This window comes from Lipophrys pholis (genome assembly GCF_963383615.2).
Source record: "Lipophrys pholis genome assembly, chromosome: 8".
In the NCBI taxonomy this organism is placed as follows: domain Eukaryota; kingdom Metazoa; phylum Chordata; class Actinopteri; order Blenniiformes; family Blenniidae; genus Lipophrys; species Lipophrys pholis.
This window is the reverse complement of record NC_137630.1, coordinates 25,065,000-25,340,990: the sequence shown is the minus strand read 5'-3', so window position 1 is coordinate 25,340,990 and position 275,991 is coordinate 25,065,000. Positions and strand designations below refer to the sequence as shown.

At 39.8% G+C, this 275,991-nt stretch overlaps 3 protein-coding genes across 4 annotated transcripts; all 3 read right to left on the bottom strand.

Moving 5' to 3' along the window:
• Positions 1-5,611: 5,611 nt before the first annotated feature.
• LOC308113747 (uncharacterized protein) lies at positions 5,612-11,702 on the bottom strand. Of its 2 annotated transcripts, none has more exons than XM_080470200.1 (5): positions 11,081-11,702; positions 9,078-9,562; positions 8,133-8,199; positions 6,553-7,093; positions 5,612-6,430 (listed from the first exon to the last, which is right to left on the bottom strand). In XM_080470200.1, coding segments are annotated over exons 1-5 (1,374 nt in total). In that variant the 5' UTR covers positions 11,360-11,702; the 3' UTR covers positions 5,612-6,428. The 2 variants fall into 2 exon arrangements, with proteins under 2 accessions (XP_080326326.1, XP_080326325.1); XM_080470199.1 differs by having other exon boundaries at positions 8,037-8,199; positions 11,081-11,535.
• Positions 11,703-13,969: 2,267 nt separating this feature from the next.
• On the bottom strand, positions 13,970-36,027 carry LOC308112795 (immunoglobulin-like and fibronectin type III domain-containing protein 1). The gene is made up of 30 exons (XM_080468558.1): positions 35,699-36,027; positions 34,066-34,141; positions 31,497-31,556; positions 29,210-29,332; positions 28,896-29,035; positions 28,668-28,767; positions 28,455-28,497; positions 28,178-28,349; positions 27,553-27,754; positions 27,127-27,399; positions 26,541-26,993; positions 25,809-25,913; positions 25,502-25,717; positions 23,649-23,765; positions 23,449-23,565; positions 22,880-23,008; positions 22,046-22,162; positions 21,679-21,795; positions 20,778-20,902; positions 20,512-20,653; positions 19,767-20,060; positions 18,886-19,182; positions 16,254-16,433; positions 16,017-16,145; positions 15,586-15,894; positions 15,336-15,421; positions 15,059-15,251; positions 14,664-14,960; positions 14,242-14,568; positions 13,970-14,162 (listed from the first exon to the last, which is right to left on the bottom strand). Exons 2-30 carry the CDS (start codon positions 34,109-34,111, stop codon positions 14,158-14,160), a joined length of 4,914 nt encoding a protein of 1,637 aa, XP_080324684.1. The 5' UTR covers positions 34,112-34,141; positions 35,699-36,027; the 3' UTR covers positions 13,970-14,157.
• A 48,720-nt stretch (positions 36,028-84,747) lies between these two features.
• On the bottom strand, positions 84,748-238,123 carry LOC308113864 (metabotropic glutamate receptor 4-like; the record flags this gene model as incomplete). The annotated part of the gene is made up of 10 exons (XM_080470392.1): positions 84,748-84,797; positions 89,803-90,049; positions 94,320-95,255; positions 96,754-96,890; positions 104,231-104,431; positions 125,563-125,703; positions 126,364-126,518; positions 129,760-129,895; positions 157,141-157,357; positions 237,590-238,123. 10 exons carry the CDS (start codon positions 238,121-238,123, stop codon positions 84,748-84,750), a joined length of 2,754 nt encoding a protein of 917 aa, XP_080326518.1.
• Positions 238,124-275,991: the final 37,868 nt, after the last annotated feature.

Genomic DNA, 275,991 nt, shown 5'->3' with positions numbered 1-275,991 from the left:
CGAAGAAGAATGACCATTGACTATTATTGGTGTTGATTGTATGTCAATATTCAACATAATTTGTTTAAATTGGGTGTTTTCATTTCTCTTAATATTTAAATTATCTATATTGTGTTCTGTGCTGATTTATGGTAATTGAATAATGCATGAAGGTGAACGACAAAGCATTTTTCAGCTTACAGAGATAGTAATGGATCAGTCATATTTTTGTCACTTTTTTTGACATACATCTAAAATGTAGATAAGCACAGTCTAATCCGAAATGATGAGATTCTGATTTAAGGTGGCACAAGACCCCAAACACAAATGAATGAGAACTGAGGCTTAAGAAAAACTTATTTTTCATACCTGTGCAGGAGCTGTTGCAGTAAGACACAGCACAGGATCCTACTACAGACGGATACGCCAGGTTTGGAGACTCTGCAAGAGTTTCCAACCTCTGCTGGGTATTTCCCTCCTGTACACGAATAAACGATCCATTCAGAATATAGAAATATCTGTCATTTCTGAGACTATCCAACAACACAATCCAACATTGATAAATGGGGTTTGATAACCTCATCCAGTTTGATCCATTTCAGGCTGCTGTCAGGTGCATCCACGGACTCTGTCACACCAATCAAACCCCTCCTGTCATCTGTAAAGCCTTTCTTTAGACAGGCCCTGTCATCAGGAGTCCCTCCTTCCTCCTTCTCTCCGTCTTGAAGAGGCAGGATGTTGGTTTTCTGAGCCTCTCTCAGATCAGTCAGAGTCACACCCTGCAGTAACGCACAGCTTCATATCAGTCATATCAGGCCGTTCAAAAGCCTAATCAAGAGCAAAACATGAGTTTGTTTGTTTGTTTTTTTTACCTGTGTTGACCTGCGGGTTTGTCTGGCATGACGGGACTTTGCTTTTCTCTGAGACTCTGCTTCCTCGTCCCTGACCGGAGTCAGATACAACCTGAATCATTAAAACACACACAGATATGAGGAGATGTAGCCTTTGACAAAAGTAATTGAATTATAACACAATGGCAAAATACACACTGTCTCTTTGTAATTTCATGTATTCAGAATTAAAAGTATTTAACAAAAAAGAAAACCCAAAATGGTAGAAAGTGTTATTTCAATTTACAGTGAGTGAGCTGTCGTGAAAATGCACACAATGTATATTTACTAAGTATAGAAACCATACTATGTAAATATTCTAAATGGTAAATGGACTTCAGTTATAAAACACCTTTCATCCCAAAGCGCTTTACATAGTTCATCACATTCACCCATTCACTCACACCAATGGTATATAAATATATAATTTGCTGTTTGCTGCACATTGCTAAACAGATCCCAGCACTTTTGCCTTTGCTGTGGAATAGTACTTCTTACTCCCAGTGAGTGCACAAGGTCATCTGACTGACAACAATAAACATGAAAACTTGTGACACCATTTAAACACGTCTTAAGATATTAACAGTGAAATACATGGGACTCTTTTCAGTGTAACAATTTCTTTCAGATTTCATCATAAATGAAACACAACACATGAAGGTGTTATTCTTTTACTTGAAGAAGTTTGGGGTAAAAAAAATACCAAAAAACAAAAAACACTTGAAATACCCTTAAAAGAGCCCCTGTTGATGAAATGCTTCACTTTTATTCTTTATCCTTAGGATTCAAGTGTTTACGTTAGTGCCATGTTAAGGATTAAAGGAAATTTCAATCTTTTTGTCTGTTCTATATGATCATGTCTTTTATTGTCTTTGTATGTCTGTTATAAATGAAGTGACAGAAATAAATGGGGTGAAGGAAATATTAAGGAAATGTATTTTCCACGAGTGACTATTTCCATCAATTTAAGCAAAATGTAGTCTTGATGTTGAGATGGCATAATGACGCACACATTTTTTTTATTTTCTTTAAGTGCAAACAAAAACCTGTTGGAGGAAGTCATGAGTGAAAGTGCAAATGTTGAGTAGAAGTGTAGATAAGGCAGGAAAATAAATTTGAAAGAAAAGCACATAATCATGACAGCTTTCCACATATCAAAGTATACTCTCCTGCATCCTATCTTTGTACAAACCACTGTGTTCTTGCTTTGCGTATTTTATTGTGCTTTCTTGCTGCATCAGCAAGTGTGGCCTCCTTGTAACTTGGGTAACCAGGTTAATCTTTCCCTCCTTATCTTCCACGCAGACGTCCCATTTTACAATAAATGCACAGAATTAGTGGAGCGAGAAGCTCTGAGGAGCTGCAAGCACGTTTTCCGGCAGCGGCTTCACAGATGCAGATAAAGAGCTGAGACAGCATCAGTGGAGAGGCTCATGTTTTACCCACAGAGCTGCAAGGCTTTTACTGCTATTGATCTGCCAGTAGTGGAGTCACCCTGAATCCCAGCAGGCTTAATGGGCTGGTCATCAGCATGTAATATATGAAAGCGTAGGCCACAGGCTCTTTGACTGTGTGCAGGTTTCAGGGTTATCATCACAAATTGGAGTTGAACTCTAAACAACATAACAGGCCTGAGTTGGAACATTTACTAATACTGAATATAAAGAAGCCAGTTATTGCTGATGTTCAATTATAAAAGCACATACAAATAGATCAAAGTATAATTTTCCAGCCTCCTATGAAAGAAACTTCCATGTTCATGTTGCATGAGCTTGACAAAAGGCCTTCAGCAGCTGTACAGAGCAGAGTCACTCCACATGGCACACACAGGAGCTGGGAGCTGTGCCACACTGTTATCCTGTCACACTGAAAAATCTTCAAATGAAATTGGTGAAATGCGAAAGCCAGAAATAGCACAGTATGACTCAGGCCTTCCGAAACTTACCTGGGAACAAACGCTTGCATGGTGGAAGGTCAGAGAATGAGGAGCTGAGATACTGCAGCAGTGATGAAGAAGGGAGAGGCTGGACCAAATGACTCTCCAACAGGCTCCGGTAGAAAGAGAGAGAGAGGGAGGGCGGGAGAGACAAAGAGAGGGGGAAGTGAGGGAGGGAGAGAGGGAGACTTCCTGCCTGGATGATGCATACACAATCAATTTAGGCTCTCTGTCTGACGCAGGCACGTCTTCGTATACACACTTCAGTTCAAAGATGTGAGCTTCAAACACACTTCTATTAACAGCATCCAAGGACTCATTTAAAATAATAATAATAATAACAATGATAATGAATTAAAAGGTCAGACTTGATACACAGTTCATTGAATTCAAAGATAATGGCACCAGTTGTCTGTTTGCTTTGAAATGATCACTCTTTGAACTGGATATTGCATATTCTGATAGAACACAGTACAAACACATGACATCCTTGAATACACAATGCAAAAACACTATCTGATGAATGCTGCACAATATTTTGGAGGAAAAAAAATAGAACAATCAACTGCTGGTGTATTAATGTTCATGAAGCATGTAAATCTTGCAGGTGTCAAACATATGACATGTGGGTCCAAACTGGCCCACCAGAGGGCCTAATTTGATGTGTTGTGGTGAACTAGCCAGCTCTCTTATTGTGAATTATCATCTGCTTCAAAGCCACAATTGTAAAGACTTGCAAGCATGAAGACTGCAAAGAGTGGCAGCAAAGACTGGGAATATTGACTCCAAAGTTGGTTGATATCAACTCATAGGAAGAGGATCACTGTGTGGCTAAATATAGAGGCTGACAATTAAACAACAATCCGTAAAACCTGTAGGATTGGTGGGAAAAATAAACGTTTGCGGTGCAGATGTGGCTTGATCGTCCAACAAAATTTGTCCGGAGATTGTCAGTGCAGGTCCAAAACCTTTTATATTTTTTATTAATTAATAACTCAAAAGTGATTTTCAAAACAGGTAAAGGCCATGGAATTTCACAAATTTGATGAATTAAAGTGGATGTTCCCACCAGTGCAATGTAATGTTTTAGCCAATACACAAACAGACATGGAGCCTTTTTAGAGGTAATCTGTCGAGACTCCAAATAAAAAAAAAAAAAGGGTTCAAAACCTCTGGACATCCGTCTTCTCTGCCGTTTCATCCAATAGATCACGGGAAGCTGAGCCGACCCGTCCGACAGAGTGTGAAAGCAGGTTACACCCTGGACAGGTTATCAGTCCATCACAGTGCAAACACAGAGAGACAGGCAGTCACACACACTCACATTCACACCTCCAGGCAGATTATTGCATTCAAAGGCAGTCATCCACATACATATACTAAAAGAAAGATGTTGAAAAACAGTATATTTACCATAACTACTCAGATTTTTACCATTTCCAGATCGAAAACTCTCTAAATTGGATCATAGTTTCACTAGATTTCAGAAAAATATTGTCGACACACTTCAGTGTATCATTGTTGTACTGTACAATTTATTAAAAGGTACAATATTGGTACCAAAGAAACAAAAAAATAAAAACTAAATAGCATTTCTTGTTTGGTCTTTATATTTTAAAACGTTCAGCCACTTGAGACGGTTTTATTCTCACAGTGTATACCTCTGCTGTCATAATAAACTTTACGATTCATTGTTGCAAGTGAAAAGCATAAATCTGCTGCCGTGACTGTAATGAAGAGATGCTTCAACATAGTGAAAGAGCAAACAAACAAACAGCACCTATCATTATCATGAAATCTTTTAATTCCAAAAGGAACTGCTTGTTTTTACTTGGAAAAAAACAAATGTAGCTCAAAAAAAGTGAGGAAAAAATCCTCACGTTAGAAGAGTACTGGGGAACTACAGCCTTCGTGTTTGTGGATGACAGAAAATGCTCCGATGATTCTGCTCTATTATTTGGCCGAGGTCCTGGTGCACTGGCATCACAAAGGAAGCACCATGGTTCAATTCCTGACTCCAGGCAAATGTGGATTTTCTCCAGCTTCCTCCCCCCCGGGTCCAAAGACAGGCATGTTAGGTTTGGTTCAGAGACTCTGAATCAGTAGCCAACAATAATCCAAGCTGGATGTAACACAACGGCACAGAGACGCGTATAGGAAAGTGAAAGAAGCAAGGGTTTATTTGGAGAAACAGGAGAAGTGTAGCAGTGACAGTCACCACCGTCTCGGCAAAAACAGTGTTTAGGATCAGTTTCACTAAAAATGCACGGTGGTGTCAAAATCTCACTACACTTCCAAGAACTTATCAGAGGTCGTTTTCCAACAGCATGTTTGACAACCATCAAATGTTACTGTGATGCTACAATTATCTGACTTGTTCTCGGATTCACATTATCACGTTTATTCTCACAGCATCTGAAGGGACGTGTGCACTGTGGCGGTAGAGCCACCAAAACCCTCAAATCGAACGCCCCCTGGAGTTTGTAGTCTGAGATTAGTTGACTGACCTGCAGAGTTCGACCATGCAGAATAAAGCATTGCTTTCTCATTTGTATCGAGCTGAACTCGGGATAGATCAATTTATACAAACTCTGGTTTTTTTGGAGAATTTTTTAATAACCATTCAAGCAGTCATCTCCTCAACGCTCTTGCTTCAGTTTGACAATTGTCCCAGTTTAGTCAGATGACTGCTTGTTTTGATAAATATGCATAGTTCTGCTGCCATACAAATGTGATCAAGTCTGGAGAACAATTCCACTCATTTGGAGCGTCAATAACACTAAACTACAACTTTTCTCTCCACCTACTTGCCGTTTTTGACCAACAAGTATTTCTTATCTTTTTTTTTTTAGTATTGATGACTAATCATTCTTTTTGATGATGCATCAGGTGGGTTCAGTGTCACTGGAATTTCAGTTCTAATCTACAAAAGACCCAAGATGACCAGACAAAACCTTCCAGTTCTGAAGCACACAACCACAAATATGTACTTTTAAGAGTGTAAAAAAAAAAAAAGAAGCATAGAAACTACAGTAAGTCAGATACTTTCAAAACATCCAGGAATTGTTTTAACTCATCCACAATGTTTTTTTTCCTCTTTTTTTTTTTTGCAGACTTTGTGGTTGGCAGTCTTTGCCCCGGTGTAAACAGAGAATTTCAGGCAGTGACAAAAAGAAGAGAACTTTGATGTCGCCAACACAGGCGTTACCTATGGCTTCAAGTGTATTACTAAACAGTCTACGCATTGGCTTGTTGTGACTCTGAGTTTTCCCCATTTTAGTACAGAAACTTCAACTAAAAAGTGCAAGTTAGAAAGGGTGGAAAATTCTGTGTAGAAAGACAGTCATTCTTTTTTTACGGATTAAGGCTTCGGAGGTTGGTATTCACACGTAAAACCCTGAATGACATAACAGCCTGTCGTCTGTTTCGAGGTTTCCCCTCCAACTCCAGCGTGATGGCTTAATTCTTCAGTTTCGGTCAGACAGTAACCAAACAGTAGCAGTCAGTCAGGTCCTCCTACAGTTTTTTTTGTCATTTTGTGGACAGTGATGTCAGGCTGAGAAGGTTTGCATTCTTCTTGATGGATAAGTCCGGAAAAAAAAGTCTGTTTCTGGTGACATGCACTCTGTAAAAGAGAAAACAAAAATATATTAGGAGGGGTTTGATTGTTTGAGCATGTTAGTATATCAGAAAACAGGATTTGAATGATCCTGTTTATTAATTATGGAAAACCAAATGTTTTCTCACATTCTTCTGCTACTAGAGGATCTTCTTCTAATGACTCCTCCTCAGGCTCGTCCTCAGCTCTGTCCTGTTCTTCTTCCTCTACATTAGGCTGCTTTTCTTCCTCATCCCCTTCAGATGCCAACTCATCTTCATCGTCTTCCTCCTGTGCCACCTGCTCCCCTTCGACTGGAGACTCCTCTTGAACCGTCTCTCCCTCTGCTTCATTCTCTCCAGGCATCTCATCCGCTACACTTTTTTCCTCTTCTTCCGTTTCTGTATTTTCTGATTCCTCTTTCTCAGACACAGTACCCGACTCCTCCTGCTCGGGCGCTGCCTCCTTTACTGCTTCTGCCTCCTCTGTGGGAGCAGCTTCTCCAGTCGCTGGGTCCTCCTGCTCAACAGGAGCGGCATCTTCCGATTCTGCTTCTCGTTGCTCTTCTGCCTCTTCAGCTGCAGGAAGTCCCTCCTCTACTACGGCCGGCTCCTCTTCAGCTGCAGGAGGCGCCTCTTCCTCCTCCGTCTGCTCCAGAGACTCAGCGGGAGGCAGAGATTCCCCCTCGGGCTACGAGAAGGAAAGCAACGTGAAACCAGGCTGGACAGTAGTCTGGGCCGCAAATCATTTTAACCGCCTGCATGTCTGAAGGTCCAAAATGACATGCAAATCAAAGAGCTACGCTTTACTGTGTGCACGCGTGTCAATGTGAGCGTGTACATGAATGCCCCGGAGACTTCCGTGTCAGGCAATTAACGCCTTCAAATTAATGAGATGAAGATCTCATTACGGTTCCCTGCAGGCAAAAAGGGAACAGAAATAGTAAAGAGAGCATGTGTGCTGGGTAGAAGTGTGCAAAAACATCTCAGGCAGGAGCTCATCAAACACATGCGTCTCTGAAACTGTCTGTTCTCAATGTGTAATTTCATGTCTAATTAATCTTTATGGATACATCATTTATTTTGATGTATTTTGGGAAAAAAACAAGCTCAATCTAGTGTATTGATTTGTGAGGAGATGTCTTTATTACTGCTACTCGAACCTGACTGAAATAGCAAATGAGCAAGCAGAGATTTGTGGACAAATGTAATAATGACAACAAAAATATGATCGTTGCAAAGTTTTAAAAATGTGATAAGCTTGACATAGTGAATATTATTTTACTGACCCATATTGGAAGAAAAGGACACAAATGTTATCAGACTTAATGGACAAAAGGTGAAGCAAAATAACTAATTTATCTTAATAAACAAGATTGAACTGACTATATTGTTTAACTAGATAAGCTGCCGAAATATTCTCCCCAGCTGAGTACCTCAATATACACATATACTGCTGAAACTGCCTCGTTCAAATATGCATTTTTATCGTCATTACACTTGTGGTGCTCACTATCCTAAATCGTAACCATGCAAGTGTAAGCATCGACAAAAAAGGACACGAGCAGCATCAGACTCGACGAATTTGGTCCTGATTTCCAGGATATATTGGGGCCGACTTGTGCGACGGTTACCTGTGTAACCTGCAGCTGTATGTTCTCCAGCTGAGCCCCGAGTTCAGAGTGCAGGTTAACGGCTGCCGAGTTCTGATCCTGCAGACTCTGACGTACCGTGTTAAGCTGCTGCTCGACACTGGCCTGCTGGAGCCGCTGGGCATCTTCCTTCTCAATCAGCTCCCTGAAAGACACAATATCGTCACGGTTATTTACAGTGTTAACAGATATTGTTTGGATCAGTTTCCTAGAAGCACATAAACACACACACAGACACACACACACACACACAATGCATTTCCAACACACAAGGGGGAGGGAGGAGCCATAATTAATACTATTCCTTTAAAATAATGAATACTATGAACATTATGATGCAGTTTCGGTCATGCTTTCCAATAATTTCCCCATTAGAAACAATTATGTGTTTCGTCCAGTCTGCTGGTTCATTTATGTTAATATTTTTTCCCCCAACATGAACAGTTGACCAAGTAACAAATAGACTTGATTTAAACAGAACTGATGGAAAAAAATATTAAATATATTCCTATATTGATTGTTTTTTGTTATTCGTTCAGTGTCCATGAAGACAGCTGGTGGAGTAGCTTTGGTGACTTTGGGAGGGAAAATTATTAGAGATCCTTCAGTGATAAAAAAGAAAATACAACAGAATGAGGATAAAAAGATCTGGAAGGGTTTGTTTTTTCCATCCAGCAAACATTTTGCAGATGGCTTTAAGTAGAGAAAGATAATATACATCATAATACCCGTGTGTTTCTTTAACTTTTGCACTGACGTCAAAGAGTTCCTATTTTACATACAAAGGAAACTCGACACAAATGCCAAATCGTATCAATACAAAAGAAATGCTTGCACAGAACAGGGCGAGGTCACAAAGTGAATATGAATCTGTGAATGCCAACACTGGCCTAAAGTAACACAGGGTCACAGACAGACGCAGCCAACAGGGCTTTGACAAAGTCAACATGAAGCTATGGGTCAGAGGAGGTGAGCTATTTTCCTTCGCAGCTTTGAAAGCTGCCGCTCTTTTCCACCACCTACCTGACTGCAGCCATCTCCAGCACGCTGGCCTCCAGCTGAGCCTGGTAGGCGGCCAGCTCGTTCTTCAGTCTGACCACCTCGGAGGCCTGTCCGATCAGACTGGTGCCGAGCGTGGTGATCTGCCCGGCTCTCTCCTCCAGCTTCGATTCGGCTTCCCCCAGGCTCCCCGCCAGCACGTCGACCTTCTGGGTCAGCTCGCCGGTCAGCGAGGCCAGGCCGTCCACCTGAATCCGGACGCCCTCGAACTCCACGCTCTTCCCCTCCAGCATGGTCTGGAGCTGGCCCAGCTGCTCCAGCGACACGCTGGCCTGCTGCATCTCCTCCATGCGGGCCTTCATCTCGGTGTGCAGCGACAGCACCTGGGCGGGGAGGTCGGACGTCTTGAGCTGTTCGGCGGTAGCCAGGGCCATGCCCACCTGTTTCTGGGCCAGGGCGTAGGACTCCTCAAGGGCATTCAGGCGGGTCTCCACACTCTCCGACAGCGGCTGAAATGAAACACACATTTAAGTCAAACCATGTGAGAATAATTCTAATAATTGATAGCCTCTGAAATGCAAGTTTACTCTAAAACTATAATGTTTACTGAGGAAAACAAATGGTTTCTATCTAAACTTTGAACGTCCCAGGACAGGGTTAATGTAAATTTTCAGTCATTAATATACGACACAGCTATTGCATGATAGGACATCCTAAAATAGTAGAGAAAATAGTAAGTAGAGCAGTGTTGAAACACAAATATGTAGCAGCATTTATATTACTTTGAATCAAACTGTGTTGTGGCTCATGATCAGGACATGAGTTGTTATGTAGTTTTCAAGCATTCATGTCTGATCATGCACAAATCACAAAGTAAAACTCTCACTATCATCACATCGGTACAACAAACGAAGGAGGAATAGTTAGAATGGAACATTGAAATAGTCAATCATTCCAGTGGAACAATCACTTTGGTTAAACCTTTGTTTGGTTGAATTACTTTGCACTTCTGTGTAATAGTTTTTTCGTTAGACTGACCAGTGACGAGATTTCCTCGCAGCACTCTCAAACTTTGCTGAGTCACTAAAGAGTTTACTGCTCACACAGAAACTATTTGTCCAACAAGACTGAGCTGGCAGAGCTGCTCTCATGCAAATGCTTTTTTTTTGCCACAGGAACTGAAGGTGGAATTGCATGAGGGAAGTGGATTGTGATCAAGAATTTTCTTTCATCAAGCATAACAGAGACGTTTAAAATCATACCAAATGGCCTCAAAAGGAACGAGACTGGAGACTTCCTGAAGCCATATACCTGTGACATAACAAGTTTCCTCCATTCCTTCTTGCCACTGAACTCAAACTATGACTATTTCCTGAAGTGGTCTTACTGACATGGCTTCTTCTGTTAGAGACACAGGGTTATCTCACAAACGCAAACCAGCCAAATGCAACTTTCCACTTGCACACAATCTTCCAGATGACCTGTAAACACCCCCTGAACTGGTGTTCAGTATCAAAATCACAGCCTAAATTTAACTCTGACACATTACTGTCTAGTTTAGTATTGATTTGGCAGAAAGCCTCTTGCACTGCCTGGGAAGCATGATCCTGACTGCTGTTACAGCACTTCCAGGGGGAACTTTGATGATAAAAGTGGATGTATTTAAAGTCCGTGTTAAAGTCAGCGCGGCTGCATTAGTAGGTGACCAGAGCAACCCCGGTACAAGTGTCAGCAGCTGTGTGGATGTTAGAAATAGCAGCGTTTTGTACTCACTCCAGAGGGTCTCCTGGTATTCTGAAATCCGATAGAGGCATGCGCTTCTTAACTTTCCCTACATTGCAACTGGCAGCGTGTACTTTAGGCATGTGGTGAGGCCTTTTCCCCCTAATGTGTTCAACTTGAAGTGATCAACTAAAGGAAATAAGACGGTATTCATTCCAGCCATCAGATTAGATGCCCGGTGCTGCTGATGTCTGGGAGGTCAGGTGGGCGTCTGAATGGGTGATTTAATGACTTTAAATCGTTACCTGAATGTTGGAGCGTCGCATTTCTTCGTGGGAGGACTGTAGTTTGACTATCTTCATCTGCATGCCCATCAGATTGTCTGTTAAGTAGGTTAATGTTTGATGCTGTTGGAAACAGACCCACGCTCCAGTGGCACCGCCAATTACAATCATGAGAAATAAAATCAGCAGCAGCGCGTAATTATTCCCTCCCGTGCGCACTTCTGTCTCCGTCATGTCGTTTTTGAAAAAGTTATCTTCATTCTTGTGGTTGTTCTTCCCTTTGCGATGCTTGGCTGTCATTTTGCCTGCAAAGGACACAATGTTCCAGTCGGGCAGAGAGGTGATATTGAAGGAGCCGGTGGGTCAGATCGCCCGGGGCAGCGGCGCGGTGCAGGCGGTGGTTTGGTGCTGATGGCTCCCTTTAAAAACGCGGCGCTGCGCAAACCGGCCCGGATTCAATCACCGCGCAATAAAGTACCGAGAAGCTGCAGAGAGTTTTCGATGAGGAGGGAGAGCCCGGAGTGGAGATGAGAAAAGGAGGCGTGGACCTGAAGTGAGCGTGTTTCACCAGTCAGGAAGAGCGGGGAGGCGCAGAGAGGGGGGCCGTGCCGCGGCGGGGAGGGGCTCAGCCGCCGTCATGTGCGCCACGGACAGACTCACTGAGCGCTATTTATTACTGCAACTGAGGCCACAGAGACCCGACGCATGACAGTTACCTTCTGTTTGGTACTTTAGTTCAGGGGTTCTTCAGTTGTGACTGGATGAACTCCACCCCACAGGTCTTGAATCACAGTGCGCCCCCAACTAGTAAACATGTTTTGTTTTGTTTTGTTTTGTTTTGTTTTCCTCCTGCTAGTCATTGTATATAGTCTAGAACTTGTGTTATATTTATGGTTTTGCTGTTAAGCTTATATTATCATTTTGATTTGTCACCAACACATTCGGAAATAAAGAATGTGTTGTTTTGTGAAATGATTCGGAAAAGTTCTGATTTATTTTCTACATCATGTGTTGTGCTCAGAAGCTAAAAGGAAAAATAATTGCTGGGGGGGAGACATGGCCCCTCTGAGACTCTTTTCTTTTCACAAACTTTGGAAACCATTGTATAAGGCTGGAATACATTGTAAATTTATCTAGGTTGTACCCTGTCGGATTGATGGATAGATAGATAGATTGATAGATAGATAGATAGATAGATAGATAGATAGATAGATAGATAGATAGATAGATAGATAGATAGATAGATAGATATAACTTGCATTAATTGGTAATGCACATATGAGAAATTCAGTTTTGAAATGTGTTTGTATAATAAAAATGTAATTTTTTGTCTTCAGCTTAATAATATTAGATGATAATTTCAACTATACATTTTTATTGCTTTAAAAATCCCCAAATTTGTGTATATTATTGGTAAAAGTACTTTCAGGTTTCACAGCTGTGATGTGTGAGTGTTGTGAGACACAATCTGTTATTCTGTCATTCTTGGGCTTGGGGGGCCTTCCTGTGTGGAGTTTGCATGTCCTCCCTGCGTGTTGATAGTTTTTTTTTTTTTTTTTCCAGGGAAGTCTAGTTTCCATCTCACAGCTCAAAAACATGTGTGAATGTGAGCTACTGTGTCTGTGTTGAACTGGTGACGTCCAACGGCCAGCTGGGATCGTCTCATTTCCTCAAGTTGGCAAAAGCTGAAGATGGAAAGCGACAACTGTCTGAAGCTGATTCCTTTGAGTTGGCCTGACGTCGTTTCAACAAGTTCCAGTATATATTTGACCTAAGTCCCGACAAAAAAAGTGTGTGCATTAATATAATGTATTATTTTTCATCTGAGTTTGCTAAATTGATTTATTTTAAATATAGTTTAAGGTTTATAACAAAAAGCAGCATGGTTTGATTTCTTGGACAATTTAATAATCTACATCCTTTTAAGGCTTCTGTTTCCTCAAACGGTTTAATTTGAGTGAACGTGTCAGGTTTTTACAGGAATTTATTTATAGTGCAGACTACAGAGATCTTTTGAAATGGGGACATTCTGTTCCTGCTCAGACTTGGAAACGGGAACTTTTCTGGTTAAAGTCACCTTCAACTTCAAAATCTACTTCTTCAGTGTTGTCAGTTTAACGTTTCAGCTCAGACGCGGTAAATCCCCGTCTGCATGCTGTGTGTTTTGCCTTTTTTCAAGCAGGCCTGTTGTCAGCTGGTGCTGAGAACCTCAGCTTATTATCAGTGTCTCTTGTTTTGCTTCGTCTTTGCGTTTTCTATTTGTGTTCTATTTGTGCACGTGTGTTTCTAATTCTGCTCGCTGCTTTTCTCATGTTTGTGTACAACTAAGGTAAACTAATCCACTCAGATGCTGGATTACTGAGATTCCTTTTATTTACATTTTATGGCACGCTTCCCTATATGTTTGTAACAGTCTTTAACAATGTACAACATGAACAATCATTACTTCGAGTGCTTCTATTTTATATTTCTTAAAGATATTTCCTATTGGAGCTTTGTGGTAATTTAGTGAAACTTATGTCAAGCCAAAGTACCTTAGAGTGTTATCCTCAAACTATATTAAAAAAGAAAAACTGAATTTAATCTATATATTTCAGCAAGTTTATATGTCATTCATTTATTCTTTTAGACCACACTCATCAGTCAAAACTATTCACCAGTGGATATTGATTATTGATTGATTGTAACATCTTTGCCACTTTTGTAGGCTGGTCGACTGGATTGTTTTAAAATGTCCGGGATTACTGGTTAAATCTCCTTTTCACCCTGTTCACCTGCTCAAATGTCCCGCTGAAGTAAAATACAAGTCAATTTACTGTTTATGCAGAATCACATCATTAAAAACCTAAAAACCTCAAATGCATCATGTTTTCTCGTGAGCAACACATGAAAGCACAAACTGTCCGATTCACCTTATTGGGGGTTGAATGAGACGTTCTTTGAAATAAAGTTTTAATTGTGAAACAACTTTTATTACAGTGGCAGTGAAATAAAGAGTAATGTAGGAAGGAGACAAATCTGCAGCACAACCACTTCAATGCACCCTCTATTGGATAGATAATCTTATACAGAGAATGCCAAACGAGTCGTCGGTTTCTTCACTCTGTGTGGGAGAAAAACAAAGATTTATCCTTCATCTGTCTTTAGATACGTAAGCACCAACCACTGTGTGATCCGCTCACCCCTGACACTGAGGATGGTGGAGCATTCGGCCCGTCCCAGGCTGTTCTCTGCAGTGATGCTGTACTCGCCCATGTCTTTGGGACCCACTTGGAGGATTAACATGGAGCAGACTCCGCAGGTGTTGGAGATGTAATAGTTGGTATTAGTGTTTATACTGATGTGATTTCGATACCATGTGACGCGAGGCGCGGGGTTCCCCTTCACTGCACAGCTCATATAACATTCGTAACCTTTGGGCGCCGTGTGGAGCTTCAGAGGTACGATGAAGGCCGGCGCACACCGCAGATCGCAGTCCCGTCTGCTCGGCAGGCTCACTACAAACTTTTCTAGAAAAGAGCAGACACAATGTGATTTTCATTCTACTAAAAGAAAACAAATATATCGTAGTGACTTCAAATTGATTCAAGATGCTCGGACGTACCTTTTTTCTTCTCCACTCCCCAGGTCGGTGACTCTGAGGGCGCAGATATGCCCATGTCATTTTTGGCATAGACCCTGAAATGATATTCCCTCCCATGCATGATGTTGCAGACTGTGAACTTGTTATTGAAGAGTCTGTCAGCCACCGTAGTCCATGTGCGCTTGGTGGAGTCGAGTTTGGACACTGAGTAGTGGAGACGATCGTCACGTTTCTCATCAGGAGAAGGTTCCCAGGTCACCGTCACAGTGTCTGGGACGTTTTCCTCCAGCTCTACCGGTCCCGGAGGCTTTGGCTCATCTAGGATCAGAGACAGTTCTATTGTCATTTCATCCACTTATATAGAAACAATTCACTGTTGACCAAAGTGCAGTTCATTATCTTGGCTTTAGGCTTACCGGTGACTCTGACCTCCGTACTGAATGTTTCCTGACCCACGAGGTTCTTCACCAAAATGGAGTAGATGCCTGAGTCGGAGCGCTCAGAGGAAGGGATCAGCATCTGGGATGAGCCATCGGAGTTGCTGACTGTCACGCGCTTCGCCACTGGCGTGTTGTCCTTCAGCCACATGATATGTGGCCGCGGGGAAGCCTGAAAGAGACACGAGTTACAGATGTTTGGGGTATATGCTGTTTTTAGCCTCTTTCGTGTTTTATTTTGAAAACTCCAACTCACCTCAAAGTTTACTGTGATCCTGACGGTGTTTCCTGCCCTCACCACGAGGAAACTCTTCATCCTTTTGTTTGTGAACTTTGGCCTCACTAGAATAATGAAAAATCATTGCTAAAGTGGTTTCACACCATATTTACTTGAGGAGAAAACAGCGAATTTTAATCTCAAATGATGTTGCCATCATTAAAATTAAAAGTACACCACTGTAACAAGAAAATATACATATTTTTTTTTCGAAGAATCATTGACATACCAGGTAAAGGCATTGCGAGGACGTAGTTGGGCAGCTCCTCGGGAGCGCTCTCCCCTCCATCATTGGTGGCAATCACTCTCACCCAGTACATGTCCATGGATTTCAGGCCTTTCACGCTGAAAGACATCAGGATCATGGGGGTGCTATTGCAGCGAGACCATTCAAGACAATCTGCCTGTCGGATCTCAACAAAGTATCCCCTCGCTTCATCCTGTATGCCAGGTTTGTCCTCAGGTTTGGTCCACGTCAGGACCATGTGAGTGTAGGAGGTTTCCGTCACCTTCAGGCCAGAGACTTTACCAGGAGGCTCTGGAATGAGATAAGTACCAGTTGTTGATGCATGAGTATACAGGAAGAGACAGGGACGTTTGTACTTTTGCTCTTATTGTTCCTTGCTATGTGAAATATGAGGAAAAAGCTGCAGGACTTACTCTTAGGATCCCGTGCAAAAACAAACTCGGAGGGGTTGCTCGATTCACCAGGTCCCGAGAGATTTATGGCAGTGACTCTGAACTCGTACTCCATACCTGCCACAACATCCTTCACTGCATATTTCTTCTCTTCAAGGGTGTTCGAAGGAGGAACAAAAAGACAACAGCACTTTTTTTTATCACCTGCACGGACACAGCCCTGTTCAAATCCAAGTAAAATGTACATCTCAAACCTACCTTTAATGACTCCATCCAAGGCGTTGACAACTGTCCAGAGATTACTCCCTTTCTTTCGTTTTTCCAAAAGGTAACCAAGGATGCGTGATCCTCCTTTGTTTCCCGGTGAAGTCCATGCGAGGTTTATGCAATCATCAAAAGCACTGACCACATTCGGAGGAGCAGGAGGGCCGGGGAAAGCTGCAACGGTGTAAACACAACACACACTGCTTTGTAGTCTGAGACTCTTTTTAGATCATGGATTAAGGTAATGAAAATAAACATGTGTCTCTATTTGTAGAGTTCACTGTTGTTGATTCTAGGAGTTAAAGTGATAAAAAAAAAAAAAATGTTGGTGTGTTTTGGGTTTATTTCATAAGCAATACATAAGCAATATTCTTGTCATCAAAAAATATATATTTTTGGGTGCTGCTGTAACACGTCTATATCACCCCAAAGTGATTTATCATCAGTCAAAACAGAAAAAACAAACAGTTTCACTAATGTTTTGTATCATTTAATATTTTTGAAACTTTTTTTTTTTAAATACAAATAATACTGAACATTTATTATGGTCACGGATTGCTCATTAGAGAGAAATAATGTATCTTTATTTTAAATAATCCCCAGTAATTAGAAAAAAATATTATTTGTAGTTACATCGACATGCTGGAAAAATGACAGTTTCAAGGCGCATACAAAGTGACGGACAGCAGGGGGCAGTAAAGACTCAATCTTTTTTCAGAAAGCACATTTTGACACGACAGAGCAAAATCACGCGATGATTGCAGTAATGAAGATCAGCTGCGGCGGTTTCAGCGTCACCCTGATTCATATAATCCAGAGCCTTTTCTTTCGTGAGTATAACACCTGCGCCTTCTTTTCTCTGAGAAGTGAGGTGTTTTTGTTTTTGTTTTGTTTTTTCCTCCTGAAAAGGCATAAAAGAAAGTGAGAAACTGAAAGAGAGATATTCTCTGCAGAGACTTGTGAATGATTTTTCCACGGTCTAGATCCTGAAGTCATGATGTTGTATTCAAATCTCAACATGGCCCAAAAAAAATACAAAGTCCAGAATGGTATTTTTGTTTCCCATTTTTGTTTTGTTTTACCAACTAAAAGTGGATGTTTAGACGTTGATATTTAAAAGCAAAATCATATAAGCAAATTAATTGGACTCCTTTTTGATGTGACCCTTAAAAACATTCCGTTTCATTGTTGTTGACTACAATAGAAATCTAGCCTTGAATATATATGATAATGAACTAAGATGGGTTTTATCAGCATATTCACAGGTTTTAATCAAAAAGAGCTATGGGTACATTTATGCTGCTGTTATTTATGATCATCGATAACATATTTTTGAATTTATGATTCTGTTTGATTAATGCACATATATGACAATTATTAACACCACCGTTTGAACTGTTTGATAACAATTACATTTTGCATGCCTGCAGCTCAGGTTTACAGAGGAATAGTTTGGTACCTGGTCATTTAAAAAAAATAAAAAAAGATAAAATGTCATCAGTAGCAATGATTTATGCTTGATAATGATTGATAAATAATTATATCAGTTTACAGTTGGATAAGTCATCATACAGTCCAGGGTGACTGTGTATGTAGTCATTAAAAATGAGATCCTAACAATAATTTCTATTTCTGAAATGCTAAGTGTGATTAATGGTTGGACTACTCATGTGGCTTAGCAAACCTATCATTAATAAATGTTGTGTTTTTAAACAGCGTGTGAAAAACTGATGGAGTTGGACCATGCCGGAGACATGTTCCTGGACTATGGGAGGAGAACTGGAGTGGAAATTTCACACACAAAGACAAGAAGGAAACGCGCTGGGGCCCGTAACGCCGAGCTACAACCAAAGGATATCTGCTGTGAAGGGATCGTCTGAGTCACTATCAACTCAGGGTCGCGTCCCGGAGCCGATCCCAGCTGGCAATGGGCATGGAACAACCCTGACAGGTAGTTCGTCACAAAGCAAATACAGAAAAGACAGGAAAATGCTGCACACATTTCTAAAGTCACCAAATATACCTGTAATGCATGCTTGTGGACCGCGACAGGAAATTGGAGTACCTGGAGAAGAACCACGTACGCAAGGGGGAAAAAAAACATTCAAACTCCAGAGAGAAGAGCAACCGAGTCCAGAATCAAACCAAGGATTCCTGATGCAACATGTTGACTTCGATAAGAAACCTCTACTGAAGCAGATCTGCAAACAGTAAGTGAATCTTTTTTTTATCAGTGTGGCATGTTTTTCTTCGCTTGAATGTGGTTGAGCTCTGCTGTGAAAGCCTCTGCTTGTTCTGACCTTTTTAAACCCGTGGCTTTTATATTTGGTTTGTATTACAAGGCCGCGCCGCTGTCTTCAGGTCTGTATCTCATCCACTTTCTATCTGATCGAGGGCTGGTAGGACGGGAAAGCTCCTCCTCTCCTTCAAGTTGTACTTGCATGTCAACCCCCAAGTTGTGACCAGTATAAAAGGCCAGAAACGGTGTGTGGCCTTATTTAAGCAGTTTTTAGTTTTTTTGGTTCTTGCATCAAAGGTTTCAGGTGTTTGTGTTTTCCCTAAATTAAAATCAAATGCTATAAATTGTGCGGATGGATGGCAGCATGTAAGAGTTCCTTTTGCTCACCAAGCGTGCCGGCTTGCATATCGTCCGTCTCCATCGCGTCACTGATTCCCTCTGCAGTCGCGGCGCGGATGCGGTAACAGTATCTCCGCCCGTGCTCCACCACCGTGTCGCGGTAGCTGGGCACGCCTGGTGTCTCTCCCAATTTTTTCCAGGTGTTTCGTCCGACTTGCTGTCGCTCCATGATGTAGTTAATGACTGGCGAGCCGCCGTCATCCTTCGGAGGCCTCCACTTAAATTCAATGCCGGAAGCTGAGCTCTCCGTCACCTCTGCCGGACCCTGAGGTGAAGTCGGCTTGTCTGAAACATAAACCAAAGATATCAAGCTTGTAAAACCTTCTAACTGCTCATGTGAGGGGGGGGGGTGATTCAGGGTTTTACCTTAAGGCAGTTCTTCACACACACAGATAAATTTGAGTTAAAGTTTGAACATAACTTTGGTGGCGTGAGGAAATGTTTATTTCCCCAAACGTGTCTTCAACCTTTAACGTTATCCCCGTCTGCCATTCTGCTTCAAGTACAACATTTGAGTCGAACAGTGTTTTTCACATTGTCGAACATCAGTTTCGAGAGCTACATTGATAAATGTGTACTCAGATCTGTCCAAGCACAGATGGTTAGTGAAATAAGGCACACTGATAGAGGGAAGGAGCGCTCTGATTTGCACCAATATGTTCACGAGCATTAAGGCAATCTGTTGTTTGCCGTTCTTTATATTGCAAAGCATCAAAGTACTCCCTGCAACAGCTTATTGCGCGAATCACATCGGAAGATTAGAAGTTTAAATTGAGTTTAATTTGCAGTTAATGATTTACTTTGAATTAGTGTGACAGAAATAGTGGCTGTACAGTTTTACTCTCGATTATAGTCGTTCTTTCACTCACCAAGCACAATGAGCTGCGAGACCGCCTCAGTGAAGCCGTGCTCGTTCTTCAGCTTGAGTTTGATCTCTCCCGTGTCCTTCCTGTGGCATCTGCTCAGCAGTAAGCGGGTGTGACTGGCAGACTTCTCTATCTTCGTGCTGGCGTCATCGAGCAGCTCCTCTCCTTCTCTGTACCACCGGATCTTTATCGGTTTGAAGCCAACAAAGTTGGCTTTGAAGATGGCGTGGTGCCCCGTTTTGACTGTCACAGGCTCGGCGAGAGCACTGAGGTCCTCAGGGTCGATCCTGGGTGGATCTAGAAATTGAAGAGTCCTGGTAGAGTCATTTTAATGCTGGTATGATTTTGATCTGTTGTGTGGTAATTAAGGCTGACTGAACTGGGGGAAATATCTTATTGCAATTTGACAGGTTTTTTTTTAAGTTTACATATAGATCCCAAATCCATTTTATGGTGCCAATTTTTCCTTTTTTTTTTTTTTTTTTTCATGCTAAGATCCTCCGAAGATGAGTTCCTAATATTACAAGTATTTATTATGGTTTTTTTTTGTTGCAGTAACAACATTCATTGTAAATATCAGAGTAAATTTTATTGTAAAATGGTAATAAAAATGGATGAAAGGTACCCAACTCTACGTAAACACTCCTGAGTTTGAACTTGAGAGTGATAATGAAGCTATAAGGTAATTAAGTTATTTAAGAAAAAAATCTTAAAAGGAATAAAACGTCGTCACAAAAAGTTGTCAGACCTTTGACGTTGACCATCGCCTCTGTTTTACGACCGTCTGCCTCAAATCGATATTTTCCGGAGTGCTCTTCTGTGCAGCTGAGTATGACTAACGTGTGGACCGAACCATCTTTACTCATAGAAAAACTGTCGTCTGTAGTTATCTGTTGGAGAACAAAGAGGAGCCAGCATCAACATTCGTCTCTTCTTCATGGCTCTTTGCAGACTTTCTGCTGTGGCACATCTTGTTTGTCGTTTCTTCTTGGCAAACAGCTTGGTCGCACTAACCTTTTTGCCGTCTCTGAACCAGACTCCGTCACAGTCCTCACTGCTGAGCTTGCACGTTAACTCGGCACTCTCGCTGATGACGGCATTCACATCAGACAGACCGCAGATGAAGTGAACCCCCGGATCTGTGAGCAGACAGCAGTTAACTGTGTCACCATCACTTTCATAACTCAGCACAAATATTCTCTTAATGCTCTTTGTCATTTTTTATTTTTTTTCAAACTTGTTTGAGGTGAATTTTTCTCCCCTGTTCAGTGAGTATTTGCAAAATTGACTCACTCCCTGGATAAATACACATCTGTCAGGGATATTCATGTTCTAATAGAGGGGGAGGATGAGCAAAGGATTCAGCTTTGCTGCGGAGTTCTACTTCTGGGGAAACTCCCTGCTGTGACAAAATAGCATACCAACATGGAACAATGAGGAACGAGATAAACAACATGACGGGGTAATTGTGAATCAAGTGTTGACAAGATCTAAACAAACTCTGGTGTCAGGAGTCGGCTGAAATGGAGCCGAAGCATTTATTTCCGTCTCTCTAAATAGGATTGTGAGTCTTATGGCGCATACAACTTTGTATTTAGAATTTTAATGATGGTCGTGTTTGTCTTCAATTGTAGTTTTCTTTAATTAAGGTCACTATATTCCCAAAGTGAACTGAGGTGTTTGTGCGTTACACACAAATAAAAATGTACAAGGTTTCCTCCCGTAACACAAACCAGGCGATTATTTTAATTAGGCCTTCAGTTTGTGTCACATGCATTCATTTTCTCTAATCCCAAAAGCCATACGTAAAAGAAATATGGAAATGTACTGAAGTTATGAATATGAAGCTGAAGTTATTATCCAAATGCCTGCCTCTTAAAAGATGTAGCATTAACTTTACCTCTTGTGTTCTTACCAATCACAACGTCTTCAATCAGTGGGCCTTTCCTCTTGCGTCTTTTATATGTGGAAGACTTTTTGCCTTCTTCAGCGTCGTCATTTGCGCTCTGATCTTTAGGACGCTTATCTTTACCTTTTAAAAAAACAAAGTTGAGCTCTTTGTTTTTGTTACAGTTATTCTAACTTACTTCAAATGTCATTTTCAGTCAACTGATAAGCAACTTTGTGGATAAAGTCAAATGTACGATTGTTAAAAAAGTTCAGACAAGTTTTATCTGAACTATGAAATGATCATTCGTACTCGTAAGAAAACAAGTCACGCAGCAATTGGAGCCGCTTCATGGCACAAAACAGCATGTAGACTACCCACTGTGGTTTGGTACCTTTTGTTGATTTCTTTCGCTCTTTGCCCGACTTTGAACGACTTTTCTGTTTGACCTGGCCGCTCTTATTCTCTTCACTCACATTTCCTTCATTATCACTCACTTGGTCATTCGGATCTGTGTTAGAGTAAAGACACAAATTAATTATTTTCTAAATAACTTAATTTAAACACTGTTGCATGCAGTTCTCTTTGATAAATACAGAAAAACATGTCACCTAGTTGTTGTTTTTTTTCCCCTGTAATTTTCTATTTGGCTTCTCCACTGTTTCAGGCAGCTTAACTTAAGTAAATAAACAAGTAAACTTTGTTCATTTTGGCAACAAGGTCGATGTAAAGCAGCGAGTTGTTGGCATTAACAATCATGAGCAGCAGTCAACAGAAAGGTCTTCAGCCACGTTCTAAAATAACTTCAAGCTGTCAAGCTTTGCGGGAGCTGGTTTCAGATATCTTCTGCAGCAGCTTCTGCATGTTTTGTTCCGAAAGCAGCTTTCATCGAGATGAGCTAAGACGTCAGAACTGAACCGATGAAGTTGATTGTCTTCATCTTTGTGATGAAATTACTAAACCGGCTGTGATTGTTTGGTACATTAGTAAAGGCTGTATTACAGGACCCTATTGAAGAGAAATGCTTGACTTAGTTTATTTACATCCTGCTGACTGAACTTAATTTAGAGGCAAATCAAATACTGCTTGTAAACGAGTTCATCCAACTTTATGATGATGTGACTCTTTCCACTCGTTAGGGAAAACTACGATTTATTACAGCTTCAAATAAATAAATATTTTGTAAAGATGACTATTAACCAGTAAAATAACAATTTTGTTTTCTTACCTTTGACAGCTTTCTTTTTCTTTTTGCTTGACTTTGATTTACTTTCCAGGTGGACCTGGCCTGTTGCGTCCTCCTCTTCCTCCTCTTCACCCTCACTTGCTTCAATATCATCGTTTTGTTTGCTTGAATCTGGGTTATAGCAATACAGTTTAGTATTTAGTTAATACAGTTTTGAAATATCCATTCCAACAAGTTGTGCCATCATCTAAACGTCCCAAAAATGTTTTGGGGGGGAAACAGCATTTTTTATTAAAATTGTATCTGAATACTTTTTTCTTTTTCTGGATTTGAGCTGTTTGGCTATTAGATATGTTTCATTTGTAATATCTGATATTACCCCCCCCCCCCCCCCCCCACCCCCTTTCCCTTTGGAAAAACAATCACTCTAGGGAATTCAACAGTTCAACTCTTCAAACAAATGAACACATTTGGATACAAATCAGATCTATCACTGCTCTTCAAGTCCATGCTGTCTACTTCTACTCATTAGAAACGAAACTGTAGAACAATTATAACTGCTTCCTGGAGCAGGATATTGACTATTACCCACACAAGATGCAGCAAAGTACCTTTGGCTGCTTTCTTTTGTTTTTTGCTGGACTTAGAAAGACTTTTGTTTTTGACCTGGCCTGTAGCACCTTGATCCTCTCCTCCCTCACTTGCTTCACTCCCTTGTTTGTTTGGACCTGTGTTTAAGCAACAGAGGTTAGTTGAAATGTACACAACAAATTCGATTTTTACAATTTTGGCAGCCGCTATGGTTTCTTACCATTGAGTGCTTTCTTTTGTTTTTTGCTTGACTTTGAAAGACTTTTGTTTTTTACTTGGCCCGTAGTGTCTTCATCCTCTTCACCCTCACTTGCTTCACTTCCTTGTTTGATTGGATCTGTGTTGAAGTGACAGAGGTCAATCATACAAAACGGAACCAGATGTTTGCCTGTTGATTGCAGTTCTCTTCATATGGTCCAACCAGCTGTCCCATTATTTAAGGGGATGATGTAACTCCTCATTACTACCTAAATGTTGGGTGAAGTTGACCATTATACACACAAGACTACTATGCAGTAAAGTGCCCACTATGGTTTCTTACCATTCAGTGCTTTCTTTTGTTTTTTTGCTTGACATTGAGGGAGTTTTATGTCGGACCTGGCCTGAAGTGCTCTCCATATTGGATTTTTAATAGGATTACAACACCATTGCATGCCACTTGTCGAGTATTGCGCAACAAGAACTGGAAGATATATATTATATTTGGCTTGTGGCCGCATGAAATTTCTCCGGTGTCCCCCAGGTTAAAGCGGTTGAGTGTCTTTGGCTTAGGCAACAATGAGCGTCATGAGCAGCTTCATTGCTTCATGAGAATGGGCTTGCATTGCCATTTAAAAAACAACAACAACAACATAGGTATCCAAACTGTAAGCTGCATATAAAAGCCTGAGCAAATTTGAAAAAAATCCCACAGTAATATTCCAGCATTATTAGCAAATGAGGAATCCAAATGGCCAATGAACTACAAGAAGCGCACTGAAAAAAGTTCCTACCCTAAAGTCAGTACAGTTCGACTAGCTGACTTCACCTCAATGTAATATTTCAGAACTTTGTCAAGCTTTTAAACTAGATTATTCTAGTCAAAGAAGTCTTGTTTTTTTTCTTGGAAAAAAAAAAGGTCTTGAGTTTCTTTTTAACAAAGTGCACACGTTCAGCCTTGCTCCAAGGTCCTCAGGGAGGCTGTTCCACAGCCGTGGACCATCACAATAAAAAGCAGCTTTGCCGTAGGATTTTGTCTCAAAACAAGACCATTCAAAGCTGTGAAAACCAATAAGAGAATCTTTCAATCGATTCTGGCATACACAGGAAGCCATTGCAGAGACCTTAAAAATCTGTGTGATATGCACACTCTCTCTGGCTCCCATCAACACACATAGAGCTGAATTTTACAGAGAGTGAACCATGTTGTTTTAAGGGAGACTAGAAAGAAGCACAATAATGTGCAATAAGTAATAAAAGCAACATTTAAAATCTCATCGCTTGTTTGTGAGAGAAACGGCGGTACTCTGAAATATTCCGTAGGCATATCAGAACCAGTGGTCAACGCCTCAGATTCCAGGTTAAGTTGCAAGAAATGTTCTGCTACCCATGCTTGACTTATTGTCTAAAATGCAGTAAAAAGGCTATCCTTTGGTCGAGACATGGCAACGTATCACTACGTATAATCTAGATGACTATGGAACTGCATGTCATGACTTCATTTATTAGTCGCTTATAAAAAATAAATGAAAAATAGTAGAACTAATATGGAGCCTTAGGGCACACCAAAATTCAATTTAGAATGTCTAGATAAGTCTAGTCATCTATCTATATTTATATATATATATTCTTTCCTTTTTATCTTACCTGTCCTAAGAGAAATATTCTCAGTAGAATAGACAGGAGATATTATGAGAAAAGCCACCATGTGGTCAAATGACTGAATATGAGCAAAAGCATGTTAAAAGAAATGAAAGAAATCTGGGTGCTATGTTTATTGTTTACTATTTACCAGCAAAGTGTGTCTTCTGCCTGCAGTGTGGCGTGTCTCATATTTAACACAAACACTTTGAGGTAATTATGGGATTTTCTTACCAGATGTGTCTTTCCAGTGGACTTTCTTTTGCTTCTTTTGCCTCTTTTGGTGTTTGAAGGAGTTAGTGGAGTTTCTATTTTCATTTGGGCCAATGCCTTCACGTTCACTCATGGTTGAAATTTGATACTCATCATCGTCGTCATCATCGTCGTCATCTTCGTCATCATCTTCATCATCATCATTATCATCATCATCTTGATCTTCATCACCAGAGTCTTAAAGACGTAGTACACAATGAAAATTCAACAAGCGGCTCTGTTTCAGCAAATATTTGGCAGAATCTCGATGGCTACATGTTTTACTCACCACTTTCTTTTTCTTCGGACAGTTGACCATGTTTTAGGCGTCTCAAATTGTTTTCAGGTCTAATAAAAACCCCATTTTCCTCAGGACGTTCATCGTCATTTGCATCTGTGGCAGGTCAGATAGACATAACAAAATATTCATGCTCAAAAGTCAGGAAAACTCTCAGGTAAAATTGAAGTATTATATTGTTATTTTGGGACTAGTCCTGGAGGGCTTTTGTCCTGCATGTATTAGGTCTTTCCAGGCTAGAACACATCACATTACTATGAGAGTCTCTTTTCTTAGAAGCTTGGTGAAAACATAATGGATTCTAGTGTGTTGAAGCAGGAAGACATCTAAAACATGGCGGACATGGAGTCTCCAGGACCAAAGATGGACATCACTAATGTCCACCGATTTATGAGAAATGTGATCAAGTTGGGCTTTGTTGAACCTTTGTGGTTCCCTTTTATTGTCAGATGCTTTTCCTATATGCAGCAGGGCTAGGAATCCCCAATGAGTAGCTGTATAAACAGAAAGATCTTTTCATACTGTGTCACATTTATTCTAAACAAAAAAGGTTTTATAGCTAAGTGCATATTTTTATAGGTAGCCAGCTGTGACAATAGGTAATCCATGTGAGGTATCAGCAACTTTTTATGGTTTCTATCATTAAAAACAAATTTTATCTACATGGACTTCTCCCTGCAGTGCTGGCAGTGCGAGTGCTTCTCAGACTTACGTAGTATTTACCTGTTACCTTGTCTAAATCCGATCGATAGTTTTTCCTGTGGTTCTTGTTCTTAGGGTCATGTTCTCTTAATGTCACTGCTGCTTTTTCCGCACACCCCGAAGTGTCCGATTTCAATCCTGCGCCATCGACTTTTTCTTTTTTGTGCTTTGTTTCCCCTTCGGCGCCCACAGGCTGAGACAGGGCGTCAGGCTTATCTTTTACAGCGCCCGCATTTTTACCCCGTCCGGCAGCTTCAGTTATTTTACTGTCTCCTCCACCAGTGGTTAATGTCATTTCTCCTTTCACTTGTCCTGCAGCATGTTTTGCTTTTACAGCCGCTAAAATCTTCTCCATCTCCTCTCGATTTTTCATTTGCTGCTCTCTGGCCACTTTTTCAATATCAGCCAGCGTTCCAACCGCTAGTGTAGTTTTACGGGCTATCTTCTTACCGCCAGAGGCGAGATTGCTTTCAGCTTTAAGGTTAAGAGGTACAACATACATGACATAGTGGTTCATAAACATCATCACTCATACTCATGGCAATACTTAGGATCACTCTGATGCATGCTGACAGATTGATTGTGGTGGTATTGAACTGAGAGTTACCTTCTACAACTAGCCAGGCACTGCAAGATGTAACACCAGCCACAGCAGAGTAGATACCAGTGTCCAAACTTATGCAGTCCCTGATCAGAAGTCTGTGAATCAGTTTGTGGTCTGAGGTGGTTATTTGGTGTTTTTCTCCATCTTCCAGGGCGATGCCTTTGCCCAACCATGTGATTTTAGGCAGTGGGTGTGAGAGGACACACTCAAAGAGGGCGTCCTCTCTTTCTGCGGCTTTAATCTCCTGAATTTTGATGACAAAGTCCACATTGGACACTGGAAAAAAAATTCATGTAAGGGTCACGTTTAAGCATTTTTCAGCATTTAAAAAGACTTGTCTATTGCAAATGGGCCAGCAGACCCAGGTTATGTGAGACATTTAACAAAATGGGCATGTTTTCCTGGGCCAATCTCTTTTGATGAACGTACGGTTAAACTCGAGGAGATCATCCTCTTCGGCGTCCACTTGATGGAGGCCTTGGTTCTTGAAGTTCACGTCCTTATCGTTCTCCTGATGCAGACCTGCCATGTTGTTTATCTGGCCTTCAGAACCAAAACCCTGCTTTCTCCCACCTTTCTGAAGATTGTTTTTCAGTGTAGCATCGTCATCGTATGGAATTACATCATCCTGCTGGATATACAAGAGAGCCGTAAACAAAACACGGATCCTTGTTACCTCGCTGCATATTATACATGTTTATGAATAATCGTTCTCAATTTTTGTCACTTTGTTACAACTGCTGCACAACTGAATGAGACCTGGCACCTTGCATTGTTAAGAAAAGATATGCATAGTACTGGCACTACTTTTGTCTTTTCACACACTGAACTGGGACACCTCAACAAAGATCCTTAGCTTTCCCAACTCTGCGCTGCATTTTACCCTGAGTTTGTAGGTATAATGGGTCACAGCTATCATTTAAGTTACAGTATGATTCTAATACAGTAGTTTCACCAATTTTATTGGTATGTGTATTATCCCAACAGACAGCATATGGGTTATGATTTTGTGATTACTGCAGTGATGATTTAAGAGACATTGCAGTTTTCATACCTCTGACTTGTTTTTTGCCCTCTCCCTCTTCTTCTCCTCAAGTTTTTTAACCACCAAATGTAAGTCTGTAACACCGAACTCAGAACAGATGCGCTCATAGTCTCTCCCGTCAGCATTCAGTATCGCTTCCCAGAACCTTTCATCATTTTCGCCATCTGCTTTGTCTACTTTGCTATAGAGATAATAGGCAGATCATAAATATAATGTATCCGTCAAATAAAAAGCAGTGGATAAAATGCACACTCTCATAGAAATATATGGTTCAATGATTTCTTACCTTTTCCTCAGCAGTTTTCTGAAATCTGCTGGATTTGTTGAAGCTGAAAGCATCAAATTCAGTTCAAATCTGCTCAGTGAGTCACTCACGACGATGACTGTATTGTGATAACTAGACAACATTGGGATAAGTGATAGACTCTAACTGTCATGCATGCACTAACAAACACAAATGCCACCTAAAATTGAGCAGAATATCATGTCAAAAACTCACCATCCGTCACATTTAATGTTGCTGAGCAGACAGCTTTCCCATATTCGTTCGCAGCACAACATTTATATGTATCTGCATCTGCACCAGACACATTGTGAATCTGAAAATATGAAAAACCTTTGAATTCGTCGCAAACAAATACGTGTTGGAAAAAAAAACCCTACTCAAATGACGAATACCAAATACTTGAAAGATCTTTACTATACTGTGTATCAACTAGTCACTCACCTCTAGTATGTGTTCCCCTGTTGATTCTTCATATTTAGTCTTGAATTTGTCTTTGTTTGATATACTTCCCAAGGTTCGTTTCCATGACACATCTGGTTTTGGATCTCCTTTCACCATAGCTTTGAAGACAGCCAATTTTCCTAAAAGATATGTAAAAGACTTGTATATGACTCTCAGCTCTGTTGGAGGCTTCACTGAAAAACAACATGGACGCTTTTCCTAGATAGACATTAGTTTACATTTTCTGTTTATCGCTGCTTTTTAAACATGCGGAAACACTTTTAAGTGCTCTCTTCTAATTTAAAGGAACAAACCTTCTTGAGTACTTATTGGGGTTGGTTTACACTGGAAGTCTGGGGTGCTTTTACCCTCCGGTATGTTTGCTACAAATTGGGTGATCATCACACCGGGGATCTTCGATTTTCGTCGGATCGTGGCTGAAAAAACAAATTGCGAAAAAGATGATACAAAGACATGAACTGTGTGACTGCAAGTGAAGTTAAATCACGTACTGTAGGCTAAAAACAGAAGTGAATCCAGTACTGTTGGATTAGATTTGTTACCAGCAGAGGTCAGGGATGTCAAACACATGGTGTGTGTGTGTGTGTGTGTGTGTGTGTGTGTGTGTGTGTGTGTGTGTGTGTGTGTGTGTGTGTGTGTGTGTGTGTGTGTGTGTGTGTGTGTGTGTGTGTGTGTGTGTGTGTGTGTGTGTGTGTGTGTGTGTGTGTGTGTGTGTGTGTGTGTGTGGATAAAATACACTCTCCAAACTCATTATATTGCAGTTGTATGTGAGTTATGATTTCGCCAGCTGGATGTTGCTGTTAGGTTTAAGAGACATTATTGGTTATAAACTTCTGTCCGTAAATGGCTTCTACATATCACTTAGAATATTCATTTCATTATCATCATAATAATTCAAAAATAATGATTATTTGCTTTTGAATAATTCTTGTTTTAACGCACAAGTCAGTGTAATTAAAATATATAATGTTGCCGAGCTGATGGTATTTCCTACGTTGATTGAATAAAGTAGAAACATGAAAAGACGATAGAATTAAGAAAGATATGAATATACAAGTCAAGACCTGTGCGAGCTTGACGTTAGACTTATAAATCACTACCCTATTCTCACTTTGAAAAAATAAATGAACACGCTTCACGGGTTATGTTACGATCAACAATAAGTGCTAATTATTTCCCCATTATGTTTATGCAATTACTAATTCAAGCAAACAACCTAATGAAACAGCTGCGCCATATAATTTAAAACCCATATACCCCGTTAGCTTCCTTGTTGTCGATGACAACACATCAGAAGTTAATATACACACTCTCACTTATAATCCTCTTTGACAACATCAGGCTGAGCAGAACCTTGTGATCTTTCACAAAGCCCCAAAAAATGTTGGCAGAGCTGTTGTATTAGATCACATTAGTTTGTGTAATGTCCCCAATGAAGTGGCTAGAGAATTTAAACTGATCAACCGTAACATAACAGCCACTGACATGTGAAGCAAATAACACTGCTCATCTTTTTGTCATAGCACCTGTTAGTGGGAGGGATACATGAGGCAGCAAGGGAATATTTTGTTCCTCAAAGTTAATGTGCAGGAGGCAGGAAAATGGACTTGAGTGATTTTCACAAGAACTAAATTGCGACGGTTGGGACAACTTAGTGGGAGCGTCTCTAAAACAGTGGATCTTGTGGGGTGTTCCCTGTCTACGGGGGTCATTATGTATCAAAAGTGGTCCAAGGAAGGAAATAAGGTGAACCGGAACCAGGGTCACGATCTGCCAGGTTAGCAATCCAACAGATAAATTACTGCAACTCAAACTGTGGCAGACGTTAAAGCTGGTTCTTTGTGCCAGAATACACAGGGCATCACCGTTTGTGGAGGATCAAAAAGGGGAACTACATAATATCATAATGTTATGACTGATTACTGTAAGTTTCACTTACGGTGATAGGCTAACACCGAAAAGCATGAAGGGAGCCCTTCGGAAAAGTTTGAGGCATAAAATGTTAAGTCACTTTATGTAAACAGCGACTTGAATGATAAACAAGCTTAAAAGTGTTGCAGATTAATCTTCTCTCATACATTATCGCTCCAGCTCCAGTAGAAATACTCAGTATTTTCCCTGCAAAGTTAAACGAATGGAGGGCACATTAATAAGCTCAACCATTTAAAAAAAAAAAAAAAAAACAGTGCATGAAATCCACTCTGTGATCCTCTGCCTACATGCTTTGCAGCTGAACATTTTCTTATCAGGCTTTGAAATGTGTGAAGATAGAGGATCACACAGGAGTCGATAAAGAACAACGTTAATCCAGGGATTAATGATTATTATGACAAGGACTGAAATCGGAGAACTGCAATCCTGTCGCATCTGTCGATGCTGTGACAAGGTTGTAAATACATGTTTCAGGTTATCCACACAAAAGTCATACAAGACAGGCCACAGGCAAACACAGGATTCAATCATACCTAATGTATTATCTGGCTTTTATTTCATGATACACTCCAATGCATGTGTCCAAGTATTCTCTTGGTACAGTGCAGTGCTGCTTTAACACTTTGAGGAAAATCACTCTCAACTCACCTGACTTGCTGCCCGACACCTCATTAAAATGTTGAATATATCGGTGGACGAGGGAGAAACCTGTGGTGAAAAACAATAAAGATCAGTCAGGATTACACGGACTGAAGCTGTGCTCTGTCTGCAGGACGGTCAGCGGTGTACGTCACAACAGATGGCTGGTGTTGGTTTACTCCTCTGTGAATTTTTCCTGCCATTTCTTATATTACGAGGGAGATGTTGATAATTATCTGTAGAAGATTGAATATTTCTGTGCCTTTTTTTTTTTTTTCTGGTGATAAAGAGATGAGGAAAAGGAGAGAGAATCATTGGAACCGGCGGCGGCTGCAGTGACCAGAGGGGAAGAAGTAGGCGGGCATAATGTGGAAGAGGAAAGCTCACAGAAGCCAGAATAAACTGCAGCAGTGTAGTGGGGGGTCACAGTAAAGGACAGCAGAGAGGGAACCTTAATCCTGGGATGTTTTCCTCTCATCCTTAGTTTATCACTGAAGCCGCAGAGAAAAGACCTTTAGTCAACCAGCTGTCCAGGAGCCTGTCAGCTGAGGAAAGTCCATTTCACAAAGGGCTCATGAATGTTTACAAGAAAATGTCCACACTGTGCTGCAAGATCATGTTGTTGGGTCAAACGTTTCTATGTTTCATTGTCGGGTCATGGGAGAGGCAATACATTTATTAAAGTGTTGGTTGTCAGCTTGACAAAAAAAAAAAAAAAAGATAAAATAAGAATACAGCAATAGATTCTTCTCATGCAACCACACCAATGGAAGTTCAATTTCAGCTCTGCTTTAGCTCAGTTTTTGCTCTTTATTGTCTCTTCAATACAATATCTGACTCTGGAGCTGCTAAATGCTTCACAGTTATTTGGGACTTTGATATTTGTGTCTAATATGTTTGGTGTCTACAGTGAGTTGCAGATTTAGATTACCCTGTAAGTGTTTGTGTTGTACTGGATCCTGAGACTTATTGACTTTGCTTATGAGTTTGAGTGTTTTGGATTTGTGTGTAACTACATCACTGTGTATAGAATGATTCTCTACTTTGGGCAGGTTTTGTAGAACAGGATACTTTTGAAGATACGTTTGTCTGTGTGTTTGACCTTAGGAGACCTATTTTGTAGGCAAATCAAGTTGATCATTTCTATAAACAAAGGTGCATAAACTGATTGTTGCTGCCGACCTGAACTGCTCACCAAAGCCCAGTCAGTAAATCATTGTTTTATTTCTATAAGAAGTAAATGAGACAATGATCAAATATTCATACTGAACAGATACGTCTGATTTGAATGGCAAAAACTGGAGTCGGGAACAACTACAATAGTATTTAGGCTGACACCCTAGATTGTTATGTTATTTTGGAAACACTTTTTTTGGTATGAGCATTTTTTTTAAAGTCTGGTACGAGGCAGGTATTGAATTATCCCGCGTTTTTTCTATCAATGGGATTTGGTTTGGTTTGAAATGTTTATTTCGAATATCAAGATCGGAAAAAAAAAAGTATAAGGAAAAAAAAGAAAAACAACAACAAAATTTTCCTCTCAAATAAATAAATAAATGAATAACAGTAATAATAATATAAAAATGAATCAAGAAAAACATCATCAGATGAGTATTCGAAAAGGAGTGAGAAGAAGTAAAACTTATTTACTCCAACACCTTGTCTTAAAGTAAATAGCATAATTAACTTCCTTCCATGTCTCAGGGATGTCTCATCCACTGTAGTCTGTTTTTCTTCTTGTGAAACAAAACATCACCAATAAAGTATTTGTGGCTCCAGTGAAGAGTTTACACTGACTGCTGCTTTTTTTTTTTTTTTACTGGTATAAAGGTTCAACTGTTAAAGATATATTTACATGTCAACATGAGACCTTCAGGCTCCAACAGTTATTCACTGCTAAAACTATTTTTACAGTCCTTTCTAAGAATATGCATTTTTCTTCTAAGTGTCATGAAACAGAATATTTTTGTCTTGAACCTAACACTGTGCCTGTGATTTTCAAACATTTGATCTCAAGTGGGTCCGTTTTAGAATTCGTGTGAAGCTTTACATACTTGTAAAGTATGTAAAGTTTGAGATGAGCTTATTCTTTTCCTTCACAGAAGAAAGTTTTTACTGTCCCTGTTCCCTTATGGCTGCCAGGAACTACCTCTGTTTCCTAGCAATGGCAGCTCTGGCTGTAGAAATGCCCCACGCAGTCGCACTGAGCTCATTTAGTCGTGGGCTGTGGTGCATGTTGATGGCGGCAGATTGCAAACGCAGTCATGTGCGAAGCCTTTTCAGCTCTGAAAACGGCAACAGCTCTATTTGTGGAAAGTGTTCAATGTAAATAAGAAAAAATTATACACTGTACCAGAGTCTAACATTTATGACTCATGTCTAACTTCCTTTCTCTAAACAAATCACGCGTTTTTTAAATGGTATTGAATCTTTTTGACGATCTCAGCTTTGGAAAAGCAGTCACATTCCTATATCTTAAGGAACTTAATTGGTCAACTACATGACTTTTCTTGACACCGCTAAATAAAAAAAATTTAAAAAAAAAAGGGAGAAAAGAAGAGGAACTGCTGTACAGTACTTTGTCTGATGGTCGACGGACCCGAGTTCTTCGTTCTTTTCCACATTTTGCCGAGACTTAATGGTCAACGGACGACCTGCGGACAGAAAATGGATGCAGTCATTAAAATCAGAATGATGGAGTATTACGTACATCGGTGCATTTAACAAATGGTATTGTGACGAAATAGCTGTACATAAAATCAAAACAACAAAGATGGGGTGAGATGTTCTGTTTCCTGTTTACTTGCCATCAGCAAAACATCAGTTAATCTGCAAAATGTAATAAATACATAAATAAGGCTGTTGCACAGATTTCATAGAAAACCTTTTGGATCTCTGGAACTGGGCTTCTAAGTACAAAAAGTTGAAATTGTTCTGTTTTGTTATGACCTGAAGGTTATGAGTAAAGAAAACATGCACTCTCTGTTCACATATGACTAAAACAAACGCAGTGTACACTGTCCACAGTGTGGTTTCGGCTGTCTCTGATAAAAGATGGCTACTCATGTAGATATCGGACAATGTGGGTTGGAATTGGTGGATCTTTGCAGACACGCCAGTCAAAATAACAACAGCAATGAACTAAAACTGTACGTTGCAGGTTCCCAATGAGCTGAAATGCTGAATGAGATTTTCTGTCCATTTCCATATAAAATCTTTCCCCCTATATAATTGCTATGAGAGCCATTATTTAGAGCTCCCTCATGGGCTCACTTTATTATTGTTGGTAATATCGTTGGTAATCTTGCATACTGATGTACATAATCCCGGTCATCACCTCCAATTCAGCGGAGAGCAACATCATTAACGTTACTGTTGTACACAAGTTTATAAAATCCACCTTCCCCAGTATAACAGCTCGTGCACTTATGAATTTACACAGTGCGTAGGAGCCTTTAGGCTTGTTAAAGCTGCTCATAAATAATGCCTTTTTTTTTTTTTAAAGTATGGCATCAGTTACTTCAAGTATTACAAAGAAAATGTCTTTCTTTGAAAGACGGATCATTTATTTAAGAGAATGCAGGTGATGGCCTACAAACTTGCTCATTGAAAGGTCGAGTGGCACAAACACTGTAGACGACAGTGCTGCTCCCTGAAGCTATAGTTAGCAAGGACCCTGGGATAACCTTATTTGATTACACAAAGCCACTTGATGGAGTTTTCCATTCTTAGAAAGAATCTGAGAACGAGATGCTTTTAGACAAGCTGAACTCACTTTTCATCGGTGAAAAACACAAAAATTTGAAGTGCAGAAAGATGTTGATAAGTGAGATACAGTGGGAGTAATTTAATCTTTGTTAAAGCTGTATGCTTCATTTATCTGTTTATGTTTATAAAGTGAGTTTAGCATCCAGCCTGTCGGTTAGTAATTTATCATGCTTTGAGAGGGAGTGCTAAATGAATATAATACCACAGGAATACAACAGCATCACATTTGTCTGCCATAGATCACCATGCCACACTGAGGTTAGAAAATAAGCTGTTATAGCACCTCAATTTTCTCCTGAGTATCTTCTAAACCCTTCAGTTTTTCCACTTTCATCAATTCGAACTGAACTGCCACCGTGCTGGATCAAAAAGAAGTTGCGAGCTCGCCCCATGAGCAGAATTTCAGTCAAAGACAAACACAAACAGAGAGGAGAGTGTTTTACCTGTCTACCGCTCAGTGCTCGCTCCCACTGAGAAGGCTGCTTTATGGCTGTGGTATAAGCTCGCTGCCTCCTGGCTTTTACTAGATATTAGTTCCTTCGGGAACACACGTTTAATTTTGCTGCCTACCAGCTTGTGCTGAGACGGTGACCGTCAGAGAAAGGCTTCTTTTCTTTAGGCAGATGGATGCTCAAAGCCAGCGGAGTTATTATTGAGGGGAAGGGTGGTGGTGGCGGTGGGGTCGCTGGATGAGGTAAGGCAGGGTGAATAGTTGGTGGGAGAGGGAAGGGCTACCAATGACAAGTTAGTGGTGAAGTTTGTGTCTCACTGCAGTAATTACTGATGACAGCGTGCTCATCTTTCACAGAACAGCTGCTGACAGGAAAGTGATTGGCGAGTTCATTTTGTTTGTGTGGTCTCTGATTCGTACGGATCCCATGTTACTGACACGACACACATAAAGCTGTCAGAGTGAAAGAGGACGGCGGCAGTTTGTTTCAGTAGGGCTTTCACTTCCACTCGAGGAGCGTGCTAATTGCTAAAATGCAGTCCTATTATTTTTAAAGATGCAGATTAGACTTTGAGCTGTCACCACAGGCTGTGCTTTCAAACACGCAGCTTTAAGAGCTGCATAAAATCCACACACTCAAGTAGTAGCTGCCAGGTAACTCTGCACAAGAAAGTCTTGCTATCAGTTTGTACTGTGACGATAACAAGTATGACTGGGAGTCATATTTTCTATTGCTTTTTGAGGTGAAGCAAATTTAGTTTGATTGTGGATTGAACTGTACCCTTGCTCGGATATTAGTGCAGATCACATGCTGTGAACAAGGCACTTATCCCCCCCTTGTCTGCAGCTCACTTCTTATAATACGATACATTACATAATCAAGGTTATGGCATTCGTGCAGTATAAGCTCCTCTTGTTTTGGCTTTGAGGCCAGAGTGACTTTGGAAAGACAAGATCAAATGAAGAACAAGGCATTAGTGCTCTCAAGGTCAACCACCAGAATGTCAATTACATCCGTCACGTGACGATTCCAAGTGTGCGTAGCTATGTGGGCTTTTAAAATGTGTTATGTGCTCCTTGCAATGCTTTAAAAGATATTGACCAAAGCAGATGTAAAGGCCGCAGGTGACAAACAGCAACGGCTGACATGAACACACTTTGTTTTTGCAGTTGCTGATCTGATTTCCTTATGGGAGGGAACTATATTTGATTCCTGTTATGTTCCCTCCATGGAAACCTGTCTGTTTTTTTGCCACATTAGCAGCATGGCTCTCGAAATGGCCATGCTGTTTGGTCTGACAGCACTGCTGGCCCTCAAGTTCACCACGTCGGACGAGGGGAACACTACTAAATAGATTTCCATCAAGTGTGATACAGACATGCACATCCAAGCTGACCTGTTCCGACTTTGGTGATGCACTGACTTCAATTATCGCTACCAAAATAACAAAATGTTTTCTTTTGTTTATCAGACAACATCTAGGGACCGAACTCTCAGCATTAATTGTGAATCACAGATCAATTTGCACAAACGGCACACTAATGTGAGCGTGTCAACATGTGAAACTCAAGCATTTAACGCGAAGCTAAATATTGACATCTCACTATGCTAACATGACACCTAGCGTAAACATGTTACCATGCATACACTGGCATGCAACCAAGCTCAACTGGCAAGGCTAACAAAACCCTGAAGAGGTCATCTGACAAGCAGAGCTCAGTCTCAAGTGCTGTTTGTCATATACACTAATGTTTTCACACACACAAGTTTAAAGGTTTTTCTTTCATTTACTTACACAAGTTTATCTATTCGACTCCTCAATCCCATCTTCAGTGGAGCCTCGGGGACTTCTGGAATGGCTTTTTTTTTTTTTTTTGTTCATTTCATTAAATATCATATTTTATAATATTATACTGGTTAAACTAAACCTTTTTTTTTGTTTGTTTGTTTGACCGAAACAGAAGTGGCAGTTCCATGAAATCGTCTTCAGTGAAATGGCACACCATGGAAACTGCTTATGGACTGAATAATAGACGGGAAAGAAAAGCTTGCTCCACGTTGGATGTGTCTCAGCAGCCATAGAATCTACTAGCACAAGGTTCAAATGGTGCCAGCGTCCTGTCATGCTTGTCCTTCCACATGCAGCACCTCTAATGCATCTGAATAGGCTCTTGAGTTGGCCTGAGCTCACATAAACCAGTTGGATTAGGAATTAAACCCCCTCAGCCTATCCTCCTTATATTGATGAAATGTCATGCTGCATAGCTCTCATTCCAGTCATGGGGGACCACAGAAAGCTGCCGCTGAGGTGCTAACTAGACAGCCTGGCCCGTGTCTCTGTAGTGTGGATTTCTCTTCTGAGGGAAACCTCAACGGTACATCAGCTGAGGCCTTGTCACTCAGTCTCCAACAAGGAGTGAAGTTGTTCCTAATTGGTCCTCACTGTCAGGCTCTTGGAAAAAGGGAAAAAAAAATATCTCTATTTCTAAACAATCAAACATAATCTATATCAACATTAGGCTTTTCAAACTTTGGGAACTCAAAAACAGCTACACAGAGGAGTGTGGTACTTTAATGCAAACTAAAGGTTGAGGAGATGTTGGAGTCCTGTGTCGGAACCCAGAGCAGACTACCATCTGATTCATTTTGAATATATTTGGTTGTTCAACTCAAGGGTCACTGTGTTGTGTCGTCATCCAAGCATGCATATTTGCAAAAACTAAGAATTCTGTAGTTCTTTTTTACGCTTTTTAGTGATTGGAGTTGAGTTAAAACACCAGTGTTTAAACCGCATCAGCAATTTCTGTCTCCACCAACTGTGGACCTACAGAGTCAAAACTAAATAAAATTACCTTTGCAGTTACTATCAGAACTGAAACATACATTAATGACCAGTAGCAGGAAACTCTCATTGACGCAACATGATGACAATAACAATATGAAGGCGTGTCAGTACACAGCACAGTGTGACTGCTGCACCAACCTACAGCTACAAACAACCAAACAGGAAAATGAAGAGCAAAGCGACACAAGCCCTGCACCAAAAAACAGTGTGCAGATTTCCAAGGAGATAAAATGCGGGTCCATGTTCACATTGTTTTTCTACTCCTACACTGAGCTTCTCTTTGTACTTAAATGCTACTAGAACAGCTGCTCCATATTTGCTCCATTTCTTTATTTCCTGAATGAAGTACAGTAGTTGTTGTGGTCGTTCAGTGGAGAGTGACATCCTAATGTACTACCAGGGTTTGCGAAATCTATGTTGCAGCAGGAAAACTGCTAAAGTTGCACAGTTGGAAAGCCTTTGGACACAACACTAATAAAAACGTGCATGCAGACTCATCTTTCCCTGGAACATTACAAACCCCTCCAAGTACTCACATTACACTCCAGTTAGGTACAAAAATCCATAGATCTTAGCAGTTTACGTCTTTAGATTTTCTACTTGACATAATCTGAAAAAACAGGATTGCAAAGAATTATTACCATATAAAATTTTAAAAATTGTTCACAATCAGTAAGTTTTGTTGATTGACCAAAAATCAAAGCTTGTCCTTTTTGTTACTGTTGGACTGACAAAATCATAATCTGACAACCAATGTGAGAGTGAGACAACCTATTTGATGCTTTCCGTGATATGAATTTAAAAACAATGGGTAAAATAGAGAAATAATCAGAGACAATTCTTCTAACATTCTCTCTGGTTTTCTCTCAGAATGTGAAGGTTATTTGGCATCCCTGCTTTCAAATGAGCTGAATTCTTTGACTGTGTGTGACGAGTGGCTCTCCTTCTGCCTCTGAACAACTTAAATGTCTTTTGATTTCTGCGATGCACAGAGAAGATGCTCTGCAGACTAAATCTGACAGTAGGTGTCTCAACTCTTTTGATGACGTGCATAAATAATATAAAGCATTTTTATTTTTTTTTTCCCTTGCATGCAGTGAAGCGGTCATGGAGGTGTGGACAAGAAGTGATATCAAAAGACTCAGGCAATTGCCTTTGGTATTACTTTTTTTTTTTTTTTACAGCTTCTGAAGTAATGGATATGCCTATAACCGCACTGTAGAATTAGATGTAGAACATCATTGTAGAATTTCTTTGTCATAGTAGGTATAAATATATTTGAAATGTAGGTAGATAATTTCTGTGAGTTAAATAGTGAAGCCTAATCGCTGCTGAAGTTTACAGGCAGTAGATGTTCCCATCTCATTACATTGGGATAGTCCAGGTGGAACGGGTTCGGTTGAACAACATTTTATTTTTTTTTGTCCTTGCAGGTGTTTCCGTCAGTCCTTTTATCGTCACTGTTGCGTTCTCATCGTCTTACGTTTGAAGATTAAAAAGCCTTTGAGGTTTTTATAGCTTCCTGATGGTTTAATTCAATCTTTAGGCAAGCTGATGGCTTTGGTGGATGCTATAAAAATAACAGTGAAGTCCTTCTGTGAACAGAAACACAGCGACAACAGATTCCCTCGCTCTTAAGGAATAACTATATTAGAGGATTTATTGGCCGCCGCTGTTTCAGTAATCAGATCTTATTGCAGGTGTGCGACGCTTCATGGCGCTTCACACGTGACGGTATCACCTTTTCATCATCGCTGTGGAGCACGTCTGCTCAAAGAGCAGCGATTGCTTTGATACACCTGCTGCCTCTCACCTGGCCGCGGCCAGGCTGATGGACCTCTGATGCCTGTAAATCACAATGAACTCATGACATCATAGATGTGGGGGTGGGGGACAATAAAGGCGTTGAGATTTTGACACGCGCATTCGTTGTTTCGCTGTCTGCCCAAGCCAGGAACGGCTGCATGGCGTACTGTATACTGCCATTTGTATTTGAAATGTGGTGGGTGAAATGAGTCCCATGATGCAGGGGTTCCTGAATTCTGGGCTGCCGACCAGAGCAGCTCAGGCATCTTTGCTCAGTAATCTCATCAAAAATAGCTTTTCATTACTAACAAATAGAGCTGATCTGGTGTCCACAGCAAAAAAAAAACAAAAAGCCAGAACAAACACGACTCATGCAACACAGACACGGCATGTATTGATGTGGGGAATTTCTGCAGAATAATGCATCAGTGATGAAATCACGAGAGTTCGATTCGAGGCCGACTTTGTTACCTGCCAAAGCTTTTTCTTCAGTATAGCAGTGATATGATTTATCAGTTCAAGTGCCTCCGAAATCAACAGTTTGCTGTTGTGTAAAACAGTTGTTCACTTCCATGTTAAAAACCGATACACTCATGTCTTCATTCTAAAAACGGAGCTGCAGGAGCAGCTAGTTTGTTGATCATAAATTCATAGAAACGAGAGAAATGCTCTTGTGACTTTGCTGCACTGTGATGACAACTACCAGCATTTTGAACAACAGACGCTTGTTTGGCTGTTTCTTGACTGAAGGCAGTGACTTCTCAGAGTTCCCAATTCCCTGACAGCTTCACTGTAGCTAAAAAAGACATGAAATCCCTTCCTTCAGCTGCAGAACTGCTGCAGACTTTAGTTCCAGTTTTCACGCTAAGCTCATGACTGTAGGCTTACATTCACTGGAGATATGGAAAGTATCATTTGATATCCTTATCTTGCTCAAGAAAGCAAAAGCCCATACCCAGAGTATCATGCAATAATTTCATTTATTAAAAATTGTGCTATATGTGGAAGAACAGATCATGCCATTCATTGAAATTCACCCATAAAAGCGAAAAGAAAAATCCAATTTACAATTAATTGAACTTTTAGGAATTAATGTTATATCATTTTTACACTTTTCGAAGGAACATGCATCAGGAGCAAACCTGAGTCTTCAGTCTATAAAACAATTGGCCAAATCTTCTCTGCCAATCACAAATAAACAGGGATTCCAATATTCTCAGATTCCTCTTTGTTACTAGAAAAAAACTAATCTAGACTAAAAATGTCCTTTCTTTTTGTGCAAAAGTTCTTGTTGTACGTTATTAAAAACAAAATCGTACTTGGTGTATCTGTAGAGCATAGGCATTTTTCTGTTGCACTTATGACCATTTTACATTAAAACTGTTGAGTCCTCCACTTTAGATAAACTGAGCTTGCTTGTACAGAAAGAACTATTCCAGTTGTGACCCTGTTCCAAGTTTGGAAGTGGTTATGGACATAGTACACTGTATGTCAAGAGTGTAGAATTTCTTTTTGGGCTCAACCACTTAACTGATACAATGTACCTACTTTTAGATGGTCCTCTGAAAGCACTTATTCCTCCGCTGTGCAGAAAGATCTTTTGTGGAATAACTATGACATGAACATTGACACGCCATACTTTTGAAACAGAATGCGTCAAAAAAATCTCTGCTATGCACTTAACCCTAAAGGTTTTTGGTTTGCATGGATCAAATCTCCGTTGCACATGTATGCATGTCTCGTAAAACTCATACTGTCAGCTCTTTACGCTTATATTGTCTTAACCATCAGAGATTTGCCTCGTCTCATGTTTTTATCACGTAGGCCCCCCACAAAATGATGTGGCCCTGAAAGGTTTTGATGAACTCATTCATATGTATTACAATTTTAGAGCGAAAAAACTAATTTACTTTAAATTACTGAAGAGTCTTGTGTTTCATGCAGCAGATTACAACACAAAATTTTCCTCAAATTTTAATCTGTTCTTTTAAACACGTTTGAGTTCCATGTAAGAGAACTTATCTAACCTTGTCTGTGGTGCTTTTCGGCTGCTCTCTCATGAGCTAAATCAGGAAAAGGGATGTGACTTAAAAGTGTCTGTCCACTGGCAAAAAAAAGAAGAAAGCATTCCTCTCTTTGAGATTGAGCACTTCCCGGCTATGAATGCATTCTAAATCCTCATCACATCCTCCTGGTGGCCCATCTCCATCCTCATTACTCACAGCTCCAAAGGCTCCAAGCTTGATTAATTCTCTTCTCTGACAAATAATCTGTGCGCTTTAAACACTCAGACTGCCATTCTGATTGTTGCCTGTGCGCTCCCTCAATACAGCTGCCGTTGAATTGATGTGCCTGAGAGCTGCCCAATCACATACCCCAGAGCTTACGCTCACGCCGAAAGGCATTCAACGTGGTCCGCCCATGCAAAAATATTACGATTATTTTTTAAAACGCGACTCTAAGAGGTGGCCTCACTGTTCATCCTGATGGGATCAACACCATGCCACAGTGATATCAAAGAGCCTGGGATTGACATGAACGTGGCGCAGCCTTTCACGTCAGATACAATACTGAGCACACAGTTCAGTCCGGATTGTCACAATATCACTAGATGTTTTTTTAAGTTAATGAATGGCTGCAGCTGCCCGCACACAAATTCCATTCCACAAGTAGAACATGCAGCTAAAATAAAATGCCGTTCACCTGCCCACACACACACTGCATGTTGTGCAATATGTACATATGGTGCAGATCGGAGCACAGAAAGGCTGAGGTCGTTTTATGCCTGCGACATTGCACTGTTATAATCATAAGAAATATTTTGACTGCTTTGGAGAGTTTGTGCGGGCAAGTTAAAAAAACTCTTTGTTGCTGTTTGGTCTTTCTTTTGCACTGTGCCTTAAATTAAACTTGTAGCAGCACTACCTCCCACTCCCCTTTCCTTTGAAACTCAACTTTTCTTTTTTTTTTCTCTCTTGCTGTTGATTCCACAAGATGGCAGTAAATTTCCTTGGTTTACACTCATGGAAACATGGGAACTAGTGTCATGTAGAGTGTAGCATGTAAATGACCCAGGTTTGTATTTAAAAAAAAAAAAAAAGAAAAGAAAAAAAAAAAATCAGGTAGAGTATATTTTCCTTTAACTTTTAATCCTGCAGTAGTTATCCAACAACCTCGGACCAGTCCATATTTTTGTGACATAAAGCTTTTTGATAAATGTGTTCTGGTAAAAACCTATTTTCTTCTTTGTGTGGGTTCAGTGCTTTTTACTTGGCCAAGTGGAATGGAAAATAAATTCACCTGGAACACGGCAAAAAGGAACAGTGTAAAAAAGGAAGCGCACATATTTTACATCCAGATCCATCGAGATTAAATCATTTTCTTCGCTGGTTTTCAGGCTTTTATCCCTTATTCAATGAATGGATTCGTTTTGTTGGATATGAGAGGGCATTAAATGATGACATACCAAGTTTATATCGGTGAGTTAACAGAACAAAGGTACTTAATGTCTAATGCCTCATGTTTGTTTTTTTTTGCTGAATTTGATCAGCAGTCACATGTTTATTTAGCTTTTTTTCCCATTTTTAATGGATTTAGAAATTTTCCACTGTTGAAAGAATTCAACCATCCGCTGTGTTGACTTACTTGTTTCATTAACGCATGGCAAATATACTCACCAAACAGAAACTCTTTTATGTCAGCAGTTCAACACGCTGGGTGCTCATTGACCCTCTCAAATCTCAATAGCTGCTCGTTGGAAAACCCAACAAACTGGCATACAGATGCTCCTCGGGTACAATCACTATTGAAGTTCAAGACTCGAAATCGAATCAACAATGCACCCCATCACGAGCAGACAGCCACACGCTGCCCCGCAGAGGCTTTTGCTCCCATGTGTTAATTTAAACCCACCATCTGCCTTCTGTCCCTGATGTTGTCTGTGACATTTGCACTACATTTATGACCACACGCTTTGACCCATAGTGGTGATTAGCATAATGCTAATCAGCTCTGATGCGATTCTCGCTTTGTGTAAACAGCTTGTGAGACGTGAGATCCAGCAAGAAACAAGCTTGCTTTTAAAAATTGTTCAACAATGAAAACTGGATTAAACAAATGGTTGTTGATATAAGAAAGATATTTGTTCAGTGTATATATATCAATGAAGACTAAATGTGCGTTGGAATGTGGTCTGATAAATAATTAATTTCAATTTAGTTTTATTAAATATAGAACTAATTACAGCACCGTCCTCCCGAGGCATCAAAAATAACAAGTATAAGCAAAACACACAAACCCCTCATGACCTCGCACAATAACATAGTAAGAAGGGATAACCCCATTTAACTGAAGCCAAACTCAGAGGTTGGAGCTATCTGTCTCAATTGGGAGGCAAAAAAGTATAATAAGAGACAGGAACAGGACAGAAAACAAGCTGCAGCAACCAAAATTTTACAGGCTGAGATATCTACAGAAAATCACAAAGAGAAGGGGCAGAGAGTAGAAAGCACAGATACACAAAATAAATGGCATATAGTGACTCTATTGGAAATGACGGCACAGATCAGTGCTTAAAAAATTCCCCCCAGCAGTATTTTCCTATAGTAGCTTACCTAGGTAATGATGCAGGGGCATCTGGGTCTCATCAGGGGCAAAGTTCAAAAGTAGAGAGGTGTATATACACGACTCACAAAAAGTTTGGGGTTGAACCTAAAATGCACTATAACCTTTACAGGTGAACTCAGTGACCTTTTCTAAACCTTTCAGTGTGCATGTCCAATAGTTCAACGTTTCCACACGTTTTGCACAATTGGCTGTTCTCTGACAAGGAGCTGAACGGCAAAATTCACAATATCAAAATTCACGAATACATTTTCAGTTTCGATTACAATTGGTATTTAACCAGACTGGTATCAGCTGAGCCACTATGTCGAGGCTTGTAACTCTGTACCCCAGAAACTCAATGACCCGAGGGCCCTTCATGAAGACTGGGATGCCTCAGCAGACAATAAGTTGACTTGTGAACAGCATGAGACGTCCTCATCAAGCTGTAATTGATGCTCGCGGGGCTCATGGCAAGTTATTGAGACATTGACATTTTTTGTTGCGCTATCACCACCACTGGCTTTTGTTTCAATAAGTGATGTGAGATGAGGAAATCACCATTACATGCTTCTACTTAAATACCCTACTTTCATGATCTAATATCACTGCAGCATGAACTTTTTATGTTTTTACATTAACTTCACCCAAAAGTCAAACATCCCTAACTTTTCGTGAGGAGTGTATTTCCTTTCCTTTCATTTCACCTTTAGATATTAATGACACCTCAGGTAAAACCAGCAGCTTGACAATGAAATGTGCTGCTCAGGCTTGATGTGAGGATGAAAAAAAGGATTGGGCTTTGTCCTCCAAGGAGAAATTTAATATTCTTTTCTGGATTTAAAGGCACGCCGGTAAAAATGCAAATATGGTAGAAATACAATCTTTTTTTCTTTTCTTTATTTTTTTCTAATTCCAATGACAAGTTACACCGTAGCATTTTGAATCAACCTGAGGCTTTTCACAGAGTTATTGGGACATACCCATAATAGTAAATTCAAGAAAAATAGAAACAACAAATGTGTAGGCTTGTTTGTCACTGTTGCTCTAACCCGGGGGTCTGCAAACTTTATGACCAAAAGAGAGATTTTTGCTCATATTTTCCACCAAATAAAACTTGGTGGAAATCGTGGTTTAACTTTTAAAATGATGACAACACAACTCTTAAAACTGTCTATTTGTCTTAGGTTACATTTGTGATGTTTCATAACTACTGAAGAGCCACATGTGGCTCCAGACTCCTGCATGGTACAGTGGTTCAGATTTATTTTAATAATACTAACATGTAGTGGGCAGGGTTTGGCTGAGAATGTGCTGAGGGTTAAATGTTCACTCGTAAATTGAAAGTGGGTTTAAATGTGAAATCTCTCTGTTTGAACTGTGATGGACTGTTGACATTTCCCGGTTGTTCCCTGCCTTCACCCACAGTCAGAAGGTCGGACAAACACTTTTAAAAGACATCCCTTTTTATTGAAATTGTTATTGCTGCTTCTGTTGTCTCCGGGAGCACATGTATAAACACATTCCACAAAATCGTAAGTTTACAGTAGTAACAGACAAGTAAAACAACTCCAGGGACAAAAGGAGTGTACACAGTGCTCAAGTGTTCACTGATAATAGCCAGAGGAGCAGTTTATTACTGGTAATCCACTTAAAAGAAACAGTCACAGCCATCTGCTGGTTGTTGTTCAAGGGCAATATGCATTTGTGACTTAACCACATCCCTGCAGTATTCTGGACTTGTTCACAGTTACATTGCATCTCTACAGGAGTATTGCATACAGAAACCATAATGGCATGTAATGTATAAGAAACTCCTCAAAATGCTCTCCAACAACAACAACAACAACAACAACAACAACAACAACCACCACCACCACCACCACCACCACCACCACCACCACCACCACCACCACCACCACCACCACCACCACCACCACCACCACCACCACCACCACCACCACCACCACCACCACCACCACCACCACCACCACCAACACCAACACCAACACCAACACCAACACCACCACCACCAACAACAACAACAACAACAACGTGGAGGAAGGGTTTAATCTTGGCTCTGAGTGAAGACTCGTGTTGTGGTTTGTGTTGTGATCAAACTGGTGAGTGTTGCTGGTAATATCTGTCCTCTGTAGCTCTTCATCTCTCAGCCAGCCCAGGTGCACCAACCAACAGAACACGCTTCAGCGAGACCATGATACTTAACCATCCACTTAACAAGATGGCACAGCAGCAGCAATTTGGAGAAAAAAGGGCAGAGAGTGCCTATCAGTCTTTGAACCGCCGCTTTAACTGCATTGCAGCAGAAGATCCACCTTAATAGAGAAGATGGCAGATAAGCCATCTGGAATTCTGAGTCCATGAGTTCATCATCTGAAAGCTGTGCTGCTAAAAAATCTAAAGGATCTGTGCTACAGTTGAGGGTTTGTGCGCACTGAATTATTTTCACTTCAAATTACAAGCATAGATTTTAAGGCACACAGATATGCAATGAGATGGAACAGACTGTAACTAGAATAGTCCATTCATCTTAGGGCTTGTCAATGTGTGGGAGGAAGCGCTTCCCCCTCACAGAGATTAAACTCAACCTCAAATCTCATGTCGCATGTTTCCTTTCACAGAGTTCATTTGAAATTTAGCATTTGTCAATTTATCACATACATGTTTTGCAATTTTGCAGAAAATCTTGTGTTGTAATTTCAATTTGTGGGGAATCCCACTGACAAAAAAATTTGCCTTACCATGATAATTATTTTGTCATCCACGTATTCCTTCTAAAAATAATTTCAATAAATTAATCTGAGAGCCTCCCAAAGAATCTTGCACTATTGATTTTATATATATATATATATATATATATATATATATATATATATATATATCAAGCACATATTTTAGTGACCAAAAAAGAAACTCCCCCTCAGCTTTAAGGAATGAGTTTGAAACCTACAAGTAAGGTCATAATGTAGTAATGACGGTGATTGCAAATTGATTTTTTTTTTTTTAAATCAATTTCTTCATCTATTACCCATGGGAACAGCAGCCTCCCTCTTATTTCATTCTCCCCTTTCATTCGTTTTTTTTTTTTTAAGCGTTGAATCTTTTAGCTCAACAATAAATGCATGACACCCAATTCAGCTCTTTTCTTGTTGTCAGTCAATGTAGGTTAGTCTGAAAGAAAAAAGCACACCTCAAGACCGCCTGTCATCCACATCGTCTTCAGTCATCCTATTCTTGCCTGCCAAAATCCCAAACCAGTGAACCTGTCAGGGAAAAAAGCTGTTTTGCCGGTGCTATCTCCACCTTGCTCCTGCTCATCTGTTCCTGTCATGGGTCACAAGGACTGCACCGATCTAACACTTTCTAATCAAGCGGTCACCCTTTATCATCTCCAACTGACAGCTTTAAGTAGCCATAAATAAGCGTGGGCCAAGCTCCTCATTTGTCATGTGAGGCCCGGCGTGCTGTATATCTCTCCCTTTAGAGACCATAGCTCTCCTTTACAGCTCCTTCTTTAAGTAGGCAATGCTGAGGAATGATGGGAACAAATAATCCTGTGATAATAATGGGCCTTTGCTCCTCAATGATGATGAAAGAAACCCCCTCATAAAAGTGCACTTTTAAAGCTTTCTTTTTATTAAAGAACAGCGCCTCCATTAGCATTACAGAAGTTTTCTTTTTCAATTATTTCTTGTGGTTTGGACCCTGTGGGAACTTCTCAGCCTGCAGGTGTAATTGCATTTAATGTGTCATCTTGTGACCTCCTGTAATTAAATTTTTTTTTTTTAAAGTACAAACTCCTCTTTGTCATTATTATTCTGGTTTCCAGATTTCCCACTACTACTGTAGTTAAATGCTATGTCATTATCACATAAGCTACCACCCACATCCCCATTTATTATCACATATGGGGGCTTTTGATTAGGAAAATGGACTTGGTTCAAGATTTTCTTTGTAGCTAATAATGGACATGATGAACTTACCTTGGTAGTATTACATCGAACCAAAGGGGATATGAAGTTCAGTCAGTGTGGATTACATTTTGCACTGTTTTTTATCCTGAAATACCAGACTGAAATAATCATTCCCTTGAAAAAGATCTCACGTTCGACTCTATGTAGAGAAGATGATTCAATTGAAATCGCACGTGTAGAATAGAAGTGTTCTCAATCTCTACAATATATTGCATTTTGTCCTGTTGAAATACTACTGTTGCATGCAATAAGCCTCGATGGGTTGGTGGTTTCCTGGAGGCCTATTAGTAACAAGCAAATTAGGTCATTCACGTTCAAAAGATAATGAGCCACAGCTCAGGTAAGACCTTTGCATATGGATGTTGGTTTTTTTTTCTTTTCTTTTTTCTGCCCTGCAGCAAAACATGCATGTTTTCAGTGTTTGACAGTTTTTGATCAATATTAATCAGTGACTGCTGGTAGTATTACTGTAGGTTGCATGTGCTGTTTAATATCCTATATTGATGTTGCAACATATTTTATGCCAAAAGACAAAAAAAAAAAAAAAAAAAAGGAAAGAAGAAAAAGAAGTGTAATCATTACGATGCTTCACTGTGCGCATGTTTCGCTGCTGATGATGTTCCTGGAAACAGATTTCTGGCGGAAATTTTCATTCAAGACAAGTCAAGTTGTCTAAAAAGAGGAAAATGTTCAGTTGAAATTAGCACTGTGTATCTAGGGTCATCATATTTCTTTAACTTCTTCAGACAGTGTGTATTCCAAGTTCATATTTGACATGTAAACGTGAAATATTATATTGGGTTCAGAACATAAACCTTCCTGTTTGTAGTCAACATTTTTATAAGTTAGGAGAAGGCAAATATAATTTTGGAGGACTGTTTATTTTTGAGTTATGTAAAGTATGAACAAGTACAATATAAATGTGTCTCTGTTCTGGGAGTTAAACTGTTTAACTCTCATATTGATGAACTTCAATGTAGTAGCTCACTGGTGGTTTCAAAGTAATAGGATCCTCTAGAATCCTTACATAAAGTAGGTGGCTGCACACTGGAGCCGTCGGTCCTCGTTTAGTTACTGCTGCACATGTGTGGTCACACATCATTTTGAACTACAGCCTTTTAATGATTCAATGCTTCAAGTTTCCAACTGCGCAAACTTGATGTTTGACCTCGTGATCGATTGGTTTTTGAGGTGTGCAACTGTCAGGAAACCATGCCGAGAATGAGAAGCTGATGACCTTCGAGGTGTACACATCTGATAGATCAGACAATTGGGAAGCGGTTTTTAATCCCTATCTCTAGGGATCGACGAGGACCGGTATCTGTAGTGCTGAAAGCAACCTGATGTATCGCCTGAACAGAAGGCAAGAAATGTTTGAATGCCTCTATGACCCAATCCTCTTCTTTTATGTAACCACACAAAACCTTTAACCTCTAATATACTTTGCTTTTTTCTGAACTCAGCTTGCTTCTTTTTTTTTTTAAATAAAAACACAACAGGACAGCAAGACATAAGTCTCCCCGCTTAACTGTGAAGCAGCATCAAAAACAGAGAAATTAACAGACCATTTGTCTTTATGTTGCAGGGACAGATGAGGAAAAACATAATAGCACCTGCAAACCTATTCATGTCAAATTGACTATTTATAACACCTTCAAAATATGACAAACAGCATCCATAAAATACAATCTACATCTTTACCAGATGGCTGAAAAGCCTGCCAATGATAAAACGTGTCCTCCGGGTGTTTTATGACTGAACAGCCATCTTGTGTGTTTTAACTTGTTGCATCTGCATGTCGAAGGAAATCCTATGTTTATTTTATACTTGAGCTCATAATGTATGTAATATTATGTAAGTAATATAGCGTTGTACCTTCTCTATTGGTTTTAACTAACATTAATTTCTTCATGTCATTTTATTATTTTCAAGTGGTGAGAAAATAGTGAAAAATTAGTGCCATTTATTTGACAAATATTTTTGAGGACAAATTCAGTGCGTTAGGAAGGTTTCCTGTCAAAATCAACAAGACTTCCCATTTATTTTCAGGGCTGTAAATGCCCAGTTCTGCACAAAGACATGGACAATATTGGGATTTTTGGGAACACAATTTAAATTACAAACTTGTAGAACAATAGTAAATCTACGAGGCTGAATTTTGAAGCCAAGCAGTAAAATCGTTTTTTCAGCAGAACAATCGTGTGCAGGCTTGACAAAACACAGCATGAGGACGAACAGCACAGTCTTAGATGTGGCATTTTCCTTCATTTTCACTCGCCCAGAGATTTACACTTGTAACTAAAAAAAAAAAAAAAAAAAAAAAAGGCTGGCAAAAGGGAGGAGAAAGAAAAATGGCAGTTAATTCACACCGAAGATGAAGGTTTTTACAGCATCGCACTTCTATTTTTCCTTTTCATAGCCTGTGAGTCTGCAGAAATTGGCCCAAATGTGCCCAATATGTAGGACTCAAGGTGCCTGCAGACATTACACTGCTCATACATGCATATTGGTAGTAATACTGTATCGCAGACCATCGTATTGTGATATTGTTGTAGAGCCACTAGGCTTGCACAGTTTGGGGTGGATGGATGGGTAATCAAAACCCAGGACTGCTGTTTTTTTTTGTTTTGTTTTGTAACAACTAAATTCGAAAAGGAATTTATTTATGTGTCTCAATCTAAGAAATTTTGAGCCACATGAATGTGACGTACTATAAATATAACATTTGTTAAAATATGTTATGTAATAATTAATTAAAAAAAAAAAAAAAAAAAGCTAATTTGGTGATCAGACCTGTACCCTATTAATTCCCTTAAGTTAGGCTGATGTATTCAGCACCAATCTTATAGAGGGTTTTTTTTTTTTTTTTTAATGTAAAAGTACAATGGAATAAATTAGGACTGATCAACCAAAGAAAAAAAGCCTGGACATCAAGCCAGCATTATCTCTAGGGTTGGTACTGGGTTCCCTTGACTGACTTGTTGAAGAGTTTCCGAGTGGATCTAGTAATGTACTTAACTCAAAGTACAAAAGAGTGGAGGATTCAGATGATTGTTTGGGCCAGAATGTTCTTGGTGCGTCACCAAGGATGAGTTAAAGGTTTGACATTTGTCACAATGCTTTGCTCCCAGCTCTGCATTTCATAATAAAAAGGAGGCGATAATGTTCAATAGCTTCAATCTGTCTTCTCTTGTCCATGGACTTCTACTTATAGCTCATTTTCACTATTTACATTCACCCATTCAAGCACAAATACCCATGGTCAGTTAGAGGCTTGAACCACCGACCGTGGAGGTTACAAACAGTGACAAGTAAAAAACTTTTTTTTAAAATTCAAAATGTGAAATTCCTCAGTCAGATCAGAGAAGGCAATATAGAGTAGCTGCTTCTACCCCTGTGGGGATGCCACACTGACCCTCAGTGCCCCTGTTCAGACCTGTAGTCTACTTAGAACCACTCTAGTTAAAGTCTTTTCAACGACTGTCAGCAGGGACAATCCTCTCACTGTTCCAGCCTTGGTGCTCTCCTCCATTTATCAACAGCACAATGATGCTGCAGTCACTGCTCGTGGGATACAAATCCTCCTCCTTCTTTTAAAATGAGTTTGTATAGTCCCACAGAGTTCATGTACTTATAGATATGTGACATGTACTGTGTGTCTGTGTGGTGAATAGATAGCTGGAACTCATGGATGCCACCTTTATTTGAACTTAAACACGACTCGTAGGTGCCTGGTTCCACTCTTCAAGTTGCTACTTCATTGAACAACAAGGTAGAAAAATTTCCCTGGCTGTGTTTGTTATATTCCCAAGGGGATCTCTCGCTCTCACTTGTTTTGGGTTTTTTTTATCCGCCAGTGTAAGATGCCGCTCTAGCTGAACTGACAGACAGAGTCGTATCGAAATAAATGAGACTTGATGAGTTCAGAGAGTGAACTGTGATCTTCAATATCTTGGCAAGAGAAAGTCTAATATGACTGAAAGTTTTCCAGGAATTGGTGCAGAAAGTCTTTCTCACCTGATATTAAAAGTTTTAAGGCAACAAACAGGGGAGAGTTGAAAAACATCGAGCCGCTCGTGGACGTAAACTCTAACTGTGGCAACGAAATATTATTTGCATCAATTTGGACTTGAATGCTTTTGAAGTGAATTTCCTTTAATGCAGGGCCTCTAAACGTATATGTCTCAGGGGCCAAAGCCTGTGAGCTGGAGGGTGTTATGTTGCCCATGGGAGAACATTGCAGATAATGTAATTGACTAAATAGACAAGGACTAGAATTGGGTTGTATTTGGCCTGGTGACTGAAATGAGTTTGACAAACTTATAAAGGTTGCAGTGAATATGAAGAGTGCAAAGAAACAAGTTGTATTTAATTATATAGGAAAATTATTAAATTGAAAACACTGGTTGAATTTGTGACACGTGTTTATGCTTTAAATCAAGTCGCATTGTTATTACAATTCATTAGAGCTCGCATATAGATTTCAGGTAAACTACGTAATATATATGATCGATACTTTACTGAAAATCAAAAAAGTTGGTGTTCTGTGCAGCAAGGTGTTGTCACATGAAGGAAAAGAAGTCAACAACAATTGATTTGGCCCTACATCTCGGTACAGCACAAAAAAAGAAATCTGATATCACTGAAGAGCAGAGGTTTGGTTTTACTAAAATGCAGCTAATCGAGCATAAACTGGGAATATTTTCCTCTCTGTCTTCATTTGCTACTTATTTTGTCATTCATGGTCACATGGGCGGTGACGATGAGTTCTGAAGCCAGACCAGTTAAGAACCACTGTTCTAAAGGCTATTGGCAAAAAAAACAACGTCTCATCTACTTGGACTTGTTGATAGAATTCCTTATGTCTATTGAATCTCATTGTACACGCATGGGTATTTTAAGGTTAAAGGGATCCCTTAATCTAATCTACAAGAGCATTTGTTTCAACAAGGAAAGCATCAGCATAATAGGATTTTACAAGCTTTCAAAACACCTTGTTTCTCAGGCACAAGCACTGCAGGTGAGAAATACATTCAATAAACATTTACGTTGCATTGTTTTAGCTTTTTCATCAACAAGGCAAAAAGACACTGGGATACTTTGAACCATCTGCTTTGCTTAAAATTCACTGCGCATTGCACATTGACACCTTTCACATGTAAACTCATGCTGTGGTAATCTCTCACGATACACCAGCTACTCTCACAATGAATGTTTTCGATATGAAGTGTAGGGTGAGTGAAGTGTCTAGATTCTAAATGTTCTCAAGAAAGTGCAGGCCTTCTCAAGCATGGGCTTCAGTCTAATTGGTCCCTGTGACTGAGATTGTAAGTGGACTGTGACAGGTCTGTAGAGAATAACTGAGTTATTCATAGTAAAGTTCAAAAGTAACTTCTCTCGCTGGGTTTTTGGAGTGGACGTTAAATGAATTCTGAATGCACTCCACTGACCAGCGGACAAATTCCCCGGGTCTGCGGGTCAGGTGAAGACATCCTTCAGGGTGAATCGACAGAAATGATGTGCTGCTGTCAGTCTGTGAGAGCACTTCAGAGGCACCAGGGGAATGTGTTCTGTAGCCTCCCTGTCACTTCAAGTGGATGCTTCCTCTACAGCTCATATACCTCTCATCTCGGCTCGACAGCTTTGAATGCAAAATGAGTTTCAGCCGCATTGGCTGCTTTCATTCCTTTTGCTGAAGCTCGTGGCTGACTCACATTTGTGCTGTCACTTCTGATGCAGTTTATGTTGAAACTGGAAGCAACAGCCATCCAATCAGTCATTCGTTCATCCATCCATCTATCTTGATCCAACCTACGGTTGCTAGAGCCAATCCCAGTTATCAGTAGGCCAATGGAAGAATGCAACCTGGGGAGCTCAATCACAGGCCTGGCACAGAGACACAATCTCACACATGTTCACATTCTGACCTCACGCTTTGGCCTGATTGTTAACCATTACACCAGCAACCAATAAACTTCAGAACTATAGTCATTTGCTGGATGTGTTTTGCTGTGTTTTTCACCATTTTTGAGCAAGCGAAGACTTAATTCTTTTTGGAACAGATAGATAGGCTCCACGGATGCCAAGAACTGAAAAATAATGCAAGGACAGCCATTTATTCATTCTCGTTCCAAATCAAGAGATTGAAAGATCCAGATGAGGTGTTCTCTTTGTTATACAAGTGTGTTGCATCATCATGCTAAGGTCAGAGAACCAGAAAATGGATTTTAATAAAAGATTCTCAAAAAAACAAAACAACAAAAAATCACGGAGTCCTTGTACGTGTGGAAAGACTGTCATATTATTTTCTTCTGGCAATAGCACATATAAATATGGTAAAGGATAACGCAATCCATTTTGTGTGGAAAACAAATTCCATTGAACCTTCTCAGACTTAATTATAAAACTGTTTTTCAAATCAGTAATGAGTACATACAAACAAAATCTAAAAAACACATGCCATAAAGAGTTTTACATCTATAAAACAATACACAGGCAAACTTCCATGTATTCAGTCTATTGATAAATGTGCATTAGTATATCAGACCCTCCACATGCTTACATTTAGATATAAATGGTCCATTTAAGGCACTTCGTGTGTAGATATGTGTGTTTATACACTAGTGGGTGTTTTTGGGGATTCGATGAAGACTGAGAAAATAAATTTTATTTAATGCCATTGTTGATCTGTTCATATTGTTTGGTGATCAAACTAGTGTGGTTACAGCTAAATAAGGGCTTTTGGCAGCATGTTGGTGCTGTATTTTTTTCCGTTCAATACATTCACTGACTGACATGTAAGTAAAAGGTGGCAGGTGCGAAGATGAAGACTGTTTAATTCCTGGGTGAAGGGAGACAGAGATGAAACCAGTGAGAAGTGCTTCAGTCTGAACATTGTGGCGTCTCTAAAGTGCAGCATTAGGCCAATAGTTTAATCACTTGACATGAAATTGAAGTAGTACCTACAGTATGTCCATACCGCATTATTACTCAACGGCAGATAGACTTTCCTGAATTCTCCCTCCTGCCACATGCAGGCATCATTTTGAGTACTTCAGCAGCTGTCTTTTAGCTCCAAACCCCCAAAATGCTGACCTGGGATTAGGCGTGCATCTGTTTTGACTGCGTTGCATAAGCATAAAGAACAGTGTTTATTAAGAAAGAAAAAAATCTATTGGCAATTTATGACATAAAGTAAAAGTGAATGTTTGATATGAATGTTTTTTTTCCCCAATGTGGTTCAATTCATCACTTTACCATCTGATGTCCCTCGTCTTTTGGAATAATGTATGGTTAAGCAAAAAAGACTTTCAGTGTAGAACATTATAACAATGTTGTGTGATATGATGTTTTTACTGAGTCAATAGTACAAACCACTTCTACTAACACTGATCTCTAGTGGTGGTAGAGGTTAGTTCAGTTCATTGCCTAACGTACTGGATGGTTCACAGTCATTGATTCCTCTATCGGTTCTTCTACTAGAGCGCTTTATCCAACTCAGGGTCACGAGGTCCTGGAGCAAATGCTAACTGATGATGGGTACAGGCTGGGTACACCTGGGCAGGTAATTGTTTCATCGTATGGTAAACAAAAAGAGACAGTCAACCACACATACTCACATTTACATCTACATCTACATCTACATGAAATCCACAGTTTCTATTCAGTCACAAATATATGTTTCTGGACTGTTGGAGGAAACGCAAGTATCTGGAGAAGAAGAGCTTTTTTATAGTTTCATGCCTTCAGTCTCCTGAGACTCAGAGTTCTTGTCCATCTTCATGTAATAAAGTGGATTTAAAATGATGAATGGGTATTGTATAATCATTTTCTGAGGTCACTCATGAGTAGTCTGACACAGTAGTGTCTGTCCACCATTTCATTGTGCTTTAATGTATTATGTTATTGCTTTACCCCACTAATGTGCCCCTTGTGGTTTCCTCAACAATTAGTGAAACCTGTTCGGGCCTGCCTTTCCCGTAAACCAGCAATGACACATATCAACGGAGAGATCGATAATGATGATGTTGTGCGATTCTTCCCTAACCTTTTCTCCACTGCACCTCTGTTTTGTTTCAGTTTATGTAATTAGTGCGTCCGATGCTTCACTCAGGGAGATATGTGGAAAGTGCAACCTTACATAATTTTATTCTGTTTTCTAAATTGACAAAAATCAGCCATTTTTCCAGCTTAGCTTTTAAAACTGAAAGTGGAACTACTGAATGAACCTGTTCAGAGCCACTCTCACCTTCAGCTTGTAGTCCACTAACCTAACAAACCTGTAAAATAATGGCCTTTATATTTAGTTTGATTACAAATTGCATTTTCTTTGCAAAGTATAAGTGGGCCAAAGTTACGTGTCACGATCGTAACAAATAGAACAGTGCTAAAAACCCCATTTTGAAGGTCGTTCATTATTAGGAGACCTAAATAATGCTCACTATGGTGCAGTTAGCCTGAGTTTATGAGACATTTAAAGAGATGAGTACCTGGTTGCAATAAAAAAGTGATGGCCCCCTGCCTACAGTTTGACACACCACAGGACCTGACTTCTCTTTTAGAGGTTTCTATTCTGTGTGATGACAATGCACTTGACCAGTTTTGAGTAATTCTTACTTGAGATGTCACCATGCACATTGCTAATCGTATTGTTCCAGAAGAAATGCATTAGTTGACTAAGCCCTTTCGATGTCACACAGTGCCTCTGATCCTACGCATAAACCCGTACACCCGACATGTTCATCTTAAGCAGGTTCCAGCTACATCCATTACAAAAAAAACAACAACTCCTCCTTACTGACATTAAAACAGAAAAAAGCACTTTGTATTGACAGTTTCTTATGGAAAGTATTTTGCAGATTTTGATATATTACTGTTGACGGATTGGCAGGTGACCTTAGTCGTGATCTAAGAAATGCAAAGAGGAAAGAGATTTTATTCACTCCAGTGTTCAACACTAATAAAGCAGAAAAATACTGTTTGATAAAAAAAAAAAAAAAGAGAGATTTGAAAATCTCCACCCATGTTAAGACATTTGTCCAAGGCAAAATGCTTGCAAAAGTATTTTTTATGGACTCTGGTTAACCGGGTGGATTTTTTTCCCCCAAGGTTCACACTATAAAATCTGACCAGGATTCCCTCTATTTCAAAGTATGATTTGCTTCATGTTTGCTCATGATTGACCTTTATTTTTCAGAATGATTTAGTTAAAGCCCATCGCTTATTCACCTACTTCATTCTTGTATTTCTTTCACTATGACCTGTGATGTGGAAGCTTGCCGAAAATGTCAAGACATGATCAAATTATGTTTTGTTGTGTATATTTGGTGTTTCGACTTCTTTAACATTTTCATTTCACCTTTTTCTTTTTTCACTCCTGGCACCGTCTTAGATTGGTTCTGGTCAAATGACCAATGTGAAGCACCATACCTATATGAGTAGGAGTGTTTGAATCAGTAGGTATGACTATACACTGATCTGCTTCTGCATTAAGCCTGATGATGTGGATAACACTCATAAACCTGGTCATTATGCCTATTAGTATGTGGAATATAGTATTTTTTGAGTCGTATGGATCTGAATGAGTGTCAATCGAAAATGAAAAATTGGGTACACAAGTTTTTACTGACAAATTTCCCAGTTTTCTTATAAATAGATATTCTAAGCGAGCAAACTGTCCAAATTCAGCACATTGTTCCAGGTAAATGACAGTAAACAGGCTTACATCTGCCCAGCACTGCTGGCATCCATCATTTGTTGCAGGTTGATATCCAAATACTTGAGTTTAATGTGGCAGTGCATTGCTCCATGCCAGTTATTTGTGTTTGACAAAGCCTCCAGGCTACCTTGTTATGAATGCTGACCTGCACTTGTTTTGGAAGAGTGCTTTTCTCAAGTTCCCCACCGCACTGTTTTTTTTTTTTAAGTAATTGAGCCCTGCTGGGTGGGAGGGTAATGCTCTCTGATGGCTCTGATAGCCCCAACCAGTGGCAGCCAGCTGCATAACAGCTAAGTGGCCCAGTACATTAGCACAGATTGGTTTAACTGACGAGTGTGTCTTGAGCTAGCCAGAGACAGAGAATATCTTTGTTTTAGTGGCTAAACTCCTGCATCTTCCAAAGAAATGACATCTTGGTCATCTTGGTATGAGATACCACAGCACACCTTCAGATGTCTCGTGGAGTCCCTGGCTTGATGGGTCGGAGCTGGTTTGTACCACACAGTATTAGACAGCTCATAATGTTATGGCTTATCGGTGTGTGTTTGAGTCCGACGCTGTGATGATAATTGTGATAAATAAAGTTTGGAGGTTTTTCTTCTCCCAGCGTCTTACATTTTTGTTTGATAGTCTTCCACAACAAAGATAATTTCATCCATTGAAGTGAATCAGTCCAAGCTGACTCTGACACAGATGTCACTGTTTTTGATCCTTGTGGAATATTTTGCTGCACCGAATCTAATATTTTTATTTCTGAAGTCTGTTTGTAGGGCGTCTTTAATGACTGAAAAGGCTTCCTGAGCTTCCTTTCTAATGTTATTGATTAAATTTGCCCACAATGGAAACCAGTGGAGATCAATCATCTCAGTGAATCAACACATAGCACTGGTCCTGATATTTTCCTGCTGAGCCCACGTGAAAGTTACCTTCACCTCATACATTTCTGCTGTTGTTCCGTCTGGTGGTAACTTGTCTGTCTACTCTCCTGTCGGCACTGTGCTGCAGACTCTCAGCTGCTTCTGCTGTTGATGTGTACCGGAGGAACCACATTCATCCGCTGCACTGACATACCTGCAGACATTCTGTCATGTGTATTGCAATGGATGGTTCTGCCTTATTTGACTTCTGTGCAGCAACAAAAACTGTAATTCTTATTTCGAGGATGAACACTTCTGCTTTAGTATTATGCTGCTTGCTGATGAACTGCTTGTGAAGATGCTTGAAGGTTTTGATCCCCACACTTTAAGTCATGGGTCTGAGATAGCGCAGACTAATGATGTAGCGTCAAACACATGACACTGCTTGACTCTAATTTCAATTGATTTTACGTATTTGGATGCACTCGACTGATTGATTCTCACTTGTAATGGAACTTAACAAGTGAGAAGACGTGGGGAATATCGCAAAGCTTAAGTGAAGCTGTCTGTTAACACCCCAAGCGCTGTATGTGTCGGCCACATCAAATAGCTGCTGAAGTATAAAAGTGTTTAAAATAAGTTTTAGACTGATAATAAAAAAAAAACATACCATTATTGGATCACAAATTAAAAAAAAAAAAAAAAAGTACTTTCTGCTTTTTTAGTACTTGTGGAATTAAATTCTAATGTAAATAGTCATTAAATCTTACTGCAGTAACTCAGAGACAAAAGGTTCTTACGTGCCACCATAAAGTGAGGAGACAAGCCAAAGTCCTTTCTTTTTACATGCTGGGAAAGAAACCTTGGCTTTACGGACCTGTTTGCTTCAATATGTTTTTGTTACAACTGTGGCTCAGTTGGCAGTGTGTATCATCCTCCAATACTAATGTTGGCACTTCAAACCTTCATTTCCACCATGCATACAAAATATGGTGCAAATGGAAAGTAAATCCAAGCAAATGAAAGTGTGATAGTTTTCAGCATTCGCTGTCCAATCAAAACGGAGTCCGAGGACTATCCTGTTGTGAAAACACCCTGAGGGGATGTTTTCTTCACGTTAACTTCCTTCAGCAGTTTATATTTAAAGTGCTATTTTTTAAGTTACTCATAAGTTACTCTTGTTGAATGTGCATTTAGTACCACTTTACATCTCTTGCAGCTCACTTTAGTCTACACTAATCCCTTTCTCCTCTCTGCATCGGAGGTGTCAAACAACAGGCCTGTGGAGCAGAAACTCACTGTTTTCCACTCCTAATATCTGGAGAACAGCTGTGATTCACTGATGTTTTGCAGTTTGACTGAACATTACTCTCAAAAGCAGCTCATTGTATCAACTTGACAACATAACTGCAGTAATGGAGCCACCTGGAGTTGTTAAACATTTCTATGTGACCACAGTTCTGGTTGGGGAAATACCTGCATGCAATTCTGACCTTAGATGATCATTAAACTGACATGACAACAGATAAGTGTGACTTATGACTAACTGGCTTATTACTTTGCCTTAAGTTTTCCTTTGTGGGTAATTCTCAGTCATGTACATCATATATGAACATATTTTTACACATATACATACAAATATCCTCGCAGGCCACTTTATCAGGCACAACTTGTTATATTAAAGGATGTGGGCATGAGCAAGATGAACTGCTGAAGTTGAAACCAAACATGAGAATGGAGAAGAAAGATGATTCAAGGGACATGGAATAGTTGTTGGTGCCAGATGGGCTGGTCTGAGGATTTCAGGAACTTGTGATTTACTGGGATTTTCATGCACAACCACCTCTAGGGTTTGATCTGAATATAGAGAATATCCAGCTCGCTCAGTGAAAATAATGACCAACGTTTCTGAGGACAATTTCCAGCTGCTGAAACTATTCCATGAAAAATTAACGCAGCTCTGATGTCTATCTAAATGAAAGGTGTGTGGTGAAGTATGAAGAGTTTGTTGATTGACTATGTGGTCAATGTGGAAGAAAAAAACAAAACAAATACAGATACTGAAAATGAACTGTACTTTTCTCTCAAGGGATGGAACTGTATTGAGGAAATATAGAGGTGCACGGAGAATTCAGTCAGTGAAGCATTTTGTGATTAACTACCATCAGACTGTAAAACCTTTGAGGGCTTTACAAAGCAAACATACCTGAGAAGAAAGTAACAATCTATTTAACACTTGCAAACATTATTAAGCTGGCAGGGTAATAAGGCCAAATTGGAGGAAAGCCCAGTTTTAGCATTTGTCATGATGGTCCAAACAATGTCGGTGCAAGAAAATACTGTTTTTTTTCTTTTTTCCTTTGATTAAGATGCGTCGCCCTTCTAGGATATCAGGCAGCTTTGCAGTGTGGAACTCAGAATATTTCGATTACACACAGGTTACTACATCTTTCACTTGAAAAAGCACCCCGCATCAAAAGCATTTCTTTAATGTTACATTTATAGCAGAGTGTTGATCTCAAATATTAATTACAGGCAAAGTTTGTGCTTAGTATTTATTCAGAGCTTCACACAAATAATGCAGCCACTCTGCTCCTCTGGTCGGATTGTTGGGAGCAGATGTGAGAACAAAATAATTCATGTTCACTACCTAATCTTGTGGAAAAAGATGAGCTTCAGATAATAAAATAAAAACGCTAAATGTTGCACAGCTGTGGCCACAATACTATTTTTGGGTAATAAGTCAATAATTAACTGTTTATTATTTTACTGATGCCTTGTTGAGGTGGGAATATATTTCATCTTCTTTTCTGCATTAACTCAAGTAACCTGAATTGTTCTCACCAGACAACACAAACAACACAATGTATTTGATTATTGCACCAGTTTAAAGTATGAGTAGCTGCATATTTGGCATTTAGTGCACCAAGTGATAATAACCCAGATTACAATTAACTAAGCCACACGTTAGGTTTTGGAACATTATATTACTTTCCAAGTTAATCATGAGCTGATGCAACCATGCAATATCTTGCAGATTTTTACAGGTTTTTTTTTAAACTGAAATACTGCAGATCCATAATTCAAGTCTGATCAAATTAACCATCCTGTATCTTTCATCATTGCATAATGTCAACACGGTGGATGAGTTATGAGCAAACCCTCTGCAAGGGTGCCAGCCTGTGTGAATGATTAAACCATAGACATCATGGAGCTCATTTTGATGTTGAATCAACGAGTGTTTCAGAACATTTTGACAACTTTCCTGTTTTCTTTTGATTCCCCTCCTGGTGGTGCATGGGGTCAAGTTTCATTGACTTGCTGTGGTGACTCCTATAAAAGAGCTGAATAGACACTTTTTATTTGTGTATCATAGTGTATTTTCAAAGTTATCAGGATATTTACAAAATGCATGAAAACATATTTGTGGTCTTGAACCAGATAAAGTTTGCAATTTTTTCTGTAGTTTTCGAAACCCACTCTAGAAATCTTTTCATGATATACCTGTGCTGCTCCTATATATCCTGTTAGTTTTCTGTTTATTAAGCCATTCTATGCGCTACATTATATTTTCTAACGGCTCTCCATTTCCACAGAAATTTCTTTTTCAATCACCTCAAAACCGTGAAAAGCCTGAACCACCATGTAATTGTACGCCTGCTTCATCCTCCCCTTGAATAGAGTTATTGTGTTGTGCTTTGTAGTAGATGGCTATTAAAAGAAACTTGTGACGAGTTTATGATTTATTAGTACCAAAGTAAAGACAAAAAAAACGAGGAAGCTCAGTTTTGATATAGAGAAAGTTTGAGTCACATGAGTTTATCTCATTATTGAAAACATAATATACCTTACCGCACTTTCTGGACTATTGAGCGCGCCTGAATGTAAGCTGTACCCACCAAATTTAGAAGGAAAAACCAGTGAAAAAGAAAGCTCAGAGTTACGTGATGCACCTGAACGCATCATTCATGTATTAGTGGCATGAAGCTCGTTAACCCGTAAAAATCCACAAATTAGCTGTTTCATTGCTGAAGCTGCAGGGTTCAGAGCGTGTGAAAAAAGTAGCAACTTTGAATCCAGAAATGATGGTATTTTGTTGGAAATTAGTTATGTTGAATTTTAGTTTCCTCTAAATCACATTGTGTTCTGTGTTGGCTGTGACGTTTTCATCATCTTAAACAATCACCTTTCTTTACAAATCAGTTCCTCTTGTTACCAAACCAGACTGTTGTGTGTGTCTGTATGTGACGAGGAATTTCAGACTTGCATCACGTTGCTTTGTCGTATTAGACCATGCACACAAGTGACAGTAGAGGTATCTCTGTGAAACTGAGATGTACTGGAAGCAGCTATTTTTAGAAACAAGTCTAGGCACGAGGCTGAATACACAGAAAAAAGGAAATTTCCATTCATGTCAGAAACGTCTCCAAAATCAATGTGTTGCGGGTACATTCTTGTTTTCATTCATTCTGCAGTGCAGCCGCCGCTGAGGATTTTGTTTTCTTTATCGTTTTGTGTTTGCTCTGTTTAGTGCTAACGCATGTCGCAATAGCATCAAAAACAAATCCAATTGTATTCGGCACCTTTTCCATATCTAATGCATGAAATATGAGAGGCTGCTGTCAGTTATTAGACATGACAGTATGTAAAAGGTTTTTTTGGTTTGTGTTTGGAAGATAAATTGCCTGCATTGAAATGTGATATTCAAAGGCAAATCAATTGTAGAAAGTCCTCCCCTGTGTTTTTCTAAATGGGCAAATTTACAGAGACCTGCAAGCAGATGGTTTATGGCTAAACAGAAATGTCACAGCATGAATAAATAACCATTTTATTGGGCCTGCCGAAGTGATATCAGGAGAGAAGAGAGCTGCATTGTTCACTCAGACCAGAGGAATGGGAGTCCAACAAGCCAGTTTTTCATCCTGTCTCGTGGTACTGTGCACCAGCAGGTTCATAATAGCCCTGCTTAATGAGGGCTATGATATACCTCCACCACTCTATGGGCAGAACTTGGATTCTTTCCCCGCACAGAAAACCATTATTCACTATAAAAGAACCTGCGATCCAAACCAGGCAAATGCTCTGCATCTGTATTCACAAAAAGGACGTGACCACATATATGAAACACGGATGCACAGAATCCAATTCACTTTGTGCTGCTTGTATGCAGCACGAGGGAGAAAAAGAGAGCACTTGTGCAGTGAGATGATGTACTCGGTGCTGAGTAAGTATTAGAAAGCAGAAAGGGCCAATTCTGCACTGGAGAGGCAAGAACTTTGACAAATATATCACCTGGATTCCACAAAATGCTTGGTTGAATTCAGATGAAAACAATACTTTATACACAAATATGAGGCAAGCAACTGCAATCAAAGAGAATTAATTTTTTAGTATAGATTAAGGGGCAATGTAATGACCTTTCTGTTTAGTAAGTTGTCTTACAAGGTCCATATCATTTTCGAGTTTTGCCACAGTGCATTTGTTTGTTCCCGTGTGCTTGGCCTAAGGTGGCGTGTGTGTCTTCATTTCTTGCTGTGCCGTCTGGAGCCCCCGGTGGAAATCCTCTTGTGTGCCATCTCAGCTTGTATTTGATTCAGCACCATGTGGTGGGACATTTCATCTCTTCATCTTTCTTGGAGTTCAGGGCCAAGACGGGCTTTGCAAACACACACTAATCCACCAGCAGCTACACAACGGAGTCCAAAGCCTCCTGATCCCACCTATATCCTTTTGAACCACAATGAATATCTTTTTTTTTTTAATATACTGAGCCCAGACATGGCCTTATGGGAAAGATTGAAATATATTCTGCGTTTATTTATTTATTTATTTTTGCTTACTTCTTCAAATTTTACTTCACTGCTAATATGCTGGCATATTGCAGACAACAGTGAAACTGGCCTTATTATAATTCATACATCCAGCTTCGACAATGCTTTAAAGAACTTAGAGACCCGGGGGGCTGGAGTGCATCCCAGCTTATTGAGTGCAGGCTGGATACAACCTGTACAGGACATATATCCATCACTCACATGCTCATATTCACAATATAGATCGCCAATTAGCTTCAAACGCATGTTTTGGGGCCGTGTGGAAACATCGGTTTCAGGTTTCGTCATCTCTCGACCCAAACTGAACACAAAATCTCTTTCAGTGCGTTAGATAGAGCTTCTGGTATTTGACAATTAACATACAAATGCAAATCTCACACACACACACACACACACACACACACACACACACACACACACACACACACACACACACACACACACACACACACACACACACACACACACACACACACACACACACACACACACACACACACACACACACACACACACACACAATCTTATGTGTATCAAACATGGAACAATACTTTGTGTGACCCAATCAACACCTTTAGTAGAGCGATATGAAAACTGTGCAAGCTATTTAGTGTAACCAGACATGTATTCCCTAGAAATCCATGACATACTTAAAAGTGCTTTTCATGGGGTTAAATGTTTGAGTAATGTATGTGTAAAAAGGTCATTTGAATACTTGCCCTCTCGGGTAAGGGTGTGAAAATAAAACGACTGAAGCATTAATTTGTAAAGAAATAATATTACCTTTAGTGACACTTTAAACCTGTTTTACTTTTTTTTTTTCTCTTGGAAACTCTTGAAATTTACTGCACGTGCAATTTGCTATGACGCTGTGAGCAATAATTTCCCCTGCTTCTAATAACTGCTTAAAAGGATTATCTTGCAGCTTATCAGCATGAAATTGGAAGATAGAATCAGATTTGTTTGTCAAGGTTTGCTTTTGTCGCTGTGTGTAATTTCATCAATGTGCGGAGTTACCACACATTACTCCCTTCGCAGATTGTGTCACGCTGAGGAGCTTCAAAATGTTGTCACTTCCTCCCTCCTGCTGGCGCAGCCTGTGGAGAATGTTACTGTTATCATATGGCTCTAATAGATGCTCTAAAAATAGATGGATCAGCGCCTAATGCAGGTTTCTTCATCAGTAAGCAGGAGCCGCTTTGATGAACTTATTAGAAGAATTCCTGCTTTTAAGCTAAATTGCGAAATTTCTTGTCTCCTGTAGCTTTGTAGTACTGAGGAGAAGCTTGCTGTAGAAATGATTGTCATTTGTTGATATGATGTAAATTTAATGAAGCCCCATATATATATATATATATATATATATATATATATATATATATATAAATATATAAAAAAGAAAAAGGTCAGGACTGAGTGATTTGCAGGAGCAATACCTATTAAAGAATAACAAATGCTGAAAAATATTCTCAACGGAAGGGGGAGCTTTCAGGCCTTATTCCAGCAAAATGTTGAAATAAACGTGGTTTCTCATTACAGCGGCAAACTGGACGCAGTGCTCATTAAGTGTAATGCCTTTCCAAATATTTGACTGACGGTAATGATGTATGTTTTCGGGTTTTGGCAGGAGACACTCTTTGACACAAGCAGTCACTAATTGCTGCACAAACAAGGACATTATTACTGCTTCCTTTGAACTCTTGTGTAACTCTTGGTCCCATCACGTTGAGCTTTAACCTTTTACCGCATCCTCTTTGACCATTAGCAGCTCTCCTGACCAACAATTAGTCCCTCTGCTTGATGCAGGATGGGATTCTGTTTTTTGGCGAGCTGCTAATGACTCGGGGCCACGCGATATGAACGCTCAGGCGATGTTTTCTATTTGGAAAAAGAAAATCTGCAGATGGCAAAAGTCAAGATGCAAGGCAGAGATGATGATTTGGTGAGCGATCAGTTGCCATGTGTTTGGAAATCTGTATGATTTCTCCATCAGCAATGCATCACCTGCCTGATTGCACCTGTGCTCCAATGAATTACCTCCCACCCTGCACCAACACCACAGACAGGCAATATTACCACCCACAGCTGCAATTAGAGAGAAACACACAATGGCTCCCTGCAGACTCTTGTCAAGCCAGAGCAAGATATCCGGGTAGAAGCATTTCTCAATGACATGTAGACACAATGTGACTTTAGGGGGAAGATTAATTTAGACTTCTCATATGAGGAGAATCCTGCCATGGTGATTCCAGTCAGCAGCAGAAAGGCCGGTCTTCTTGTTGACACAGCGTGGTGATTACAGCAGTTTCACCCTGACTGCAGATGCCAGAATGCATTGAGGGATAATCTCCAGGGCAAACTCATATTCCCCTAATAGATATGTCAGCACAGAACCTGACAGGACAGGTGGCAGGCAGAAATGCGAACTGCTCCTCTGGATCACGGCCATGCAACTTACATGCAAGCTGTTGCACGCCGACAGTAAATAACTGCACCGTGCAAACAACCGACATCATGGCGGTGTGCAGGAACACTCCAGAAACGTGGTTAGAGTTTTTCTTTTTTCTTTTTGTAAAATTTTTTATTTCTTGCCCTATTCATTTCCTATGTTTATTCCATTTACTCGCAAATGAAAAACCACACTTCTGCTGATGAAAGTTTGGACGGTACAGCTCTCCCTTAGCTAAGTGAATTACTAACCATAAAGACAAATGGCCCGCCGTGGCAGCAGATGCTCTGCTGAGGAACGGCGGAGTATTATTGGATGTTTATTGGAACAAGAAAAAGAGAGAGAGGCAGAGGCAGAGGGAGATTGAAAGGGTCGGGCAGTTTAGAGTAATCCTGCACAGTCTTGCTCTTTAATCTTCATTTCAAGGCAATTCACCAACTGGTGGTGATCAATAGATGACTTCCTCCTACAATGGCCTCATACCAAAAGCATTGTTTGAGTCTGACACGTCATAAAGGCATCAGTGTGGGCAATCTGTTGATCCCTCAGCGGTATTTCTCACCCAATAATAAAAGTGATGTAAATACAACCACTCATTATGTCATCAAAGAATGTCATGACAAGTCCACCTCGTGTGGAAGATGACAAAACACATACAATCAATTAAATTGAAATGTAGTGCTCACCCTATCTTTGTCAAAGAGAGATTCTTATTAAATGTGTGGTTTAAATTCCAACTTTTCTTAAACGAAACATTTGGAACAATCGATGAATTATCAGATGGACTGAGTCATTCTATAATCGATTTTATCTACAGGGATCATTAAGCGTGTTATTTCTTTATCTTCAAGCCCTTATTGAGCACACATTGAAAATTAATACTTTAAATTTCAACATGAGTCTTTGAAGTTGGCCTTTATCAACAGAAATTCTTTCAAGTTATACAATATCAGATGTAGTTTGCAGTTCATATCTAAATACTGTATATTCTTAAGCTTCTCCCTGGATTTCTGTGAGAGATTCAACAACCGTCTCAACACATCCCTGTTGCGTTTTTTCTAAGATTATTAGCAATTGTACACGAGGTAGTTCTATTTATTCATATATTCTCTGACTGTTGTTGATACTATTGTTAGCCTGGAAGAAATATGCAACTTAATGTCTAGTAAAGAAAAAAAAAAAGGAAAATCAATCCTTTATAAAGGTTATTATCATTAAAAGTCCTGGATATTCAAACCCCATTGAATAAACCATATTTTAAGACTTAATGATAAAGACATTTATGTTCCATATTCATGTGTAAAGTCTGTTAACACTATTGTTGGCTTGAAAGAATCTTAACAAATCCCATTTTCTAACTTGAAACTTAAAAATGACTCTATACATTACTGTTGTTGACTAACTGGTATAATATATCTTTATTTGTTTATACGAGCAGGACTATTTTAATCATGATCATCATCTCTTTATCCTTATTAGTTTAGGAGCAACTGGAGGAAATGTAGATGTTGCAATGACTCTAAAGCACCAAAGTAATTAAACAGGTGAGTGAGGACTTTAATTCAGCACAAATGAGATGCAGCCCATTTGAAACATCACACACCTTTGGCAAGGTTTTTTTTTTTAATTATTTTTTTATAATCTGTTTCTAATTGAAGTGCCCTCTTATTCATACTTTCAATATTTGTACCGTTCTTCAGCTGTGGCAGGATGTATGGTGTTGGACATGCAGATTTAGTTGCCCAAGTGAAACTCATTTCTGCTCTGTGAATAAAATGGTTATCTCAACTCTCATAAAGCATTCAAAGTGAAAGCTGGTTAAAAAACAACAACACAAAATTGATCCCCTGAGTACAGTGAACTTCCTGCCACTGGACTATGACAGGAAGTGTTCAGTGTGCAGAGCTTTTTCGACTTTCAAGTGTTTGACATGTTGTGAATGTTTAACAGGGGGAAGATTTGTGCAATAACGTGCTGTCTATTTGCAGTCCTCTTTTTCTACAGAACACTGTGAAATCAGCTTGTATAGAAACTAGTATTTGACAAAGAGCATACTTGAAGCATCCATCCATCTTCTTTACTGCTTTATTCAACCTGCAAAAGGAGACGAGTCGAGCTGACTATGGGTGAAGGCAGAGCACACCCTGGACAGTCCCTCATACTCGCTTCTACACCCACTGAGAATTTGGGTCCTCAAATCCCCTCAAATGCATATTTTTGGACTGTGGGAGAAAACCGGAGTTCCCTGCAAGCGCGGACTTGAATCAGGGCCCTTCTTTCAATGAGATATTTTATTTGTATTGTATTTTTTTTGATATTGCAGTACATTCATACCTGCTGTTGCAGACCAGAGAGTGCATTTGGTTCAGACCAAATTGTAAATTAATACATTGTACTTGTAATTTTGCCCCTGTAACTGGTGGAGCATCATATTTCTATGACTTCTGCACATGATGACAATTAAAACGGCGTGTTTACATTGCTACAACCAGTCTTCCTTTAAGTCAGTGGTTCACAGACTTTTTTGGTTGGGCCCGCAACTACATTGCACTGTATTTCACACTATTAAAACAAGTAAACTTCAATAAATTGTTTGCAGTAAAATAGACTAAAATCTATTTTAATCACCTTACAACGTAACTATTTTAAGTGTAACTGTTTTACTGTGGAACAGTATTCTTTGATAACAGTGCATTATTATGTTCAGTGTAACAGGATTATTATTTTCCCTCTCAATTATGCTGGCAGTGTCCAAGCATTCATTTTTTCATTCATTCATACCGCGCCCCCACTGCAATGGAACTTTATGGGGGCATTTACCCACCACTGTTCCTCTTTTGAACATGTCCATCACTGTTATTATGAGGCTATTTTCCTTTTTCATGAAGTAATTGGAGTTATGTTAAATGATGCTCGCCCTGAAAGTTGCTTTACATTCTCATTGCACCAAACGATATTCAGATGTTCTGGTGATAGCCGCCGTCCTGCAACACCTCAAGCATGATGGAGGGACCACAACCTTCATGCAGCGATCCAACTGGTTGGAGGCTGCTCATTAATATAGATGGGGTTTTTATAGGAATAGCTGTTAGGCTAAATTATTCAGAGGGTTCAGGGAGACATATGGGCTGGACCCTTCAGTAGCACAGCTAACTGAACACGTAAATACCGAGTGTGGGGCAGGTAAGGCAGAGTAGCGAGCAGTGAATCTGGTGAGTGAGATGTGTGTATGAGGAAAGAATGGCATGGAGTCATGACTGTCCTAAATCATGTGCTATAATAGTGTCACCGCGGTAGCAGCAACCATATCCATGAATACGTACAACAGGGGAGCCACATTAGTCATTCGAAGACAAGCATGTGTTTGTGCCATGTATAAGCAAATAGGTTAAATAATGTACAGAAAAACATGGGAGCTTGACGGACACTGTATTGGCCTAAATGGAATCTATACTCTTGATCCAGTTTGGCGGCGACACGTCAGGTGGGAGAGAGAGAGAGAGAGACAGTGAGAGCACAAACAGCTGTGAGGAGCAGTTAAAAATAACCTCGAGAATATTACAAAGTTTCTGTCTGGGCACGTACGCGTGTGATTGACATCTCCTCATAGACGACAGACTCTCATGAGATGAGGCGAACTCTGCAGACACAGACTCAACAGTGTGGTTGTGAACTTGCCTTTCATCCATGTGGCACGTACACAGACGCGTATACAGTGGCTGACACACGCACGCACGCACGCACGCACGCATGCGCGTACAAACTGGGAGATAAATGAGGGGGCTCATCCTTTGAATCGGGCGCTTTAAGTCATCATTCTGTGTGGGCACACTCATTATTGTGCAAGAGAAGCTAACGTACGTATGTTCTGTACTTTCTGAAGAGATGTGAGTTCTACACTGTCTTCAGATGTGGTTTTCATTTGTACAATAATAGTGTTTACTTGGTTTTTTTTTGTCTTTTAGCATGCCACTATGTTGAAATGTTATGTGAACAATCACCACAAATGTAGGCAAATCTTCAGACAAATTACAATATAATTTGTAAGATTTTCCATATAACTTTTAGAATGGCTAAAAGTGTGTGTTTTTGTTTAGTTGTTTTTTTCCCCCCCAAATTACACCCATGAAATCACTGTATTGTTAATACAGTATAAGCTCACTGAATGTACCTTTTTGGGCATCATTAATGTGGCAGAAATACTGAATCAATACCGTAGCTCTCAAACTTGACAACATAGAGGCAACATATTTTGTAACACAACATAACTTTGGTCAGAGTTGTTTGTCTCTGTCCATGCTCGGGCAAAATCACATTTTTTTTGTTGCTTCACAGTTGAAAAGTGGTTTTCCAGAGAGGAAGTCTGCTTGTGTTTCTACACAGTGATGCACTGACTGTAAAGTAGTTTCCTCCTACTTTCTCAAAAAAAGTGATTTGAACTGCTTCGTGTGGGCTTTGGTCTTTATTTTGTGGTCTGCCAGTGTGTTTCACTAAGTCTGCAAGATTGTGCAATGTGACGATGTTTCGAATGACAATGCATGCTCAAACGCTGCTTGTTCGTTGTAATCGCCGTATTTTTTTAACAATTGAAAGCCTCTGCAACTCTACAGTGTCTTTCTATTTTTATGAATGCAAAATTATACTTTAAGTATAAAAGTCCATCCATCTTTTATACCCCCGGGCCTCGGGTGTGCTGGAGCAGATCCCAGCTGAATATGGATAAGCACAGGGTACACCAAAAAGGTCGCACAGTCCATCAAATGACAAAAACACAGAAAATTAAAGTTATCCTCAAATGCATGCTTTTGGATGTGTGTGATGAAACATTTGCATGCGCAGAGGTTACAATGCAAGCTCAAAACTCGAGCTCAAGAAAATTCTCACTTTGAATTGTGCGGCCTTCAAATAAAAAGAAATTAAGATAAAAAAAAAAAAGTCTTCACTCTTTTTAACTGGTTGGACATTTAAGCACTAGTTTCAACCATAAATTGAAAGCAGGGACAGAACGAATTTGATTGATAAATTAGTCATTTATTTAAAAATATAAAACATAGAGTGTTGTCACATTGGAAACTACGTCTATCGTTTTCAAAAAACAAACATGAGCTTTTTTGATGACTAAAAATGACCTACACATGTGTCAGGGTACATGTTTTCAGTATAGTCAATAATATACAGAATTCTTATTGTACTTTGATAGCGTTGATGTAAAAATATGTTAAAAACAATAAGCAGCCACACATTAAGACTCAGAGGGCGACTGAAAGTTCACAGTCCACTTTATTGCACAAAGGGCAGCAGGAATAATCAAAAGTCAGGATAGCAGAGAGCAAATCAAGGCTCCATCCATCCATTCATCCATCTTCTAAACCACTTCATCCAATTCAGCGTCACATGTGCCGCAGCCTATCCCAGACAACTGAGTAGAGGCAGAATGCAACCCGAGCAGGTCATCAGTCCATCACACATTTACACCGAGGGACATTTTAGTCTTCTGTTGACCTCAAATGTATGGTTTTATACCGTGAAATCATATAAACTCCTCCACACCAGATTACAGCCAAAACTTGTGCAAAACGTGATACAAACCAGACAGAGCGCAGGCTGCGACGCGAGGCAGATGCCATGAGACGAACCTACGGCGAACAGACAGCGTGTCACTGAAGTACATGAGGGAATGGGAAGTTAACGAGACACTGGAAGACACAATCGGGCCATCGGGGGGTGGATGTGGGGGGGAGGGGGTAATTAACACAGCGGTAGCACAACAGGAAGCAAGAGTCCCGGACAATTGGAATGAGAAAGAAGTGAGACCAATGTACAGACAGAAGATTACAACTGTTAAAAACTGCGGTATGAAATACCAGCGGTGCTCGACATGGGTGCTCCTGACAGTTCATGTTAGAATACGAAGTCTTCAGTTAATTAGAATACCTTGATATATTAGATCAATGATTTAATTGCACTGTTGTTACAATAGACTTTTAACCTAAATTCTTTTTTATTTTATGCATTTATATATTTTTCCACTAGAAAATAATAATACCTATTGGAAGTTGAACAAAACAAAATCCCTATTCATTATCTCTACTTCTGGTGAAATGTTCTTAAGTTCAAAAGACTCATGAGAATTCTTTTCTTCTTTTTTTTTATTTAGCTGGTGCCTGCACAAACTCGTAAATCTCTTCAGTTTTAAGTGCTGAACCAAGTATGTTGCTGATTGAATATTTATCTTTCCTGAACAGGGTTCCATTATGCTGTCATGCCATTTGTTAAGATTATTTGAGGTCCTGGAAAAAAAAAAGGACTGCTATCACGCATAATGAGTTTCTTCCCGGGTGATTTAAATGTTTGTAGTCGATACGTCCTCATTTGAATTTCAATTATCAGATTCCAGTGTGGAGAGTTTCCTCCATCTGATTGTTTGATGGAGCATGTCTATAAACTCTTCAACTTGTCTGGAATAACCACGGCACTGTTGTTGTACACATATAATGTATGCTAAGATACACAAGTCCTTTAAACATTTATAGAGAGGCAGATTGATGCTCTTGTTCAAGCAAATTGAACAAGCACATCTCGGTGTTTGGAGACATGTATAAACTGCTAATGGGGATCCTTTCAGATGAATGGCCCCAGTATTTGGTTTTATGAGCATTGTCGAGAGGTTTGTAGTTTACTCTCGGCTGCAGCTGCTGACCACAAACAGCCCTGCTTCAACTGTCGGCGGTTACTTTTTTCCATTCAGGACGACCCGACTTCATCGTGAAAGAATCGTCACTCATCTTGTTGAGGGACTGTTGCCTCCGAACAATTCGCACACAACCAACTAGAGTGCAATCATTCCACAGTTATCAGTACATTTCTGGCTCAAGTCAAGGGTGGTTGGGGTGGAATTCCTGTTACAGGTTCACTGTAAAGGGCCACGGACCAGTGTAGAGGTTGTCATTATGATGTATTGTACAACCCAAGGAATTTTCACCCTTGTGACTCGTGTTTTTTTTCTTATTGTAAGAAGTTTTTTAGGGCTGTTATGATTAGGTTTATGTGCAGTAGCACTGCTATTTTAGAAGTACAATGCAAAAATGAAAAGTATAAAGTATGCAATTTTTTTTCCCGCAAAATACTTATATATGTGTATATATTATTCATGCCATGAGGAAAAAAGCCTCACATAGCAAGGAGGTAGCGCCTACTGGCCTAGTTTTATTCCCTTTGTCATTAAAGCTTTGCTGCTTTCCAGCTTCATCAGTCACAGTAAACCCCTGTCTGGTGGCAGCTGAAGATGACAGGAGCAGCATCAGTCACACAGATGGAGACACATGGCGCCTACTGTTAGAATTAATGGAACTCCACATCCAGCTTTTGGGACAACCCCGAGAATATTTGCGCAAAAAGAAAAAAAAAAAAAAAAGGCCGGGGGGGGGACAGACCTAAAGTATCTGACCACAAAGAGAAACAAAAAAAAAAAGTGTGTTTGACCTAATTCATTCAGCAGAGCAGCGGGTTCCAGCGTTGGGGAAATTCACAACACAACTTGCCTCGGCGTCTGTGTCGTTGCCTCATTCAGAGTGAAACAAACACCTCAGCCACATTTAATGCTTTTCCTCCGGGGGACAGAATAAAATATCCTCTCGCTGGTTAGAGCAGGAGAGCGGAAATATTAAAGTAATATTTCAAAAGAGGAAAACCTTTTTATTTTCAGCATGTATTCTCCAAATGATCTCATGAGCGGTACTTATTAATTTGCACAATGGGAACGTTGAAGTGGTAATAGTACGTTTAATGGGGAAAACAGTCCAAAGAAGTGTCTTTTCTTGGTAATTTGCGGGAAATAATATGGAAAACAATCCATCCCAGTGGGACAAACCATGCATGAAAAATTGAATGGGAACAGTGCAATTCTAAATCTCATTGCTTACTGTGACAGATGAGACGGTGGATGTTTTGTCTGGTGTTACCAAATACAGATCATCAGAGTGCGTTATTTTCTGTGACCATATTAAAACCATTAACTAAAAGACGGTGTTAAAAATGTATGCCTTCATATGTAGCCTCATGTCAACATATTTTACCAGATGATGCACTACTGCCCGAGATACCCGTCCAGTGGGCGGGGTTTAGAGATTCTTTAATAGAAATGAGGATGACAAAAGAAAGGCAGACTATAAATTACATTTCGTATCAATAGGAGAGGCAGAAAGAGGTTCGTAGAACACCAGCAACTCAATCAGAGGAAGCCTGATGTCGTTCATTAGTTTAACTGCTCAGTGGATCAGGAGGATTTCACCCTGACCCGAGGTACTGTACATGCGAGACTTTGGGGCTCACGTACCAGTGATGCTACATGCTTAACATGATCAAAGTATGACTGATAGATATAAAGAGCAAGCAGGAGGCTGTGTTTACGTGGCTCGCAGTGAGCTCTGTCCCTCAGTCTAAGGTCTACTGTAGCACAGTGCGTACACACTACACTATGCGTACTGTAGACGTAGTAGTATACTGGAGCGTTGAGGCAACAGATAGCCTTGGCACATCGTCTGCGTATGAAGTATGAAGTAGGTTTAATGGCATTTATTAAGTGCTTGTATTAGTACTCAGTATCGGAAAGTAGCTCGAAGTTAGTACACACACTTAGTGCATCCCTGTTAATAAGATAATCACACGTTGAGCTGTAGTTCATATGCAAAGTGAATTAACTGGTGACACGTCAGTGTTGTGACCAGTCTTTGAACTTGCACACAGTTTTTTAAGGAGGAGGTTTTGTTTTGAAACGTCTTGTAGAGCGAAGCGCAAATCCTCCGAGGATGTGGTCTGGTTCAGATCCTTCTGCTTCTTCACACAGTCACAACCAGGGTTTTCAAGATCAGCACTCTTTTGGGGGAGGGGGTGGGGAGGGAGCAACACCATCACTTCCTGCACCTCTTGTTCTTCTGTTTTTGTTTCTTCCCGTTACTTACACCCCACAATACCAAGTTGATGCAGGCACAGAATATGTACTTAACAGTGATGTGTGAAAATTTTGCAAGGTTTCATACCTCTCCTATTATCATATGCACTGCCTAAACATTTTTTTTTTTAGCAATGAGAACAATAAAACTTTGTTGTTTCTATTTGGTATGATCAATTAATGATCAATAGACGGGATTCCCACGACAGACACTTGCTTATCTTGTTAGTCATTTATAGAGTACATTATATGCAAATAAATCATGCTATTAACAAGCATGAGGACGCAAGTTTAAGCTTGTGAAACAAGTTATTTTACTTCTTAAATGATATTCTAACAACACCCCTGGGTAGAAATTTTTAATTTCCAAGTATTTCATCGAGTGCCCCATAAGGATTAATAAACTCTGACAGAATGAATTTGGAGTCAGATGCTTTCCTACTGGTATTACGTGGTGGAAAAAAAGCATTTTATCGAACAGCCTGAAAAGTTTACACAGTATTGTATATATATGTATGTATATACCCTCACATACCTGGACTGTTGTTCTTGCTGGTGTCGTTGCATCAATATTTCTTTTTCCTGTCCCATATATATAAAATACTTCCATACTTCCTCTTGTTACACTCTTAGTCCAACTCTTAGTCATACTTAGCTTTGTAAAAACTTCTTCCAGGCCAGAGAGAGAAATAATAAATCACCAGAGAGACAACTTTAAGATAAAGCATTTATCATAGGCAGCTTCTGTGACATCAAGAGTCAATTTTTCCTTTTTTTTTCTAGTTGGAAAAATGAGGATATGCAGCCAAAGCTTGTTGATGATTACATCTGATGCCAGTCTCGTGTTTCTTACATATGGAGGAGGCACAGTTAATGAGACGATAGTGTCTTTGGCAGCAAACAAACACTGGTGATATGCCAGATTCATGCTATTCAGAGGTTGTTACAAGCTTGTTGACAGAATAGTGTGTGACAGTATGAAAATGGACTGAGGAAATGATTTCCGAGAAGGAAAGTTCTTATTAGAAAATGTCTTTATTCTATACTATGCTTCAAAGATATTAGAAAGAGATGTATTTAAATAAATTTGATGGCAGGATCGGTCCTATTTCTATTTCAGTTGGCCTCAAACCTTTACAAGCAAGTTCTCTCCGTTCCATCAACATTATTTTACTGTGCGAATCATGCCTTTAATAATTTCTTTGTTCATTCTGATGACGACAGAAATATTTCATGGCACTTCCTGTTTTCATTGGCACGTGTTTATCAGACAGCGTGCAGACGGCATGCACAAACGCGGAGACTCGTATTTTTATTAGGTGCTACCTCCTCCTAAAGTAGTCTTGCATCATCAACCCTTGGGGGCCTTCTTGCAGCCGCGGTGACTCTGCACCTGCTTGACAAGTAAATCAGCTTCCTGTGGTGGGAATTTTCCACGGCTGAGTAGTTCACCATCAGCCGTGACAAAAATGACAATATGCTGGAAATGATGTTGCGCATTAGAAAGGGTTTGATATGGCGCAGCAAATTAGGCCTACTTCAACATAAAACTGTTAGCCCTGAAGTGTCATGGTAGGGAAATCATGGCTATGCTTAATGAAGTTAATTACAGCTGGCTTTCTGATGAGAGTGAAAGTGTCAAGTATGTGCTGTCAAAGGCACAGTTAACGTGAATGGAAACGTTTAAACTTGATATTTTATGAAAAGTCACATTTTTTTTTTTCAAAGTTTGACATTTTTTTACTTGAGCCATTAAGTGAAATGACGCCAGGTCAGCCGTGTTGCACAGCAGATGTTCTCCTGAAGCAGAAGTGGATTTTCTCCTGCTTTCTGTCACAATCCTAAGGTATGATTGTTTATTGATCACTCTAAATACGCTAACACATGTCTTTGGTACAAATCTGGGCTTGGAAGCATTCCTGCATGGTTTGCATTTTCTTCCATATGCATGTGTTTCTTCTCGACATGAGTCTGCGTCATGTAAGTCAAGAGCACACCTACATCAAACTCCACCTGGATAGTTTGAAGAATGAACAAATACTTTTTTCACAGGTGAAGTTTTTGTTGATAAAACTTGCACTTTAGCAATGGCGGATCACAATCTGCACACAAGTTTCTTCTATTAATCCATAAATTACTATGTTCAGTGCTTTCTTTTTTCTCCTTTTAAATAGAAAAAAAAAATATTAACATTATAGTTTACAGTCACAACCAGATGGAGGGGTAAATGATAGTTGATTGATTACCTCCAAAGATGCCAAAAGGAAATGCTTGAACAGCTTGTAATTTTGAGAGGGAGCTCGCACTGTTGCATGTTTGCGCGGTGGTGACACATGTTTTAAGAAATAGGTTGGCAATATAATTGCTTGGTAGCCAAAAAGAGGAAGCAACAGTTGGGGTTTGGGCTTTTCAGAGCAAATAAAGCGACAATCTTTAGTTTGCAAAACCTGTTTATCACTTGAGCAGCAGGGAGGATGGAGCTTGAAAAATGTCCCTTTTCTTCTGAGGCAGCCTCCTATATATCAGAGTGGAGGAAGTGTAGAGTTTGAATGCACTGCTGTTTGGCTAATTGTGCAGGTGCGAAGGACTGGCTGAGAGTACAGAAGGCTAATGATAGTGTCGTATCAGTGATCACCCAGGTGGCAATTTCAGCCCTGCAATAAATTCCCCATAAAGATACTTTCCCAAGATCTACTTTTCATTTAGAGTGGCTCATATTTCTGTCAGCTTTTATAGGTAGCATGATATTTTCTCAATTTGTTCAAGGCTTATGCTGCGGTTGTACCTGACAATATTGATCCAGCATTAAAACCGAGGTTGAGGTTGTGGCTGGCATGATTACTGATGAAGCTCACAATATGAAACAAGGGCGGCATTTTAATTACGCGCCATATTTCACGTGTGTTCGTGCTTTTGGACAGGCTCTGCACAGCTGGATGTGAATAATGTGTTGGTATGAAGTCACCAAAGCTAAAAAAATATTCTTCCATTTGTTACATATCAATTTAGTATGTTTGACTAATACTGATTTTTATTTATTTATTTTTTCTTCAGCCTTTGGTCTGTTTCTCCTCTGGCAAATCAGCAGATTTTATGATTTAATTGTGAAAAATTATGGGATTGAAAATCTTAAATCTGTCATGTGAGCAGAGGTCTTTCCTGTAGGCGATCTCTATTTAAGATGCTGTGTGTGAGCATGGGTGTGTGAATGTGTGTGTGTGTGTGTGTGATTTGAATGTGGCTTTCCAGTACTTGTAAATCATGCAGATAAATAACCCAGCGTCCTCATGGCACATTCACATCATGCAAGCTGACGTGGTCCTTCCAACCTAAGGCAGAATATTGATCTCACTTTACCACATCATATATATGTCATAGTTCTGCACCAATTAGATTTTTAACTGTTAACTTGTCATTTCTGGTGGCTGGCTTTTGGGTAATGCTGTATTCATTTCTAAATACCTCATTTATTAATTTATTTTTGTTGTTAAAATAGTGCTTAAGTGTTTGAATGAAGAACTATGACAATTCCTCATTTGATAGTAATCACTGGATTGAAAAACAGGTGTAAGTTTTCAGACCTTCATATGTTTCTGTCATGTATGCGTGTGCGTCATCCTTTCTCAGACAGACCATCGTGTGTGCAGCCACGCCACAGACTGCAGGTATAGACATGAAGAAAGCAGATCTGAACAGTGTCTGCACTTTGTGCAGATGGTTTAAGGTGAACACATGCTTAAAATCCTCTCAGAGCATGTTTTGTCAATGTTAAATCTGCAGTTTTCCTTTGAAAGTGCACATAAACTCCCCACTGATGCAACATGATTCGCTTAGCTGAACACTAAAAAGCACCGACTCTCCAGTAGTGATGTGCTGATCTGTACAGATATATTGATACTTCAACCGCAAATGTGTCCATCACTGGATTGATTGCCATGAAGAAAGACTGACATTTACACACTCCATGCCAATTGTAAGTAAATGGCCGTCATTACGTGGCTGAAAGGATCTATTCAGTTGCTGGGAAATTGGACCACAGCTGTGTAAAAAACACCACAACATCATACAAGTATCATCATGTCGAAGAGTCAGATGCATGTTGATGCTTACAGATCACAAACACAGTCGTGCAATAATAAAGCCTCTTGGCATATTTACGGTTTTGAAATAATCTCAATTTCAACCGATAAGCATTCATCAATCCCAATATGCAAAAATACTTTTTTTTTTGTCGGACCAAATAATTATTGAAGATGTTTTTTTTTTTTTTTTACATTTTCTATTTCAGAGCGCTGCTTGTATTCTAAAAGCTTTTTTCTTTTTTTTTTTTGCAAAGAGAGGCCATTTTTAGAGCAACTCTTGAAAGTACGAATGGCAAAAATGTAAATATCACATTACAAAAACTGTACACATTTCTTGAAATGAAGTACAGGCCAAGTTTGAGCGTGTGTGTGTGTGTGTGTGTGTGTGTGTGTGTGTGTGTGTGTGTGTGTGTGTGTGTGTGTGTGTGTGTGTGTGTGTTAGGATCGAAGTGCCTTGTAAATGTTGTATATCTAAAGGGAGGTGGAAAAAAAACAACAAATAGGTCCACAGTAACACATTTCAATCCATGAGAGAAATATCTAGTAGAGTAAAAATTAGAAGCAACACGGTATTAGCAAAACAGTCTTTTATTAGAAATATCTTGTATAAAAATGAACATGCTCTACACATTTGTATTTTTTTTCTATAGATAATTCATAAATATCCAGGCACTGTAACTCTTTTTTTTTTTTAAATCTTTCTTTTTTTAAATAATTCAGTACATAAAGCAGACATGATCAATCCATTTTTAGAACGTACATTAACTTGCCATTTAATTTCAGTCAGCACTTACATATTCTATTTTGTAACACAGACAAAGTGTTTTAGAAAAATAAAAGGGGGGGGGGGGGTTGTGGCAAAAAAAAAAGCAGAAAATTATCATATTCACAAATACAAACAATCCCACAAACAATACTTTTTAACAAATGATGAGAAACCAACATTTGCGGTAACACCGTAGACTTGTTGAAGCTGAGAGAATCATTGATTAAACCAAAATACTGTTTTTTTTAATCCTCTGCAGTAGTATTCCTTCTGGACATTATGCCTCTCTCTCAAATTGTTCACCACTTGTTATGGGCTCGGACATGCAACATACAGATTTTTGCATCGCTGAAGATAACATTTAATGAGACAAATTCCAGAGTCACTGTTCATGATTGATACTTTGAAGACAGTAATGGAGTTTACACACTTAGGTTTAATTGTACATTGAGTCTTTTCCTCAATCGCAGTCGAATGGAGTACATTTGAAGTGGGGATGGCTTGAACACAAATAACACCATGAAAGATTCATGGAGTGAACGGCAGGAGTACTTTAATGAGTATGAGGCACAGAATGAAGGCGCTGGCCCTTATTTATCAAGCAGGTATGCACACCTTCTTTGATTCGGAAAATGACATTTAGTCGATGAAACACTGGAAGGGTGCAGTCATGAGCTTTGAAGAAAGTTAATGCTGTGTTTTGGGATTTTCAACCAGCAGCAAGAAAGTCTCCAAAACAAATTTGAGATCTCACGTCTTGTTCAAAAACAGCTGCCTCGTGACAATTCCTACAAACACAAGACGACCTGTTTGTGTCACACTTACGGACTTTTTAGCGCCGTTTTAATTTTCGCTGAATGCTGAATGCTAATCACTCACTGTCACTGTGTATGCATTTATGCATCCTGTCATTCCCGTCGGTTATAGCATTTTCGATGTTACAACGCTACATAAGTTATTGTCGGCTTTGGTGAAAAATAAAGACTCCTTGAATATATCATATTGAATTTTTCTCTAAACTTGTTGGCTGTTGAAACAAACTGTCTCACTTCTTCTTCAGGCAGCAAACCGGGTCATTCCATGAGGCAAATTCTATAACCAAAATGCAAATAAAACCCACATTAATCATTTCCACCGCAGCTTGAGGATGCACGACCCTGAAGAGAACAATTTGTGGCTGTAAATCTCTCTGAAGTAGCTCAGATTACTCATTAATCTAACGACATAATACTGCTGTATGCCTACCTACTTTCCTTGACTACCCTCACCTTTAATATAGAAAAAGTTAATTCTACTTTGCTGCTTTTGTTCTCCACATTTTGATGAGTTCACCTGTACTAATTGGGATATCTTGCCATGGGACTTGGTTTTGTAAAGCAAAATTACATAGTCCAGAAAAGTGATATTCATCAGAATGAACATTTCCACATCTTAATCAGAGAACAGTGGAGAGCTGAGAGGGAAACGGCCATCAATGCCACACAAGATCAACCATCCTAGAACAGAGGAAAAGGGCTCAGACATCACTTTTCCTTACTGTGCTGTGCACACCCTTCAGAAGAATGAACAGCTGTTCAAATAGAAATCATCTATTTAATCATCTAGTTTAATTTAAAGCCTAAATACTCTAGTCTAGATGATGACAATGTTGTTGTTTTTTCATTCTTTTGCATTTCATTACTCTCTCAAACTTAATGACTTGAGTCATCTTTTCAAGTAAAGAAAATAAATAAGCTGAATTACTGAAATAAATATAGGATATTTGACACATAAAAATAACTTTTCCTGTCATTTTGGCTAAATAAAACCATAATGTTTGTTCTTGACATAGGTTGTGATAGTATGGCGCTTAAACAACATCGCCTATTCAACCAAAGATCGAGGCTATTTTACCATGTCGCTGTCCTAAAGAACTAGCCTGGACAAAAAAACAAAAACAAACAAAAGTCATCAGGAAGTTGTTGATATTGTAGGTGGACTTATTGGATGTGTTTTATTCTCATCTATAGAAGTGAGGCTTTCCCCAACTGGTACTTTTCCGAGCTCCAAGCTTCATGAATGCACCATTTCTATACGTATAATCCCAGCGTTCATCTGCTAATCTAATTACTAAATTTAACAAAGGTGTTCAAAAGTGCATGATAAATAAGGGCCGATAAATCTGGGACGCTCCAAGCATGCAATGTCGAGTCTCCGAGTCCTGGCTGACATTTATGACGTGAGATGTAAACCGTAAATATATTCCATGGCAATCTGTTTGTGTTTGAGTACTCTTTATTCAGCAGAGGGTAACCTGGTGGGTAATGGTCCAAAATGACTTCTCCACTGTGAATGACAACCATGACAAATGTTGCATTCCATAGACAACACAGCACAGTACACGTGATGCTCCCATAAGCATGCTCTGGGACTGTACACTAGGTTTGCAAGATGATGGTGTCTTCATCATTATTATGAAACTTTGATAAAACAACTGGGGTGACCCACTGCTTTATTTCCACGCGTTTCAGATATGGTTAGTTCTTGTGGGAATACTGAGTGTACCGTCGTAAGGCATGTACAGTTTGAAGAGTACTGCAGCTTTCAACTCCAATGACACGTGTAACCAAAAATAATTAATATAGTTCTTTTTTTGTGTTTTTTTGTACTTTTAATATATACTGTTTTATCTTGTCAATTGCATTTGACAAAAACAGATCACTTTTTTTTTCCCCGTTTTTGTTGAAATGAGACAAACAAGTCAGCCTCAGGGAGAACTGATACTGTGTGCTATACACTTCAGAAGAAAAACATACTGTAATCTCCAGCTGGTTCACTCAGACGTCATCTGGAAACATCATCAGTCAACACTTGCTTGTCTCAGAAAGGGTGGGAAGAGGAAAATTAACCGTCCAGACTCCCTTACATCTCCCGTCTTCCTCGTGCATAACCTGCTAATTCCTCATAAATTGGCCTTCAAGCCTTCACCTGATTCCCGACAAAAATATGACATCCTTTGGAGTGAACAATTCCCATCTTTCCACCCTGGTCCCCTCTGCTGTAGCAGCTTGAAAGTTCTCTGTTGTGTCTCCAGTATTTCCAAGAATCCGGTGATTTCTCTTCAGGCAGGCCCTCGCCCCTCGTCCACGGCTTCTCTACATTAGATGGCATGGTTACTGTAGCTTATGTATGTCTGCTTCGAGGCCAGCACTGTAAATGGAGACGGAGGGAAAAACCAGAGTTAAAGTGAATTCGATGAGATACAAATAGCTCTGAAATGAATGTCCTCACGGTTGGGATTCAGATTGATGGTAAACTCTTTGGATGGCTTCCTTAAGTGGCTGTTGAATTGTTGTCATATTTGATTTAAATTGAGTTGAACAAGACAATTTTGAATAAAAATATTCGAGCGATGCTTGTAAGGTCAATTTGAATGTTAATTAAAAAACGTATCAACATTTGCTAACCTGTAAATTGAAGATTTGACTAAGCACTGCATCGGTATAAATTGACCTTCTATTTGCATTTCCTAGTTTTAGTTCATTTCTTCAGCCTAAGTGTCACAAATGTTCCTTTGCGCTTATAAATTTTACTTAGAGCTCCAGGTTTTATGACATTTTTCTTCATGTTCTGTTTATGTTTGCAGCTCCTCGATAGAGGAGGTGAAGATATGTTATAGCTTCTGACGTAAAAGCCTTATCCATTTTCTCTTGTAAAAACATTACGTGACTCGCTGCTGGAGCTGTAGCCTGGATCTATATTATATTCTTCTGGTTCAATCAATCATCATCTACAACATTTCAAACTATTCTGAATATCAACATCCTGTCATGTGAGCTCGTAGGAAAGGATACAGTCATTGTGTCAAATCCAGAAGATAATCTATCACGGAACGTAATCCAGGCCAAACTGCATGTACTTCATCAAAATGTAAAAAACACGTCTGTCTCATTGTTATTGTTTTTGCAAAGCTAATTACATGGTATGTGATTTTTGAGAAAAGATTTAAAAAAAATCTCTGATATCAACATCCTAAGATAGCCAGTCTTAAATAGGAAATTATTTCCAAAAGTGAAACCTAGGAATTAATGAGATTTTTGCTTGAATAATCACCAAAGTGATTTTTGAGTTATCGTAACTGTTTCAATCCTGCTGTATGACATGTCAATTAATCTGCTAATGTGTTCAGCTCTGAGCTAGATTTCTACTGTTAACAATGCAAACATCTTAACAACGTATCATCATGAAATGGGAGGTGGTGCAGTTGCAGTCAGAGAATTGGGTTTCAGGTGTGTGTGTGTGTGTGTGTGTGTGTGTGTGTGTGTGTGTGTGTGTGTGTGTGTGTGTGTGTGTGTGTGTGTGTGTGTGTGTGTGTGTGTGTGTGTGTGTGTGTGTGTGTGTGTGTGTGTGTGTGTGTGTGTGTGTGTGTGTGTGTGTGTGTGTGTGTGTGTGTGTGTGTGTGTGTGTGTGTGTTACTGCAGCGTTCAATTCAGTCAAAGTCTCTATCACAGCTAAATTACTTCCAAAATTGTGTCCAAAATGCAAAAAGCCACCAAGCACAATGCACTTTTCTTCTTTTTGTAACCACATGCAAACATCTGAGACAGCTCTGTGCATCAAGCAAAGCATGCGGCAGTCAGTGCAGGAGCCATTTTGAATTTTAAAGCGTTTCAGTCGTAAAATACTGTGAAGGCAATATGTGATCCGTCTTGGCACTATAAGTGTTGTCATCAATGTTTGATAACATTTCTCATTATTCTTTTACATTCTTTTCATGTTTCATGGAATTCTATATCAGCTGCGAATAAAACACATGAGACAGATGACCGGCGGGCCGACCACGGTGACCAAAACACGCCCAAAATGCTACTCCAATGTGACTGTCATACATACGGTACCTTTTGTGCACGTGTGCTTCATGCTTGTCTGCACACATATGTCTCTCTGCAAGTTGAGGCGCAGTGTATTTGTGTGTGTACCAGTTTTTTTTTTGTTTTTTTTTTTAATAAAAATGTCCACAGCGAGCATGCTCGGTGCTGGTAATCACACGACCAATCTGCCAATCTCTCCGCAGCAGCCTTGGCTGATTGAATATGTCGGAGGGGATGAATCCAATCAGAGGACAGCTCAAAGCCAGAGTCGGGGCCAAGGTGCTGCCGAAGAGAGATGTGTAATGGTAAACGCCTCTGTATATTTGTCAGTGCCATGTTGGGTGTGTGAACGGGGGCGGCATTCTCGCCATTTCATCCACAGCATCTCATCCAAGAGAAGCATTGATAAATGAGCCTTATTTGAATATTTATGTGCTGCGAGGCCAAGATAAAGAATAGATGGTCCAGAAAGAATTGGAGCTGGCAGACCCATCTGTCTTTTCCTGTTCACTCTTATTGTTGTTGTTGTCCCATTACTGCAAATTCCTTCTTTTGTCAACAGGGAAACAAATTACAGGGGACACATGGCTATCGCTTGTCTCCTACACTCAGGCAGAGTGGTGTCATCTACCCACATTAACAGGCTTTACCATGCTGATTGGCCACTTTACAGTGTCGCACGCCAGTTTCATTGGACCAAGCTGAGGCCTGTTGGTCAAGGGGTGGATATGTGAGGGCGCGATTACACCGCCTTGTGCCATTCATTTTCGCCAGGGGGGCAGCTGCAATGCTTTTGTGCGTAGTATAGGCAGGCAGGGGTGTTGTAGTGAACATTAGCAGAGATTAACAGGAAAAATGTGGTCACAGTTAATAAAGAAAAGAAAAAAAGAATGAAGTCAATGTCCACTCAGGTTACCTGGGAGTCTAAAGTCCCTCACAAGGCTCCCCTCCCTCAACACAGTCTGACACATAAGCACAAAGAGCAGATGTTAGATTCACAGTTCAAACCCAGTGGTGAGATGCAGGACCTATAAATGGACTATATAATTGGCTGAGATATAACAACTCCATTCTGAAGCAGACCAAAAGGCATACATGTATGTGTGGGTGCAAACTTTTTGGTCCTAATAGACATCATTGTATACTGTTCAGCTTGTCAGAGTATAAAATCAGGACCTTCAGTAATCAGAACATGTGGGGTGGCCTGATTGGATTTAAGTCTGCTCCCACACAGGGACAGCCCACTCTAACAATTTATCTTGGTGATTGAAATATCCTCTCCTCCAGCACTGAGCTACACTTCTTTTTGTCCCTTTCAAAATCAGAATAGTGTGGGCACCCTGTCACACCTCCCGATTCACAAATCCACTGTGGCGAGAGTTGGTGAGAGTGGAGCTGTTATGCTGCTCCGTGCATTTAGAATGCAGAAGGAGCCAAGTGAAACACAAAAGCCACTTCTTGCCTTCTTCTTCAAACACTTCTTGATTAGCAAATTCCATAGATTTATCATGCAAAAATCTATTAATGTAATAAACTGAAGCCTGTAACATATAAGTCATTTTACGTTTTTGGCTTTTGTGTTTTTGCACATTAACACCAGATTATAATTATTAAACAGAGGATAAGTTCTTCTCTTGGTTTGGAGAAGTCTGCTTCAGTGAAGTAGAAGCCAGTGTACCGTTGCATCCATACACTTTATCTCAGTTTCCTACAACAGCCCTTTGCCTGTTCCGGTTGCAACTTCAGCCTGACAGAACATAAACAAGCCTGGCAATGAAAGTGTCTCTCAGCTGGAGAAAGTTTTCAGCCATGTCGCGCTGGACGGCTTCCTCGCTTGCACTGCGACTGCTGTGAGTGTTATTGGGGTTGGAGCTTGTTTTGTTGTTTCCTCTCCTCTCATGAATGTTTTTAACTTGTGCCACACAGCCAGTGGAAGGACGCTCTGCTCACACGGAGATTATCTCATCCACTGCTCCCATGCCGTGTTAGCGGTGACATCCTGACACTGATCAAAGTGGAGGACATGGTTAAAATTTCATGCCACTGTCTTCCCCCAGCGCTGGTAATCAGGTGGGAGCAAAAGCTGCAACATCACGCTGGCATTTAATGATGCCACACCGCAAATGAGCACGAAACACATTAAAGAAAAAAGGACTTTTCTTATATAAAAAGCAATTTATAACTTCTTCGATCCAGCAAATATAATTGTGAATGTCACTGCAGCTCTGATGAAAAACGATGGGGGACTAAAGGACAATAGACAAAAGGTTAAACATTTGCGTATTGGTTGGAATATAAAACCAGCTTTTTTGTCTGTGAAGGGAGGGTCATCTAATATTCAGTTGAGTTCTGCATGGCAACAGCACGGAGGCTTTACTAACCAAAGGATCCACAGAAGCCTGACTGAAACAGTCGAACGTCAAGCGCACACAACGAATGTTGACTCAGTACCCGGTTACATGACAACGTTTCAAGTGAAAACGCATTGTTTTTGCACTTTTGTTTCAGAAATGTTTCACAATTACGTGGCCACATTGCGACATCTGTTTGCACTTAGACAGCCGAAATTGCCGAAAACTATGTAGTTTTCCTGTAGGGCCACTAGTGGGTGCTGTTTGTGTGTCTCCACATATGATCCAGATGGTGTAGAAAATGTACATTGTATTAGAAAAACGCTTTTACATTCATGAGAAAACAGCACACACTGTCGTAGTGATCATAGTGCGGATGGGCAGCATCAACATTTTAGAAAAGTTGTGTTTTCCACAGAAATTGAGTAGGAGCTTTTTAATGCAGTCCCGTTTTAAGTAACTCTGTGCACCATTGTCGTGTGAACGGTCCGCCAAATTGCTACAAAACTTTTCCGCTTTCACTTCAAGACATTGTTGTGTAAACGAGGCCTTAGTGATCATACCAAAGAGAATGAGAAAACAGTTGGAAGGACTGGATGTTGTTGTTGACAAGCTGTTGAAAGTCTTAGTGAGGATGATGCTCTATGGGAGGAGCAGGTTGAATTGGACCGAGAGAGCAACGATAGCTGGAAACCAGCAAGGCAGAGGAGCTGTGTGAGGAGGAGGCTGAGGAAACTGCAGAGGTTTTTTTTTTTTTTTTCAAAGCTTGTAAATAAAGATGAAATATCTGTGAACTTCAAGGCTTGCATACACACACAGATGTAAATGTGTGTGCTTTTGTGTCTTTTGTGTACTTAAGAAAAACACAAAGAAAAAAACAGTAACTTGTTTATCGTCTCCAGCTCATCCTATGGCACTGAAATCTCCAGTTTTTTGCTTTATTTTTTTCTCTGGTGTTTTCTCCTTTGTTGCGACAGTCGGCGAGACACTAACCTTGTGTTTCAAGACTTTCACAGAGTTCAGACTTGGCCTCTCCATTGGGCCTCAGGCCACCTTTAGGGTTGAACTTGTTGGACATGGTGGCTGCGGTGACCACTGCCTTCAGGCTGCGCTTGCGCTTGGGTACATTCTGCTCGGGATGGAAGAGAACAACGTAGACCTTCGGCATGTAGAGCATTCCCAGAGAGACCGACGCACTGAGGCTCACAGAGATGGTGAGCGTTGTGGTCTGGATGTACATCTGTATTATGGAAGAGACGGTGGAGAGAAAAATATAAAAAGCATTATTTGTTAAAGCTGCTCAGAGAGATGGGGAGTGATGTTCTAGTTTTATTCTCAGGTTAAGTTGAGTGCACAATAATGAAGATGGTGTCGCTCATAGCCTGCACTGTTTGAGCTACAGAACAAAGAGACTGTGTCCTACATAGAAAAAGAGGTTCTTCTAGTGGATGCTTTAAAAGAAGCTCTGACACTATGTGACTCAAGTAATTTGTAGAAAGTACTGAGGAGTGATTCCGTGACAAACGCCTCTTCTTATCGAGAAAAATGGGATTAGGACAGCGCACAATTACCACATAACAAGACATGATGGCAGAAAACAGCGTCCTTAAATATATATTTTTAATTGTCATCGCTCCTGAGCTCTTCCCTCGTTGATGTGTTTATTTATGATACACATCTATTAGAAGAACCCCCTGATGTGTGACTATGTAGTCTGTATATAGATGTTTTTACCCTGAGGTTTTAGACAACAGCATAAGGACTGTGTGTTCTCTGAAGCCAGTGACAGCTGCAACTCACAGCTGGGTAGAAGATATATAGCTACAGGCAACATCGAGGGAGAGGAGAGAAAGATCCTACAGCATATTAAAAGTGCCTGCAAGTGATTTTTCATTTATGATAATCATCCGTGAACTTGTACATAACCCATCTATGATGTCGGGAAAGTAATGAGTCAGACAGGGGCTGTAAAAATGTAATATTTAGATCATCTCTGACACTGATAACATCAAACTCTACTGAAGGATCACAAACTCCAAACATGTTAAAAACTGCAGCTTCATGAACAATTAACATCTCTCAGAGTAACTTTATTGTTTCGCAGTGATCATATTCCATCTTTGCACTGTACTGCGGAGTAAAAAAGAAACATAAATTAGAACAAAGAGGGAGAAGAGAACAGCTGACTTTGCCTCCTCTGAAGTTGATGAACACGAGGAGATGAGTGTGTATTGCAAACGCAGCTGGGATAAATCCTTCAGAGAGATTTGCCCGGGGTTTCGTCTGACATTACATTTACAGACATCACCAGCGACTGAGTTGCTTGACATGGGAATAGCCAACAGGGCTGTGAACCACATGCCACCAGTTATGGATGATGTTTCCCATCATGTAGTTGTGACATATGGTGTTTGTTTAGCGAACTTGTACAACATTTGCCTAGGGATTGTTATTTACAAATCTCCACATTGCCATGGCTATCAAAACTTAATGTAAATGCTGGCTAGTGTTTGTTTTAAGAAATGATTATTTAAATCAGATGGTAGAGGCAGGTTGGTCAGGACTTTCTTGCTCAACACAGATAAATTCCCCCCTTTATATAACAAAATAATGAAAATATATATTTCAAGAGTAACGACTGATAAAAAACTGGAAGCACTGGTGCCAATTATATACACACTTTGAAATTTGTACCTTTTCGAAAAAAACAGAAAGACATAAATTCTGTAGAAGGTAAAAATACAACAAGTTAAGGAAAAAAAGAAAACATAAAGTTCCTGTTATATAAGCAATTATTACAACAAACTCTTATGTTAACAGTCGCCATTGTCATCTATGAGTTCCCGCCTCTCCCTTATTTGTCCTTCCCAGCAAAGAAATGTTATTTCTGCCTTTCAACCATAAAATTACCAAACGTAGTTTTGACCAGTCGATTTCTGCTGCCTCAGCTGAGCCATGCTTCTGTTTGCATACGAGACGCAGCATTTTGTCGAGGCCTTCGGTCTGTTCAAAACCGTAGAAAAAGTGAATACCATGACCTGTAGCTCACCACTATGATCTATGTTGATGCAATAAACAAAAGCTATAGAGAAGTCACACAGAAATTAAGCTCCCTCAAGCCATGTCAGTATGGGGAAAAAAAGAGATGTCAGTGGAAGATGGAAGTGATGGAGCCCTGTGTTCCATCAAACTGAAAATGGTACATGAGCGTTCCTCTGTGATAGAGGGGGAGTGTTGTAATCTCCTGAGAAGATTACACGTGGCCCGGGGTGAAGTCGGAACAATATTGCGAGCCCTGTGCAGTACAGAGAGGAGTCACTCTGCCAGGAGAGCCAAGACCCTTGTCCACTTCCATCGGCCTTGGTGACATAAATTTTCCCTGACATGCCGAAATGATTGCCAATCTGCTCCGTCGACACAGTGAGGGAACGGAACTCGGGACAGAAGCCATTATGAAGTAGGCTTTTTATTTATTTTTTATTATTTTTCTTTCTGCTGCATTTGGGATTGCTCCACGTTGGTGTAGTGGTTAGCACTTTTGCCTTACAGCCACAAGTCTCCAGTTTAACTCTGGGACAGAACCTTTCCTGACATTTACTTGTTCTCATTGTGTATGGGTTGGTGTTCTCCAGGTAATGTAGCCTGCCTTCATTCTATAATTCAACAACATGCATGTTAGAGTAATTGGGGACCTTACATTTCCCCGGCAGTGATTGTCGGTCTCTGTGCTAGTCACAGAAAACACTAGTGACCTATCTAAGATAGACCACGCTTTCTGCAAGATGTCACCGTAGAGAGCCTTCAGGTACCCATGAATCAAACTTTTTAGGAAGTTATAATAATGGACGGATGCTCCATTTGGGCATTCCTGGTCCAGAGTCGGTTACTTAAATACAAAGAAAGAGCCCACTTTTACCAATTCATAGGGAAAAATATTATTTGAATCAAATGCGTAATTAATTTAATGAAATTATTCATTACATGTCATAAATTGAGAATGGCGTGATGGAGCATTCATTTATACTGCTGGTCACTCAATGCCTGACGTTTACATGTTCTGTGTGTGTGTGTGTGAGTGTGTGAGTTTTCTGTAGGTACTTTGGTTTCCACCATGTAAAGCCATGCATGTTAATGTGACCCTAGAATGCCCTTGGGTGTAAATGTGTCTGTAATTGTCCATCTCTCTGTGTTAGACCTCCTAATGAATAGCCATCTGTCTCAAGTAGAGGCAGGCAAATACTATTTGTATTAATAGTTAACAAAAATTGATAATTAACAGTGTTTATAAGGCAACGCTTAGTAATGAATGGAAATGATACCATTCATCTGGGAGAATAAAAGGAAATTGGTTTTCTAAAAACTCCAGAAAATACAGTTGCAGGGCCTCACTGTGATAGTTTGTGATGGTTTTTGATAGTTTTTCTCTCTGGAGATTCATTTTGAGGCATACAATATGATGCCCTTCGGTCTTATTATGTGATTACATCGTAACAAGTATTTGATTTGTGAGTTGCAGTTGGATTACATGCAAAGCCAGTTTTAATTTCCTCTCTCTGTTTCCATCTGCTCCTCAGAAACAAGTGAAGGACGTCATTATACTTGACTCCATACATGGCAGCGGTTGTTATGGACGGTCCTGAAAATTGCATTTTTGAAGATTTATATCACAAACTAAAGATCAACAGGGGCTCGTTCCTTTTTGTTCTGTGAAGTTTAGGTGTTACATGTGCACACTTATCTACGTCCTTCTTTTTATCACAGACACCGCTATGTTGATGATTGTCCAGAGGCAGCTTTAGTTTGTTATAGTACAAGGCCACTGCATCATTATACTGATGCTTCTGTTACAATTTGTAGCGTGACTTCACTGCTCTCTGCTTTCTTAATGTACATCTGTGTTGCGGGAACACAAAATTAGCAGTTGTTGGAGGTAATTTGTGATTCACTTTCAACTGACAAGAAACATCAACAGCCTCTGTAATTTTGTGCTACTTCACAGACATGCTTTATCCATTTCCCTGTGTGCATGAATGTGCAGTGATTGACTACTTAGTATTCTAACGTAGAGAAGCTGAATCCACGCACACACAGGAACACAATTAGAGAAAACATACCCTTGCAAACTTGAGGTGAATGAATTATCCTCACAAGCCGGCTCTAAAAGCCTTGTAATCCTCAACGTGGAGCACAAAGCCCATCAGCTCATGATGGATAGTGGCAGCATCCACAAACACAAGAGGGTGATGCTATACAACAAACAGAATTTGAGTGGTCCTTTTCTTTACAATCACGGGGGCAGGAAATATAGAACAACACCAAATGAACACGTGACATCTGACATGCATAAGCGAAGGGAACTGACCCGCTGTCATTCTTCCTTTTGTAAAAAAAAAGTAATTTCTGAAGGTTCGGCGAGTGCGTCTGTAATCGTATATAGAGATGTAAAACTGTGAGCATAAGGCTCAATTTGTGCCTTTATGTTCTCAACTCATTTTAAAAGCAACAGTTACCTTCTCTGCTGATTGTGAGGTTCCAAAGAAGATGGGGATGAAAGCGAGCCATACGATACAGGTGGTGTACATGGTGAAGCCGATGGGCTTGGCCTCGTTGAACGTTTCGGGAACGCCTCTTGTCTTGATGGCGTAGACTGTGCAGGTGACCATCAGCAGCATGCTGTAACCCAGCAGGCAGATGAGAGACAGGTCCGATATGTCGCATTTCAAAACGCCGCGGGCCGTTACGGGATTGGTTGTGCGCTGGTCCTCGTAGTCGATGATGGCTTGCGACGGGTCAACTCCAAACCAGATGCACACTCCAAGAAGCTGCACCGATATCAGGCTGAATGTTATGACTAACTGGGAGGCTGGGGAGATAAATCGAGGGGCACTGACTGACATCTTGCCCTGCTCAAAAATCCTGTAGATCCGATTTGTCTTGGTAAGCAGGGCTGCATAGCTTATACTCATACCCAGGCCCAGGAAAATCCTCCGCAGGGAGCAGATAAACACATCGGGAGTGGAGATCATGAGAAATGTTGTAGCATAGCACAGGAAAATACCTGTTAGCAGGACGTAGCTCAGCTCTCGACCCGATGCCTTGACAATGGGTGTATCGTTGTAGCGCACAAAGGTGACAACCACCAGAAGAGTGGCCATGATTCCCAAGACAGCAATGAGGACAGGGATGACCGCCCATGGGGAGCTCCACTCGAGCTTGACAATGGGAATGGGAACGCAGCCAGTGTGATTCTCATTGGGCCGCAAGTCAAAACGGCACATCTTGCAGGTGAACGTGTCGGCCTGATACTGGTAACCGTCACAATTCTCACAGTGCCAACAACAAGGAATCCCCTTCACTGTCTTTTTGCGCTGCCCAGCACGACACGGTTGGCTGCATATTGAAGACGGCACTTCCTGAGTTCCACCAGGCCACTGCATCTCATTGGTCTGGAAGAAAACAGAGGTTTATTTCATGGCGACCTTTACCTACAGCTTTCTGTGCAAACCTTCAAAGGTCAGTGCAGCAAGAATCTTGACACAGTAATTGCATATTGTTAGAAATCACACAATACACTGCAAAATGCATGAGGACAGAATTCAATTAGCACTTGCTAGATTAGTTTTCACAAACAGAGGTGCATGACGGAGTGAACAAAGTGTAAATAGGATATTTACCATATGAAAGTGATATTTTTTTGTTATTTTTTTTTATCTTTTTTTTTTATCATTTTATCATTTAATTTTATTGTGTGAACCCATTCAAATTTAGGTCAATGGGAAATGAGGTTGTGACTTAATTACTTACAAGCAGTTTAACGTTTGAAAGACAAAGACACAAGCAGATTAGAGTTGCTTGGCGCTGCAGCCACAGCAGAGCAGTGCAGGGCAGCCTCGTGTGCCTGCGTTGTTGCATTGTCAATGGTGTTGTGTAATCCAGAAAATACATGATTATCAATGTCAAACAATTCTCCTGAATAGGTAATGATCGTTGATTGTGTCGAATAACATTCTGTGTAGAATTCTCGATCCGCCTTGGAGGTGTCTGCCATGTGAGAGATGCTTGTAAGTTGATCTGTGTGCAACATTAGTTCAACTCTGGATGTCTACAGTAATCCAATATCATACCTACAGTGTGTGAACCATTGGGAGGAACACCTCGGGGCTCATGTATGATGCATAACAACAAAAATGATGCATTGATGCAAACTCTTTTTCCTCATGAAGTTTAGCATTTTTGAAACAAAGCATTCATTGGTATCACATTGGTGCTCCATGCAATATGTTTATACTGGGCAGGACACTGCTGGTAGTGTATCAGTAATGGTGGCAGATGTCAGAATACATGACCTTCACACAACACCACAATTAAGAGTGGAATTGTTGGCTATATACTGCCGCTGTGGTGGCCTACATCATCTGTCAGCCACTCTACATGAATTCTGAATACCTACCAGGTAACAGAAGATTTGACATTAATGGCATTCTGTTGTGTGATGCCCTATAAGGCTGGACAATGGGGAAAAGGTATTCAGCATAAATGTTGATCACTGTAATATGGTTTGAGGAGGTGCATTATTAGAGCCAGTAAATGTTTGGTTGCACGTTAGATATCTTGGACACCGTCGAAGACGATTCACCTCAAAGGGAAGAATAGCTTTTCAGATCACTTTGACTTTAATCTGACGAAGGGTTCGCTTCAAGGCAGCTCTTTCTTGTTTATAATTGTGTATCTTTCCACAGGACTTGTGGTCATGGATTAATTTTTTCCAAGTACTGCAGCTTCAAGTTTCAGTTTTAAAGCCTTATGCTATATTTATTTTTTTCTCATTGAAAACAATTGAGCAGAACAGGTGATGGCTAATAAGTGATTTCTGATTAACCATTCTGCTTTACCGTGACACCACAAAACCGACAGTGCAAAGTCGAATATTCAAACTGTCCATACGTCCAAGTGGAGCTGATCAGTCCAGTCACCGATAATCTTGTACTCTGTGGTGTTGTTCATGATCTGGTATTGGTAGATTTCATAGCGACCAGGAGCATCTCCATTCACGTTGAATACCACCGGCGTGCCAGCAATTCCTGCAGACAGGGAAGAAAAAAAAAAAAAGTATTTTATTGTTGGGATTTAATATAGGGCAAATTGTAGCTAAAAGCAGAACTCCAGTGGTGAAAAACATCACGGTCTTATTCTCTCTGCCCACAGATGAAATGAGCTCACAGTGCTGACTTCACAGCAGTGCTGTTAAAGTGTTAATGATGGGAGCAAAATAGATGTTGACAGGCATGTTGTCCTGGTCGTTTGAGGAGGGCCGTGGCTGCTGTCTGTTCATGTTCCCATATCATTTCACACTCCTTCATTCTGCTTATTGCCCCATTGTTATCCACAAGGTCCCCACTCAGACGGCAAAATAACGACAGCACTGATTTTGATGACCACTTTGAGTCTCTCTCATGTCTCTGCTTCCTGTCTCTCTGCAACTTGTTATAAAAAAAAATATTAAAAAAAAGTGTTGTGAGAAAATGTGGATTTAGTGATGAGAGCCCCCGCCATAAAGCTTCTCTGAGGAAAGGACCATTAATAGCATCCCAATCTGTCTGTTTGCTCCTGCCTTCTGCCAAATTCACTTTCCCTCCTTTGATGAAACGTCCTCAAACTCAGCAATTCTATCACATGTTGAAATGTTGGCTGGAAAATGCAAGAAAATAACGGGATTGGTTAAGTTAAAGAGAAATGAGAACATTTAGATTTTGTGTACAGCAAAATTTACAGCTAATAAAACAAATGACAGTGGTTGTTGAATAACTGAGAAAGGCTATATCTTCAGTCTGGACATTAGGCTGTCTTTCCCAGCACTGCTTGAGAGTTGCAATCCAAAGTACAAAGTGTTTTTTTTTTTTTTTGTATTTACATGTTTTGTTTGCCTTTTAATACGTCACAGTATTGATTGTTGATTGTTGCCAGAACCTGTGTGTCAGAGTTGGTAACCTGAGTCTCACTTTTTTCCCCTGATGTGGATTTGTGTTTGTCAGAAGTCTCATCAAAACCCACAGGATTTAATTGCATTAGTATCATCCACAGGGCATGTCTGAGACAACGGGAGGCAGTCTCTGCAATTATCAAGATTTTCCTGCGAGTCTCAGCGATACAGGCAATTGAGTGGGATGTTTGCTCCTTCTAATTTGATTGCCCTAATCGATTATTTTCACCTCACAACTTGTCTTTGCACATGCACAGCCAGCAAATCGTAACAGCCTGCTTTTATTTATTTATTTATAAACACATTTCTTCTATTAATGAGAAAACTTTTTTTTTTTTTTTTTTATAATTTTTAGTTTTAGTGACATGGGGTGTCTTTGTATGATTGCGATCACTAATTTTCACTTCACGTGAAAAAAATAATAATAATTAAAGAAAAACATGATTAACTTTTTGATATTGCAGTTGAGAAGTCTCAATTGGTCTTAAAACAAATTAATACAAAAACACATGTAAATGGTATACAGATTCTCTAATGAGAGCTGTGCAGGTGGCTTTTAGACACCATTTTCTTTCAGTACAATTACAAGTACATTTCTTCTGCTTTGTTTGTTAAAAAATGCCAAAGCTTTGGCCAAAAACTACAAGAGACCTTCTTTTCTATGGTGTAAAAAGGCCAGTTTATTTACCGTTTAGTTTTGAAGAAGACACAAGGCACAGTGCTGTGGCAGATTATCACTTTGATTAATAAGTCTTTCTAACTGTTTCATACCATCAGAATTTACTGTCCTCTTTCAAATTCATAGTTCCTGAAACAAGGGAGATCCATTATTCAGCAGTATATCGTACATTGTGCACACATAAATTGCAGTCATTTTTATCAGGTGGTCGTAGAGATAAACAATGTTATTTTTACAGTCTATCCGGGGCGGATTTTCTGAAAAATGTTTAATTGCTTGTAGTAGAATTTGACAAAATTACCATATATTGTTTGTGTGATATCCTAAAGTAACATCTAAAACTGTAGACATGTTTCCCAACATTTTACTGTCAGATTTATGCCTAATAAATTATCACATCCTCAGTATATGCGTTAAGTACTGTGGAGCTATTGTTCATGTTGAATGTAGCCAGTTTCCTTCAGCTTTACAGGGATTACAGTGCTAATTCCCCACATCAATAAATTTCAACTTCATCCACTGTGTGTGGTGCTTGTTTTCTGCTCCCTTTAGTAAGTATAGATCCATATGGATAATTCCAGAGTGCACTGGGGATCATATGGATATCCCTGTTGTTCCCCGACAAACCTTTTAAATTCTCCTTTCCTGCAAGGAAAGAGAGTCTTAAAAGCAAAGCCAGCACAGGTTGTTTTTCCCGGTAATGTGTAACATTGATTATTTATTATATTTTTTTTTTAAGCTATCCCTGTTGTAAACCCATTGGCTTCAGTGCTGACAAGCCTTCCAGTAATATGAATAAAGGAATTATTAAAGAAATGAAGCTTGATTCCATAACGCATGCCTTTCATGCAGCACTTTGTATTAAAACTGCAGCAGTGTGAGAATTGATCTATCTTGTAAAACTTAACAAATATGGCTTCAGGATACAAAACCGAACATTTTCTTTTATTTTTTCTTTGCTGGGATTTTACACAAATGAGGGCTGACCTGCTTACATAGTAATAAGCAGACTCGGGAACAGGTAAACAATGTTTTGACTTTGAAGACGAAGCCTACAGTAAAACACTGCTGAGTGCTGCAGAGTTTCCTTTCAGGATCCATTAGAGATGAAAACTAACTGCTACAAACACAAGTGTCAAGTTGAACTTTACTGACCCCAACAATCAGGGTTATGTTGGTTGCAGCATTATTCCAAAAGTCTTGCTTGCTCAATTCATTGCACATGATTTTCGCGGTTTGCTTGGTCACTTCACAGCAAGTTTGAGTTCCTGCATGGAGACTGAACCAATTATATACAGTAGATGCAGCTTCTTGCATCAGCATCATCATCATCATTCCTTCTGTCACGCACACACACACAATTATCAATCATCAAAACTCAGCTTTCACTTAATTTTTTTTATTTTTTATTATTAGTTTTCAGATACTGGTCCTTGATATTTGAGCTGCTCTGTTCTTTGTTTTTCTGCTCTCAGATGACAGATCTGTGTTTGCTACAACATAATAGATAACCCGGACATTTTTTAAACTGCGCTTTTAAATACTTTTTACCTCGTACATGAACATATTGGTGCCTGCTTAATGATACAATTTCTTCCATTATGAAAAAAAACTATTATGAAAAATAACTCTGAACATATGTATTCATTCTTTTGGGAAAATAAGCCCAATTTTGCTGTAGAGCATTTAATTTTTCAACTTCCTCCTCTGCATTTCTTTCAATATTGCTGTGAGGTTTTATGGTACTGAGAAGCCCATTTTACAATTGTGTGACAGATTTGTTAATCTTGTATGTGATTGGCGCCTCATACTATCCTCTGGATGAGCCATGGTTATGAAGCGCAAGCAATGCAGACCAAAGTCAGCAGTGACAGGATATGAATAAATTGGTTGATTGTGGTTTGAATAGTACAATTGTATTTGACATTAGTAAATGGGGAAACAAATCAAGGTTTCACAAGTTGTGAAAACCCACGTTTAAACAGCAGCCTCCTCCCAATGTGGTGATTTGGGTCTAATGACAGTGCTACTCTTATTCTCTTTGTTTACTACAGTGCAGGGTTCCAAAATAACTGCTGCACCCATTAATTTGCCTTGTCATCTCATTCAGACAATTTCTTTTTCAGGCTCAGATTGGTTTTGATCTACTAAAGCTGTACGCATACAGTATATAAACAGATGTAGACTGAATATTGTGCACGCATGTGTATTGACTGTAGTGATGGGGCACACTGTGTCATGTCTGAAACATGCACAAAATAACACCCACTGCCAATATAGCTCAAATACCTTCATGGAGATGGAATATAGGGTGTGTCAACCAGATTGTGCAAAATAGTGTGAGTTTATTCTAATACGTTAATTTTTAATGTGCAACGTAATTTGTAACATCTGAAAACATTTGCACAGATGCTGCAGTGTCGCCGTGGCTTTCATTGGGCTGTAACGTAAGCTATTTTTGTTGTACCCCCTTTTAGGTCTCACAATCTTTTTTTTTTAATATATATAATTGCACCAAGACCTCCATGACATTGCATTTGATTTTGTGCTCATGGATGCTCAGTGTTCTACCCGATCACTCCATGAAACAAACTATTTCCAGCAAATTATTTCCATGTAAACAGGTTCTAATGAACGCAAAACCTCATTTGAATGCTCCTGTTGGTGTATGTTGTCACCCATGATATTATTCTTTATTGATCAACCAAAAAAACTAAACTGGAAGAAGACTGAAAGCACAGTCTGCGTGACAATGTAATCGAGTACATTTTATCCAGGATCTCAGTAACTCAGGCTTCATGTGTTTCATTCCTCTTTGCTAACTTTTATTTGGAAATTCCATCTATGCATCTATCGACTTATGCAATGTAGGGTCTTGGGAGGCTGTAGATGATCCCACCTGACTATTAGTGAGGGCAGAATACACTATGGAGAGGTCATAGACTTAAAAAAATAGTGTAGGAATTCCTACCATTTATAAAAACAGTTAGCACGACCAAGCTTAGGTCACGCAACTCACCTCTGGATGTTTCAGGACTTTCATTAATTTCAAAATGTTCCATAAATGTATTCCTATCATGTACTTAGTTGTGCTGTGGCAGCCCCTCACCCAGTGATCCTAGACTGTAATTGTCAAAACAGTGTAGCAGTTCCTATATAATCATGTGTGGGGGTAGAATAGGTTTTAACTGTACAAAACCTTTTGAGTTGCATTCAGCTTGATTGCATGACCTTCTACTCATCTGTCATGTAATTATCTCAACTAACCAAACATAAGTTCAACTATATTCTGCTTGCAATGTTATGATTATGTCAAGAGCCATTGTGTCATATCCATGCATATGCTACTTATGTTCTCTTGTACATTTTCAGTCTATAATTAATTGTGAATCTTTCTTTTTGTAATAATCATACTTATGTAAAGTTATGCTTTAAATGTAAACCTTTAATTAGATTTTTCTTTAGTTGAGAACTTCTTTATCAAGATCATTCTAAACAACCCATAATTATGATTAGATTAGACTTGCTATTGTTTTAGCAGACTTCAAAATGTGTGGATTCACTGAGTGATAATTCTTCGAATGCAGGTCTTGTGAATGGTACGCTATTTAGTGTTATCTAACAAACAAACAAACCTAATTAAAAAAGTCTTAAGTGCAGCTCTCCCTGGTGCAGTCTCGACATGTTCAGGCCACTGTAGATATTTCATGCTAAAGCCATTATAAGATGATCCCGATGACATTGTAGTGCATGTGTCATAACAAATTAATCATTTTGACACTTCAAGTCCACACAGAAACAGGAAAGACACTCATGCAGTCCACTTCTGAATAATTAGACATAGTATTGTACAGAGGTGGCATAAGGCAGAACATTATAGTTCAGTTCTAACGCTCAAAGTCATATTGATATTAGTGCCTACTGTAGTCTGGGGGTGAAGCCAGTAATATATCGAAAAACAATATTGAAACTAATGCAACCCTCAGAAAGGGAGCAGTTACTTCAATATCTAGGTAGAGACTTATAAATTGCAGGGATCATAGCTTGGATTGTCGCAATACACACAGCGGTGATGTCTGCAGCAAGTGGATTAGCTTCCCTTCTGATGACAAGTTGTATGTTTGTGGCTCCCTGTCCAACACTTTTCTCTCTCTCTTTATCCTTTAAAACCAACTGGGATTTACAGAAAGTTACCACCTTTGATCCTGGGTCTGCAAAGGTTTCTTCCTGTTAAAAATGAGTTTTTTTCCCCTTTCCGCTCTCAACTATGTACAAATCCTTGAGATGAATATGTTGTTATTTGCGCTATGTAAATACGATTGAATTGAATAGTGGCATTAATAGTGGTATTGTAAAAGTAGCAAGAGAGTAAAAATGTGCATTTGATAACATACAGTGCATACCCACAGCAATTAAATTCAGTTTCTTTCTCCCCTTTAAAATTCTACACAAAATATCCCATAACGCAATTTGAAAAACGTTTTTGGAGACGTGTTCACAGCCATTTCTCAATGCTTTGTTGATGCACCTTTGGCAGCAATTACAGTCGACAGTATTTTTGAATATGATTTTTTTGCACACCTATCTTTGGGCAGATGTGCCCCATTTGTCTTTGCAGCACCTCTCAAGCTCCGTCAGGTTGGATGAGAAGTGTCAGTGTGCAGTAATTTTCAGATCTCTCCAGAGATAGTCAATCGGTTTCAAGTCTAGCTTCTGGCTGGGCCACTCAAGGACATTCTCAGGGTTGTAATGAAGACACTCCTTTGATATCTTAGCTGTGCGTCGGGTCATGAAAGGTGAACTCCAGTATGAGGTCCGGAGCACTCTGGAGCAGGATTTCAACCAGGGAGTGTCTGTACAGTGCTGCACTCATCTTCTCCTCCATCCTGACTCGTCTCCCAGGACCTGCTGTTAACAAACATCCCCACAGCATGATGCTACCACCTCCATGCTTGCCTGTTTCCTACAAACATAACCCCTGGTATTCACACATTCATGTGTCTTTTATTAGACTCATGGCAGACGGCCACTAAAAGAGGCTATTATGCTCAATGAGACAGTATCGCGATATATCATGATAGTCCATGCCCTGTGACATGGATCTGCCATCATGTGTTCAACTTTAATGTTGGTTTACACGCGATGAAAAGACTGTAGTTTATACAAAATCAACCACCCAAATACTATTCATTCCTGCTGTTTACTATGTTCCTGCTCTCCTTTATGTCCATTTTTTTTTTTTTTAACTCTGCAGCCCGTGCACTTGCAGCAGGAGATCTCTTGCGTGGGCAATTTAGTGTTGACAAGATAAGGCGGGAAATCTCACAAAGCACAGCTCCCGCGCATCATCAGCTATGATAAAACATGTTGTTCTGTTGGTGATTGTCAACCCTCCTACAGCTCCCGGCTTCTTAAACTTGCCGGGAATAATTCACATTCAGTTGCCTGATAATTGGAGACCACTGTCTCCTCACAAAGGCTCTGCACGAGCATGTCAGTGAAGCTAAAAATAGGACATACACGTTGCCTCAGATATCGCCACACTAATGCCTCCGATTTCTGCAGCTGTCAGATGTTGTTTCTGTGCACATGAAGTGATTTCCTATGATGTTTTTCTACTAAGTGTTTTGCAATTCAATGCTTGGAACATTCCTGGAGTTCAATCGCTTCTCTCTTTTAGATATGAATTTAAATAAACAAAAAACAAACTTGTGCTCAATGTGTGCAGCTTATCAACCGTAAACGGAAGTGGAAACACAAACCTGTGAAGTTGACATTGCGGATGTATTTGAGCAGCAGGGTCCCGTTGATGGTGTCCATCTTGGAGCAGAGGCCAACTTTTCCAGGGCAGAGGTCCTTATGCATGTTATGCAGAGCGTGAGCCATGGCGTAAACAGCGTCTATCACAAACTGGACCTTCCCTTCCTGTTCGTAGGACGAATCTTTCCCGATCCGCTCATGATCTGAAAGACAACAACATGAAAATTACAGCCTCTTTAAACTGCCTGGGTGTCTTCAACCTTCTCGATTGATTTAACATCGCTGGTTTAGTTATACCCAGGTAGCCAGTGGAGACGATTGCAAAGAGAATGGTCTTAATTTTTCTCCCTCGCGTGTTTCTGCTTCCTCCTTCTGGTGTATCATTTCTGTCCGCCCTTTTGTAGTAGTCAGTGCTACTTCACCAGTGAGTGATACAGAAAAGATTAAATACATTTTCATTAATATAGTCTTCCATTCATCAAGAGGTAAAAACAAAAACTAGATCTAATTATTAACAGCGTTCAATCATTTGTTGGTGTTTAATATGTATAATGAAAGTGTAAGTAATCTCATGTGTTACACTAGTTTTGACTTTGACACTATTTTATGAGATTCTTTTTTTATCCTTCTTTTATACCACTTTACCTTAATAACATGACTTTGGGTCATAATAAAGGAAATGAGTTTACTTAATTTAGACATATTACTTCAGTTCTAAATGTTTTTATTATAATCAAGAATAATATTGTTACTAACTAATTATTGCATTCTTACTATTACACACACACCATGTATCACCACATTCTGCGCCTTGATTATAGATATATCTTTTACATATACATCTCCTGTCTGTTTCACTAGACGAGTCGCTGCCGTCTTGAGAGGCAGTTATGACAAGAACATTTATTCGCTGCCTGACGATCAATGAAAAATGTGGGAACAACGATCGCTGGATGTGTAAAACCAAGCTAATGATAACCTTTCAAGAGGACTGATTACTCAATTGTGAAACCGTCTCTTTTTTTTTTTCCTCCTCTTGTTTCATTTTATACAGGAACCAGCACTGAATTGTGCCTGTTCACCGCTAATTGTATGTCTTTTCTTCCAGACATCAATCACAGAATTCCCCGTCACAAAATTCAAAATAGTCCATCATGCAGCCTCCATCGTTTTGAGCTGGTGTGAACGTACTCAATTATTTAGTAAGACTTGTGGTTTCCTTATATGCTTTTCTCAGTGGAGTTAAATGGGCTTCAGATTCCTCTGTGTTGTCATGCAAAGATTTGCATGAACAAATAAGGTTTACCTTGAAATCACATGAAGGTTCATCAGCAATGTGATTTGTTAGTGCAGACAGGACGCCACTCACGGGTTTTTGTTTATGTGAACTTTAAGCGTTATACCCCCCCCCCTGAAGTCACGTGTCCCTCGCATCTATTAATCATGAGCGTGGAGTGTGATAGAGTGGCAGAGGAGGAGAGGAAGACACGGCAAGACGGGCATAATCATTCTTCAGTATTAATGTAATTAGTTATGACAGGTGTACATTCATCATGGCAGGCGTTGTTCTCGGGCTTTGAAAATGTGTTAATCGTCAAACAAGGTTTCGATTAGCAACTTGAGCCTTTTTATTCACCAATGCTCTGCCAGAGAGCGGGAGGACGCTGTTACCGCTTCGAGTCAAATCAGCGAGCAGGAGAGGAACTGCAAGTGTGATCATTTGAGCAATTACATATAAAATCATATTTTTTATATATAATAATGACAAGTGATTGCCTAGAAGTTAATAAGCTCTGAGTGAAAGGTCACAGTTTTGAATCCCACTCAGGGATATATCAGGGAATACTTTCAGTGTAAAACTGCCCATTTGAATGGAAATCATGATTCGTTGTGTGTATCCCAGAACTGAGCAATACAAATTAAAAACTATTCTTTTTTTAAATGATCAAAGTCATTATTTGTGACAGAATACCATACAAGACACTGCTGGCACATAAAGAACAATTAAAGGAAGCAAACTTTGCAAACAGAGTAAGACTGCAAAGAAGTAAAAAAAAAAAAGTATCATATGAAGGCAGGAAGGGTATTTGGTTGCAATTTGCAGTAACTCACAGTGGCGACTTATGTGAAAAGGGAGCAGACACATAAAAGTTTAACAAGAAATTCAAAATGTGGCAGCACAGATTAAAACAGTGGATTGCAATGTATTAGAAAAAAGGAAAGAGTGATGGCGCGTGCAGCAGGGCAGAGTATTCATTAGCATTTCTTTTTGACTCACAGTAATAATATCCCTGGCTTTCTTTGTGGAGTTTGTCTGTTCGACGACCTGCCCAGACCTTTGCTCAAAGTCAGCACCATGCAACACTTAGCTGGATAAAGCGTTGTGGCAGATGGATGGATAAGACTGCTTTTGAATGAAATTTTAGTCATAAAAAAGGATAAAAAAATAAAAAAATAAATAATAATAATAGAAGATACAAACCAGAGGTCCTCCTCACATTTTGCACGCAATGTCCATTTGACTGTTTTTGAGTATCTGCTGTCGTGACTGAGGTTAATGTAAGCAGGTGTATGAAACATACACTAAAGCACTTGCACTAAAGCCCCACGCCGTTTTTTTAATACATTTTTTTTTTAGGCAACCACTGTAAATGCTTTGCTGGTAATTGTGTAATTTCCCTGTGGTGCTTGTGAATACAGATGATAATAACCATTTAGGACCCAGGAGGTCATGTATTAGGGAGCATTTTGCCTCACAGAGAGAAGATTCTTAGTTTGGCTCATTCATTGAGAGGTTTGCATGTTCTCCCTGCGCATGCATGCACTCCAGCTGCCATCTAGAAGTAGATATTCTAAACGCCTCATCGGTGTGAGTGTGTATTGTCTGTGTCTTTGCTTTAGCCCTCTCGTGTAACTTGGAGAACACAGTTAAATATTATGAATGAAGAGATGCATCGTTTTTGATTTATCTGCAAAATCAACTGATAAGTGTCCCTGTGAGGGTTTTTTCCCCCCTATTCATCCCTTGAAGACCAAAATAACACCGAGTTGAGAGAATAATCAGCAAACTAACCCTGCTCACCGATCTCACTTTGTTCCTACACATATTCTAGTGCTGGCACAGCTGTGAAGAAGACGGCTGACGAAACTCATGTGCACTGCTTTACACAGCTCCTATTCAAAATGCATTCATTTTAAGCCTGCCTATTGTGTGCCTGCAGTAGATGGTAAATGTATTTATTGTTCCTTTGATAATGTGTAATTGTCTGTAGTGTAAAGTCCCTTAATTGGCCTGATTGTGACAGAAACATCTTTTAGAAGACACCCTGTCAGAGAGCATATGAATTACAGAGGACTCCAAAAAAACCCAGAGGATAAATGACAAAGAGGACAAGTGATTTTTGAAGGTTTCAGATAACATGTGACACGTCCTCATTCTCTGTGACAGTGTCTTAAGGGCTTATTAAAGTCAAACTAAAAACGCTGACATGTTCTAGTGGAGGTTCTTTTGCATCAGCTCAGTAAATGGCGTGTCACTCTGTTTCCTTGCGTTTTGACTGTTAATGCATTTTTGGAATAATTACTCCCCGCTTTTGTACTCTGCTCGGCAAGAGAAGAAATAACATTTTGGATTGAGTGACAGATGTTGTGAAGCCTCCCATTGGGAAAACTAACTTTATTAAAGGATAAACTACTTCAGTTGTGAAAGTACGCAGACAGACTTTGTCACGTATGTTGAGTAGGTTAGTTTGTTCTTGAATTGACATGAACAATGCACAACATTTCTTATCGTATCTATGCTGTTAAGCACCCATAGGCGAAAAAGCTGAATACACTGTGAACAGGTTTGTAGTCTATTGTGGGCCTAACAAAAAAAAAAAAAAACTACACAATCTCATTAATCTCATTGAATTAGTTCTGATTGTGAGATCATCATTTCTTCTTTGTATTAACAATGTCACCTTCACCTTTGGATCAGATCTGCATTGAATCAGATGAATCATGGGACCCCTGTAGGGAATTGAGGCACATCAATTACCCTCACGTACATATATTCGGATTATGGGAGTTGGCTTGAGGGTTTAAAAACCGATATATTCCATGGGAAAACATGCAAACTCAAGCAAAAAAAAAAGAAAGCCCAATCCCTGAATTAAATGGAGGGTTTTTTTGTCCTGTGTGCATTGAATTTTAACCACTACACCAACGTGCAGCCCTGATGTCATCATCATAATACTGAAAATTTTAATTAGAAATCTGTTTTCATATTAAAATCAAAATAAACCTTTTTTTTTTTTTTTTACTCTGTTCAACTCGAGAGTTAATTGTTTGACAGTTGAGTGATTTGAGTTGCAGCACCTCGAGCTGAAACATCAACAAAACGATTTCAAAAAGGTAATTTTGAATAATAGCTCATGTCAATGATTTGTAATGACAAAAGAAATAAAAGTGTGCCGAGTGACCAGAACCAATCTATTGTGGAGATGTGTGTGCTCTCGTGAAAATTGGCTCCTCTGCGCTTTCACAAGCCTCTACCTAATTATCAAGGAGCTGTTTTGTTGCCCTGACATTTGGTCATAATTATGCACAAATATATAATTTAAATGCTGTTCTTGCTGTCATCAGGGAAGCAATGTTTGACTTTGTATTGTTTCTTTCAATTAAAGTTTAACCTCCATGTTGTTCGACAGAAGCTTGGCCTTTTCATTTGCTCTGCTTGTGGGCAGCTTGGCGCAACACAAGATAATGTAAACCGTGCGTTATGATAAGATGACCAAAAAAAATAAAATATAAAGAAAATGAATGCATGAATCAGATAATAGAATGGAATCACATTTTGTTTGCGAGGCTTGTAAGATCTCGGTGGCTTGCCATTTCTCATCCCAGCAGAGACGCTTTATTTGAACAAGCGCCGGCTCTACACAGATGAATAGGTTTTTGTTTGTCGTCTTTTTATCTATATGCTCTCCAGTATTTGCTGGTGCAGAAGAGGCCGTTTAACATCAGTGAATGTTTAAAGGTCCCTTCCAGTCAGGCATCGAAAATGAAAATGACTTTTATGATATTTCCACAAAAAAGTTGAATTACTTTTAAAAAAGTTATTTCGAAACATATATCTTTCCTATTGGATTGTTCAATGGATGCTTCCCTTGATGCTGCTTTGGGTTGAGTCGAAACGTGGATGTTGAGGAACTGAGCTCAAATCAGCTGGAAGGACAACCAGTGTGAAAACCAGTAATTATCAGACGTTTTCGAGTTTTGAAATTATTCATCAGGTCATGTCTAAACCAGAATGCCGTATGTTTTGACTGAAGTATTGTGGAAAAATCTCAATTCATCCAATGTCTTCTTGCATTTACTTTAGGGCTGCACAATCAATGGAACAATGAGGTCCGCATAATCATCATCAGTTCAAAAGTTATTCCAAAGAAGAGACTCATGATGGAAGTTGAAACACTGAAACACTATTCTCATTTTGTTGAATCTTCTGAAGCAGGTCAGATTCTATCAGCTGTCTTTATAGAAATCTCATTAAAAAAAAAAACACAGGTTTTTCTTTTTTTTGAGCTTCCTGCGGCAGGTCTATAAGCTCTCTATAAATAAGCTCGGGAGGTTTGACTACATAAATGGCATTTAAATGAATAAAATTGCCATTCGTAAGAAAATGTATTACTTTCAAACCTTCTTCAATACAGATCAGTCTTTTCTTATTAATTCATGCTCATTGAGTAGATCATTGAGTATACAGAAATGTTTAACTTGGAAAGTTTAACTGCTCGAAGCAGCTTCTTCTTCACCGTGAAGTCCATTCTGAGTGGATGTGCATGGCCGGCATGCATGCAAATCACACTCCTTTAAGTAGAAGCACAATTAGTTTTAAGACCAGTCCAGAGAAACGTTTTCATTTCAAGCAGATGAAAACAAAAGCTACTTTCTGGAAGGAAATCATTGTCTTCCTCTTCCACTGGCAGATTAGCTTTGATAGGTGTTTAAAACTGATAGTCCAGCCACTGTGTGAAATTTTCAAGCCGTGTTCAAAAAAGTCCTGAAATATGATTGTTTTTTCTTTGCACTTGTGAATTGGATTCAGGTTTTACCAAGTATGGTTCGAATATCACAGAGGAAATAAGCAAAATCTATTTAAACAACCAGAATAGCATGGAATACTGAAATACACATATTTACTGACTTGGTTGCAGACTAAAATGTACAGTTGTATTCCTATGCTGTTGCGATTGACAGAATTTTGCAAGCGTGCTTTCATAACCATAACTAGTAGACTGTTTATGAATCTAAACCCGAAAACATACAAAATAGAGCTTTGAGTCACTTATGGTGTTTGCCCGTCCAATCAGATAGATTTACCAGCATGTCAGACATTTGTAACACGCATAGTCAAAACACACAGTAATATTAAATAATCAGATAAGACAAATTTGATTAATCTAAAACGGGTCTGAATCTAATTGTACTAATTGTCTAATCACCCCTCAATGCAGGACACATGCACTTTTCAGTTGTAATAACTTCTTTTCTTCTGATGCTGTTTATCAACACAGATTTGCATACGATACTGAAAACCTCACATATGAATGAAAAGCACTTTTAGCGTTAAAATGAAACTTTCACACTCACAACTTAAAAGGCTCACCGATAAATCATCACAGTGAGCCTCTCTGTGCTGCGTCGTTACTTTCTCCCAGATATAAAATTACCGGTTCGTCAAAGGAGACCCCACAGCAAGTTGTTGCTAATCGCACTGGAGACTTTGCAAGTGTGTACGTGTCACTTCCTGTCACAACTGGGATTTGAACCCGGGTGCCCCACACTCAAGGTCAAGACTTAACTTGATGCAGCAGCACGGGAGAAAGATAATTTGTTTGTTTTTATCAGGTTAAGCACATTGTTTTTGGTCTACAGTCATGACTTAAATGCAGATTGGTTCATCGGGGGGGGGATTCAAAGACTGCATCCTTTTTTCTTTACGCTATATATTGAAACAAACACTTTGCATACAATACTGAAAACATTGCACACATGTAGGTGCAAAGCTTTAACATCCACAGCTGAAGACCTCACACACAGGCTGCTGAATATAATCCCTCACATGCTCCAATGAAATGCTCTTAAACATTTGGGAAATCTTTGACACCAACAACCGAAATGCAGTTACTCATATGACTGAAACATGCTTGAACACTTTCAGACACACTGATGCAACGTTCTCACTCATACGTGTGAAACTCTGTGTATCGGATCTTCGTCATGTGCGTATAGGCGTAGCAGTTGTGAATGACACAAATTTACAGCCCAAAAGTTTTTAGTGTCACAAACTCACAATGTGAAGATGGAAAATTAAGATAAACGTTATTGTATGACATAAAAGAGAAACAATGACAAGATGCAAATGGGTTGGATTAAATAGGTCCAAACTTCTTCTAACCCCACTTCGGACATATAAAGCAGATTGGTATATATGGAATGTGTTATTCCTAAAAGTCTGCTCATTTTGATGTTTTTATTTTTAATTATCTTTGTTCGAAATGAAAATGTAATTCATTCATTCATTCATGTGTAGATATGAATGCGTGAGTATATAAAAATTGCATCTAGCAAAATGTCATTATAACAATTTGAATTAACATAAATAGTTTTAGTTTTTCTAATGGCGTACACACAAACCATCTTCATATCTGTTTATTCATCATGTGATCAACCCTCCGAACTCAAGTGGCCAGATTGGGTTTTTTCTGCCCATTGGAATTGGTTTTAATACTATATTTATATAAACACTGACCAAAATAACTCGCTAACTTTTCAACAAACGCCTGTGTCTGTTTAGTCATATAAGCAGTCATTTTATTAGTTAATAGTTAATTGAGTGGTGTTTTGTCTGGTGTTTGCACTGGAAACACAGCCAGAGTTGAGGGTTCAAACCATTAAAGCAGAATAAAGATTATTTACTGTAAACGTTATATCTGTGCATGAGTGTTCTCACAAGATGCCCGTCTTCTTTCATGCTTCTCATTAACACTCAGAGATGAAGGGGAAGTAACAGAAGAGAAAAAGATGGATAAAATCAGAGGGAAATGGTGATAGCTGACAGCATCAAAACGTGTGGATCATGTGCGCAACGTGCCAGATATAGTCCCATAATCAGCATATGCAGGCGGTATTCTGCGGCTCTGACAGTGATGGTTAACCTTCTGTGGAGAACTGTCTGCACTGTCACAACACCAGCAGGCTACATTAGTCGACGACGTAAAAATTAATGAACTTGTAATTTTACATTAGTTTTTTATTTTCTCATCAGATATTTTGTTCTCCATCATTTAGGCGTGGTCACAGCAAATCATTTAATACACTATCATAGAGAGGCTTCTTTCCTGTTGTGGTCTGTGAGGGCAGAAGACACTGAGATATCAGTGTTGCTCACATCAATATACACTCACAGACACTTGATTTGATACGCTTGTGTAATAAGGTGAGCCAATACAACTACTCTGCCAGGACCTTTCCAAAGCTTTTAACTTGTTTAAGGTTTGTTGACACAGTCAGAAACATATTGATTTAAATGTTTACTAAATATTGAGGTTTCAATGTGTGGTGCTGTTACAATAGAGTGCTCCATATTAATGGATAATCTTATTATTTTGCTGTCACTTTTACAAAATATGTTTTTCTCAATGGTTGGACTTGCGAAAGGGTCATGAAAGCGATGAAAGGTTTTTAGTTGGAAACTGTGTTGACTCGTGTTTCTAACAGACAGAGAAACGAGCTCATATGTATACAACAAACAGACATAAATCAAACTTTAGATTAATTGAAATGTAAATAGCACTGGAGAAACTCATCCTTAATTACGATTCTTAATCAAGCTTGTAAACTAATCATAAATTGAGAGGCGCTGTATTTCAGTTTCACTTTTTTCCCCCAAATTTCATTGTTTTCTATGCTGGTACAGGTGTGTGTGTGTGTGTGTGTGTGTGTGTGTGTGTGTGTGTGTGTGTGTGTGTGTGTGTGTGTGTGTGTGTGTGTGTGTGTGTGTGTGTGTGTGTGTGTGTGTGTGTGTGTGTGTGTGTGTGTGTGTGTGTGTGTGTGTGTGTGTGTGTGTGTGTGTGTGTGTGTGTGTGTGTGTGTGTGTGTGTGTGTGTGTGTCAGTAAACTTGCAAAACCTTCTGAGTTTGTTGAAATGTTTCAAAAGTGCTGTTTAATTTACCATTCACAACCTCAATATTGATTGTTCCTCATGCAAAATTAAACGTCTTCGACTTTTTAGAAACGTATGCGTTGGATCACATTACAAGTGCAGTGATCACGGAGTGTAAAGGTCCATATATCTTTTATACTGCTTTGTCCAACTCAGGCAGGGTACACACTGAACAGGCCACATATCAATCACAGAGCAAACACACACTCCCACCTAGAGCAGATTTAAAATCACCAGTTACCATTAAAGGCATGTCTATGGACTGGGGCAGGCAGTTTCTGGAGAAAACTGGCCAGTACACACAGAAAACCCCCCATTCCTAGGCCAGACATAAACCGAAGACATTATGAAGCAACTGTGCATACTCATGTAAATTTGATGGATTAACTCATAAATAGTCCTAATCCCAATAATTTAAGTAGTGAATCCAATTGTTCTTCCACAAACAGTCGTGGCTTATTTGGTGGAGCAGGTCATCTTCCAATTTTAAGGTTGTCGGTTCAATCCCTATTTCGGTGAGTGAGTGGGTGAGTTAGAGTGAGCGACCCACCGACGGCTGAAAGGAGCCAAAATACACCAATTAAAGCCTATCAACAATAGATTAAACTTGTATGGGCTAAAAATATCAATATAACAGTTCACCTCCAATTGAAAATCACTAACAGACTTCTCTTTGATATGGATCTTTAATGCATTATGTCCTTCAGTAAAATGTATAGAGATATAGTATTTACAAATATAACATGGTCTTTAAGCAGTTCAGTTGAGTTAAAAATGGAGAAAAAATAAATGAATGTTAAGAGGTAACAAAGGAGACCAGCGGATCGTGGTGAATGAAGATGAAACCTTGCACCTATCCTTTTTTTTTTTTTTTTTCCATCAGCCTTGGAGGAGTTTCCATAAAGGGAAAGCCTGAAATTCAGAAAGAACATAATGATACAGAAAGGTCGAGGTCATACTGTATCATCATGCTTGTAATATTCCCTTTTTTTACGCTTTTTTTTTTTTTTTTTTTTTTTTTCGCTTTGGTTTCTTTCCAGGAAAAGGAGCGCAGTAAAGTGCAGTGTGTAACGTTCACATAGTCAGTGATTCCTTCATGAGATGAGCCAAGCTGCGCCATGAGTCAGGCTGTTTAACCAGCTAACTTTCTTTTTTTTTTGTGTGTGTGTGATTCAATTGAATCTACTGCTTCACAAGGGGCAGCCATGACACAGTCGGCTGATCTTTATCACATGCTCGACAATGATGGATTAAACAAATAAAATCTATTAGACAATCGCGTGTGACTGGATCTCAGAATAGTAAAATCTTTGTTTAGTTGTCATCCTAAAAAATTGCCTGTCTCGTTTTTTGTTTTTATGACACTTTGAAAAGTAGAGGACGCTCTAAATCGTCAAGTTCTCAGCTCTCGTTTCTCTTTGGTTGGATACCAGAATGTGTCCACAATCAGTGCACCGCAGTGTGTGGCTTCACGGCTAAATCCATCTTGTCAGAAGTCACTCATTGATTGCAAAATATTAAAAGTTATGCACAGCGAGGAAATCAGTTGCTGGCACTAATTATCCACTCATGTGCCCTTGAATTACAGAAAGAGGATTCACAGCAAGAGGACTTCTTTGAGGACTCACAAGTCAAACCTCCAACAGCGGAAACGGTCACAGAAATGACATTTCGCTCAGTGCCAACCGGCTGTTTCTACACACATGAATGGAAATGATATATGTAAAGTGTGGTCAGCTCAAATAATTACGATTAGCTGATTATGAGATAGCGTGACATGCTCATGAGCATGCTCAATGAGTATTTTGAATGCCGGAGACTGGACTGTGTTGCAGCCGCAGCATCAACGGCAGCATTTGTGTGGACACGCGATGCGTTCAGGCGCGCTATCGAGCTGTTGGTCATTCGTGTTTTGGCTGCATGCACACGACTTACTGTCGTTAGTGTGTGAAAACAGCAGAAAGTAGAGTTAAAGTTTTAAAGCATACCTGGGATTGGGGTTTATGGGCGTATAGCAGGAGTGAAATGAAAGCTGTTGTGTGGACAACAGGATGATTGGACATATTTGTCCCATCTGACACATGAAACTTGGGACAGAAAAAAAAAAAAGAGATGTTTGAAATGTCTAGACACACTATTAGATGCCTCAACAGTTCTTTTTTTTTACGAGGTGTTTTAAGATGTTGTCGTGCTTTCAGCATTTTATTTATTTACAGTCAGATCTTCAACCTGTAAAATAACAGACACTAAATAAACAGAAGTTAAGATACCTTCTTATGCTTTACCATTCTCCACCATTATCAGTTTCTCTTCACACCATTAGAGCCATGCACCATCCCTCACCCATCTGAGTACAACACTTTAGTATGTAAATATGTTTCCTACTTATCAGAACAGTTGAGGGCAAAATGAAAAATCGAATGTGTATGACAACCTGATAAGTGCTGCGATCAGTAATGGAAAGTATAGACATTTATCATTGTCTTATGCAGTAAAGGTACTGACTTTCTCATCTAGATATTTATTTTTTGTGGCATTGCCACTAATACTACCATTGCTTCACCTATATATAAATATTTTCTTTGTTTTGACTCTGGCTGGGTGATGCTATCTCTCTCATATAAAGAAAGTGGCCCATGTAGAAACACCAAAATCTTGGAATTTGAAAAAAATAAAACTGTGTGATTTTGTTGGAATTGAACTTTCTGGGAAGTGAAGTCTTCACTTTTATATGTTTTCATCTGTTGGAGGGTTTGAAGGACTTCCCTCAACATCCATTACTAATCCCTCCTAGTTTGCTGTTCTAATTAAACAGATTGGGCATCATTACCCAGGGGACCAAAATAGACCACAGAGTTTGACAGCGCTTGTCATCGTTTCTTCCGAAGACACGGTCGGTCAGATTGAGTGAGCTCAGATTTCCAGCTACAAACTAAGATATTAAATTACTTTTCCTCTTCTTGTGGGCAATTTCATTATACATTGTCTAATGGCAATACAACTATTCTAATTCTGATTCTAAGTGCAACCTAATGGAATTGATTTCCAGTGAATTTATAGGCATAAAGCATTGGGGATGTCACATGACTTTAATTCTGAACCAGTGAACGCTACTGATAATTGTAAATGGATTTTAGTTTGTTTTATCTTATCTCTCCAGACAATGACATTTGAGTTTCTTCCCGGCAGAATCAAAGAGCTGTCGAACGTTGCTCGGTTCCATGTGGCGTCCTTGACGTTTTCATTGAGCAGTGGAATTCAGTCAATTGAGCAGGCGGACGAGGCAGCCGTGTGTTCGTGTCTGGTGGCCTTGATGACTCATGTCTGCGGGGATGCAGAGCTGCGTTTGTTTTTCTCAGACCTCGACCCCTCAACATGTGCTCGGGTGACGTCAACGAGGCGCCTCGCACCTGCAGAGGCCGATAGCTCCGCCGAAAGCACAGTAATAGGAGAAACCTTAATTATCGGCAAGATGCTGCAGGAAGCGGCTGGACTTGCTGGTGAAAATACAGTTCTTATTTTGAGAAACTAAAGTGGCAGTTTTGGGGAAAAAGAAAATACAGCGACAGCCAAATAAATGTCATGTTTTCATGCTGTTTAATTTATAATGCAGCACGTTGGAGGGCTTGAGTTTCTGTTCAGCCAGAAGTAATTATGATTGATTGTGTCACTCCTGCTCATTACTGATAAATTCAACAGTGCTGTGCCACAATGCTGCGCGGCGTCTTTCAGTCTCTCCTCTACGTGGAGCAGCATCGTGCTTTCTGGTCGACTGGGATGAAATGAAGTAACTGGAACCATATAGTAGTCGGTTCACAGATCAGATGGCAAAGTTGAAAACTGCAAAATTTTACACAGCCCACATTTCACATGCGCACCAGAGGGAAGGTAAACCAGTGAATTTCCTACCAGATCTCATTAGTCCGCGTCCCAGACACTTTCTCTGGTGTTTATTTTGTGAAAACCAAAGAAAAGGGTTTGGTGCAATGAATAAGAGTAGTGGTTTAAAAAAAAAAAAAAATGAATGTGCAGTTTTCTATTTTAAAATATTGAAGGTGAAAACTTGTAAAGGAAGAAACTTTTGATTAGTTTTGTGTATACAGTTGAAACAAGTAAAAAATATAGTCTTAATATATTGCATTTTTGTAATAACCCACAATTTTAGCATCTACAAATCACCGTAGGCACTGTGATACAAAGCTGCTATTTTTTCCAACTACATTACATACATAAAGTGTAATATAAAGAAATATTGACAAGAACACTAACAAAACACACGTATACACATAGAAAACAATCTATAAGTGCATGCAGTAGTTGTTTTTACATTCATGTGGCATTTGTAGCACATTTGTAACACTTATGTGAAAGGTTTCGCAGGTTGTGGCCTATTTACAGCTATTTTTGATGATGTTTTTCTTTCACGGTGGAAGCATGGCAGTATAATGACCTGTGGGTTGGAGGTGACACTGTACATCTGAAGCTGCAAAGTAAACCTTGTCCTTTGGGGGCCGCAGACACAAGAACACTGGGGAGAAAGTGCAGCGGTAGATTGTGAATTATACATCTGCTGTTTTCACTGCACGCTCAGTCAGATACATTTTAATGCCTCAGTCCTGGAGGATGACCTGTTACTACCTTGCTGCTATGGCGCATAAATCACTCCACTGTGACTAATAATGTGCAATTAAAAGCTTTTATATTTATATTATTATTTATTTAACTTTATTCCATCAGATTAATATTTTACCTTATATGCTATTTGTCCGATGTTCTTTTCTGTGTGGAGCAATGGTACAAGAATTTCCCTGTGTGATTGATAAAGTATTCTATTCTATTCTATTCCATTCTATTCTATTCTATTCTATTCTATTCTGTCACACAAACAGAATATTTACATGCCCATCTAATCTTGTTAGCACTTTAAGAATGTCATTTCCCAGCACTTGATGGTTGATTACAGATTATCTGAGAGTGAAATTTGTTTCCTACTGATGAAGGCGGTGTGAAAAAAAAACAAAAACCCAACCACAACCAAAGCAGGAGCCATATTTCAAGAGCTTAGATCTTCACTACGCTTGACTGTAACCTGTTGGTAGATGCTATGCACGGCATGCAGTCCAGCTTTACAGTGAGTGACCAATATCAGAAGAGGGAACAGAAAATTATTATGCTTACAAAAGGAGCAATTGGGAGTATAATGATAGTACTTGCAAAAAGCTCAGAGTGAAATGATTGTACCTCTTGCCTGTAAAAAAAAAAAATGTACTCTTCCCGGGAGGCTACTTAAGAGGAGAAAGGGGCAGCAGCAATTTAGCTGAAGAGCAGCCACCATGACAACTGGCAAATGCAGAAATCATTCTCCTGTGAATGTGGATTGTTGGGAAGCATCTGTTCTGCCAAGGGATACAATGCCGGCCTGAGCTTTGACAATGAAGTCTCTACTTATCTGTTAGCTTTGTTGATTTACCTATTGTTGCAGTACAATTAATCACTGATGGAATTTGATTGATTAAACTGTTGCAGGGTCTCGGATGAGACAGATTAGAGCTCAAAAACAGATTTCCACATGGTACAATGACTGTCTAATAATAATAGGGATTTCAAATGGCTGAATATCAAAATGTCTCAAATATACAAGTTATTAATCTTCATCATAAGTTTTTTCAAATAGAATATTTTATCCTCATTGCACAGATACTCGCATCTGAATACGGTCTAACCTTTCTAACAGCAGAACCAAACTGAGGTCCATCCTGCATAATGACTCACCTTCTCCATGATGAGCCAATTTTGAAAAAGGGGAGCGTAAAATAAATACTTGGCACCTACTAGAATTTACTAGCATCTACTAGCATTTCACAAGAGCATTTACTGTTATGGTCTTCCATTTTCCAACCGACACACAACAGGTACATGTAACAAACAGGTCGTAGCAGCAGCCACGATCACCCCAAATATCCGGCACTGTCTTTGGTTGCAAGACTCTGAAAATGGCCGACACCGGTCACACAGTGCAACGTAGGACAGCATGGATGCCCTCAAGAGAAAACTTCACTGATCAGCTATCACTGATCTCAGTGACAGAAAATGCTGCCGTCGGCTTTTTCACGTCCAAAAGACAAATCAGGGAAAGCAGTAATTTGTAATCCAAAAAAACTGCAGTTATTGTCTTTAATCACACCAAAGTGATACAGCAGGATGGGTGCAACACAACGGGCCACATGTATTATGAGAGTTTTGTTCGACAAGTGAGCCCTTCGATGGTTTGACTGTATTATTATTCAGCAGCATCAGATGTACTGCGTGTGTAACATGGGGTCATGAAATCAGCATGTTTTTTCCCTGCTGGAGATAAAACCACCTCTTATGAACCGATCAGAGTTGTCCTGTTCATTCAGCCTGTGGAATGAGACGTTTTTCTGTATCTAATGTTTGCATAATGAAGCTTCCATCTGCATACATTCATATTCACCGTCATGCTTCAACAGTAACCAGTGGAGGCTTGATCGTATTTTCTCTGAAAGTCTGTTGAACAGTCACACAGCTCATGATCACGATATTAACCAGCTACTATCTGGGTTGTTGTGTTTTCATCTTGTCCAATATAATCTGACAGAATTTATACAATTTAGAAGCTCAGGATATCACCTCCAGCCATTGAAAGAAAGAAAATAATTTCAAGTTGCTCATACGCTCCAAATGTTACACACTGATTCCACGGGAAACTGCTCTTTTCCATTACTGGAAAATATTTATGTCCTTTATATCAGTGTGTTGTATTTAGCCACCATTTCTTTCTGGCCTGTAGAAAATCTAAATTCCTTTAGAAAGTGGCCAGAAATGCATAATTGTGAGCTCAGAGGAAACTCAGTCAGAATAACTTTAGATATAATTCTGTACGCTCTCGCGGATGCAGTGAAATAAAGTTTGTCTGGCCTACATTTACACATTGATTTGAGTTGTTACTGTTGAATCGATGCAGGAAAGGCGAATCTACATCTATGTAACTCACTTCAGGGCTGATGTTGAAACTACCGCCTTTGGGACTTGGCACACCTATTTAATTGTGCTTGACTCTCACTCTATGTTTTTCTTGAATTTATCAGCACTTACATAAGAGGTGACTAAGTGATTGGAACTCTCTTATATTGGAAGTAAAAAACGACTTTGTCCTCAGTGATAATATCTCAGTGTAAAAACATTAACCCTGCCAAAAAGGTGCAATTAAAAAACAATTTAGTGTTCAATGCGATAAATCCCTGCTTTGTTTTTAGGTGATTTATTGCAAGCAGTGTTTTTCACAGAGTGTGTAGGTCTTTGAACGCACCGCGCAGGATGGCTCACTGACAGCCGATCATTCAACAAGTATGTCATTCCCTCTGAGGCTCTCTTTCATATTAAAATGTCATGGAAATGTGATGATTTTCTGAGCTTCATCTTGACATTAATAAAACCTACTCCAGTTTCCATATAGCTGATTGGTCAGAGGGTGGTGCTTTTATGTCAACCATGTGACCGCAGACAGGATTTGGCTTTGACTAAACAGGGAAACAAATCAATTAACGAGCAAATTCTAATCTAGCAAAAAGCAGGAAGTTAGAGCTTTACGTCCATATACAAGGCATTTCAGTGGCTCACAGCTCTTTGAAAACACACATTAAAACTGAATAACTAAAAGTATCAATGTTATCTTGAAAAAAGGGGCAGAATCGTTCATTACACATTTTTCACATGATAAAAACTGCATGAATCCCGGCATTGTTATAAACTGATCTGGAGCAGGTTATTTTTGTTCAGTTATTAGAGTGAGAGCGTAGGCCCAATATACCTTGCAAAGTTTCTGTTATTGACGTTTTGTACAAATCTCACAACACTACACCCCCCCCCCCCCCCCCCCCTTTCTTTTCACAGAATGCATTTTTGACTTTCAACTCCACCACTAGGGAGGTCCCAGATTCTGGGATTGTGTGCTGGTAGCCACTAAATTAGGCCAATTAGAATAAGAAAATCATGTTGTACTTACATGACACTTGTTCACAACCAAATCCTGGATTTAAAAAAAAAATAATATTTCTATTCCCCTACATGTGAAACCCCATGAAATTCTTAAAAAATAGTCTGTTAAATGCAAAATATTCAAGTTAGCATGCTTTTGTATTTGTCACATTTCACGTCCTACATTGGCAGGGAACAAACCACAAATATGGTTAAAATGTCCTCGTGTTTATCTGTTTGTCAACTTTTGAATATCAACTTGTGAAACTTTAGGAAAGGAGATTTTCAGATGCGACTGCAGTTGAACATGAAGAGTTTCCCGAGTCAAAGGTGGATGCTTCTCAAGCTAAGACGCTGTTTCTTCGCTGTCAGCTTTTCTTCTGGTGCACGTCGGCGTGCCGGCAGAGATTCTGTAGGTTGCTGCTTTTTACGTGTTTGGCAGATCTGTCTTCTACTCATGTTTTTTGGGGAGTTAAAGCTCACATCGACGTTGGCATTTGACTACTAACATGACTGCTACCTTTTAAGACAGCAACTCGACTGTGAATCCCATTGCGTCAGCATGAGTTCTCCTTTAAAAGAGAATTCACATCAACCATGATTATAATGAAGCTGGTTTCACATGCAGCTCCGCAAATGTTTTTTTTCTTTTTTCTTTACCATATGCTTCATAACAAAATGGACTCATCTGCGTGCCAGTTTTGAAAATACAAATTTGAATGCAAGACTGTCTTGTTTGTTGATTTGACTGACAAGGTCATTAAAATTTGGCCTGGATATTTGCTTACATGTCCATTTTACTTAAAATAGATATTAATTGGACAGTTTGTACCAAATCAAACATTCAGATCAGAATCCACTGTGGTGACCCCTGGAGGGAGCAGCTGAAAGACGGCCTATTAATTGGACAGTTTATGGAAGCATATTGTTGCCACAGCAAATAAAGATAAGTGGATTGATATAAGGGCTACATGATATTAGTTAATATGCAATATGTGAGAAGTAGTGTGATCGTGACATGACATGCAATATTTTTTTCTTTATTTTTGTGCTTTTTTACTTCTGGCCTGTTGTCATAAAGTATTTTGCATTATGTATATTGTGAATGTTGACATTGCAGTGATGGTACATTGGTGATATATTCAATATCACATTTTAACGCACTGATTTATGGTCAATTCATGTTAGGAAGCGCAGTCATTTTAAAGGGAGATCACTTATCATGCTGTAATGCAAAAAACATTCCCATTTTATGATCAGATCATAAAATAAAATAAACTGTTAAAAAATTAATTGTTGGCGCTGCATGATATTAGATTAACACGCAGTAATGTTGAGGATTGTAATACATATACAGTATGATGAAGGGTGAACACTTATGCAGATTATGTTAATATAGTATGGATTAAGAGTTGTTCTAGATAACGGTGATCTTCTATTAAATATTTGCTCACATTTCTTCTCAAGTAATTGCAATAATTTACACTTTTAGCCTGTTTGACGTTGCAGAGTATGACTGCACAGACATGCAAGGAAGCATAAGTGAAAACATTACAAACTTTTATCATTTGAATATTGTGCATGCTGGTATCATGACAACAATACATTTGTCACATAATATGAAGCCCTACATTACACTAAAATTAAGTTATTGTCTTCCATGTTCCGTCTGTTATTGTGAGGAAAAAGAAAATTATACACACATCAACTTTACATGTTGCCTTATAGTGTGTTGGTCCACTTTTTAATACCCAGTTCTTCACTTCCATTGAAAATGGTCAACATCTTAAAACTTTCATCTTCAGTTTCCTTGTGTTTGTTTCAGTTCTTGTTTCTGTTGTTGAAGTATAAAAACCTGACAATTCTTGTTTACTGAATGGTGATTGTTGCTTTAAAATGTCCAGGTCCAGACAGAGGGACTCCACAGTAGCTATGGGAAGGTTAAGATTCAGATGGTATTTCGCAAAACCACTTCATATTGTAGTTTGATATATTGTTTAGTATATACACAATAGTATATTTGCACTCATAAATCCATTGGTGGTGTTTAAAAATGTATTCAACTATATTGTAGTACAGACTGTAGTGGCCCATTGTTTATGTATTCATACTGTAGTGTACGAGTGGACTGGACCTCAACGTGAACAAGTAATCGAGTCCAGCTATGTTAGAAAGCAATTATTTTGAATGATATATTCACTGGTCTGGGTATATCAGATTGCATATGTGTTTTTAGCCGCTCTGGGCTGCTGCATCTTAAGGTGGAGTGTAAAGCAGCACTAATCTTGTGAATACAGGGAGAACGGGTACAATTTCAGACTTAATCTCTTGGAAGGCATTCAGAGGGTTGCGCTTGGTTGTGAAACACAAAAAAAGTGACAGAAATGGTTTCTGTAATGAATGAAAAAGGAGAGCGAAGTTCAAACCCGGCTTAATTTCACACATCCACACAGCTGGTTAATCGCTGTGTGAAGGGGTTACAGAGAAAAGTTGTAAAAGCGATCGGACACAGTGTGACTTCCTGAAATTGACTGCAGCAATTTATTTTAGGTCGTGGATGTTTACTGAAACTGGCTGCTTATACTGACGCTTGTTTATCCGTGGCATAAAACAGACTTGCTGATGTAGTTACATTTGTACATGTTTGACTTTTGTATACTGTTTCTATATTAACATATGAAGATTGCTGAGAAACAGCTCATGTGCCAACATTAAATCAGTCAGTCCGGAATGCTTGAAATGCAGAGCCACACGGCACAGTGCGGTGGGAAAAGGTCTGAGAACCCACTGATTTTAATGACCTGAAAGCTTGCTTCTAATGGGCTGACCAGATAAACTATTGATTATGTTTTACCACATGTGCTGGCATAGCTCTGTGATTGCTATTGTTGCGCACTGCAAATTGGATGGAGCCGACACATCATTTCTCTTATAAAATTTGAGTTTTTGCCTCTATTAATGCTCCATTAATGCTCACCTCAATTAGAAAGTGGGTGCTTTTTGTTTCTGTGGTGACAAATACATTCATTTCACACACACGCACGCACGCATGCACGCACGCACGCACGCACGCACGCACGCACACACACACACACACACACACACTAGGTCTGCATGCCTTGTGGGGACATTACATTCACATACATTTAATTCCTGGAGACTTATCGTAACCTAATCTGCAGGTCCTACCTCTAAGCCTCATCCTTACCTCCCTGTTTGAGACGAGTCCAATCCAATGCTATTCTCATGTTAGTCTGGGCTGTAATCCCACTTGTGGAGTAAACGCCAAAGCAAAGAATCAGGTGTCTGGATCCTGACATTTTCACATTTTAGCCCACAGGTTTCCTGCTGTGTGCACTACACTTGTGCATTGCCTCAACTGACAGAATACGGCCAAACCAACCAGTCATTGTCGTCATCATACCTTTTTAATCTGAACCCAATTCCATTCCAAAAAAAGTGTGGTTTTCCCTACAAGGACTTCAATCTATGTCCCCACTGAGACATGTGGCTCCATAGGCTAATGTGCAAGCGAGTTGATGTCCTCACAAGTATAGAAGGACAAACATGCTGACACACATACTGGTTTTTTTTTGTTTTTAACATTTCTGCAACATTGCGTCAGTCAAAATTAATTTCCTGACTGAATTCAAACTCAGATCGATGTAACTCTTACTTTGCTGACTCTAAATGCTATCATGCATCTGGAAATCAGAGAGCAGCAGTGTATTTGTTAATTCATTGAAATGCTTCAATTACATGTAGAATGAATAAGAAAAAATATGTGTTTCTACTTTTTGCGGCTTTGTATTTCCTCCATGCATTTGAAAGAAAAGAAGCCTCTCCAATGAGACAACGGTGGACTCCAGTTTGCTGACCCGTCTCATAAACTGAGAACTTTCGGTCCCCACAATAGCAGTGAATGCACAAACACACTCATGATGACGTCAATGTTGCCCCTACAGTGGAGTGCCAGTGGGTCAGTGTGGAGTCAGGTTAATGTACGTAAACAAGAGCGCATGCACACACACTATTCCTCCCTACAGTTTTAATCAATGTACTCTGTTATCGATTGGGTTCCCCACATCGTCGAGGAGCCTGCTGCGCTATTAAATGCAGACTTACTTGTACACTTTTTGATACCAGATCCTTTCTTCAAAGCGTGCCGACTGAGCTTGCACTGGAAGTTGTTCTCCCAAAACTCTGCGAACCAGATATTCCTTCTGTTGTTCTCCAGTGTTCGGCTGACGAAATAGCGATCAAAACCTGAAGGGACAGCAACAGATGGAGCTTGTGTCTTGGTAGACATTTCCAGCTGCATGCATTCGGTTCCATTTTGCATTCAACTGCTATTCCATGTAACATTTCAACTTTTAAATGCAAACATCCAACAGTAAAGAAAAAGGAAAGTGAAAGCTTACTTGTTTTTAAGTGGCTCGTGATTTTGCTTGATCATTATTGAATCTTCTAACCAATTAGACATGAATGAATTACAAGTGTCAGTTCTTTTTACTTGGCGTTTGTGAGTTTTCACTTACTATACTATATGTGAATTTTGTAAATTGAAGATTTTTTAGCTTCCTCCATTCATATTGTAATATACGCAACGTCATCCACAATTAGTCAAACTGCGTGTACAATGAAAACATTGAAATTACAGTACATGATTCGGTGAAGTGTTAACTTTATTCTTAAAATATAGTATCACAGGTCACAGGTAACGGCAATGAAGAAACAGTTTCTGTCCAATGCCATTAAATCGTGGCAGAAATTGTAAACAACTCTAATAAATAGTTATTCATGTTGAAATGCAAAAAACGTAGCTGCACTTGGTGAAGGAAAACGTGGAAAGAGTGAAAGATTTTATTAAATCTGAATGCTTTTTCATGTCAGGAAAGGAATCATTCTGTAGGGAAGTGTGAATACCTTTTATAGACTGTCGTTTGGGCAGGATGGTGACGGCGCCTTCTGCCATTTCTTCTTGGTTCAGTATCGGGGAGATTTTGGAGCCCCAGCTGTCCGAGCCCACCCAGATGAAATGGCCTGTTTGATTGGCCTTTTTCGCTGCTTGAAGGAGCCGCCTGCAGGGCAAAGAAGGAAAGCAATGTCTAATTGTACCACATAGTGTTGTTTCCATCTATTTTATGCACATCGAGGTGATGCTGTGTGCCGTAAATGAACCCACTTTCCTATTTGAATGCGCCTCCAAAGAGAGAGTGTGGGCCACCATGCAGGTGGTTGCATGAGGAGAATTTTCTACCCCGGATCTGGGGCAAAGTTACACAGAGGCACTTTAGTGGACCTGAAAAGCCACCTCAGACTCTCCATCATTCCCACTGCAGTGGAGTTCTGCTCGGCTGTGGCAGAATGACACCCTTGCCACATTTGTCCAGGCTTGTTGCCAGCAGACGTAAGTTTGGGGAGTCGTAAAAAACTGCAGACACGCGCTGCTGTAGCAGCACAGTCGCATCAAGAAAGCTTCAGCGCAGCGACATAAAATTTAAATACAGCCACCTGGCATGTGAGGCATTACCGACCCCTTGGAATGCCCCAAAGATGCTGGGACGAAAATAAATATTGTGCATCATAATGCGCGGTAGACAACATAAGCCTTTTTATATGGCATATGCGCTTTTTAATATGTGCAAGACTTTGGAGTCGCACACAAAAAAAACAAACAATGGTGTGACGTGTTTTGGTTGAATGCGCAGTGAGCGAGCAGTGACTCACCCAACTTAATTCTGTGACTCTTTGCTTTAGTTTTATGGCCGCAAAGATTGATGTGTGGTGAAGATTTTACTCAACGTCGGGTCTGAAGAAATCAAGTGAAATGAGTCTTAAGACGCAATTACTTGCTTCATGTAGGAAAATGAAAGATATTGATTTTCTGACTGTCAGGGGATTACATAACAGAGACATGTGTAGGCAGGTCAATGAGTCTGATGTGGAAAATAAGACAAGGTGGAGGTGTAGTTTCAGGGTGATGGATGAGCATCTGCCCCTTAGGCAACAGCCATTGCACCTCCGGTTAATTAATTTCCTGGCATGCTATTATTTTCAGTCGCTATTATTATTGTTATATTATTAGAGTTGTTTAAATTAAATTTTTAGGTGATGCAAATCGTTAGTTTTATTCTATATTCATTAGTTCCTTAATTTAATTCTCACAGACTTTAGTGTTTCAACGATCAATATGAACTTATAGCATTAAGTTCATTCAGAGCTGAGTGTGGGAAGACGACACCCTCAATGGCATGAACTCCATTGTGACCTCCCACTCAAGCAGCATGTGCTTTGTCTTGCTCTCAAAGGTAATATCTGGTTGAGGACAGACTTTATAATGCTTTTCACTATGATTAGTAATACTGTTGGCGCCTATAGGTAATAAATCAATTTTAATTTGAAGTTATATGCATTCAATTTGAAATATCATTAGTTTTTGTATAGTTTTCAAAACTGTTATGGTATTCTACTAAAGCCTAGTTTATATTAATTCATCACAATTACACATTAACCCAAAAGTGTTTTGATTATATGATTCAAAGTTTTAGCCTCCACTCAGTCCTGTTTGTCATGAGTTCTTCACAAAGACAGAAGAGTCATGCTGAGAAAAGGTATGACCCTGAACTGCAGGGTTTTCTGGCTGCTCATATATGAAGCTGTCCAGCATTCCCCCAAATGGGAGGCCCACCCAACACTTTGAAAACCATTTGTTTATGTCATTAATGATGTAAAACCGTGCTATTTTTTTTTTTGATATATGAATGCAATACAAGCTGGATGGCTACATTATAATGGACTAATGATGTTATATCTTGTGTTACTTTGACCCTCTGACCTATAGACTACACGTTTATACAGCTCTATCATATTCCAGTGCTTCATTTAAAGCTGCTGGGTTTCTTATACCTTACAACGTAGGCAATTCTGGAGTCTTATTAGGCGGTGGAAGTCTCACACTGGCTGAGTTCAAGGATAGAGCAGGCATGTGGCAGTGAAATCCCCCTGGCTTTCTGTAATTACTATATATCCACACTATTAACCGTTATCAGGACCGCATTAAGTCAATGAGTACTGGGAGTTCTGCCCTGGTCATCGCCAGGAGACCGCCCCAAATCACTGCCCACTTCCACCAGGGATACGCTGGCCTACAAACCCGTTGCCAGGAAATGTTTCCCCCTCACAGAGCCAGAACGGTGACGTGCTGTGTTGACTCAGCCGGCAACTAATTTAGTCATTTTTTTTAAATTCAGATTTCAATTTCTATTGTAACATTTGAGTTCCCACAAGAAAAGCAGGGACACTGTTATTATTATAGGGTCAGATTATAATGGATAGGGACATCAGAAAATATGTAAAATTAGATTAAAATACTATTAGTGGAACAGAGGACATGTAGGTGCAGGATAAAGTATTTAAAACGCAATGTTACACTCCTCAGGACATTAATTTCCAACACAATCTGAAGAAAACAACAGAAGCTTATGTTTCAAAATGCACTCACTCTTTTTATTATTATGTTCATGTACTGTCTATCATTAGTGCTAATTTAGTAATAATGATATTGTATTAGGAATAAACAATGAATTGCATTTTCTCTTTAATGAAAACCAAAAAGTAAAAATGAGAAACGTGTTCGATAAAGGATGAGATTCCAATGTACATACTTAAGAGGCTTAGCTTCTAAACTGATCTGGCATCTGTTTGTTACTTTATTCATGTCATAACTTTGTTTGTCTCAAGTTTGAAAATGATAGAAATCACGAAGTAAATTGTGATTAAATCAAAGCAGTGGGGTAAATCTAACGACGTTGAAGTGTAATGTCGTCCGACATATAAAATAGAAATACTTAAGTTTAGTTTATGCTTAGCTGCTCAATGACTCTCAAGGACTGCAAAGTTACATTTAGATTTTAGTTTAAATTTGCTTCACTGTAGGTCTGATTAAGTGTGTGTGTGCGTGCGTGAAAGCAAAGAAAATTTGATTTAATACTTATAACCACTTAATGTGTGCAAATTCATTTTTATCTTACGGTTTATTTTTTATACTTTGACATTTATTAACATAGTTTTTCACCATTTCTTCAGACAGGTCAGTTGAGGATCAGTTCTTATCAGTTCTCATTTAAAAAGCCGGTCTGGAGTGCGAGAGCAGCTTCAGGTGGAAACAGAAACGTGTCAAACGTGTTGAAATGATTTCAAAACAGAGTTCTCATCCATTTCTTCAAAACTGAGATTATATTGGAAGCAAGCTTTAAAGAGAATGAATCGAACAGTGCTGGAGATAAGTTAGCAGTCATTACATTCGGCGAAGGCACTCACCTGATGTCGTCCTCATTGGCGAAGATAATCACGACTCGAGCGTTCGGGTTCTCGCTCAGCCTGCGAATGATCTTGTCAAACTCTCCGACTTTCGGTTCTCGTGGTATCTTCACAGACTGGGAAATGCACAGACCACCTGATTGAAAGACAAATAAGAAAAGTTTCTGAATTAAAGCAATCCCATTAGAAACTTTTTAACCGAGGCGCTATTTCGGGGTTATAAAACTCACGCGGTTCAATTTCATCTTTCTCGACTGTTTTCAGTCCTCTGGACTCTTTCATGATAGATGCACTATTAAATGTGTACAAGAGCAATATTTCACAGCAGGAGGGATGCAAGGTATTAAAAAAAATATTTCCTTGGACCACAAGGGACAGCTAGAAGACACTGGTGACCCATCAATTCAGGTTATAGTCCTGCCAGTGAGACAAAGGGGATTTGGTTCGATTTAGAAGTACATGCATTTTGTAATTGAAAGGATTTTCCTGTGTAAGCATGAACTGCTGTTCACAATATTGTCTTGATAAGTAAGGCTCTACTCTCTAAAAAATCTACGTTAAACTTATATTTTAATTCGTTAAGGGCTGGGTAGTGCTTCCCATTGAAGTGGTTCTGTTTATCGGGTTAGGCACGAGTTAGAAACTCATCTAAACCTGATGATATTTCCCTGTACAGCACTTTAAAGAGCATATTCACCCTCTTAGAGATCCTCTGTTAATAAATACAACTCAAAAGGCAACATGGGATCTTGCCTGGTTACCAACAAGCTTTTTTAATTCCCAGTGCAACATTTCAGGATAACTGTTTTGTCACTCTGTCAGAATGCCACAGAGAGTATGTGCATGCTAATGAATTTCCCTCCCGTGACCCAGTCCAAAGCCGGCCCGATGAGCAATCAATGAAGGAATAATACCCTGTAGTCCAATTCATGGCTGCCGGACTCAGACCATAAAACAAAGCCTGGCCCCGGCTCAAATACTAATAGCTCGGGAAACTGGAAATATGAGTAAAGAACAACAAACGCTGTTGAATTAACGGTGATCTCGGGCTGCGTTTGCCCGCGGGTACAAAAAGTCACTTCCGGTTAAGTCAGTGAGGGGCTTCAGTCAGCAGCCTGATTGTGTGCTCTGCATGAATTTAATGATGTTTTCTTTTTCTTCAGCCCTTCGCTTCTGCTATTCCACCGGGGTTGTTTATCAGAAAGATGCGTGTGTAGGTTTCCTGTGGTCATGCATGTCACAAGCACAGCACAACAGTTCTGGCTTATGTACATTCACTTGGCTGGTTAATGGATTAGCAGCTCCTTCACTGGAGGAATGCATTAATTCCTTTGTGTGTACTGGCCCGTGTCTTGTTGTGTGTTTGGGGATGTTTCTTTTTTCCCTTTTTTTTTTTTTTTTTTTTTATCAGCACAGTCACATAGAGTCTAATTTGTTTGCTTTTTGTTCACAAAACCTGACTTGAACATGACATTGAAGACATATTAATCCTTTAACAGCCTCACATGTCAAAGGCTCCATAGCAGACATTTTCCCTGATGACCAGGTGCCAGATCTAAACAGAATACGTTTGTCCAAAAGCTACTCATTTGCCATTTTACACCACAGCCTTTTATTACTTTCTGTGAATGATTTTGAAACCCTTTGCAGAGCAGGTTTCTTTATTAAAAGTGTAAATCCCTAATGTTGATTAAAATATAATCTGTGTGGCTAAATGTGGCAAATTATAGTGATTTGTAGTGTTGATTTGCATGTAATGATGTTTGCTCTATTGTTTGTAAAATACCTGGTAATGTGACACAGTCTGTGATATTATACTGCGATGCGTGTATTTACAAGTAGGCGTTAAGGCAAGTGTTGGAAGCGTAAATCTGGGCATGTGAATTGTTGATGAATAGCATGCATATGTCCATTTAGGCCCATTAACTGGAAGGATTTGAAATGTGTGCAATAATTGCCTGTCAGGGCTGTGCAATATTATAATTTGCAATGGAAATATTGTATGCTTCCTTGTCCGGTGCATTCATGCTCTACATGTCAACATATTTGGCCAATCAGATTGCGCCTCGCTGTTCTGGATGCCAATGGGGAGAGAGCGTAATATGCGCTGTGATGGCTGATGGGACAGAGACGAGCCAAGAAAGTGTGACTAAAGAACAACTTGTAGCAAGAAGAAACTATACGTTTGTGGTTTGGAAGTTCAAATCAGAAAGACGTTTACATCATGTACTTATTTGAGAATTTGTTTATCTCAAGCCATTGCACAACCCAATCGTGTAACTCCTTTCGTGCAGACTTGGTGCTCATGATCTTTGTTTTCGTGCCTGCAAATACTGGACTCTCACATATTTAGTTTTTGGGGAAAAGGCCATTTTTATGAAACAAGAGTGAAACTAAATCTTTAGAAGTCTACTGGAAACGGGAAGCAATTTGGGCATTTTACATTTCACTATATTTGTGTACTTTTCTCCAATCTTTGTGCTCCTGATTGTTGAGTCTGTGATTAAAGTGAAGCAGGGGTTTATCTGTCTGCCTCTCTTTGTCATTACACTTACACCACATGGGAAATTTAGCAGCAGCATAGCAGCAACCCTGCTCTCGGAGACTCTATCAATCATTAGATTCTGTGTCTTTTCCTCACTGGTACTTGTGCCTCCCATTCCCCTAACATCTGCTATATGGAACCAGAGCACTCATCCCTTTCTTTTCTCCTCTTCTCACGTCAGAGCAGCAGGCTGCAGCATTGCTTAACTTCCAAGGAGAATACCCGCAGAACCGTGGGATATAAAACTAGCCGCTGGGAGTTGAAGCACACTAAACAGGCTCCTCCACTGAGCCACTGTCATAACTCTGTTAGTTGTAGGGTAGACACAGTGATTTGTTTTATTGCAGACACCATCCATCCATCTGTCCACAAGGCTCGCTCTAAGAATAGGATGGTTAAAGACACAATCCCTTGATAAGTACAGCAGTTCAAATCCCAAGACAAAAAGAAACCACCAGATGAGACACTTCGCCCTTGAATCTTTTTTCTTTCTTTCTTTTTTTCTAAATTTTAAATCAGCCACCCAAAGTTTGCTTACATTAAAATATTATTGATATTTGAACAGCTTCTGCCCATTGATTCCTTACATCTTCACACAACTTAAGTGGCCTTTAATTGGGTTAATTAGAGGTCTTGCTCATTCCATATATTACATTAGTGTTACGGAATGAAACATTTCTCTTTATGGGGTTCAGATCTTCAGAGTGTGATTCCATTTCGCCGTCAGACAGCGTGTATTTAGGAACATCTGTGTAACTTGTCGACAAACCACTTCTCATTACTTTACTAGAACTGAACCAGGCCCCCTAAGTTATGGCTGAAACACAAAAAAATGCAGAGAGAGACAATTACGGAGCTAATTATTACAAATGCACCGCATATCTAGAGGGGTAGAGATTGTCTCCAGGTACACGGATTGTCTGCTGATTAATTAGGGTTATACATTAGAATTACTGGAAAATGGTCTGTGCAGATTAATAATCAATGGCTTGTGTAAAAACATGCAGGACAACTGTGTTTTGCACAAAGAATTAATTAATCTTTAAGCCGAGCTGGTTTAGTAATTTTCCTTATGACCTGTTGTACTTAATGAAACCCCCCATAGGTTACCTGATCATCAGCTGAAACTAATGCGGTGTCAAGTGCAGCTCTGTCGATACAGCAGCCGCTGCAGAAAACTTCCTGAGCAGTGTGTTTCTCCCCCGAACACTCATTCTGTAAAACTCTTAACTTCTGAGCCACGTCTAAGAGCCACCTCTAAAAATACCCGTTGCTCAGGAGACTGCAGGCTTCCTCTCGAGTCTTCCATTGTCAGCCTCAGTCTCTGCTCTCCTAATAGCTCAGAACACTAATATTCCTTCTCATTTGTCACCTGTGGGAGAAACAGTGCTGCCATAAACACTAAACACTCCCAGGGACACCAGCTGATTGCGGCTCAGCTCACGTGCCAGGTGAGTAGTGGTGCAGAAACACACAGAATTCAACCAGGTGGGCAATGTGGTGAAAGTTCAGGCCCATAAATAGAATATTTTCTGGAGGGTCCTCAGAGAAGGTACATTCACAAACACATACTTTGCTGCTGCAAAGCTTTAGTGGCCTCAGACAAGTAGAGAATTGACCAAAGTGATGGAGGTTCTGCAGCACTGGTGGTCCATCGGTTTTCTGTTGTTGGAGCTTGAGGACCTGTCACTTCCTTGAGTACAACGAGAAAACAACACCCTAGGTGCTGCCTTGGTTTTCATGGCAGCTAATGATTTATTAGGCCACAGTCACAATCCGTTAATGATTACAAAGAGAGGGTTAGTGGACATCACCTGCAAAAGCAGCATAGTAACATCACCCATTGATAGTTCTGTACGTACTGTCTTGTTTCTGACTGTAATCAAACGTACTGATCATCACCGGTGTTATGATCACAGTGGTCTGTGTTGTTCACAGGCCGTCAGATGAGATCAAAAGCAAGGGAAAAATGGCAGCAACCAAATCAAGGTGTTGTGGACAGTACTAAAGAGGGAGATAAGCAATAACACCATCTGATTTAGACAATTTGGCACTGGCTGATTTTTGCAAATCACTTGATAAGAAGCCTGCGATGAACAGACAATGTGTCCAGTGTTTTGCTGCCTTTCATCCAACACATGCTGAGACACTCGCAGGCCGCTCACAGGGAGAGAAAATGGATGGAAGGAATCGATTCTCAGCAAGAAAGAAAAAAAGAAAGAAGAAGCAAGCAGCATGAGAGTGTATTTTTACTTTCTTGTCATTAAACAGTATATGAGTGCAAGTAAGGCAAATGTATTAAAACAGTGGACTATATAAAATAAATGGAAAAATAAGCCCTCAAGTGAAAAGACTCAGGGTGAGATCCCTCCTCCAGCAGACTAGTGTCCTGGGACTAGTCACAAAATCTCCAACCTGAGGTCCTGTTCTGTTACTGATGTTACTCACCTCATTGTGCAAGACTGAAGGGATAGAAAAGAAGCTTTATCCCCAGGGCACCAATTATAGTATCATAATCCATTACAATTATTATAGACTGCTGAGCCACAAAGATGCCCTAAATTGCCAGATTTGTTCCATTATTGCAACATTAACATCACAGCTCTGTTGAATGAAAGGCAGTAAATGGGCAGCTCGGTCCTGCAACACGTGGAGTCCAACCTGGGCGAAAAGCACGCCGTATGAAAGAAGTATTCGGTAGAGATTGCACATCATTTGAACCACATGAATAGCTTTCATATTAGAGGGGAGAAGATGAATGGCCCCTATTCCACCTATGTATCAATGCAATTTGTCTTTATTATGCCAGGCATCTGTGTCATTTTTCATATCTGTAACATTTATCTACTGCATTAGATCACAGAAGTCTTCCTATAGAAACTGTATGTGCACTATAGACGTGTGTGTGTATATAGTGAACGGTCATTTAAAATTCATTCCGAGCACAACAGAGTTGACTGAGTGCATTTTTTATTTTTTTTTTCTGCACATGGTGGACAACTGATCAGAGACTTGCTGAGTCCACAGGTAAACAGCTCAGAGCAGCTGTGGACCGGAGGTTGTGATGAGCGCTGGGTTGACCACTGTGTACTGCTGGGAAAATGAGGCTGAACTGTGTTTTGTGTGGCGATGGTGAGGGTCAAGTTTCTCCTCTCAGAGATCACGGAGCAGCTCGCTGGCTGTGCCCTGCTCGTGTAAATAAATATTCCACTGACAAGAAAAACAGGATGACCTGTATGTTCTGGTCAAATGCTGTATATGTTTACAATGTACATATTGCATTTTTTTTAACCCCTTATCAGGAAAATGGCAGGTTTGAACATTTTTGCATTTGTTTTCGTCTATTCAACACTAATAAGATTGCAAGATAGTGTTTTTAAACTAGAAAATCTTACTGAAAACACTTTCTGCTGTTAAGTTTGTTGAACAGTAGAACTTTCTAAAGTACAGACTGTGACAGCAGGATGGAAGCTTTTGTTTTACAGAAGTTAATTGAAAAATGTGGTAACTGGACTCTACCTATAAAGCATTTTTCCACTGGTTTACCAGAACAAAAAGTCCAGCTGCCATGCAAGATGCTCAGTCCATCCAATGGGAGCAGTTTGGTTTTCAGCATCTTGCTCAACGACATTTCAACATATGGACAGATGGGTGATGAAACCTGTAACCAAACCGCTTAACCATAACAGTGTACAGATACCATTTGGATAGGAATTTAATGAACAATCTGTGGCATATATCTAAATTTGGACCATTATACAAAAAATATATATGATAGTGTTTTATTAAGAAAGCTTTCAAAACAAAAGAGAAAACTAATACGTCTTGAATGAATCCCCACACCACCTACGCATCGATGTTTTCAATTTCCATGGATTTCAATGAGTTTGTTTTAAAGTGGTGAACTATATAAATCATATGAACAAAAGAATATAGATTTTCAGCAGATGCCTCCAATATTGATTTAGCATTGTTTTATTTATGTAATCTTTTTCAATAAAAGCTACTCCATCGAAAATAAAAATGTATATATTAAATGTAAATTAATCTTTGTTCTGAGTATATCTGCTCAAATTTAACAAGGGTTATTTTGTTTTAACTTATTATTATTATTATTTTATTTTTTTAAATCTGATAAAAATGTCTCCAATAGCTGCTTAAAAACTAAGATTTTTCAGGTCAGCCACACCAGCAAAAACACTGCTGTTCACATTTCGACTGACTGATATCCCTCCCTGGAGTTGCAGCTTTGTAATTTGCACAGTAATTTAGCGAAAATGAAAAGATTTACTTCAACTGCTCTGGTCCGGATGAGGCAGTCGCCTTCCAGGAATGGACACCAGAGCACTAAACGCCTGGCGTGTGAATGGCTTGGTCGTTGAAGAGGAGCCGGATCTGGACTTTAGCCTTACACGCTAAGCTACTTTAATGCTCTGCCAGAGGTTGGCAAGCTGCTGACAAACATGCCCGGGTGGTCTGATTTCTTACCTCAATATGTGAGAATGTGACACACTTTCAAATCATTCATCAGCAGTGAGGTGATACCAAAGACTGGAATTGCTTTGATATACGTTGCATATTTTGCACCAAATCATGCTGTTTTCCACGCTTACATACAGTTTTTTTTTTTTTTTTTCAATGAATTTTATCCCCTCTCTCCACCAGGCCAAGCAACGTGCTCCCATCTGATTCCTGCTGCACATCTGTTAGCCTGCTTCTGTTCTGAGCTGATTTCCACACAGGGGTTTATAGCCTGATGCGTCTGCTGCTTCTGGATTGTATAGCGTCTGATAGAAAGACAATAAAGTGGTTTCATTAAAATAAACAAGCGGCAAACAAGGCTGCCTATAGCCGCTCACTCCCAGCTTGTTCTCCTGTTTTCACTCCCTCGCTGCTCCTGCTACTCTCCAGCTCGCTCAGAAACACCCGCTCTCTCCCGCCCGTCTTCCAAGTTAATGACGAGGCCCAAGATATGGCAAGAAAAACAATATTCAATGTTTCGCTTCAATTAACTAATAACTAATAAGGTCAATACAAAGACTTGTCACTCTGCAAAAAAAGTGCAAGAAGAATAGTCCACAAAGTTGGTTTGCCACTATTTTTACAACCCAAAACTTTGAAATTCATGGAGCTAGTGGAGTTCAAAACTATTCAAATAATGTATGAAGCAAAGGATAACTCATTGCCAGGTAATATTCAGAAATTGTTCTGTGAAAGAGAGGGAGGTTATGATTCAACGGGAAAGTTAGAGTTAAAGACGCATAAAGTCTGCACTAGCTTGAAAAGTTCCTGTGTTTCCATCTGTGGAGTAAAATTATGGAATGAATTGTGTGTGGAGGTAAAACAAATATCAAACATAAGTCAGTTTAAAACGATCTAAAGAGTCGATTCTTGCAAGGTACAGGAGGATATTCTTGCTGTAATATTCTCGCTGTAACCACTACATCACCATGCCGCCCTGAGCCAAATCCATTTAGAATTGTTTTTTTTGTTTTTTTATTTTATTATTAGACAATTATTCTAACTGAGAATAAACTGAAACACGATGCCAGAGGTTTAACTACTGAGTATGTTGAGTAAATATTACTCAAGCTGTATGATTTAGTTGATTATTGTTCTTGACTAAAAGAAACTAATTAGAGCTCCGCTGGAGAATCTCGTGCATAAGTGTATTTAATAATAAATTTCTTCTGAAGTCTTACCGATAACAATGTGACCATTGGCTGTGCTATTGTCAAACCATGAGAGAGAGCCGCTCCACCGCATTTTCTCCTCTTGAGATCAATAAGCCAGGAACCATACGGTTCCTCTCCAACCTGACTTTATGTTGCTGAAAGAAAGTGCTGCTGTTTGGTATCAAAGGAGCAGAAGATGAAACAAAATGATAGGAAGCAATTTTCCAGATTGCTGTGTAGTCTTTCATAATGGGTTTCAAATATACTCAAGGGGGGGACGCTCTGATGTTAATGAGAGAGACGTCTGCATGGTGATGTGTGAAATTAGACCGGATTAAAGGAGACTCTGATGCATCCTCCTATATACTCTCTGTCAGGAAGGATATACCGCAGATTTCTATTGAGGGTATCTTAAACACAACCATTTTCTGAAATCACTGACACGCTGGTTTTCATCCATTATCATATATGTACATACTGCATCGCTTAATATGTGGTGCACACTGTGCACTGATGTTTTTTTGGAATTCATTCCACGTAAATCACTTATTTCCATGCTGTTGTCTTCATACGTTTAGAAGCTGGGTGCATGCGCGACGTACTGTTTACAATCCTGACCACACTCGTTCAAGTGCCCGAAAGCGATATCTGAAAACAGCGATAAATGTTGATGCAGTTCAGGCTTCATGTTTAGTCTGCAGCTCGTGGATTGTTTAACTTGCAGTGATGTGGAGAACGTGGAGCAGTGATGTATTATTACTAAGCCTAAAAGCGTTTATGGGATGGTGCCCGATGTTGCCCATCACTGGACATTCACTGGCTAAAATGGTATGTTAACATTGTTAACATGTAATTTTATTGTGGGAAGAGAATCTTTTTTATTTCTTTTTTATTCTGATTCTGATTCTCAAAAATTAACCGAAGCTAAAAAAAACCCTTGAAGATGACTTACGTGACGTGAACACTGTCGCTCTGTTACTGTTTCATCATTAGAATGAAGCTCAGAGCGAAACACAATGTTGTAGTGGTGGCGCCGCCATCGTTTTTGATGTAAACACGTTTTTGAACACGTTTTGAACGGTGAGCTCAGGTTAGTACATTTGAAAGAGACCAACTTTTCTCAGCTAAAGAATGGAAGGAAGTGTGGGTGCAATACTTGAAGAGTAGCTGCTAAATTGACTCTTATGAACTCCAGGGGTCTAATCTTTGGTCTGTGGGAGAAAAAAAAAAAAGATCCACTCAAGCTTGTATTGATGACTGTGCTAACAACCAGTGAAAGTCTATATGAGACCACAAAAAGATGGAACTGTGGTTACGCTGCGGTCTGAAATGTTGATGGATCAACTGAAAGTGTTTGTTGGCAAGGCTATTTTCTTAAGCCAAATGGCAACCAGTCATGGTATTACATCTGTCAGCAACTCTGCTCTGATATCAGGGCGCTGTAAGTCCCGGAGGGAAATTGACCCGCTCTCTATTTATCCCCACGGTGCAGGGGAAGCTCGTGAAGGGTAAGAGGGCAAGAGTGACAGAATGTGCTATATTGTACATGTAATTCATCCCACGTTGTTCGTTCAGCCTGCTGCAGGCTGTGAACCAACAGTGGCTCCACTGCCATGTGTTTTTTTGTTTTTTGTTTTTTTGTAAGCACACGGTCATTTTGAGGAAATCCTCTCCACCTACTAATGGAGATACTGATTCAGAGCTCTTATCCAACTGTGATGGCAAATTACACAGTGTGGCACCGTTGTGTACTTAAGAGAGCAAACACCGTACTATTAAGCAGCAACCATCTTAATAGTCGCACCGACTTTATTATGCTGTGGTGTTCTTGTAATTCCATTCTTGTCAACAATGAATAAAAGGTACAAGTGACTTTTAATCTTCATATTTCTCTTTGACAAAACCTCCGGCGATAGAAGTCAAAATAGTTTCACCAGCAGCCTGGACAAAAACCATTTAAAGACAGTGATTCATTTAACACAAAAAAATAAAACACAGTAAGACTAAAAGTAACAATGGAATTTAACGATATAAGATACTACTTTCCTTTACATTTTTGTTTGAGTGTAAGTTTCTTACTGTGATTACATCTAGTAGGTAGCAAGCACTAATGTGATAATGGTCAATAACAAGAAATGAAAGACAACCATAAGTGAGAGTGGCCAGGGAATGAATATGAACAGTAAAAATGGAATTATTTACAAGACTTGCAGTCCATTTATATATTTATATCATTACAGTATTGGCTGAAATACTCTATTACAGTATTGCCATCTAAAGTTGAAACTTTTTTGGCTTTGTTACATTTCAAATGATTCTTTTATCGGTTACCATCATTACATTATTTTCTGCGACAACATAGTATCTATAGTTACAAATGAGGCGGAGATGTGGTTAAAATGATTTCCCTTTTCTGATAACCTGTTAAACCAATTTTCATCCGGAATTGACTCATGAACAACGAAGATTAAAGATAAAGGCCACATGTGGCCTGGGGCCCACCAGTTGCCTAAATCTGTCTCCTCACAACAACCATTGCATCATTGCAATTTTTCACTATCTTGAAATATACATACATTTCATCAATTGCTGGTTCATACAGCAAAACATTTGAATACGTGTGTGTAGGTGTAACCATGACATAGATTAGCCATAAATGTAATCTGAGTGCATTACAACCTTATGTGTCGTTTTCACAGTACATACTAGAATATGTTGAAAAGCATCAGACTGACCAAAGTCACACATATTTCACTATTTCTAGCCTTAAAAAAAACCATACTCTTATAAAAGCAAGGCTTTTGTGCACACATGACAGTTCGACCTGAGGGTACACGCTTCATTATAAAGACACTTTGTTAATGTTTCCGTAGCCTTCGTGATATAACCGTGTCTCCTTTTACTCTGCACAGTGTAAAGTAATTCAGCTTTTTTTTTTTTTTTTCTTCCTCTTCTTCTTCTTTTTTAATTCCCCACATCCTGAATAAGAAAGCGTTACATGGCTGCAGGATTCTGGGCCAGCTATAAGTTAGATTTCCAGAATGACTGAATGACATTTTCTTTCTGAGTGCAGCTGATTTTGAAATCAAAGGCAGACCCTTTAAGCACTGTGAAATCAGCTTTTCCACGCCACTCTGACACGACTTACCTGACAACCGTGGGACTTTCCTCTCAGCCGGCAGAATACACACAGCAAGGCTCTCACTGTGAAAGTGTCATTAAACCTCTGATGAGGAGTTTAAGACGTACACAGCTTTCTCTCATGAGGCCAAAGCAAACATTAGCGACACTGCCTGCTCAGGCGTGGGCGCGGGCGAAGAGCTGCATCAGGCCTTGGGAGACGCACTGTCATTGTCTCCGAGCAGCTGAAAACTTCAGATGCTCTGCTGCCTATCAGGGTACTTTCAGCCGCGGTACGCCTCTGACAGCATGTAGGTGAAATAATGGTTGACAACAGGAGTTTCAATCTCTCCCGGCACATCACAGGCGTTTCTTTATCGGGGCTTCAGATGTGATAAATTGCTTCTTTGCCTTGCTGATATTTGTCAGTGTAAGCTGCAGATGCTGGCAGCAGCAGGTTCAGTGTGGTCGCGGACAAAGAGCTGCAGCACCGTTGCAGTTATATCAGCTCTGTGTGAACGCGCTCATGAGTTCACCGACTAATGTCCACACAGCTCTCTTGTGCTTGGATCGCAAACTTTTCCCATTATTATTAAAGTGATAAGATAATATTAAAGGTTCAATGTAACTTTTGTATACATAAAGTTTTGAGCTGCAATAGAAATATTTTTTGGGGGGAGGATAATATTACCTTTGGGTACTTTTTCACAATTAGTACTGGCATTAGCACTTAATAATGTGAATACAGTTATTGTAATTACTTTATTACTATCAGATGCTGTTCATTTATGCTGCAACATTTTTCCATTACTGACACGTAGGACCCGTTTACACCATGTTTTCAAGTGGAAACAGAAACATTTGTTTTATTTACAAGACAACGGTGCTTGGAGCCACTGGCAAAGCAACTCTTTGAAAATGGCTACCAAGGTGGAACTTTTTTAAAACGGTCCGACTCCATCTCCATGGAAACGGGAGGGAAAGCTACTTTTCTGAAACACTGCTACTAGCGTATTGTTGTGTGTGTGTGTGTGTGTGTGTGTGTGTGTGTGTGTGTGTGTGTGTGTGTGTGTGTGTGTGTGTGTGTGTGTGTGTGTGTGTGTGTGTGTGTGTGTGTGTGTGTGTGTGTGTGTGTGTGTGTGTGTGTGTGTGTGTGTGTGTGGTTTCATTACAATAACAGCCAACAGCACCAACTCTTGGCCTGGCGTGCTAACTACATCATTTTCAGCGTTTCTGATGTTTCCATGTAAAAGTACATTGTTTTCAAAATGCTGTTGTGTAAACGCCACACTTTTCTGAAACGAAAATGCAACAACGATCCATTTTCACTTGAAACACTGTCGTGTAAATGGGGCGTCAAACGTTTGCTGGGTTTTTTTCTTCCCAAAGAAATGAGTCACTTAATTTTTCCCCAAAAATGTATTCAAATACTTTATTAAAACATAACCAGACTGTCAATTTCTGATCTCTGGCCTGTTGCCACTGGGTATAAATGTAATGTTTAACGAATGAAGTACAATTTGAGCCATCTACTTGAAATATTTCATTTTGAAAATTACCAGACTGATTTCCTCCCTGGCTCAATCCGCTCTACATGATTTGATATAGCTTCCATTACAAACAAGCGTGCCATATCCTGTCCACAGAGTTAAAGCTGTTTTTAATGGAGACACTTTCAGGTGCGACTCCGTGGCTACACCTGGTCTACATCCTTAACTACATCCTTTAGCATGAACATCCACTTGGCACTACGTAGTAGCCTTTTCAATTTGCAGCTATCCCCCCCAAAAAAAACAATTGTTCATCCCTCCAATTGCTAATACACAATTTGATTGCTAACCGACACAAATATAGTGAATAACTTGCATAACTTTGATTTCCACACACATGACATTACTTTTTTTTCTTAGCTGGGAGCGCCAGTGGCTCACATGATTAGTTGCTCTGCAGAGAGGTTGATGTCAAGCTTCAGGTATTATGTGTTATTTATCGGACCGCACACAGGATCAGTCCTGATATCCAGCGGTGTTATGTGTACTGGTGCAACTGTGAATATTTTATGACGTGACAACCGACAATTGATTGTTTTTGGCGTCTTCGAGTCCCGGAGCGCCCGAGCAGATCCCAGCTGACTATGATCAGGGTCCGACCTGGTCAGGTCGCCAGTCCATCACGGACATAAACAATCAAGCCTACAGAACATTTAGTGACTGTCGGGAGGGGGGGGGGGGGGGACCGGGTTAGAGAAAATTCATGCACATGCAGGGAAAACATGCAAATGAGACTGGTGACAAACACTACATTTTCCTACTACTGCAGACTAAATAATCCATCTTTTTAAAAAAAATAATATATATATATATATATATATATATATAAGATAATTATTAGAACTTGTCTTTAAAAGCTACCCAGAGTATCTTGGTGAAATCCAGGACGACGGCAAGAATGTGACATAATGATCCTGTTGATGGTAATCCAATGCAGACGTAATGTAATGTCGCATTAAAGACTTATCAGCCACTTTTTTTATTTCACTCCATACATTTAATGCCACAGCTCCTAACAGGGGAAACATTTTATGTGCACCACTGAAAGATTAAATCTGAATTGTAATACGTTCTTCTTTTTCTTTTTACTTTTTCTTTAAAGTATTTGTGGGCCAAAATACTGTCTCTTTGTTTATTACCAGATTATTCAGCCGCGGTTAGACTGCACCAAGGTTCACGCGTCCCCTGAGCTGCAGCAGCGTCCAACTACCAGAAGGTTTTTCCACTTTGTGATGAAGTGTCTTCACCTTTATTATTGCCTGCGCAGGCCCCAGGACAGACAATGGCCAGACCTGTCCAGCAGTGCATGCAGCCTCTCTAAGATACAGTAATGAACAACCCTCTGATGAAAACTTCCTCCACAAACCTTTGCCGCTGCTTGTTGTGCCAGATTAAAAATTTGAACGCTTCTGAATTTCCGGTGTAAACATGCTTGGATATTTCCAGGGAAGAGCGTAATTGTTTATTAATTCAAAACTTGATTGCAATGCTTGTTTAACTGCAAACACAAAATGTCTCATTTGCATACTTTGCAGGCCAGCTCAGCGCGCGGTGAAAATGCCAACCCGCTTTCAGGCCAAACAAAGTATTAGATGGAATGAGTGGGGAACTTTAAGCTGATGAAGTAAAACCTGCAGATTTGTGGTCTGTGACGTGACGGGAAGTTTGGGATATTTTGTCTTACAGTCTCTGTGGCATGATGGATATAAAGCATATTATGCAAATAGAAGATCTGTGGCAAAGTCTTGACAATTGCTATCTCTCTCTCTCTCTCTCTCTTTTTTTCTTTCTCTGCACACCTGCAGCTAAAACCCTTCATTGATTTTCAAACTGTCAGAGGAACCAAGTTCCAGGTGGTTGAAAGTAACATAAAGCAGCCTTTGGAAATGTAGCCATGACAGTTTTAGAGACATGAAACCGTTTGTGAAATGCTGCAAACTGTTAATCAAACAAGGTAATGAACAGTGAAGAAAAAAAGAGAAGAGTCGCTAAATGGCTGCAGCCTCTCATCGGAAGTGAAATGGAGTTACCAAGACAGAAGGAAATCGACCTGCATGCTCTGCAAATGACTTCTTCTCTTCTGTAGCTGTTAAAGTTCTACCTTAAAGTTAATTTTGTGCTGCGTTCAGGGTGCGTCTGAAGCAGAGCGAGAGAAATGGAAGGGAATAGGATTGAAGAGTAATAAAATAACGTTTTGAAACAGAATGAATCTCATTAAAACACAAACCTTTTAGAGCTTTATTGCACCTTCAGTCAAAATTAATGTAATAAATTCAACAATGTAATACAGATAATCATAAATGTTTCAGGTATGTCGGTTGCAGAGATTTACTTAAGCTTGTACTTTTACTTAAAACCATTTTTATAGAAGAAATTTTAATTTTAATTCAATGTCTACGTGTTGGTGTGAATGTAGAGTTTCACAGCTTTGCTTTACGCAGATTTTATGTACATTTGCGGTTATTTGTCCTGTCTGCTTTAATTACTATGGGAGAAGATGAAGTTTATTCCTCACTGTGGTGAAAATACTTAAGCAGAAGGAGCGATACATAGCCTGGGGGTGGGTTACATCCCCTCTATTGCCCCAAGCACATTGCATCATGTCTGTGTTTCATTGCCCGTTTGAGATTATTGCAATAGTTGTAAAATAATTTTGAATTGTACTTCCGACAAAAACACTTACCGCATGACTAAAGAATCACTTTTCTGGTTTTCCATTTCAGAATCTGTATTTTCTTACCTTTAAACAAGTTCTATCTGCACTTTCAACTTCTTTCACAAAAGTCGTTGCTTCTACTTTTTATAAGTGAAACGCAGCTGCTGATCACATGAACTACCGTGCAGGACCTCGCCGTACGACAATTTTCCCACATCAGTCACAGTCCCCCAATTGTCTCTGATTACGGCCGAGCAGCCTGTAATGTGGTTCCAATAATGCTGCAGTTACAAGTCAGTCATATTGTCAGGGGAGAGGCGGGCGTACATTCACAAAGTGGAGTCCCTGACATCTTTTTTAGCACTCAGAAACCTCACGCAGCATTCGCCCAGACTCAATGAGGCCTGAAGCAGGAGACGCAAGAGGAACAGGAGGTGCAGAAGCAGGAAGAACAGGAGGAACAGGAAGAACAGCAGTAGCAGGAGGAACAGGAGGAACAGCAGTAGCAGGAGGAACAGCAGTCCCAGCGCTGACAGGCACTTCCTGTCTTTGACATGAGGTGTCAGGGGAGATCAACTTTTTTTTTTCCTTCCTTTTATTTATTTTCTTGTTTTATTCCTTCTTTTGTTGATTACTTCAGTCTTTCCTTGTTTCCCCCTCTTTCCGTCCTTCCTTCTTTCCTTTTTGCTTTTTCCTTCCTTCCTTCCTTCCTTCCTTCCTTCCTTCCTTCCTTCCTTCTTTCCTTCCTTCCTTCTTTCCTTCCTTCCTTCCCTCCCTCCTTTGTTTCCTTCCCCCAATGTGTCATTATGTTTGGCTTCCTCCTCTCCTCCATCCTTCTATCCTCTTTCCCTCTCTTGTTTTATTTTTCCTATCTTTCTTCTGCCCTTCCTTGTCAAGCGATTACAGTCCAAATAAGAAATGAAACACTCCAAACTGACCGTTTTACATTTTGGTGACATCTGGGGAGGTGAACGTTTCTTTTTGTTTTTTGTTGTTTTTGTAAAACTTATTAAAGCAGAAAAAAGGCTTTTAACATGAAGCCAACTCTTTACACAGACGACTAAGAAAAGTCTTTTTCACAGTAACAGCCACAATATCCGTAGCTCATAATGCACTTTTACGGAATAAGTGATACTGTATTTGTTTGGTCCAAACAAGACATTCAAACGTTGGGGAAAACGCCTCCTCAGGTGATGTTTTTCAGGTTAATGACTCTTCCAATCATTCCTCTTGACATTTCCCTCATGACAAAAGGTGCAGCGTGCAACCCTCATTTCTAACATTTGCATAATCTCCCTGTCATCTCGATGCCGCTCTGTGCATCTCTGCCCTCCTTCTCCAGCTTCAGCTGTCACTTAAAAATCGTATTAATTATGAATTGAAATTATCCATCCAATTAATCATAGATGGCAATGTTTGAATGTCAATTTCCAAATTTAGGGAGAGGAAAGCTCGCCAAGAGACAGAACTTAATATCTGTCACGCAGATATCTGAGGTATCATTTCAACAGGCTCACTTCTGATGAAAAGCACTTTTTTTTTTTTTTTTTCTTAAAGACTCTCATCTTTTTTTTGTCAAACCCATTGGATTTGATGACACCGGTGGATATAATAGGAAAGTGTACAACTTCCTCTGAAAGATAATCATATACGTTTCACAAGGTGAGGATAAAATGACACGCAGTGTCAGCCTGTATTACTGCAGAGGACTGTATGCTCTCTAATAAGGACACTGGAGGCACCCCAGCTCTTCAGAGTGAGACACAAACGGAGAGAAAAATCTACTGAGGGACCCGCAGACTCGTGCATCAAGGACAGTCTTGCATTTCAAGGGTGACAGCAGCACGACATCACACTGAAAAACAGTTTTATCCCTCTTTTCTTGTAATCATCTCCCATAATGACACTCCAGACTTAATCCCGAGGGGCAGTTTGAGAGATGGGAAAGACCCAAATGAAAACACAGCTTTCAGAAAACAACTCGGCGTCTCAAAGACGGGACGTCGCAGTGACAGTCCAGCCGCTTCCGATGCAGTGTTTGCCCGACACGCTGCCATCGGTTAAACTCTCCTGGTGATGATGCTGTTCGCTCCAAATTCAGGGGCAGATGCTGAGAGGAGAAGCCCGTGCAAACAGGTTCTGTATCTGAAGGGTTTGGAGAGTTTTGGCATTAATCATTCATGCCTGCGTTCCCTCTTCGCCATCTTTACTGTCGAAAATACTTAATCTGGAAGTGCAGTGACTTTTCCTGCTGTGGGAATAAAGTAGCAAACAGGGAAAAATTTCTTCTGATATTTTATCCATTTTGTGAAGTGAGGAAATAATTTCCAATGCTGTTCAGTAGAGCAGCATGATGTCAGGTATCACATGTACATCGGTTAGTTTCTACCAGCAGCGTTTCAAAAGCGGAGCGGGCTTGTTGACTTGTTTTCAGTAATTTCCCTTTGATTTCTGGGCTTTTATGCTTCTGACGTCTTCGTTGTGCCCTCCAGGTATTAACTATGGCCGTCAATCTTTTGAAATATTGTAATTACTTAAAAACACATGTTTTGTGAATTAATCAGACTTTTCTTTCATATTTTGAATTCGGTCATTTGGAATTTGCAGACCACAAATGCACGAAAACATAATTAGTTTCAGGCAATCTTTTACAGTTTTATTTTTTTTTTTTTTTCCGGCAATATTTAGTTTTGCCTTACTGCTCAAAATATACAGAGGATTTATATGTACATCACTTCGGTATGAGGCACTTTATTGAAGATATACTGCAAGGTGCTTAATCCACAAATTAGTGATGCATCCGTCATCTTCCATTTGATCTAAATCAGGGTTGAGTGGAGTGTGTGAAGGCTGGTTGCACTCTCGACAGGTTTCCAGTTACACCGTCACATTCACATCGACAAACACAAAGAGAAAACCCACCCAGGCACCCAGTCTTAATTTTTCAATGAACGTGCAGGAGTTTCACCCACATTTTGATTAAACTGAGGCAACTGCTCACACAGGCTCACCAAAAAATGCACAGTAAAAGTTTTGGAAAGTTGTAGTCTGGCCTGATGAGTCTCCATATCTGCCGCCACAGTCGGATGCTTTGAATTTGGTGCAAACAACTTGAAATTGTCGATCCGTCGTACCTTGTGTCATCAGTTTGGGCTACTGCCGGTGGTGTAATGGTGTGAAAGATTATCTTGGCACAGGTTTTGCTCCTTAGAATCAATTTAGCGTAGTTTAAGCATCACAGCCTTCCTGAGTATTGTTCCTGAACATTTCCATCTTTTTATGGCCACAGTGTACCATCTTCTGATAGCTACTTCTTGCCGTAAAACACGCCATGTCAGAAAGATCATCTCAGACATTTCTTCTTTTTTTTTTGTCTCTCAACATGACAATCGACTCGAGACGCCTCCAAAGACACCAGGTTTAAGTCCAAAATAGCACCTTTTGGCAAGTAGTGAAAGACGACATCTGCATCATTAATAACCGGTCGATAAATCTGCAGCTAATGTGTTGACACGTAGACAAGGACCAAAATCTCTCAGGAACATTTTCTACACTTTATTGAATTACCACCACAAATAAATACAGTTCTGATGGCAACAGCAGGTCCAAGCTGTTACTTGCAAGGTGTTCCTAATGTTTTGGCTGTGAATTAATGAATTTTGTGACGCTTAGGGACAACCACAACTGCCATCACAAGATCCATGAAGGTTGATGAATTAATTTCACTCTAAATGTATGTTCGCAGTCATTCCGCTATGAAGTACAGCACAATATATAGTCATTTCAATATTTGAACCTTGCATGCCAAAATAATTTGTGATTTAGTTCAAACTAGTTTGCAGCATTTGACAGACTACCAGGAATCGGTGGCCATTGTTCAATAACTTCCTCTGGTTTTGATCAAATCTTTTTACGACCTTTATTACCACCACGAGTTTGAGCATTTCTGGCTTAAAATCTGATTCACACTGGACAGATTGCCGTAAATTGCGAGGTTTTCACGATTTCATGACAAATGTGAAAATCCCAGTGACTATTCCTCTATTCCCACCAACATGTGTTGATCCCTATTTTACCGAGAATCATTAGGAGGAGTCACACAGGCTCATCAAAACAACAGTACTCCTTGTGTAATTCTGTTTTCCATTTTACAAAATACTTGTTTTCAAACACTAATATTTGTTATGCACATTTGAAGACAATAGAAGGAAGCAATTAGAGATAAGAATCCAGTGTGAAGCGTTGACTGAAAACCTGTCGACCATGACTTGAATACAAAATGACAAGTATTGACGCATTAGAGGATTTCTATTCTCTGATTTGTTGCAGCTAAAGAACAGATGTGTTAGAAAGCTGTTGCAATTGGATTTAAAGGAATAGTGTGGCTGCTGACAGGAGAGAGCACATTTGTCAATTTAAAGTTGCTTATTGCTGAAAACAAAAAGTGAATGCCTCTAATGGCATCTGCAGAAAGTTTTTTTTTTGTCAAACACCTCATGGATGAGTGTGTTATACACAACTTTTCAAGTGAAAAAGCATCGTTTGCATTTACATTTTAGAAAGGTTTCACGTTTACACGGGAATGTTAGGAATGCTGAAAACAATGTAGTTTTCATGTGCTGCCACTAGTGGGTACTGTTGGTTGGTTTTATAATGAAACCGCACACGTAAACTAAGCCTTATTTGCACATTTGTTTTCTCCAAGTTTTAGAGGATGAATACTAAATTCAACACTGATTTTGACTGTAAAGTTAGAAATCAATTGTAAATTAGTAACGCAGTGAAAATTATGACGATAGTTTTGGAGGGCTCGCTACCTTGGTTGTTTATCTCAGCTCAATTGTATTTATTGTCATCACTTCAATAAGCGTTCTGTGTTTTACTTATGATGGAAAATAGGCTGGATTGACCCACACGGCCATTTTTATTAGCAGTAATTAGTAAAGTAACTCCAGCAACCAGTGACTGTAACCAGTTAATAATTTTCAGCAACTTGGAAAACATTGGCGTATCTGTACTGTTGTTTAAAGTCATGTTTCACTGCAGCACAGTTCTAAACTTGAAAAAGGACATTGGCATGAAACATGCTTCTACTTCACAGTTGCCTTAATTGTTTCTCAGCCTTCACACTTGAATCTCACACTCACACTCTCAGGGAAGCAGTAAAGGTTACACGTAACATCTTCCGTGATATCGACTGCCCTGGTGTCAAAGCGTTTCCGCTCCATGATGCCGATATTCAAGTCCGGTCGGTCTGATCAAATGCTGTGCGAGTTTCTAGTTTAATCCACTTTCCACTTGAAGGCCCAGTGTGCTGGGATCAAATGATATCAGATCCTCGCCGTCAGTGAGACATTGTGTTATCTAACATCTAACACAACATTTCAACACCTATCACCCCCCAAATACACACACGTTACAAGAAATAGAACAGCACACACTCACCAAATACAATGAATTTATTTCCGCCTGTTCACTTTTACCAGGACTCAGCCACAAGTACAATTTTAATGGCTAGAATATTCTTTATTTTTGTGGAACTGGTTGAAAATGTTGTGTCTCCTCTCCAGCCAGTCCGAAATACAAATGACACACTGCCGAGTGCTGTGAGGGTGAAAATTAAAAATGTCATAATTTCCAATTATGAGGTTGAAATTTGCGGTGGACTCACCGGAGATGTAACTGAATCTCACCACCAGCTGCAGCGTGTTTACAATAGGACCCCACCAGCATATGGTCTGAGGGTCAACACAGCAGTCTGAGCATGCTCAGTGCGAGTGACTCCACTGAAACGTCCCGGAGAATAAATAGAGTACAAATCTTGGGGAAAAAAAGACGTGCAATCGAGCGCCGGCAAGAGAAACCGCGCTTTGGGCGGCACATATTTCACAAGTTTAATCAATCCAGATTCATTTATGTCACGCCTTTCAGACTGCTAAATGTGATTTAAAGTGCATCACTGATACTAAAAGGAAGAAAAACATGCATGCACATTAGCATGCACGGGCATACACACATGTACATATACAGACTAATGCATTCCTAATAAAACAAGTCAATAAGAGGTGAGTAATGAAGGTGATAAACAAGATATAATGAAAGCAAATACTCCACTTATCGTTTGGAGTAGTGAGGTCACATTACAGAATTATTCCGATTTATTCATGTTTATGTTCTGATGGTTATATCTATATATATTAAAATTAGATTGATCGTACTTCCAGTTCCTTGATTACATTTCGGTCTGCTCTTTTTAAACCTTTGCTTTACAGAAGAATTGTAACCCTAAACTACATAAAAGAATGTTCTTGATTAAACGGCCTCAAAATTTCATAAATTCCTCAATAGAAATCTGTTAAAGATTGATTAAATGGTATTAAGTACCACTGTTTGACTATGTATTAGTTGCAAAAATAGTAAACAAAAGGTGTATACCACACTTTTCTTCAGCACTGTTTTTATATATTAGTTATTTATGATATTTCCAATTGACTAGAAGGAAAACATCATTATATTATTATACGTATCAAATGGTGTCCATATTATATATTATATAATAATGTAACTATAAATAATAAAATCTACTCTATTCTATTCTATGATTGCAGAAAATAACAACTATGGTAATCATATATATTGTTTCTTGAAAAACAGACTTTTTTCCAATTGCAAATGAGTATTTATTTGAGACAAATAGTAGAAAAAGTAATAATCATAATAGTAATAGTAGTTTTAATATTATCATGGGTGTATTGATAGTGATGGGCAAAACAATTATCTGCATGATTGGTCAAAACTAAAAGCTTTTCTAAAATACTTTTGAGTATTTGTTGTTTTGATATCTAGAAGTGATAATAAAACAGTTGAAAAACCTTTTTTTTTCTAACTGTGGTTGTTAACAAATAAATGAAATTGAAGGTAAAAATTTAATCTGTCTGTGACACAAATGTCATTTCAGTTGTAGTAAAAAAAAATTAATTATAAGTTATCCTTAAATAAATATTCTTCATTCTTGGCCAGATGGAATAATTAGCCAAGATATGACTGTTTCATGTTCACTAAAGTAAATGATCCCAGTGCCTTCAGCAAAGCAGGACTATAATAGAAACATGTCATTTTTGTTTCGTAACGGCAGAAAGTTGTTGCTTTTTCAATTGCAAATAGATTTTTCATTCGGAGCTGAAGTCAGTTCTTTTTATCGCACACAAAGCAGCGCGGTGACGGGGACCTGTGACATCAGGAGACTGTGACGGCTGCTGGGTATAACCTTTGGCTGGTTAATGAGATAGAACATTTGGCCACTTATGATCTGGCCTATTTAAAAATTTTTGGGATTTTTTTAATTATTATTATGTGAGCATACAAGTGCAAAACCCATTTAGCAGGCAGACCTGTGGCTTTGATTTTGACAGAGCTGCCTGCTTGTCCTCCGAGTCCCTCTGGCGTAATCAATCAAAGCCTGTACCGCAGTAAAGGACATGTGGAATCAAACAGCGCTTCAGCGTGGGGCAAACACACGCCTGAAAGTTTCGCTCGAGTCGTACGACTTTCGGGAGATAAAGTCACGGTGATTTGACAGAAAGTTTGACTTGAGTTCTTGTTTACGTTTGAAAGGCAGTGAAAGGAGCGCGGCGCTGTCTCTAAACGCTGATCATGTTTGCGCGGTTGACAGTTCTTGTCAGACACGTGGTCGTCTGCCGTCAGCCTGTTGAATCCAGTGACAGTAAAATTTGAGGGAAAAGGTTCAAATGAAGTCAGAACTCAAAGCTGGCCTCCCACGACTCTCCAGAGTGAATACAGTCACGCAAACGCCTTTTAGGAGCCACAGCAAAATGTCGGCAACAACAGATGTTTGACCTTCTGTACTGAGACAAATAGAGACGTGTCACTTCCCTATACTTTATCTTTCATTTGACATCTTCTGAGTCTCACTGATGTTTTGAGGCAGCCGAATGGACAGACGTGAGACTCAAGCAGTTTAGAAACTTGAGGAAGTCAAACATCCCATTGTTTACTTTAACTCGAGGCAACGGAGTGATTTTACCTGAATAGATCATCTTTTTGTCTTAGTTTTATTGCTGGGTGGTACAAACTCTAACGCTTCCCGTATACATAGGACATACTAAGAGGTTACTCATCTAAAGATCAGCAATAACACATGGAAAATAATACGCACCGTCAATCCACAGCGTTTCCCCTCAATGTGGAATATCAGGCATTTGTACCAGATCACACAAAGTATTGGTTTTGAATTTATGTTAATAGATTGACATAAAATATACAACATGATTTGCTACGTCTGAAAACTCTTGCCTTGTCTAATAAGAACAGAGCTGTGAATTGGAGGAAAGAGAAGCTGCAGTATAGCAGGAATTCCTTCAGCTGGCTCCCCATGGGTTTTATTTGTGGACTTTGTTACTTTGTTAAAGAAGGATTAGGATTTTGTTTGTTTTTTGCTGTTTTGCAGCAAAACAAACCTAAAAGCAGTACAGTTTTGAGCAGATCATGCTCATCTTAACCCATCAAAAGCATGCAAATCTATCATTTCATTACCCCTCCCTGCACGTGATGTTTCTTTTAAGTTGTTATTCATAGTGTATTGCCTTCAAAACACAAACAAACTTAAAACACGATCTATTAGCTTGGGCACTGTTTATACAGGGATCTTAATACATCAGGCCCTCATTGATTGAAGCTCATCAACAAACCTGGTAAAACACATCAAATTCCTCTATTTCAAAACGGAGTCAGAGCATTTTCGAAAGGGTCCACCTTTGAAACTTGAATGGAAACTCAAAACGCAATAAAGTCTGTGTGACGGCAGTTATTTAGTTTGCGGTGTAATGAGTCCTCCTCAAAAAAGGGCCTTTCAGTACTTACCACCTTAACCAGCACTTATGAGATTAAAGTTTATATCTTCTCTAAAAAATTACTCTCATAACGCCCTGCTGTTCAGACTTCTTGGGTCGACGTGACCACTGCCTCTAGTCTGATGCCAGATGAGTGACTGGGTACAAACAAAAAAAAAAAAAACCCTATGTCCAATACTTATTAAACACCACCTTCTCTGAGAAATTTGTGTTTCCCAAAGTCAAAACCCGAAGATTTCCATGACCAGCGAGCGTCGCAGGGGCTTCTGGCTATCTGTCTGACCAGCCGACCACTGAGGTCACTTGTCCTGAATGAAAGGCTGAAAAATCCATCTAAATGGAGACGATCCCCCAGGAATCACATTGGACTGTAACAAGATATCACCGCATGCAGTAAAATCCCTCGGAAAGTATAACTTTTCGAAGGTTTTAAGTATTCATGACTAAGTCGGGGCTTGATGGCTTGATGTAATGAAAAAGCTTTGCAGCGTGTGGATAGGAGTGAAGCAGAGGTGCCGTCAGACATTCGAGCATACTAAAAACATTAGTTCCAGGAACATTTCCGCCAGAATCAAACCTCTCCTTTGGATTTTTTCTTGTAAAAAGAAGGATTCCTAAACCATTTCCTACACATTTAAAGGACAATTCCCACCGTAATGTATGAGTGTGGAAGTCAATTCTGCTGTTGGATACCAAGAGATTTCTTCCATTTAATGTCTATTTTTTGGAGGATTTAAGGATTTTAAAGAACTAATGGATTTTGCAGGATCAAGGCACAATGTCAAATGTATATGTAATCTTCAGATTAATTTGCATTAAGAAATTTGACTTTTGAAAGTTTGCAAGTGAATGAAATATATAAGCTGAATAAACTTTAAATGACGCTTTAAAAGCCAGAGTGTGCTTGGTGTGGACTACACCAGTGGAGACAACGGACAGACGAGCTGTGCAGAAGTAATCTGCTGCTGGTGGCTTTCTAGGATGACTGATGATCGGCATCAGCTCCGAGCTGATGGGGACTCGGTGGCACAGAGAGTGCCGGGTATGTTGGCCATGATTACTCTCTGACATGGAAAAGGTCGGAGGTCGGTGCAGAGAGTGTGCCGCCGGCCTCCTGCACTAAACTGAAAACATTCCCGACACCCTGCGATCGTACCTCCCCGTGAGGCTGCGGGTTCGCTGTGCAGCTGTACGTTTACACTGTCGCTGCTACTTAGTGTCTAAAAATATAATTCCCTTTTGTCACTATTTCTACAACACACACACACATACTCGTGTATTTGATAGCTGTTTTGCTTGCTTGAACTTGGTAGCTGTGCAAACTGAATGAGGCAAATGTTGTGAGAAGTCTTGAAGAGATTGGACATTTTCTGAATGAAATGATTTACTACATACCTCTTCTTTGACACTTTGTATGCTTGTGTGTTTCAATGCACTTTTCTCATTCAACATTTCTCAGACATTTAAAGATTCCAACAATTATCCGAATTAGCCCTCCATGTTTTAAAGGGGTCTTATTATACAGCATTTCAACACTTTCACATGGTCCAAAAACGTTGTATATAAATTTTATTGCCCCAAATCCTTGATTTTAATCCTTTTTGAATAATAGATCATATGAGCTGCATTCAGAATCTGCTGTGTCTGTGTGAACTGGACTGGCTCCGCCCACACATGTCTATCTAGGGAAGAGGAGGAAGTACTTCCTCTCTTGGTGCAACAAGATTACAGACTTTCTTCAAATCTGTACATTGTGTATTACTCTGAATGTTGACCTGAAAGATGCTTCAACCTGGCTGAATGTTATCTAAGTTGGTCATCATCCCAGAAAAGATAAAAAAACAAAACATCTTCGGGTTTGGGAATGTTGGCAAATCTTAACAAAAGACGAGCTGGCCTTGGGAAGGAATGTTTTATATGCAGTTAACTATTATTTTCTGAAGCATCTGGTAAATCACTAGTAGAGAAAATGAGTGTCATTTGCAGCCTTGGATGTTTCATGAATACTTTAAATTCGTTCCTCAACGTGCAACAGCAACAATAGCTGGTCACTTCACAATGGAGTGTCTTTCATTCCCCCAAAGAGTACTTTAGGTACCACTGGTAGTTCAAACAGGAACACATCTTCTGCGTTGACCTTGTCAACTCGACGGTTGCAAATTCCTGTGAACGATGAGGAAAGCTTTCACAACCGAAGCTTCCAATTTTCACTTAAATTAAATCTGTACTAAATTATACTTTTCTAAATGCCAGACTGGCCTGTGGACGTTAATACATTTAAATAACACGTTTTTTGGAAATATGTTAGGACTTGAGAGTGGAATTAGATGGTGGAAAAGCTGTTGGTTTTGGACCATTTTCCATCTCCGAACTTGCCAGCTATCACAACATATTTTTTTTTCATGTTTATTGACTATTATCATCGTACCACCGAAAGAAGGAATCAAAAATCTAAGGACAAATCTTTTTGTTGACTTAAACAAACTCTAATAACTGTTTTCATATAAACAGTGAATCTTTGTAAATGTGTTTTCAATACCTTGTTAAAGACAGGCTACAGGCAGTGTGTAGTTTCAAGATGTTTGTATGGTCTTTGGTAATAAAAAATAAAACTTCTTCATGTCTTGTACACTCATCCATCCTTGTTTGCACTCAAAATGTTTCATGTTGATTTCTTCGGTCACCACAACTTTAGGTACAGTATGTCCCATTTCTATTAATCCACTGTGTCAAAAAAAAAGCCTATTCTCCATTCTTTTTATTTCATAACACTCCTCACTCCATCAACTATGTGACTATAGACGGATATTATCGTCAATCGCAACTCCAATTCTGGCATATTTCATTTTTACATAACCGCTCCCTTAAAACAATGCATATTTTACTTGCTGAATTTCCATTTTGCTCAGAAGAAAACTCTTGTTGGTGCACAAAGTGAGAACTACTTTAGTTTAAATGCACTCACCGTCTTCTCTGGACTTCTGAATGAACGCATCGACGCCACTTTCTCCATAGTTTCCCTCTGAAGCCACAGTGGAGACGTAGTTCCAGCGCATGGCTTTGACGATGTCCACCATGGCCTGCGCCTGGTAGGTGTCCGGCGGCACCACCCGGGAGAAGAAGTCGTATCGGGTGTTGTCGCTCAGCTCCGGAGCCGTGGAGGCGTAGCTCACCTGAGGGATCTATGACACAAACGGAAAGAAATAAAGAAAATAGATTAGATCTCATGAAATGTAAATATAACATATTTTAGAGTCAGTAAGCCGAACAGGATTATAAGCAGCTTCAAACCCGGAATCTTCTTTACGACACCACCCAATGGTTTACAGTGTGTGAATTAATTCTACACACATGCATGCAACTTGCTGAAACTATGATTATAAAATGACACTTAACATCTGCTGAGATCTCCCAGCCACTTATTGTTGGTTATTCACCCTCCACGTTTGGCGTTTCACAGCTTTAAATAGTCCCGACGCTCACAGGCTTAGTTACAATACTTTCTGAGAAGAATTTTCCACACCAGTCAAAGTATTACTAATCTGTTCATGAATTCGCACTCGTCTCCAACATAATGTGAGATTTACTTGCTGTTGAGAAATATACAAGTATTGAGCCGACAGAGATAAAACGACCCCCAAGTATTCCTGTCAGAAGCCACAAAAGCTATTGTTTTGTTTCTAAAATTGTCGTGTTGCTCCCGTCTCTCCGTCCGTCCATTTGTCCATCCATCCCAGTTTACCCAACGTATCCAACAAAACATTAGGTTGGCACATACACTTGCATACCCCTTTTCCAGCTGCAAGTAATGTAGATTTATCAATGAACTTCAAACATGTGTTTTTCGAATATAGAAAGATACTCTTAGTATCTAGATAATACCCAGGCATGCACAGGGGGAGCATTTTACACAGGAAGGAACCCAAACCAAACCTGGACCGAACCAGGGACCTTTTTGCTTATGAGGTGACCGTGTTGGACAAGATGCCATTGTGTGGATGCTTAAATATAAATTCATATGTTCAGAGTTGGGCTCAATGGATAAAAAGAAATGCAATTCAAATAATACAAACAAACATATTGTAATCACTTTGGATAAGCTTGAGATTGCAATCAAAAAAAATTGAAAATATTCATTTGATTACTGAAGACACTATAAAATCTATACATGTACAGAAACTTGTGTCTATCCGGCTGCTTGTTACAGGGGGTACAGGGGTTGCCACAGCTAGTCATTCCAATTTGCACCATCGACTTGACGAGTGTTCACACTAGACACCCGTCCTGAAGCAACAACAATGTGATCCCATGTCTTGCGCACTTGTGCTCAAGACCTCCAGGGGGATACAATGCTGAGAATCACATCTCATAATAACTCCAGTAGTACACATAGGAGCGGAAGTGATGAAATACTCAATAAAATATGTATACCAGTAGTATCATACTTACCAATAACTTAATAAATTGTGGTATTGTATATGTAAAGATGCAGATAGTGTAATATCTATAATATCTGGACAATCATTTTTCACTCAACAATTTGCACAGTGCATTGTGTCAATGAACAATTTGCATAATATTGCACTACTCTTGTAAAACCTTTGTTTATATTTCCCAGCCCTGATTTTCAAGATGTGATGCTTAATATTCTAGTCTTCTCCACAGTTTTGTATTTATGCTCTTGTGTGTTTATTGCTGTCACTGAGGTTGCTGCTCGACATTTCACTGCTGCTAACACTGTTTTAACATTGCTCCAGAGTAACAATATAGTTATATTCTATTCTATACTATTCTATTCTATTCTATTACATTATTCAATTATTGAATTATCATTTAAAAGTCTTTTGAAAAGGTAATAACTGCATCAAGTAATTCAATAACATATCAACAGACAGTATTGGCAAGCGATGCAATTAGCTTTATTACATGTAAAATTACACAAATGACTAGATTATAGGCAGGTATTACACCATTGTATCACATTTGACAAACCTCTATTCACAATTCAAGAACATCTTGTGAATTCATAAAAAAACCCGACATCCACATACTTTCATTCCAACACATCGGTTTCTCAAAATTCATCTCAATGCAAAAAGTGACCATCATTGGTATATATTTCTTTGCATAAATTACTAAAATATCCAATGATTAAACAATAACAGAACAATATACCAGTACAAGTGGAGACCTGTTCACTATAAATAAAATGAGATAGACCGATATTACACAACAAAACCAGATAAAAAGGGTAAGGCAGCCCCAGTCTGTAGATTATAGTATACGTATACATACATATCGCATGCATAATAACAGCTTGAGCATGTGAGTTCACTTTTTTTTTTTTTATGCAATCAAAAGTAAATGTTATTTGTTCCCAGCTTGAGTATAGAAACATTACCACGGCTTTAAGAAGGAAGCTCTTTGTGTCATCTTTTGCTTGCTCAAGTTACTTCAAATTTATAGCTTTCTGTGATTTTCTATGGCTTCTGTGCTGCACAGTTTAGAAGCTAACTGACCAGATTTTATAGCCTTCAATAATGTTTTACAAGATTTAACCCAAAATATAGACTTGTTTTTTTTTCCCAAGGTGCTCCCCCCCCACCCTCCACAGATATTGTAATTCTTTTTGTCTTTGCTGTAATGAAATCAACGTAAAATCTGAATCAGTGTTGTTTTAAGTCAGAAAAGCATTTGCTTCATCTAAGAGTCTGAAAATGTGTCCTCAGGCTGATTTTGCTTTTTAAGAAAGCATGTATCATGTCATCATTAAAAAACAAAGTACTTGTCAGTAATACCACACAAAAGAACATTATATTTACAAATCTGGGACAAAAAGCTGCTTGGGGACATTTTTTTTTTTTTTTACTCTTATAATAATATCTGAATCAATTTGGACGGATTTCTTTCAATCACTATTTCTGGATTCATACAAATAATGTCACCTTTCAGCCTCCTTGCTGGGATGGAGGAGTAATAATAGCGTGTTTTTTTTCTACCTATACCACTCAAATGAACAAGTTTAATCTACCAGCTTGCAGTTCGTATGACCAGTAACTGTCCCTGCCTCACCTGCGTTTTCCCCCTGTACCTGCAAGACTGCCTGCTGTGGTACCGACGCCGACTGTATTTATGTCTGTGTTGCTTCACACTGCGGACGACTTTGATGTGGTCGGCTGCAGCACTGCACCCGTCCTGCTGCTGCTGAGCTCCCTGCTTGTTGCTGCAGCCTGTGTCTGGAGCACAGCTGTGCCTGTGACCTACCGTCCCGACAGTTCCTTATAACTCATGCAACCCCACACTGACTTTTATTTTTGGCACGAGGATCCTCGGAGTGAAGAGAGGACAGGAGAGCAGGCAGCGAGAGCAGACTTGAAGTGAGTCAAGCAATGAGATACAAACATTTGAATGAATGAGTGACTTGAGTTCATACATGGAGATTTGAAAACAGAATAAAAGACACATGTAGAATTCGGAGAAATGACATCCACTATTCTGAAACAGCTCTTATTTTTTTTTAATTGTATGGTTAAATTACATGAATAAATGAAGAAAAAGCATTGTATATTTCAGTTTGTCTGTAGAAAGCCCATATATATGGATGTTTGACTGTGTAAATCAGGTTATAATATAAAATGTTTTAGACGAATCTGTAGACATAAACATTCCATTTGCCTTTATTTATTCAGGAGAAACACATTGGGATTAATAATCTCTTTTGCAAGTGTGTCCTGGTAGACCTCTCCTCTAATGATTCATATAACATGTCAGATCTTTTTATAATGTTTACCAAATGTCCTTTATAACCTGACCTGTTGTCTCTTAGACTATTTAGCCGATTTGTGAGATTTGTGTGTTGATGATTCACAAATGTTCAAAACATCCATAAATATTTTCATGGCTGAAACATGTGTGCAGTTCTTTGTGCCTATGTCACGTTTGCACGAACATTTCTTTTTTTTTTTTTTTCCAAATGGAAAAGGAATTTGTGATGCAGCAAACAAGCCAGTCAGACGCAGCCTTGTTAAGTTGATTTCCTTTCAGATAAGAGACGAGGCAGAAAAGGGAAATCTGTGTGTGATGTAATGGCCAGTGTGCGTGTTGCATGTCAGCCTCCTGGGAATGGTTTCTCCCGGGCCATCACGCTGTGCCTTTTCCACACAACGCTTCTGTGTCACTTGTCTTGTGTTGAGGGAGGTTTGCTTGTGCAAATTTTAAAGCGCTTCATGAGCTGTAAGCACCAGATGACACTGATGTTATAGAAGCGCACATGTCTCGTGCATGCGGCGTTTCTGTGGCACATGTTGAGTCTGCACCCTGCAGAGACGCACCATTTAGCCAATACACCTGATGCCCAAGTCTGTTCACACTCACCTGCTTTGACGACGGTGGAACTTCTCTCCTTTCACATGTTTTTTTTTTTTTTTCCAATTCTAGAACTAATAAGTGTAAATTGCTTTTTTTTTTTGTTTTTTTTGTACCCTTCTCACACTGCCTGTGCGGTGGGATCCAGCAGGTTGAAAGTGAAGTGTTGTACAAAGGTGTTTGCAAGGTGTTAATGATGTCTCGTTTTAGATTATTTTCTGTCTTGTAGCGCACAGTGAGAATTAGAACCGTCTACAATTCCCTCCTCCAGTGCTGTGTGGAAATAGATGCTGCTATATGTGTTGAGTCTATAGAGACAGTATGTCCATTAGAATTAAATAGAAGGTGATATCCTGTGTATTAATTGTCTCTAGCACTTCCTCCCACGACCCTCCATCCTTTAAGCACTTGTTTCAGTGGTTCCTTTTGATGCATGGATAAAACACGGTATAATGAAGAGTTCCTGCTGGTGCTCAAGGCTGAACGTACAAGTTATACACTTGTTCCTTATTTGATGGAAGATTTTAATTGAGACAAGTTGACTCGTCTAGAAAAAAGGACAATACTTAGCAAACAATCAAAATTTATAATCAAATATTTTAAACATTGGCCACAAAATACATTGTGGATATTTGAAGCATTCATTTTCCTTACACAGCCCTACATGTTTCACGCCAGTTCGCAAGCTAAGCAGCTTTGTAATACCATTTTTTTGGCCATGACCAGACTGATGAATTTACAAGAATGTCGACTGTGATTTGTGTTTTGAATATTGAGAAGGAAGTGTAGACAGAAGTTTTCCCAACAAGAGTTTTGTAAATGAAATGAAACCGGTGAGCTTGTCTGTGGGCATGAAGACAAACTGAGTTACTACAAGCAGCAATGGTGAATGTTGAATTGAGCTCCAGTCACCAAGCGGATAGCAGCATGGTAACTAACATTCAGCTTGTGAAGCTAGTTTTATAAGCAGATCTGTAGATTACTTTGCCAGAAACTTTTGAGGAGACACCCTACACGTGGCATTTTTTATTGTCTTTAAAACCAAATGGCGACTGGAAAAAGGTAGTTGGATGCTATTGAAACTGACCTGTGGTGAAGACAATGCAGTCCTCAGGGAGGGACGAGATGTATAAATAATGGTGTCATCAGCATATAGATGTACACTAAGGACGATGTTATTGACATAAATACTAAATAGTGTAGGACCCAATATGCTTCCTTGTGGGGTACTATTTAAATTAAAACACAAGTGAAAACAGGAAGTCTGATGAGTGCTGAAGCTTTTCGATACAACTAACTGCTTAAAGTAAGATAAAAATGACTTTCTCCTGCATGTGGCATCATCACTTAAAACCTCCATATATTTCTTTCTAATTGTTGGTGATAACATACCTTTCTTAAAAAAAACATGTGTGTCTTTGAAAACAAGTAAACTAAATGTTTGCCTCTCATTTAAAATATCTTGTTCTCTTTGTGTATTTAATCTCGCTGCTGTCATCTATTAACAGGTGCGGCCGTGATGTGTCTCGTCTCATATCTGTCAGTAAAGTCAGAGCTGTGTTGGATTTTTCACCTGAGGGATTTTCACTTCTGTAACAATCACACAATTTCAGCATTCTGTCAAGAACCGGGACAGGCAGAGCTTATCATGTTTGTCTTGGTGAGATTTGCTGCTCACTGGACTACGGCGCTGGTCCTGAACAGTGTGCTTCCTCTAATAGAACACAGTCGCTTCTTAGCATTGACTCACAAAATTAAATTCCTTAGCAAAAACCCCCGTTTGATCTATCTCAAGAGAATTTAAAAAAAACAAAACAGGGATTGTGAGAGAAAAATAAATTGGTGACGCGCTGAGTCTTTGGCAAGGCGTTGACGTCTAAAATCTGCACTGAACAACCCGGTGCAGCGTGGCTTACTGTGCTCGTAGTCAGATTCAGTTCTAAAGACCTCAGTCCGTTGTTCGAAAAATGACTCCATTGTAATGATGCTATGTCCACTTACCATCTCTTCAGGCTTCAACTAAACCAACTGAGCTTCCTGTCTTCCAATATGAGCTTCTGTCTTCATATAGAAAATACCAATATGTTTGCCACCCCCTTTCACCAAGTTTATAGAACTCTATTAATCCCCCCCCCCCCCCCCCCGTCCAAGCACTAGTTAATATCTAATCTAATGGGCATGGGAAGTATGCTTAATTGCTGTGATGTGAGTCTCCAGCAGATATTTGATGCAGCCTTAATGTTCAAATCACTTGCTTTAAATAACTGGGCCTTTTTAAAAATCCAATGAGCTCATTTGGCACTGCATCAATGCAGAAGTAATGATGCTCATTAGAACTGTAGAGAAATATTACACATCTGCACTGTTTGCTGGGGAAGGAATATCAAAAGCTTTAGTTAGGCTTTGGAAATGTTTCAGTAAATACTTCCTTGGATGAAAAAAAAAAAAAAAAAAAGGTTTGCCGTATAGTTCTAATCTTTGAAAACAGAAAAAAAGTTTTTTTCCTGAACCAATCGTTGAGGCAGCCGCACTGACAGCTTCACATGATTTTAAATCCAGAGACGAACTGGTGGTTGTGGTTACATTTTTAGCTCATCACATTTAGTCGAAGCCACCAGTTGTTCAAAGCCGTTGACTGACTTTTAGCTAAACCTTCCCTAAACATAGATCATCCAGTCAGAGCTCAGCTTGTATAGCTGTGCACAGCAGGCCTGTCGAGCTTCGGAAATCTCTTTTCATGCTAAAATTGTATTCACAGGCTGTTTTAAGAGTCGTGGCTTGACTTTAATAAAGGAAAACTCGAGCATTGCGCACAACAATGTGTTTATCCACTTTTACACGGGTTAAAAATCAGGAGCGTTGATATAGTTGGTGAGACGTGTTAGGATGCGTAGTTTTATAGTACAGAACTTCAGAGTTATTGGGATGAAAGAAATTGTACAACAAAATAATTTAATATGAAAAACAAAATGAAAAATTGGGTTTACAAAATAAAATCTGAAGTAAACATACTCTATACTCACATTTGAATTTGAAATTATTATAAACAAGAGAAAGATTCAATTAATCATTCAAGAAAAAATCTAATTTGAGAGGATAGAATATTTTTTATTTTTTTTTGTCAATTTGTTGATGTTTTCAAGTTTGTATTTCCTTCCAGAGCAATTCAGAATTGAGCTGTCTTCTTTCGCCATATAAAAGCTTCTGAGTGGCAACTGACAGTGTGAGAAGAACAAAAGAAAACGGCTCGTGAGCTTCAGGCTGTTGGAAGAATTTGGATTGTTAACTTTGTACCGTACAGTAAACCAAGTGTCGCACAAGTCTATTTGATTGTTTGCTAAAAGATGAGAGACGTCTGATAATGACGTGTGGAAGGAACCATGGAGCTCTACTTTGAAAAAGCAGAGAGTCAGTTTGCAAATCGGAGAGCAAATTGAGCGCTACAGGCAACCAACTACAAACACTGAGCGAGTTCAGCAGGAGACACTTAAGAACCAAATACATTAGGAACTGGAAATGTCTAAGTAATCATAGAAATGAATGTTTTTGTGTCCATATTGTACATCTGAGGTCAAACCAGGTGAGTCTGTGGGAGGAGCCAAAGCATTGCTGGAGGAGTTGGAGAGATGGACAGTTCACAGAAAACAATGACCCTTAACAGTGAAAAACAGATTTCTGCACATTCAATAGAGCTTGAATGTATCACACTGGAAGAGTGACAGAAACAAGCAGCAAACTAGCAGAAGAAATCTCTTAATGATGATAAGAGACATTGGAATCAAACTGAAACGAGGGCCGTTATCAAATGTGTCCTGGAAGGATTTTCAGTATAGATTTGTTCCTATATCACTACCTGGAAATCTTTATGGCCTTGTTTTCTTCCCCATAATAGTTATACCAGCCTAAAAGTGTGGAAGTTTAAATCTGTTCAAGTCCAACATGTCTTCTACCAAGAAACCAAGAAGTTTGGTGGATTGGAATTGAAGTCCTGAAAAGAAACAAAAATCACTTGAGATATTTTGCAGAATGTCATTAATGCTCCAGACCCATAAGGGGTTTCTTTTTGTCCTTTTATTCCTCTGATTTGTGTCTGAAAGTTTTCACATATTCCATTCTTCCATAGGGGTTTTAACTCTAATGAGCTTTCACTTTTCAGCTTGGGTTCGAGAACTGTTCATTAGCTAGTTCACTATCGGTGATAAAGTCTGAAAGCAAAGCCTTCACAGCTGAGGAAATCTGCAGTTTTCAGAGCCGACTTTTGTTTACGTCTGTGTCATATCAATGATCCATTTTTGGAATTGTTTTAGAGATTTTTGAGGAGTGACTCAGCCACTGTTGTCACAACAAACCTCCGTATGCAGTGTGAGAATGAGAAGTTTGGCTGATGGTAATTCAGAAAAGAAAGGGATTAATGCAGGGTCAGGTCTGCCTGACCCTCCTTCTGTTCGTCCTGAAGGCGAATAATGCAAGTAACCACAATAATGAAGCTCTTGCCTCAATTTTTTTTCTGGAATACAGATATGCATGAGCTTTTCATATTTAGAGCCAAATGGTGCTGTATCACTGTGTGGTTTCACAGGCACTCAGGAGAGCTAAAGCGCGCCTCAGGCACATAGTTTTAGACTTCACTGTTCAATTAAATAGCGGCTGAATAAAACACTGGACGTGATCCAAGGTGAAGCCTCCAGTCGCTGAGTTCCTGCAGTGTAGATTCCCATTCTTACGCACTGTTAAGGTGAACAATGCTCTCCCTGGCATGCTGATTGATCGTGCTATTGTGTTGTGAAAAGGAATTTTTATGTGCTTTCTTATTTTCGGGGACTCAACAGTTTCAGTGTTCTTGTCATTAGGACCCCTCACTCGTGCCAAGTGGGGAGAAAAAAGCTTGCTTTCGTCTTTCTCTGGAGTTTGGCTTGACCCAGTGACTAACTGCTGAATGAATCTGCTGAGTCATAAAGCCAATGGAGAGCTTTCCACCCATTGTTGGCTTGATCAATACAGCGCGAATAAAGAGAACAATGCAAGCTCCATACGGAGTCCTGTGCCAAGGATCAGCCTCTGATCTGATACTCAGGTGCTCATTATTTAATATTTTTCCGTGCTGAATGCTCACAACAAGGCAGAAATCCAAGAGCAAAGATGACCCGGCTCTGTTTTCCCTTTCATTCAAATTGAAATGTTCCAATAAACAGATAGCAAAAATCCACATTATTGAACAAAATGTGCTATTTATAGAGTTTTATTCAGATTGGTTGCAGAGTACCCATTGTGCCAAGCCAAAATGAAACACAACACGTCCAGTCGACAGAGAGTGTACAGCAAGCTATTTCAAACCAATCTTCCATTCACCTTCTCTGCAGACAGCCGCTCATCTGGCTAAGCAGCTCAAGTCGAGGGTGTAGATCCATCGGTCTTGGTGGGGTTTTTTGTTTTTTTTTACAAATTTGAAATCTTTATAAATTCCGGAGACTCCTAATCCTCAGACAGACGGGACTTGTCAAACATTTCTGTCAACAAATGCACTCATTGTTCTCGAGGGATGAAAGCGAAACACAGACATTAAGAGATGTGTTAAAACCCTTTGGCGCTGCTCCCAGCTGACATCTCGGAGCGCCCAGCATAAAAACGAATATTTAGGATATCTTTATCATTTAAAAACTATACAGCGCAGGTTGTTTACACCACATTTTATGCCGTCTTTAAATGCTTCGCTCCGCAGAGGAATTAGTGATTTGTTCTGCCTTGTGTCGACCATTGATCGTCAAATATATTTTGTTTAATGTTCCGGCTTTACTACCACATACATCCTGACCAGCATTGATGATGCTGGACTGTATACTATATAATATGGATATGCATTGCTTTATTTGAATTAGACAGGGCATGGTGGATCTAAATCTATTAATTTTAGGAGCCACATGAATAACTTGAACAGGGATAAAAAGCAGCATGTGACGTGGCTTCGAAGAGCTTCCTTTCCTGCTTTGCATCTCTCTTGTATTTCATTCTGTGTGTTTTGTCTGTCAACTACAACAATCCTAATCCAACCTATAAAGCTATTGACACGAGTCTTTAGCTCAATCGAGCCAAAACGCTGAATTACTGACTGGTAATGATTCACCCACTAGCACAAACTAAGCACATCAAAAGAAAGGGGCTGCCTTTAAAATGCAACCAAAACAGTTATTTTAGATGCATTATGTACACTAATATGTACATTTACAATCATTCCGTGAGTCTCTAATTGTGAATAACCACAGGCAGCTTGTAAGATGCAACCAAAGTACAAGTACACACAATGCAGCACAGAAGTTCAGTGAAACTGAAAGTTGCTGCAGTTTGAAAGTACTAAAAAGAAGATAAACCAAAAACATTTGTACTATGACACATGGCGGATACAGCAGGATAAATGCTCAGTGACCTTCTAATGCTATCTAATTCATGTACTGTCTTTGTCTTACAGTTCCATGAATTTCATTGGAGTGTTTGAAAAGTTCAATGTTTTACTTGACATTTGTATTCTTTAAACGCGTTGCTAATTTGAACCCAAAAACACAAATCCAGCTCTGAAAACAGGAGTTTAAAAATGATTTCTTGACCAAATATGCTTTTCGTCTCCACACAACAGTGCACTCCACCATGTAGAGCCAAGAAAAACAGCCCTAAATCCAATAGGCTTACTGGCAGTGTTATTTTCATCCGTAAATATACCAAGAAACACTAAAAACACTGTACTCTGTCTCAATAAGCCTCTGCGTCACTTCTCCTTGCTCAGATCTTGGCACGTATGTTATTGAGATCCATAAGTGTGTCGGTCATGTTTACAGGACTCTACTGATGGCAGATGCTCCGAGCTGCTGCTGCTGCTGCTCCTAAATAAGAACCTTATTTATCAAGATTTAATGAATCCTCCATCACAAGGAAAACAAGGAAGATGCAACAATGAAGCTATAAAAAGGTAACAGGAAGTCATGCAAGATTAAACAAAATACACTGTTTTACAGTGGCTGTACGTTAATGTGGATGGTCCCCTCGTGGTTTTATTGCTTTTATCGGCGCCTGAGCTGCTGTGGGTTTTTATCTTAACTTTGTTGTGTAAATGGGTTTGGCATGCAGTGTAAAACTAAAGAAAGCATTAAAACGTGGACTGTTTTTTTTATTCTCGTTGGTTTAAATTAATAACTGCAAAGGGTGGTGGTGACAGGTTCACCGCCTATATTTTTGGAGCAGCAGTTCATGTGTCCTCTTCAGGATAAAAATAAGTGAACCGAGTCTAAATGTATTGTGATATGTATGTTTCAGAGTAACAACGAATCAGAATAAAAAAAAATTTTTTTTAATATCTGAATTGTTTTCTACCTTTATGGATGGATGGGATTATATGAAGTTGTGCAGGCATATATGTCAAGGCTTGTTGGATTCCTTAATTAGGCGCTGCTGCATATGCTTGCACTGTATTTGCACTGCACCTTACAGCATTCCCACTGATTAGTTTGCATTTTGACACCAAACATCCCCAGGTCTCTTCCACTTCACCGTCCGCAGACCTGATTTACAAGATCTGCACTCGTGAAAGCCCTGGGTGTGACATGATGTAGAAACCGGTCCACACAACAGTTTTTGTCATTGTTCGTTTATTCAATTCTGCACTTCCACTCACGCAAGCGTAAACACAGCGAGCCCAATGCAGAACGGTAGCCAGCAGCAATTCCCGTGTTGTTACAGTTTGCATAAATCTTTGTATCTGTGGAAAAAGAAAGCAGGCAGGCAATACTAGATAAAAATGTATTTCCCAATCTTGCAAGGGTGGGCTGTTCCATTCCATTTTCAACCTTTCGTCACAAGTAGGTAGCTCATTTTTCATACTTTGCCTCAGCAAAAACAAAACAAACACCAAAAAGCTGCAGCTGAATTAAATATTTGATGGGCCTGAGCACTTAGGGGTTACTCCCCTCCTTTTTTTTTAAAGCCACTCTCTGCTGTTTCTACACAGGGTTTTCTTCTTCTTTTTTTTCTTAAACTGTGGCAGTCATTAATTTGGGTGGTGGCAACTGTGATTAATTATCTCATTACAAATTGAATTATTACTTGCGTTAAACATGCAAATGATCTCAACTAAAGGCTGAGAATGCTGTGAGATTTGAGCAAAATGACGCTTGTGATTAATGACTCATTGCATAAACAATAATGCACTTGTTTACCACAAAATCTGAAAGGAAGTTGTAAAAAGTGCAATTAGTGGTGAGGCCTGTCTGATCCTCCCTCCGCTGATCCTGGATTAGCATTGATAACCCCTAGCGTTAAGAGGCACAGGGAAGACGTGATCATGTACTTAAAATACCTGGCTGATGTCTTAGTCGCTGTGGCGCCGCTTTGCAAAGCCACATTCGTGTACGACAGCACCGGGAGATTCACAAACGAGATTAAGAAAACTGAAAAAGTGTGATATAATGAAATGTCTGGGTGTATTTGCAGTTTACACAATGGATCTCCTGTTTGTATTCAACCATCCTGAACTGGTGCCCTCATCTGCCCCCCCGCCCCCACCCCCCACACCCCACCACCCCACCACCCCCACCCCCCGACATCTGTTACAGCAATGGTTCAAAAGACATCAATGAAAGGAAAAGAGGGAAATTCTCAGCAATGCCTTGGGTATAAATGGATTTAATATGTCTTGGAAGATTCAGAGCAAACCCTGCACATTATGTCAGATTCATGCTTTATTCATTCACCCAACCTATACTCCAAAGTGTCTTAAACATCATGAGGTCAGTGGTCCCCAAAACATAGATAGTATATTGAGACGCGTCTTGTTGCTGCGTACACATCGTACGCATCTTACACATCGTACAGTCTTGAAGAATGTTGCATAGAATTTATTGCAATGCCTCACACCAATGAGTGCAGCCAGTTTGTTTGATGTCGACATACCAGCAGCACTCACAAACTGCACCAATGACTGACTTTTCTTTTCCTCTGGGCCAGTTCACAAGTTCCCTGTATAATTATATTCTCAATTCATTCCTCTGTGTGACTGACTTACGACCTCAGAGAAATCAGCCCTGGCCAGTTCATTAAAGCGTTTGTATTCGGGCCCTCCAGTTGGTTGGCGGTCGCCATCAACATTAACGGGCGGCACAAACGTGACAGACAGCATCCATGTCTGTGAAACTGCTGAAGACAGACCGAGAAGCTGGAGTAAACCAAAAGTAATGAGCCCACAACAAATCACATTTCCTCGAGTGTAAACTCTAACCTGATGGGGAAAATTATATTTTAAATAAATGTGTGTCATTTGCAGTATTTCATTTCAACTGCATTTAGCCAGTTCCATTTCCTCCTGTATAATAGGCGTGAAAATTATTCCATATTAGATTTTTTTTGTTGGAAAGATAGCAGCAGATACTTATTTTTAATACAGCAAGACTGAATGAAAAGTTATACTCTTCTTTTTTTTTTCTAATCTGTAACCTGTAGCCTCAATAGCCAACTTTCCAATATTTGGAACCATTCAGGGAAGAAAAAAGTTTTTGGAGAAAATTAAACTAAATGCTTTCCTGTGATTGCAGAGAGTCCGTGGGTCACCGCAGAGCATTATGGGGCAGCATAGAAATAAAAGGTATGAAGGATATGAAGTAAAAAAAAACAAAAAACAATGTGCATCTAGCATTTGCATTGGGTGGATGGATGGATGGATGGATGGATGGATGGATGGATGATGGTTGGATGGATGTGTAGATATTTATTATTCGTTGTATGGTTTGTCCATCTACACAGAATCTGATTTGCTTTCTAGCACACACACACACACACACACACACACACACACACACACACACACACACACACACACACACACACACACACACACACACACACACACACACACACACACACACACGCACTATATAAAGTATATAGTAGGGTTACACAATATATTACAGTTTTATTGTCATCAAAATATCAGTGTCTGCAATATATGTAAGTTGTTTCCATGCACTGTGGATTCATCGTTTTCACATTGAAAATGACCATTTGAAATTGAAAATTAACTACTTTTGAAAAACAATCTACTGAATGAGCGCTGTCATTGACATCTACTTAAATATGTATTCATTGTAAATCACATATACTCACATGTTTGCCTTATACCTTCCAGCTGTAGTGTTTTATTTTTGTGATGACATTTTACTTTCACTGCCCACACTTGAAGACGTAAACATATACGATTGCATTCATGAAACTCGCTCTGTGTTTCTTTTGGTATCTAAAGATGTTAGAGTTACTGTAGCTGAGGAAGGTGAAAAGCGTTTACGCACATCTGCATACATGCATGTGCATACAATGTCCCAACACAAAAAGGTTTAATAACCCTTAAAAAAATTATTGATACGACTAATTCCCATTAACAAAAAATGGCTTCTGTTTATATATTTATAGTTTTACTTAAGAATTTAATGAAACTGCAGCTGTCATTTTGGTTTGGATAACAGTTTTCACCTTATAAGTAGAGAGGTGTTGATATTCACCTTATGTCAGAGGAATAAAGATATCACAATCAAAAAGGTCATTGGGAATTGAGATATATTTTCCTTACGGTGGTCCCACGGGGAGATCCCGCCAAAATTAGGCACTAGCTCCATTTACAGACAGTATGCCCCAAATCAGTTCACTGCTTCCTCTTTTCCTTCTCTGCTACTTTTTCTGCCTCAGGAAATGAGGCTTGGTGGACAATAGTAAAGCTCAATGCGTGAGACGCGAAGCGAGAGGGAGAACTGTATTGTGGTTATATATCTGCTTTACCATGAGAGGTGGGACATAAATGAATGATTACTTTGCATCTGAGGAGCCTCCAAAAACGTTCTATTCTCTACGTATCGAGCTAAATTACCATCAACTTTCAAGCCACTCAACTTTGAAACTTTACTTCGAAACTGTTCATCTAAAAAGGCCTCTTTGACGAACGATCAGCCATATGGAAATGTGCTTGAAGCACATGGCTGCGCATCTGGAACATCCTCCGCATGAGCTATGTATATGATGATTGTCATGTTGCTTGAAGAAACACACTGTCTGCTGTGCGAATTTTAATTCATGCTCGTATTTTCCTGGTTTTTTTTTCATGCACATACTTGGAAATCTTTCCAGGCTACGGTGGGTTTTGTGGTGGAGGTAGATGCATCCTGGAGAGGATGCTCTGGAAGTCAGGCTCTGGGCCACGTGCTGTTGTAGCCATAAAATTTTTAGTAGTTGTTGAACCTTAAATAAACTTCCATTCGGTCCATTTAAATTTGCACTGCGCCCTGAGCCTTTTAATACAATACAGGTGCAGCAGATCTGTGAATGTTTGCTAATGAAATGCTCTATCTGTTCTCTTTCCAGCTTTTCAGATGGCCACACAATGCCTAAATAATTCCTGTTTTAAGTGTCCAAATGTAAATTAATATAATGTTTGTCTTATAGCATATTCTTTTTTAGATGGCAGGCTTTGATCAGATATGTTTATCTTTTCTCCCTGAACAAAGGAGTAAAAATGTAAAATTTGCCAGTGAGACATTTCCATATGGGGATAAGGCCTTTGACAGTGGTGGACCGGCTCATTTCGGTGGGACGGCTGGAGATAAATAGAGGTCAGGGACACCAGCGGTGCCCAGTTGTTGTTGTTGTTAGCGAGGCCAAAATAAAAAAATAAAAAAGCCCAGCAAAATTGAATCCAGCGTGTAATGTGAAGACCTGTCCCGAATGAACAAGGTAAACAAGTGTTGTTGATGTGAAGGGCAGAAATTGGAGCTCGCTTCTATCAAACGGCACATGGAGCCAGCGAAGCTCAAGCATCTCTTAATAAAACTGTATCAGCAGGGAAATGAAAATCCCAAAAGAACAGCAGGGAAAACACAAACAGGACCAGGCTTTGGCTTAATTATACCCATCAGTGGAGAGCCAGCATTTAGGTAGCACGCTGTCATCTCCTAACTACACATCAAACAACAAAAAAAATCAAACACAACTTAAACTTTATTTGCTGGGTTTGTACTGTAATAGGCAGCACTGAGGTTAGAAAGTACCCCGTGAGGAGAGGCGGTGTTTTCTGTGTTCTCAGCAAAGATTAATGGAGATCACGTGCCTCCTGCTGCACTGTTTAAATCTGAAGCGGAACAAACCGAGTTTTGATCTAATTTGATTCCATAAATATATGAACACTTACTCCGGGCAACTTCCTGCTCCTTTAAGCATTACGTTAATTGCGTTTGTTTTGCATTGCAGTAACCTAAAACCTTTTGCAATGTGGGAGTTTGCTCAAGAGAAGCTTTTATTCCCCTCATCTCAGTGCATCGGTTAAGTCTACATATTTCTAGGCGATATGGGTCACTCCATTTATTGGGATGAAGCCATGTTGGATTTTAGACCGGCTTTATTGTGGAAAAGATGAAACGATTTCATAAAAAAATGTCCGAGGATGCATAGCTCCTGCACCTATAAAGCTTTCTACAAATATAAAGTAGTGTGGTTTATTGTTGTTTTTGTGTGACTGTTACACACAGAAAGAGAATGGCTGTTAGGTACTGATTCCACTATTACTCTTCTTTGTCTTCATATAAAACACATCGGCCTCAAGACTGCCTCAAGACAGACAAAACCGCAACACATCCAACGACCACCATCGCTATCTTCAGCCTTCATAACAAAATATATAAAAAGCACCTTTATCCACAGGAGCAGAGATCAGAGTTTCGTGTTGGTTTGAGCTCCTCTGTTATTGTGGTTTTAAAACAAACTGCACCTAATGAAAGGTTTTGTGTTTTTGTGAAAGTTTTTGTCTTTCTGCTTTGAAGTGGTTTATGCGTTAATAGTATTTTCCTAATGCTAGAGCTAATCAGCTTATTCAATCAGCTCATTCAATTTTCTTTTTTAAACTTGCTGGTATTATTAGGTTTGACACATAAATTCAGTTTTACATTAGAATATGAATATGGACATAGTTCAAACAGTCATCAGTGCCGTTTCCAGTTCTTATTTCATATGCTCAAAATGTTACATAGCTTTCTTTCTTTCTTGAGCAGTATAGGTATTCAGGTATTTTGCAGACTGAATACAGCTCAAGACTTGACCTCCTTGTTGGGCTGCTTGACCCAACATCCCAAAAGGATTTCTTTCCACACCTCAGTGCTCCAAATATACCTTTATACAAGGCTTAGATGTAGTTTTAATGCAGATTATTTTGTCTCTGAAAGAGGAGGACACTGCTCAGAGCGTAACCACTGATATTAATAGAGAGATAATAATTCATTAAACTCTCTCACTTGTTTTTGTTGTTTTCTCAAACAATAGTCCTCTACACTGCAAATGGAGGCAAGAAGAAACTTGACAGATAAATGTCCACAAGATTGAAATTTGTCTGTTTTAAAACCAATAAATTTCAACATCAAACAGAACTTTCTACTTGACATTGTAAGACGTGAGATAAAACAAAGAAAATCGAGTTTCAGGCTTAAATTGGGTGACCACTCTCAGGTTGAACATATACTGCTTAAATGGTAACTTATTGTTTGTCTTGTGAGCACTTTGTAAATGAAGAAATTATTTTTGTACAGCCGTCACCAGTCAGGTGTTGACCTGAATTTGATACCTGATGGAGGACTCAAAGTGCCTTTCCTATAAAGCCGAGTCGTACCATGCATTGTTGCCTTAATGCGCAAGCTTGAGCCCCGAGCTTCTCACCAAGCGTCAGCCCCACGAGACATGTTTTTCTTTTCCCTTTTTCATTTTTTTTTTCTTTTTTTGTTGGTCCTGGATGGTTTAAAGCACAACAGCCTTTGTTGTCATTAAATGCTCCACAGCACCTATGCTGAAGGGAAGCCTGCAGCCTGGAACACAATGCATACCTAAGTGGAGTGAGAAGTGAGTGCAATGCAGCACTTCTTTTTTTTTTTAGCACCTATGTTAACAGAATGAAGAAGCCTTAAAGCTTAACTTTAGAGTGTAGCAGCAGTGCCTCACATTAGGTGACAAAATTAAACTTTAAAAGTTATCCACCCATTTTTTTTTTTTTTAGCACTTATTCTGCTCTGGGTCGCGGGAGGCTTGGGCCAATCCAAATCAAACGTGGACGAAGGATACTAGCCGTCGATCACGGGGGGGCATGCATGCACAAGAAAAATTCTACACAAACCAGGGATTCTCACTGAAAGGCAAAAATTGCAAGAACACTCTGAAATGCTTATTATCCTATATAGCCATAGCTGATCCCAGCTAAGTTTGAACGCCTGATGGTGCCTGAATAGGTCGCCCTTCCATCACAGGAAAAAAAAAAAGCTGAGACAGACGAGCACACTCGCATTCACACCTATGGACAATTTGGGTTCATCATTTAACCTTGCATGCAGGTTTTTGGACTGTGGGAGGAAATCGGAGCACACTCACACAGACGGAACACGCCAACTCCGCACAGAGGGGCAAACCACTGCACCACATATGGTAGATAAACCTCTCTTCTTTATGGTGTAACACCCAGGACATTTGATTCAGTCTCTTGTTCTGAACGCGAGATTAGAGTGGTGTATTCTGGAAAAATTCTGTATCCTCAATCATGCGATACAAAAACCACCTTTCTCTTTTTTAAGGCTTCCTGTCATTGTCAGGCCGATCAATATTGAATAACTCAACAATGAAAGTGGTAACACACTCCCGGCAGCTTCCCACAAAGACGCATTGACCAGTGCCTGGTGCTTACAGACCAATGGATTCAATTATGCGCTGCACCCAAAATATTTGGAGGATACAATGTTCAATTTAGCTTTTAACACCAACAAAACATTTCCTTTATCTCAGCTATGACTCACTGTGTGCATCGACAAATGCAGTGTATCAGCAGGATGCGGGTGTCAGAGATCACTGCCGTCTCGTGGTGAAATACTTTTTGTGTTCCTCGCACTCTGAAACATGCAAATCCTAACAAATGATGTATCTTTCTGTGGATGAACTATTCACACCTCCGGGGGCTTTTCAATTCAGGGAAAATGCCTTAGCTCAGCAAAAAGCAGCAGCGATATGGCTGTAAATAAGAAAGTGATGCAGAAACAGGGAGGAGGAACGAGCGCTGATGGGCAAGCCTCCCCTGACAAGACAGTTCATTAAACACCTTTCACAGCCGTGGTGGCGCGGTGCCGAGAATGAAAAGCACCATCAGAGCTGGGGCAGGTCACGGGGTTGCCCTGCTCCTACAAGTTCACTGATAAATGCTGAAGCAGGAGCAGGGAGTATGCAGCCACACACGAAGCTTATCTGACTCTATTAAATTTATCTTGAGAACACTTTATCTCCCCCTGGAAACATCTGGCCCTCCGCCTTGTTCTGTCTTATATCACGCCACTGTGCACTTGAATTAAACGACAGTAATGAAGAAGAATACTAAAAGAGTGTCAACTCTGGAGTGGCACCACTGAACCGAATGCCTGTGAGAGGCACTGCATGGCAGTGAGCTATGACACTCAGACAAGTCAGGCTTTGCCCTATTTTCCCAAGCTGTCAGACATAAAATGTAATATCAGTGAGAATACTATTGGGTATAATTTAAATTAGTCTCAAACTAAAACACCAGAAACAAAAAAAAGAAGAAGAAGGGGGTCATCTGTCTTACAAACCTCCTACAACATTTGTTAGGACACGGTAATTACACAACCTCCTTCTAATGAGAATCCATACGGCTATAATTTCTAGCGTAGCAAATGCAGCTATATAGATAAGCAGTCTGCAAGTTTTGATGGACTTTTTGTGGGGCATATCACTGACAGAGAGGCAAATTAATGACCTCCCTGGAGAGTAGGACTGGTGTATTGGGAGGCTTATAAATAGAGCAATGGTGTGATGGAAAGTCTGTGATACGTGTGTGTGACTCCGACTTGTTCAAGACGACCTAGCAAGATTGGGGGTATAAAAAAATAAAGAAAGATAACCCTGGGTTAAAGGAGGTGTACATTGTTTTTTACTGAAATTGTCTGTAACACATAGGCTTATTACAGCTTGTACAAGAGGAGTGATAGAAACCGCTGTTAATCTCAGAGTGGTGGGTAGAGCTCACACATTAACCTCGCTGCAGCTGATTTGTGATAATCAACAAGATGTGAATGACTGTCAACTTGAGATCTGTGACATGCAACTTCATAACTGGATAAAATGATCCATTGGAAAAGAGGAAGCTATTAAAGCTGATCAGCTGTGATGCACCATCTGTTTGTATTTGACCTCCTCTGCTGCAGGACGAATCTCTTTTATGCTGTTGACATATCCTTAAGTGAAACAAACACATTCTCTGAATAAACTGTAGAAACGGGATCCACATGGTTCTATTTCCAATATAAGTATTGAAAAAAAAAATTTAATTTGTGAAACTGAAAATTCTATTATACATATTTCTTGACATTCTCCAGATAGAAAATGTTGCCGCATGCCCTCGACTTAAGGGTCAACTAAGTCCCGCCTGAAGCCTGATTCAGTGTTCAGAGTTGCTGCTTCATGACTCAGGTTATGTCTGACTGGCAGCCTACTATACCCTATTTATCCAAAGCAGCTCTTGGGGAGTCTGGAGCCGATCCCAGCTAACAAGCAGCCAAGGTCACCAGACCATCACAGAGAGACAGACAGCCACCCACACACTCATACTGGCAGTTTAGAGTCACTGATTAACATGACAAACAGGTTTGGATGGTGGGATGAAGCCGGAGAAAACCCATGCGTGCACAGGAACAACATAAATAAACTTGAAAGAACCTCAATCAAACCCAAATACCTTCATTTCATCCTAATCACTAATCCAGGTCACTACCTGGCTTAATCTGGTTTTTACTGTTTGAGATAATGACAGAATTCAGCTTTTTCTTTTTACGTCAGGTTCAAATTCATTCGCAATAGATGCTTAGAAAGTTACTGCTTATTATCTAAAGTGCTTAATAAAAACAACGATGCTCTGGAAGCTTTTGTGATTGACATGGATTCTTATGTCCAATCTGGACGGGCAGTTTGTGGTCCGCTCGCCAGCTGCAGCAGTTCACCAAAAACCTCAAAGTCTCTTGATGAATTACGCTTTGGTCTGATCGGCTGTTGGAGTCGGTGTCGATGACGTCTGTCTCGTCTGATTGACGGTGAGCTGACATCAAACTGTATGTGGGCCTGTGTTATCTCACAAAAAAATTACTGTTTATTTCTCAGAGACAGACCGTTCTCCTTGTAATATTCCAGGAACCTTTCTCGCTGCTATGATTGACATTACAAACAAGAACACTTTAACACTCTCCTCCAATATTGGACTCTATTCCCAAGGTCTGAAAGAATCTCAACCTAAGCAATCTTAGCTTTGTCTGAGGTCCTTCCCTTGAGACGGATCAATATACTTGAGGGTGGAGGACAGACACGGGGGGACTTGGCAGTTAATAGGAAAGTGAAATGAGAGTCTCTAAGTACCTCTGTACCTTGTGCATAAAATGACTAAATTGGTCCCTGAAGAAAGTTTATCACATCAACTTTTCTGAGCCTTTTATTAGAGCTCCAAAGATTTTACTGATTGTCCTGCTGGCATCATTAACCTGTCATGAATCTCTCCGCATTTGAAAATGCTGTGTTCATTAGAAAAAGACAAAGTGTAGTTTGTTTTCTCTTTCGATCTATTTTGCTACGATATGATCACTATATTGTTGGGTTTTTTTTAATCAATTTTTATGTAAAATTTCTTCTTCTTTTTTCTCAAGACATTATACTTTCATGTATGAGGAGAAGAAAAATGTAGAGTTAAACATTTAATAGGTGCTTTGGGGATTTTCTATTATTTACCGTACTTTACTTAAAATTACGTACATTTTAGTAGTTGAACAATTTTAATTGACATATTTGCAACTTAGTAATCAATTCCATCTCTTTATTGTCTATATTCACTCTAACTTAGAGTCGCATGGCTAGTATTGTACAGGTGGGAAATGCAAAAACAACATATAGAGGGCATGGATCTGCGGAGACTGTGTTTCTCTTCTTTGTATTCCCAATTTACTGTTTTTGTTTATGGTGTGGGCTGCGTACCACCAAGTTAGTGTCGTGTTTCTCGAAGTGTGGGGCGAGGCTTTCCCAGAAGGGCACCAGGAAACTACAGAGGGGATGCAGGTCAGGTTGACATTTGTGAAGGATAAAACTATCAATTATTTTGTGAAAACACGAGTTTTTAATGACTGGATTTGTGTAATTGGATTACTTAGAATTATAAAACAAGCTTTAATGGAAAACCACGACTGTCATAGTTACATGATTTGCAGAAAATGAGAAAAGGCCTACCCCATATTTCAAACTAACAGCATCTAATTGGCAGAATACGAGCTGAATATTTTAAATTCAACCATAAATAACCAGTCGGCATGGGTCAGAATGTGTAGCGTGAGATTTGGGAGGGCCTGGGTGACGATGCTCTCTGCGATGAAGGACTCGTTCTCCAACACTATGAGCACCCCTGAGTTAGAGCAAGCGACACTGATTGATGTCGAACAGGTGTTGCTTTTTTCATTTCTGAGTTTTAGATTGCAAATTATTGTCATCTCTCTAGTTATTTGTCACTTCAGTTGCAAGAAGATTGATTTCTTCCGACAAATAACATCTGATTCATGAAAGACAAGCTCCGCTGATCAGCTCTGCTGTGACTGTTCTGTGCTTATTACTATACGATTGATACACACAATAAATAGAATAAAAATAAATAAATCTTTCTGATTAAATTGTTGTTCACACTGATCACACATTGTTGAGTTGTATAATTACTTGACTAATATTGGAGTGGATCAAGTCTGGCATAAAGCGCTTGCAAGTCATTAAACCTGACCTTTGCTTCAAACTGAAATCAATCACCTCAAAGTCATTGCTGAGCCTTATCGATACACAAACCAAGGAAAATGTGCCATCCAATACCGAGCCGGTGCAGTTTTCTATAGATTCCACTTCTTTACCAAAGAGTCATTCAAGTGATGCGTTTCATCACCCTGCTGAAGTTGATGGATGTTTTAGTGTATCCAAACAACGGCAGAGGTCCATGTGTGATCAGTGAGAGGTAAAGAAATAATAGTTCTCCATAGCGTCCGGTTCTTTGTCAGTGATTATGAAATGCAGTGATATCCCAGCTTTTCCTGAGGTGAAAATGTGCAGTTTAAAAAGGGAGTGCAGCAGGGTGACAAAACCCCGAGAAAATACAGTGTGCTCTTTAAGGCTTTCGTGAGCTTACTGGTGAACCTGTGTTGTGTGGAAGTCCTACATTTCGTAATCACTGCCATAACGTATATGAAACTGGAGGGGAACCGAGTCTGTTATCCATAATTCCAAAAGGCTGTTAACCATGAATGTTTTCACTAAGACTCAGGCAATCATTGTTTGAGGATTTCAGCTGCTTTCAACACATTTCCATCAGTAAACAAAAAATCTCCAACAGAAATCAGAACCTATAATCCTGCCAGTCGTTAATAACTCACTGATCCCTAATGGTGGAGACCTTTATGTGAACCCCCGAGTGTTTCCTTCCCCATTCATTCCACACAGCTACACTTCAGCTTGTAATATCCCTTGATATGGTAATTGACCGTTGGTAAACATTATTTATCATGCCGCTGCGGAGGGAAATTGCAATTTGAGAAAATCCTTCTCTTAAAAATCTGTTTTCATTGTAGTGCTTTTCTTTTTTTCCTTCAAGAAAGGAACACCCATTGAGTTCAAAACACTTTTTAAAAGGCCGACTGCATTTCAGGACAATGGAGACTGTTTTTTTTCTCACTCTCGCCGTATCAGATTTGTGAAAGAACCGTTCCTCTTGACATAAGCCTGTATACGGTTCTTTTTAGAGACGGCATAGGAAACTCCAGCTACAATAATGGTAAACAGGCTTTGGTTGACAGCTTCATAAACAGAAGAAGGTTCTTATTTTAGAGAGGCAAGAGAGAACAAACACAGATATAGGACTGCAAACAGTGCCTGAATCAAAGTAGACAGCTGGTTAAATGGGATAAAGTTCAGAGGATTTGATTGTTTTTTAATTAGAATCAATCAAATCAATCGTGCAAAGAGAACCGGGCCTTTAGTATTCACGTGGTTTTATATCGTAGGTGGAAATCAAAGGCAGATGAGGAGATTCTTGGAAAAAGTGCCTCCATGTTTATGAACAACAATAACAATAACCTTCATCTTCCAGTGAAAAGTGCTCTTGCCTCATCATGAGAAGGCCATGTCTTTGGCCTTATTGTGTGGAGTTTTTCATATTTTCTCCCTGTGTCTGTAACCTGAAAGCTCTCTCTCTCAAAATAATGCATTTAGAACTTTAAACATGGTACAAGGGGCCTCACGATGGTTTGGTCGGTTTAAACTGATCACAGCTTAATATCAACTGCCGATGTACTTAATTAAAAACAAACAAGCAAACAAAAAAGACCTGGATGTATTGCACCTGATTAAAATTGGGTCCAACAAGAGAGAGAGGGCACTGTTATCTGGAAATACTATGACCAAAGCATGAAGACATCAACATCATGTGCAGATGTGTTTATTCATCGTGCGTTATGTCACGTTTACAAAGCTGAACCACATCATCGTCCATTTCAGTAGTATTGTGCAGCCCTACAGTCCCTCACGTCCATAACCAAACTGCAGTTATATCTGCTATATAAGGAATGGTTTAAGCTCAGAATACATCTCATGTCTTCTGCTATGTTACGAGCCATCCAGACCTCTCAGGTCATCTGGATCAAACCAGCTCCTGCATGTTTGCTTCTGACTCTGGGAACAGAAAGCAGCCTTTAATTCTTATGCACTACATATTTAGACGATGAGAAAACTGCAGGAGGACTCCAACTGTGAGTTCATTTAAAACCAGACTGAATGTCATTTAGCAAAGACAGAATGTATTTTATGTTGCACTGAACTCTTGTAATTTTCTTTCAATTGCTTTGATATTTTACTCTTCATTGTTTTCTTCTTATTATATTTTTCTAGTTTTTATCCACCTTCGCCATTACACACTGTACATTGAATTGTACTGTTGCTGGGATGTGCTATACATTTAAAGCTACCTTTCCTATGTTGCAGTTGAGTCCAGATGATTACCTTAAAAACATAATAGCTACTAGAAATTATCAACACTGTTCCTGAGCCTTTAGGTCTGTTAATAGAAATGGTTGCAACTAAATACTCTTTGTTGATGGCCACAAAACTGGTTATTAGATATATTTAACCACGCCAGTGTAACTCCAAAGTTATGCATCTATCAATTATCCAGTGTACATAGTGGAATTTGATCTTGGTTTCTGTTTAATGTCTCCTACAATGATAACATTTTTCTGCCTCGCTTGATGCCTGAACTTTGTTCAAAGAAATGGTGGATGTAAAAATAACTGCTTTCATTCGCTCAGAAGTCTAAATTTAAGGTTACTCATTATCAATCACTCATGCGTGCTGATCGCTGTCTGTTGTGGCAGTTGAACGTTTGCCAAGTGGTGATCAAAAGTGAATGCGCTATTATATAACACGCAGTGTAAGTCAATCATGACAACATCATTTCACTCTTACTTGCCTAAACGGCTGCGGTGCGTTTGTCATATGTGAGCTTTCTGGTCAGGATGTGTTGGAACCAGTTTTCTCTCTCTTTTTCTTTTTTCTTTTTTTCATTTGCAGCCGGTGATTTTTCATCTCCGTGATGAAACACATCACTTCAATTTCCACCAGTCAGCTCTCTGGACCAGGTGTGTAGTGGCTCTCATTTTACCTTAGTTTCTCCAAGTCTATTTGTCTTCCACTTACGGTCAGCACTCTGATTGAAAACCTCGAGAAAGGCGAGCCTCACAGCAGCAAAAAAAAAAAAAAAAAAAAGCAGGAGTTCAGCCCTCTCGTCCCTGCTTACCTTCAAATGTATTGTTTAGGACGATCTAGCAGAAAGGACACATCCCAGGGAGGACATTTACCTTCACTGTTTGCAGAAGGAAAGAATCAGCAGAAATATTTATTGGAAACCCTTTTTTGTTGTTGTTGTTGTTCCACTAGCAGATCAATATGGTGGCCGTCAGAGACCTGATAAATCAGATTTGATAGTTTTTAAGATTATTTCAAATCATTGAAGCTGTCAAATGTTATTTAAAATGTATAAGAAAATTAGAATACTGCACCAAAATATGAATGAGGTTTGTGATAAAACACACTTGTGGTAAGTAAGATAAAAGGGTATGCTTTGTTCTTTAGAAAAATACAAGTCCATTAGAATATCTGACTTGTTTTATTTGAATCGTTCTAATAAACTCGCCACTCGGCCACACCTCCACTGCTCCACAGGGAGTCCGACCAAGTGCTGCTGAGTCTCTGTATTCTACTTGTAAAGTGCTTTCAGCTTTTACGGTTACATCGTTTGGAGTTATACAGTTTAATGAAACGATAGATTGAGGGGGAAACATTTTTTGGAAGGAACCAGCCTGATTTTCATTTACAGGAACATATTTTATAATGGGGGTTAATTGGAGTTGGCCATCGAGCCTGTCTACATACTTATCAAAAGATTGATGATTATGCTTTAGCAGATGATGAATGCTTTCTGATTATATGAAATTGGATTAACCCACCTTATTATTTCAAGTTTCTTTCAGATATTATGTCTAACATTTTTGGTTCTTAACCCATTTTTTTTTGTTTCTGGTGTAAAATATACCATGCAGAAAGAAAGTGACGAAGTCACAATGTGAAGAAAAAACTAAACAAACACGACCTTCAGCAGCAGAAAATGAAGCTACGTCTGTTGTGAAATAGAAACAAATTTCATATTGAACAAAAAGCTAATGTTAGAACATGAGTATGTTGAACGTGACAAGACAAAGCTTACATCACTACAGAGGTGTGCACTCTGAGTTAAAGAAATCCGATGAACGATGTGGATGCGAACGCCTCATGTCAGATTATTACAATTACCTGATTGCACCTTGTTATCGAATTGTTCTGGTCATGTAAACAGGAACATTTAAACATGTTTATATTGAAATTTTTATGTCAAGTTTGGACAACATTTCTCTGAAGTTGCAATTTCCTGCGAACACACACACACACACACACACACACACACACACTCAGCTCACGCTGGTTAAATGTGACTTTATGCAAATCTGAAAGTGAGGATGTGGTGATTTTGCTCTGCCAAAGTTTCACTGCTGTTAAAGACATGGAAACCAAATGTTGTCGTCATTGTATTTCATCCACATCAACATGGCAGTTTATTGATGAGCGTGATTGTCCCGTGGCCTCTGCAGCGTGTTGTAGTCATCACTAACCATTGTTTCCTTTCCCTGTCATGTTGCACCTCTCGTATTCAGGACAAATCTTTCAACCCCCTACCTATTTCTTAGAAACGGGACGACTCCAAATCAATATAGCCTCATATTTCGCTGTTCCCTTGAGACATAATGTGGAGTAATGCGTTGTTGGTGCTGATGCGCTCGAAGAATCGCATGTATGCCGACATGCGCAGGCTGCAGAGGTTCTGTCAGGCAGCTAAATGGTGCCGTCCTTGGCTTCAGTCTTATCTCTTTCTCTGAGAAACCATATGTTCTGTGCAGGCTCTGTGATGCAAACATGTTGAGAACAATCGCACAACAACACAGTCAATTTGTCGTAGTAGTTCAGGCATAAAGTAGCTCTCATCCATCTTATTATAAAAACAATGTGAGAGGGGTCATTTGTAGTAGTGTCTGCAGCATCCCGCCGATTCTGAGCTTTATAGTGAGTTTCAGCTCATTATAAAGCTGTCGGGCTCACAACTTTACTGCTCCAGTTCTTTCTCATCCCTATAGAAGTATTATGGGCTGCAGCGGGCAGCTGTTTCTGAGAAAACAACCTCAACGCTCACAATGAAAGGCTAGCTGGTAAACACAGTGATTTGAGGGTCTTTACATTTACATTTTAACTGCTGAAGGTGTTGGAACTACATGCTTTTTATTTGTAAATCTCTACATTTGTTGGTGAAGCTTGGATTTTAAATTCTTCTGGCACAGTCAACATACACAGTTTCTCTAATTCAATACAAATGTAAAGATGTTGAAAACATGTTTGGAATTACAAATACATTCAAATACATATTTTAATATTGTTTTTAAAAGTATGTAAAAGAAGAAATATTTATGCGTTCTTCCAGATATATTAGTGATTTTTTAATGACAGCTTTATTTATATATAACTATATATGTATCTATTTAAAAATACTTTAAAGACAAGAAATTGTAAAATTTATTTTTGAGTCCTTCAATGTGGATGCATTGAAGTTATAAAAAAAAAAAAAAGAGAGAGAGAAAAGTTACTGTCATGGGGAAAATGAGGCACTGTTTGGACAATGTTTTCAAATTAAAACGAAAAACCTTTGTTGCGTTTTGGGTCTTAGATTACACAAGTACACTGAAAACTTGACTTTTTGAAAATCCTTTGACTCATAGTAAATAGTTTGTCTGCACATGCGCGAGTAGATAGACAATAACAATGTCGGCCTCCAGACTGGCATGAGTCCCAGTCCATATCTTCCTGGTTCTTGGTAGTTTTATAGTTGAGTCACCCGGAATCGCGATCCAACTTCATCGTCTGTCCATACGAATGTCAGTGTACTCACCATTGGTCATGTTTATAGCATATTGTTCTCTGGGAGGGTGTGTGTGTGTGCTCTCATTACCAACAGCGCCCACTCGTGGTGCTACAGGAGAAGTACATTGTATTCAGCTTTTCTGCCGTTTCCATGTAAACAGACATCATTTTGAAAACGTTGCTGTTCAAACGCAAAACTTTTCGGAAATACAAAAATGATGTGTCTTATTTTGTGGATACAATCTTGTAAAGAAATCCCAATTAGTTTGATAAATTCATTGTATCAACTCCACATGTGTGATTAGTGCTAGTAGGCAACTGAAATATCAGTTCGTTATATTAATGAGTGTTTTATTCTTGTATGTCATATGCAACATATGAACATACATATAGAATGAAACAGACAAGAAGAAGGTTAAAGAATGCATAGCTGTTAGAGTCTAACAGCTATGCATGTCAGACGCCCCCCCCCCCCCCCCCACACACACACACACACACACTCATTTATTTCTAATATCAGCATCAATCAGAGATCAGAAAACAGTTATTTAACCAAACAACTGCAACACAAAGATTCCCTCATTCACTTTTTGAGTCTGACCTTACACTGACCCCAAGCACTCACTTTCTTTGTGTAGTGATGAGAGGATGAGACGATGGAGGGAGGGAGGCTGCTGCACTGTGGGCCCGTGGTCAGGAGACATCCCTCTACAGCTACAAAGAGCGATGACATATTTGATTACATTTATGTTTGATTGAGTTTAGTGCTCCCTCAAGCTAGCTTGGAGAAAATGAGATTTCCCCTCCCAAAAATATTACCTGCATCCCTGTTCCAAGCCATCCATCACGGTCTTTTATAGTTTACCACTTTGCCAATTTTACAGATCCCATCAGGCACTCCTGTGCTTTACCTTCCGTCCCACGCGCCGCACCAGTCTGACCAAAATCTGCCACCAAGTGCTAATAATGATCACATCCCTTGAAAGTCCTCAACAGCAATGAATGCAATTCCTGAATGGAGTCCACGCTGTGCAACCACCTCTCCACATGCACAACGTACACAGCTCTTTAATTATTTACGTTGCAACATAAATTTCCTCTAACTGGAGGGGTTGTGCGCATAAAGACCAACTGCCATGCATACTATGGGTCTGCATTTCACCACATCACGGGGTAGCTGCAATGTGCCACAGCAGGCACATGGAACCCTGCTCCCATCAAAATGCATTACAAAATAGCAATTACTCCATGCCGTTGACACTGGCTGCTGTTCATCCTTACATTAAAACGAGATAGAAAACGCCATATGAGAACTGAATGATGGGATCTTTCAAGACACGTGGTGTGCTTGCTTTGTTTTGTTTGTACTTTTTGCCTTTTGAACCAAGACGCGAGGAAAAAAGACAAACATATGTTGCCATTGATTGCATCAGGCAGCGTGTGCGTGTTCCCAATCTGTCAGGCTTATTGTAAACATCCATCTGTGTCACATCGCATGGACACAGAGTGGATTTTATGAAACTTCATTGCGAGGATTTTATGGAGATGATTAATCTTATTTATTTATTTTATTCAATAATTATTTGACTTAATGTTTCATCATTTACTCTGTGCAGCACAGTGCCAGGCAGGTGTGAAATTGTGTTTTTTGAAGACACTCATTTCAATAAATTCGGCTTTTGTTAATTCACTTCCCATTGTGTTAATTGAGAAAAAAATGCACTGGTGACACTTCTATTTCTGAATGCCTTCGTACTTTTTTCACACTTGCCTGACTAACACCCCGCTTCGTGCTTTACAAGATGGCATGTTTGTACAGAAATGCAAAGATTATTCCCTGACAACACATTCAGCGCTCACTCTGTTAATTAAATTATTATTTATTTTATTTTTTTAATAAAATTGCCCCCTTCCACTGTGAGAGAGTGTTGTATCATTTAGCATTGTCGCCTCAGGAGAAACATTTGTGCTTCAATTCTGCTGCTTGATGGGGCTTTTCTTTGTGGGCTTTGCGTGTTCTCCATGAGTTCTGTTTGGCCTCATCTCCTGGAGGCTTATTCTGTATAAAGCAGGCAGAGAACATTGATGGCGATCCTTTACACGAGTGAACGTGTCGGAAACAATCTCTGTGTTTCACTTTTACTTGGATGTTCTGATTGATATTCTTTGTACAGGTTGGTTTTCTCGGATGTGCATGATTGCTAACTTCCAATGTTGACAATTTGGTGACAGTCGGCAATTTATGTCATGAAGCAAGTGATTTTCACACGAGGTACATTGGTGGTCTCGGCTTAACAGCGGGTTCAAATCACAGGAGGAGGGCCTGTTGTGAAATGTGACTCTGGTGATACAACAAAGGTGAAGTCACGGTTCCCGTAAGCCGACAGCTTAGCTACACCTTTCTTATAATTATCCAACACAATCTACTTTTTTCTTGTGACTTGCTGTGTTTCTAACTGACTGATGCTGTGGAAGTCTGACCCAAACAACAACTCTGGAAGCTGTTGGTTGGGTCTGTTCCCCATGCTGATTAAACATGTTCGGGCTAAGATTAGATCAGATTAGATTCTTTAGTGTTGCTGTAACAGGTACAATGGGATTAAAAAGGCCAACGGGGGTTTTAACGTTAGTGGATTGCTTTTTCCACATTTACCCATCCAGTTTCTAGGATGTGGAGCTGATCTTGCTCAGGGACCCACAGTGGTGACCCGTCAGCTGTGGGATTCGAACCTGCAACTCCTGATCCCAAGTCTGCTTCTCTAACCTTTAATACACCGCTGCCCAGTGCTGTGCTGCATAACACGGCTGACGAGAGACGGAATAATATTTTTGAAATGTTATCCTTGGCACATACTTGTATGTATGTATATTTAATGTATGTGTGCGCTGCCAAAGAATTCATGGCGTCTGCATGACGATGTGAAATCAAAACGGAAGAGAGAAAAAATAAGGGGGGTTTGTCGAGGGAAAAAGCTCATGGCATTAATGGCTGATATCTCTGGATTAGCACTATTCTCATTTACCCCACCAGTCCTTACTTGACAGTGTTCTTTCTAGCCCGATGCATCTCTCCCCACCCATAAAGCCGGATGCTGGTGGTTACCTTGACATGAAGGACGTACATAAAAAAGGCATTAGTCTGGGTTATGGGTTCCTGTTTTCTGTACCGCTGCAGGGAGCTTGGATGTCATTTTGACATTTAGCATCAGAAGATTTTCTCGGCAATTGAAAGCAAAGCTTGGAAAAGGAAAAAAAAGGGAGAAAATGCCTTGTTTGCGCTCAACATTGGAAAATAACAAACCGCAGTCATTTTGTCCAGCAAATATTGCACAAATTACTGAATAAAAGGGAAGGAAAGCATGTGTATAACAGTAAAGAATCGTGGATTACGGTCTCTGGCTTTATATTTTTCTGACACAAAGCACATATTGTAAGCAGGTTATCTGCAGCAGGCTTGTCTTTTCACCACTCTCCACTGGTGAGTTTCTTAGTGTTTCGAGCTGCTGCTCTGCCTCCCCACAGCTCCACTCTTTGTATCCTTTGATCACATCTCATCTGAGGCTGCTTGGCTCTTTTGTGAGAGATGCTCATATATAAACTCCCTCTGGACTACTTGGTCAGGGGATTTGATTAGCTTATCGTCTGTGTGGAAACTGCCATGCAAGTTGGTGTGATTACTTCCCAAGCTCGGGGTTTCATCAGTGGGGAACGATCGGATGCAGCTCACCTGCTCCAGCGTAATCTCTCAGCTGCCTCTACCATCAGATCTTCACATCAAGTCAAGGCTTGTAATTAACAAGCATTTATGCCGGCGCTATGAGACTCATTCTTGTTCAGGTGCCACATGCAGCCTCAAAAGGGCCAGATCGGTACAATTATACCATAAAAACCTTTATATAACAACAACTCTTTTACTTTGAATTTTTTATTTTTTTTAGATAGAGCACTTTCAACACTCTGCTATTATATATTTAATAGTTGCGAAATACTGGGAAATTTCGCTCCAAAAACAAGTCCTCCACCTGAATCTCACATTTCTGTTGCTTACAAACATGCCTTAAAAGATCTAAAATCTTCTTCTTGTCAGACAAATGTGACTAATACTGCTGCCTTTATCCTGCATGACTTCTGCAGCCTTCAGTAGGAATTCTTCCCAAACTTATCCTCACAGAATGGCTCCAATGCAAATGCTACTTTGCTAACCATTAGTAACCCATCTCACTGCTGCATCACTGATTCATTAGGTTGGATCTCAGTGTTGTGTTATTTTTGCTGACTTTACAAAAATAAAATTCAATACCCTTTTTTCTTTTTTTAATTTCACACATTCATGTTTATACTGCTCGGTCATATTTGACCCCCGGGTGGCCCAGTTTTGGCCTTATTTTGGACATCCCGGGAAGTAACATATATTCCAGAAAGCCTGTAATAGTTTGGAAACAAAAATGAAACCCACACAAATGTTACGTTAAAGAAATCAGCTTCAACATTATAGTTCATCCTATTAATCACATTTCCTGTTGAGCTATTTTACACTTCTACACGTTCGAAACGGCACACGCAAGTCAGGCTGGGTAAACAAATGACTCTAAATTATGCAATCTATCAATACAAGAGGGACCTGCAAAATACCAAGCTGTCAGAACCAAATGAAAGCCATTAGTTTGCAGCGATCGGAGCCTTTGACTACCTCCAACACAGACAACCTGCTGTACTGCAGTGAGCTGCTATTCTATTAATAACAGCTCCGATGGCACCTGCCACAAAGAGGCACAATCAAGGTCGCAGTGCTTACAGGTGTTCACTGTAATCTGTTATTCAGGCTGTCTCTCAATTCCACATACTTATTAATTCTCATTTTATATCTGGAAACAAGCCAGAGTGACAAAACTAAGTGTGCCAATAAATGGCGGTATTTATGCTGATGATGATGCTGGAACAAGACATTGATTTATAGATGAGGAAACTTGAAATGTTCTAAATATATATTTTTTCTGTGTTACTTCCCCACATTTTAAATTGTCAGAAGCGTTCGAAAGGCTGTTTTGAATATCGGCTCTTCCTGCTGTTTGATTTATATTCATTCCAGATATAAATATTCTCTGACGCAATTGTTTGCCCTTGAAAAACAAAATCCTGTTCGTTCCAAAACACGGTTAAACAATCTGAATGGTTTTTTTGAAATGCACTTTTATTCTCAGCTTATGGAGATAAGCATGCAGATAGTTACATTTTGAATGTTCCCAGAGTTCAACACGAACAACAACCTGTTATAAATGTGCATGTTTAACTCGATCACTGACTCTTAAAAGTCTTAAATCACCTGTGACGTTTTCTCATCAAGAAAAACGATTTGACTCTGTTTAAACTCGTCTTTGTAGCAGAGTGAACAGTTTCCAAGATAAAAACCAAAGAGTGAAGCGGGCAGGCTTTTTTTTGTTGTTGTTTCTTTAAGTGAGTGAACATTAATTAAAAACTCAGGATGTCAAACCTCCATCTGAATCCCCTCGGAGCATCTCATCCACCACAGACCACAAAAATAACAGTCTACCATCGCAGAGAAATCATCCTCACTGTATGTGTCGAGTGTCTCCAGGGCTTTGATGTTCAGTATCCAGTTCAACATTTTTGAGCTCCTCATCTAACCAAGCTCCTGTTTTCTTTCCACATTGTTTGATTTAATTATGTTATCTATATTTGTCTTGTCTGAATTTTTTTGTGTGTGTGTGTGTGCGCTGCAAAAGATAGTCTTTGTTAAAGTAGGGCACCTCTCTCATTATATTCTCCCAGGAAGATGGTTTTGCACTTCATTATCATTCTTAACAACAAGAAAGTACTCTTCGTTTTTCCCCTAAATGATTAAGCAGGCCCTATCCGGCTCAGCGTATTTAACCGCGCCACTTTCGGTTGGTTGTTTTGGAGCCATTAGTGGAGGGGGAGGAAGAAGTGCATCTACCATTTGAACAAAAATGCTCCGCACTTACCAGCATCATGTCGTCTCTTTCACCGCGGATGTCGAGCAATTTTGTGTCACTCACAGAGTGCACTCTCACATGAATCCCATTTCAAAGAACAAACACGAGTGACACGAGCTATAATTACAGTAGACAAGATTCGAATGTAATATGTGGTTACTTATTTAACGAACAAACTGTTGGCAAGAGCAAAATAGAAGGAGAGCCACTCGGGAGTGATCCTATGACCTAAAGAGTTGCATTAAAAATAACAATATAGAATCAAAAAACAGAGTGCAGAAGATTTTTTTTGATGTTAACATTTGATGGTTTAGATGTCAAGAAAAGGTTTTTGTACTATGATGGTCAATCCTGAAATATCGGACTGCCAGTTGTGTCATCGCAATACACATACAGTGAAATACAAATAAAAGCGTTTCTTGGAAAAAGCGGGGTTGTTTTGTTTTGTTTAGTTTTTTATTTAGGGGTCTAATATTCAGCTTCCGGTGTTTTGCCAAGTTCCGCATCACATCAACATGGAGGCCTCAGAAACAAAAGGGAAAGGGAAAAGCTGTGCAGGATTCACAGACACCTGACTGAGCCGGTCAAACATCAGGTGTGCACAATGAACGGTGACCTGGAGATCATACCAGCGGGGAGGACAAGCCAGCTCCAGGTGCTGGATGTTGCTGAATAGTCGCGAGGCTTTAAAAAGCTGCATAACAGTGATGGCGGCAATGCGGACGCGCTATGGAAAGAGCAGGCGGAGCCGGAGCGTGGGCGCCACAACGGCAGGAGTGAAAGCAAATCTGTGTGAGGAATAGTTTGTTAACTGTATTTAAAATTGGATGCGATGAGAAAGCATTGAAAAAGTTAGGTTGTCATATATTGCGGGTGGTCATACATTCATGTTGTTGTAAAAGTCTTCTTGATGTCTAAAACAGATTCATAAGTCACTCAGTAAAACCTCTCGCAACTGAGCTGAATTTTCACATCCAAGTTAATAAGTTTGTCTTTTTAAAGCTGGACTGATGAGCCTCGGTTGTAGTGGTTCTGCACAGATGTTGGGCATTTCAGCAATGTCAGTGATTTGTAAAATGAAGCTGCCTGTGTGCGTTTTGATTGCAGTTTTATGCTTTATATTGGGAACCTGACGAGAGACGGATGTCAGGAAATGAGGCGAGAGAATGACCGAGAATAACCTGCAAGCGCAGACCAGACATGAGCCTTGGTCAGCTCCTTAACCTCGAGGGCGCCTCGTCCTTGTTAAAATTTAATGGAGGCTGTAGTGTGTTCTTCTGCCAGCAGCAATGTTGTTAGACTGAGCTAATGCAGTGCCGGCCAGAATGGATAGTACCTCTGATTTTTAAGCACAGAATTTAGACTTGAGAGTCCTCAAAAATAATAGCAAATGAACCACTTTTCTAAGATCAGAATGATTAATAAAATAGCCAAAAGTGTGTAAAATAGAAAAGAATGAACTGATGAAATTACAGAATTACTTGGGTTGAACACATTTAAACATTATCAAACTAGGAGCTTACACAAAAACTCAGAAAAACCGAATTAACCTATTAATGCTGGGTTGTCTTCATGAAAATGTTTTTTTTTAAGTTCTATTTCTTCAAAAGTATAAAGAGAAGCCTGAGAACATTAAAAATGGTCTCATCACAAAAGAAATGCAATTTCAAAGGCGATAATGACATTGTGTGATGTGTTAAAATGACTCTTTTCATACAGAAAGCAAAATAGCTTGTATCCAAGGATAGTATCCTAAAAGTCTTCTGGTACTCGCCAGACATGCAACTAAAAGAAACTCCAGGAGAGGTTTTTAGAGCTGATGATCTTTGGAGAGGAGGAACCCCCCATGCACAGCATCTACATACCAAGCTGAGCTGAAAAAAACACAAGAGAGAATCGTATTTTTGTTCTATACACAAATCAGTAAACCTGGCCAGGCTTCATGGTGAAGGCCAAGGAACATACTGTACCAACAGGAAGAAACCATTATTGAAACTAATCCCTAGTGAACATAGATGAGCCATTATTCTGTGATAATCCTCAATGGATGAAACCGAATTTCTTTGGTAATATAGTTCAGTTTGTTTATATGCAACTATAACGAAGCCTTTTGACAAAAGTACATCCCACCAAAAAAATTTAATTTGGCGTCATTCACTACTTACAAGTGTGTCTCTATGTGAAAAGTAGGATTACAGCACTAGAAACTGAAGACTATTATTATCTACCCTTCTTAGTCAAAATAACCTAACTGTTGCACAAAAGGCAAATATAATCAGTCTATGCATTTAGGCTTCCAATGTGAGCACAGATTGGATTCATGGCACTGCATAACTCACGGAAGCTTGTTGTTTTGAGAAAAGCATCACACATATGCTCAGCAAAGCAAGATCGGCTGGAAAAATGTCACATTAGAAGCAGCAGGCTAATTGCGATCACAATTTCAAATCATAACACACTTTTTCTTTTTTCAGATTATCGATCATACGTCGGGCCAAATTCGCTTTCAAATAAGATCATTGTCATGTACCTGGCAACACTGCTTCTTTCAGAGGTTTTATGTCTGTTGGATACAAATTCTGAACACAAGGATTGCAGAAGAACTACAGTTAATATAAATTCACAACGCATTGTGTCTTGCAACGAAGCCATTGGTTGTGTAGTTTTGATGGACACCGACAATGGTCTGGAGAAAATACTTTGTGTAACTGTCTGGTGATCTTAGATGTCCTCTGAAGATTTCTGACTCCTCGCGGAGCAGCGCCGAGCCACGGGGCAAAAAGCTAGATGTTACTACAGCCAGGGCCTCATAGCTGCTCTATGTGGGACTGATATTTCACACAGCAGCTCCCAGAGCCAGAGAGGCTTGCTGCTGGATCAAAGCAACCCCGTGTCAAACTGGGCTCCAGGACATCCACCCTCTAAGCCACGTATCCCAAGCATATCCGAGCTAATGGGACTTCCCAGAGAGAATCATGTGAGTTTGAGAACCTCTAAATGATAGGACTAGCAGTGCCACTGCACTCCCGTCTGAAAGGTTTAGATCTCGGCTCCGGCGGAGATTTAAATTCCAGCAAAGGCAGCATGCTGAGTTAAAGAAGTGCCTGAGAAGCAGTTGCTCTTATCTGAACTTTGGTAATGCCCCTGTGACTGTGACTTAAAATGTATCATATGTATCTAATATTTTTTCATCATGCTGCGTGTATCATGAAGTATCTGACTGCATATTTTTCGATTGGAATATCTCTGAAGCAGACAAAACGGAGAGCATTTCTTTTTGATATGCTATCTGTGAGTCTAACTGAGTGACAGATCCGGTTGTAAGTAAAGCAGATAGGAGACTTGACAGACACAGTATGCAATATTATCCAATGCAGCATGGATGTGGGGGTAGAAGTCTGTCATGGAGTCATTTCATGTCACTACTTTCTTTTCTTTTTGTGAATAAAAATGGTCAAGAACCTCTGAGATGAGGAAAAATGATCGTAATGTGGTTCAAGAAACCACAGACTTAATGTAAGATTATCTAAGTTGATTTAGAATGATAAGAACAACTTGGAGTGAGAAGCCGTCCACTGGGTCAAAATGTATTTACTCAGTATTTACTCGGGTCAGAGACGAGTAGCATTTTTTTCTGATTACACACAGATTTTTATTATACTTCTGGTATTGTGGTTAACATTCTCCAGGCCACACTGTCTGTTCAGATTTGCTGTTTTTGCTGGTGAAATCTGGGGGTGTGGTTTATGCCCTTTCCCACCGATGACTTTCATCTTTAAAATTTTTGAAAGAAATTTTCCGAAAATGAAATAAGTGGAGGGTGACTCTTACTGATATCATTTGATCATATATTTACATGAGGGATTTTTATCTCTAGAGCTGTTGCGAGTTCAAGGGAGGTTGGGGTTTAAACTCCGTGAAGTGAGTGTGCATCATTCTCTAGTCTATATTGTCTGGTAATAGTTTTTTCTTTTTCCTGAAGATGGTGTATTGAGTCACTTTTACTTCATGTCTTTCCTCAGTAAAACAAAAGTGGGAGAAACAACAAGTGCTTTTACTGGGAGATTCGACATAAGTAAGGTGGTCGCTGAAACTCACTCACATGCCTGACGGCATTCACCCATGAATGCCGTCAGGCATGTGGGGCAGCAGCAAAGGATCATAACACTCACTCACAAATTTTCATGAAACTGTGGAGATTTGGATTACAGAAGAACAGGATACCACACTGACTCACCAACAACACCCACTTCACCTCAACCATGCTGAAATCGTATATCCTGTGACTTTAAATTACATTGTCTTCACAGGCATATAGCCTAATATGTTTAAAGGAGTCCCACAAGCTGAATAATGTGCCGTGCCATTACCAACTCATTGCCAATGGTTCCCAGCATTTTTCTTTTTTTTTTAAAATGTCATCTCACTGTTTAATGATGACCAGGCTATATACTAAACTAAAACAAACTGTCAACCTAATATATTCCCCACAGGATGAGTCAGTCTGAATATACAGGAGCTTGTGTGTGTCTGTGTTAGATGTTGAGCTGGAAGAGGCTCATGTCAGTCCATGTTAGGAGAAAGTCCAGGTGAGCCGGTATGTCAAAGCTGACGTTTTATTTCCTGCTTGACATGTTGCTTTACTATTTAAGGGAGATGAGTAGTTCAGGTACTGCTAAGCTAGCAGGTGCACAAGCCTATCACCGAAGCTGACTGCCCCCACCCCCCCACCCCCCCAACATAAAAAAAAAAAATTCTCTTCGGAAGCGGTGATGTGTGTCAGGATGAGCAGCACGATGAGTTTCTCGGTTATTTTGTGAAAATGTTGAATGTATTTTCCCCCGACAGTAAAGCTTCTGCTGGTTTGCTGGTTTGTCTCAGGATAGATTTCTGAACGGGGCTCAGCCAGTCCCCAGATTTCAACACAGCACTTTTACGTTGAGGTAAAACAGGTCATGTGTAAATTTGGTGCCGAGGAATTTGCTGCAGTCAGCACTGACCAATACCCCTGTGGAGCGTATCCAGCACCGTGTTGACTCACTATCAGTTTCTTGTTTGCTAGAGGTTGTACTAAAATGAATACAAATTGCTTTACGCTGCCTGTAACTTTGTGGAGTTTAGTGAATACATAAATTATATTTAATACTCTGGTTTGTGAAGTGAAGTGTTTTTTATTGATTAAATAATTGCAACTGGACTGAGTGGAAGGGTTTGAAACGTAAGTCATTTGTACAGGTGGCAAGTAACAAAGTAGTTGTACTCCGGTGCTGGACTGACTTAGGTTTTTCAGGTATCTGTTTGGCTTTAAATGAGTATCTATTATTCCGACTACTTCTGACTTTTACTCCCTTGTTTTGAACACAAAGAAGGGAGTAAACATATATGAGGACGATCAGGAGTTACAGTGGAGGGTCAAACCACTGATCCACACTGGAGCTGCAGAAGTTATGTAACAGCCAATGCATCCATGTTCACACAGTATTAAATAATTTTATACGAATGCACATGTGTACACAGGTATGTGACCCTCCCCTTATTTTTGTTGTATATGTAATGCAACTGTGTCGCTAAAAGATTATTTGTTTGGATTACAACCCATAGATAAGATTCTTGGTTTAAATACCGACACTCAGTCCGGAGAAAACTTTAATTTAAAGCTGTCAAAATTACATTTTTCAATATTCTCATTTGAAAATGTGATTTTGACCCCTGGGAGCTGTTTCAACTGACCCCGACTTCACATTTGACACTGTGTGTTTTAAACGGAACGTTTTCTTCTCGTGTTGCAATTTGAAGAAATTTGCCTAAAAAGAGGTCTGAGAAATTTCTATAGATGTCAGAAATGTTAGAAACGCTCCTCGGTCTCCCTCGCAAACCTCCCCATCACTGTTTGTGTGACACTGTGAGTTTCTTACTGTCATTGTGTGACCAGATATATTTTAGCTAATGATGCATGAGACTGGCAAATGTTTTGTTCAGTTCTGCAAGTGGTGATGGTTATTATTACATGTTTATTCATCTACATTTTAAGACGATGCATTTTTCAAATGGAATCAAGGCTTGTGTGTTGTTTCGCTTTGCCTTTGTGTTTGAGCGCGTCTGTGTGACTGTGAGGACTCTACTCACTAAACTGTGGTTTGTTATTTGATTAATTGATTTAGATGAGAAGATTTACTTCTTCCCAGCTGGTAAATAGTGCACTTGGGGAGGGCAGAAAAACAAACGATAGCTCTGCTGATATTTCTGCTGAAGGGCAGGGAATATAAATCCCTTCCTGGGAATGCATGACTGCGCATTTATTCCAAATCATAACTCAGCGCTGTTTACATTTGTTGAACGTCGCCTTGACACTCATCAATAATGCTAAGCGAAACATTAATTTATGGGAAATTATCTGATTATCTGTTCAGGAACAAGCCATTATTGTGTTTTCATAAATTAACCTTCTTCAGTTTGTCCATAGATTTTTCTCACTTGTATACTGACAGTTATTGGATTTTGGGGATTTGGGGCCTTTGGTACAATGCAGATGCCACAAGAAATAGAATTGTCTTTTGCACAAAAAGCACCTTATTTATTCAAAACAGCAGTAATCTGCTTCGTTCACCAGGTTTAACTCAGGTGTGAGATCAGCCACTCAAAAACAATGAAAGCATCTATCATTTCTCGTCTCTCATTAGACTCCCGCCGGTGTGGGGTGTCTACTTATCACTGTCATGGCTGTAACTTTTCTGGGCATTTGTCCAGGACAGGAGTGAAATCGTTTAACTTCTTTGTCATCGCAGAAGGGAAATCTGTGGTCTGAGCTGAGAAAAAAAAAAATTGCTTAGCAATCTTGAATGCATATTCCTCCCAAATGTTTGTTTCTGTCTAAAACTAGTGACATTAAAAAAAAAAAAGTAGAAATACAGGGACGTAGAATCGCTTCTCTGCATATTAGAGATCCTGACAAGGCTTTTTCTCAGCTAATATTGTGCATTGTTTTCATAGACAGCCACTTACTGTATGTCTGTTGACTCCTTATTCTGAATTCTAAAGCTCAGCTTTGCCCCAGGTTTGTACACAGTGATGAAATTGTGTCTAATTCAGTGAAATACATTTTGTACATTGCCCCTTAGTGTAAAACTAAACCCACCATCTTGAGAGGCTGTTGTGTCTAGCAGGCATTTCTAGTTGGAGCTTTCTGGTGTGTGTGATCTCAGCTCAATAGCTCATGTAAGACTGCTATGCAGGTACTCTTATTTAAAAAATTTAATAAACTAGTTCCTAAACATACTGCACAGTTGTATAGAGGGTAGGACTCTCGTCTCATCTCCACAAGGTTCCCGGTTTGAGTCCATGTTGTCTGTGGGTCCTCTAAGTTACACCGAAGTGTTATTGTGAGTTTGTGTGACTGTCTGTCTCTCTGTGTTAGCCCTGTGATGGACTGGCGGGTGTTCCTCTGTCCGGGGTGTACCCTGTCTTCACCCGTGACCCTGAGTTGGATAAAACACCATAGAAGATGGATGGATGGTCCCTGAACAGCGTTATCCCCAAACAAAGTTGTGATTTACGCTTTGTTTTGGATAAATGCCCAGACAAGTTGCCACAATGGGACAGATGACTGCACATCAAACACCTGCAGAGATGTAAGATGGGAAACAACAATTTTTCTTCCCTCGTCTTTACATAGCTGAAATGCTCAATTATAACGTGGGTGATTAATTAGATTGAAACTTTGAATAAAAGACCAAGCCTTAATTAAAAGCTTCAACTGGCAGGACAAACAGATAAATGAGCCCTGGATTCAGACATCGGTGTGATTTGTTTCAACGATTTCTGAATCAATGATCATAAGAATAAAAGACGCTTACAATGAAATAACAAAGACTCAGAGCTCTAAATAAAAGGAGTAACCTCCAGGCTGCTGATAATTTTAGTCGTGGGACAGTGTTTCTATTTTGAAACACAGAAATTGTTTTTATTTTTTTATTCTGTAGTTATTGTGGTTTGAAAAATCATTTTGCTGGTATGTGAATATTTCTGCTGAGTCAGAGTTGTACATGAAAAGAAAGAAAAGCCTGTCTCTAGTAGAATCTTCCTTCTAATATAGGTCGTGTTGTACTCAGCAGTTGATGTCGTTTGAGGGCTTTGTTGTGTTAGTATACAGGTGAGCCGTGACATGGCGGCGACATGTTTGGCAATGTTGGTTTACAGCTTTGTTTTAGGAGCTTCCGTTTGCTTCCTGAAAATTTATATTGGTATTCTGGCTTCCGCAGACAATCCAAAGACTTGCCTATTAGAGGCTCATAAAAAGATGTGGATGTGGATCTGTTAGTCCTTAATGAATGAGTGACAAGGTGTACTACGCCCTATGGGATTTACTGGGATAAGCTCCAAACTCCCAAGACTACATCGACTGACAGAAGAACAGGCCGTTGAGGTTTTAGTCTGGCTACTGCACCGGAAAAAGGTATTTAAATCAAACCAAGCAAACAAGAAAAGAAGGAAAAGTAGAAGTGTTACTGAGAACTTTTTTTCATCAAAGACTCATCTACTGCAAGTGAGTGCCTCGAACAGTATTCACACGGCGTCTCAGCCTAATGAGCCTTAGTGAAGCAAATATTAGATCCACTGCCGGTGCCAGTGCAAGGTGGAGGAGCGTGTGCTGCCATGCCAACAGATGCCCAGAGCCAAGGCCAAGGATCGTGTGGAGTGATGATAATAAAGATGAGGAGGATGACGAGCTGCATCAAAACATGATGAATGACAGGGCTGCTACTCATATTCAATGAAGAGTGTCATTAATTTCTCAGGCTGGACGAACAGCTCCAACTTGGATGCACATCTGTTTCCGTGTACCTTTGGTCCTTCGATTCACGCGCTGCTCAGACAAACCTTCAAGGTAATGATGTGAGAGACCAGACTGACAAAAAAAAAAAAAAAAAAAGTTTTCTCATCCCACAGGCCATCATCTCTCCAGTATAAGATAATGACAGTTGTGCGGAGACAACTTAATCTACCTTCACCTGAAAGACATCCCTCTCCAATTACTCCCACTCGTATGAAAATAAAACCTTATATAAACTGTTACAGTTTGGACACAGGGCCTCAGATTTTTTTTTTCTTTTTTCTATTTATGTATGTGTAGGTGTGGTGCACTGCCCATGAAAGTGGAACATACTGTAAGACTGCAGAGATTGTAATTTCCAGAGAATAATTGTGTTGGTGGAATGTCACTTTCTGAACTTACATATGAACCCCTGTGAAAACTGTCTGATGAAATCCTTTTACCCTGAGGGAGCATATTCCTATAAATGACTTTTCTTTCTTATTATGTTACAGTCAAAATATGTCTCGAGTGAGACACTTTAACAAATGAAAAAGAAAGCAGTCAATACGGCCAAATGAACAACACCACTTAATAGAAACTCTTTTTAAATTTCCTCAAACTCACTTTGTCACTGCATGTCTGCTTCTTCTGATTTATTCTCAGGCTTATTTTGCTTTAATGTAGACTGCTTTTTAACGTAGAAATGAGGGAAAATGTCAAATGAAGTGTCTCCGGGCCTTGACCTATACAGTCTCTCAACATTTGCTACGTCTTGTTAGTGTTAAGTTGATGCTATTTTCTGAACTGCTTTCGTCTGAATGGCACACATTCAGCAAGGTGCTGGAAACGTTCCTTTAGGGTTTTGATCCTGATTGACACAATAACGTCACACAGATTTGTTGGCTGCTCATCCTTAAAGTCAATATTCAGTTCCATCACATGCAAAAGGCCTCCGTTTGCCTGAGAGTTGGTGAAAGTCCAGGTCATTTTAGCCCAAAGTCTCATGTTTAATAAGGTAATTGAAGCTCTGTGACATGATGCATGAAATATCTATCTGCAGGAAGTATCGATGAGAAGATGGTAAACTGTGGTCATAAAGAGATGGATTTCATCTGCAACAATGCTTGGGTAGGCTGTGTTTTTCAAAACATAGTAGAATGAATATGATGGTAGTACGTCACCAACATCAGCAGGTACAAGGCATAACGGATTGGTGATTTGAGGTTGTGAATACCAAATTCTGATCTGACCATGGAAATGCCTCAGCAGAAATCAACACTCAACAGACAAGGTGACATTTTTCCAGTTTTGGTTGTGATTTGAGCACTTGAATAGATGTTTTGACATGGTTAAATTGTGGTCACCAAAGGATTTACATGGACTGAAAGATGACTGTGTTGTTTAAGTAATGCTCCGTTGGTAGTAAGCAGCCCAACCTGAGCAGAGAAGACATGGCACAACATTAAACTACATCTAACAACATGAACCAATCCTATAATGCAATATTTGTCTGTGGTTTCATCAAATTCTGACCTTACCATCCAAAAGTAGAAGTGTACACTCGTCACTGGTTGTTTGCCACGTTCACCGATGTATGTTTGGTGACCACATATAAATAACTCTTTTATGTTGAAACTCTAGTTAGACTTAACATGACTTTCCAGCGTCACAGTCATTCTTCGGATGAATCGGAACGACTTTACTGCTCTTATCAGATCATATGTGACCTATAATGAAATATCTATTGATCTGTTGAAAGTCCTTTTAGACTAAGCTGTTGTGTGAACGATAACTGACAATTGTTTAAATGTTAATACAGTAAACTAAGATAATGATCATTTGAAACATGAATATCATCAGATTAACTTTGTCATTGTGAAAGTTTGCGTAATCCTCAACCTTTACAGAGCCATCAGAGGGACAGCAGCCTTTTACTCTGTATAACAATTTTTCAATGGCAAATTAGTCAGGATTATGTAAAGAGGTCCTTTATCACTGAATACACCGTGAATTAGTTTTTCATCCCTCCACAGTTAGTGCATCCATCATAAGGAGAAGCTCAGGAATAGCAGAGCAGGTCGTCCTCCAACCTCAAGGCTGGCGGTTTGATCCCACCTCTCCGTCTTTCAATGAGTTGAAGTGCCCTTGAACTAGACACTGAACCTCAAGACGCTCCCAAAGGAGGACAAGTGGCTTGCATGGCAGCTCTGTCGCCACTGGTACATAAGTAGATATGTATATATGAATAGGTGAGCATGACAGATTGTGTAAAATACTTTCAGACTGCTAAACAAGCAAATAAATGTATAAAAAAAAGTCTGGACCATTAAATCTATTACAGTGGTTATTTAAAAACCAAACCGATCTTGTCATTTTTAAGAACTGGCAACATGTAAACTGGCATTTTAAAGAACTGGCATGAGACAACAGCTGACGAGTGGCTGGCTCGGACTAATTCTGGCTCTTTCAAAGTGTCTTTCCTGCTGATTAATGAGCTCTGCACCTGTCAAAGTAAATGAAATGAAGAGGTAAAACAAGGGCGCTAAGTGTTAACAGTAATTCTCTTATGAGTGCCAGTCAAATATTAGTTTGCAAGAGAAAAATAATTGTAAGGCAAACTGACCCCTATCAAAGTGTGTGTGCAGTAGGAGTCCTTTCATCTGATGCTGACTCGCTATACCACCAGCTGGCTCATTCTGGGAGCTCCCCCTATTTCATGTGTTTTTCTTTATTTCATGAAGACTGCTAAATAACTTTGAATCAAGATTAGCATTTTTTTTTTTTTTTTTTTTTTTTTTTTTTTTTAAACAAAATGTCTCCTTCACGAATTTAAAAAACATATATTCTGTTTGGTAAGCATGAGAGAGATTTGAATTTATTATACTTCCTCTGTGGATAAGCCCATCCGATTCATCAAACAGGGCATCCCTTCCTTTTGATTGTATAAACTCTCAACAGCGAGCAATCCATACTCAGCCTCAGTGCAGTCTAATCCCCATTCACCTCCAGCAGTCATTCCGCTGAATGCAATTTTATCTCAGATTCACAAATTAAACCGAAAAATCTCACTCTCAATATATAACTCGCACAGAAAAACATATTATTGGAAGCAGAGTTTCCTCGTGTGTGTGTGTGTGTGTGTGTGTGTGTGTGTGTGTGTGTGTGTGTGTGTGTGTGTGTGTGTGTGTGTGTGTGTGTGTGTGTGTGTGTGTGTGTGTGTGTGTGTGTGTGTGTGTGTGTGTGTGTGTGTGTGTGTGTGTGTGTGTGTGTGTGTGTGTGTGTGTCTGTGTGTGTGTGTGTGTGTGTGTGTGTGTGTGTGTGTGTGTGTGCCCACTGATGAATTCAGAAGGACGGTGTATTTAGAGTCGGGCCTGGTATTCATGAGTTGATAGCAACTTAAGGTTCCTCTTGAAAAAACAGACTTAAACCCATAATCTGAACCAGACTAAAGCCCTTGAGAGGACGCTAAAAAAAAAAAAAATACTGAGCATGAATAATGTTGTTTGTCGGTTTGAGTGTAAAACTATACCTCCAGTTGAGAAGCCAGACATCCACTCTGCCTGCTACAGACACCCCCAGACGCTGTATTGTTGTTGACACGGATGTCAATGCTAATTACCAGCAAATGATTAATTATGCCGAAATGTTTACCTTTTTTTGCTACCGGGGCGTTTCCTTTCTTCCACTTCCAAAGCTAATCAATTCACAACAAAGTCAAGTACTCGCATTTCCAGAGCTGTGAAGTGGCAGTGACTGGCAGGGTGAAGCTGATTGGATTATTTAACGGCCTCATGCGCCCACTTCACATCTCTGTAATAAATAGTATTTATACTATTATGCCATTCTTTTCACCACCAAAAGAAGGATATTAAAAAAATCTGTCACACAATGAGCAAATCTGTGACCTCTCCTATTTAATATATAAAATATATTTATTTAAAATTCCTATTAAATTAGAAATAGTGCTGATTTCCTCACATTGTGGCAGCTTCTCCTGGACAAGTAATTTTTTTAAAAAATGTAGCACTGGATTGGCTTGAATGATCAGTGAAATGAGCAATAGCACTGTCAGATTATTAAACAATCTCAGTGGCTTTTTGAACGTGATTGGTGAGAGCGAGCGCGAATACTGACCGCCTGATGGAGTGCATGATTGCAGCGTTCTGGCTGAGCAAATGCAACGCTCCATTTCACTCACAAATAGTCAAATCGGTTCTCCAAGATACTGTTCCACTGATTTCAAGCTGCTTGTATCGGGTTATGTACCGAGTACATTGAGAGAGAAAAAAAAATTACGACATCCAAACAAAAGCACAACAGTGTTGTGTCTCTTGGTGTTTCTGACCTGGAAACAGCATCCATGAATGAGTTAATACCATGGCGATCACTTTATACTGGAACAAGCAACGTTTGAATATTTTCTTGGACGTTTGCAAACTTCACTTGATGAATTTACACAGTAAATATTCAGGGTTGCTTAAAAAGGTCTGGCTTGTGTCAATATATCCAGCATAGTTTGCATCTGTGGTGCTAGGCAAAATGCCAAACTGTCTTTTGGCATAAACTGGTGTAAATGCCACGGCAAGCCCGTTTTTCCTCCATGATTCTGTTTCTGTACACCTTCTCAATCTATTTTCCTGATGCCCAAAGCCTTCATTTTTCCCAGTCATTCACCCTCGGATCAAAAGATGCCCTCAGATTTCAAGTCAACCTCCTTCTCAACCACCTGTTCACCTGTTTTCCTCAAACCCCCACCACCATCCCCCCGGTGTTCATACCAGCTATATCCCCACCTGTCTCCTGCCAGATTGTCCTGTTGTCTGTGTTGCCAGTTTGTCACTATACTCTTGCCATCCTGCCTGTCACCTGTTCCTGTTTTTTTTCCTGTGTTTGAAATACCTGCCTGGCTCTTTAAAAAACAAAAACAAAAAAAAAACAAGAATCCTTTCCTGTTTAATTTGCGCTTGTGGATTTGTTTTCTCGTCTGGACTCCATCTTGTAAATGACACAAACTCAGTTTTCATCAAGCCACACAGCTTCAGTGTCTGCGCTCTCTCACATGTCTTTACCGTCACTGATACCACACACTGTGACACACTCGCTCACAAAATGCAAACTTTAAGGGGATTATAACCTGGATCTTATCCATTTTGATGATCGTCTGAATGTCTGATTCTGAATTCTGATTTAGCAGGGCTTACATGACACGATCTTGATTTTGTAAATGGGACATATCTGGAATTTTTAATTTTTTTTCTTCCAGTGTACGCTCATCCCTCTATCTTCTATACCAACTTAACTCAATTTATCAAACATAACAGGCATGTCTTTAGAATGTGAGAGAAAGTCAAACTACTCAGAGCCTAAAATCAGACCCGGATTGTTTCTGTGTGAGGTGAGAATGGTAGAGTCACGATCCTGTCCTGGGCAAAAAGTGTTTTTCCCACTTTGTATACACTGACACAAAACCTTGCATGTGTTTGGATTGTGGTAGGGATCAATAGGAAAACAGACTAACTCTACATACAAAGGAAGTTTCCCAGGTTTGATCTGAATCTTCTAGGACTAAAATGCTAACCACATCTCAGCTGTTCCGCCCTCCGGTTCAGTTTAGTTTAGTTTTATTTCTGCAAACAATAGTCAGGACAACAGAGCTGTCAACACACTGACATGAAAGGGTGAGTGGATTGCATCCTAATGTCCAATCCCTCCCGAGTTTCATTGTAGACGAGTCAGGAAATCTGTTGTCTCAAAGCTCAAACTAACAAACCTGACTTACATTTAGTACTGATCCAAAATAAAGTGGTCAGCATCGACGTGTCACTTCTGTGTTACGGTACTACAGTCGCTCACTGGCCTATCCTTGCTTGAGTAAACATTTGACGGCTGTTTGTTTCATGTTTCGTTTCTTGTTGCCCTTGAATAATACTCCGTCTTCACCCGTGGTGATGCGTGTACTTCAAACACTTAAAACTGACGATTCATGCTTGTTGCTACATGTGAGTGAGTCAGGCTAAATATCTTCTGATGTCGCAGGCTTAGGTTAAACGAGGCGGCTGGAACTGCATTTCCCAGCAGTCTTTTCTGGTAAATAGACATCTCTTGCTTGAAGAATTTCTTTGAAAGTCAATGTCCTGGCATCTAATGAGTTGTTTTTCTACTGCGAGCTCCAGTGTTTAAACCCAAATGCATGTGTGGCTCGCAATTGAGGGAGCAGGATAATGAGCAGTTTCCAAGGCCTGAAGCAGAAATTTATGACTGAGCAAGGCCTTGATATAATGAAAGGCCACTGGCTTAAAGTAATCCGAGTTTGGACTCTTGGCTTCTTAGCGAGTGTCGCAACAGACACTGACAGCAGCTTAATTAGTTACAGTGGCATGTAACAATGTAAGCAAGGAGCAAAAACCAGAAACAGTAGGTGGTGCATCAGCAGAGTCGCTGCACGCTGTCAGATTTCTACTGTGAACTCACTGATTTGTTCGAAATGAATGATTGTTAACTGTTGGAGTCGCCTGACAGCGAGCGCTTGATGCATGCGTAGCTCCAGTGTTCAGCCATTTGAGCATCCACTAACACAAAGCTGTTTTAAGTCAGAGTTAATGCCCGTAGTGATTTCCTACCTCACTTCATTCAATAATGATCCCGGTCAGCTCCCGAGCACTGAGCTGCTGTCCTGTCCTGTTAATTAGTTCAGCATTAGCCGTGGCTCTCTCATTTGCCTCACATCAACTCATATGCACGGTGGAGGGGGTCGAGCAATCGCTGCCATTCCCTCGAGATCTGCACGAACCGACACATATGTAAACGCACCTGAAGGTCTTGACCTCTTATCATGGAGTTTATCATATACAGTATAGTAATGTCTCTTAAATACTAACAATTGTAGGTAAATAAAAAATCAGTGTACACATGATTGTGATGATGATGATAACTGTTGCATAATACATTGAAAAAGGTGTAACGTTTGTGAATTATGATAATTTATGACTTTAAACTCATAAACACACAGATGCTGTTGTTTTTAGGTAGTATCTCTTACTTGCTTTAGAATATGCAAAAAGTTTACTTTTCCTAAACATTTAATCCCATACGCTGTGATACTATGAAAAAAACTGTATAAATCACAATAGGGTATATGTTTGTAAATAAAACCTTTTATTGTTCGATTAGTTTTACACTTTAGTACTTATTTTATTACATAGCAATTACTAGAATAGCTAACTTTAAGGAGTCACTATAGTGAGAAAACCTAATTATCTACTCTTGAAAGCATCAACATGCTAATAGTGTCTTGTGTCTTTACAGTAATAGAGGTACAACAATCTTATATTTCTTTATATACTGGGTAAATGTATTATCCAACATCTGACTAAAAAAACATTCTCAAAATAAATATTTGTCATCAGGATCTTTATTAAAATAATAGCATGTTTGTTTCCGGTCCTGTTTAATTCAGGCAGCGGGACATCCTCGCTGCTCTATGGGAAGTTTCATGGTGGCTGAATTACCTGATCAGCAAACATGGGGTGTGATTATACACGTTATTAGATTTGAGCTGCACCTGCTCGCTTTGAATCCAAGGTCTTCTTGGCAATTTAAAAGACAAAGCAAAGCTTTGACACAGCATGACTAAAGCTGCCTATAAGCCCTGTCAGTATCCTGCACTTTAAAGCTGCAAGAAGGCATATTTTCATACAGTCAGTGGATCACATGTCCACTTGATTGTGAACAAGGCCTTTCATAGTGACTAACCCACAGATAATTATCTGATCCCCGAGTGTTTCAGAGTTGTTGTTTTTGATTAACAACCATTGTTTCTACACACGTGGCTCCTGATCATGTTGAAAGGATCTGAAGGTTTTTCCGAATTGTCCAGCCAAGTACATTGATTCTGAATACTAATGATATCCACACACTTCAAATCCCAGCCTCACTCGAATTTGAGCAGGACAAGGGGTTTGTTCATTAACTCCATGTGGACAGCTGAGGTGTGCACTTGTTTCGATCATCCACAAGCTCCGTTATGTGGCTACTTAAGCTGGATGTGATCAAGTAAGTGACTTACAGGAAGGATTCACAAGATCAGAAGGTCTCACTGTAATCCCTACTTTCTAAGCAATTGCAAAGAATGATAGTTAATGATAACCTTTCTTTATATCCCAGATGTATTATCTATCTTTTACAGCTCATTTAGCTCATGCATCAATGTGGCTTTGTAGTATTCCACAATCTTCGAAGGGTTTCAGGGGGTTTTAACCCAAAAATCTAACGGAACTATCTCATATTACTTGTAACGGGTAGTTACCAGGAATCAGCTCTCAGTGCTGTTAGATATCAGCAAAGATGTCTGATAGAACTTAGTATCAGGTGGAAATTAATCATTGTAAATATTGCACTTTTCTATATTTTGAAAGGAGATATTACAATAGAAACAACTTTAAAACAGCTTTAAACAGCTTGAAATATCCATGAAGTATCTTTTTTTTTAATTATTCAAAGTCATGACAGAAATGTTAGAAGAGACGTTTGCAGTCACACCTGCCAGGTGTTGTTAAAAGTTGGTACACCTGGCCGCATTTTGTATGCAAAATGTTCCCCCATATCCATGTGGCCACAAACTAAGTCTAATGTGAAATCCTCTCTAGCCAGCTTGTTACCATTCTTTCACACCCTCAGGTTTGCCAGTGTTGCTGCACTAAATTACACTCACGGTGGACCGCTGCACCAGGGGGCATATCAGTAACAGTCTAACTCACCCCCGAAATACACAGGCTTCACATGAAGACAAAGAAACTCTAAAATATGCAGTTCTTTCTCAACCATGATATCACTGGCACCAGTTCTCTAATCCATTACCCCAGACGCCTACACTGGAAGGGATCTGTGGATGCCTGATAAACACAAACAGAAACAAAGCCTGAAGACTCTGCCCACATTTACTGTATGTTTTCCTCACCATTATCCTTCAGCACTTTAGAAGGCGTGAGGTAAAACACATACGTTATATGCACCCCTCTTTTTCTTTTTTTTTTGGGGGGGGGGGGGGGACTGTTAGGTGTTGTAAGACCTCAGGAAGCCATTTCACGGACTGCTTCTGCACAGGTTTTAAGGAGTTGCAGGTGGCTCCGTTGAGTATGGTGCCCTTTCTCCTCTGTGCCACTGAAGCAACTCAATCCCTTCACACTCATTCACTTCCGTTCCCCCACTTCCTTCTGCTGTTTTACTTTACTCGCCTGTTTTCTGACAAATAATTCCTCAAAGGGAGCCTCACCAGAGAGCGACAAACCATTTCGAGGCTCCCCCTCCTCTCCTTTTTCCAAGACTCATTTTGCAACCACTTAATAATTGGTCAAGAGCCATTACAGATAGTTAATGGAAGTGGAAGCTGATAATTACCGCTCTGTTGGGGGAGTGTGTGGAAATGAAGGATAGTTGTAGTTTGGAGTTTCAGTAAAAAAAAAAAGGTGGGGGGGGGGGGTTTGAAGTTCCCCACGAAGGAGCGAAATAATTAGATGTGGTCTCCCAGAGCTCCGGCTGACAAGTATGAATGTCGCAGTCTTCTGCAATAAATGAGAACAGGTGTTAACGCAAGTGGAGCTGAGTACATTTCTGCATTGTCCACTCCTCTGCCATCAACACTTTGTTCTTTTAATAATCATATAGAGGCAGTGGGACCTCAGTACGATTCCCATTTGATCAATAGCAACAGAAATCGGTGTGTGAACTACTGAATTATTGCTGTCAAGATGTGACTGTCAGCATGCTCCAATTATGAACCCCAACATGCTGTCTCTTCTAGCCCTGTGTAAAAAAAAAAAAAAAAAGCAATACCCCCATTTTCATTTTGTCTTTGCTTTGTGCAGAACATCAACTACGGATAATTAGGCTGAAAAACATCATCACAGGATGACATACAAGCAGGAAAAAAAAGATAATGCTGGTATATACTGTGTTCCCTCCACTGATATCTACATTGTCTTTTGATTCATAATTCAGTGTCAGATTTATCTCATTGCTATCACCACCTGTCACATCTAATGAGACCATGTTGCGCTTTAATGAGATTCCCCAAAGAAACTACATAATGCCCTGTAACATGCATGTTCCCACCCATGCTATTTTGTTACCACCATATTTCATCTTGCTTCATTATTGAACACAATATTGTGCAGTCACGTCGATGAGATTCCTACCATTTACTTTAAAATGAAAGCCACGTTATGGATTTCTTTACCAGCACTTAATATAATAGTCGTCCTTCCTGTTGACTGATTTGGATTCTTTCAGACATTATGATAGACGGCTGGTTTTATGACAGACGGTAAAGTGTCTTTGCTGATGTATGTGTCATGGAAAATAAAAGATAATCGACATTTTTTTTCCTGTTGTCTCCCTTCATATTATTATTCTTAACAATCTCTACTGTCATTGTGATATTTCAGGGATAGAACTTCAAGCAGCTCATGAGGACCAAACACAAAGCGCATCTGCTTTAATGCACATATTGAAGTTGCACATTAAAAAATGATTGAAACGACGGGTGCAGTAATAAACAAGACTAGGAGAGGAATTCAGGGCATACATGAAGTATAGGACTCAAAGGCCCACTGGGTACTTCCCCACTCCAGTAGAGACAAAAAAAAACAACTGTCATCATCTTACGCATGACTCAAGCATAAGTGCTATGTTTCTGTCATGTTCACGACGTGGTTTCCCACTGATTGAGTCACAGGTTTGGGAATATACAACTGTGACGTAACTGCTACAGCTCGGTATCCAACCCTCTCTACTCTGGATACTCATGAGTTCAACATTTTTGAACTTTCTTTTAGTTTTTGCATTTTTTTTTTTTTTGCAATTATTCCAAAAACTGGATCCTCCAATTTTATTATTATTCTGTTCAGTTTCTGAGTCTCTCTTCAAGCATCTGACAAATGGTATCTCTCTTCAACTACAGACTACTTTGCTTGCAGCTATTTCAATTTTTCTGAAGTGAAGAACTCACAATGCTCCACATTATTTCACTTTTACTTGAAGTGGCATGCTGTACAGCTTCTTATTTTTCTAATTAGCTGTGAGCACAATGGAATTAAAGAGCGGGCACACATTTTGTAGACACATTGAAGCTAAAAGCTGTCGTAGCTGGCATTCTGTCATGAACTGAGTTGGTAGCAAGTGTGCATTGAAGCAATTTTTATCTAAAACATCCATTTTCATCTTCCATGTCACCTTATTTGCCTGGGTCTGCGAGCTGACTGGATAACGCCAAGTTCATTTATAGTCTCAAACTCCACCGAACACTAAAAGGCAGACCTTCACTCACATTCACACTTACATGTAATGTAGAAACACCGATTTTCCTCAAATGCATCTTATTTGGATTGTGGGAGGAAATTTGAGTACACTGACAATGCCCATTCATGCACTTGGAGAACATGCAAACTTAACACAACTCAGCCAAATATGGACCTCGCTGCTGCTATGAATCGGCTTTGAGTCAAGAATGCTATTCACTTCATCACTCTCTGGCCAAGACTACAACATGTTACCTTTCAACCGAAAGCTTTTACGTTAAGTAACATGAGAAACTGAAATTAACAATCGAGTAATGTAGATATTATTTGTGTCAAACTGTGCTCATGCACTACTGATCTTTTTTTTTTTTTTTTGTACTGTTCTCATATTTATTATTACACAAGAGTCCACTGGAGTTACATAAAAGAAATGCATGCTACAAAGCCATGTGTCTAGTTGCACTTTGTAGTAACACATGCTCATCCATCCTGACATCCATCTTCCTTCATACTCTAACTAGAATGTGGTCATGGTGAGAAAGTGTAAAGTACGGTGAAAAACGTCAGACTTCTCACTTCTTCAAATCAGCACATTCAGTTGAACCTGAGACCATTCTTAAGCTAACCAAGAGATGTAATCTCTGCCAGGTCTCGTCCCAGTTGACATCTAATGGGAACTAACTGGGTGGCATTGTAATCAGATTCCTACATCACCTCAGATAACCCCTATCAATGAGAAGGTCTTCTTCAACTCTCTTCAAGCTGTCAAGGAGTGTGCAAGGAAAACTCATTCCGGCAGCGTGTGTCTCTGATCTCATTCCATCTTTCATGACCTAAAGTTCATGACCATACGTGAGAATGGAGATTTAAACTGACTGGCAAACAGAAAGCTTTCAGTGTGACTCATCTCAGAGGACGATGTCACGGCCTTTCCTCCATCACTTGTGATCAAGACACAGAAACACTTCACTTCCTCCACCTGGCATGTCTCCCAACATAAAACCACCATACTGTGTTTTTCCTTGAAATAACCGTGAACTCAGGACTTCAGATGCTTATCTGCATAGAAGTCCCCTCACACTAAGCTGTTCAACAAGTCCTTGCGTGCGCTGGAGGCAATGGAGCCAAAAGGACAGCATCATCTGCATAAAGTGCCACCCACTGGCTTCAACACATCACGCTCTCCTGACCTCCGCTTCGCCTCAATATCCTGTCTGCGAAGAGACAGGGCACAGCTTGACATCTCAAAACAGATGTAGACTGGATTGGCTCCTCTCAAGCTCCTCCTGAGAGAGAGCGTGAAGCTGTTCCATTGTTGTAAAATATTCCAGATTCCTTCAAGCAAAGAGTGTCCTGTTCTTTGTTAATATTATTTTATACTTATGTGCTGTTTGCCTGAGACCAACATGGAAAAGTCAGTCAGAATGTAGGAGCGTGCTAAAGCGAGCATTTCACTACCTCACAAATACCATGCACTGCTTCTTTTTTTCTTAATTTTAACTATACTCCTCTCCTGTGAACATGTCCATAAGGTCTTTCTGCGTTTATCTGCACTTTCCTTCAGGGCTTTATCTTCTTTTAATGTGTTCCCTCTCAGTTCCACCCTTTTTCTTTCTCCTAGTCTATCTTTCTCCCATACTGTTCAGCAGCTCAAACAGGATGATCACACCATCAAGTTAAAAGCGGACAGGGCAGCTGACAGTCGACAGATTATACATTTAATTCCTCATTCTAAACGCCCGCCTGCCGTTCCGCGCCAGCCTCCTCGGACTGATACCTGCTCATGTTCGTCTCCATTTGTTTAAAACACAAAGCGCCACAGCAACATTCCGTCGCTCGTCTCGATGTTCTCAGAAAGCTGTCACGTTAGGACGAATCCTTGCTTCATGCCGCCCTGTCATGACCTCAACAACATTTTCAGCCTCATTTTAATGCAGACATGTGGTGCCAGAGGAGCCTTGGGCAGAGCAGCCGCCCAAACATGCAGAGTGGTGTGAGGACTGACAATAGGCTGCAACTCCATGGACATTTTTTATTTATTTTTTTGCCTGCCTGTTTACTTCTACTTCAGTGAGTGATTGCACACTGTATATTTCCCTGAATGCATTTCTGTGAAATATGGCTTCATTTCAGTGGCTCGGCGGCTGCAAACCTTGTTAAATAAAACTCACTTTACACATTACTTAAAACAGCATCCACTCCAGCATCCTGGAGCAATTTTCTTGTTTGTGCGTCACATTTGTTTTTGTCATTAGAGGACAAATATGTCGACTGATGTCTGTAATAGACCTGGATGAAGCTGAGCCACAGGCGTGTTTAGCATGAAGTCAATAATTTTTTTCCTATGTGAACATCAAAAACTATCCTTTTACATTTTCTCAGCTGAAATGACATTTACTTGATGTCTTTCTTTTAAACTTCAATATTTTTCTCACACATTTGAATTATGAGCTTATTGTCCTGTTCAAAATATATTTCTAAAATATTTTTGGGGGGTTGTGTGAGTCTTGAAAAGGTAGAAAAGAAGCACATCTGTTCCAATATTTTGCATCTTGGTCCTTTGCTCTTTTGAATGTAGCCGAGTAAATAGTCCTGTCAGCGCAAAGGAGACTGACAAATCCACAACACCATTGAATAATTCAAAGCACTCTGCCATCCATTCATCCTGCCACCCTTTAAAGCTTCTGACTGCACTTATTGATCTGTGTGCTTTGGCTGTACCCCATTGGATGTGTATTGAATGACCAAAATCAAATGAGAACAAGTTTGTCGGGGTGGGAAAAGGAAAAAAAAAAAAAAAAGTTTATGTTTGATGCAAAAGGTTTGCAGTCTGTTCTCCAATGACAAGTTGCTAAACTTGAAATTATGTACACCACGTGTTGTCACTCGAACTGAAACTTTAAACTTAATATATTCTCGTTTTCATCTTTCTATCTGATATAATGGGCTTTGAGCCTCCTTGGAATATATGCCTTTAACACTTGAAGGCATCCGAGCGCCACTTAATGATCTGTTATAAAACTATTAATAATCTCCTCACATAGATTTACTATGCCTTTCTTTTCTGTGACAGACCATAAAACTCTGTACAGTAAAGATCCTTTTTAATTTAAAAAGAACTGTGGTTATAGAACTTTTCTGGCCTTAAGATACTTATGTTGACCTATCATATTGTAATGTATTGTTATAAACACATGAAGAGTGTTTTATTCATTTTTCAATAAATCTATTGGGTGCGTACATGTATTACCTCCTGGCTCAACCTTTACAGGCGCTGATGATACTCAAGGTGATGAATCAGATAAATTCAAAAAGGAAATATTTCTTTTCTTCAGTCACTGGTAAATGGTGGAGAAGACAAAAACCAACAAGGTCAATGATGTCAACTGTTTTGTAAGGGAGTAGGAAAAGTGGCTGCAGATGTTAAGAGAATAGCGAGGAAGAGTCAGTCATTAAATGTCGAGCTTTGTCTTTCAATCAAAGGCAAATAAATGCTGCGGCTTCTTGAATTACACGTTTCTTCCCACTGAGTCAGGAAGCTGAAGAAGTTGGCCTGAAACTCTGGTCCTCAATATAAACAGATTATTGGCTGAATGATTTAAATCAGTGAGAAATCTTAAACGTGCTGGAATGGGGAACTTCAAGTTGGAGACACTGCGGTCAAGACACAGAGACTGTAGTGTCTCTTCCACCTCAGAAACTAAAGTTTGCTCAGGGGCTAAGTCAGTTTACTCATCAGTCTAGAAGCAAAATATGAGTCGGCTCTTTACCTGGAGAGTTTCTTCATGTATTTCTTTAGTAACTGCAGCTGAAGCTGCACATGTATGCCTTTTTACGTCTTTTGCCGCTCTCTTTAACCTATGTCTACCCCAAGAGGCCCATCCCAGTTACCCCATTAAATTGTCATTTTCTACTCTTCATAATGCTTTAAATGTTTTTAAAAACATGCAAATGTTCAGGATAATGCATTTTTGGGGGGCTATGGCAATGCACACATATTGAAATAACCATGATTCTTTTTAAAGTTATTTATAGATCACATTTTAAGGGGAAAGTTAAATGTTTCAGTATAATAGTGAGACATGAATAAAACAAAACCAGAGTAATAGTAGTGGAAACGAACGTGCCTCTAAATGTTTAAATTCCTGTTCAGCAGTTTTTCAGCCTTGTGAACATTGTGTGTCTGCAGTGTCTGGGGTGGCCTTATAGCTCATGTTTCCAAGCAATTTTAATTGCCAACAACTAACTGCACAAAAAGGTAATGCAAATTATGTTCCATTTGCATAGATTGCTTAATCAAATTACAACCCATCCCACAGAGACTAGTTCAATTGAATCGTCTGGCAGCCGTGTCTTAACACTTGAAACGCTCATGTAAACAAGTGGGTGACGGCCCACTCTCATCGGCTCGACTCATATTACCTGAACCAATAACCGTCTAAATCTTAATGCAATCACACTATGACTCTTTACCATGGATTGCATTGTAAGTCAGCCTACACCTACATGTACAGCTCCTTCAGGACTCGGGGAGAGAAAGAAATGCACTCCTCCGCAAACCCCAATAGTTGGATTTTAAATATTTCATTACTCCCTTTTCCAGCTTAACTTGCAGAAAAGAGAAGTGGGGCGGTGAAAAGCATTGATAGCACATGCAGTGTGCAGCAGTTACGAGACAACAGAGTGGGCCGAGCAAGTGCGCCTGCAGTCTCTCCTGCTCAAAATCAAGCTGTGCCTAGCTAATGTCTGTAAGCAGTGCAGCCTGATTGCCTGAGTGTTTCAATCTAGTCATTCCTGTGTGTGCTTTGACACTGATGCTGGCAGACAGCGAACTTCTCCGTGTGTAAGCATACCAGGCTTTTCACCTGAGGCACATCTTTGATGTTTAGGTCCTGTAAATGGAAATAAAAAGAAGCACGAGTGTAATACTCATGATGTAGCTTTTAAAAAAGACTGATGGCACCATTAAATATTCACAGCTCTAAGTAAATTCGCTGAACGCTAAAAAAAAAAACTCCACTGACTTTTTGTTGCATTGTTTTCGAAGTCACAGCAGATTAACTATTCTTAACAAAGCTGTTGTGGTTTAAAGTTAACTCTTAATTGGCAATACTGCTTTGAGCAGTTGTAATTAGCAGTTGTGATGCAAATAGCTGACTTCCAAATACACTGGGAATATCCAATGACATGACACACCACTTGAAGAGACACTACTGGGCTGTTTAAAGCTCCCTGCTACTCAGATATTCATTAACCCAGTAAGACTCGAGGCCACATTAATATCCGTTGCTCAATGATTGTCTGTAATGGTTGTCTACTATGCTCTTTAGAACTGGATGTGATATGATTTCACGTCTTCCCACTTGGATTTCAGCAGAACGCTGAGCACTTGACTGGCCAGGAGTCTTTAATGCGCTGTGCGATTTTAAGGATCTTATAAGTTCACAACTAACCACAATGTACGACGTGAATCTAATGATTTACATGACGTGAAGTTTGCTGTGTGCAGATGGAGCGATGAAAACACAAGCTGAATCGCAGCCTACGACGACTTGAGTAGACGTGATTCAGCACAAATAAAAAGTCGTAAGCGTACGCCATCCAATCACAAAAAAGAAAGTACCGAAGTATGAACGGAACATTCTTTATCATTTAACATTCTTTAATACTGGAATGGCTTTTTGTCTTTTGCATTAAGTGTTAAAGCTGTGATATAAACTATGAATGCATCAATGGATTTAACTTTGTTGTTTGTTGAACTGAAACGTGCTTTCAGCCTAAGTTCATACAGAACTCTTGTTCCATCTTGTGAAGAAATCTTGCACTCACTATATTTGATAATTCATAACACGGAACACGATGTCAATCAATATGCAGAGCTTATTTCTTTTAAATAAATTAATAAATTCAAACTAAAGTGGCACCCTTTGCCGCTTACTATTTGAAAAAAGTAGCTTGAGGGCTCCTTCAGGAACTGCCTTTCTAAAAGACACAACATTAACACAGTTTTGGCAGACCAAGGTTGCCTTTTATGCTTTTGAAATATTCAACCACACTGAGGGGTAAAAACAAAAAAAAAGCACTCTGCTGCAGCTGCGCGATCCCAGAAGGCGTTCGTGTCGGGATCTGATGTCTCCATTAACCCTGACTAGTTGATTAACTGTGAGAACAGTCCACAGGTAGGTAATGTATTCACCGAGTCGATGATAATGGTTTTTACACAAGAGTGTCGCTGTCTACACAACTAATCTTTTTTTTACGGCCGACACTGTGCGGAGACGAGTGAGTGGTTGGATGAATCTGCTTTTGTGACGATCGGACTGGCGTTGCTTTTAAACCCACTCTCCTTCCTTAGATGACGATAGCCAATCTCATGAATCATATCAGGAAGTTTCAGCTAAACCCTGTAACTCATATAACATCCTCCTTATCAAGCCATGACCTTTATCCTCTGTGGGTAATCCAACGGTAAGACGGTTTACATAGAGTGTATCTGTAATACACCGAGCACCGTCGGAAGTAATTTCTGTTTGTGTAAAACTAAGTTTGACACTCACATTGGGCATAATTACCTACTTTCTTTAATTGAATATAATTATCTTAACCTTTTCCCCCTTGGCTGCTTAATTGCCCGTTGAGAGGAATATTTTTGGTGATACTTAAGGAGCTATTACAGTCTGCTTCTGCTACACTAGATTAGTGGTTATTTCCCTTTTTCAGTCAAATGTACGCCAATGACCTTGTGTAACATGTAAAGTACCCAGTGTTGTCTTATTTCTCTTCTTGTTTTGGTCTTTTCCCATTAGTTGAAACAGCAGATCATCTTCCTCTAATCTGCATTGTCTCCCGTGTCCTCACACCAACTTGCCTGCATGTCCTCTCTCACTCTGTCCATGAACTTCCTCACCGGTCCATCCCCAGCAACCGTTTTTCCCCCTTAGTAATCAGCTTTCCTACAAACAGAGCCAAACCACCAAGCTCATCTGTTTCCCGCTGATTCGTCCAAGATGAGCTGTCGCTCGAATGCAGGAGGCACCAAACGTGTCAAACAAAATCAGCTTTGTCTGCGATTCCATTCTGAGCGAAGAGTAAAAAAAAAAAGAAAACCTTCATTTTTCTACAACAGCAACTGTAATTATTTCACTGGGGGCCTGAGAGATCAGTGATACAGTAGAAAAGGTTTCACACAGTACTGCTAGAAATGTAGCTCAAGCTTCAAATACTGTGAATATAAATTTGTTAAAAACACAATGAATTAAGTCTTCTGATATGTCGTTTTGTATTGTTCATAGAACTATTCGTCGAGATAATTAGATAGAAGGAAAATATCGAAGAAGTGAAGATAGTGAGTAAAAATCAATTACGAGAATTTTGCATAAAGTCGAACCACCAAGTAAATATTTGTAATAGAAACAAGTTACACATGGACTGACATTGCAGGAGGCACAATTTAATGAAGACTTCGGACTGATTATAGAACTCACTGTCAATACTGGACCAGAAGAACATTGATGTTTGTCTTGCCCTGAGAGTGTAATTGTTTAATGGGAATCTCTATGAAAACAGATGTGGCAAGTCATTGCTTGCATTTAATTCAAAATCTAAAGAAGAGAAATGTGGTTTTAGGATATTTCACTGTATTTTGCACTAAAATGAGTTGCCAGAAATGACATAATGTTCAAGTTTCACATATTTCGGTTTTGTAAAATTATATTTAATCAAATGGAGATTTGTCATCTTGCACCACTTTGGATTAAATCCAAAGGGGAAATTATTATTTATCAGTTATGGTGATTTTTATTTAAATGACTTTGACACTCCACTTCTAATTTATTCATGATTAATCTATTCTACTCATTCCCAGTAAAGAGCTGAACATCCTCAGTTGTGCCCTCTCCAGTCCCGCCTCCTGTCTATCTCATCTCTTACTCAGAAATAGTTGAAGAGAAAATTAAAGCGAAAGTAGCACTAACTTCAAGTCTGCGCTGCAAGGATGAATATCTCTTCATGTTGGGCATTCAAGCACGAGGACGAATTACAAATTGTGCTCTATTTTCTCCCAAAGCACTGAACAGATCGCTAGATAAACTGGAAGCTCCACAACTTCCATCAGCAGCATTTGTATTCTGAGCCCATAAATGACAGAATTAATAATGACTTTAATTTGTTATGGTCATTCACACATATTGATTCCTCTCACACAAACTGCACTATCATCTAATGACACAACATCTCTGAATGACTTTGGACCAAGTCCATCCACCCACTGTACTCACCCTGTGTCGATACTGCTTGGGTTATAAGTAATGGTCACGCTCCAGCACAGGTCAATGGTATCGTTTGGGTTTGACCTCCTGTACTGTTGACTTTGCAGTGTCATTGAGACGAATGCGACCGTAGATTTGAGGTCAAACCAAAGACAGCGGGTTGTCATATTAAGAGTATTAAATCCTCATCTACATTTAGAAAGTCACGTATGACAAAATAAGGAATGTGACACCGTTAATGGGATTACAGCGCCGCTCTGTTGACATTTCATTTACTACCAGTCACTGAGGTTGTGGAGCTTCCCACTGGCTCACAACACGGGCTCGTGTCTGGATTTATGCCCTGATAGTTTTATTGAAACGCCCAGCAGGGTTGAGATCCTCACCCTGAGATGATATTGTGGTATATGAAGGTGCTAAAAGTAGCAGGAGATGGAAAACTGCAGCATCTTTCACAATAACCCCCAAAACCCTGCATTATAATATGTTATATATAAATATTATCAGTTTTGTTTTAGTTTTTAATGCATATGTAAGCATATTCTTGATATTCATATGTTGTGACTGTAATGTAATTTTGAACACAACTACAAATTTAGATTCTTTCTTTTGTTTATTCTTATTCATGGCAACAGTAACATGAAATGAAAGAATGAAGACTGTGCCTTTCTCACTGCATGCCTCAAAATAACAAATAACACATTTATTTTCAAGTGATAAATCCTATGAGCCTTTTTTTTTTTTTTTATTCTCACCAGAGATTGTGTGACAGAGCCACAAAGTCTCCGAATAGATGTAATAGGACATGTCATTAAAAAATAAACAAAACTCACAACAATCACGACTTGATTATCATCATGCTCGTATCATCGTATATAAATACCAGAGATGGAGTTTTCACATCCATTGAAATGTCAGTTCCCAAAAGACGAAAGACGCTGTATTGCATCATGTGATTTGCCATCAATATTAGATTCGTGCAAAAGAGCATTTGTTTATTATGTCAACATCTTGCCACAATGTTTGAAATATGTAAACCATATTCAGTGGTATGCTGCCTGTCTGTACCCTCTCAAGCGTTTTAGTCCAATCCTGGTCCTTGTGAGGCGCTTTCCTACATGTTTCATACGTCTCTCCCTGCTCCAGCACATCTGATGGTAATGAATGACTCATTATAAGGATTTGTGCTGAGCATGATGATGATACATTTTAGATTCATGCATGTCTCAGCAGGGACACAGTACATTTGTGCAGGACGATGGTCTAACAGGACCCGAATCGAATATTTAAAACCGGTTACACAAACCAAATTGTGTGAAGTTGTAAAGAAGGTAAAGATGTATAGGTCCCATTGACCTCATATTTGTCCAATATCTGTAAATGGAGGAGTTTGAAATTGTTTTAATTGCTCTTATCAGTCTTTACCACATGTATTTTACTGTATATATTATATTAATGCAAAGTGGCAGGTTGGCAGAGGTGTGCAATTGCCTGGTTGGAACTCTACTTATGATTATAGTGTTTCAGGTTAAATTACTACCTAGCAAAGGTTATAGTGCTTTTATTATTATGATTAGAATAATAATAGCATGGTAAGGGTAAGAGTTGCCAAAAGGCCTTTAGATCAACAAAGAAATAGGATTACTCTGTGTAAGTTCATAATTCCTCAGCAATGAGGTGTACATACAAGTTGATTTTACAATGAAAATGCTGTGGTTGTTGTATTCCCATCTTAAAAATAAACCAATAATGTATTCTGCATTAACACAGTGCTGCTCATAGGTTAATGTGTTTTTCAAATAATAGTGCGAGCAACAAAGTTGGCGTGGAAACTCATTTTGGGTTTAACATTTCACAAATTACTCAATCAGGTTGGTGTATATTTTGAGACAAATCTTTCAATACTGGCTGATTTAAAAGAATATTAGGTCTAAATTATATGTTTTATTTATTATGTATTATTATTAATATTATTATTTTAAGCACATGTTAAAAGTCTGCATTCACACCTGGTGTTGTTTGAAACTTGGAGGGTCGCCGTGAGTTACAAACAATCATCTGTAAATAAGATTAGAGAAGATGACCAGCGAGATACGTTACATCACAAAGCCCACCGCATGTTTAACTGGAACAAATGATATTATATGCGACAGACCAGCAGTGACTAATACAAAGCACCTGAGGACAGAAAACATCGCGTCAACACGATATAACAAGTGCTGGTTCCCAGGAAAAAGATTCCACATAGAATCTGTGGCTGAGACGTCTCATGAGAAATTACTTTTTAATTTAATTTCCGCTGGTGTTATTGTTGTTGTCGTCAGTGCTAAACACTGTGACATGTTGTGGGGTTTTTTAGGGGGGCGTTTGTAAAAAGAAAAGAAAAAAAAGAAATGTTAATTCTTAGTGAGGAGTGTAACAGTAATAAAAGCATGTAACATTGATATATATATATATTCCTTTTTTCACTTCCTTGGTGAATTGACAGCACGATGTGCCAGTTCTGCAGAGCACGGGTCCAAATAACAACTTAGAGACCTGCACACTGTCGAGGCAAACATGTCAGGAAATGAGCCATGTTGACACTGCGGCTCGGCGGCGGCAGGTCAATATGGAGGTGTCTTTTTGTAACGGAAAGTCTTCAGATCTTGATAGGTTAATGATTGCTGGTTAAAGAAACAAGGTGATGTGTTGGTGACGAACACTCTGCTGGCCTGTGAAGATTTACTGTGTTTTTTAGTGAGTGCCGAAGCTCTTGAGACGATAATTAGCCTGTAAATGAGAATTGATCCTCCTGTGCCAGTTGGTAATGTGAATGTGTGCAAATATTTGTAGAGCGTGCACGGTTGGCTGCCGTATTGGGATGCTATGTTTGTAGCCTGACTGGTTTTTGATATCAAAAATTAAACAACACTCTACTTTTATGGTTGTGATTCATCAAAAAACTGGCGGGGGGGGGGGGGGCATCTGATATAAGCACGTTAGATAACAGAAGCTTCAGAATTTAGGAAGGTTTTGAAATAGCATGAAATCAAGCTGCAATATATTTGACGTTTGCCTGTTCGCCTATCTAAATATAGTCTATTGGTAATAGTCACCAGCTGCATGACTCTTAACCTTTACAAAAGATGATTAGTGACTCTGACAGACGTGAAGTCCAAGATTTTCAGTCAATTAATGTCATTGAATGTCATTTAATGTGCAGGATTTCTAATTGGTTCTGTATCTGAGCAGTTCTCCATTCACATATTATAATATGTGGCAATATTTGAACTATAGTGCATTTTTAAGTCTATATGATACACTCACTAAAATGCGCTTGAATTGAAAATCACCCCAAGGTGCTGTTAAATTTAATATATTGATACACGATTAGATCACAATATTATCAAATCAAATTTCTTCCAAAGTGAAAATGTCTTTTTCCCAAAAAATCATATTCTTCAATCCAATTTTGCAACATAATGGGACACTATTTGTCAATATGTTCAAATTGTTTTGTGTTGTTTTGTTTGTATTACTTCTTTTCTTCACATATTTTTATGGTAAATGCATCTGGGTCTCTAAATGGGAATAGGATGAGATTAAAATAAAAATCGATTTTTTTCACTATATATAATTAACTACAGAAACCAAAACAAGGAATTGGCAGAAAAATGTATCATTTTATTTTGTCTTATCTTGTAGTATGTCCTTTATTGTTGCCAGTGTTCAGAAGAAAACACAACATGATGCAGATAATGGGCAAAATATCTTTAACCTGATAAAGGGCTAAAGATTTTGAATAAAATGCATGTTACAATAACAGCAGTTAGAACAAAACTAGTATCATGAATGTGACAAGGGTTTGATATTTGCCGTCATGTATGGAGCACCGAATGAGATAACGGTAAAACGTAGCAGCCTGTGAGGTGACTTTATAAATGCAAACACAGTGGTTGACTGTGTATCAGCGCTGCCCTTTGGGTCTGAATCTGAGGCTGCAGATTTATCAAAGTATGTGTCCCGCTGCTTTCAGCCGGCTGCAGGAATGCAATGTACTGAGGGAGGAGCTCCCCTTGCACTTTAATGCAGCTCTGGACAGGTACTGTCAGATCGCTTTTTAATTTATAGATCAGCGCAGACTGCTGTGCCAGAGTTTCTGCTTCAAACTGTTATTTTATGTTTCTCTATGCCCACTTAAACACATCTAATGGTGAGAGAGCGATCCATTAAAATGGTTTATTTACATTTTAAGTATTACCGCCGTGCACCCTCCTTCTTTGTTAATTAGCTTTGACAACATTACATAATGGCAGCAGATTGACCTCGTGCCAGAAGCCACAAACCAAATGTTTTCGCTCAAATCTGCGCTGCTTCGTCTCGATGAGCCGCCCGCCTGCTTTGTTGTGTCTGTGAAGAGAAATCCACTGTATGGACCATCATCTAAATACCCAGAGGAAGAACAAATGATGGGATTACAAATTTGGAAATGTGCGTTTCCTTTTTCTATCTGGGGCATGAAAACTTTAACATTCATAATGACTGTCACTTCACAATGCTGAGCACTTGACACGAAAAACAAAATCACAACTTGCCTGGGTCCTGTTTCTTTTCAAATCCGAGCGTGATTGTTCTGTTTTCACGGTAAATCCCAACCGCCTCAGACCACAAAGCAAGTCCCTTTGTGTGACACAGCAGTGACTCATGGGAGGCTCCATGTTGTCTCATGTGCTCGGAGGCTGGATGATGTCCAAGCTGCTTAGCCCGAAGGCGGCCAAAACTTTCTCTTTCTATCCCGATTGCCGGGTAGACTGAGGATACCGCCCTGTATTAGGCTGACAGAACAATTCCTCTGAGATCTCAGGCAACTTTACAGTGGCCTTATGAAAATTTTATTATATTGACCTTTTCTTCCTCGTGTGCTTTATATTTATTAGTGGGGGGGGAAAGTGCACAGAAGCTTCTGTGCTGAAATTAATAAATAACTCATTTTTCAGAGGCTGACGTTGTCACTTTTACAGCTCAAGTAAAGAAATTGGAAGAAAAAAAAAATCTTATCCTGCAATCAATAAGGAAGCTGTCATGCGCCATTGATTGCTTTTAATTTAAAGCAGTTCGAGCTCCTCAAAGATCTCTGTTTTCTCTTTGTGGCTTCAACCCTTTGTTAAATCCAGAGTAAATTTTAAGCAGGGCAGCCTGACACAGCAGGACAGTGATGGATGGGTGGGTTGATAGTGAGATTATACAGGTGAGACAGCGCCAAGCCTTTTATCCCACGCTCTTTTCAAGAAAAAGAAAAAAAGAAAAACATCCAGCGGGCTGTGCTGTTTGTGGGATCTTTCTGTGACGGTGTGTGAAGGTTTGTAAACTTTTCGAGGACAGTCCGAGCAAGGAATCTTAAATGTTGGAAATTGGTAAGTTCTGAGCGCTGTGGTGTAACGACGGCTCCAACACAGCAAACATATGCAATCCCTACTGGTATTTCTCTTGACCTCTCCATTGTGCTTCTTTGCTCCCCCCCCCCCCCCCCCCCCCCTCGAATTTCTCTGCAGTGCTCAGCAGAGAGAAATCACACATTTAAAGAAGAAAATACTTTTTTCCCCTCCTGCCAGCATTTATTCAGTAAGACCTGCTAGCGTGCACTAATTAAATGCCAGTAATTAACTTGAGTGAAACCCAACACATCAAGCTCAAGAATGCACAGGATGAGACGGCCACACAGTGGCTTTTTGTCGCTGTGCTCGGCGATTACCAGCAGTGGTTCGGATTGCCTGCAGAAGGATTTGCAAACAGCAGGAGAAAGAGGATAAAGGAAAAAAAAGGAAGGAAAAAAAAAAAAAAACACCACCAAAACTATAAGGCAAGGTTCTGAGCTGCCGTACGGTCATGACCACACTGGGAATTGACCGATCGGGCTTGGGTGGGCAAAGTGAGTTGGGTCGGAACTAATCCTGAACTAAAGAAGCTTCTCCTCTGTTGCTGGAGCATGGTAGACGAGGGAACGCCGGCAATCTCGGGGTCGGGGCAAACAACTTCATGGATTCGGTCTGCTCGGTTGTAAAAGTCAAGTTAAGGGGCACAAATAAGACCATGAAAAGCCCACTGGTCTGTGAACGCACGGAAAACAATTGCTTCCTGCTTGTATTTTAGGGCTTTTATTTGTTTCGCTTCCATGTTTAGTTTGCACTGTTAGCGTGTGGGGAATTCAACACATGCCATTCGCCGTGAGACGGGTGGGTTTGTTTCAGGAAATGGAGGTCGGTGTAAACGAGCTAATGTGGTGTCCTACGCACCAAATCGCACTTGCAACAGAATGGGAGTGAGTTAACTGAAAATCGCTTCCCCGATTCAAACTTCTAAATTACCACCCGGTTCCAGGTTGCTGAGGCTCTGTGAGGGTGAAAAAGAAACACTTCAAGGCTGTCCATGTGTGCTAAAGCTCCGACTGTGCAGCCATACTGCTATTATTTTTCAGAGCCAGGAGCAATCTGACCACAAGATAGCTGAACCTTCGCTGCATAAAACCATCAGCCCTTTGACGGAGTTCTCAAGTTAACACCAAGGAGAGGCCATGCTGAGGAATTTTTCTGGTAGAGAAGACAGCTTGAAGAATTGTCACTGAAATTTGCTGGAAAATATAATAAAACAGCTGTTATTTGTTGTTTTGTGCCCACCAAAAATAGCCTATGAAGCAACTAGATGGTGAGCTCAGTGGAGCATTTAACAGCCAAAGAGGACAATATTTCCCTCTGGAAATGTTGGAATACAATGCTGAGCTGAACAGAGAGTGAATTCTGGACTTCAGGTCTCCTACCAGCGATGTGCCAAACCCTAACCCTAACTAACTCAATGGGATTATGTTCTGAAACCTGCACATTTGTCCCATCACTTTATTGGGTGTTCATGTAAACAGGACAATCTGAACTCACGAATCAGAATCAGAAGAATTCAATCTGACTTTATCAATAGCACTAGATTGATAATTGACCTATAATTTACTATGGGTGTGATAACATGATGTTTATAACAATTGTTAATGTTCTGTAAACACATACAAATGACACAATTGATTAATGCACAAATAATATAGAATAGAATTGTTTTAATCCTTATTTTAGTGCTTTTGCATTTTAAGAATAAGAGCTGACTTGGACAGAAATATTTACGTTTGTGGTTGGATGAGTAGATGGACCATTAACAAGTGAACGTAAAATGCATATGTCTGCACATTTTGGAGAGCCTTTAAAGCTTTCAGCCAGTCTTCTCTGTAGGCTGATCGGATGATCCAATAAGAGCACTGTCTGAACACGGCGGAATGCTGAGGGGGAGTAAGACACTGTGCCTGAGGGCCTCTGCCTCAGCACTAATGAGAGAGGAGCGAGGCAGGAGCGAGGTCTCCGCTTCACACACTGCACAACAGGCGACTGGTTAACCCTCCTCTTTCTGTTCCGAGTATACTCAGCTACCACCTCTGCTCTCCTCCGCCTGTCCTCCCCCTGCAGTCCCAACCTCACTTCTCCACAGAGGAAGGACTTACTCCTACAGACTGCCTGCGACTGCTTGTACTTTAATTTAGAGAGCTGCTGTGTGCAAGTCTCCCAAGTACTCCCCCCCCACCCCCCTCCTTGTGTGAACGCTTATGATTGTCTCAGCAAGTCAGCTACCATACCTGCAACACGGTGCATGCTCCCTCAGTTTCTGACGGCTGTACCAGGATCCCTCAAACCAGCCAGAGTAGCAGATTTTCGGGATGTATAAGACATACAGTCAAAAGCCAGGGGGCTTTAATTACACTAAGTCTGTCTTGAGCATCATAAGCAACCAACTACTAATTACCTCAAGTGCTGCTGCACTTTGCTCCTGCTTATAAAGCAATATAACGACTCAGCTGATGAAAACAGACCAAAAGCTGGACCCTGCGATGAGGGGGAAGCAGTGAGGGAGCTTTCAACCTCAATCCCAGGGCGTAAATTACATAACAATATAGTAAAATATTCATGACACACCATGGGGACGGAATCCTTGCTGCTCTGAAGTGCTGAGCAAACACTTCTCCTCAGCCACTCTAAAACTGCGAGGAGGATGAGGAAAAGCCCTGAAAGTAAGGAACTGGAAAACAATCCCAAGTGCAAAGATGCAAACAAATGGGGTTCCATAAAGAAAGAAGAAGAAAAAAATATGCTGGTGCTACGTTATGTTGAGATTGCTGCTTTTCATTTGTGTGCTTTCTGGATCTTGGGTCTTTAATGCAGTAAACTTTACACAATGGCATATTCCATTTTCATAGATGAATCACTGACCAGCTTATGTAGCAGTATAATAACACAAAACCGACAGGATTTGATATATTGCCCATAATCCTAACTCCTAGACCGTTGATGATCCATCCATTTTAAATACCGTTTTATCCAACTGACTGTCGCAGGGCGCTGGAGCTGAACCCAGCCGACGGTGGGTGAAGTGAGGTTATAGTCTGGACAGTTTGCTGGATCATCACAGAGTTCACATGCACACTGTTAGACGAAACCAGAGTACGAAACCTACACATGGAGAACGTGCAAGCTCTGCACAGAGATTCATACCTACCCAAATGATCTATAATACGAACACTGACCTGCTCCATTAGGACCATTCGCCTCATGTTGTATATGTCATCCCTTTTGTTGCCCATCCACACCAAACAGCAATGTCCTGCGTATTGCCATAGCTTTCTATCAGAACCAGTTTTATCCTTTGCAGCAACTTGAGCAACAGCAGCTCCTCTTTTAATCTGATCACATGGGCCAAACTTTAATGTGGCAGTGTCCCTCGAGCATGTTCACCACTTTTACATCTTTTGAATACTTTTATTAGACGCTAACCGCTGTAGACCGGGACACCTTGACTTCATAACACTTGTTTTGCAGATGCTCCGATTCAGGTGTCCTGCCAGCAAACATGCTAAAATTCACACACTGAACCATTTTCCTGCTTCTAACACACAAAATGTGCCTAATTTGCGATAGTAAACAAGAGATAATCTGTGTTTTTAGTTCACCTATCAGTGGTCTTAATGCTACAGCAGTTGTTTTTCAGTTTGTTTTTTTATAATCCTTTTTTTTAAATAATGTTTTTATTTATCTGCATATTAAATGGATCAAAGCTTTTCTTGCACAAGTTCTAACTGCATGCTTACAAAAACAAAAATGTTGACCTCTGCTCATTTTGCTTTTTTTTTTTTTTATCGTATTTTTTTTTTATCTTTTTCTAATTTTAGATTTGATTAGATGAAAATGGCTGATTGGTTTTCAAAAGATGACTTGGACATTGCATTGATGTTTTTATAGAAAAGGATGACAATGTGAGGATGACGTGCAAACTGTGCGGAACCTTGTACCTGCTGCAAGCGTGTACATTGTTTCCAGCAGCTTTGTTCCAGGTTTACATTTTCAAAACAAACATAAATACATAACTTTGCATGTGTCCTCCTTATGGGATTGGTATCTAGAAATGCACAATTTATCCCAAATAAGACCACAATAAATCAGTTTGTTTGTTTTTTGCAATAATGGTGCAATGTCGAGTGTGATCATCTTTAATGTTTTAAAAACCTACATTTTGTCTTCAGCTATTGAGTAAAAATCAAGGAATAATTTGTTCCTTCTGTATTTTACAAAAAAAAGATATTCCTAAATGTTCCCTAAATATATTTGGCAAATATGCATTCACAAAAAGTATAACAATTAGCTTTTCTCTCAAAGTAATCAATGTACCATAGGATGTAAAATGCATTGCAATTGTTTTAGTAACTCATATCACTGAACCAAAAAACAATCCGTATCAGTTTAAATTCAGGCAAGCAGCTCAGGGGAGGAAAAGAAACAATTTGGGAGTCTGAAAAAAAGGTGCTCACAACTTTGAAAGTCATTATAAGTGGTGAGCAGTAAAACCCTCCTCACTTCTCGGGGGAGGCCTACTTATGGTTTTATGTGACTTTAATGATGGAGAAAAGAGCCAGAACCTGCCGAGCCACACTGTGTGAAGCTACACTTAGCTTAACTTATTAGTCGGCATCCATATGGCAGCGAATACAATGATATCCCACACTGTGAAATTTGAATAGCAGATATACTGACAGGTATTTAATAGAAAATCACACTGAAATAGTATTCAGGCAAAAGTCATCATATACAAATCAACGCATTATCTTTCTGTCTTTTTTACACATACCCACTTTTCTCCAACTTAACTCATCTTTTTCCACTTCAACTCGCGATCACCTGCATTTCCAACACCTCAGTTTGGACAACTGCCAGAAAATGAGCATAATATTGTTCCCAAGTCACTAAGAACTGTATGCATATCCACTTCCACTGAGAGAAAATGAAAACTTGGCCAACGTAATGACCAACATTGGGTAGCATCCATCTAGTTTGCACTTTAAAAGCACTAGAAGCTTTAAACATGTTGCAGGCTCTTTTTTTTTTTTTTTTTTGGGGCTATAATTCAATGCAGGGATTTCACTCTTCCACTTCCTATTGTTTTTGCCTGCCATTACATGCCGTCAAGAGACTGATTGACAGCCACAAAAGCCTGTGTCCAATTTGGGGTTGCAATGTGGGCTGACGTCGTATCCAGCTGATTAAAAAGTCCCACACCACAGGTAGTCTAGAATCACCGATTACGCTCCCATTCATTTGGACTGTGGAAAGAAGCCAAGGTATCAGGAGAAAAAGGGTCCAGGGTCTTTTAAGTGTGAGGTCAGAGTGGTCACCACTACCTCACAGCTCTGCCTCGAGTGAACACTGTATTTAAACAAACTTCCCCGCAATAAAAAATAAATAAATTCTATTTATTTGTGGCAAAACGGTGCACGGTGGATGGTAGACATGATGGGAGAAAATTAAGCACAGTGGGAACATTTTGTTTACATCATTAAATTCATTCGCAAAACAGATTAAATCCTGAAGGAAAAATTAAAAGAAACAAGGGCACAACAAGGAAGAGTGTGTATCTGGTACTCTGCGATTCACCGAAATACGAGTACAGCGTCTAACTCATGCATATGCAGTATCTTTTTGTGACCTAATGCAATGTTAATATTATTCAAAATATTAAAGCCAGAGTTGTTCTTTTCACCTGGGGCCACTTCCGGGCTTCATCCAAATCACATTTCCATGGCTCCTTGTTTCCCTATCAGTGTGATTCATGAAAAATTGTTCTGGCTGTCGAGTGCAAAACGAAAGATAAGTTGATTAAAGGATTTAAAGGCTTCTTGGGTCTTTACAATGTTCTTTCAATATACGAGAAACAAATATGCAAATCTGTGGGGTTTCACTGTTATTGTGATTGGCATTTCATGAACCATTATGACAGTTGGCGTGTGCCAGAGAGGTTCGAGAGGTGCAGCAACAGGATAAAAGGGTCCAAGGGTTGCTATTATGTTTGTCCTTTAAACATTTAAGAAAAAAAAAAATAACGAAAAAATCTCCTGACTGGTAGTTCGAGCTAGTATATTTTTTGAGTCAGCATTCTTATCCCTGAATTTGTTAGTACCAAATTTAAATTATCCTTGGCGGAAAAAGAATACATGACACTGTAATAAGGATCTGCCAGATATTAAATTGAAGCCTGTAACTTGCACAAGAAGAGAATATCTGTTAACCGCTGTATGTGATATGGATGGTGATGTGAGAATGATTAGGAAATCGGGCATTCAACCATAAGTAATTACATGCAATGTGGTTCAAGTCTTGTGAGGGAGGCTCTTCCTCCTACACTTTCAAAACCCCTGAATGAGTGAAAAATCAGTGGAAGGCAATAAAGTCAGAGATCATTTCCTTCCAGATACACTATGAGATGCCTGTTTGTTTGTTTTATACACGGTTGAGAAATTTTATGAGCAGATTTCTCGTCTCTTTGTCTAATCAGAGATTATTTGACTGTCTGTTGCCTTCACGTAGTCTGTTTTCTTTCCTGAAAAGCTGCACAATACGCCCAAAAGTCTTCATTACCACTGGTGCTTTTTCTATAAAAATCTGTCGCCACGCCATGCTATTGTTTCAACCAACCATGAAACGTGGCGGAAATATTTCACCCTTATCTGAGATAAGACTTGCAGATGCTTTGTAGATCTGACACGATGTGACCTTTATATGTGGAGATGGAGCTCGCTGTGCTTTTTGCCCGTTAAACAATGACAATCCACCACCGGAGGTGGATGCATTTGCACATACTCCATTACCTAAAAGCCTTTTCTCTCCATCTGATCCCACTCCTGCTGCAGAGTTAGATAGGACCAGCTCATGGTTATTCTGCAACAGCGCCATGATATGTATCACATGCTCAACTAATAGCTGCTCCCAGTACCTCTCACCACATGTAGCTTGTCAAGGGTGGACTGAAAATTGTAGGCTCTAAGCCTTTGATGCATTTGTAACCAGTCCAAGATAACTTCCTACAGCAGATGATGAAATCCAGACAAAAGTTACGACAACTTCAATGCCCTGTTTTCTGAAACTTCTGTTGTGAACTTGTTCGTCCATTTCGGATATCAAAGTCTGCGTGTCAGATTTTTTTTCTTGTTTCCAAAGGTTCAGGACGAGGGAGGTTTTTTATCAGCAGCCATCTTTGGAAATGTTGCGTTTCCTGCTCAGGGTTAAGTGGAGGTGTCCTATAACATTCTCCCCTGGCCTTTAGTGGGATTTGCCAAGGTTGTTCTCAAGGCACTGACAAGGCGGTTCAAGCTCACTGAGCAAATACCTGTAAGGCTGACTCTGACTCTGAACCTCGAAGGTGAATAATTTGTCCGCCATTTCTGTCCATCAGAGGCCCATCAGAGTCTGAGCTGCACTCCACTCTCACAGACCTCATTCTTTTGTCCAAGAACACTGTGTTTTGGCCCGGATTGCTCCATGCCCTTTCGAGCAGGGGGGGTGGGGTGGGGTGGGGGGGGTAATTTGTTCCCACTGCAGGACTTGGCATGCAGTTTTTGGAGCACACAATAACTCATTGGCAAAATAGTTCCCAAACAGAGTGTTGCCAATTAGCTGTGTGAAGATGTCTCACAAGCCTGTGAGTGGACAGGCCCTCCTCTGATGGGTTATGTGCCCTCCACATGGACTCCTGGCAGCCACCGCCACAACCTTGTGTGGTGGAAAAACAGTTGTGGTAAAGGAAGATGCTCTCACATAATGAGTAGTTTTAATTTTTATGATGTTTGATGGCTTGTCATTGCACTCGGAACTGTGTGTAGGCTCTTGATAGCTCTCCTTGCATGGGTGGTGGAGCTAAATAGAGTGATACAATAATGCCAACACTCAAAATATTCGTCGCTTGACAAAAAGCCAAATTACACTTTAGAACAGAAGATCTCAGCTGAATGAAAACGTGTGATGCTCTCCCCATAGACGGAAGCCTAACAGATGAACACCTTGTTAAAGCCTGAATACAATCACAGGAAGAAAAAGGCTCATGTTAGAATTAACTACACCACAACGTGATGTGTTCAGCGTCACAGCATATCTATTAGTTGTAATTTCATTTAGCATGCATACAGACGCGAGGATGGACCCTTTATTGTCCACATATGTGTATATTTTCCTTGAGTCCTTTGTGACAAATTGTAAAGCGGTGACGCAAACTGTGCATTCTTTCTGCATCAGAACAATTGAAATCACACAAATGGAATACACAGGTCATTTTGGCATCGCCTGTTTATGAAAGCACAGCTCACCTGTATGCATCAGTTCACTGCCCACATTTTTCTGGGACTTTCAAGCTGCATTTAAAATCTTCAATAAACTTTCAAGCTATCACTCAAGCAGGACTCCACAAACAATTGATTATACTTTATTGGTTTTTGAACATCTGCTGAACATCTGCTGAAGCCAACAACCACCGACGCTTGCCGGAGGTCAACAGTTACTATGGTAACAACTGGATGAATGACACCGTCTTGAACACACCTCCACCATGTTTCTTCACAGTTTGAATCTGAAGTCTCGAGCTCCGCTGCACAAGGAGTTTGACAATAACGCAACAGAATGATACATTTTGAATTATTTTTACTGTGACTTCTTGAACCACATTTGTGACGTATTGATCACCTCTGCTCTACACTCTACTTGTGTTTTTTTTTTTATTTAATTGTATCAAGCATAATCTTTCTTCTTCATCTTCCTCAATTTGAATTAATTTGTGAAAGTAACAACACTGTATATTCAAATCTGTAAAGGTAGATTTGTCTGTTCACTGTGTTTTACATCTCAAACAGATTTTTAAATGAAAGACATTAAATGAAAAGCTTCAAAGTCCGGAGTTGGCTGGTTGTGTTTTATATACACACTAACGCACTCACTGACTGTCGATGCCTTCGAGAATGGATGTGTGGACGAGGGACCAGTTTTATCAAAACATACAGAATTCAGGAACGTGTGGAGACGAACTGATGGAACCTGCTGTTAGGATTGAACTAATCTCTTCCCAAATATCAGGAGTGCTTAAAAAAGAAACACACACAAAAAAAACTGACCGGCCGTTTTCCTGGTATTTAGTATCTGTGCCCTGTTCTCAGAATAAACACAAAGCTGTCATGGACTTGCTTCAGAAGAAAGACTGACTGTGAATTGCTGCAGAAATGCCTCTCACCATCTCAGACCATGTCTATATGGATAAAATACCGAGTGTCCTGCACGTTGACGTGTGTCACAGGGTGTTCGAATTGCGGACCAAACCAGCCGGTGTTTGTCAGCATGCTGTTTTCTTCTGCAGTGTTGCACAATGGAAAACGTGCCATGTGAGAGACGTGTCACCAGCCCCCTTTTTGCTCACTGGTCAGGCTACTTCGACGGTGCACCCCCACCATTTCGGAGGTTCAGTGACAGGTCTGAGCACTAGAGAAAGTCACTAAAATAAGTAGTTCGTCCACCTCTTTCTAAAGAGCAGTAAGGGTTTGAGAGTGCAGCATTTATTCTGGTTGAGTTATGACATATCAGTCAGACTTCTTTATTTTGCACGTTGTACTATTCACACTCTTCCTCTCCGCTGAGCAAGTCGGTTGCTTCTAAAATGGAAGCAGATAGGTGAGACATTATTGATACAATGCCCCCAGCAGGGAGTCTAGGTTTCATTATCTGTCAGGCTCTTTTAAAAAGATGAAGTCGGTGTGAAGGGAACAAAGGTTGCATATATAGTAATGCTTGGCTTTGAACCACCAATGGAGAATCAGATTGCATTCACTGCTTTTCACGAGTCGCTAAAAGCCTAATGGATTAGAAAAAGTGAATCTGAGTCAATTAGTCAGTTATATTATACGCACACAGTCATCAGAGGGTTAAAGAGATCCATTGCAATGTTCATTTGATCTTAATGAAGGCTTGACGAATGGGTTTCTTCCACATTTACAGTGTAAAAGGGTTCAACACAAAACCTATTTATTGTTTTTTATAACCTAGTCAGGTTTTTTTTTTTAAATCTAATTACTTTGGATATGGTCCATGATATGTTTGGTTCTCATTGTGTTTGCATTCATTGCCCCCACACAGTCCCCAAGATCATTTCATAGACCGTATTCAGAGGTAGTTCAACGCACTTATGGTGCCATGTAGGATGTCCCTGAATTGATTATATGAAGGCAAGACTGAAGATTTCCTCTGAATTAAAGTCATTAGCGAGTAAAATGATGGTATAACAATCAGCAGAAAAAAATGTCCCAGATGAATGTAATTTAGGCTGGTGAAGAATATGAAAAGGTCATACAAAGGGCAACGATACAATGAACTTGATTTAGTGATTATGTGATTGTAGATTTTATGTCAGTAACTTCACCAGTGTGATATTAGCACCATTAAATAAAAATACATTTACCACAGTCTCCAGGAAAATGGATGAGCATTGCAGAATCCTTCAAATCAAACCCGTGTTGCATTATTTCATTGGAGGGCTGTTATTGAATGGATCACAGTTGTCGGACAAAAGAAGCCCCCAGTGAGCAAGAAGCTAAAGTTTTCACTGAAGAGCTCGTTGAACATGTTTGGACGGATATAATCTCAGATCTTCATCTTGGTGATTACTGTAGACACACCAGAAAAAGCATATGTGCAAGCCACTGAAATTCTGAAATGTGCTTGGATTATGCCGACTTAAAAATGATTGTTTTCCTGAAGCTATTCGTATCATACTATTCCTGGTAGTGGATACAAACCTAATTCCATTTTTTTTTTCTACTTGGGAGACATAGCTTATACATAGTTTACAGTGTTGTGTGAGGATTGTGTCGCTGATGCACACATCAGCAGCGGTCAGACCAATCCATGGACTGATTGACTCATTTCAGGTAAAGGTAGTTGGAGGAAGATGCTTTATAATCTGGACAGAACGGATTTAAAAAGAAAAAAAAAAACTGCAACAGGATTATTCAGCATCAAAACAACAGAGACAAAACACCAACATGCAGACAGATCTTAGGCTAAATGTACCTTCATGTTTATCTTAAGCAACTACTGCATCACAGGTAATCTAGATACAGTCACATATTTCTATTACTTACAGCCGGACTTCTTCAATGCCAGGAGTTCATTCAGGATAATAGGGTGCAGGTTATTCGGTAAACTTGAGTTTAGTGACATAGTAACAGAACTGCTTTGAACGATGCTAAAGCTGCCAAGTTGTTCACAAAGCAGAACAGGAAGAGACAGCAGCTCTGTTTTCATGAATTACTTTTCAAGCCCATTGGCACCACCACAGTAGATATCGCCATATTACTAATTATATAATAATAATAATAATAATAATAACTGATTTGTTACTGTCAAAGGTAATATTGTCGTTAATTACAACACTGTTTATGACCTTAATAGTTTACTTCGAAATGACTATAGAAAAACTACTATTCGGTCTTAATAGAATTGCTGAACCGCAACAGTGTGAAATGAGCAGTGTGTTTATCTGATGTAATGTGATGGAATGTAATTTGCTGGTAAAACAGAGATACGAGTGTGTTCATACTGTTTCCATTTGCAAGTCTGTAATGTTGCTGAGCATGTGTTTCAGGAAATATAATAGTAGATAGCCACACTGCAGAAAAAGTGAAGTAGGAAGTGTATGCTTGTAGAAAAAAACTGACCTTGAAGAGACGTAAGATGTTGGCGACCATGATTGACACGGAGCTGGCAGAAGCACCAATCACTCCCACCACTCTCTCAGGCTTCGTGATGATGGGCGGCCCTCCGCTGAGACACTTGACATCAGTTGAGTCTTTCTCAATCAATGCCTGAACAAATGTCAGCGACTGTTCCAGAGCATGGGTGTCCCGGGAGCAGGTGTCCAGGATGCGTGCCCCCAGAGTGATATTAGGTAGCAACTCATTGTCATTGTTAATACGATCCAGAGCAAATAACATGGCCTCCAGCCTGTGGATCCCCTTCTCCTTCTTCAGCTCTCCACAGGCCTTCCCGTCGTTCCCTCTGGCGTGCACGGGGAACAGCCCACCTAGAGATATGTCCCCGTCGATGCGTATTGAGTTTAGGTGCGTGTGGCCGGGCATTTTGGGTTTGGCCGCCAAGGAGAGGAAGAAGTAACAAGCCAGCAGTGGCACCCAGCAGTGGACGCCTCTGTGGTAGCCAATCCATGCTCTCTCAAAGCCTCCTCGAAGAGTCATAATGAAAGGCTAAATCCGCATCCAAACACAAATTCAAGTCCTTTGAAAACAGAAGAGGTGTGCACACATATACCCACACAAACATACAAATGTCCTGGAGGTTAACCACAGTATTTTTTTTCTGAGCGCAGTTTGCCTTCAGAAGGCTCTTCTCATGGTTTCCAGCCCTGACACACCCACAGTAATACTAATTATGCAGCTTCGCTCTCTTTATCTGTTACCCTTTCTTCTTTCCTCTTTGTGTTTCACTCTTCTTCTTTTTTTCGACACCTGAGAGCGCTGGTTGTAACTAAACAGTACAGAGTGTGCTGACGGGGGGAGTCCACGGAGAGCGCGCTCATAAGGCGAGAACAAAGCTGGGAAGCTTGCCTCTCTTCTCCGGTTCTCCAGAATCACTTGGGTGCATTTAGCTTTCCCCTTGGTCTGTCAAGGAGGCAGAGAGTCACAAGATGAGCCAGTGGGATCCACAGTGGGCCCCTGCAAAGGGAGAGAGAGGAGACGTGAGTCACTGAAGACACAACAGAAGAAGGAACTCCTGAAAATAAAAGAATGGGAGAGAAAATGGTGTTATTCATTCGCTTTCAGTGAGAGATGCTTTCTTGTCAGGCTTTGCCTTGTATTAGTCTTAGTCATCAACAAAGTGTTGTCTCCTTTGAGACGAGATACCATGTCATGCGCTCTCATAATGGCCGTCATATTCAGACGGCACAGCACGCATGCACTGTGCAGCCAAAGCTTTCGTCTCGTTTCAGGAACCTTACGTCGAGGTAAAAATAATACCTGGACTAAGCTTTCTGCACGGGAAATCTGTTCTGTGTTGCACCCATGCCTGAACTGCTTTCAGAGCTCTGCAATGAATTATTTCTATGTGCCTTAAGCATAACTGATTTACTGCTGCTTGGCACTGTTCCATAAGCCTCATAACGGCACACTGCTCTTTTCATGTACATCGTCTCCGGAGTGTTTTGCCGAAAGGTTATGAAATACAACACTAAATTAAGAGCAAAGGGTTCTGATAATCAAAGAGACAATATTTTTCATTTATGGAGATATCCGGTGTTTGCACATCCAGTCATGCGTACTGTCTAAAGCTTGTGTCTGTAGTGGTGCTGTGTGTGTGCGTGTGTGTGCGTGTGTGTATTCTCTCAACAGTGGGCTGGCTGCCTCCACAATGCCAGACTAATAGAGCGATGGATCTGGACACAGTGGGAGAGACCTGCAGCTGTCTGTCTGTCTCTTACTCAATTGACCATCACAAACCGACACACACACACAAGCACGCGCACACACACACACTCCCCTGTCGGGCTTTACTTCATGCTGTCTTTGTATGCTAACCTACAAACCCCTGCTGTGATGTTGTCTCTCACAGAGGACACAAAGGGCGAAATTATTTCAGAATCTCAGAGATGTGCTGTAATTCAGCTGCCGTCAAGCCCTTCAGTTTGGAGCTTGTCTTAATAGGGATAGAGGTGCGGTGGAATGATGGTAATCGCACCATTTTACTCTAATTTTGAAGTCATATTTGTCGAGCCATCAGCAAAAGTGAAAGTGTCAAGAGATTGGCCACAAATCATAAATTATAGAGAGCTTTGCCATCTGCTGGCCACATGCGTGCCCTTGCCTACGTTGGCTTCGGACATCAAATCAAATAATAACGAAGCCGTGCTATAAATCTGCGCAGCGGCCCATCTGATGTTGCTTTTCTCATCTTCCCCGTCTTGGGAACCAATGAAAGATATTTATGTTATTCTCCACAGCACAGATCATCCTCCTAAAACACAGTATCCATAATGGATAAAAGCCAGCCCGTCACTGCAAAACGTCTCGTTCTCGGGGGAAGTCTAAAAAAAAGTTGCAAAATAAACAAGCAGGTGGAAAAGTGAACTGACATTTTCAAGAAGCGTCTGGGTAATGATAGAGCTCAGCTTTCCTTTCTCTCCCATCTATATCAACACTCCATCACCAACATGATTTACGTAGGCACCTTGTAGAGGGTATGTACCTCGACGATTGTCTGGTGCACTCATTTCTTCAAAACAGTCTGCAGAAGGCTGCCATAAAGTTGCTTTTAGATTCAACAATTCCGCCTGTATTTGCTGGTATTGGTAACAACGTTACATAATAATTTTCCAAGTGAATCCGATATAAGCCTGATTATTAGCGACAAAAGCTGCGAGCAAGTAGCTTGTTATTTCAAATCAGCCCTCCCATTCCCAACGTTATGATTACACAATGATAAAGCCACAATCATGATAATTACGGTGCACCGCTGAACAAAACAACCAGATGAATGTCTCGAGAGCTGGACACCACTCTGGTAATTGAGTCTGGGTTTTAGAATAAGCCTTGACGCCTGAGAGATGAGGTCCGCGCTGCCTCTCAATATCTTTCAGGAGGAGGGTGGACAGGAGTGCCCCTTCGCTGTCATCGCTCCGCGAAACACTGGATACACAGTGGCAGCCTCACCAGATGTTCAGTCACAAGGCCCAGATGGGCAGAGCAGATAAACATCAGCTCTCTACAGAGACTATGAGTTAGGGGAAATTGCCAGATCCACAGAGTGACTGTCTCCGCTCGCTGCGGTGAGGAGGAGCTTCCCTGCACTCGACCGTGGTCTCCTGCCACCGTCTGCACAGCCTCACTGACAACTGGCAGAGTGAAGGTTTCACCACAACACGTCACAGTTATCAGCACATTAACCCGATGTGTCTTGAAAGTAGAGGACCAAAAAACAGCTTCTTTTTTTCTCCAATAGTGAGCAAAATTCATTCTGTAAAAGTTGTATTGAAATCCTATTTATTATTAAAAAAAAAATTTTTTTTTTTTTTGCAAGAAGTGAGCACATACCTCCATCTTGTAGCTCAATTTCCGAATTCCAGCTGTCTCCTCCCCATGACACATATGCACACATATATGGGTCTCATTTTATGGATCTCTGTACTTATAAATCTAATATCCAGAATGTGATCTAGACTTAGAAATATAATCTCCCCTGCCTCAATACTTACCCAGTCAGCCTTCAATTTAATCCCGGAATAATGTATAATTTCCTTATTATATTAAAATGTGATCCAGAATATGATCCCGATCTTGCCCAAAATTAAATTTCTTTGTCTGTTGCATATTATCGATTAGTCTGCCAAATTAGATTTTTTGAGGTATCCCGTTATCAGACAAAAAAATCAGCACGCAAGCAACCGAACCGACTGCAGCAGTCGAAACATAAACCTCCTGGTGAAGGTGAATAAACACACCAGTTAGTAAATCACTGGTTATTAATAATTTGAACTCATTTGTTCTCTGAATTGCTTTGAATGGAAGTTTGATTGATGAAACTTTATTAATCTAATGCTTTTCATCCAGGTTGGTACAACTGAAGGTGCTTGACAGAAAGACAAAAATGGAAGGATAAGTAAACAGAAAATTGGAGAAAATAGAGTTCACATTGCATTTTCCACCATTCCAACAGCCCCCAAAGTGCTTTACACTTCAACAGTTGGTGAAAACCTGATTAAATATTTGGGAACACATACATTTCACGATGAAATTTTAATATGACAAAGAAAAGGTAAATATTTGATATTTATCATTAGCTTTATTAAGGCGACACAATGCTAGTGGTCAGCCGACTCACTTCATAGAAAGAAAATATCATGGTGGTTGCTATTTTTAAAATCCGGCTGATAAATCAAATCAAGCATCCCTCCATCAAGTGACAGTGGTAGAAAAGGGGCACTTATTATGATTATTTTATTTTTAGAGAGTCTTTGAAATCTTTCTCTCTAATTATTCTTGAAGCATTTGGCTGCATGTTTTTTGAATAAAGGCACTTTTTCAGCCCAACTGCACACTCTGTTCTGACATCTTAATTGAGTGCAATTTGCTTAAATTTGTTACGAGGGTTGAAAAGTTTAGTGCCTACTTGTGGGGGGGTGTTTGGGGGGGTTACTCATGAGGATTAAAAGTATCGCAGAGCAGCAAAAAGATGAAATGTTAAGATAGAGAAACGCAGAAGAACGGTCTCTGAAATAGCTCACAAAAGTACAAATCTTTTCACTTCCGAATGATCAAAGATTGCCGAAAGCAATGCAAAATTTCGAATCGGCTTTTGGCGACTCGCCAGCAAGCCTGAATGACATGCAGACTCCCACAAAGCCAGACTGTTTCTGTGGAAACACGGCCAGAAAATTAGCAAAGAACTTGCTATAAAAAGGTTTATATTTGTCTCCGTTTTTACACCAACTCTATTTCATCTTAGCTTGAACTATTGGGGGGGGGGGCATTTCCAGCAAGTATAGCATCCACACAGACACATATCCTCCCACTCTGATGAAACAGCCTTTTCAAAGTTAAAATTCAGTTATCATTTAAGGCAATGAAATCAGGATGTATTTGGAATTTACTAAGCAACAGTAAATCCCTTAAAATGCTCAGTTCATGTCTCATCCATCCATTTTCTGTACCACGTTATCCTGTTCAGAGTCGCAGGGAACCAATCCCACACTCACATTCACACCTTGGAGCAATTTAGGGTCACAAATCAACCTCACATGCACATTTAAGGATTTTGGAAGGAAGCCCACACATGCATGAGGAGAACATGCAAACTTCACACAGAAAGGTCCTTTCGTTGGCCCAAAGTCTTTGATTGAGAAGAAAATAGACCAAAGCAGGAATCTCGATCTTCATTCAGAGGTGGTCATTATCCTTAAATGGGTGTGTAAAAGTTTATCCATCTTAGGGGGCTGATGACCAAAGGAGTCTCCTGATTTCCTTTTATTTGGCCAGGGCTTTGGTACTCCACTACTATGTGCCCATTGTTGTGTAGCCAAAAAGAAGAGTACTGTTAATGTAGTGCTTCTACCATAAGGCCGGATGACTTAATGCTCTGCTATATTCAGTCCCCTCCGAACATAATGTAAAGCACTAAGGAAACACATCAAGAATCCACTCAGATTTATATTCTGTCGCAGCTGCGAAGCCTCACAATGACAAGCGTCCTGTTAATAGGTCCGTCAAAGCGGAGTTGCCTGACAGTGATGTCCTAATCCAATGGAGAACTGCTGTTTTGGCCGCTATGCTTCAGCAGAGGAGATACTTAGACCCAAAAGGCCGATGTGATCACAGCAGAAAATGAAGATAAAGTCCTCGGAGCAGAGAGCATTACGCTCCCTGCATGTCTGCATGCTGATTTGCTAAGAGCTTGAAATCTGTTGCTTATTCCCCTCTCCATCATGTTCCATGTGGGTTTTCTGCACTATAAGTTCACCAGTACATGAGGGGGGGGAGTGACTCCTTTCACATTGTCATTAGTGGCAAATGTAATTTTAAGAACTGTTGGGGAGTGAATAAAATGCTACATTTATGTAGCACAGGATTGCTCTGAGTGGATGGCAGAGCACAGGACTTTGACAGCAGTGCCTGGGGGTTGTGTCCAGACTTGCATCTGTGCTTTTTGGTTTTGGTACCTCACTTGAGGTCAGGGAAAGGTTGTGCTTAAATTCCCAGGTTTTCTGTCTCAACCCAGACTGTGATCTCTTTCTCGGTCTACATCCCATAGCAGTGGATCCTGCCTTCAGGTCCAGCAATACCCAACGACCGCAAAGTGGGATCAAGGTTTTTCCTATCTGTCCAAAAATATGCATGCTTTTATAAGAATGAGGGATCTTTCACATCTGTTGTGGAGCAGTCGGCACAATTCGAGCTGATCCAAATTGAAATTTCATATCTTTGAGTTTGTACGATTCACGTGCACACCGACTGCTGTTGCTCTGGTCCAACTATAGCAGAAATTGGCAGAGCATGATATTTCCATGACTCTTGATTTTTCTGCATGATAATGTGTCTTTTGCAAGCTGGAGCACTGCAATTCTAACTTGGCGTGTAATTAAATGTAGACATGCTATAATTTACACAGGCTTGATCCACCCATAATAAGACGTCGTGACACATTCTTTCATTTTTATCATATTTTCAAATGAGAACCCTTTGATTACGTTATGTCATACTTTTTTTTTTTTTAAATTTAACTTTAGCTAAGCAAGTAGTATTTGATCATATATATGCTTTTCATTAATAGCAATGCATGCAATTAAGTCAGCTTAACTATTAAACTACCCCACCCCTTCGCTTGCCAACTCCAGGAATATTAACTGGCTAAGCCAATTATAGTTTTACTTACATACAAGTCTGTTTATCTGTCATGCATCTACCATCACTAGTTGAACTTACAGAGCCATCAGATGCCCGTGTTCAGATTGGAAAGATATCCTCTTGCAGAACCAGTGAGGTATGGCAGTACTTTTATTTAGTAGATGAAAACAAATCAGCCAAAACTGGCTTATGTTCACTCCAGTGGAGAAATGAACAATCACATTCAATTCAAGCGTTTGGATAATAACCTGAGTGGAACAATGGCTCCTGCCTGCAGTCCTAGCTGGCTCCACTTAGGCCAATTTGACATTGTTTACCCAGAAACACTGTGATTCTGTCCGGTTTGATACGATAAAGCGGCGTATCATGACTATGACCTTACACTTCTCTTTGTTGAAGGAAGCTTCATGGAGTTTATGGACTGAACTTCACAATCACAGTGCTGTTTTCCGAGTGTGTCCTTTTTTCTTCGTTCAGTTGACAGAAGAAATACTCACCTCGATCATCCCCACTTTTGTCAAAGTAAAGCAAAAAGTGGTTAAGTCGATAAAATGTGATGTACCCGACAAAGTGTTAAATACTTGCCTAATAAAGCTGTTGACATTAGAAGAAAATATGATGTTGCTGCATCCAGTAATAATGTTCTTGGAACTTTCCAGTTACATTAATTATCAGCGTTTCCTTTTCATGTTAATAGAAACTAATCTGTCTTGCCCTGTGTTTTCCATTTGCTGCTGCAGATTAGTTGTTTGTTGAGCATAATTTTGAGTAGACAGGCTGAGAGAAAGCGAAAAAAATATCTAATGCTTTAGACAGAAGCAAGAGATGCATTAGCCTCTCGTGACTCAGCGAACATGCTGCCATCTAAAAAAGTACAGGGGTTTGTTTATCTGAGGCGAACGAAAATGTACAGTTCCTTTACACAAGACACTGCCTTTTGTATTCATGCACCACTACAACATATAAAGAATTCTAATTATTATTGACATCAAACTGCTGACTGCGACTTTTGTTTTGTTTTGTTTTTTTGGCTATAAAGACGCTTGGAAGTGAAAAGAAAATGTGCCCTCATCGCCAAGATTCGTATTGTGACCGATCCTCCAAAAGCAGTGACTCACTGGTTATGGTATTTGAGAAGAAAACAGTTTATTTATACCTCGTTATTTAGCACAAGTCGACAGTGTAATGCAGTTCACAGCATGTTAGAAATATCTCATTCCCATGTGTGTTTGTGCAATTAATTACATTTTTATGGTTTCACTAGACTTGGAAACAGGAAATTAAGATGGATGGTATTACATAAAGTATTGGGTAATACAATTCGGTGTGATTGGTGCCGGCAAAAGAAGTATTATCGATTCTTACAGACACTTGTCATATATCAGATATTTTTAACTCCTAAGTATTCTGTCTTGTAATATTAATTCATATCTTCTATTTTATTGAATTCATTTTACACTCTGTTTATTGGCCTTTGTGTTCATGTTATATTACTTGTTTTCCCATAAATGGCTCTTTGAAATAGTTTTCACAGATACTGTATATCTGTTCAATCTAAAAGTCTATGCGTATCGTAATTGTCTTTCATTTCAGGTAGTTGTGAAGCTTGACCCCCCCTCCACCCTCTTAGCTTTGCTCCGCAGTCTGAATAGGCTCGTGCTTGACAGTGAGACAGATTGAATATAGTTTTCAAGCACAGAGTCAACCTTGGTGGCAAATGTTACACAAATCACTGTGGATGCATTATAATTTCAGACAGTGTCACCTTAATTCTGTGTGAAATGTTCCTTGTATGATGAGTCACACTCAAGGTAGGAGACAAAAACAAGGGTACAAGTGCATGGGGGCACAAAAAGCTAAGGGGAGTGTGCACGATGTGCTTCATTACATGCATTGTGACTCGATATATGAGGTTATCTGCATTCATCCCATCTCTGGAACAGATATCAGACACCCACCTCAATGATTACCCCCCCCCATTTTCTTTTTTTCTTCCATTACCCCCCACCTCCCTCCCTCCTGCACACTGCCCATTATCTCGCTTCAGTTACCGGGGCCGATTCATATTTGCTCATTAACGCTTTCTTCATGCAAAATGTGCAAATTCCATTAACAAACAGTCTGTGTTGCTGCCCTGGGCGAACGGGAAAGATGTGGAGACCTGTGGTGAGCATCTAACAGTGAAAATGCAGAATGGGGAGAGAGTCTGAGCACTTTAAAGAGGTTACACTGGGATAGTAATGAGATTAAAGATTCACACGCCTATATCTGCTTGTTGACGCTGTACATCTCAAGTCATGCGGCATCTGTTAATGAAACTGATCATAAATGTTAATCATTTATTTACAAATTCACATCTCGTTATAGACTCCATGCACATATCGAGAACATAAAAACCTGTTCTGCATTGAGCAGTTTATGCACTTTGAATAATGTTGTCCTCTTAGTTAGAACATTTTGATTGCCTCTATAGAGCTAGTCGACCTCGCAGAAAGTGTTGGTTAGATGTGGTGTTGCGCCACTAAATGTCCCTTCAGTTCAGCTTCTTGGCTACAAGGTGCAATTCCCCGTATATATGAGGTTTTCAACTCTCAAATGCATGTATGTGAAATGTGAATTATTCATGGTCAGATCCTTCAAGGCTGAGCCAAACATACAGTATATGCAATTAATGGTTGGAGGGCTGTCGGGGTGAAAGATCGATGCAACTTTGTCCCGGTGTTTCCTTTATTTTCAATTCAGGACTTTGAAATTCTTTTTTTTCTTTTCTTTTTTTTTTTTTTTGCAAGAGGAGTGAGATAAGAAACGTGCGTGCGAGAGAAGCGCCGAACAGAAAGGCCTTAGCTGAGGCTTTGTGTGTGTCCCACTTTGCTTGAACTAATTTTTCATGTCGCACCACAGTTTACAACATCAACACACAAAAAGCTCCCTTTGAGCTTGCTCTGCTGTTGAGGAGCCAACCGCTGCGGTGCTCGAACCGGGGCTGTCCTCAATGTGCCAAACGAGACAGACGTAAAGAAGTGGACAGTGTGAAGATTCAAGTTTAAAGTCGGGCACTCGCAGAAAACAGCTCACCAAGAAAGCTTTGCCATCACTGCCATGTTGCGTTTTCGTGAATACAAATGATTTTATAGATTTGGTATTAAGTGAAATGACAGATTGGGTCCTTTCGGTGAGGAATGTGTATGTCCTTCCTCTGTTCTCTAGGTTCAGTCTCTCGACATCCATGTTCATTGGTGTCCTTATATTGCCTGCGTTATCTCTGTGATGTTCAGAGTTTAGCTCACTGCCAGCTGGGATCAAATCCAGCTACTCATGACCCCAAGTTGTATTACTTGGATAAAGAAGATGGCTGGATGGATATTTGGTTGCTAGCTTGTTATGACACAGAGAGCTGCATAATTCATTAGAACAAGAGTTACTGAGGGAAGGCTCTCAAATGATGCTGAATGTTTAAATAATTTTTTTTTTCAGCATATTGTCTCTTTGTGTTATGTTGGTCACGATTATTACTGAATATTCTTCAGAGTGAAAACTAAACCCACGAATCAGTCATGTCAGAGCCCACGCCAGGTCAAACAACTAAAAGAAACATCCTTTGTGTTTCTGTCTCTGCAGTAGACGCACCTGTATACTCTTCTTTTGCGCCCATGTGAGACGCAAAGTCTCATATTCAACCCACAAAGACACAACGACACCATCAGTGTTGGATGACGTCAAATCCATTTAGAAATGGATCTGACGTAAATCGTTTCAAAACTTTTATTAAATAGTTAGGCACAGAATTTGCATCAATGCTCATACAATGTCTACATTCAACGGCTTCACAGTTTTTCTTCCGTAATCAGACTCTTTGGGTGAAAAACTATAATGCAGTGGCATCGTCAATAGATTCAACACATTTGTAGATGATGTTGTGCTTTTTGTTCTAAAGTCTCTAAACTGATGCCATGAGAAGATGAGTCACATATAAGATCAATGTAAAACAAATGATTAAAGCCTGAATTTTGTCCACAATAAAGAGTTAATTTGAGGCTCTATGGAAAGGTGGTCATGTCAGTACAATTATTCTCAGTGCTTAAAGTGGGAATCAGGTGATCATTAATCTGATGAGAACAACAGCACAGTTTAAGGCAAAGCCATCAGACCCACTTCTTTCAAACAGAAAGGCAAGAAGGAAGCATTTCCCTGCACCCGCTGCACAGAAATGTGGCAGCTGCCATGTAAAGCGCTCTCTGAATCCAATAAATCTCTCCCCGAGAGCGGCACACTAATAGTCAAGTAATAGCTGACTAACAGAGCTGAGCACTTTTCAAAGTGTGCAGTGGAGATAGTTTTGTCACCGACAGCAAATGCTCCAAATGCACCTCCCTCAGTGGTGACAATAGGGGGGCAAAGGCGTTTTTGTGAGGAATCACATATTTCAAATCACACATTGAGCTTCTAAGTATAGCCGGGGTTTATCTGCGCTCTTAGAGACTGAAGCTATGAATACTGCATCCCTCTGGTTGCTGCCACCCTGTCAAAGAGGGTTTCAATGTTGAGGCATGCTTGAATGGATAAAGTGGAATTTTTATCATGAGAACAGCACCATTCACTTCTCTTGTGCATTTCTTTACATGCAGGCGTGGGATGCAGAGTGCAGCTGACTGTACCGCAGAGATGCAGCGGCAACATTATATTCGAAAAAGATAAAGAAGGAACAAGGGCATTGGACACTCCCAAATCTTTCCTGAAAACTCCATACATTTGAAAATGATGTACGATTGTTGATGGCAGGCAGTTTTAGTTTAGAAAGAGGTCCAAGCACTCAGCAGGGGAAATGGGGAAGGAAGGGGGGGTGGGGGGGGGCAGGCAGTCTGCTGTTTACTGAGTGACTTTAAAGACTTGCTTGTTTATACCATATTCTGTGGGGCAGGGATTTACTTCAGAGGCCTGGCAAAAGCTGGAAAACTGAGTTCCATCCATCCAACAAGGCCCAGAGCTGCATCCCTGCCATAATTTCACTGTTGAACACCTGTACCTCATTTTCCCTGGCACTGTCATTGGTGGAGAAAATCATACATCACTCTCTGATATACAATATTTTCAGAAAATCTGTGGCGAGCTCCAAACTCCACCGGCACAATGGCCGGGCGGTGCCAAGCGGGTGTGGTTTCCACATCATTTGGCTGTTGGCTCTCAAAATGGCACGTGTCATACGTGATGGGCCGAAACAAATGCTTTTTCCCCGCACAAGAGGGATGTGAGGCAAACACAGGAGAGTGACCTTCATATGTTTTTGTTTTTGACGAAACTTGAGTTTAGAATCTTGGCAAATTTGATTCTTTACTGAAGACACCTGATATATCATTTCTCCAGAGTGGCATTGTCACATCTGGAACCCGTGTTGTACCTTTGTGTGGTTGTCAGCCAAGTATAAGTGTAGAAATACGTGATACTTGTTCCAAGTGGGTCGCTGCTCAGCATGTGGGATCTGATCGAGGCCAAACGGGGCTCGACCTCAGTGATTTGAATGAGTGTCAGAAGGTCACCGCAGCAGAGCTTTCATAACACTTTTCTTCCCCCTCAGCATGGGGCCCTTTTAACCCCCATCTATTCTCTACAAATACTCACCATTTTCATCTTGAAATTCAGTTTATTTATCACATTTGAAAACTATATTTATATAAGTAAGAAGTGCAATGCTTGTATTTTTTTTGTATTCGCATTACATATCAACTGTAGGCATTGCTTTTATGACTGATATTCATATATTTTATAGTATCTATATTTACAGCACTATGTCACGGCTACACATTTACTTCAAATACAGTATCTAGTAACTGCATTTAGGAAACATAATTCCTAACATTTCCTCCAATAACCTTTCCTTACATTTGTATTTACATTATTGAATTTATATGCTACATTTAATGTGTATATTAGCTGTATTGGCATCAAATGTTGACTTTCCAGATTTACTGTGTTAAGATTATACTATCAATTCATACATGTTAACTTGTTACAGCAGTTTCATTACTCATCAACTATCAGTATATCAGTGTATTTTTACCATATGTAAGTTGTATACATCATATTTACGTCGATAAGAGTAAGTAATGGCTGAATTCAGTTCATAAAAACACTTTAAACTTCACATTTACATCATAATGTGATAACAGGTTAAACCTTTATAATTTGGTGTAATATTAGCATCACATATTTGATATTAGTGTAACTGTATTAACAATGTACAGTAACTGTATACACCACAGTTACATCATTATCATTGAATAACAACTTATCTTACACTGTATATTAACTTTGAACCGCCTTTACTTTATTGAGAGTCAAGTACTGTTAATAAATGTATTTCCATTATGTTTTCAAATGACATAAACGACAAGGGTTTTATACGGCGTGTCCTTTTAGCATCATATATCAGCATACAGTAAAGGATTTTATTATAATGTATAAACCTTTTTTGGTTTATAATCTCTATACGTCTGTGTTTTAAGTGTCTGTTCATTTACTGAAATATCTGCTCTTGTTCCTGTTTTTATCTGTGTTTTGTGATGTTACTTGTCCTGTAAACCTGATCGCCCTGCAGGGGATGATAAAATTAGAGTTGGATTTATTGAGCCGTTCAGGGAGAAACACTCAACGCACAGTTTTACTGGACAGCTGGACTGGAGCAACGGGTGCAGAAAAAGGGGAAATATTGCAGTCTTCTAAAGCCCCGGGTGACACCCCAGATGTACTGTTTTGTCTCCCAATTGTAAAAAAAACAAAAATGCTCTCTTTGTAGCGAGGTAAACAAAAGTGGAAAATGCTCACAACTGAAAAGTGAAAACCAATGAAACGTTTGAACTTTTTTGCAAGAATAAACAATAAAAAAAGAATTGCGTCTCTGAATTAGTGACAATAATAAGCTCCCTGGAGTTCAATACCTGGCACCTGATGCAAATCAACAAATTGCTCTCGTACAAAATGACCTTTTAATTGGCAAAGCTTTCCAAAAGGTCTTTCTTCTGATACTTATTATCAGAAGAAAACGGGCAATATATTGGAGCATCTCGGCTTAAAGTAGCATGCTTTTAAAGGAGTTTGGGGCGGACGTATGATTGTAACAAAGACAACAATTTAGCAATAATCTTCTAGAAAATAACATGACAGCACACATGAAGAGTTTAAAGCTAAATCAAAACGTTTGGATGTTTACCAAAAGAATTTGAGAGAATCCCCATGCAGAGTCTGCATGTTCTTCCTCTGCATTTGTTTTCTCCGTGTACGAAGACAAAATCATAGGTTTGAGATTCACTATAAAGTGTTAATGTGAGTGTGTATGCTTTGTGATGGACCGCTGACCTGTCTTTCACCCACACTCAGCTGGGAAACGTAACAACCACATTCTTAACTTTTGTCAGATTTTACCACCACAATAATGTACTAGATATATTGTATTATGCTGTATGTCACAATTGCTGTCTGACATAGATCCTATATATGTTTCTTTTTTAATTATCAATTACAAGGAAACTATGCCACAAGTGTCAGCGCAGCCTCAAAGATGTCAGTGCCTCTCTTTTGATGTAATTTAAGGGAAAATATTTGTGCGGTATAAATTATGTGAGCCACAATTCAATCCTAAAGGTAAGCAATTATGTTCTTCCAGTTTAAAGTATTAAAAAAAGAGTGCAAACATTCATTTAAAAATGCAAATTAAGTATTCAAACATGCATAATCAATCACCAACATTTTGGGAACAATAGAGGTGATTATTATCATCTCCAAATAATGAGATCTAAAAATTCTATGATGTTTTCCTTCCATCCATTTGTATTTCACTGCAGTAACTATTGTGTGCAATGTTGTGCGGTTGTCGACTGATGCAGTGCTGCAGGTGCATCAGGCCACATATTCCTTGGCAGAGGTGAGCTTGTATCAAAGGTCTCTGTCATCTGGCACGCTCACTTCCTCCCGCTGTCAGTCTTTACTTTTTAGCGGTACCATTGCAAAAAGGAAAAATGAAAACAGAGAGCAAAGCCCAGCTTGCTTAATGCTATCTGCCAACACTGAAATCTCTCCTCTGTTTTGCCATTCATCTCCTCTTAGAGGGATCTATCAGGCTTCAAAGGGTATCCAGGCAGCCTTTGGTCTGATGACATGGATTTAATCCCCAGACTAGAGATTATATAAAAGTGTTGGGGTTTTTTTCACCCTTCTTCCTCTTGTCAAATGTGCATGCTGGGCAGCTGGAGTGTGGCTCAAAGAGCTGGCCAGGCAGAGTGGTACTAAGAGTTAAAGACAGAGAAACAGACAGTGAATCAAAGGGTTATTAGGAAATACTTTATCGTTGGCATATCTGTCAGAGCAATTTTTTGAAACCGAACTTTCTTTGTCTGTATTCTGAGACATTTTCTGTGGTTCTTGGCAAAAAGTGTCCCGCACAAACCATCGGAGAGGTACAGTGGAGCTGTGCCGGCGAGTAGTGCATAATGACTGCTCCAGTCCAATGAATATTTCAGCAGCTTGGAACCCATGTTTGTGCATCATCCAAGTGAGCATCGACAAACCACAAAAGTTCTGAAAGCAAGTTTACGATTTTGTCAGCGTTTAATCGGCACTGTATGCCCATGACAGTTTTCTCTTCCATAACAATTTTCTTTCATTAATTGATGTTTTGCAAAAGCCATTCCCTGGGTTGATGTGGAGGGGTTGTCCTTTTCATTTACCGTTTTATGATCCTGCTATTGTGAAGTCTTTCAAGGCTGTAACTCCAATTAACGACTATGCAAATACACGGCACTTGACTTTATGCAGATGAAATCTAAAAGCTGACCGTAAAGCTTTTAAATCAAGCAGCACTGAAGTCGGCGGTGATGTACACAGGTCTTTCTGAGAGCAGGTCCAGCTTTGTGTCAGACGCCCCGAGCTTTGCCACGGGGGCTGTCCGCTGTGATCTGCCCGCCTTCAGAAGAATCTGACCCTTTCGGCTCCAGATGCTGTTTGAGGATTGGGGGTTAACGGCAACACTGACTTCACTGAAGATTCACTCAGAGGGCTTTGAGGTTTTTACATAAAGCCACAGTCATAAAGCTAATGACTGACTGAAACGGGATGATGTCTTGTAAAGCTGTCCACCAATTCCTGCACAACCGTGCTGCTTTATGCTCTCCATGTGTTGTACCTCCAAACATACAGCTGTTGAATGTTGTAACTGAAACCTTTTTATCAGTCAGTCATTTAAACTTTATCACTGTGTTAGCTTTCATACGAGTCGCAGCGGTGTCAAACATAAGGCCTGTGGTCCAAAAGCGGAACACAGGAGGCTCCAATCAGGTCGTCAAGCAAATGGTCAAAAACACTTAAAACTGATTTTTGTTTTTTAAACAAATTTGTTAAGATCTGCAGACACACCGCTGAGTACCAGAACTAAGATATTGGTCATATTGCCATGAAAGATAGCAAACTTGTCTCAAAGCCATGTTGTCAGGGCGAGTTTTTAAAAACCTGCATAATGCAACAGTTATAGGAGAAATCTATTGGAAATTTCATCTTAATTTACACCACAAAGTATTATTAAAATTGGCTTTATACTGAGATTGTAGTAATTGTGCACAGTAACTGTTAGTAATATAGACATTTTCATCACGTATACTCTGTGCCACAAAAAAAGAAAAACTTTAAAGTTTCAATATGAAGGTTGTTATGGCACTATTTTACCGATCTGGCCCACTGAAGATGAAATCGTGATGTTTGTGGCCCCCTCAACTGAAATGTGTTTGACACCCTTGATTTAAGGTCTTTTAGTTCTCTGATAGTTGACAGGAAAAACACGTTGTGGACAAAAAATATGTCAATAATATAACAAAACAAACTGAATACAATAATCATAAACACTAAAATATCTAGCAATGAAATACTGATTAAAAAAAAGAATATTTAAATAAAGTATACAAGTTAAATTCATTTTTTTTTAAAAGATACAGTATATGATGGTGAGACAAAATAGATATTGATATATAATTAATATATGAGAGGAAGGAGTTAATTCGAGATATATCTGATCAAAAAGAATCATACTATAATACTAATCAACTAGGATTAATGAAAATAATGACAAATGACAAATCACCTCTCGCTTCCCGTTTGTGCATCACACTTAAAAAATATTGAAATGCGAAATATGAATTTTAAAAAGTTTTTAGGTGAAAATCGAATAAACCTTCAAACTCGAAGTATTTTGGTGAGTGTCTTACAAATGGCTACGCTTGATTGCGACATAAGACTTTTATGAATCGTGAAATGCTGTTTGTTTTCCTCGTGTGGTCCTCTGTGCTCGCTCTCCTCTGATTCGTCTTGATGCTCGTCTGGCTCTGCCTCCCTGTGTGTCCATGAAGCCGTCAGTCTGTCCCTTTGTCTCGTCGGTCCGTCTGTGTCGTCCTGTGTTGTTCCTGCCAGTTATCCAGCCAGTTGTGTTGTGGGTTTTAGTGTTTGCTTGTTTTTGTGATTCCTTTGTTGAAAATAAACTTTGCTTTGTCCACAAACTACTCATTAGAGAAACCTCAGATGTTCCAATGTTTTCTTTAGCTCCCGAGTTCATTTTGTTTGAGATTTTTTCTAACGATCACGGAAATCAAACAAATAAAAAGAAAATTGGAAGAAATAAATATACAAAACACATCGGAATTACTTATATGTCAACAGTAGAGATGTGCAATGTTCTCTTTTCCAAACTGATATCAATTAAAACATTACTGGTACTAACGTCTGAGAGTAAACCTAAGCTCAGCTTAAGGAGAAGAAATCACCCCGATATTAAAAAACATGCCAATGACAAACATGATCAGCATTGTCAGCAAACATGGCAGTGTTCGTGGTCAGCCATCATCTGAACACATCTCAGCCTCTGACATGACGATTTTAAGGACATGTGGAAGAGTTATGCCGACCAGGAGGAAATGCTATTTAAACAGCATAAAAACACTCAACTGAAAGAGGCCATGTTTATCTAAAAATACTCACTGAAATGTAAAAGCAGTGTTGATATTCTAACACGACAATCGATTCGAAAACTGACATATCAGAACTATCGATCAGCCCTGCTGGATCCCCTCCACGTACACGTTTTGTAATTATGCTGCAGAAAGTTGACTGAATCTGTCCCATCGACAAGCTCCATCACATTCACTGGCAGCCCTCAGAAAGACCTTCTGTTGCTCGACCTTCCTTTCAAACATGACGCGTTCTGCACAAGAAATGTGAGTTAGTGATAGTTAAAAGTTCTGAGATATTCATAATGTGTACAATGCCGTCTCTCGACTTTATTAGCTGTACCGAGCTAAGCCCGGTATAATGAAGAAGTGCTGTGACTCATCGCTCTCTCTCGCTCTCTCTCTCTCTCTTTCTCTCGCTCTCTCTCGCTCTCTCCCACCGACTGCAATGAAATGAAAAGCGTGTCAACACACAGTGGAGGCAGACACTCTGCGCACGGCCTTGTGGCTTTCAGCAGGAAACATTTGATTCCAGTTTTCTTCCTGTATAGTCTCTGTGTTGCTAAATCCTTGTGTTTGAACTTCAAGGTCTCACAAACATCATTTTTGCCGGGATAAAAGAAGGAACCTTAAACTCGGGGTCCTTTGACATGCTTGAATTCATGACTCTCTCTCCTCTCTCTGTCTCTCTTCCTGCAGTATCTATATTTACAGGCTTCCTGCATGCAACTTGGATTTTTACAATTGAATACAGCCCATTAATTATTCACCCCTCCTTGTTCTGTCACAGCCTCCTTAGCCCTCTTTATCTCTCCCTTCAGTCTCTTTCTCGGAAATTCTCTCCGTGGATAGTGGGAGAATGGAAACCTTCCTTTGCAGCAAAGCTTACCATAGACCAACCTGACTTTGTATAAGGCCGTGCTTAAAGCGAAGCGTGGGACCTGATAATTGTTCCTTTCATTTGTCCTTGTTAATTCTTGGATCAAAGGAGATGAGGCAACGCATGAATGAGACATTGATTGCAAACCGGAGCTGAGAGCTGGATGGGTTAAATGCTCCACAACACTACCATCTATACTCCCAGATCAAGGCCAAACATTCGAGTGAAAGTCCTCCATTCTATCTGTTGCTGACACTCTTCATTGATCAACATTGCCAGAGGACAATTGCTGCGAGGGTCTGTACTGTTTTGCAGGCCTTTTGTGTGCAGCTGCAGTCATCATGCATTGGATGAATTAAAAATTTTTTGTTCTAGTAATTGCATTTAAAAATTAATGCAGGTTTTTGAGAGCCAGTCTACTGCTGGCATTCATCATGTTCTGACAGCTTCCCCCGAAGATTAAACATTCACCCTCAGTGCCAGAGGAAAATAGGGAGGAGCCCAGATGAGAAACGGGGTCATTAACTTTAGGCTCCTCTGCGGAAATAGGTGCCTGATTGAGCAATTGGGATTTTCTGAGAAGAAAGCTTCGAGTCAGACTTTGATCCATAAAAGACTCACATCTCTGAGTATCTTTGTAAAATATAGGACGACTGGATACCATGATACTGCGGTGAAGATTAGCACTGGAGCTTTATTTATCCTGTGGTGATACATTGAGCGTTTAGTTCACGATGGGAGAACAAAAGATGATCACTAAATCCATCAGGTGGTGCCTGCCTGCTAATCTAAGGTCCTTCTGAAATAGATTCACTGCACAGCTGCTTACTGGTCTGACTTTTCGGTGAAGTCAACTTATTTAGGAGATTAGCAGCACAAGTGTGAAAAGATGACACTTGAAACAGGCACTTTTTAATACTGGAATTCAGAAGCACCGTTCCCGACTTTGCTCTCAAACGTTTATCTTGTTCATTCTTTTTCCAAAGTGCGTAGGTCTGCCTCAAACCTTTTAGTCCAGAGTACTCCAACAAACACCAATTAAAGTTTCCTTGTGGATAATAACTGTACATTCAAAAATACCCTTTGTCAAGAGTAATAATAAAATACTGTTTGCAGTCACTTTTTTTCAGGTTTTCTGACAGTAGAACAGCAAAAAATGAGCATTGTTCACTGACTTTACACTCAGCAGCGTTGGACACACTGATATGTGTTACATTTATATCTAATATTATGAACTTTCTCTTTGTGTCTTTTCGCGGAGTCAAAGTTTATACATCTGGCTCCATTAAGCGCTTGTTGAGGCACATCTGTGCACTTTTTTATTTTTTTTTTGCAAGACATTGCGCTGCTCCCGCACCTCTTATTTTTGAGTGTGTCAGTTCGCCGAGCATGAATGCTCTTTTTGAGCTATGCTCCGCTGCACAGCCTCACAGTCGCACAGAGGCACAGCTGGAGGCTGCACAGTACACTCACAGTTTTATCCAATAGTCACCGAGCTGCCGCGCCGGAGACGCTGCCCCTGACGGAAAGTAAGACCCTCAAAAATCAACATTAGGAATTTGAGTGAGCCACACATTTTCAGATTTATTTATTTATCTTTGTAGAAAACAGAACATTAACACACATGCTGCTTATTTATATAAAATATTCATTTTTCTTGCTTTAGGAGATCTATATAGTCTAACCTTCGCCTTCATTATTCTTACCATAGGGGACTAAATTGTATCTCTCTTCTAATCTATAAGTAATAAATAACATTTGCTCATGGGTGTTAGTTAGGCTCTCTAGCCTTGCCTTGCTATAGCTTATCAATAAGTTAGAATGCATTCTAAAGCTTTGTCTTTCAATATTTCTTGTTATTGTTTTGGCACTCCAATTGTCTCCTTTGATTTGTGGTCCAAAAACATCTCTCACTCTGCTTTTATCACAAATCATATCCAACATCTAGTCATTGTGTTGACGGTATTCAAACCAGCATGGAAAATGTATTTGCCTTTGGAACTGGCTCCATTGAAGATTTCCAATCCACTGGAAGCTTTCCCATAGGTTTTCATTTATAGCGATGTGATAGTGACTCATGATCCCAGCAGATTTGTTGCATACTACTTACTACTTTTCACTTCTACCGAATCCCAAAGGTTCCCGAATGGTCTGAGATCTAGAAACTCTGGAGGTCGTTTGAGTCCAGAAAACGCTTCCTCCCATTCAAGGAGGCAGGTTGAGATCATGGGAGAGGGATGGTGGGTAAAAGTAACAATACTGTGGCAAGTAGTGCTGTTCAAGTTGGTACTAAGAGGGCAATAGAAAATATTTACATCAGTACATCACCACAAGTAGCCTGGAGCATTGAGACAAAGCATGGGTCAGTCTTCACGTGGCAAGTTCATCAAAATGTTTCTGAAATCAAGTGTTATCAGAAATGGTCTCTTAACTTCCCATTTTGGTTTTGCCATGCTAAATTAGAGCCTGAAATCTAACTGGAGTGGAGTGGCATCATCAGCTTTTATAGCTCATCTGAACCAAAGCTCAACATTTACTTTAGTAGTACTGAGCAAAATATGTGTGTGATATTCAGTAGACTTCTACCAAACAAGTTTGCATTTTTTTAATACATTTGCCCTAATTGTAAATGCTGTCACACAACAGATATATGACTGTGGCTGTACTGGCTTCATCTTTTGATATACTACACTGTATACTGTCTTGCTGCTAATAAAGGTCCTGTCAAGCTCTGTCTATGTTTGCCAGGGGGATGCTTTGCTGCGCAAGTGCATAATTGTGCACGTCTCCCTTGTCAGCTCTCCAAAGCTCCCTGGGCTCGACACGAGGCATCACAGCAAGAGAACAAGGGTCACAACCACTAGACATATCATTAATCACTGAATCTGGGGGTTTTAGCCTGGGATTATCCGTCCCAAGGGGGCTGAGTCAGTTATGGAGTCCCCCTTTGGTGCTGCCGCTTGAGGGGAATGTCAGTCTGGTGGTGCCTGATAGACTGCACCATGGTTGAAGCAATCTGCAGAAGGGATGAAAAGGCTGAAACATTGATTTCAGTTCAAGACGCAGGTGGGAGGAGAAGGGAATAGGAGCGAGTCAGAAAAGCCTTCGAACTTGCAGTCTCCCCCCAAATGTAGCCAGATAAAGTGTTCCGATGCCCGGGTGGATGCCATCGCGATGATTCAGGTGACTTTCTGGACCCGATTACTTTTTCTACTTCTTTTGTCAAATCTAGTCACATTTTCAAATCAACGGGACCGGCTTGATAATCCTCTTAGTTTGGTCTGAAGAAACATTTCAGTTTATGCAACAATTGTGCGGCTTTGTTTTAATTATATAGCAATGACATGCATGAGACCATATGACTTCCTGTATGTGAAGAGTAAATCTAAGAATAATATACCACTGACATACAAGAAGAAGAAAAAATAGACAGACAATAATAACAGACTAAGATGTGAACGGTGCATACTGTGACTGCCTGAAGTCACATTATCAAACAGAACCTTGTTTTGGGGCATTCCAGGTGGATTCCCAAATATCTGGTAGGAGACGAACAGGTGACCTGCGTTCTGACCCTGTCCCCTAAAGACAGGGGACGGGTCAACTGCCCTCGAGGCTGTTGTCTTAACCTCTGTGATTAATGGAGCATTAACGAGATGGCAGGTCTTTGAGCACATCACGGCTCTCACATCGCCTCTGCATTATTAATGCCAGCACAAAGAGCCTGTTTAATGAGCCAGAACTCTCTCGGTAGATGTTGATTAGGCATGCGATCGGTGTAAAGGCTCACCCCTCAGAATGTATCCACATTTCAGGGATTGGGGCTTTTTCGCTGTGTTTTGGGGATTTTTTTTAATGTGTGTTTGGGATGTTAAGTAAGTATACATTGACCTTTTTACTCTTTCCTGAAAACATTGTGAAACCAGAAAGCCTGTAGGGGAGACATGGGTATGAATTTGAATAAACGCCTCGGTTGGTCCACTTTGGCCACAGACTTCGTCATTAACCTCTTCCTCCCTGGAGGTCCTGACGCCTGTAATTTAAAAGCTGTCAATGTCAGAGGTTGGCCGCCACTATTAGGATCAAAAAAGAAGTTGAAGTTGTTTTGCTTGATCTCTGTTGTACTTTTAAGAGGTGGACTGATGTTTAAAGACATCCTGTAGTGTCACCGACTGGCTCACATAGGCAAGAGTAAAAATGTTTTTTTTTTATTATTCATTGATCCAGTTTTCTTTTCAGGGAGTTCAGATGTTTTCATTTTGGCCTTGTAACTTGTCCTTAAAGAATTTACTGATCTTTTTTTTTTTAACCATTTTGTTCCAAAACATCTTTAATTTAACGGTTGATCAGCAAAGTCTGATAAATGCACGTCAAATTGCTTTGCTTCATGAGCTTTGCATTAACTGTCCTTAAAGTTAAATATCAGAGTGAGCTGTCCTCGGTTTGTTTTTTACAGCCTGATTTACAGAATTAGACAGTAAAAGTTCAAACCGTCTGATCTTTTTCAGGGGGTTGGTCAAATGTCACTCTGCCTGGTCATAAGAAGAGTTTCCCCAAGTCTCTCCTTGCCCCCAGAGTCCAAGTTTGTTCATTTTGGTCTTGTAGCTCTGCAGCTGTTCCCGGCTGAATTTAGAGGTTATTTATTCAGGTGGAAATGTCAAAAAACAGCCTACAGCTTCAGACACCAAGTGAACTTTTAGGAAACTTTTGTAAATAACATCACTCGAGTGACACTATCTGAAAACATCCAAAGTCATATGTCATTTTTTTGTCGTGAAATTCTTGTAATTGCATATTTGGGAAGAAATACATTATTTAACAGGTTTTATTTTAGATGAGAAGATGAGTAAAAGTGTTTTGTAGCTACAGCCAGGAAGGTTAGACAGAATCGGGTGATTTGTGTCTCTCCAAAGTTAACATTATCCAGATTAGATATTCTTAAACTCACAAATTGAACAGCTCAGGAAAATACAACAACACGTTTTAATTTGCTCACTTTAGAAGTAAAAAAAAAAAGAAGCTGTTTCTACTAAAATCCTGTTGTGTTGCAGACTTGGGCTATTGACACTGTGAGCCAAGTAAGATGAAGTAAACTAAAATACCAAATGGAACTTCTTATCAAACTCTGGATAAGAACTTTCATTAAAGCGTCACTTGATAATCCGTGATGTGTGTTTTGTTTTGGTCTGGCATGTGAACACTGCAGATTGTCATCTTATTAATGTGGCATTCATTTTTTTCTTTGACATTCATTATAGTCTTTTTCTTTTCTGAGAGAAAAAAAGCAAATGGATGAGAGACGAGAGGTCAAATAAAAATAATGCCGTCCATTTTCACACAAGCACACTGAGTGAATTAGCCCATAATGCACCAGCAGTCATTAATTTCTTTTTTTCCTCGTTTTTGTTCAGGCAAAAAAAAAAAAAAGAGCAGTTGAAAAATACAGCTTACCAGATCAGTTGAGCAGCAGAAGGCCCCCTGTGTACTATTACATCCTCAGAGCTGACCCCATACTGCCTGAACTAAAGAAAAAGAGCTGTATGATCCACAGGGGTGTTTAGACTACAACGGAGGGTCTTTTCTTTTTATGTAGGCTTTTTTTTCTTCTTGAGCAAGTACAATGTGACCCTGGAAACAAGATTGACTTACTTAGCTTTATCTTTAAAAAAAAAAAAAAAGTACAAACTTTTATAGGACAACTGTGAAATTCTGGAATAAACCTCATATAATATTGAACAATCATATTTTGAGAGAAAGGTGCACCAAGACCAGTTTTCACAAAACTGATGGATATTTGAGATTACTGTCTTGGGATAAATGTGAGCTAAATAAACATTCAAGGTTTGTTCCGTTTAATGAGAAATATCTATGTGTTCATGATCCTGCGTGCTGGTGCAATCGTAGCTTTTATTCACACGGTGCAATTTCTGAATCTGCAGAAATCCATCTTACACTGATTAAAACAAGATAGATTTTTTTTTTTCCCCTCTCTCTGCTGCTGTCACAGATTTTTTTTTGTATGATGATGCATCTGCGGTCATATACTGCATGTCCTACAGCAGCCTACTTGGATTATCACACTGCTGGTGGCACGGCTCCGATTGAAACAACTAGGTTATCTCTGCTTCAGTTAGGTTAGTAAAACATGATCACAGCACGGCCAGATAATGTGTGCTGTCTCATTATCTCTGCCCCTCTGACAGGCAAGGCGTGGGAGGGTGAACCACAGGCGCGGCAATCACTGTCATTGACCAGCATATCAATTTCTGAGGACGACGAGCGGCTCTCCGTTTGCCGTTCTCAGGGCTGATTAAAGGTGTTCGCTGAGGGTGGTCATGTGCCGCGATTCAAATTCACCAGCAGATTTTTAAAATTTCATGAAATTCGAGACGTCACGCACGTTATTCCTTCGCTTCGGAGGCCTCGTGCGAGAGCGCATTAGCATCGCCTTTTTCTGTCATGCAACATAATTTAGGGAGCATCTGTGCATCGATGCAACAGCCTTGAGCTCGGAACAATAACCAGTTTCCAGGGAGAACACTCCATCACAATTCAACAGATGAATTCATAAGGCGACAATTACTTTGACCGGCTGTTATTATCCTTTCAAACGGCAGCAATATTGCGACAAAGGTGGCAATTAAGAAACATTCTTCTTAAAGACTATTCTACATTTCTGAACGGCTCTAATTACTGCAGAGAATAAACCTGTTCTATCCACGGTGTTCCCATTAAAACTCCATGCTGTTCTAACGACTGCGAGGGCCACAAAGGTTTCCACATTACCGTAATCATTTTAATTTTCTTATATAATCAGCATAATCAGAGTTCTCTTTGTGCAACAAGGTGGAATAAGAAGAGGGCGTCTCGCTGTGTCGAGTGGTTTTTTTTCTTTCCCCGCTGACACGGTGCGACCGTGCTGTAACTTTTCTTTAAAACAAAATCACAAGTGTTGAAAATCTAAATTCAGCAGTAAACTGTAGGATTTGAGTGTATGTGTGTGTTTGGGTGTCTCGATTCAGTTAAAATATCCCTAGCCTACGTTGTTCTCTGGCACTTTATTAATGGTCTACCGATTGTGCTGAAATTCTGAAGCGACAAAAAGAGAAAAACGCCTCGAGCATCATTGTTCATATCTTTGAAGTGAGGTTGCTTAGTAATTTTCAGCTCTTAATACTTTCTTTTGTCCTTGAGCATATGGAACCACGGTTATTTTTTCCTCCTTTGTCACTTTCCAGTGGACACTTGAATCTCACCGCCAGTCTCTGCGGCTGCAGCAGATGGATCGACCATCCTGTAGCGGACACAAAAGAAAAACACTGAACGCCTCGCCCGGCCGACCAGCAGACCTGAAATCTGTGTACGTGTCTGTGCGTGCATTTGTTTGCAGGCGAGATCTCTCGCTCACAGACAAATCAATACGGAAAAAAAGTCCAAGATTCCATAGAATAACAGATACATTCCATATTTCAATCAATATGATTGAAGTTCAACAGAGGCACAGTTACAATTTCACGTTGATAGTCACTTATGTATACATTTATTATGTTTTTCCATTTTTTGATAATCATGAAAAATTTGCTTTAAAGTGTAGAACTTCCAAAAATAAAGTCAAAACTTTTCTAAAACTATAATACACTAGAGTAATGGAATAATGTTGGCCAATGAATAAAGCCAATAATATAATGACTTGCCAAATGGCTCAAATATCTTATTATTGCGTCGTTTACTTTTTTTGTTTTTTCTACATGTAAAATAGTCAACTTTTAACCCATTACATTACCAGCAAATATTCATTTTTTTGGTGAAAATGCGCCAGTCTTTTACCTTTCACATTTTATTTTAATTCAAAAACTTTGCATGCTGTCTTCCGTCGTATTATTACACTGATACATTATATCTTGTTATAGTGTAAAGTCAAAATGAGTCCGAACACAATGCTTGTGTTAAAAATCCACTTAAAAATCTCTGCAAAGATTTAAATCGGTGTTGAGTTTGTTGCACCACAGATGGTTTAGTCACTATCCCCAGGATCCAATTAAAAGTTAAAAAGAAAAATGATAAGTATCTTATATTAAGCCCTAAAATCATGAGGGAAAAAAAAAGTCCTCTGCACTGAAGCGAAGGTAAAATGTCTGCTGACAATGCTGAAACATTACAATTCTGTTTCTCATTAGTCAGCAAGTGGCGGCTGAAAATGGATTAGTAAACTGAGTTAGTGCCTGTAATTTTAACACGCGCTTGCACAGAAACTTACAGTGACTGACGGGCAGATGGCAGATGTTGTAGTGACAATAGGATAACGTCTGAGTAAAGACTTCTTCGCATGACTCACCAGTTCCAGCTGATAATCTGTGAGAATAAAACGTCAAGGTGTAAAGGGATCGCTGCAGAGTCAGATGGCGCTGGTGGACCTCGGCTCTTCAAACCATCGTGCTAACATTTTAAGGAATCATCTGACCTCAAGCTGAAGTGTGTGCAGCAATTCTGTTAACGCACTGTAATGTGTCAAACATGAGGCCTGTGGTCCAACGTTGGCCCTCCACAGAGTTCAATCCAGCACAGATAAAGACGATGCAAAGTTTAAAATTTACAAAGAAAAGAGTAACTGTGATTTTTCAACACAACTTTGCCGGATTTGGTTCCTCAGTTGTTGCACTGTTTCATTAAGATAAGCAGACAAAAAAAATGATACTGATACTTCCTGTTCACTTCCCGTTTCTCTCTACAAAAGAAAAGATTGTGGAAATAACAACATCACGAGCATCTAATAACAAAAAGAGAAGTACTTCCTTGATTCGAGTAACTTAATTTTTTATTTTTTTTCCAAATAGTTGCACATAATACGATATATTTGGTTTGGTTTTTGAATTCGATTATGAAATAATAACAAAAATGTTTTTTTTATCGTATGTTTCCCCAAAAATGAATTCATACAGTGTCGTGTTATATCGTAAAATATCAACATGTGAAGTGAAAATGCTGACAGTTAATATTCTAATGCCATAAACGGCTAAATTAATCCTTGTGAATTTGATCTTCTAACATATAACCAATTTGTAACCAATCATATTCAACACAAAGATTCATTATGTCCGATAATTTAATCTCATTTGATTCAACGTGCATAAATTAGGATGACGGTTTTTTTTGTTTTGGTTTTTACAATAATTTAATTCTTTAAATCACTTCATTTAGATGCAGTAAAATGTTGTATTGATGCAGATGGGACTCTAATTTTGGTGTTTTTTTTATAATGTACTGACTGGAGTTTATCTTCACACTGTGAATACATATGTAGCTCTGCAAACATGAGAAATCATGGGAATAATCAGCTTTGCAGTCACGGTGTAGTCCAGGGTCGTGCTCTGGATCAACATCTCCAATAGGAAGACATATAAACACAAAACTGACATATACAGGAGTAAATCCAGTAATGAGGGGGGAAATGTATGTACAAGGCTGTTTAGATATGTGATGGTCTCTGAGGCAACCGTGGCAGTTCTGCCAATACATGATTGACATGCAGTTTATCATTCAGATTGGAGCCCGGCTATTAAATCAACACAGTTTCTGCATGGAGATTTCACCTGGAAATAAAAATGTATACAACGAAATAATAAGAACGTACAGAATAATTATTGATAAGGCTTTATGTGAAGTACTATCCACAGAAGACCTGCATATTTCCTGTGCCTCTATTTTCAAAACTTCTGCACTCGGTTAATGCCCAAAGGGTTTGAAAATGTGATTTAAACCACAGAAACATACATTCAGCATCTGCTCCCCCGTCCACTGAGACCTGGAAACCCTCTCTAAAACTTTAATGTTTCATTAGATTCTATCTGCCTTAGCATGTCGTTGGCAGAAACCACACGCTCACAGGGGCACTACAGCAGATAGATGCTCTCTTAGAATGCTGCAGAGGCACCGAAGGCCTATAGCGCAGCAAGCTTTAGCGCAGAGGACATTATTGACACGGATTTCTGGTTATTAGCATACTGACATTTGACAGTAGAAGTGAGAGGAGCACAGAGCTAATGTGCTCACAGTGACATTTCCCCATGGACCTGTCAGATGAACTCTCATAACCCCTTTAGCTGTTCTCATCTCCGACAGTGCTGCCAACGCCCGGGTCAGGTCACTTCTATCCTCATCTGTCTCACAGACACGGGGTGATGGAAATGGGCAAACAAGAAAATTGTTCTCCTGGTCTTTGCTGTATGTCTTTATAGATCGGCCGCCGCGCTTGACAGCTTTCAAAGGACAGACGCATGCAAAGACTGTGCTTACTGTTTACGTGTATACAAATGATCCTAATGGGAAAGAAGAAAGAAGTTCTCTGTGAAAACACAGACTGTCATTTTTCAAGCTTCTGCCTTGGGAATTAAGTGTGCGCACACTTTGTGGCAGCACAGTCAGTGTCTCTGGGTGACACCACAGTTTCCCATCGGGAGCGTCAAATCAAGCGCTCTGAAGGACCAAGACCGTGCTGACCGCTTTTAAACCGTCGCCACAGTAGCTTCTGTACACGCAGAGTGAAAGTGCTTCGCAAGAGTTGTGTGAAATTACGTAGAGATACAATTCTACCAGATATGAATGATGTTTTATAAAATGCCAGGAGGGTATAAGAAGACTTTATTGACCTCCGTATATACCTGAAACAAGGAGGAAAATAGCTGTACAGAGGCTAAAAATAATGAGAGAAACTGTTTAAACCTTCCGTAACAGAGACTTTGAAAAGTCTGGTGATTGACTTGCACATAAACAATATTTGTGGTTAAACTGCACCTCATTAGAGATGAGTTTGTATTTCCCAGTCAATAAATCAATGCCATTACAGCGTTAATGCTATTCCCCAGTCTCAATTAATTTCAATACTGTACAATTTGTCCACCTCGTGAGCCAGCGGAGCAGCATTAATGGATGTTACAAACTTCTCCGGAGCTGTTGCAATAATTAATGCGACGCACATCTGCTCCTTCAGCCGTTGAGCAACGAAGAATGTATTTATAGAGGAGTGGCATTTTACTGGAGGTGAGAATCATATGAACAAGCAAAGTTGGGACTTACTCTCCCCCCGGCCATGAAACTGATGGCACTGTTGATCCATTTAACTTTACTGCATATTAGATGAACAGGCCTGAAAAAAAGTGTTTTAATTTTGACAATATATACAGTAATCTAATTCTGTTTATATCTATTCTTGTTCCTACTCGCATCCATCCACGCTTCATCAACCCCACACAGTCACAAATTAACGTAACACACAGACAGTGATGCCGGAAACATTAGTCGTTAATTAGTAACACGTTACTCTCATGTGACCACTTTTTTTCAGTAACGAGTAATCTAGCGCGTTACTATCTCCAAACCAGTAATCAGATTAAAGTTACTTCTCCAAGTCACTGTGCGTTACTGTTGTAACATCCAACAGGACGAGTTTCTTGTCTGTAAAGCCGCTTTATTATTAAACAGAACTGGGCCGCTCCTCCATTCTCCTCCAAATGGCACGCTCACCTGACCCACCCCCTTTCTCCACTCTCAGCCAATCACAGGCCAACTCGCTCTGATGGTGCGTTCAGGTGACACAAAAGAATAGGAACTAACAAACATAATCACAAAACCATATCATTGCAACAAGAACACAACTGCGGAGATGTTACACTATTTTTGTAATTTTCCTGAATAAAAAGATATATTGGCAGGAAGCCACGCCCCTTGTTTCCAGAATTTTTTGCAAAACCGGTTAACCTTTTTTATGTTGCGATGGGTGTTGTCGGCAGCTGCTGAAAGTTACTAAAAAGTTACTTGTATTCTAACTTAGTTACCTTTTAAAACAAGTAATCAGTAAAGTAACTAAGTTACTTTTTAAAAGAGTAACTAGTCATCAGTAGTCGGATTACCTTTTCAAGGCTGTTGCAACACTGCACACAGATCGGTCTGGGATCGAAACCCGGGTTTTGCTGCCCACTGCATCGCATGTAGGGACAAATCTTCCACAGCTGATCTTTCAACCAAACTCACTGCATTGAATCGATGCACTGGCAAAGTGACACCGTAAAACTGCTTTCATTAAAAGCGTATCAGAGTCTGATCACTTTGTTGTAAATAATCAGCCGCTGAGCCATTAACCTAATGTGCACAGCCTGTTGTGTATTGTACTGAAACGGACGTAGCAGATTTGCATGAGGAATGGATTGAATGTGCTATTGTTTGTATTTCATTGGTCCCACTTGTCATATCAAGTGTTTCATGTTCAGATAAAAAGGTTTTTTTTTTTTTTTTTAATACGCCTTTGTTACCCTCACTCCCCTCTGCACCACAGTACAAATCTTGCAATCTGTCTTTGGTTTTCCCAGGACGCATCCAGTCACCGGGGGGAATATTTAAACCTTCTGAGCTGCTCATAAAAGGTCATTTCATCTTCATCAAGGTCGGTCACCGACAAACACGATGTGTTTAACCTAATTTCACACAAGTAATTACTGTACTTTTTGTGATTATTCAGCACAGCAAACAAATGTTCATATTACGACTGGAAAATAGATGTGAATCCGTCACTGCTTGTGAAATCAGCCGATGTCTCTGAATTTATCACCTCAGATTTACTTCATATCTCATGCAAATAATGTTGAAGTGGCAAAAAGCTGGTGTCTGCCCTCTCTCTGGAAGTCAGTCTTCAGAAAGTGTTCCCAGCCTTCAGTGATTGAAAGAGGCTTTCCAGCAGCAGTGATCCAATCAGAGCCCGGACTTAAACGTTCTTTGTTTCATCAGTTAACCTGATCCAACATGCTTTGGATATCTTAATAAAGAACTGGGGTCACCTAGCTGTGCTGACACCTGCAAATACTGTTTGACTTTACAAAATTAACCAAATAGGAGTAATTCATCCACTGTTACCTTATCAGTTGTTTACTAACCCCCCTCACATATACTAAAAGATGAAGTTATTTGATCAGCCTGTCAATGAGATTAGGAATCAAATCAAAATTGGTGTACCTGATGGATGAAATCTAAATGCTTTGCTTGTATTTTTAAGGCCTTAGTTTCATTGCGATGAGCTTTGCATCACTTAAATTCAAGTCACAATTACAAAACAGACAAAAAAAACCCACAAAAACATGTATTCTACATTGTAAGACATTGCTTTTTAAAAGAAGACATTTTCATATTGAACAGAATTTAGAAGAACTTAAGTTTTTCAAGCTTTTTGTAATTGCCCCTCCCCCTTCATCAGTGAAGTATGACAAAAGATCTTGTCATCAGAGTCTGATCACACAGAAGATAATCATATATGATATGTACACATCTGCAGCTTGCTGTGTGTGTGTGTGTGTGTGTGCGCGTGTGTGTGTGTGTGTGTGTGTGTGTGTGTGTGTGTGTGTGTGTGTGTGTGTGTGTGTGTGTGTGTGTGTGTGTGTGTGTGTGTGTGTGTGTGTGTGTGTGTGTGTGTGTGTGTGTGTGTGTGTGTGTGTGTGTGGCCAAACGTGTTGAAATGGCTCACGCTGCTTTTCCCTGAAGTTTTAATGAGGCAGAGGAAACTGACTGCAGATAATTTCAGTTTAAGAGTCACTTCCGTGGCCGTTATCACAGGTGTCAGACCCCACAGACCACTTATTGCTGACTCACTTGTGGCAGAAGAGGAGTTCACGTTTCCTAAGTGTAGTGGAAAGATGGATGCATTTACGGGCTTCTCGTGTGTGACTCGAATGCTTACTGCATGAAGTCCTTTGTGTTATGAGATTTAAAGTTAATCTTGAATCCTTTTTTTTTGGGGGGGGGGGGGTTGCATTTGCACATCGATTTTTCCTGATTGCGATTGCTATCGGTTGTGATTAAGAGGGATGGCAGGAAGTGGGTCTCTTAGTGAAGAGCGTCTATTGTGTATCATTGTTCATTGTAAACTCGCGCCTCCTCCACACACCTGGGAATGATTGCTTGTTCTCCATGAAAGAAGAAAGCTGCTCTGACGAGTTCTTGTTTGCCATAATGCGCCCACGCAAACACTGGAACATGCCTGTCTGTGCTATGTGGAAACAAACATGCTCAGAGATTGTTTGGAGGGATTCACATCTCTGATTCTTTCTTACTTTCACAGATATAAAAACACCTTTTGTCTCCATTGAGTTAAAAAAGAAATATAAAAAGGTTGTTGTTGTTTTTTTGTTTTTTTTACCAAAAGCCTAATTAGCTTCCTGTGTGCACAGGTTCACATAACATTTTGATAAGATTTGAGAGTAACTCGCAAATATGTTTCACACAACCTCCCCAGAACCGTGCTACCAGAATATAAAATAAAATCATGATGGTATAATTGAGGTTTTTACGTGGTTTTGGTTTGCCATTGTCCCGTTACACACGTCACTGAAATGAGTCCAAAAAAAAAGTTTTCCACGTCACCTCGAAGCTGAAAGGTAGTTTTATTTATTCAATTTTTTGTTTTTTTTGTTGAAAAGCTGAGGAGCAAGCGATGAGATTTCCCAGACTGTTTGCTAATGCGATCCAAAACTGGTTTGACTAATTATATCCTCTTCAACTCCTCATCCTCTCAGTGAAATCGCCCTGTGTAATCTCAAAACTCCCGACCTTCCACGGCAAATAATTTTGACGTGCCCAGATTAAATCCTTTGTTGCGCCGCCTTTAGCTGCCGCGGCGTCGTTCGTGTGCTCAAACACCAAACTGTTCAAAGAAGTGGAAAGAGGATCCCACGGGAAGTGCTTTAGAAAGTCTATAACATCCCTGCTTTGCATTTGCACATCACGCTACGCATTCTCATGGCATCGCATGTCTCAAAGTGTGTGCTACGGAGGAGCGCCGTTGCTTTAATATTTCATATTTCCTTTGGGGTCCACTGTGTGACGATCAAAGTTGGAGACAACCTTGAAATGCCTCCTTCAATTTACACGCGGAGGTTATCAGCGAGGGAAGGTGGGCTGATATAGGCGAACGAGCAAGGGATTATGTCGGCATCAAAACTGAGAGAGAGGCAGGAAGTAGGGGGGCGGCGAGCTGTGTCGGAGCGGTGGGAGGAGGATTCACAACCTTAGACCCCATACTGACAACTAATTAAAGCTGTTAAGCCATTATTTATCACTTTTGAGGTCTTTTATAAGTGGCTAGGAAGCGTGTTGCGTTTGTGCATCTATTTTTAAAGGCTTCTTATTAAAACACAAACACACTTTCCACGCATTATACATACAGTCTTGGTCCGTTATTTCAAGAGTCCAATTCAGACTTTCTAAATGAAGGATGATTAGAGTTTTATGGAAAAGGATAATGGAAGTTGAACTGCAGTGGGGTTTTTTCCCCAGTGATAGAGCTGCCTGACACTCGCCTTATTGCAGAAAATAAAGTGCAAATTCTTTGCTATTCTATGTTGATCCGCATGCCTGCAGATAACTGGGAAAGCCACAAGTTCAGTTCAATCTGCAGTTCAGTTGTAATGAAGTTGACCTTTGACCCGGTCTGGTTTTGCTCTGTCAGGGAACGTGTGAAAGCGAAGCCGACATATCCTTTCTCCATCACATCTGCATAATTAGTCGACCGTCCAACGGGGGATTGCTTCATCGTTAAGCCTTTGTGTACTGATCTTTCCCAGTTGTCCTATTTAGCTTTTGGTGCACTCAATTCAGTATTTCATTCTTTCATGTCATCAGATCAGATAAACAAATGCACACTCGGTGAGATATGTATGTTGTATCAGAATGTATTAGAATTAGCAAATATGAAGTACAGAATGAGGACTATTTACATTGAATCATTTCATTATCTCGGCTACACATCACTTTACACGTTCTTTTTAAATGCACAGACGCCAGTTTTTCATTAAGTAGCGTCTCCAGTCCTGTGAACGCTGCCTCATCAGTGCAGAGCTGCGCGTGCCATGTGTAGTGGGGGTGTTTGACCTTCCTGGAAAGGAAGCCTCCAGCTGTTTGCAGAATGAAGGAGGTGGGTCTCTGCTTTACACGCTGCACTCAAACATGTCTCATAAAGGTTTCATGTGCTTGTGTTTGTGGAGTTTGCAGGAGTGGCGCCACTTTATTCTGCTGAAGTTGCTGTGCAGTGGGTATAATGAGGACATTACCATCTCGGGTTGTAGAGACGATGTGTGGGAAGATCAAGTCCAGAGAGAGCCCACTGCTTTAAAACAGCTGAACAGTCTCAGCATGGAATGTGTACGTTGCACATTAACGTGAGTGGATCCTTGTATCCACACTGTGATTTGTGTTGAGAGAAAAAAGGGATCATGGATTTTATAGACAGATAGGGTCATATTATATAAGAGTTGAAGGAAATCAGATCAGGAAGGTCCCAATCAGAATTTCTCACCCCTTTAACTTTAGGAGGTTTCAGAATTCAGTGTTGTCTGCTCCTGATACTTTCCACCTGCAGAGCGGTTTCATGACAAACAAAATGACATAAACTTATTGTTTGTTTATGTGTGAATTATTCATCATCTCATGGTTGTTCTCTTTCACATGCTCAGTCGCACGAGACCCCTGAAGCCGGCAACATTTTATTTCACTCAAAAGTGTCTGAATCTTTTCCTTTCATGAATCATTCAGTCACTTCCCGCCCTCTACTTTGCCTCACATCTTATTCTATGCTTTTTCTCCACGTTGATTTTCCATGCATTTTGTCCCATATTTTGGACTTACAATGATTCCTTTTGTTTCCATGATAATGATATTAATTATTTTAGTGCTTTGTCTCCTTATTTTTTCAAAGTTTATGTAAGTCTTATGAATATCAATTGTTTGTGAATAGTGAAAAGGGTGGAACTCTTGTACAAAGCCCATCCGGCTTCATTAACTCCTTGCACCAGTTTTGTTATCGTGTGCTCCAAATTTTTTTTTAATTAAAATGAATTAACTAAGTTAAACTAAACTAAATCAATCCCACGAGGCTCAGCAGAGACATGTGGCAAACATCAGAGCTTCAGATGTCTTTCACAAAACTAATTGTGGTCACTCCTTGTTTCAAATGAACTTATTTTACTTTATTGTACCGTTCTGCTCGGACATTAACTGAACTGCAGATACATATGCGTCCTGGATACAGACTAGCCTTTATTTTTTTGCCTTCCAGTGGATTATTATCATGGCTTTGGCTTCGCGAACGAAGATTCATGAAGGAGGTCCACCCCGTTTTCTCCCACAAGACCTCTCGTGGCTCATAAGTCCAATGCGAGCACGGCAGGCTCGGCTGCAGTGTCGACAGATAAAGGATTGGTCATCTGGGTCTGATGGCTGTGCTATCCGGTCTTTCCGTTGTTGTCTCTTTACAGCTAAGTTGCTCCTACGTTCACTCTCAAAGGTTGAGGCGGCTACGTTGATGGTGTGACGCCATCCAACTCGATCCTCTGCTTGTGTTTTCCACTCGCTTGGGTTTAAACCACAGATGTTGAGAGACTTTTTGAAACAGTCCTTATATCGTTTCTTTGGAGCACCCCTGTCCCGGTGACCCGGTGGATTATTATACAGAGCGATTAAAGCCCCTCTTCATGCAACATTTACTGAACACGGCATACACCTCACTATCCTTGTGTGTTGTGAATAAAAGGGCATTTATACAGTAGAGTCATCTGCGTTGCTCGTCAGGCTGCAGGAGTCTTCTGAGTTCAAGCTTGTGGTCGACGCAGGGCATGTGGTTCTGTAAATAAAGCCTGTGTGAACGCGCACACAGCACTTGCTCCTCTGCGATGTGTTTACTTTTTAAAATGTCGCATTAAATTGGCTGTATTGAACAAAGCTCTGTTGAACCGCTGATGTTGTAGGTTTTGCAAGTGATCGTTTGACTGCTTTCACATATTTCCACACAGAAAGTGTGTTGTAGATGTTGCCATGATGGAGGTTACTTATTGCCCATCAAATAGCCTTGATTCGATACGACCGACCCAGTCAGGACAAACATAGAATCAGATAAAATGGCAATAAGTAGTGGTTAAAATTAGTCAAAATTAATGTAATAAATACAGTATAGTGATTAAATGCACACAAAATCAAATAATAGGGCATTAAATGTGATAGATTTACCTCCAGCTGTAACCCGTCTTTTGTTACTGATTAGTTAGTTGTTGAAAATGATTTATTCTTAACGTGTAAGAGTTGGCCGTTGTGCTTTATTTAGATGTTAAATACATTTATTTGAAGTTTTATTTAGGTTTAATTTGTAGTTTTAATCAAATCATTTCTATTGTCAAAGAAGGAGAAGATCCATCGTCCCCTGCTTGTAATTTATTCTTCAACAAACAAAACATACTATACCTTTAAACTCAAACTTAATTACAGCACAAGTTCCCGTCTTCATTTTGTAACACCTGTTACACATTTGGTTTTGTGTTCCAGATTATTATTAGGTTTGAAGTTGTTTCCACCACATCAAATACTCTAGTTTCCACATTACAATTCAGAATTTTTAATTCTGTGTTTTAATACCAAAAAATATTACTTACCTTTAACTTGTTTGCTGTTTTCATCATGATATTTTTACATGGAGGGATGCATGTGGGGAAAATCACACCCTAGTGTTAATTATTGTTTGTATATTTTGAGTGTTTTTTGAAACCGTTGCGATTAGTGCTTTTCCCGCTATTAAATGATACAAAAGCGCCGCTTCACACCACTCCATATCTACACACACACCTTGTGCTAAGCACTTTCCAAATGGCTACAATTCACTTAATTCCAAGTTTGAGTGACTCATAATATCTTTAATTCATGTATGCGGCGGGACAGAGGCGCTGTGTAAATGCTATTATTTGGCCCACAGGTTTATAGGCCCCATAAACAGCCTCAACCGAAAGTCACAGCTCCTTTCTGGTACTACAGCCAATTCATGTCATTGTGATCCTGCTCAGCTGAGGGTGCTGATATGAATCTGTCATTCATGCACTTTGGTCCAATATTCACAGAGACGTTCATAAAATATAATTAAATGGATATTAAATATTTGATTTTGGAATGATCAATTCTACATTGAGAGTTGATTCTCAGCCTGCAGCTCTGCTCCTTTGACCCCATGCTTTTGTTAGATATCCATATTATTACTTGAACGCGGATCGAGTCAAATATTTGATCAGTAATGATATGTTTGAGGGGAAAACTGTCTCCCATATAAGCCGTGTCGTGTCCTGCCGGCTCTGTTCCCCTGACCCTGTGTGTCGTCTCACGCCCTGTTAGTAGATTATACCATCATCACAGTGTTGTCTTTGCTCATACAGACAGGAGGGGGTAAAAAAAAAAGAAGAAGAAGCAATTAACCAGTCTGAGGCGTGATATGAGAAGACACCGTGGTCTCAGCGCAGTTTGAATATAGAAGGAAAAACTATGGATGAACCTCCAGCTGTTTGTTGAAATTACCTTGATTTTACTGAGGCTGCAAAAATACAGAAACATTTTCTCCAGCAGACGCGTCACTGTGGCTCAACTCTGTTTTTCACAAAGATGCCAACACTAATCTACCATGTGGTGTATCAAACATTTAACCTAATTGCATATATTGTCTTTGTGTTGTTTTGAAACCAGTTATACAAAAACACTATTGTTATTCATCTTTGACATGTCGATGGAGCACTTTATCATATTCTAGTTTATTTATTTCAAAACCTAAAAGTATTAATCCTCTGATGTTTCATTTATTTCAGCGTCCCCTTTCTATCACAGAGCAAAGTTTACTTCACGATTTAAAGATTTTCCTTGACTGAAGCACACCACGGTGCATTTATTCTGTTGCTATTGTCCATTTACAGAGGCTGATTTATTCAGACGTCTGAAGCAGGTGAGCCTCGGTTTGCTTCAAACAAACTCCGCCACAACTCAAATCAAATCAATGCGGTGTGATGGAGGAC

Excerpts from the sequence above, each read along its gene's own strand:
- LOC308113747 (XM_080470199.1), bottom strand. The coding sequence starts at position 11,359 with ATGACAGCCAAGCATCGCAAAGGGAAGAACAACCACAAGAATGAAGAT. Across the intron at positions 8,200-9,077 it reads CTGGAGATGGCTGCAGTCAG|GGAGCTGATTGAGAAGGAAG; the intron begins GTAGGTGGTGGA and ends TGTGTCTTTCAG. Across the intron at positions 7,094-8,036 it reads TACAGCTGCAGGTTACACAG|CCCGAGGGGGAATCTCTGCC; the intron begins GTAACCGTCGCA and ends TCCTTCTCGTAG.
- LOC308112795 (XM_080468558.1), bottom strand. The coding sequence starts at position 34,111 with ATGTGGAAAAGAACGAAGAACTCGGGTCCGTCGACCATCAGACAAA. Across the intron at positions 20,061-20,511 it reads GGCGATGGTCAACGTCAAAG|ATCCACCCAGGATCGACCCT; the intron begins GTCTGACAACTT and ends TTCAATTTCTAG. Across the intron at positions 15,252-15,335 it reads GGATCACAGTAAACTTTGAG|GCTTCCCCGCGGCCACATAT; the intron begins GTGAGTTGGAGT and ends TGTCTCTTTCAG.